This window comes from Bufo gargarizans, chromosome 11 (assembly GCF_014858855.1).
Source record: "Bufo gargarizans isolate SCDJY-AF-19 chromosome 11, ASM1485885v1, whole genome shotgun sequence".
Taxonomy (NCBI): Eukaryota; Metazoa; Chordata; class Amphibia; order Anura; family Bufonidae; genus Bufo; species Bufo gargarizans.
The window spans coordinates 51747313-52035670 of NC_058090.1; the positions used below are offsets into that span (position 1 = coordinate 51747313).

At 45.7% G+C, this 288358-nt stretch overlaps 4 protein-coding genes across 9 annotated transcripts; 2 read left to right on the plus strand and 2 right to left on the minus strand.

The window, feature by feature from the left end:
- Positions 1-24899: 24899 nt before the first annotated feature.
- On the minus strand, positions 24900-134292 carry LOC122921693 (protein only RNase P catalytic subunit). 5 transcript variants are annotated; one of them, XM_044271868.1, is made up of 9 exons: positions 133195-134292; positions 121572-121619; positions 119078-119210; positions 72610-72717; positions 41273-41421; positions 38174-38366; positions 34967-35100; positions 29489-29520; positions 24900-25836 (listed from the first exon to the last, which is right to left on the minus strand). In XM_044271868.1, the coding sequence occupies exons 1-7, from the start codon at positions 134166-134168 to the stop codon at positions 34969-34971; spliced, it is 1737 nt and encodes a 578-aa protein (XP_044127803.1). In that variant the 5' UTR covers positions 134169-134292; the 3' UTR covers positions 24900-25836; positions 29489-29520; positions 34967-34968. The 5 variants fall into 5 exon arrangements, with proteins under 5 accessions (XP_044127803.1, XP_044127802.1, XP_044127799.1 ...); XM_044271864.1 differs by lacking the exon at positions 24900-25836 and adding an exon at positions 26013-26073; XM_044271866.1 differs by lacking the exon at positions 24900-25836 and adding an exon at positions 28592-28807.
- Positions 134293-134532: 240 nt separating this feature from the next.
- PPP2R3C (protein phosphatase 2 regulatory subunit B''gamma) lies at positions 134533-176266 on the plus strand. The gene is made up of 14 exons (XM_044272069.1): positions 134533-134624; positions 136656-136724; positions 136964-137085; positions 138033-138137; positions 143779-143891; positions 144002-144099; positions 168373-168443; positions 169344-169476; positions 171508-171563; positions 171890-171965; positions 173443-173579; positions 174089-174226; positions 174315-174374; positions 175608-176266. The coding sequence occupies exons 2-14, from the start codon at positions 136676-136678 to the stop codon at positions 175794-175796; spliced, it is 1347 nt and encodes a 448-aa protein (XP_044128004.1). The 5' UTR covers positions 134533-134624; positions 136656-136675; the 3' UTR covers positions 175797-176266.
- A 12858-nt stretch (positions 176267-189124) lies between these two features.
- FAM177A1 (family with sequence similarity 177 member A1) lies at positions 189125-226268 on the minus strand. 2 transcript variants are annotated; one of them, XM_044272182.1, is made up of 5 exons: positions 226042-226268; positions 221203-221379; positions 218998-219064; positions 215099-215196; positions 189125-189349 (listed from the first exon to the last, which is right to left on the minus strand). In XM_044272182.1, exons 1-5 carry the CDS (start codon positions 226054-226056, stop codon positions 189143-189145), a joined length of 564 nt encoding a protein of 187 aa, XP_044128117.1. In that variant the 5' UTR covers positions 226057-226268; the 3' UTR covers positions 189125-189142. The 2 variants fall into 2 exon arrangements, with proteins under 2 accessions (XP_044128117.1, XP_044128116.1); XM_044272181.1 differs by having other exon boundaries at positions 218998-219073.
- Positions 226269-240783: 14515 nt separating this feature from the next.
- Positions 240784-244010, plus strand: LOC122921886 (metallothionein-like). Its single transcript, XM_044272183.1, has 3 exons — positions 240784-240934; positions 242458-242523; positions 243642-244010. Exons 1-3 carry the CDS (start codon positions 240904-240906, stop codon positions 243731-243733), a joined length of 189 nt encoding a protein of 62 aa, XP_044128118.1. The 5' UTR covers positions 240784-240903; the 3' UTR covers positions 243734-244010.
- The last annotated feature ends 44348 nt before the right edge of the window (positions 244011-288358 follow it).

Here is a 288358-nt window from a genome sequence, read left to right on the forward strand (position 1 = left end):
GTTCTTCCTGGCCAGACTTCCTTTACATGAGTGCAGCAGTGTCAAGCCTGCATAATGCGTGAGACTGCTGCAGTCAATCACCGGCCTCATTTGCATATCTTATGCACAGCTTTAGGTTGGCCTGTAGCTTGAGTATTTTTTTATTTTACCATTTAATTATTTAAAAGGGTTGTCTCACATCAGCATTTATCATGTAGAGAAAGTTACTACAAGGAACTTACTAATGTATTATAATTGTCCATATTGCCTCCTTTGCTGGCTTGATTCATTTTAACATTGCATTATACACTGCTCGTTTTCATAGTTACGTCCACCCTGCAATCTAGCAGCAGTAGTGGCCGTGCTTGCACACTATAGGGAAAAAGCTCTGGCCTCTTTTGGAGGGAGCTAGATGGTGGAAGGCACAGGGTGTCAACAAACTAAGTGATTTATACACTGGCGGCAGTCTGTGCTCCTCCTCTCAGCTACAAGAAAAGTTTGAATTGCCTCGCTCTTTCCTTTTTAGATATCTACAATTAAGGCATGCGCTGGCGGCACAGTTTGGGACGGGAGGTCGCAAAATTTCTGATTATCCCCTGATAGGAGTCCTTAGATCGCAGGGACCGAGAGGTATCATTTCTGCTCTCTATACGCACCTGCTTAACAATCGTACGCTGATGAACCCCCTTGCTGTTGAAGGGAAATGGAAGAATTCCATCCCCTCCCTATCGGCGGATGATTGGAATGAAGCACTGCTGTCTCCAACGCGGGTCTCCCCGTCAGTCACTAACAGGCTGATTCAACTGTTTATTCTGCATAGAAGTTATCTTGCACCTGTCCGATTGCATAAAATGGGCAGATTGTCACATAATAGGTGTCACAGGTGTCATCAGGACGGGGCAGACTTCTGGCATCTCATGTGGGACTGCTCGTACTTAAGGGGCTTCTGGGAAGCTGTGGTAGGGGTACTATCTGCAATAGTCCCAAATGCAGTACCGCTGTGCCCAAAGAGTTGCTTACTCGGCATCCTAGATGAGGAGGTTTGGGGTCACCACCATAGGATTCTTCTGAGCGAAACCCTATTCTTTGCCAGGAAGGCCGTTGCCCTGAGATGGATGGATGATAGAACACCTACACTGGGTCAGTGGAAAGCTTTGGTCAATCAGGCTGTAAGCATGGAAAAGGTTGTCTATACTCACAGGAAGTGCCCACAGAAGTTTGACAAAGTGTGGGGTGAATGGTGTGCGTCCCCTTTGACTGTGCATAACGCTTGTATGTATTCAGCTGCTGATGTGTAGTGTAATGTCTATGTGCATTGAGGCACTTGTGTCATCTACTTTGTGGTCTCTGGACGACAACTGACTTGTACATCTCCTTGTTGTACTGGATCTAATGCAATGCTGTCTTGTACTGCTGTGCTTGTACTATATCCCCTGCGTGGGATTGAACCTGGATCTGCTACTTCTTTGCTTGTGCTAATGTAACATGCCTTTCTTGTTAAACTTCAATAAAACGAGTAAAAAAAAAAAAAAGCTCCGGCCTCTCTAGTGGATGGAATTGAGGGAGTGCTTTTCCTATAGTGTACAAGCACTACCACCACTGATGGACTGCAGGCTGGTCGTAACCCTTGGAAACAAGCAGTGTATAATATGATGGAAAAATTAATCCAGCCAGCAAAGGAGGCAATATGGAGAATCACAATACATTAGTGTCTTGTATTTACTTTCTCTACATGATAAATGGCACTTGCTGAAGTGAGACAACCCCTTTAACTTTTGACTTTTCACATTACAGAAAGTAACAGCATATTGCTAGACTATGCCATCACTTTCTGATTGGTAGGTTCTGACCACAGCTATATTATGAAGTCATAGGCACTGCCTGAATATTAGTGTCACGACAGAGGGTAGGGATAAGTGCAGCCCTAAACTCCAGCCCTAACCGATGGCGTACAACTTGGCGGCAGTCCTTCGCTTAGATATGTGCAGGGGCCTAAGAAGATAACAGAAGTACTGTAACAGAGTCAGACAAGCCAAAGTCTAAGCCAGGAGGTCACGCAGGTACACAGGGAGCAATCCGATAACAAAGTCAAAACACAATGCGGAGTCTGAACAAGGTCGAGGTCAAAAACAGAGCCGAGGTCCAGAACACACAGAAGGCACAATATGAAACTGCTGGTGAGAGTAGCAAGACCATTCTCAGGCAACCTGTAGCAGAACAAGTCCAGCCCAAACCATCTGAACGCCGATAAATTGTGATCGGTGCTCAGCACCTCTTTCAGCTAGGAGGATGCCGACTCCTGCTCCTGTGCAGATGCGGGATGCCGCAAGGAGGAAGCGCATCGCCGGCTCCCCGTTACAGTACCCCCCCTTCCACAAGGGGCCACCAGACCCATAATTACTGGAGCAGGTTTTTCCGGGTGTGTAAGATGGAATCTTCTCACCAGCCTAGCAGCATGCATCTTACTAGCCAGCACCTCTCCTCAGGACCAAAGTCCTTCCAATGGACCAAATATTGCATAGAGTTCCGGATGCACTTCCTCCTTGCGGCGCTGCCGGAATCCCGCATCTGTGCAGGAGCGAGGACGCGGCCTGTGTCCTAGTCTCCTTAGGGACCAGGGGGCGGGGAGGACCCGGCCGCATACGCCTCCTCAGCGCGGCCGGGTCCTCCCTGCCCCCGGCTCCCGTTACAATTAGACTTTTTTTGTGAAACAACATTATATGCGAATACTGTTGGTATCAAATGCTCATCTAATAGTCCCACACTGTCAGTATAATACCACCTTCCAATATACTGGCATTTTTTGGGAGGACACTTCTTATGATGCTGTTTAGGTTGGGACATTCCTGGCAATTACAAGGTACACTCTTAGGGCTCTGTCACACATCCATGTCCATGACGACACCCGTGACATGATGGTTAGTGGACCATCCGTTAAGATGTCTGTGAAAAATCAGTTTTTGGTCTGTGTGTCCGTTTTTTTTACCTCCATGTGTAACCCGTATTCTACAGACACTTCTAGGCTGAAAATTAATTTCAAGAGCATCTCCTACCAATGATCCATGAAAACCATTGATTATAGTATACGCAAGGGATCTGTAATCATGGATAAGAATAAGGCAGGCTCCCATGGTATCACCATGGGCCCATGGTCTGTGGAAAACCACTGTTATGTGAATTCACTCATTAAAGTCAATAGAGGTGTAAGAGCTCCTGGGAGACCACAGACAGCCCACGTCCAAGATTCACTGACACGGGTGGCCCGTGAAAGAGTAGCCCGCCGTCAGCAATAGTATGGCAAGACGTATGAGTTAGTGGATTGTTTTCTTTTAATTACCCACAAGCCACAAAAGATACGAAAAGTGGTCTCCGTTCACGTCTGTGCATCTTTGGGCAGGCCGGATTATGCTGAAGAGTTGCAAGCAGTATCAGCCAACATAATCAGCCATAATAATTCTGAGGAGTGTTTAGGATCATTTTCTGTTTGTAGAAGCCATCCATTCTTCCCTCTACCTGTGAAACGTTCCCCATGCCATTGGCTACAACACAACCCCCAAAGCATGATTGATCTACCGCCATGCTTAATGGTTGGAGAGGTGTTCTTCTCATGAAATTCTGTGCCCTTTTTTCTCCAAACATAACTTTGCTCACTGTGGCCAAAGAATTCTATTCTAACATCATCGGTCCACAGGACTTGTTTCCAGAATGCATCAGGCTGGTTTAGATGTTCTTTTGCAAACTTCTGACGCTGAATTTTGTGGGTAGGACGCAGGAGAGGTTTTCTTCTGATGACTCTTTCAGGAAGGTCATATTTGTTTAGATGTTACTGAACAGTAGAACAATGTACCACAACTTCAGAGTCTGCTAAATCTTCCTGAAGGACTTTTGCAGTCAAGTGGGGGTTCTGATTTTCCTTTTTTAGCAATCATACGAGCAGCTGTCTGTGAAATTTTTCTTGGTGTTCCAAACGTTCTCTTGACCTCCATTGCTTCTGTTAACTGCCATTTCTTAATTACATTTTGAACTGAGGAAATGTCAACCTGAAAACGCTTTGCTATCTTCTTATAGCCTCCTCCTGCTTTGTGGGCCTCAAACATTTTCATTTTCAGAGTGCTAAGCAGCTGCTAAGAAGAATCCATGGCTGCTGTTTTTTTTGGGGGGGATAAGGCTAGAGGAGTCTGGGTATTTACAAAGCTTTGAAATTTGCATCACCTGGCCTTTCCTAACGGTGATTGTGAACAAACCTTAACCCTAACAGGCTATTTAAGGTCTGAGACCTCGGTCAAAATTATCTGAACACTGAAATCTCATACATTTACTACCAGCCTCACTTCTAGGGGTTCAAGAATGAAGGAATCTAGATTACATGTCATCTGCACAAACCAAAGTTGCTGCTCCTTCCTATCTGTGCTGATCATTTATAATCCTGCAACAGTGGGTGCTGAGCTCTCAGAAGTGCTTCCGATAATAAATCTACAGTGGCTGTACACAGGGAGGCTACTGTGACAGAATAAAAATAAATAAATAAATGCCCCATGAAGTGTCACCCCCCAGCACCTGGCCATGGGTGCTTAGCAGTATATAATACTCTGGGTCTGACTGTTAGGACCCAAGTGACGAAACGTTCATCGGTCACGTGGCCTAGACGCAGCTCAGCCCCATAGAAGTGAATGGGGCTGAGCTGCAATACCAAACACAGCTGCTATACAATGTACGGCACTGTGTTTTGTAAGCTGCGATAAGGCAACGGCGCTCACAGTGCCGGTGCTTTCTCAAATCGCTGGACGGCGGGTGTCCTGAGTGTCAGACCCCACTACTCAGATAGGTTATCATTATTTTAATCTCGGAAAACACTTTAAAAGCATCAGTGGTTTTTAACAGGTAGTTGCTAGGAGATGCTTTGGCAGTTAATTTTCAGCCAAGCAGTTTACGTGGAATACACAAAAAATGGACATACGGACCAGACATAGATATTTCAGGAACATCCTCATGGAAGAACCATTGACCATCTTGTCATGGATATCATAGTGGACACGGACGCGTTTAAGAGGCCTTAGGGTACTTTCACACTAGCGTTTTTGTTTTTCGGTATTGAGTTCTGTCCTAGGGGCTCAATACTGGGGAAAAAATGATCAGTTTTATCCTAATGCATTCTAAATGGAGAGCATTCCGTTCAGGATGCATCAGTTCAGTCCCTCTTTCATTTTTTGTCCGGAGAAAATACGGCAGCTGCTGCAGTTTTCTCTCCGGCCCAAAATCCTGAACACTTGCCGGAATGCCGGATCCGGCATTCATTTCCATTGAAATGCATTATTGCCGGATCCGGCCCCAAATGTTTTCCGGCAAAACTGATCCGTTCTTTCTGTCCGCACATGCGCCGACCATTAAATCTGTGAAAAAAATAAATACCGGATTCGTTTTTCCGGATGACAACTGGAAAGACGGATCCGGTATTGCAATGCATTTGTGAGACGGATCCACATCCGGATCCATCTCACAAATGCATCTGTTTGCATCCAGATTGCCGGATCCAGCAGGCAACTGCCTGCCGGAATCCTCTGCCGCAAGTGTAAAAGTACCCTAAGTCACACACTGCTACTGAGTACAGGAGGTTCACTACACTATAAACCTAACAATCTGCAATACATACAGTGGATATAAAAAGTCTATTACTTTGTTGAAGCACCTTTTGATTTTATTACAGCACTCAGTCTTTTTGGGTAGGAGTCTATCAGCATGGCACATTTTGACTTAGCAAGATTTGCCCACTCTTCTTTGCATAAACACTCCAAATCTGTCAGATTGCGAGGGCATCTCCTGTGCACAGCCCTCTTCAGATCACCCACAGGCCCCAGTTCCAGCTGAAGAAAAACAGCCCCTGCCACCACCATGCTTCACTGTGGGGATGGTGTTCTTTTAGTGATGTGCAGTGTTGTTTTTGGGCCAAACATATCTTTTGGAATTATGGCCATTTATGGCCAAAGTTGAACCTTGGTTTCATCAGACTGGCGCATGCACACTTCGCTCAACGAAGCCGCTGACAGGAGTCTGCACGGGCGCATCAGGCTGAGTTGTAGAAGGCGGCACTGAAGACAGGGAAGGCAGGGCTGGGAATCGGACGGCGAGGGGTGCGGTTGGGCACCCTGTATTAACGGACCTCCCCTTTGGGCACCTTAAGTAAGTGATTGACAGATTATAAAAACCATTTTTTTGGGCAAATAGAGCCACAGTGAGGTTCAATAAGGCCAGCTTAGGATTCTTATTATTAGTCTGGATATCAGCATATGTTTAGGTTACAGGGGTTAAATCTGATGACAGAATTCCTTTAAAGGTGGAAAAAGTTCTGAAATTATTTATCTTTGTCTAATTTTTTTTACATCACAGAAACCTGACATTTTAACAGGGGTGTGTAGACTTTTTATATCCTATGTACATGTTAAAAAAAGTTAATTAATGGGAACCTGTCAGCAAGATCATGCTGCGCTAAGGCCCCTTTCACACGGGCGAGTTTTCCGTGCGGGTGCGATCCGTGCGGCGAACGTATGGCACCCGCACTAAATCCTGACCCATTCATTTCTATGGGGCTGCGCACATGAGCGATGTTTTTAACACATCACTTGTGCATTCAGTTGAAATCGCAGCATGCTCTATATTTTCAGATTTTGACGTGACGCAGGCCCCATAGAAGTGAATGGGGTGTGTGAAAATCGGATGGCATCCGCAAGCAAGTACGGATGCCGTGCGATTTGCACGCATGGTTGCTAGGAGACCATCGGGATGGAGACCCGATCATTATTATTTTCCCTTATAACATGGTTATAAGGGAAAATAATAGCATTCTGAATACAGAATGCATAGTAAACCAGCGCTAGAGGGGTTAAAATAAAATAAAAAATAATTTAACTCACCTTAGTCCACTTGTTCGCGAAGCCGGCATCTCCTTGTGTCTCCGCTGCTGATGAACAGGACCTGGGATGAGCTGCTCCATTAAATAGAGCTTAAGGACCTTCGATGACGTCACTCCGGTCATCACATGATCTTTTACCATGGTGAATCACCATGGTAAAAGATCATGTGACATACCATGTGATGACCGGAGTGACGTCATCGAAGGTCCTTAACCGGTATTTAATGGAGCAGCTCATCCCAGGTCCTGTTCATCAGCAGCGGAGACACAAGGAGATGCCGGGCTTCGCGAGCAAGTGGACTAAGGTGAGTTAAATTATTTTTTTATTTTATTTTAACCCCTCTAGCGCTGGTTTACTATGCATTCTGTATTCAGAATGCTATTATTTTCCCTTATAACCATGTTATAAGGGAAAATAATACAATCTTCAGAACATCAATCCCAAGCCCGAACTTCTATGAAGAAGTTCGGGTTTGGGTACCAAACATGCGCGATTTTTCTCACGCGAGTGCAACGCATGACAATGTTTTGCACTTGCGCAGAAAAAATCGCGCATTTTCCCGCAACGCACCCGGCTCTTAGCCGGGCCAAAAAAATGACGCCGTGTGAAAGAGGCCTAACTGTGGGCAGAAAGATTCAGTGACAAGCTGCCTTAAGTTTTACACTAAAGCCCTGTGAGGTTTGTAGAAAAAAATGGCTTGTGGCAAGTGCTACATGCTCATTGACTCGCCAATGTCAGAGCGGTCGTCCCCTCGACACCCTGCCTCAGCTGCACTAACACCAGTGCTCCTTTCCGGCGTGCCCCAGGGAGATTCCATAATGGAGGACGCACCCGCTTCATCGGGCCTGATGAGTGACATCCTGCGTGCACACCCCTCAGGCCCTCCAACGTTCAAAGGCCCTATATTGGCGACCTCTTTGAATCTCCCCAGAGATATGACCTCACAGTCTGGGGACAGATCGCCCTCACAGGCAGAGCACTGGCGCACCCTCTCCCTTACTGCAAGGGACTTTATACCGGACTCTGGTTACAGGCCCCAAACAACACCAGACTGGACTCCCCATCTACTCCCGCAATTTTTCAGACCCCCACTTGCTCTGATGCCTCTGAGTCCCCATCTTCGGCCTCCTCCTTGGGCAGCAGAAGATCTAAGCATCCGAAATTAAAGAATACATGGATCCTCCTTAGTAACCTGCCTACTAAACACGACATGGAAGCCATGATATTACGGGTTGAATCCAATCACGATAAGGCCATTGCGGCCGTCAAAACAGACCTGAGCAATATTTCTACTCAATTAAATACACAGATGCAGGTCACTTCTACATTGGAAGCTCGTCTTAATTCAGTTGAAGAAAATATGGCTTCACAGAGGGCCTTAAACAGACATATACTTCGGCAAGTGGACAACTAAGAAAATAGAGGTCGACGCAACAATATCAAACTACGCGGGATACCAGAAGAGGTGACTGCATCTGAACTACGTAAAGCTGTAACCTGTATCTTCAATACCCTACTCTCCAGACCACCAGATGCAGTAATTGAACTGGACAGAGTACATAGGGTGTTGGGTCCGAGGCGCCCGAATAACCCAGCTCCTAGAGATGTCTTATGTAGGGTTTATTTTTTCAGGGAGAAAGAGGAGATTCTACAAAGGGCCTGGAGACAGGGTCCTACAATGTTCGCGGGGGCTCAGATCCAACTCCTGCCAGATGTCTCGAGGCGCACCCTGATAATGAGACATATTCTCAAACCTCTCCTACAATTGATCACTGAAGCTGGAGCCACATACCAGTGGGGACACCCTCTCCATCTTATTATCTGCAAAAATTGAATATCCTTCGCTTTACACTCTCCAGACCAATCAGAGGATCTATCTCGATTCTTGGAAATCATCACTCTCTCCTTACCAGATTGGTTGGATATCCCAATTCTCATGCCTCAGACGGCCTTGCCTCCTATGCGCCCTTGTGACAGGTCTTTACGCAGACCCTCTCCAGAGATATAGAGTCCTACATGGAGATTGCACCAGCACCCGTGGACTGTGGCTGATTACTTCAGTTTTAAATAAAGTAGTCCCCTCTAGAAAAGATCCCTGTAAAGCTGGGAACTCCATAGCTAGATCAGGTATTTGGCTTACAAAGCTAACCTGTAGTGTTTTTCTCCTAAGCCCCTTCTTGTGTGTTGTTCTACCCACCACTTGTTCTTTCCTTGAACCCCCCCTTTTTTTTCTCTCTTTTCTCTCTCTTTCCCTTGCCAAATAGACTAGAATTATGTCTGCCATTAACTTTGCATCTATCAACGCCAATGGGTTGAATACACCAGAGAAAAGATCCTCCATCCTCCGACTCCTATGAAGTAAGAATGTACGAATTGCATTTATACAGGAAACACACTTCCGCAAGGGAGTGCTACTTCTCTTAAGATCACCCAGGTACCCAGACTTTTACCATAGCTGTTACTCAGTTTCGACGTCAAGGGGAGTAAACATACTAATCTCTAGAACCACCCGATGGGAAGTGATCAATATCCAGACAGATGATAATGGTAGATATCCATTTGTAAAGGGCCAACTCTATACTCTAGCGAATGTATACCTACCCAATACAAGGATTTAGCGGGTATCCTGTCGAGATTAGACAATTTTGCAGAGGGTGTGCTCTTGGTCGGGGGGACTTAAATGTCGCCTTGGACCCTCTGGTGGACGTATCTTGAGGGGCCTCGCACCTGGCCTACTCTTATCTCCATCGTATTAAACGCCTTCTACACTCTCATCAGTTGGTGGATGTATGGAAGGCGGTTAATCCGGATGTTCGAGATTATACCCATTATTCCGCTGCAAGAGATGTATACTCTAGGTTAGACTATTTTCTAATACAGCATTCAGCGGTATCCCTCCTTGCTTTCTCCTCGATTGATTCTATGACTTCTCCGATCACGCTATGCTCCATGCTTCACTGAGATTTCCCCTCCCAACACCTAAGTCCTGGCAGTGGCGACTGAATGAGTCCCCGATACGGGACTTGGTAATCTCTCAGGACATCCATACAGTTCTATCAGGTTACTCTAAAGAAAACCAGGTGGATAACGCTTCTCCCCTCACAGTCTGGGCTGCTCACAGATGTGTGGTCAGGGGAGTGCTCATCAAGCATGGAGCCAGACGAAAGAAAGAAAGAAAGATAGAGAGCAGAGGAAATCTCCCAGCTTCTGGCTGAGGTCTCATCTGGAGCTGGTTCACAAACAGTCACATGGACAGGCTTCTCGCACAGCCTTGTTGATAGCCAGGGGGAAACTTAAGGGAAAACTAGACATACGCACCAAATCCCTGCTAAACAGGGGCAGACGACATATATATATTTTTTTTATACGGTAACAAATGTAGTAGGACTCTATCTCGATCACTGTGGGAACAGAGAGCGAGAAACTATGTCCCACTGATTGCCAATCCCAAGGGCCACAACCTAAATGATCCAGATAAGATAAGGGAAGATTTTGCCCAATGCTACCAGTCCTTGTATAATCTCCCTTGCTCTAACTCAGCTAGCCTGTCCCTAACACTAGCCATGCGCAAATACCTATCTGACTCCGGTCCCCCGAAAATCCCATGAGGTGCTCTTGCGAATTTAGACAGGCCCATCTCGGAAGAGAAATTAACTGAAGCCTTAAAAACTATGCAACCCAGTAAAGCCCCTGGTCCGGACGGACTACCGGCATCTTATTATAAGAAATACTTACCTCTCCTACAGGTCCCGCTCACTAAGGCACTGAATGTAATAGCAACAGGGACTCCTCTACCTAGAGATATGACTCACATATCACAGTCTTACATAAAGAGGGAAAGGATCCAGCAGCCTGAGCAAGCTATTGCCCTATCTCATTGCTTAAAAGGTTTCTGTCATGGGAAATAACGTTAAAAATTAACTTAAAAAAATCAGAGGCATTTAATATTTTGTGGGCAAGCTCTCTAGATTCCAATCTAGCGGCCTCTCTCTCTTTTCGATGGAAGGTGGGAGCTGTCAAATATCTGGGAATATGGATTCCAAGAGACCTGAGAGAGGTCTATAGCAAGAATTTTGCCCCTCTGCTAGGTCGGATTAGGGGAGATCTCAATAAATGGTCGTAGGACCTGTACACATGGTTTGGCTGTTGTGCCATTTTTAAGATGAATGTTCTCCCTTGTCTGCTATATCTATTTCAGACACTCCCAGTAAAACCACCACCTAGCTTTTTTTGTTACAATTCACTGAGACCTCTTTAAATTCATTTGGGCGGGTCGGAGCCCGAGGCTGGCCCACTCTCTGCTCCATCTCCCAAAGGAGCGGGGGGAGTCCAGATCTCCAAAAATATTATGCAGTTACCATGCTTCAGAGTGTTTTGAACTAGTGTCGCCACGCTCCTTTTAAGCAATAGGTGACCATTTTGCAGCGCTGCTCACGGGCCCCTCCAGGTGATGGTGCAGACCCTGACAGCACTCTCCACCCACCCCACCATAGGCCCTACCCTCCTCCAATTTCAGAAATATGCTAACGTGAGCGGGATCTTGCCCACACCTTCCCCTTTATTTACAGTCTTGGGACACCCGGAATACCCAGTTAGTTGTTGCTCGGGCACCTTTTTGCATTGGTGTTTAAGTAGAAAATATCGAGCTCCCTTCTTTAGAACAGCAGGGAGATGGCTTACACATTCTGAATTACTGGAGCTGTCGGACCCTTGTGCCCTGGGACAGTGGAGAGCTAGACAAATATCTCATTTTCTCTCCTCTGTCCCCGAGTTTCGACAGGCCTCTTACCCCTTTCTTACCATTTTCTACTTAAATGCCAATGCGAAAAAGGGCCCGAGGAACAACTGGTGTGTCCCAGGACTTAAAATAAAGGGGAATGTGTGGGCGAGATCCTGCTCACATTAGCATATTTGTGAAATTTGAGGAAGGTAGGGCCTACGATGGGGTGGGTGGAGAGTGCTGTCTGGGTCTGCACCATCACCCAAGGTAACAGCTCCAGAGGGGCCCGTGAGAAGCGCTGTTCAATAGTCACCCATAGGCTCAGGTGTATACCAACACTCCTTGTCCGAGTTCTATAAAGGCATTGGTAGTGCCTCATCCGGACTTCCACCCTTCATCTATTGACAAATGGAGCTCTGATCTTGGAGTGGACATTCCCCCCGACCAGTGGCCGAAACTGTATCATCTCGCGCATAAATGCTCCATTGCTCGTAAATTCCAGGAAGCAAGTTACAAAATACTGTCTAGATGGTACTATGTTCTGACTCGTCTTCAGAAAAGGTTTCCATCTGCATCTCCACTTGTCATGGCAGGGAGTGGGGGGAAACCCCCACCGTGTGGTGTCAACGGGTAAAAGGGGATCAGTCTGGCCAAAAGGAGAAATAAGGGAGCAGGTCATCTCCTACAGCTTCCCTAATCCTCTCCCTGACTCCTCACCGTATGAGCGGACCCCGATGGTAGGACGACTCATAGTCAGGATTCCTGGAGACCCTAAGTCAGGGCGGTAATCCCTCACCAAGGAGCAGGGAAGAGACGACCTGTTCATCCCAGTAATGGAGGAACAGGAGTCTCTATCTGAGGCCAGGCTGCAAGGAGAGGGGAACACATACAGCTTAAGGAGATGGCAGGTAAGCGAAACCAATCACACACTTACCTGCCACAGACACACTGGCTGGAACCCGTGCACTAGTGCTGCTGTCCACACCAACATTAAAGGACACAGCAAACACCACAAACCACACAGGAACCCAGGACACCCATAGCTGCAGAAAACATGAGACAGGGGAATGTCTAGTAAACATGCTGGACACCAAACACCACCAGACATGAAACACCAAACTAGACATACAAACACCCTGAACATAACCCACTCCATACAAATAGGGACAGGAAGGGTAGGAGACACCGGGATGACATTGATGACTACAAGGGTGGCCCTCACTGGACAGATGGAACACCCTGGACTGGAGCAGAGCTCCAGCACCAACCACAGCTGAAGTACCACCGACTCCAGCCAGGAAACCACAGAAGATATAAGCCAAGTGACCACACCCAGTCAGGGAGTTAACCCTTACAGCACCAGACAGAGGGAGGCTGCAACTTAAAGGAGAAGTGCACACACAAGCATACCAAACACGTAACCACCGGCAACAGCATGCGTGGCAACCATTTCACGGCAATCACCCAGAAGGCCGAGACACTGCCACCGAATCCTCTCAAAGCAACACGTTGCCGCGGGAAACCGCAAGTGTGGCAACAGTGTCACAGCGTACACCATAGGCCGTGACACCACTATGCTGGCGTTGTGAAGTGGCACAAGGCTCTCTGATCCACATTTTCTGGCATTGCAGTAAAATTAGGCAGTTCTGGGAGTCGGTACATAGGACCATAGACTTATTATTTTCCTTTCCCATACCAAACACCCCGAGCTTCTTTCTGTTACTCCTCTCGGACCTACCTAGTCGTTTGCTCAATAAATCAATCCTGCGTCACCTAGTTAGTGCAGCTAGGGCCTGCATCCCAGCTAGACGGAAATCACCCACCCCTCCCTCTATAGACCTCTGGGTCCACAAGGTAGAAGATATTCAGAGAATGGAGGAACTGACAGCTCTATTGAAAAACACCAACGAGGCATTCAATTCTGCATGTATTTCAGAACACCCCGGAATACCAGGCTTTATTGGTCTAATAGAAACCTCCCTCATCATTTCACCCCCCATCTGTTTGGCGTTTTTATTTTTTCTTTCTCTTTTTCAAACACTTATTTACTTTCGTATTTATCTACTCAACCTTCCCTAATTTTCCCCTCATGTTACAGTCCATCCCCCTCTTAATGACATTCCATTTCCCCCTTTGTTCATGATATGTGTTGCACTGGAATCATAAAAGATCGCATATAGCTTGTGTCTTTTCATACAAGAACAACCTTAGGACTTCCTATTTTTGATGACCGTGGTAGTATTCTACTTTGTTGCACTGATCAGCACAGTCGGGCCTTCGCCTTGTAGACTGATATTGCATTGTCTTTGATTTGCCAACGGTTGCGCTCCACACATATATGTAATCGACATGGTTTATTATGATGATGATACATTGGTACCTGTTTTTTCAAATTTTCTTAAATAAAGAATAATAAAAATAATAATTTTGATTTATGGAAATAAGTTTGAATCTCCTCCATTACAGATCCTTGCTTGTTTTAATAAACAGAAAACTGTTCATCAGTGCAGTATAAACATTCTGACAGTCTCTCCATATTTCTATAATAATATGTCAGTCATATTAGGCTTGGGGGGTGGTTAAAGGGGTTGTCTCACTTCAGCAAATGGCATTTATCATGTAGAAAAAGTTGATACAAGGCGCAATACTAATGTATTGTGATTGTTCACATTGTTTCCTTTATTGGCTTGATTTGTTTTTCACATTATACACTGCTTGTATCCAGGGGTTACACTACCCTGCAATCTAGCAGCAGTGGTCGTGCTTGAACACTATAGGAAAAAGCACAAGCACGACCACTACTGCTGGATTGCAGGGTGGTCATAATCTCTGGATATGAGCAGTGTATAATGTGATGGAAAAACTAATCAATCCAGCAAAGGATGCAATATGGACAATCACAATACATTAAGTAAGTGCCTTGTAGTAACTTTATGTCATGATAAATGCAATTTGCTCAAGTGAGACAATGCCTTTAAGACTGAGGGGAGCTCACCAAAGGCCATTTCTCACAAGACTGGCACATAACACTTGCCATGAGTCAGTGCTTTAGAGTACAACACAGTGTACTAGGATCTGGAGAACATGGTTAGGGCAGCATGATCTCGTTGCCAGTTTCAATTTAATGCATGATTATTATGGGATTTATGTTGTTTTATAACCCTCGTTTTTAAAGCTCGATTAGTCCTGAAGTATCGGATCGAATTCACTTTGCGCCTTGGAACATTATGTAATCCCTCTTGTTCCCTTCTATTAAAGCTGATGAGAACGCCTCAGGATCAGAATGTTCTGTAGCTTGTTCTTCATAACGACAGGATGTTATCAGTAGTAGAACAGGCAGGCCAAGAACAATTTACAGGAAAGTGCAGAGCATTAGAAATGACTAGTGTGGCATGATACGCATTGATAGGTTATTTCCTACTAGTTAGGGGAAAAGTTAATTATTATTTTTAATTATCTTTTAATTTTTCAGAAACCACAACAAAAGGCAAAGTCTTACTACAAAAATAGACCCAAAAAAAGTAATTACCGCTTCACGAACCAGAGAATGCAAAGTTTTTTTTTACTGATGAAACCAAGGTCACTGTTCTAAATAATGATTTTACAATGTGAAAACTAAGAAAAAAAAATATCCCCAATCCTTGAACAATGAAAATGTACTTGCTTTTAGGGTGCATTATTTTTATGCCGTTTTAGAGCCAAATGGAGGAGTGTGTTGTGAAATAAAGAGAAATATGAAGGACTTCTGGATGCAGGATCCACTTCTGGCTTTGGCTCAAAAACGGCCACAAACAGTTGCGTGTGACACCACAGTCAGGTCATATGCACACGGTGGCAAAAATCCACAGGGTAACATAATCTCAGGTAAGTATTTGAGATTTTTTAAATCTTGTGTACACGGCGTGTAAATTTTTTAGGCGTGGAAACTGACCTGCAGTGTGGATTTTGAAATCCAATTGTGCACATTTTCCTTTGTAACGTAAAGGATGAGATCTGGGCAGGGCCGTCTTTTAATATTGATTGGACCCTGGGCAAAAATTTACTTGGGCCCCCTGGATCCCGCCTTCCCACACCTTAGCAGGCAATCACGCCCTCCACCACAACACACACATACATCACAAAAATCCACACATCTTGTAGAGTACAGTGATATAAATACTTCCAGTTTTAAAGACTCCAGCGGCTCAGGATCAGTGCTCTGGGCAGCTGGGCTCAGGCTGGAAGTGGCACCGCTCTGCAGGAAGGAGACTAGGGCTCAGCTCACCCTAGTGTTACAGTGCACCCCAGCACCCCACAGTATGCAGTATAGCACCCTATAGTATATAGCAACCCACAGTATGCAGTATAGCACCCTATAGTATACAGCACCCCACACTATACAGTACCCCACAGTATATAGTATAGCAGCCCACAGTATACAGCACCCCACAGTATACAGTAGAGCAGTATAGCACCTCACCGTATACAGCACCCCAAACTATACATGATACAGCACCCCACACTATACAGTACAGCAGTATAGCACTCCACACTAAACACCACCCACAGTATACAGCCCCCCACAGTATACAGTACAGCAGTATAGCACTCCACAATATACAGCACCCACAGTATACAGTATACAGGCCCCCACACTATACAGGCCCCCTACACACTATACAGCCCCCCCACCCAGTATAAAGGCCCCCACACTGTATACAGCCCCCCCCCAGTATACAGGCCCCACACAGTATACAGCCCACCACACAGTATACAGCCCCACACAGTATACAGCATCCCACAGTATACAGCATCCCACACAGTATACAGCCCCCCCCCCACAGTATACAGGCCCCACACAGTATACAGCCCACCACACAGTATACAGCCCACCACACAGTATACCGCCCCACACAGTATACAGGCCCCACACAGTATACAGCACCCCACTATACAGTAGTTTACAGTATATTAGCATAACAGCCCCTGTCGCCTTTTTCTGATATAATCTTCACAAAAAAAAAGCTCCACAGTTAAGGCAAAATTCACCTGCAATACTCCTGCTAGGACCTGTGATGACCTCATAGCCATGTGACCAGTAATATTGCTAGGTTACTGGTCACATGGTGATGATGTCATTAAGGTCCTAGATCACATTAACAGCTCTAACACAGTACGATGCCGGGACTCACCCCCTGTGAAGCTGACAGCCTGACACCCGGAGCAGCGGCTAGCAGGGCTCAAGAGGCAGCTGCCTTGGGCCCCCCAGGAGCAACTGGGCCCAGGGCAGCTCCCCCTTTTGCCCCTTGGTAAAGACGGCCCTGGATCTGGGGCAAGTCCACAAGTAACACACGCAGATTTTGGTGCATAGTGAAAACCGCAGAAAGATCCTCATAAACTATACTGCTGAGTGCATATACCCTGAGCCTCTGTTCACATGTGCCTAATGTATAGCCCCGACTTATAAAACTGTCAACAAAAAAGCTTTATGTCATCCAAAGGATTCCATGTATTTTTCCTAAAGGAGGATAATTTGTTTCTTTGAAGGGATGTCTCTCCATGAAAAAATGGCCATACCATTGTCCTCTACTATTGTGTACCCCTGCAAGGAATTTAAAGTGTCATCATCATTTTTTTTCAAAACGATATTGGTTCAGTAGGCCTACAGACAGGGGTGTAGCTAACGGCTCATGGGCCCTGGTGCAAGCGTTCACCTTGGGCCCCTTCCCACAGTGCATTGTGGTAAATGGCAGGGGAGCACATAGCCTTCCTTCTCCATGCAAAATTCTTGACCTAACCCCTTCCCTCCAGCCAGATCTGTAACTTGTAGATTCTTGACCCCTGTGCAAAATCTATGACAGAGCCCTCCCAGCATGCACTTTCTATAATACCAGTGTCTTCTTAGGCGGCGCAAGGATCTTTGGGCCCCCTCGCGATTGCTACCTCTACACCCCTATAGCTACACCCTTGTCTACAGAACTGCTATGTTACATTTATGTTTGCATTAAAATGGTCTCACATCATAGTTTTCTAACATGACCACAACATGTGTGTTTTATGTTTTTTTTTTTACTTTTTTCCAAATTTCTGATTATATTCTAAAGGCTACTATTTTTAAGTCAGGGGCATGGTAATTGTTTGTACGATTCAGAACCTTATGTATAGTGGTTTGCCACAAAGGCTTAAATAGGATTGTTAAAATGGAATTAAAAGTGAAAATCCACACAAAAATCACATAAAAACCCCACAAAACTGCAATAAATTCTGCAGATTTACCGGTATGTGCGTTTTTTTTTTGCATACAAATACAAAACATGTGCAGGTAGCGTAGTGTTGAGAGAAAAAAGAACCATACACACAGAGCAGCACAGGTTCACATTTCAGTTTCTAAATGACCATTTTACTTCTCTGAACTATTCCCATAGCTACAAGATAGAGAAGTGGAAGTGCCTCTTACGGCAAACGGGCGCCACTATACAAGTGAAAATGTGCAAAATATCTGTAATTTGACTAGTTTACTAAGAACCTACTAACTTTACCAGGGCAAGGTCCTTCACTTATGAGTCATATTATTTTTTTACAAAACTGTTATTTCAACCAGTTTTTGCTACCATCTGACGTGCGACATACAAATCCGGCAAATTTCTTGTATGTCACTGGTGACCTATATGATCCAATGTATGATCCTTTTTGTCTGTTAGCTCACAACTCTACTAAAAAAATTTGCACCATGTCTTAATACAGGGAACATAGCTGCCCAACTTAAAATTATGCAGCAGACAGCTATTCTATCTGTACGAATGCCTTTATAAAAATAACTCACTTTTTTTAAAAAAAAATTGATGATTCTTTTTTAATTTTTCATGTCCTTAAAAGACAAAATTTAAAAGACAAGTTCGTCATCAACCTGCCAGCCAATGATCGTGGCTGGCAGGTTGCTGATTTTCAAAAAAAATGAATCAGCAGCCAGATTAGTAAATATGATGTGTTATATGGCTGCTGTGCTCCTCTGCTCCTTCTTTTGGTCGGTTGGTTCCAGCAGAGGAGCAGACATCACTGTGAGTACCCACCAACACCACACTTAGTCCCCAGATCACCTCCCAGCACCCCAATTAACCCTTTGATCACCCCTTCTTGCCCCTGTCAATCACTAGTAAAAAGGAAAAAAGTGATCAGTGCAAACTGACACTTTTTTTTTTTTTCACTGGTATTGACTGATAGGTTTTAGGATAGTTTAGGCCCCTTGGTTAGGTAGTTTAGGGATCAGTTAGCGCCCAGCCTACCGCAGTCACTTATTCGCTGATTAGCGTATCGCTAATCAGCATTTGTACTTTTATAGTATCTGTAAGTGATAAAAACTGATCACGGTCAGATCTATAATAGTATTAGTGTCACTTTAGTTCACCCTCCACCCAAAACGCAGTGTTTGCCCGATCAGGCCTGATCGGTCGCCCACACGTGCGTTCACCCAAGCCCGCCCCACCGCAGTGACAAAAAAATTATTATTTTTTTGATCACTGCACATTCACTTTACACGCGCTGCGGCGATAAAAAAATCAGTTTTGATATTTTTTATCAACCGCAGCGGCCTCCGGTACTTCGCTAGCCTCCCCTTTGTAAGACAGGCTTGCTTTTTTTCTTGGGTAGTCTCAGGGAATACCCCTAAATTTAGTTGCCCAAATGTCAAACAGGGGGTATTCTTCTGAAGAGGCCTACAGGCTTCTGACCCAGTCGGATGAGGAGTGGGAACCCTCATCTGATGAATCCAGCGGGTCAGAATACGAACCTGTAGAAAGCAGTGGCTCTCTGACCCAAAGTTCGGACGAGGAGGCTGAGGTCCCTGATAGCAGCCAGGCGTACCCGGCCCCGTGTCGCTAGACCGCAGGTTGCGCAGGATCCGCTTCAAGAGCAGCAGAGTGGGGCTGGCGCTGTCGGATTACGTGGTGAGGCATACACCAGCAGCGCAGCCCTTCCTGGACCTAGTACCAGCACTGCCGTACAACCTGGTGAAGTAGCGAGCACCAGAAGGGCAGTTGAAGCTGGTACGGTGGCACGAGCAGTAGTGACCCAGTCGCAGCCACCGCAAAGACGTGCCCGTAGAGCCCCTAGAATCCCTGAGGTGCTGGCAAACCCTGATTGGCAGTCCCCAACTTCAGCCGCACCTGTAGTTCCCCCTTTCACCGCCCAGTCTGGAGTTCGGGTTGAGACAGCTCAGATCGGTTCGGCCCTGGGATTTTTTGAGCTGTTCTTGACTGCGGAGCTCTTGGACTTAGTCGTGGCCGAAATAAATCGGTATGCCACACAATTTATATCCGCTAACCCGGGAAGCTCTTATGCCCAGTCTTTCCGGTGGAAACCAGTCCAAGTTTCCGAATTTAAAATTTTTCTGGGCCTTCTCCTCAACATGGGTCTAACTAAAAAGCATGAATTGCGGTCATATTGGTCCACGAACCCAATTCATCACATGCCCATGTTCTCTGCTGCTATGTCCAGGACACGATTTGAGACCATCCTGCGTTTCCTGCACTTTAGCGACAACACCACCTCCCGTCCCAGAGGCCACCCTGCTTTTGACCGGCTCCACAAAATTCGGCCCCTCATAGACCATTTCAACTAGAAATTTGCAGATTTGTATACCCCTGAGCAAAACATCTGCGTAGACGAGTCCCTTATACATTTTACCGGGCGCCTTGGCTTCAAACAATACATCCCAAGCAAGCGCGCCCGGTATGGGGTCAAATTGTATAAGCTCTGTGAAAGGGCCACAGGCTATACCCACAAATTTCGGATCTATGAGGGAAAAGATCAGACCCTGGAGCCGGTCGGTTGCCCTGACTACCTGGGGAGCAGTGGGAAGACAGTCTGGGACTTGGTATCACCCTTATTTGGCAAGGGGTACCATCTTTATGTGGACAATTTCTACACAAGTGTGGCCCTCTTTAGGCATTTGTTTCTAGAACGGATTGGCGCCTGTGGCACCGCGCGAACTAGTCGCGTGGGCTTCCCCGAATGGCTCGTTACCACCCGTCTTGCAAGTGGGCAGAGGGCCGCATTGTGTAACGAAGAACTGCTCGCGGTGAAATGGAGAGACAAGCGTGACGTTTACATGCTCTCCTCCATTCACGCAGACACGACAATCCAAATTGAGCGAGCAACCCGTGTCATTGAAAAGCCCCTCTCAGTCCACGACTATAACCTTCACATGGGAGGGGTGGACTTCAATGACCAGATGTTGGCTCCGTATTTAGTGTCCCGCAGAACCAGACGCTGGTATAAGAAGGTGTCTGTATATTTAATTCAATTGGCTCTGTATAATAGTTTTGTTCTCTACAGTAAGGCTGGGAGAACTGGATCCTTCCTCAAATTTCAGGTAGAGATCATCGCGAACCTCCTGTACCCAGGAGGTTCCGTGGCCCCATCCACCAGTGTAGTTAGCCGTCTACATGAGCGACATTTCCCCAGTGTCGTTGCTGGTACCTCAAACCAACCGCCACCCCGAAAAAAATGTTGTGTCTGTAGCAGGAGTGGAATAAGGCGTGACACCCGCTATTTCTGTCCTGACTACCCTGCCCTATGCTTTGGAGAGTGTTTCCGGAAGTACCACTCACAGGTACACTATTAGCATAGGGATCATCTCACCAGGACAGGCACACAGGGCTATTAGGGCCCATTCACTCACTGCTGCTGCAAACGTCTCCTTTCACATGGGACAAAGTGCATAACGCACTTCGCCACATCTTTGGGCGATTTGCGCTTTGCACATTGACCCATGGGGAAGGAGAGGTTTGTTCTATAAAGGTTAAAAAAAAAAAAAAAAACACCAGTAAGCAAAAAGGTTAATGTTTAGTTCAAAAAGTTAAAATTAATATGTTCTGTTCCAAAGTTAATAAAATTATTGCGTTGCGGCCTGTTTTTTTTTTTTTACCTTCCAGGTGGACCAACCGATCGACTAGCTGCAGCACTGATGTGCATTTTGACAGGAGCATTGCGCTGCTGTCAGATTACACGCAAGTCGGTGTATGCGGCGCTGCAAGACGAGATTTCTACTCTGCAGTAACAGATACGTTTGCCGAGGCATACGAGCTGAGGAGGAGGCGGCGTTCCTATGCTTTGGCAAACACTTTGTATATAAAAAAAAAAAATCCCGGCAATGATTTATTCATCCACATCGATTGATGTGAATGGAGAAATCTGGTTTGCCAGGGCATACGAGCTAAGTGGGTATGGATGTTGGGCGGAGCTCCTATGTCCTGGCAGACGCCTTTCCCCTCCTTTTTTTTTTTTGGCAGAGATTTTTCCATCCACATTGATCGATGCGAATGAAGAAATCTGTGCCGTTCATTTTTTTCTTTCAGCCCAGAGGCTGAACGGAAAAAAACATCTCATTACCTGTATGCTCAATATAAGGAGAATCAGAAACTCCTAATGCTGGCCATACATGTAATGATTGCGGAGACCCTCAAATGCCAGGGCAGTACAAACACCCCACAACTGACCTCATTTTGGAAAGAAGACACCCCAAGGTATTTGCTGAGGGGCATATTGAGTCCATGAAAGATTGAAATTTTTGTCCTAAGTTAGCGGAAAGTGAGACTTTGTGAGGAAAAAAAAATAAAATCAATTTCCGCTAACTTATGCAAGAAAAAAAAATTCTATGAACTCGCCAGGCCCCTCATTGAATACCTTGGGGTGTCTTCTTTCCAAAGTGGGGTCACATGTGGGGTATTTATACTGCCCTGGCTTTTTAGGGGCCCTAAAGCGTGAGAAGAAGTCTGGGATCCAAATGTCAAAAAATGCCCTCCTAAAAGGAATTTGGGCACCATCTAGGCTGCAAAAAAGTGTGACACATCTGGTATCGCCGTACTCAGGAGAAGTTGGGGAATGTGTTTTGGGGTGTCATTTTACATATACCCATGCTGGGTGAGAAAAATATCTTGGTCAAATGCCAACTTTGTATAAAAAAATTGGAAAAGTTGTCTTTTGCCAAGATATTTCTCTCACCCAGCATGGGTATATGTAAAATGACACCCCAAAACACATTCCCCAACTTCTCCTGAGTATGGCGATACCAGATGTGTCACACTTTTTTGCAGCCAAGGTGGGCAAAGGGGCACATATTCCAAAGTGCACCTTTTGGATTTCGCAGGCCATTTTTTACACATTTTGATTGCAAAGTTCTTCTCACACATTTGGGCCCCTAAATTGCCAGGGCAGTATAACTACCCCACAAGTGACCCCATTTTGGAAAGAAGACACCCCAAGGTATTCCGTGAGGGGCATGGCGAGTTCCTAGAATTTTTTATTTTTTGTCGCAAGTTAGTGGAATATGAGACTTTGTAAGAAAAAAATAATAATAAATCATCATTTTCCGCTAACTTGTGACAAAAAATAAAAAGTTCTATGAACTCACTATGCCCATCAGCGAATACCTTAGGGTGTCTACTTTCCGAAATGGGGTCATTTGTGGGGGTTTTCTACTGTTTGGGCATTGTAGAACCTCAGGAAACATGACAGGTGCTCAGAAAGTCAGAGCTGCTTCAAAAAGCGGAAATTCACATTTTTGTACCATAGTTTGTAAACGCTATAACTTTTACCCAAACCATTTTTTTTTTTTGCCCAAACATTTTTTTTTTATCAAAGACATGTAGAACAATAAATTTAGCGAAAAATTTATATATGGATGTCGTTTTTTTTTGCAAAATTTTACAGCTGAAAGTGAAAAATGTCATTTTTTTGCAAAAAAATCGTTAAATTTCGATTAATAACAAAAAAAGTAAAAATGTCAGCAGCAATGAAATACCACCAAATGAAAGCTCTATTAGTGAGAAAAAAAGGAGGTAAAATTCATTTGGGTGGTAAGTTGCATGACCGAGCAATAAACGGTGAAAGTAGTGTAGTGCCGAAGTGTAAAAAGTGCTCTGGTCATGAAGGGGTTTTAGCTAGGGGGGTTGAAGTGGTTAATGGTGGATCCTGTGTTATGTATACAGAGGTGATATGTCATTGTAATCCTACCTGTGATGATAATGTGATGGCTACCAAAAAGTTACCTGTAGGGAGTAGGAAGTCTTAAAATATCATCATAGTCGCCAATGTGAAAGCTGTACAATAAAAAATAAAATAAAATTATATATATATATATATATATATATATATATGTACAAAAATTGGACTGCACTCCAAACAATTCGTGAAAAAAATCTGTGTTTATTCACCCATCTATGGCAAAGCAGATGGGTGAATAAACACAGATTTTTTTCAGGAATTGTTTGGAGTGCAGTCCAATTTTTGTACCTTCATTACTGGGTAAGCACCTGCTGCCGTCCTTGGATTTTGCACCCATATATCTGAAGGGTGGTGCCGCCTGTGGTTTTTCTTTTTTCATTTTATATATATATATATATATATATATATATATATATATAGTGATATGGAAAATTAAAACAAAAATCACCCTAAAAAAATGTTTCAACATAAAAACGTGATTTAAATAACTCACGCCTTCTTCAGTGCTTCTCAAACTGTTGGGTCTGTCAGCAGTATTGACCAGGGGGTTGTGACAGTTGGAGAAAAAAAAAAACTTTTTGGGAGCTCTTATTATCAGGGAGTAGTGTTAATATGAACTTTTATTCTGCCAGATTCTGCTTCGGTAAGTTCCCAGAAGGTTGAGCTTCTCTATGAGTGCTCTCTTTTTTTCAGCTGCTTCAAGTCCCTCCCCTCCACTCTGAGTGGTGGCTGCAGCATCCAATCAGGAGACCAGTACAGCTGTTCCTCAAAGCAGATGGGATGCACTTCAAAGTGAAGCTCCGCCTCCTGGGCACTTGACAGAATAAAACCTTCAAATTCACAAAAAAAGTTATGTGGGACCGTGCTGCTTTCTCCGCCCTTTAGAAAAAGGTCCCTCCCTTGTTCGTTTCAAAGGTATATAGTAGACACAGGAAGATGGCGATCTCCGCACGATCCACAGTCCTCTTTCTATGGATGGCTCTGTGAAATACCAGAAGGTCGCACCAGTAGTGAGGCACCATCGACCAGTTTGCTGTTAAAAGGATTTATTTATACTCACAAACATCCATGGATAAAAGGCACATCAATGATAAAACATCCTCAGGATTCTGCCCGACCTGGGTTTCGCTCGTGCTTTATCAGATGATAAAGGCCCCATAAAGGGTATGTTTGTCTTGCGTTCCCCAGCCCCTACTTAGAGCTGTTAGCCACTTAGCATGGTCAAAACTAAACTGCTGAAAGACTCCTTTTAACCCCTTGAGGACATGCACCATACATGTCAGAATATGGCGATGCAAAGAAAGAATACATATTTTCAAAAGTTTTTATTTTTATGTACTAAAACAAAAGAAAAACTACACATATGGTATTGCTGTAATCGTACTGACCCAGAGAATGACAGACATATGTCAGTTTTATCGCATAGGGAACACTGTAAAAACAAAATCCATAAAACTGTGGCGGTAATGCGTTTTTCCCAGTTCCACCCCTTTTAGAAGTTTTTCAAGTTTCAACACTTCATTGTATGTAACCGTTAGGCTAGTTTGACACTTGCGGCAGGACAGATCCGGCAGGCTGGTCTCCCTGTCGGATCCGTCCTTCCGCTGTTTCGCCGCTCCGTCCCTATTGACTATAATGGGGACGGGGGCGGAGCTCCGGCGCAGCACGGCGAAAGCCGCCGGAATAAAAAGTCCTGCATGACGCCGTGAACCGCCGTGCTGCGCTAGAGGTCCGCCCCCGTCCCCATTATAGTCAATGGGGACGGAGCAGCGGTCCGGCGATACGGCGAAACAGCGGAAGGACGGATCCGAAAGGGAGACCAGCCTGCCGGATCCGTCCTGCCGCAAGTGTGAAACTAGCCTTAATGGTGCCTTTTTAAAAGTGCAACTTTTCCTGCAATAAACAAGCCCTCATATGGCTATAAGAATGGGGAAAAAAAAGAGTTATTGCTCCGAAAAGGCCAGGAGTAAAAAAAAACAACAACTGAAAATCAATATTAAACAGCATAACAAACATTTGCAGATGAATTGTACAAATAATTTCAACATATTTTATGATTTTTAGTGCTAACCGCCGCAGTGCTGGGGTCCTAGGTTTAACCGCAGACAACATCTGCATGGAGTTTGCAAGTTCTCCCAGTGTTTGCGTGGATCTCCTCCGGGTTCTCCAGTTTCCTCCCACAATCCAAAGACATACTGATAGGGAACTCAGATTGTGAGCCCCATTAGGGACAGAGAGTGATGATGTCTATAAAGCGATGCAGAATATATCAGCGCTGAGTGAGTAAAATAAATATACTTGCGCAGACCGGTAAAAATGTGAAGAAAAAAAAAACGGATCCATTCTTGCAATGCATTTGTAAAACGGATCAGGATCCTGATCAGTCTTAAAATGCAATCAGTCGGCATACGTTTTGCCGGATACGGCAGACAGTTCCGGATTCCTCTGCCGCCAGTGTGAAAGTAGCCTTACAGGGAAATGTATCTGGTAAAATATTATTAGAAAGAGAAACATTATTAAAATTATAATTTTATTATAAATATATTAAGATCTTTAATGTTTTTATGTGACTATCCACATAAAAACCTTGAAATATGTTCAAATTGTCACAGTGCCCACTACAGCACTCACAAGAGGCTAACACTTCTGTTTTGTTGTCAGTTTTGCCATATAAACAGGGGCAATTCAGCATAGTCAGTTCATTACCATTAGAGGGTGGGCAACTTAAAGGGGTTTTCCAGGATTTAAGAACCGATGACCTATACCTTGGATAGATCATCAACTTAAGGATTTAAAGGGGTTATCCCATCTTAGACAATGGGGCATATCGCTAGGATATGCCCCCATTGTCCGATAGGTGCAGGTCCCAGCACCTATATCGAGGACGGCGCGGGGAGCACTGTGGCTGGAGGACCCCAGCGCTCGGCTATTTTCGGCGGCCTCATAGAAATGAATAGAGAGCGGGTGCACGTGCGCAGTGCGCTCTCCTTCGCTTTCAGGGCTCCGTTCTCGATATACAGTACAGACCAAAAGTTTGGACACACCTTCTCATTCAAAGAGTTTTCTTTATTTTCATGACTATGAAAATTGCAGATTCACACTGAAGGCATCAAAACTATGAATTAACACATGTGGAATTATATACATAACAAAAAAGTGTGAAACAACTGAAAATATGTCATATTCTCGGTTCTTCAAAGTAGCCACCTTTTGCTTTGATTACTGCTTTGCACACTCTTGGCATTCTCTTGATGAGCTTCAAGAGGTAGTCACCTGAAATGGTTTTCACTTCACAGGTGTGCCCTTTCAGGTTTAATAAGTGGGATTTCTTGCCTTATACATGGGGTTGGGACCATCAGTTGCGTTGTGGAGAAGTCAGGTGGATACACAGCTGATAGTCCTACTGAATAGACAGTTAGAATTTGTATTATGGCAAGAAAAAAACAGCTTAGTAAAGAAAAACGAGTGGCCATCATTACTTTAAGAAATGAAGGTCAGTCAGTCCGAAAAAATTGGGAAAACTTTGAAAGAGTCCCCAAGTGCAGTCACAAAAACCATCAAGCGCTACAAAGAAACTGGCTCACATGCGGACCGCCCCAGAAAAGGAAGACCAAGAGTCACCTCTGCTGCGGAGGATAAGTTCATCCGAGTCACCAGCCTCAGAAATCGCAGGTTAACAGCAGCTCAGATTAGAGACCAGGTCAATGCCACACAGAGTTCTAGCAGCAGACACATCTCTAGAACAACTGTTAAGAGGAGACTGTGTGAATCAGGCCTTCATGGTAGAATATCTGCTAGGAAACCACTGCTAAGGACAGGCAACAAGCAGAAGAGACTTGTTTGGGCTAAAGAACACAAGGAATGGACATTAGACCAGTGGGAATCTGTGCTTTGGTCTGATGAGTCCAAATTTGAGATCTTTGGTTCCAACCACCGTGTCTTTGTGCGACGCAGAAAAGGTGAACGGATGGACTCTACATGCCTGGTTCCCACCGTGAAGCATGGAGGAGAAGGTGTGATGGTGTGGGGGTGCTTTGCTGGTGACACTGTTGAGGATTTATTCAAAATTGAAGGCATACTGAACCAGCATGGGTACCACAGCATCTTGCAGCGGCATGCTATTCCATCCGGTTTGCGTTTAGTTGGACCATCATTTATTTTTCAACAGGACAATGACCCCAAACACACCTCCCGGCTGTGTAAGGGCTATTTGACCATGAAGGAGAGTGATGGGGTGCTGCGCCAGATGACCTGGCCTCCACAGTCACCGGACCTGAACCCAATCAAGATGGTTTGGGGTGAGCTGGACCGCAGAGTGAAGGCAAAAGGGCCAACAAGTGCTAAGCTTCTCTGGGAACTCCTTCAAGACTGTTGGAAGACCATTTCAGGTGACTACCTCTTGAAGCTCATCAAGAGAATGCCAAGAGTGTGCAAAGCAGTAATCAAAGCAAAAGGTGGCTACTTTGAAGAACCTAGAATATGACATATTTTCAGTTGTTTCACACTTTTTTGTTATGTATATAATTCCACATGTGTTAATTCATAGTTTTGATGCCTTCAGTGTGAATCTACAATTTTCATAGTCATGAAAATAAAGAAAACTCTTTGAATGAGAAGGTGTGTCCAAACTTTTGGTCTGTACTGTAGGTGCGGGTCCCAGCGGTGGGACCCGCACCTATAAGACAATAGGGGCATATCCTAGTGATATGCCCCCATTGTCTGAGATGAGAAAACCACTTTTAAGGGGTTGTGCCACTACAGCAAATAACATATATTATGTAGAGAAACAAAATACAAGGCACTTGCTAATGTACTGTGATTGTCCATATTGCTTCCTTTGCTGGCTGGATTCATTCATCACATTATATACTGCTTGTTTCTACGGTTATGACCATCCTGCAATCCATCAGCAGTGGCCGTGCTTGCACACTATAGGAAAAAGCTAGCCTATGTGAGCTCCCATGGTCCCAGCCAACAGAGATATATAACAAAGTGATATTGCTGTCAAATTCCATAAAGCATATATTACATCATATATTAGGGTGTGTATCAGAACAGCAACATAGCAGAAATAGAGAAAAAAAGGCGAATTAGGAGTACAGATGAAGTACATAAATATATCATAGTATTCTAAATATCTTATATCCAAGAAGATTGAAAAGGGGATCAGGAGCAGGGTAACACAGAGGTCAGAAGACTCCTGGTGCATAGTTTGAACCTGTAGAAAAAAGTTATGACTCTATATAAATATTCATAGGCGAGCACTGCATCTATGTGTAAATGCCTAGATGCATCGATATTCACATGCTAGTTTTAATATATACATTAATAGAACATAATCTAAGGGCATTGTCTAATGGGTGCCAAAACAAACGAAAAGGCAGCGTCCAAGTATCTGTGATTCATCTAAGTATAATAAAACAGAGGGAGACAAAGAGACTAGATAGTGTCCAACCTGAATGTAGAGGACGTATGGTATGGTGGATGGCAGGTATCAGGTGAGCCGCAGCTTCTGAAATGAAATAGCCGCACTCAGCGAGGAACGCCGTGCGTCTGACGTCATCGCGCCGGTGCGCGTGACGTCACCTGATGTTTTGCGTCATTGCGCATGCGCCGTGGCTCAAATCGGGCGATTCAGGGTATGGGCACTCAATAATGTAATTAGTAAGGCGGCATCAGCAAAGGGAAAATCAGATATTTACGGTTCTCACCTATATGGTGAGCTAAAGAGGAACTAATTAAGAAAATTGTTCATTTGGCAAAAACTTTCATTTGGCACCAAGACAATTAAAGTAATAGGGAAGTGAATATGGATATATCTACGCAAAACTACTAAGAGGGCATATATACACTTGAAAATTATCAAAGATACTGTACTATACTATGTGGAAACACATACCACTTGTAGATGTGCTGTGGGGATCATTTTGTCTGTAAAGAGTGAGGGAAAAGAAAAATTGTTATTATCATTGAATGTCATATAGTGATATTGTTTAATACATAACTTCCACAGTAGTTCCACATCAATCAGGGTAGAATATTCAAGAACTATTCCTATATAGTATATAGAGAGTCATTGATCAAACAGACATCGTATTAGTATATTTACACAACACAAAAATCAAAGTCCCTGTTCAATCCGTATGGTGACAAAGTGTTCAATTCAAAAATCCAAAAGGATTCACGTTGTTTTAAACGTGCAATCCGATTGCCTCCTCTTCTTGCCACCGGTACATGTTCCAGTACTTGGTATTGAAGTTGGTTGATGTGATGTTTCGCGGAAATGAAATGGTACGGAATAGGAAGTTCGATTTTATGGCAACGGATGTCAGATTTATGTTTTGAGATACTTTTCTCACAAATGATAACGCAGTTACTCCTGTCTTCTATGTATTGCCTAAAATACATAAAAATCTTACCAATCCTCCAGGCAGACCGATTGTAGCCTCAACTGATTCCATTTTGTCCCCAATTTCAATCTTCCTGGAAAAAATACTCACTCCTCAAGTGAAACAAACTCGATCCTTCCTTCTAGATACAAGCCATTTTCTGTCAATCATTTCTAATTTGGCCAATGTTACCCCTGAGTCTCTCTTAGTTACTCTCGATGTTAACAGCCTGTACACCTCTATCTCTCATGATAGGGGAGTCCAGGCGGTTACATCACTTCTAGCCACGTCCAATCACTCCCCTGAATCACAACATTTTTGTGTGACATATTATAAAATAATTATTTTATGTTTGGGGACGATTACTACCTTCAGAAACGGGGTACCGCTATGGGGGCAAATGTAGCGCCACCTTATGCGAACACCTTTATGGCTAAATTCGAAGAAGATTTCATCTATCCCCATCCACTTTTTCAAACATATGCAAATACGTGGTATCGATATATAGACGACATTTTCTGTATTTGGCAAGGGGACGCATCATCATTTTCCGATTTTTTTGACTATATTAACAGACAAGATCCTGATCTGACCTTTACTTCCCACATCGATTCACAGTCTATCAGCTTTCTGGACACTGTAGTCACTAAAACACAGGAGGGAAAACTCACAACCGATTTATATAGAAAACCAACGGACCGTAACACACTTCTTCATTACTCCAGCTGTCATCCTAAAAACACAAAACATTCACTTCCACGCTCCCAGTTTAAGCGTGTAGCAAGAATTGTCAAAGACCCTATACTTAAAAATCAACGTCTGACTGAGATGGCCCAAAAATTTCAAGAGAGAGGATACCCAACCACACTTCTTCAACATGAACTCACCCTGGCCCAATCCAATTCCCTTATTACACCTAAACCACCACCCTTGCCACGGGTTCCTTTGGTATTGATCATCCGATCGCACCAAAAATACAGTCAATAGTTAAAAAATACTGGCCCATTTTACATCAATCATATCCCACTGTTACTGAATTTCAACAGCCCGTCCGCATGTGCTACAAGAGACCGGCCAATTTAAAAAATAAACTGGTACGTGCCGACATAGGTCCCCTCAGACCAAAATTGAGACAAACCACCTTAGCCCCCAAGAAAACAGGTACATATCCCTGCCTCAGCTGCGCTCAATGCACTAATGTAATTAGAGGCAACAGAATTCTACACCCACACTCAGGAAAGGTATATCATGCTAGGGATTTTTTTACCTGTAACTCTTCCTATGTAGTCTATCTTATTAAGTGCCCGTGCGGATTAGCTTATGTAGGTGAGACCACTCAGAATGTTCGGGACCGTATCTCAAAACATAAATCTGACATCCGTTGCCATAAAATCGAACTTCCTATTCCGTACCATTTCATTTCCGCGAAACATCACATCAACCAACTTCAATACCAAGTACTGGAACATGTACCGGTGGCAAGAAGAGGAGGCAATCGGATTGCACGTTTAAAACAACGTGAATCCTTTTGGATTTTTGAATTGAACACTTTGTCACCATACGGATTGAACAGGGACTTTGATTTTTGTGTTGTGTAAATATACTAATACGATGTCTGTTTGATCAATGACTCTCTATATACTATATAGGAATAGTTCTTGAATATTCTACCCTGATTGATGTGGAACTACTGTGGAAGTTATGTATTAAACAATATCACTATATGACATTCAATGATAATAACAATTTTTCTTTTCCCTCACTCTTTACAGACAAAATGATCCCCACAGCACATCTACAAGTGGTATGTGTTTCCACATAGTATAGTACAGTATCTTTGATAATTTTCAAGTGTATATATGCCCTCTTAGTAGTTTTGCGTAGATATATCCATATTCACTTCCCTATTACTTTAATTGTCTTGGTGCCAAATGAAAGTTTTTGCCAAATGAACAATTTTCTTAATTAGTTCCTCTTTAGCTCACCATATAGGTGAGAACCGTAAATATCTGATTTTCCCTTTGCTGATGCCGCCTTACTAATTACATTAGTGAGTGCCCATACCCTGAATCGCCCGATTTGAGCCACGGCGCATGCGCAATGACACAACACATCAGGTGACGTCACGCGCACCGGCGCGATGACGTCAGACGCACGGCGTTCCTCGCTGAGTGCGGCTATTTCATTTCAGAAGCTGCGGCTCACCTGATACCTGCCATCCACCATACCAGACGTCCTCTACATTCAGGTTGGACACTATCTAGTCTCTTTGTCTCCCTCTGTTTTATTATACTTAGGCCTCTTTCACACTTGCGTTGTCCGGATCCGGCGTGTACTCCACTTGCCGGAATTACACGCCGGATCCGGAAAAACGCAAGTGTACTGAAAGCATTTGAAGACGGATCCGTCTTCAAAATGCTTTCAGTGTTACTATGGCACCTATTCAGTGTTACTATGACGCTATTAAAGTCCTGGTTGCCATAGTAGTAGTAGGGAGCGGGGGAGCGGCATACTTACCATCCGTGCGGCTCCCGGGGCGCTCCAGAATGACGTCAGAGCGCCCCAGGCGCATGGATGACGTGTACATGCGATCACGTGATCCATGCGCTTGGGGCGCCCTGACGTCACTCTGGAGCGCCCCGGGAGCCGCACGGATGGTAAGTATGCTGCTCCCCACTACACTTTACCATGGCTGCCAGGACTTTAGCGTCCCGGCAGCCATGGTAACCATTCAGAAAAAGCTAAACGTCGCATCCGGCAATGCGCCGAAACGACGTTTAGCTTAAGGCCGGATCTGTATCAATGCCTTTCAATGGGCATTCATTCCGGATCCGGCCTTGCGGCAAGTGTTCCGGATTTTTGGCCGGAGCAAAAAGCGCAGCATGCTGCGCTATTTGCTGCGGCCAAAAAACGTTCCGTTCCGGAACGGAAGACATCCTGATGCATCCTGAAGGACGGACTGTCCATTCAGAATGCATTAGGAAAATCCTGATCAGTATTCTTCTGGCATAGAGCCCCGACGACGGAACTCTATGCCGGAAGACTATAACGCAGGTGTGAAAGAGCCCTTAGATGAATCACAGATACTTGGACGCTGCCTTTTCGTTTGTTTTGGCACCCATTAGACAATGCCCTTAGATTATGTTCTATTAATGTATATATTAAAACTAGCATGTGACTATCGATGCATCTAGGCATTTACACATAGATGCAGTGCTCGCCTATGAATATTTATATAGAGTCATAACTTTTTTCTACAGGTTCAAACTATGCACCAGGAGTCTTCTGACCTCTGTGTTACCCTGCTCCTGATCCCCTTTTCAATCTTCTTGGATATAAGATATTTAGAATACTATGATATATTTATGTACTTCATCTGTACTCCTAATTCGCCTTTTTTTCTCTATTTCTGCTATGTTGCTGTTCTGATACACACCCTAATATATGATGTAATATATGCTTTATGGAATTTGACAGCAATATCACTTTGTTATATATCTCTGTATAATCCAGAACTATGTACTATCTCCCACACAATATAACATATGTACTATAATTACTGCTTCATTATAGGCCGTGAACAAGATCTCGGGATGAGATCAAAACGTTGGCCTTAATCTAAGTTTCTGGATGGACGAATAAATAACTACCTATTCTATACCTGAGTGCCGCGGTTTTATATATTATATGCTGACTAAATTACCGCTGAGCACCGGAATTTATCTACGGAGTGCCGTCCAAACTACTTCTTAACCAGCCAACAGAGAGACTGCCACTTTTTTGTATAGTGTGCAAGCATGACCACCACTGATGGATTCCAGGGTGGTCATAATGATGGAAACGAGCAGTGTATAATGTGATGGAAAAATGAAGCCAGCAAAGGAAGCAATAGAGACAAACAAAATACATTAGTGCCTTGTATTAACTTTTGCTACATGATAAACCCCACTTGCTGAAGTGACACAACCCCTTTAAAAACTGATAACCTGTCCCTAGGATAGATCAGCAATATCAGAGCAGCTCCACCACCAGAAATAATGCTGGAACTACACATTGTGTAGGGCCCAAGCTGCTTATTGTTCCAGATCAACTCCCAATCAAGTGATCGGCAGGAGGTCAGACCCCTAACAATCTAATATCGATGACCCACCCTAGAGATAGGCCATCAATTGTTATATTGTGGAGAACCTCTCTAATGACAGCTCAACTGTACTGTTGGAGGTCTCAATAAGACAAGATAGCATAGCTATACATATGGTTCTCTTCAGGCTATGTAGGCGAGTACAGAAAGTAGTAGGCTCGCTTACATAGTTTGTTCTAGCAAGATTTTCTCACGAGAACAGCTCTTTTTCTCCCTGGCTCAGAAATGGTCTGCAGCGATTGGACAGCGCCACAGCCAGGGAGGAGGAGATGCCCAATGAGAAGAGCAGAGGTCTTCTCCTCCCTGTACCAATGCTAGTAATCAGGGGTGCACCACCAATGAGGCCAGGTGAGGCGATCACCTCAGGCAGCACCGGGAAGGGGCAAGCGGGGGCAGCGGAAGGGCCATGGGCAATGAGCGCTTTCATTGTGGCAAAGATGTTAGGTTGAGAAATTGGCATGGGGGAGGGGCGCCGTTTCAGTTTTTGCCTCAGGCAAGACTACTGGACTACAGTATGAGGTATTGCTTTTATTTTAAAAAATAAAATAAAAATGATGAAAGGTCTTCTTCAAAGGAAGCAGTGTAATATTATAATTCCCCCCTTGTGGTGGTGTTTGAGGGGAATTGAACATTTGCTGTTGCTTTCCCCCAAAGATTATAGCTAATGACATGTGGACCCACCCTACTTCTCACAAACAGCATTGTCCAAAATGGACGAACCCTTTTAACAGTCAGAAAGTAATAACGGAAGATTTACTAAAGATTTATTTCAGCATAACACTAAGAGGTGAAATAGTAACCCAGGACCTAATGAGTACAGCGCACATGAACAAGGAGCAGTCCGTACCGTCAGGCTAACTTTCTCAGACACAGCCATGTCTTGGGAACCTCGTAGGAAGCTCTCTTCACCCCGGCTTCATCATACGGAATGTGCCAAGAAACATCTGTATTCTGCAGGATGGTGTCATAAGTCAGGATTGGCTGTAGGAACAAAAACAAGGGTTAATATAACATCTCATTCCACATATGGACCACAATTATTTTTTTGATAGCCACTACCTGGTTATGAAATCTGGTGGGAAATCAGTATATGTCCTTCTAATAAACTCCTTTACTCAGCCATGAATGGTATATATATAAGCAGCAGGCAGTATGCTTGTAGGAAAGTATATCCTATCAGTCTATGCTTTCAAGCTGCACCGTTTCTTCTCTGTTGGCCTCCTGTTGTTGTCACTCATTGCAAGGATAGTTTATCGGTACTTACAAGAATAGCATTGTTGACCGGCGCTGTCCCTATTGTGGTCACTAATGTTGAGTAAATCAAAATATCTGAAGTGGACTTTGATCCGAATTTCACAAAAAATGTAATATGCTGCAAAGCCGAATTTCCTTGCTCTTCCTGGTAACAAATCAATTTTTCCTGAAATGGCGATTAAAAAACCAAAGCATACTCACCTCATCCATTTGTGCGTGAAGGCCATCTTGATTGCAGAAACCATGCAAAGTCTCACGCGGAGTGACATGTGATGACATCTCCGCATTCAGCCAGCGTGATCCACCGTGCGAGTTTTCATGCTGTGTCATTAATCAAGATGGCCGCAACAGCCTCTCCATGATCAAATGGATATGGTGAGTTTTTTTATTTTTTAACTGGATTAACCCCTGAAAGACCTTAATTTTAATCTCAGATGACGCGATCAGCGATGAACGCAACATCTGAGGGGTTTAACGATGAAGGGGGCTGAGCAATTGCTGTTCCCCGTCATTTCGCCCGCTACATACAAAGGAATCCGCTTTGTCACAAAGTAATTTGTGAAATTCGGTGAAGCAGTCAAATCAAATTTTTCATAACGTCGCTCATAGTGTTGAGCGAACTTGTGTTTTAAGTTCGGCATCTAAAGTTCAGGTTTGGGTTATCGAAGTATCCCGTTATGGATTCTAAATTCCGTTATGGTCCGTGGTAGCGGAATCCATAACGGGATACTTTGATAACCCGAACTTTAGATGCTGAACTTAAAACGTAAAGTTTGCTCAACACTAGTCGCTCATCTCTAGTGGTCACTATTTAGCCAGTCCCTGTTTGGTGTAACCATATGGTAAGACGACCGTAAAGTCCACATGCACAAATAGTCCAAAGGACAATGTATTACTGCTTCAAACTACTATGCGAATGAGGGACAGAGATCCATTTCTTATGGACAACTATGCAAAAAATATGTCCAGCCGTCATGCGTGCTGCTATTTTAAGCAATACCACATTATCTACAGTAGACCAGCTGCCGAGTGACACAAGTCTTACTTCTTTTGGACTATTAGTTTTACGTAATGTTTAAACTAGTTTTGGAAACTCATTTTTAAATAAGGTTACGTTCACAGTAGCGTTTTGAAGCCAGCAGCCTGATCCGACGGGCTGTTCCGGCATAAATGCTGGCTGTCATCTGGACAAAACCCACTGCATGCAGCAATACCTGTCCAGTCGAAACCCAGCATTTATGCCAGAAAAGCGTACAGATCCCATTATAGTCAATGGGGATCTGATGGTACTCGGTTGTATCTGGCAATGCCGGATACGGTTAGTTCCGGTAGTCAGATCTTCAGCCGGGTCAGGACACCGGAATTCAAACGTAATTGTGAGCGGGGGTCTAACCTATTAGGGCACTCTGAGTTAATAGAGGACAGCCATCAGTTAGTGTGTGTCTATCTGGAGGGCCTTACATGTTTGAATATTACATTGACAGTCCATCTATTTTAATTACACCAAACACTTAATTTTCCATGTGGTGGCGCTGCAGGGGAAATAACATTTGTTGAGAGGTTCTCATGCAGATGCTGATTAAATCATGAGGGTTTCAGCATCGGAAATAAGCAGCTGGCCTCCTCTTCGCCCAGCAATACAAGCTGTTTACCAGGGATCTTGTGAGAAGGTCCAGAGACCAGATGATTGCCACAGTGGCTCTCATTAGTTGCCTGTGGCGGAAACACCCTAATGTTGTGGAAAATAATGAACAGGTATGTTAGATTTTAACATGCCTGACCCTTCGTTCCTCCAAGAGATAAGCCCCGGTGTCTGGCAGGGGTTTAGGCCCCTGTAAAAACTAAACACTAGGACAATCTGCTGAAGCATGTTTATGAAGGAGATTGTCGTCCCGATCACTTATGGAGTCATGATAAAAATGATGCACTGTGCGGGGTCTGAAAGGGAGGTGCATGATTCTGGTATTTAAAAGCTATGTACACCTGTGGGGGCTATTTTTTAATCGCTGCATTGTACTCATATTAAGCTAAAAATATTTTTTTGTAATTATTCTTTATTAAAAATGTTGAGCCCCTTTAACTGTACAGCCTTGAGATTTTCTAGTAGCAGGCTCTGTATTTTCACTATTTTCTGTCAGGCAGCTCAGCTGATGGCCTCCTATCGCTGACCTCCTAAACCCTCATTATAGCTCAGTTCTTATCTTACTGATAAAAATATGGCTTAAGTGTGTTTATTACCTTTGAGTAATTTAGAGATAAGGTTTATCAGATGACACACACACAGTGAAAGTACAATTTACACAGCTAGACTGTTAACCCTTTGTGATAGATGGCTGAGTATTTATAATAAAGACCAATTGAACAAAAACATTTTTTTTAGCCCAAAATGAGTAAAATGCCGTCATTACAAAAAATGCCCCCTAGGCGTACCCCAGTGCATTTAGATTTTCCTGGAGTGTTTCTTCAACAAATCACTACCATCATTGTCTGTAGTCTCCTTATGGAAATGCATGTACATTTGCACGTTTCTAAAAGTGATCGAAAGAACAGATTCCCCTTGATGATAATTCTCCACTAACACCTGAAAAATGCATGTGAACACACAAACTATGGCAGTCAGGCACCTACCCATGTGCTACTTATCTCTCTGGGAAGAATTGGTAAAAGTTGTCAAAATGTAATAATGGAATAAACTCAAGGAAAACATTATATTACGAAAGTAATGACTATTAGCAAATTGTGCAAAACTGGACAACCCTATAAAAAAAAAAAAAAGAGAACAATTTAAAATTGTTATTACCCGTAAATGAACATTCCCTGAGGAGTAGAAGGGAAGCACCAGCTGGTGACCCCGCTGCCACTTGAAGAAGAGACGCTGTGTTTCTGTATTGGGCAGACAAGCTTTGTGGTCCCTTAGAAGATCACTGGTAATGAAGCAGCAGTGACTACCAGAGCTTAGACAGGCATACAGTAGGAAAGGGTCATCTAGTGATCTGAAAGAAGAGAACATAAACCACAATTCAAGAGCATGTGAGGCAAGTCCTTCAGGCTTTGAGGTCAAAAGTAGATGTGGATCACAAAGAGAGAGAAAGTATAAAGGACAGATACTACTTAGCCTCTCATTTCTAATCCACGCCTGTCATTGGCTTAAAAAAACTGCATCAGAAAACCGGAACACTAGCGGCACGGACCTCCGGCAGGCTGTTCCGTCGGGTGAACAGCCTGTTGGATCCGTCCTGCCGCTAGTGACCATGTGCCCCCGGACTGCCGCTCTGTCCACATTGACTATAATGGGGGCGGGGCGGAGTTCCGCCAGAGGCACGGCGAGAGGCTGCCAGAATAAAACTACGACATGTCCGACATTTATTCCGGCAGCCTCTCGCCGTGCCTCCGCCCCCATTATAGTCAATGGGGACGGAGTGGCAATCCGGGGGCACATGGTCACTAGCGGCAGGACGGATCCGACAAGCTGCTGGAGGTCCGTGCCGCAGGTGTGAAAGTAGCCTTATAATCAGCAAATTACCACCTGCTGGTTATGGCACCCAGCCCCGGCCCTAAGATGTAGGCTTCTTGACTTAGACCTCACTGCAGAGCCATTGAAAGCCAAAGTGCAGCGCACTTGGAGTAGTTTCCCCCCCTTCAGGTTTTTTTTAATAAAACTTTCAATACCCTTTTGGCTACATTCACACAGCCGTATCCGCTTTGCAGTCCACAAACCGCGGATTTGCAAACTAAGGATACCAGCCGTGCGCATCCCGCAATTTCCCACGGGTCCTATTATAGAAATCCCTTTTCTTGTCCACAAAATAGACATCTATCATTTGCGGAATGGCCACATGGCAGAAGAAAGCATTTTTTTGCAGCCCCATAGAAACTAATGGGTCCGCATATGGATACAGACCCAAGATACAGTTGTGTGAATGCAACTTTAAGGACATGTCCTAGTTTCATACTTAAAGGAGTTGTACAGCTTCCACTAATTTTATCTAGACCCTGGACACTGCTATACCTCCCTTCTGCTCTGTAACACTGCCAAGGGTCTGGCGTATAAACCTCTGGACCGGATCACATGTGCCACCGTGGCCAATCACTGGCCTCAGCGGTTATGTGCCCCCCAGTGGTATGTCACTGCTGGGTCATGTGGCACTTGGGAGCACATCATCACTGAGGCCAGTGATTGGTCACAGTGGCACAAATGTCCATGTCCGGCAATTTACATGTCAGTGATTGAAAGGAACCAAACGAGACCCTGGAACAGAATGGCAAGGAGCAGATGAGTGCATTTTTGTAAATAAGGTAAAGCACTGTCCAGGGCCAAGATAAAACTAAGGTAGAAAAAGGACAACGCATTTCAGACTCCAGCAATCTTGTTTTTTCAGCTCGCCACATTTTAAAAGTCATAATTATTTTTTTTCATCAACTTAGGCTACTTTCACACTTGCGTTTTTGCCTGATCCGGCTGGGATCAGCAAAAACGCTTCCATTACTGATAATACAACCATCTGCATCCGTTATGAAAGGATTCGGTTGTATTATCTTTAACATAGCAATGACGGATCCGTCATGAACACCATTGAAAGTCTGTTTTCTATTGTGGGTCATGCCAGATCCGTTTTGCTCCGTATCTCATGACGGAAAGAAAACCACAGCTTGCTGTGGTTTGCTCTCCGATATGGGAACGCAACCAAACGAAACGGAATGCATTTTGGAGCACTCCGTTCTGTTCAGTTTTGTCCCCATTGACAATGAATAGGGAAAAATTTAAGCGTTTTTCTCTGAGATTGAGATCCGGATCTCAATACCGGAAAATGTAAATGCAAGTGTGAAAGTAGCCTAAGCCATATGGGGGCTTGTTTTATGCAGGCAGAGTTATATTTGAATGCCACCATTTTCAGGTATAACTTTTAAAACACTTTTTAGGTGACTGAGAAAAAACAGCTCAATTTTGCCATTTTGTGTTTTCAATATTCACAGCATAGTAAAAATGACGTGTTAACTTTATTCTGTGGGTCAGTACAATTATGGAGATACCAAATTAGGTTTTTCTTATGTTTACTATTGTTAAAAAAATTTAAAGATATTTTTTTAGAAATAAAATTACTTTGTGTTGTAATATTCTGCCATCCATAACTTTTAGTTTTCTACCGACCATATGTGTCTTGCCATGTGCATGCCACTATTTTTTTCGATCTCCTGTGGAAATGTCCTATTTTTTCCCCCACAAAATGGACAAGAATAGGACATGTTCTATATTTTTTGTGGGGCTGCAGAACGGACATACGGATGTGGACAGCACATGGTGTGCTGTCCGCATTTTCTTGCTGCCCCATTGAAATGAATGGGTCCACATCCGATCCGCAAAAAATGGATGTGCACCAAAAATACTGTTGTGTGCATGGTGCCATAGCAGCAGAGAGGGTCAGGAGGCTGTACAAAGCAAATCAGAGTGTGGAGAGGTGGGCTGTAGGGAGGAAAACCTACATGAGGCAGTTTGCAGGAAGAGAATCACATAGGCTGTTTACTAGTGTAGAGAGAAAGCAGAATATCCACGGCAAACTGTGCAGGGCAGAGGGTCAGCACAAAAGATAGGAGACCCCTGATGAGACAACAGCATTCTGGATACACTGACCTCCCGTCCAGCATGTATTACCTGGAGGGAAATGTCTACCTATGAAAAGTCAGAAAATAGGAGCATAAGTAAAAATTATTTCTCCCATGTTAAAGGTAGTCATAGGCTTTTACCCTTTCCAGTGCAGCTTACAAAAGCCAAGCAAGTCTCTGGTTGCTGTGGATCACATGACCACCTTTTTTTGAGATAGTTATAAACTATTAACAAATAGTATGCAAATCATCACTTCCTCAACTAGTTGGGCGGTAAAACAAACAAAATTGTACTCACATGTTGTCAAGGAAAAAACAGTCTGCACATTCCTCCAAGCGCCGAATGTCCTCTTTTAGCCATTTTTTGGAGTTGACTAACATGTGCTTCCTACCGAGCACCAGGATCCTTTTGCCCCTTGCTGCCAGACAGGAGACTACAGTCAGGAGCTGGAAGACATGATGAAATAGAGAATAGAATAAACAGATGCATAACCCTAAGCCCCTCCGCAAGTCTTATTCAGGACATACTGGTATTCCTCATAAAATAACAACTTTAGAACATCTAAGCTGCCCAGACATATTCGGCTGAATATTATTTTTATTAGTTACGAAACAGACATCTGATATGATTATTTAAATTCTGGATATACTGCTTCAGTTTCCCTAAAATTGCCAGCGACAGTTTCTATTGAAGTGTGGTAATAAAGTGATGAGGTGAATAGAAAGCAACATAGCTATTTTTGTCTTTTAACATTTTTAGTAAATTTAGGCTGAGCAATTGGCCAAAGAAAGGGGGACTTCCACAGGATTTCCTCCGCTAAGATTTAGAAATGTCAAAGTGGTCTTGTTCCATATTACTCTGAATATGCTAGACAGAATCATGGTGGCCACAACCTTGCAAAAAAAAAAAAAAGAACAGAAATAAAGTGGCCTAAATGGGAGGAAACGCTCAAAACCCCCAAACACTGTGGCGTGTTTATAACCGGGGGAGCAATTCCTCTGCGTGTGATCCGTTGCTAACGGAGGTTCCCAGCAAAAATGCATACAATGGAGGATGTCGGCAGTGGACCACATGCACCACAATGGCATCCTACACAAGATGGGATAATGTGAAGATGGAAATATAAAAATACATAAAAACACTGCGAAAAGTGCACCACAATGATATGCAACTGACAGCACTGGCCAATCCCTCAAGCTGATCAAGAAGGAGTGAGACTTTAGCCAATGTATTAATGTCAGGAACACATCGGAGCCCTTTTGCACCACTGTCAAGATATCTCAGCGTGGCATGGGTTCCTACCACTAGACTACCTACGGTGTGTGAACATGGTCTGAGAGGTGCTAGACCGTGTTCACACACCGTAGGTAGTCTAGTGGTAGGAACCCATGCCACATTGAGATACCTTGACGGTGGTGCAAAAGGGCTTTGCAATTGTTTAGTGTTTTATTAAAATAATTTGCACCGTATTGCTCCTGCAGCTTGCATGTAATTCAATACATAGCAAGCTGCTCGACCCTATTCTCTGCTCATTCTGTCTGACAGTTTCTCTAAAGGCTCTTTCTCCAACCAAGATTACATAAAAAAAACACCAAATGACTACCTGGGATGGAGGTGAAGTTGCACTCACAACCTGAATGTGGAAAACTGTTGGGTTAAAGGCAGCCTGCAGTTCCGACACCCTTTCATGTAGAACATGGTAGGGTAAAAGTTTAATTACCGCCCCATGAAAACAAACAATGCGGCCTCAGACCAAAAAATGATTGGGCACCCCTGTCTTACATGATCATCAGTCCATGGAATGGTCAGGGAATAGGATCAAGCAGCTTGCTTCGCCTTGTAATACATGCAAGCTACAGAAGAAAAATAGTTTAGAATTTCTACTGAAAACCCAATTACAAAAATGTTTTTTTGCCCATAATAGAGCCACTACAATAGCCAAAAGGTGCCCATTGTAGGAAGCTAACATTCACAATAATATCAGGAATGGAATATACAGTATACATATACAACTCCGTTATTGGACTATGAACGGAAGCCTGCTCCAAGTGGTATTTGGTTATCAACATGATGATCTTGTTTGCCTTTGATGTACACCCTGTGAAAGCCATAGAAAGAAACCCCTGTGGTGATGGAGGTTTTTGCTAATGGACGCACATCTGTGCTTAGAATAGACAACTATTGTTCTGAAGAGGCGTATCCTTGTGGTGTCAACAAGCATTTGGGGAATACTGTCTCCATCTGTGATACCAATGGAGAGCACACCTGTGATTAAAATGGACAGCTATTGTTTGGAAGGGTCGTAGAAACTGTCTATGTGTTATCAGCAAACATCTCGAGATAATGGCCCTGAGGTAGCAGAGGCTACCTACAAAACGTATTCTAAGTGCAAGAGCGCCATCCACAGGAAGATGAAGACCATTACAACAAGAACACCCTCATTGTGTTACTGGAAGCTGAATGGAAGAGAGTCATCAAGAAGGCTGGAGGATACCGGAGTAATGGGTGGAGTTGTGTGTCTTCCGTGTTTTTCTCTCATTGGATTTGACCCTTTGCACTCAAAATGAAGACCCAAAGCACACACTCTCTCTTCTGTATGACTGTTACAGGGATTCAGACCCTATGTGGACCCCTCTCGTATATATCTAAAAAGGTTTTCTGAGATTTTTGAATTGATGACCTATCCTCTGACTTATTCAGTTATACTTTGTGAACTGGATAACCTTTTTTATGAATTGCTTTTGATATCAACGCAGAAATCTAGCGTTAAGTGGAGCGTGGGAAACCACCTAAAAATTGTGAAAGTGTGTAAGATGGCAGGAGCGCGGTATAAAAATAGGTCCTGTCTCCTGGGTGGCAGGAAGCAGACGGCTCATGTCAGTCAGATGATCTATCATTGCCACACAGCTTTATATTCCAGAACACACTTATAGAGACATCTGAACATGATTTAGAAGACAATACATTTTAATATTTAATTATTTACACTCTCATGCATCAACGCTGTCTGGGAGAAAAGGTGACCTTGTTTGGAAAATGAAAAATGGAAAGAAAGTGTGAGCAGTTAAGTGCACCGAGGGCGTATCCAAGCCACTCTGTGCACCCTTACTCCCTTCACCTTCCTCTGCCAGCCCATCCTTCTTCTATATTGACAGGGCAAAGTGAGAAGACTATGGAGGAACCTGGCCCTATCGATCAAGAAGTAAAGGAAGGGAGGAAGGTGTAGAAGCAAGGGGGTACAGCACACCCTCTAGTCACCGCCATGGGACATCTGAAGGACCTGGCCCTATTAATCAAGACGTAAAGGAAGTGGCTGGCAATGGAAGGCGGAGAAGCAAGGGTGCATAGCGCCCCCTCTAGTCACCGCTATGGGACATCTTAAAATAAACAGAGTGAGTGCACTTGGCTATCTTTGGAAGTCCCATAGTAGTGAATGGAGAGGACACCGCACTTGTGTGACTACCTCTCCATCTACTGGGATGGGACTTGCGAAAACAGCCAAACCAGCGAGAGGCGTGCTCTCTTTTGACAGTGGGGCTCTGTCCTTCAGATAAGAGTGAGTCCCAGAGTTGGAGTCCGCACCTATCAAACACTTACGGCCTATCCTGTCAATATGACATAAATGTGCCAGATGGAAATACTCATTTAAAGGGACTGTCCAAGAGAATAAAAAATCTCAGACAAGCCCTTTGAGGCTATGTTCACATGACGTTTCTATCATCCATTTAACAGGCATGGTTGCTAGAAACATATACCAACAGAGGGGCAATCATTTGCATCGGTTTTAAATAGATTTCAATGCTGAAAAATAAATAAATATAACAGCGATGGATTATAGCAGGTCTATGTAAGTACAGATGCAAATGCTTTGTGTTGTACATGTTTAGGGATCGACCGATATTGATTTTTTAGGGCCGATACCGATAATTTGTGAACTTTCAGGCCGATAGCCGATAATTTATACCGATATTCTGGGAATTTTCATTTTTTATTTTTATTTTTACTAACTTTTAGCCCCCTTAGGGACTAGAACCCTTGTCCTATTCACCCTGATAGATCTCTATCAGGGTGAACAGGAGCTCACACTGTCCCTGCTGCTCTGTGCTTTGTGCACACAGCAGCAGGGAGCTTACCATTGCAGCCAGGGCTTCATTAGCGTCCTGGCTGCCATGGTAACCGATCGGAGCCCCAGGATTACACTGGGAGGGGGGGGGGGGCGCACTGCACCACCAATGTTTTTAATGTGGGGGGCGCACTGCGCCACCAATGATTAATACTGGGGTGGGGGGCACACTGCGCCACCAATGAAGTTAAATCTCTCATTTATTCATATACAGGAGGCAGGAGCTGGCTGCAGAATGACATAGCCGGCTCCCGACCTCTATGAGCGGTAGCTGCGATCCGCGGCACCTGAGGAATTAACTATCGGAGATCGCAGCTACAGCTCATAGAGGTCGGGAGCCGGCTATGTGATTCTGCAGCCAGCTCCCGCCTCCTGTTCAATTTGAATGAATGAGAGATTTCTCTTCATTGGTGGCGCAGTGGCCACAGCCCCTCCCCTTCTCCCCTGTCCTCCCATTGGCTGCAGCGGCAGCACAGGGGGAGGAGACACGGCTTCCTTCTCCCCTGTGCTGCTGCTGAGGGAACACGGAGAGCGCTAACAGCAGCGCGATCTGTGTTCCCCATAAGTTATCGGAATATCGACAAAATAAATGCCGATACTGTTAACAGTCAAAATCCTAAATATCGGCCGATAATATCGGTAAAACCGATAATCGGTCGATCCCTATACATGTTTTTAGTATATTTGTTAAATGGATCTGCTAAGCCAGGGGTGGCCAACCTTACAGACACAAAGAGCCAGAAAAAAAAATCGTAAGACTGCCAGGAGCCACAAGCTATCCGTTTACACAAATATGCGTGCACACGACAGTATTACTGCAATTGAGTTATCAAACATTTAAAAGTGCATTTAAACCACCTTTCCTACCTGTAATGTAGACAGCTTTAGTGAGACTTCTGGCAATCTTTGTATTTCACAATGTGTTTCAAGAATTCTCAGATGACTGCCCCATGCTCAGATGACCCCCTTATGCTCAGATGGCCACCCCATGCTCAGATGACTGCCCCATGCTCAGATGACCCCCTTATGCTCAGATGATCCCCCCATGCTCAGATGACCGCCTCATGCTCAGATGACCCCCTCATGCTCAGATGATCCCCCCCATGCTTAGACGACCACCCATATGCTCTAACACACTTGGTGTGCTGGGCAGTGGCACCTGTGAAAAAAAAGGCAGAGCAGCAGTGACAGAGAGACTGAGGCCAGCAGCAGCCATTTCAGTCAGATTAGAGCCAAAGCTGCAGAGTGGCTGTAATCGGACTAAAATGGCTGCTGCTGGCCTCAGTAAGTCTCTCTGCCACTGCTGCTCTGAGTGCCCACTGCCCTGCTGGCCACCATTAACATTCATAAAAATTTACTATGGAGCTGGAAGCAGGTCCTCCTTGCTTGCTGCGCCACTTCTTGCCGCCCCCATAGACCCAGCCTGCGGTCTGATGAATCTGGCTGCTGGGCTGGCACTGAGAAGACTGGAGGCGGGCATTAGGTCACACACAAACACACTCACAGATGGGGGTGTTGGGCCGTGGGCGGGCAATCGGCGGCTGGTGGCGGGGAGAAGCACTGCAGCTTCGCCTTCTCTGCCGGAGGAGGAGCTGCAGTGAGTGACTAAGTCACGTGCCCGCTCTCGGCACTCTGAGTCCTCTCCACTCTTCCACCTCGTTCCAGCCTTCCAGCGCTTCACTTACGCACTGCAGAGAGGAGAGTAATCGCTGGTCGCGCTGCTCCCCTGCGAGCCGCAAATGAAGGCTCAAGGAGCCGCATGCGGCTCGCGAGCCGCGGGTTGGCCACCCCTGTGCTAAGCGGACAATAGAAAAGTCATGTCAACAAGATTTTTTATTATTTCGGACAGTCCCTTTGAAGAAGTACTTCCATCTGGAACATCTATGACATATCAATAGGATATGCCATAAATGTCTGATCGGTGTGGGCTCCACCTCTGGGACCCGATCCTATCCGTAGAACAGAGCCCCGCCATGAAATGAGAGCACACCTCCTGGTGGCTCAGCTGTTTTCGGAAGTGCCTTCGCAGGAGATGAAACACCATTTTGCATCTATATGAAAAATTAAGCAACTGTCCAGTACTGACCGGGTCCTGACTTACAGCCTACAATAGCTTTAGAACTCATAACATAGCAATTCCTTGTTGGTTGCACAGAATTTGGTCTGGTGTTCTGTATTCTGGGTCACCCAAAAATCTTTACTCCAGGCATTGTAGAATACACTCATGTAGGAAAAACAAACTGCCCAAAAATTATTATTTGGGGTCAGTGTGCATTCACACGAGTGTATCCGGCCCACAAAACATGAATCTGCTAAAAATACGGATGACATCTGCGTTGCATCTGTTTGTTTTTGCAGACTTATTGTCAGCAAAACAGACAAGAATAGGAGATGTTTTATATTTTTGCGGGGCCACATACCAGACATACGGATCTGGACAGCACACGGTGAGCTGTCCGCATCTTTTACGGCCCCATGGAAATTAATGGGTCCACATCCGATCCGCAAAAAACGAGGATCGGATTCAGAGCACAACTTCTGTCTTGGGAATGAGGCCCAAGCCTGACAACAAGTTTACCATCTGTCAACGACAACCACCTGAATTCTCAATATATTTTTGGGCTATAGTACAGAGTGTACCTTATGTTTTTGCATAGATTATGGGGTCGATTTATGACAATTTTCTGTATGGACGAGACACCATATTTACGAATCAGTGTCACTAAGAAAGTAGGGCTTTAGTTACTCTCAATGGAACTCATATTTATCACGTTTTTCGGCCATTTTTTTCTGATCAGAATGTTATCAGCATTCAGAGATATGGTTTTAGCACCCGTATCGACACCAGGAAAAACATCTGGAGACTCTTAGGGAGAAAGTTATTAAAGTATAGGCAGGTGGCAATCGGTCAGGAGAGCACGCTCAGGGGCTTGAACTTCCTGAAGGCTGTATTAGATTAAACAATCCTGCAGGCGATTTCGGGAGGGAAGCATTCCAGCCGGCAATCGCCTGCTCACTAGCGGAGGAGACCGCTGCTCTTACATGCAGTGATCTGCTCCACAGTATGGGAAGAACTCTTCCCCATACTGAATCGTTGTTTGCCGGCAGCAGATCGCGATTAGACAGCACAATCTGCCACTGGGAAACGATGATTTAATTGGGTAATCAGCGGCAGTATAATTACACTGCCAGATCATCGCTAACGAGCGTTCCTGCAAACGCTCGTTATCAATGAACTAGCCAATCATTGGTCAGTGTAATGGTCAGTGTAATACCGCCTTATCTCTTCCTGATAGCAGCAATGCCCAGATAACATCTAACTAGTACTTTGCATACTGCACCTTCCATGTTGAATCTGCAAATATATACAGGGGTGTTTTTGGAAACATGGGCATATCATGCAATACAGCATGGTGGTGGTTTAAGGGACCGAAAGGACCTGAAAGTTTTAGGGTAGTCTTTACATTGTGTATGTTTGTACACGCAGTGCAGATTGCTGTAAGGCCTCCTGCACACAACCGTTTTTTTCCCCCCATTTACTGGCCTTTTTTGCGTTCTGTATACACCATTACAATGGTTCCGCAAAAAAAACGCAATGTACTCCGTATGTATTCCGTTTCCGTATTTCCGTTCTTTTTAAAGATAGAACATGTCCTCCATTCAAGTCAAAAGGGTCCGCAAAAAAAGGAACACATACGGAAATGCATCCGTATGTCTTCCGTTTGTTCCGTTTTTTGCAGAACCATCTATTGAAAATGTTATGCTCAGCCCAATTTTATCTATGCAATTACTGTATACTGTATATGCCATATGGAAAAACGGAACGGAAAAATGGAATAGAAACGGAAACACAATGGAAACAAAAAACGGAACAACGGATCCGTGAAAAACGGACCGCAAAACACTGAAAAAGACATACGGTCGTGTGCAGGAGGCCTAAACCTGTATACAGTCTACTGACTTCATCCTGACTGCTCCCACACATAACAGGAATCACAAGCACTGATGGTGCTCCCATTGAAGTGTGCAATAATATACAGCTTGAGGGATAGACCCGTGTTCTATGTTTTCTATTCTATTACTTATTTTTTTTCCTGGCCCTACAGGCAAGTGCAATGTTTTTCTTATCTTTTTCTTTTGAAAGTTTTGAGAATGACACAAATATTAGTTTTCACAAAGTTTGCTGCTAAACTGCTTTTAGATCTTTGTTTCAGTTGTTTCTGTGATGTAGTGAAATATAATTACACGCACTTCATACGTTTCAAAAGCTTTTATCAACAATTACATGACATTTATGCAAAGAGTCAGTATTTGCAGTGTTGGCCCTTCTTTTTCAGGACCTCTGCAATTCGACTGGGCATGCTCTCAATCAACTTCTGGGCCAATTCCTGACTGATAGCAACCCATTCTTTCATAATCACTTCTTGGAGTTTGTCAGAATTAGTGGGTTTTTGTTTGTCCACCCGCCTCCTGAGGATTGACCACAAGTTCTCAATGGGATTAAGATTTGGGGAGTTTCCAGGCCATGGACCCAAAATGTCAACGTTTTGTCCCCGAGCCACTTAGTTATCACTTTTGCCTTATGGCACGGTGCTCCATCGTGCTGGAAAATGCATTGTTCTTCACCAAACTGTTGTTAGATTGTTGGAAGAAGTTGCTGTTGGAGGGTGTTTTGGTACCATTCTTTATTCATGGCTGTTATTTTGGGCAAAATTGTGAGTGAGCCCACTCCCTTGGATGAGAAGCAACCCCACACATGAATGGTCTCAGGATGCTTTACTGTTGGCATGACACAGGACTGATGGTAGCGCTCACCTTTTCTTTTCCGGACAAGCCTTTTTCCTGATGCCCCAAACAATCGGAAAGAGGCTTCATCGGAGAATATGACTTTGCCCCAGTCATCAGCAGTCCATTCACCATATTTTCTGCAGAAGATCAATCTGTCCCTGGTGGTTTTTTGGGAGAGAAGTGGCTTCTTTGCTGCCCTTCTTGACACCAGGCCATCTTCCAAAAGTCTTCGCCTCACTGTGCGTGCAGATGGGCTCACACCTGCCTGCTGACATTCCTGAGCAAGCTCTGCACTGGTGGCACTCCGATCCCGCAGCTGAATCCTCTTTAGGAGACGATTCTGGCGCTTGCTGGACTTTCTTGGACGCCCTGAAGCCTTCTTAAGGCCTCATGCACACGACCGTTTTTTTTTTAAGGTCCGCAAAAACGTGGTCCGTAGGTCCGTGATCTGTGACCATTTTTTCGTCCGTGGGTCTTCCTTGATTTTTGGAAGATCCACGGACATGAAAAATGAAAAAAAAATCTAAGTCAAGTTTGCCATTGAAATGATAGGAAAAAACTGACACGGATCACGGACACGAACGCGGATGACAATCTTGTGTGCATCCGTGTTTTTTCACGGACCCATTGACTTAAATGGGTCCGTGAACCATTGGCCGTGAAAAAAATAGGACAGGTCATATTTTTTTCACGGCCAGGAAAAACGGATCACGGATGCGGCTGCCAAACGGTGCATTTTCCGATTTTTCCACGGACCCATTAAAAGTCAATGGGTCCGCGAAAAAAAACGGAAAACGGCACAACGGCCACGGATGCACACAGCGGTCGTGTGCATGAGGCCTAACAAGAATTGAACCTCTTTCCTTGAAGTTCTTGATGATCCTATAAATTGCTGATTGAGGTGCAATCTTAGTAGCCACAATATCCTTGCCTGGGAAGCCATTTTTATGCAACGCAATGATGGCTGCACGCGTTTCTTTGCAGGTCACCATGGTTAACAATGGAAGAACAATGATTTCAAGCATCACCCTCCTTTTAACAGGTCAAGTCTGCCATTTTAACCCAATCAGCCTGACATAATGATCTCCAGCCTTGTGCTCGTCAACATTCTCACCTAAGTTTACAAGACGATTACTGAAATGATCTCAGCAGGTCCTTTAATGACAGAAAGTTTTTTTGGGGATTAAGTTAATTTTCATGGCAAAGAAGGACTATGCAATTCATTTGATCACTCTTCATAACATTCTGGAGTATATGCAAATTGCTATTATAAAAACTTAAAACAGCAACTTTTCCAATATTTATGTAATTCTCAAAACTTTTGGCCACGACTGTATGTGCCTGCACAAATGTATACATTTTGAGCACATACATGCATGCCTGTATATATTGAGTGTGCATGTGTGCTTTACATATGTAATAAGTGTGTGTTCATGTATTGTATGTAGTAAATGTGTACAGAGAATGTGCCTAGCACTACATCTCAATGCGGTTGTCATCAGAAATTTTCTTAGCCTACACTACTTCAAGGGGTTGTCCGGATTCAGAGCCATACCTATATTTTCACACAGGCAGCCCCACTAAGGCCTCTTTCACACAAGCAAGTTTTCCGCGCGGGTGCAATGTGTGACGTGAACGCATAGCACCTGCACTGAATCCTGACCCATTCATTTCAATGGGTCTGTGTACATAAGCGGTTTTATTTTTTTTCACACAACAGTTCTGCGATCTATATTCTGCGTTTTTCATGCAGACCTGGCCCCACAGAAGTGAATGGGGCTTCAGTGAAAAACGCATTGCATCCGGATGTAGTTCGGGAGCAGTCCGTTTTTCACTGATGGTTGCTAGGAGATGTTGTTTGTAAACCTTCATTTTTTTTTCACGCGCCTGAAAAACGCATCAAAACTGATTGCACCTGCGCAGAAAAAACTGAACAACTGAACGCAAAACTGACTGAACTTGCTTTCAAAATGGTGCGAGTTTCACTGAACGCATCCTGAGCCAATCTGCATAGTTTGTGTGAAAGAGGCATGCTCCGATGCTCTCCTTTGCCCTGCGCTGAATCACGCAGGGCAAAGGCATTTTTTTGAGATCTGATGACCTACCGGGCTCTCCATAGAGACGGCTAGGAGGAGGCTTCCGCCCAGCAGTGAGCCTGGTGGCGTCACTGGCACTGATGGGCAGGCTTTTTGCCAGTAAATCGGCTAGGGTAGCGCTAAAACACTCCCATCAGAGCTGGTGACGTCACCGAATACACTGCTGGGCGGAAGCCTCCGTCTAGCAGTGCACCAAATTAAATAAACATGCCTTTGCCCTGCGTGATCCAGTGCAGGGCAAGGGAGCGCATCGGAGCATGAAATGCTCCAATGCTCGTATCACAGGGACCGGAGGGGTGGAGATGTGGGTATGTCCAGGTTCAGCTCTGAACCTGCACAACCCCTTTAAAGGGATTCTGTCACCTCCCCTCAGCCAAAAAACGATTTTAAAGCAGCCATGAAGCACAGCTTACCTGGATTAGGCTGTGCTCTTTTATCTTGAAATCCGTCCAGCAGTTACTGCAAAAAACGACTTTGATTGATATGTAAATGTGTCCTGAAGGTGCCCAGAGGGGCGTTTTGTTCTTCTTAGTGAGCCCAGTACCGCCCCTCTTACAGTGCCCAGCCCGCCTTCCTTGTACTGTCTAACCGCCGCCCCCAGCCTGCCACAGCCTCCCCTCCCTCTCCTCCCCCTCCCTCACGCCGAACGAACTCTCGCACAGGCGCAGTACCCACTGAGGGCTGCGCCTGTGCGATCATCAGGAGACTGAGGGCGGCAGCTTCATCTTCGTCACTGGGCATGCGCCGAGCCCAGTGACGTCCGATGCTCGCTCTTCCCTGCTGACTGAGGGAAGAGCGAGCATCGGACGTCACTGGGCTCGGCGCATGCCCAGTGACGAAGATGAAGCTGCTGCCCTCAGTCTCCTGCTGATCGCACAGGCGCAGCCCTCAGTGGGTACTGCGCCTGTGCGAGAGTTCGTTCGGCGTGAGGGAGGGGGAGGAGAGGGAGGGGAGGCTGTGGCAGGCTGGGGGCGGCGGTTAGACAGTACAAGGAAGGCGGGCTGGGCACTGTAAGAGGGGCGGTACTGGGCTCACTAGGAAGAAAAAAACGCCCCTCTGGGCACCTTCAGGACACATTTACATATCAATCAAAGTCGTTTTTTGCAGTAACTGCTGGACGGATTGCAAGATAAAAGAGCACAGCCTAATCCAGGTAAGCTGTGCTTCATGGCTGCTTTAAAATCGTTTTTTGGCTTAGGGGAGGTGACAGAATCCCTTTAAAGGCTATGTACACCACTGAGGGCAATTCTATTTCTTATTATTGCATTGTACTTATTTTGAGCTTTGTCTTTTATTTAGTATTTTCCGTTGGGGAGCTGACGGGCTCCTAATCTCTGCTGTCTGACATTATAAACACTCATTATAGACCAGTTCTTATCTTAATGATAAGAATGCGGCTTAAATAAGTGTTTATGACCTCTCAGTAGTTTAGAGATAAGGGCTATTAGTAGAGATGAGCGAATTTCATATTTTGAAATTCGTTCACGCTTCGTTTACTGGTAATAGGTGAATTGCATTATGGATTCCATTACCACGGACCATAAAGGCATTCTGTCATAGAATTGCGTTGTGGTCCGCAATTCACCTTTTACCAGTAAACGAAGCCTGAACGAATTTCATAACTTGAAATTCGCTCATCTCTAGTTATTAGATTACCCGCACAAAGTGAAAGTACCAGTCACACAGTCAGAAAAACAGTTAACACTTTGTAACAGAATAGTTCAACATTTTTAATAAAGGGCAATTGAAAATAAATAAAAATTAGTAAAATTAACCACTTAAGGACCACAGGTTTATACCCCCCTAGTGACCAGGCCCTTTTTTACAAATCGGCACTCCACAACTTTAGCAGTTTATTGCTCAGTCATGCAACTTACCACCCAAATGAATTTTACCTCCTTTTCTTCTCACTAATAGAGCTTTAATTTGGTGGTATTTCATTGCTGCTGACATTTTTACTTTTTTTGTTATTAATTGAAATTTAACGATTTTTTTGCAAAAAAATGACATTTTTCACTTTCAGTTGTAAAATTTTGCAAAAAAAAACGACATCCATATATAAATTTTTCGCTAAATTTATTGTTCTACATGTCTTTGATAAAAAAAAAATGTTTGGGTAAAAAAAAAAATGGTTTGGGTAAAAGTTATAGCGTTTACAAACTATGGTACAAAAATGTGAATTTCCGCTTTTTGAAACAGCTCTGACTTTCTGAGCACCTGTCATGTTTCCTGAGGTTCTACAATGCCCAGACAATAGAAAAACCCCACAAATGACCCCATTTCGGAAAGTAGACACCCTAAGGTATTCGCTGATGGGCATAGTGAGCTCATAGAAGTTTTTATTTTTTGTCACAAGTTAGCGGAAAATGATGATTTATTTTTTATTTAATTTTTTTCTTACAAAGTCTCATATTCCACTAACTTGTGACAAAAAATAAAAAATTCTAGGAACTCGCCATGCCCCTCACGAAATACCTTGGGGTGTCTTCTTTCCAAAATGGGGTCACTTGTGGGGTAGTTATACTGCCCTGGCAATTTAGGGGACCATATGCGTGAGAAGTAGTGTGAAATCAAAATCTGTAAAAAATGGCCTGCGAAATCCGAAAGGTGCTCTTTGGAATGTGTGCCCCTTTGCCCACCTAGGCTGCAAAAAAGTGTCACACATCTGGTATCGCCGTACTCGGGAGAAGTTGGGGAATGTGTTTTGGGGTGTAATTTTACATATACCCATGCTGGGTGAGATAAATATCTTGGTCAAATGCCAACTTTGTATAAAAAAATGGGAAATGTTGTCTTTTGCCAAGATATTTATCTCACCCAGTATGGGTATATGTAAAATGACACCCCAAAACACATTCCCCAACTTCTCCTGAGTACAGCGATACCAGATGTGTGACACTTTTTGGCAGCCTAGGTGGGCAAAGGGGCACACATTCCAAAGAGCACCTTTAGGATTTCACCAGCCATTTTTTACAGATTTTGATTTCAAACTACTTCTCACGCATATGGGCCCCTAAATTGCCAGGGCAGTATAACTACCCCACAAGTGACCCCATTTTGGAAAGAAGACACCCCAAGGTATTCCATGAGGGGCATGGCGAGTTCCTAGAATTTTTTATTTTTTGTCGCAAGTTAGTGGAATATGAGACTTTGTAAGAAAAAAAATCAAAATAAAAAAAATCATCATTTTCCGCTAACTTGTGACAAAAAATAAAAAATTCTAGGAACTCGCCATGCCCCTCACGGAATACCTTGGGGTGTCTTCTTTCCAAAATGGGGTCACTTGTGGGGTAGTTATACTGCCCTGGCAATTTAGGGGCCCATATGTGTGAGAAGTACTTTGCAATCAAAATCTGTAAAAAATGACCGGTGAAATCCGAAAGGTGCACTTTGGAATGTGTGCCCCTTTGCCCACCTAGGCTGCAAAAAAGTGTCACACATCTGGTATCGCCGTACTCAGGAGAAGTTGGGGAATGTGTTTTGGGGTGTCATTTTACATATACCCATGCTGGGTGAGAGAAATATCTTGGCAAAAGACAACATTTCCCATTTTTTTATACAAAGTTGGCATTTGACCAAGATATTTATCTCACCCAGCATGGGTATATGTAAAATGACACCCCAAAACACATTCCCCAACTTCTCCTGAGTACGGCGATACCACATGTGTGACACTTTTTTGCAGCCTAGATGCGCAAAGGTGCCCAAATTCCTTTTAGGAGGGCATTTTTAGACATTTCGGTCCCAGACTTCTTCTCACGCTTTAGGGCCCCTAAAAAGCCAGGGCAGTATAAATACCCCACATGTGACCCCATTTTGGAAAGAAGACACCCCAAGGTATTCAATGAGGGGCATGGCGAGTTCATAGAAAAAAACATTTTTGGCATAAGTTAGCGGAAATTGATTTTTTTTTAGTTTTTTCTCACAAAGTCTCATTTTCTGCTAACTTGGGTCAAAAATTTAAAACTTTCATGGACTCAATATGCCCCTCAGCGAATACCTTGGGGTGTCTTCTTTCCAAAATGGGGTCAGTTGTGGGGTGTTTGTACTGCCCTGGCATTTGAGGGTCTCCGCAATCATTACATGTATGGCCAGCATTAGGAGTTTCTGCTATTCTCCTTATATTGAGCATACAGGTAATGAGATTTTTTTTCCCGTTCAGCCTCTGGGCTGAAAGAAAAAAATGAGCGGCACAGATTTCTTCATTCGCATCGATCAATGTGGATGAAAAAATCTCTGCCCAAAAAAAAAAGGAGGGGAAAGGCGTCTGCCAGGACATAGGAGCTCCGCCCAACATCCATACCCACTTAGCTCGTATGCCCTGGCAAACCCGATTTCTCCATTCACATCAATCGATGTGGATGAATAAATCATTGCCGGGATTTTTTATATTTTTTTATATATACAAAGTGTTTGCCAAAGCATAGGAACGCCGCCTCCTCCTCAGCTCGTATGCCTTGGCAAACGTATCTGTTACTGCAGAGGAGAAATCTCGTCTTGCAGCGCCGCATACACTGACTTTTGTGTAATCTGACAGCAGCGCAATGCTTCTGTCAGAATGCACATCAGTGCTGCAGCTGCTTGATCGCTTGGTCCACCTAGAAGGTAAAAAAAAAAAAAACCAGGCCGCAACGCAATAAATTTATTAACATTAACTTTTATAAACTTTTGAAACAGAACAATAACTTTTTTGCTTACCGGTGATTTTTTTTTTTTTTAATTTTTTTTTACCTTTATTGAACAAACCTCTCCTTCCCCATGGGACAATGTGCAAAGCGCAAATCGCCCAGAGATGTGGCGAAGTACATTATGCACTTTGTCCCAGGTGAAAGGAGAGGTTTGTGGCAGCTCTGTGTGAAAGGGCCCTAAGACCCCTGTGTGCCTGTCCTGTGTACGCAATCCCTATGCTAATAGTGTACCTGAGTGTGGAACTTGCGGAAACACTCCCCTATGCATAGGGCAGGCTGGTCAGGACAGTCAGGACAAAAAAAGGTGGTGTCACGCCTTATTCCACCCCTGCTACAGACACGACATCTTTTTCTTGTGGAACGTTGAGTTGGGGTACCAGGATAGACAGACGGGAAGTGTGTGCCATGTAGCCGGCTCACTACATCAGGGCCTTGGGGCACGGACCCTCCTGGATACAGGATTTCCGAAATGATCTCTTCCTGGAATTTTAGGAAGGATCCTGTTCTCCCAGCCTTACTGTAGAGAACAAAACTATTGTACATCGCCAATTGGATCAAATAAACAGACACCTTTTTATACCAGCGTCTGGTTCTGCGGGAAACTAAATAGGGAGCCAACATCTGGTCATTGAAGTCCACCCCTCCCATGTGAAGGTTATAGTCGTGGACAGAGAGGGGTTTCACAATGACTCCAGTTGCCCGTTCAATTTGGACAGTCGTGTCTGCGTGAATGGTGGACAGAAGGTAAACGTCCCTCTTGTCCCTCCACTTCACCGCGAGCAGTTCTTGGTCACACAAGGCAGCCCTCTCCCCCCGTGCAAGTCGGGTACGAACGAGCCGTTGGGGGAAGCCCCGGCGACTAGGTCGCGCGGTGCCACAGCATTGAATTCCGACTAGATGTAAGTGCCGAAAGAGGGCCACGCTTGAGTAAAAATTGTCCACGTATAAGTGGTACCCCTTGTGGAGTAAGGGTGACACCAAGTCCCAGACAATCTTGCCACTGCTCCCCAGGTAGTCAGGACATCCGACCGGCTCCAGTTTTGAGTCTTTTCCCTCATAGACCCTAAAACGATATGTATAGCCTGTGGCCCTTTCACAGAGCTTATACAGTTTGACCCCATACCGGGCGCGCTTGCTGGGGATGTACTGTTTTATGCCAAGGCGCCCGGTAAAATGTACTAGGGACTCGTCTATGCAGATGTTTTGATTAGGGGTATACGCATCTGCAAATCTGGATGACAAATGGTCTATGAGGGGCCGAATTTTATGGAGCCGGTCATAAGCAGGGTGGCCTCTTGGATGACAGGTGCTATTGTCCGCAAAATGCATAAAGCACATGATGGCCTCAAAACGTGCCCTAGACATTGCAGCAGAGAACATGGGCATGAAATGTATTGGGTCTTTAGACCAATATGACCGCAATACATTTTTTTTAGTTAGACCCATGCTGAGGAGAAGGCCCAAAAAAAATTTCAACTCGGAAACGGTGACTGGTTTCCACCGGAAAGGCTGGGCATAGAAGCTTTCCGGATTGGCGGTAATAAACTGTGTGGCGTAGCGGTTGGTTTCTGCCACAACTAGGTCATAGAGATCCGCGGTGAAGAACAGCTCAAAAAACTGAAGGGCCGATCCTAAATGAGCCGTCTCCACGCGAACTCCAGACTGGGCGGTGAAAGGGGGCAATACGGGTGCGGCGGAATCAGGGGATTGCCAATTAGGATTTGCCAGCACCTCTGGGAGACTAAGGGTTCTACGGGCCTGTGAACGCGGTGGCTGCGACAGGGGAGTTATTGCACGTGCCACCGTACCAGCTGGAACTGCCCTTCTGGTGCTCGCCACTTCACCAGGGAATACGGCAGTGCTGGTAGAAGGTCCAGGCTGTGCTGCGCTGCTGGTGTATGCCGCACCATAAACAAGATCAGAGCTAGCACCACTCTGCTGCAAATGAGGATCATCATGCAGGGTAGGCAGAACTCTTACATGGGATCGGGTACGTCTGGCCGTAGCAGGGACCTCTACCTCGTCATCCTCACTAGCCGTTAGAGTGCCACTGCTGTCTACAGGTTCATATTCTGAACCACTGGATTCAGCGGATGAGGCGTCCCCATCGCTTTCATCCATCACGGCCAGAATCCTGTAGGCCTCTTCAGCGGAATACCCCTTGTTTGACATTTTGGGTTCACTAAATTTAGGGGGTATTCCTCTGAGACTACCCGGGAAAAAGAACAAACCTGCTTAGTAAAAGGGAGTGCTTGCGAAGTAAAGCTGCGATCGCTAATAAAGATCCAAAAAGCTAAAAAGTGATCTTTATAGCGCCGCAGCGATTTTACGGTGTTTTTGCAGTGATCAGAAAAAAAAAATTCTGTCACTGCGGCGGGGCGGACTGAACGCAAGTGTGCGCACAAGATCAGGCCTGATTGGGCGAACACTGCGTTTTTTGTAGAACCTAAGGTGACCCTAATGTACTTATATAGATCTGATTGCGATCAGTATTGATCACTTACAGATACTATATAGTACTAGTGCTGATTAGCGACAGCGATGACGCTAATCAGCGACTAATCGGTGACTGCGGTGCGGTGCGGTGGGCGCTAAACTACCTAGCAAGTAGCTAACTACCTGGCAGGGATGAGGGACCCTTACAGGGGGGGTGATCAATGACAGGGGGGTGGACAAGGGGGTGATCAGGGTGATCAAAGAGTCTAATATGGGTGATCAGGTGCTAAATAAGGGGTTAATAAATGACAGGGTAATATCTAATGTGTAGTGTGGTGTTTGGTGCTACTTACTGAGCTGCCTGTGTCCTCTGGTGGTCGATCCAAGCGAAAGGGACCACCAGAGGACGAGGCAGCAGTTATATCAGACGCTATTTTCAAAATAGCGTCTGACATAACCATTTCATTGGACGATTCAAAAATCTACAGCGTGCCAGCCAATGATCGCGGCCGGCAGGCTGCAGATGAACTTGTGCACTATGCGTTCCTGTGAACGCGCGCTCCTGTGTGCGCGCGTTCACAGGAAATCTCGGCTCACGCGAGATGACGCCAATCGGCGTTAGCGTAGCCTGGGAGCGCCGCAGAGATGACGCCTTTCGGCGTTAGCGTAGCGGTAAGTGGTTAATTCAAACAAAAATTGACTCCAAATCTGTACATAGCCTTTAAAGCGAACCTTTCACCTCATTTCACTATATAAACTAGCAACAGTACCTTATAGATTATGTTCAGTGTGTTCTTCTACATGTTAGAGCCCCTTCCTGCGCTGTTTATTCTTGTAAAAATCGACTTATAAAGTTCTCATTTCCTGCTCCTGAAGTCACGCTACAAGTCAAGGGGGTAGCCCTTCCCTCACCTCTGGCCGTACCTCCCCTGCCCTAACGCCGCCTCTATGCGCTGTAATTGACAGCCGACAGTGTGATCCAGTCTTTCTTTCGGACACAAGCTCGATCCTGTAACAGAATCGCGCATGCGCCGTCCGCGATCCCTGCCTGTCTGCTCTCCTGTCTGCGCTCCCTCTCGTGCGCGCGCTCCCCTATCTTCAGGCTCCAAGTGGCGAAGGAGGAGGACGGCGCATGCGCAGGATTCACAAGCGCCGGCTGTCAATTACACCGCATAGAGGCGGCGTTAGGGCAGGGGAGGTACGGCCAGAGGTGAGGGAAGGGCTACCCCCTTGACTTGTAGCGTGACTTCAGGAGCAGGAAATGAGAACTTTATAAGTCGATTTTTACAAGAATAAACAGCGCAGGAAGGGGCTCTAACATGTAGAAGAACACACTGAAGATAATCTATAAGGTACTGTTGCTAGTTTATATAGTGAAAATGAGGTGAAAGGTTCGCTTTAACCTTTAAATTTACCATCTGCAGTTTTCCTACACTATCCTAAGGCTAGTTTCACACTAGCGGCAGGGGAGTCCAGCAGATGAACAGGCTGTCAGATCCGTCCTGACGCTAGTTCATGTGTGTCACAGACTGCTGCTCTGTCCCCATTGACTAGAATTGGGACGGAGTTCCGGCGGCCGCATGGCAGTGCATGGCGAGAGGCAGCCGGACAAAAAGTACGACATGCAGTACTTTTAGTCAGGCTGGTTCTCGCCGTGCGCTGCCGCCGGAACTCTGCCCCCGGCTCCATTGTAGTCAATGGGGACGGAGCGGCAGTCCGGCACACGGTACCAATAAAACTTATCCCATAGTTTCCAGAATGGGGTTACTTTTTTGGAGTTTCTACTCTAGGGGTGCATCAGGGGGGCTTTAAATGGGACATGGTGTCAAAAAACCAGTCCAGCAAAATGTGCCTTTCAAAAACCGTATGGCGTTCCTTTCCTTCTGCGCAATGCTGTATGCCCCTGCAGCAGTTTACGACCACATATGGGGTGTTTCTGTAAACTACAGAATCAGGGCCATAAATATTGAGTTTTGTTTGGCTGTTAACCCTTGCTTTGTAATTGGAAAAAATGGATTCAAATTCTGCCCAAAAAGTGAAATTTTGCAATTTTATCTCTATTTTCCATTAATTATTGTGGAACACCTAAAGGGTTAACAAAGTTTGTAAAATTAGTTTTAAATACCTTGAGGGGTGTAGGTTGTAAAATGGGGTCATTTTTGGGTGGTTTCTATTATGTAAGCCTCACAAAGTGACTTCAGACCTGAACTGGTACTGAAAAAGTGGGTTTTAGAAATTTTCAGAAAAATGTCAAGATTTGCTTCTAAACTTCTAAGCCTTCTAATGTCCCCCAAAAATAAAATGGCATTCACAAAATGATCCAAACATGAAGTAGATATATGGGGAATGTAAAGTAATAACTATTTTTGGAGGTATTACTATCTATTATAAAAGTAGAGAAATTTGCTACTTTTTCAAAATTTTGGGTGAATTTTGATATTTTTTTTTTTAAATAAAAAATTATTTTTTTGACTAAAATTTTACCACTGTCATGAAGTACAATACGTGACGAGAAAACAAATCTCAGAATGGCCTGGATAAGTCAAAGCGTTTTAAAGTTATCACCACATAAAGTCACACATGCAAAAAATGGCCTGGTCCTGAAGGTGAAAAATGGCAGGGTCCTGAAGGGGTTAAACACAGCAGCAAAAACAAACACACAAGATGCTGTGTGTGATTTCAGCTTTAATTTCCTTTGTACTGCAGACAAATCTGTTTTGAAGGGTTGAATACTTCTACAAGGCACTATATATATCACATATCATCGTAAAAGCTGAATCATTTACAGCGCACATGCTGTAAAATAATGAAAATGTCAGAAAATGACGGGCAACAACACATGACACAGCTAGAATATACTCAGCGAGTGCTCACTGTCAGGACAATGCTGAACAGAGGCTTTTGTGGGCACGTGTTTTGCTGATCAGGTTCTGTGTCAGGAGGGGAATTTCACTGTGGCGAACCTAAACCGATCTGATACAACTGCTGTTATTCAAGGGGCTTTCTGACCTCAATATTATAATTGAATATAACTAGTACAAGAATCACTGGTTTCAAACAGTTTCCCTATAGGACCAGCTTCTTTGGTTTTGTATCTATTTCAAGCAAATGTGTCATCAAAAAATGACCTATTGTTTAAACCAAGCTTTTATGTTAATTATACGGTATCATTGATGGTGATTACTATTATTTTCCATGTCACTATCTTTTCAGAAAAAAATCCTGAAATCTTGTGGTTTTCACATTGGCCACTAATAATAGGCTGACATTTCCTGTTCTGTAGCGATATCTTCTCAGCAGCCATCACACTATTATCACAGATAGGATTACAATAATAGATATCACTTAGGGCCGTATTGCGGCCTGCAATATACGGGCACTCGCTTTGTGTGCCCCATATCACAGATGCCGATCCTTTCACTTGAATGGGTCCTCAATCAGCAAGATATGGAGTGGAAGCCCACGGAAGCACTACAGAGCGCTTCCGTGGGATTTCGGTCAGTGCCGCCGCACCGCAAAAAAATACAGCATGTTCTATTTTTTTTACGGTGTGGACTGAATTTTGTGGATCGCGGACCCATTTAAGTGCCCATGCATTGCGGTGCGCTCTCCTTCACTTTTGGGGGATCATTTTAGAGATAGGTGTGGGTTTTAGAAGTGGTACCCGCAACTATCTGACTTTGACTGCATATCCTAGCGATACGTAATAAAAGTTCCAGATAAAACAACCACGTTAATTAAAGGGGTTGTCCGGGTTCAGATCTGAACCCGGACATATCCTTATTTTCACCCTGGCAGCCCCCCTGATGTTGGCATCGGAGCATCTCATGCTTCGATGCGCTCCCTTGCCCAGCGCTAGATCGCGCAGGGCAAGGGCTCTTTTGTTTACAATAACACACTGTGTGTTCGGTGACGTCACCATTTTACTGGCTAGGGCAGATCTAAAGCCCGCCCATCAGTGCCGATGACATCACTGGACTTCCTGGCAGCACCATGGAGAGCGCCGGTACGTCACCGGAACTCCTAAAAATGTCTTTGCCCTGAGCAATTTAGCGTAGGGCAAAGGAGAGCATCGGAACATGAACTGCTCCAATGCTCAAGTCAGGGGATCTGCCTGGGTGAAAATGGAGGTATGTCCGGGTTCAGCTTTGAACCCGAACACCCCCTTTAACAGGGATAGGAGTTAGGGTGCACCAAGTGACCAGGGTCTACCCTTGGTGCACTTAACACCTAATCTACATATTTTTTTTAAAAATCTACATTTCTCCTAAATGCTGCAATGGATTGGGGCACTGTGCCTGGTTAGACAGTGTTGACAGTTACCCTTTAACCACCTCAGCTCCCCTAGCTTAAACCCCCTTAATGACCAGACCACTTTTTACAATTCTGCACTACACTACTTTCACGGTTTATGAGCAGGTCATACAACTTACCACCAAAATGAATTTTACCCCCTTTTCTTCTCACTAATAGAGCTTTCATTTGGTGGTATTTCATTGCTGCTGACATTTTTCCTTTTTTTGATATTAATCGAAATTTACCGAAATCTTTGCAAATAAATGACATTTTTCACTTTCGGCTGTAATTTTTTTTTTTAAACGACATTTCTATATAAATTTTTCTTTACATTTATTGTTCTACATGTCTTTGATTTAAAAAAATGCAATAAGTGTATATTTATTGGTTTGCGCAAAAGTTATAGCGTTTACAAACTATGGTACAAAAATGTGAATTTCCACATTTTGAAGCAGCTCTGACTTTCGGAGCACCTGTCATGTTTCCTGAGGTTCTACAATGCCCAGACAGTAGAAACACCCCACAAATGACCCCATTTCGGAAAGTAGACACCCTAAGGTATTCGCTGATGGGCATAGTGAGTTCATAGAAGTTTTTATTTTTTGTCACAAGTTATTGGAAAATGATGATTTTATTTTTCTTACAAAGTCTCATATTCCACTAACTTGTGACAAAAAATAAAAACTTCCATGAACCCACTATGCCCATCACAAAATACCTTGGGGTGTCTTCTTTCCAAAATGGGGTCACTTTACTCAGAAGAAGTAGGGCAATGTGTTTTGGGGTGTATTTTTACATATACCCATGCTGGGTATCTCTCTAAAAGACAACTTTTCCCATTTTTTTATACAAAGTTGTCATTTGACAGAGATATTTCTCTCACCCAGCATGGGTATATGTAAAAATACACACCAAAACACATTGCCCTACTTCTCCCGAGTACGGCGATACCACATGTGTGAGGCATTTTTAGGCATTTGGATTCCAGACTTCTTCTCACGCTTTAGGGCCCCTAAAATGCCAGGGCAGTATAAATACCCAAGTGACCCCATTTTGGAAAGAAGACACCCCAAGGTATTCCGTGAGGGGCATGGCGAGTTCCTAGAATATTATTTTTTTGGCACAAGTTAGCGGAGAATGATTTTGCAAGAGAAAAAAAAAAAAAAAAAAAAAAAATCATTTTCCGCTAACTTGTGCCAACAAAAAAAAAATATTCTAGGAACTCGCCATGCCCCTCACGGAATACCTTGGGGTGTCTTCTTTCCAAAATGGGGTCACATGTGGGGTATTTATACTGCCCTGGCATTTTAGGGGCCCTAAAGCGTGAGAAGAAATCTGGAATATAAATGTCTAAAAATGTTTACGCATTTGGATTCCATGAGGGGTATGGTGAGTTCATGCGAGATCCGTGGATCCGCAAAACACATACGGACGTCTGAATGGAGCCTTACAGGGGGTTAATCAATGACAAGGGGGTGATCAGGGAGTCTATTTGGGGTGATCAGGGGTTAATAAGTGACGGGGGGGGGGGTGTAGTGTAGTGGTGTTTGGTGCTACTTAAAGAGCTGCCTCTGGTGGTCGATCCAAGCAAAAGGGACCACCAGAGGACCAGGTAGCAAGTATATCAGACGCTGTTATCAAAACAGCGTCTGATATACCTTTCAAGGGTTAAAAAAAATCGCATCTACAGCCTGCCAGCGAACGATGCACTCGTTTACCTTCCGATCCTGTGAACGTGCGCGCCTTCACAGGAAATCTTGCGTCTCGCGAGATGACGCGCCGACGCGTCAAGGAGGAATGAATCGACCGCCTCCGGAACGCAATCCTGCGTTAGGCGGTCCGGAGTCGGTTAATCAGCTACAGTTTGGTTATCAATTCCTGGGTGTCTTGGTATTAGCTATTCCATTTAGACACATAAAAAACACTGGGGGAGTTTTATCAAACTGGTGTAAAGTAGAACTGGCTTAGTTGCCCATAGAAACCAATCAGATTCCACCTCCTTTGGAAAATGAAAGGTGGAATCTGATTGGTTGCTATGGGCAACTAAGCCCGTTCTACTTTACACCAGATTGATAAATCTCCCCCACTGATTCTCTATGCTCTTTAGGTCCATTTTAATTTGTGTTATACCGGCAACCCATGCCTGTCACCTTACTCCTCCTGGAGGGTATGGCTGCCAAGCGCTCACCTGCTCTTCCCTGCTGCTCTCTCTGGCAGGTCTGGCTGATGGGGCAGCGCTGCTCTGTGCACTCCACCCAGGCTGAGGTCTGCCCTGCCTCTCACTACCCTATGGCAAACATGCTCCGTCTGGCTCTTAAAGGGCCAGCAAGAGCACCTTCATTTTCCCCAGTCTATGGCTGGTCATCTCAGGGTATTTAAGGCACCTTCTTTTGGGTACCTGAGCAATAGGTTTAACTAGTTTCCTGCAAAGGAGTGCCAATGTCTTGTTTGCCTGCCCATGTATCGATCTCTGTCTGTGCTGCCTGCCCTGACCTTTGGACTGTTTACAGAATTGCTTGCATGCCGACTACTCTGATCTTGGCTTGTTTCCTGCCTATGTTTTTTTTTTTAACCTTCAGTGTTCTGCACTGGTGTGCCCTGTGGGTCAGCAGCCACTGAACAGAGACTAACAAGAGGAAGCAGCCTGGTGCTTCCCCTGCAGCAGAGTAGATCCACAACTGCTTCCTTAACATTTTGTCACCTCCACTTTGGCATTTTGGAAGCAATGACAACCACATATAGTCCCACATATGAACTTGGGTAAGCTAAGCTGCATATAACCTAAATCAAGACAACCACATGAAAAAAATCTTCAAAAAGTTGAGATGCAAACCAAACAGGAAATGGCAGGAGAATAAACATTTAGCCATAACCCTAATCCTAAGGCCCCTTTCACACGGGCGTCATTTTTTTTGCCCGGATAAGAGCCGGGTGCGTTGCGGGAAAATGCGCGATTTTCCCGAGCGAGTGCAAAACATTGTCATGCGTTGCACTCGCGTGAGAAAAATCGCGCATGTTTGGTACCCAAACCCGAACTTCTTCATAGAAGTTCGGGCTTGGGATTGATGTTCTGAAGATTGTATTATTTTCCCTTATAACATGGTTATAAGGGAAAATAATAGCATTCTGAATACAGAATGCATAGTAAACCAGCGCTAGAGGGGTTAAAAAAAAATAAAAAAAAATTTAACTCACCTTAGTCCACTTGATCGCGAAGCCCGGCATCTCCTTGTGTCTCCTCTGCGCTGAGCGGCTGAACAGGACCTGGGGTGAGCTGCTCCATTAAATACAGGTTAAGGACCTTCGATGACGTCACTCCGGTCATCACATGGTACGTCACATGATCTTTTACCATGGTGATTCACCATGGTAAAAGACCATGTGATGACCGGAGTGACGTCATCGAAGGTCCTTAATCGATATTTAATAGGGCAGCTCACCCCAGGTCCTGTTCATCAGCAGAGGAGACACAAGGAGATGCCGGGCTTCGTGATCAAGTGGACTAAGGTGAGTTAAATTATTTTTAATTTTTTTTAACCCCTCTAGCGCTGGTTTACTATGCATTCTGTATTCAGAATGCTATTATTTTCCCTTATAACCATGTTATAAGGGAAAATAATAATGATCGGGTCTCCATCCCGATCGTCTCCTAGCAACCGTGCGTGCAAATCACACGGCATCCGTACTTGCTTGCGGATGCCAACCGATTTTCACACACCCCATTCATTTCTATGGGGCCTGCGTCACGTCGAAATCGGACAATATAGAGCATGCTGCGATTTCAACTGAACGCACAAGTGATGCGTTATAAACAACGCTCATGTGCACAGCCCCATAGAAATGAATGGGTCAGGATTTAGTGCGGGTGCCATACGTTCGCCGCACGGATCGCACCCGCACGGAAAACTCGCCTGTGTGAAAGGGGCCTAAGTGTTTCCATAGTTCTTCTAATTTAGTCAATAAAGTAAAAAAAATATAAAAATCTGAAAAAGAGTCATAAAGAAAACTAGTTCTCAGGGGTAATTACTGTAAATCCTTCTACCTGTATACCTTGGTAACTGACAGGCAGAAACTAAAAAAAAAATAAAAATCTGATCAGAAGCACAATAAAAGATAATGGCACCAAAGATATATAGGCTGGCACCTGGAATTCAGGTAGTGAGCACGGCAGCACTGGTTGAAGGAATCACATTTTTTTCCCCAAGGGCACAAACATAAACTCAAACAAAATGTTTCCCAAAAAAGAATACATCTTGTGAAGGGAAAGTGTAGGGGGTCCCATACACATATAATGGTTAGCAGGGTCTTGCTGAAAACAGCGAGTTCAGCAAATATATATATAGTCAGCTTTATAGGCTGACCTACATAACAGCAGAAATCAGTCTGTTGTCTGTGTACAGAAGGATCTGGTACGTGGGACTAATGTACTGACCTATGTGAGGCAACACATGAGGTGGACGATCGAAGAGGGATTCAAAATAACACGAGGGGGCGCTATGACAAGTATGGAACAATATCATGGCACGATTTTCTAAGACAAAAATTATGCAAAAAGATTCTCATGATTTGCATGGTGTTTTGATGATAAGAGCAAGATTTCAGGTTCGGATACTCTTTAAAAAGAGAGACTCTTACCTGAATTACAGCTACACTTCAAAGGACGGTTTATTATCTGATTTTATTAAATATAATAAGTAGTATATACATATGGAGATATAATATCCTTCTTTTGCACTTATCTATATACAAAGGCTAAAGAACATAATACACAATGATATCAGCTGGAGTCCTGAATAAAAATGAAATTTAAATTAACAGATACAAAATGGAATTGAAATGATCAGAAACGTCATACTTTACATGGTGCGACAGAGTCAATTATTGATTAATGGTAGGAAAACATACCCTGCAACATATATATATATATATATATATATATATATATAGCCATATCCTTGCAAAATTAGTAACACGCTAATCTTCTGTTACTGGTGCTACAAAAGAGGTTTTTTTTAGCAATAGCACAATTAATAAACTATGAATAGGTAATCGACCAGTTTCACTCGGATGTATAGTTGCATAATGGGGAAACTCATGAGAAGTGCGTGCAGGGATTCCCTTTGCTGACTTTTACGTCAATGGGTTGGAAACCTGGGTTGGTCTCCTTTGTAAAGAAGAATCCAGCCTATGACGTGTGTCGTCACTCCGTGCACATGAAAGAGAGAGGCTTACGTACAAACCCCAGGAATGTGGCTCTGCCGCTGTCTGTTGCTAGAGAGACATAACATGAAATCACTGGAGGATGGAGCAGGCAGAACAGTGTGAAGAGTATGCACGCTCAGCAATACTGCGCACCTGTCCAAGCACTGCAAACATTTCCTGATCTACAAAAAATGATTATATTATACACTAGCAGAAGGACCCGGCTTCACACGGGTATATTTCATCTATTTCATTTAATGTTTGTGTGTGTGTCGTTAAAAGATATCAACAGTATCCCCCATAACAGTGACCTCTTCAGCACCCCGCCCCTTTAACAGTGAACTCCACAGTTCCCAACCCCTTAACACTGACCCCCCCCACTTTAAAATGGGACCTCCACAGCAGCCCATCCCCTTAACTTTGACCTTTACAGCAGTGAGTTTCACATTATCCCACTCCCTTGACAGTGACCTCTTCAGAGGCCTGCCCCCTTAACAGTGACCTCCACAGTACCCCGCTCCCTTAACAGTGACCTCCACAGTACCCTGCTGCTTTAACCTCCACAGCAGCTGCCCATTTAATAGTGGCCCCTGCCCCCTTAACAGTGACCTCCACAGTGCCCGCCCCTTTAATGCTAGGGCTACACAACGACATGTGTCACGCGACATTTTGTCGCAACAATTTTTATAATGATAGGCTATGGTGTTGCACTGTGACATGTGACATGCCGCGACTGCGACACGACAGTTGCAAAAAATCCATGCAAGATGGATTTTTCTGCGACAATGTCGCACGACACATGTTATCGTGTAGCTCTAGCCTAAAGTTGACCTACAGCAGTGAAGAAAAATGGCTGGGTTGTTATGGAAACCTGGAGTAAAACGTTGTGTATGTGGAGACTAAGGGCCTGCGAGCTTCTATTGGCTGATAAGGGACATGTGACCGTGTGTATGGCAGTTGGGATATGAAGAGAAAGACTTGCAGACTTGTATTGGGTAATACACGTCATTTTTGGGGAATATCTGAGGAAAGGTACATCCTAGAGGGCTGAGACCGGTCTAAATCGTTCCCGGACACCTGATTCCAAATTTGGTGAAGATCGGTCCAGCCGTTTGGTCGCGCATAAACAACAGACAGACGTTGGAATGGACCAAAACTCCTTGTGTACCGGCATGTTACCTCCACAGTATTCTTTCCCAGATAGTAAGTGATATGTGTACCAAGTTTAGAAGAAATTGATCAATGAGTTTTTGAGTTACAGAGCAATATAGAGGCGTATGACCCCCACAAGATTTATTTCCAGGTAGCAAGGGATGGGTATACCAAGTTTGGTTGAAATCGACGGTTGCGTTTTTGAGTGATCGCGGAACATACACACACACATATTTACGTCCTTCTTTATATATATATATTTCAGTTACAAACTGATCGGCTTATAAGCTATGATCCCTCAAGACGTCATTGGGTGGTCGTGCAAGTGTCTCACATTCAGTAGGACATCTGCCCATCATTGGAGGCTCGACGTGTCAAACACATCAAAGCAAAGGCATCAAGTCACGAAGTAAAAGGGAGGAATCTACCAGTACTTCATTTGAAGAACTTCAGATTAATGCACAGTGTTTAGAGCAAATTGGTACCTGCTCTCGTTATTTTACCAGCCCGTTCCAAGATGCCAGCTGGATCAGATTTGTTACTTTGACAAACAGTTCTGAATGTGCTATTCATCTTGAATGCCCATAAAGATAATATTATTTGCTATTTCTTTCAAGTATTTATTTGCACTGGTTACTTAATAGCTTAAATGGGTTTTTCAAGATTTATTAACGGGATGACCTATCCTCATAAAACCCCTTTGACTATGTGCATTAGCTATGGCTCAGTTACACACCTTTCCCTACCGCAATAGATAATTAGGTGACACACTTTATATGTTGTTTTTCTCGCTATGTGTTGATCATTTTGCACTTGACAGGTCATTGAATTTCATTGGTAACTCTATTTACACAGATGGACTGGTCTGGTTGGTTGTCACTCCTGCAGTAATCCACGTTTGAGGTTTCAAAAATGACCTTGGTGGAGGGACTGTGAGCTGGACCACCACAAATTCAAAAACTGAATGGTGTTCCCTGGTATATTACACTATATGGAAAAAGTATTGGGACACCTACATATTACACCTACAGGAGGACATATGACACCCCATTCTAAATCCATAGGCATTCATATGGAGTTGGTGCTCTCTTTGCAGCTATAACAGCTTCTACTCTTATGCAAAGGTTTTCTACAAGAATTTGGAGTGTGTGGGATTTTTTGCTCATTTATCTAGAAAAGTATTTGTGAGATTAAACACTGATATTGGACTAGAGGACCTGTCAATTAATCTGTGTTTTAATGCATCCCAAAGGTGTTCAATGGTGTTGAGGCCAGGAAGGGTCAGGTTCTTCCACACCAAATTTACCCAACCTGCACTCGGAGACAGTCAAGCTGGAACAGAAATGGGCCTTCTCCAAACTGTTCCCACAAAGTTGGAAGCCTACAATTCTCCAAAATGTCTTGAATTTTTTTTCAAAAGCATTGAAGGGATTCTGTCACCTGGATTTTGACTATAGAGCTGCAGACATGCGCTGCTAGATCGCCACTAGCACGTCCGCAATATACATTCCCCATCGCTCTGAGTGCTTTTATTGTGTCAAAAAAACGATTTTATATATATGTAAGTAAGTAAGAAGCCCAAGGGGCTGTTACTAACGTTTCTGGTGCCCAGCCGCGCCCACTGTGAAGGAGCCCAGCACCGCCGGCATCCTCCGAATCTCCTCCTTGCTCCCCGACGTCACAAAGTTAGAGCGCCATAATCTCGCAGCTAGCGCATGTGCAGTTCGTTCCCTGAGGCTGATGCCAGCACAGGGAAGGAACACTATTCCGGCACTGACATGCCGGGTACTCGTCCATGCGCGAGATAAAGGCGCTCTAACTTTGTGACGTCAGGGAGCAAGGAGGAGATCTGGAGTATGCAGGCGGTGCTGGGCGCCTTCACAGTGGGTGTTGCTGGGCACCAGAAACGTTAGTAACAGCCCCTTGGGCACCTTACTTGCCTCATTTACATACATATAAAATAGTTTTTTTTACACAATAAAAGCACTTAGAGCTATGGGGACTGGATATTGCGGACGTGCTAGTGGGGATCTAGCAGCGCATGTCCGCAGCTCTATAGGCAAAATCCAGGTGACAGAATCCCTTTACGATTTCCCTTCAGTACAACTGAGGATCCTAGGCCAACCCCTGTAAAACAGCCCTATAGCATTATCCCTCCTCCACCAAACGGTACAGTCAGCACACTGCATAAGGGCATGTTTGGGTGAGTCTGGTGTGGAAGAACTTGACTGGTCCACACAAGATCCCTGATCTCAGTCCTATCTGACACCTTTGGGATGAACTGAAACGGAGATTGCAAGACAGGCCCTCTCGTCCAACATCAGCGTCTGACCTCACAAATACTCTTCAGGATGAATGGGCAAAAATTCCCACAGACACAATCCACAATCTTGTAGAAATCCTTCCCAGAAGAGTGGAAGCTGAATTAGCTGCAAAGGGGCTACCAACTCCAAATTAATGCCTATGGATTTAGAAGGAGATGTCATAAAAGCTGCTGTAGGTGTAATGTGTAGGTGTCCCAATACTTTTGTCCACATAGTATATATCACAGCTTCTAGTGGCAGTATCATTGGTTGAGTTTCCAGTAATATACAAGAAGCATATGGCAGTAAAATACAAAAAGAAACTCCTTCCATACAGGCTAACATACTCCTTTACAATGAGTACACATATTACAATGTCTAGGACACTTGTCAGTCACAGATCTTGTACAATGAAGTTTCGCCCATGGTGTTCAATCATCACTGCTACAAGAGCAGAGAAGAACGGCTATCCCGAGTACATAGAAAAATGTTACGTTGTGCAGACATATACTCCTCTATAATCCAGGGCTGTAAATTAGTCAATACTCACAGGAGTTGAAAGTGGATTTGTTCTGGAGAGATAGGCAACATTCAGTCCATCTACCACAATATCATAGGGCGGCTGAGAATCCACAAATTTAAGAAATGTCTGCAGTTCCTAAAAGACCAAAAACAACATAAATATCACAAGCAGCAATATAATTCAGCACTTTTTGTCCAATGACTTAGGCTTCGTTCACATCACCATTCAGCCTTTCCATTCTCCGTTTAGGGGCAGGAGAACGGAAAGGACGGATAAGCACATAACTGACGTCAAACGGAGCCCCTAGGACCCCATAGACTATAATGGGGTCCGTTATATTTCCGCTCAGAAGATGATTTTTAAGCGGAGACAAAAGTTGTGCATGCAGGACTTTTGTCTCCGCTTAAAAATCATCTTCTGAGCGGAAATATAACGGACCCCATTATAGTCTATGGGGTCCTAAGGGCTCCGTTTGACGTCAGTTATGTGCTTATCCGTCCTTTCCGCTCTCCTGCCCCTAAACGGAGCAGGAGAACGGAAAGGCTGAACGGTGATGTGAACGTAGCCTTATGTTGGGTAATAAGTATAATATTGCATATGCACATGTCATATATGGTTACATACACAAAGAATAAAATGCACTTGGAAATGTTAGTTCAACTAAATGCACAAAAATTTGGGAAAATGCTATTTTTTGATCACTGGTATTTAAAGTTAAAATGCACACTAAAGCACTGGCACTGTGGTCTTGTGCAAGAATGATGGCATTTCTGTCAATGCTTCACGCAGCATGATAAAGGTCAACACGCTGGGAAAGTTTTAGGCTACTTTCACACTGCCGTTTCTGGGTCCGCTTGTGAGATCCGTTCACGGCACTCACAAGCGGCCCAAAACGGATCAGTTTAGCCCCAATGCATTCTGAATGGATAAGGACCTGTTCAGAATGCACCAGATTGCCTCCGTTCAGCCTCCATTCCGCTCTGGAGGCGGACACCAAAACGCTGCTTGCAGCCTTTTGATGTCAGCCTGACGATGCGGAGCCAAACGGATCCGTCCTGACTTACAATGTAAGTCAATAGGGACGGATCCGTTTTCACTGACACAATATGGTGCAATTGAAAACGATTCCGCCTCCCATTGACTGTCCGTGTAAATCAAAACAGATCCGTTTGCATTATCATGAACAAAAAAATATAAAAAAAATATATATATATATATTTTTTGTTCATGGTCATGCAAACGGATCAGTTCTGAACGAATACAAGCGTTTGCATTATAGGTGCGGATCCGTCTGTGCAGATACCAGACGGATCCGCACCTAACGCAGGTGTGAAAGTAGCCTAACACTGACTGATAATCGGGCAGCTTATCGGGAACGTACGTTCCTGCAAACGCTTGTTCCCGACAATCTGCCCATCTAAATGTGCTGCCGATCCCCCGATAAACGAGCGAAACGGTGATCCCGTCGTTGCTGCAGACAAACCAATTATCATGCTGTCTAAACAGAGATCTTCTGCCCAGAAACAAAGATTCTGTATGTGACAAGCGATCGCTATAGTGATCCCTCTTCCTCATACTGTGAAGGATGTAAATGCAGCGAGCGAGCAGCTGACTCTCGGGAAGGAACTCTCGGCTGTACATGGAAGCTTCTAAACCTGAACTTTAGATTTACAGAATACATTAATTAGTATCTATCAGTCTAGAACTATATAAACAGCAATAAACTAACTTGGCTCCTTCCCAGAGACAAAGTGCTGCCTCCCATTAAAATGAATGGGAGACAGAAAAAACGCGGCGCAGGTGTTTTTTTTGTTTTGTTTTTTGGAATGGCTGTCAGATTTGTTGCAGTTTTGCCATGGATCACACGCTATACATATCAAAGGGTGAAATCTGCATTGAATGAGTACAAAATGACATGCCGCTGATTTAAAATTTGCACCATGTCAGTCTCTGGGCAGATTCCAGCAGATTGTTTATGCCGTGTGTGGGTGAAATTTGTTTGAACCTCATGCACTTTGCTGCTATTGTAAAATGCTGTAGATTTTCCACCTGTAATCTCAAATTGGAAAATCCTCAAGGTATGGGATCGTGAGGACGCACCCTGAAGCTAGTAAACCTCTTAGGGCCGTTTCACACGAGCGGATGCCGTGCGTGGCATCCGCTCCGTGAAAGAGTGCCAAGACCCGCTGCAGACTGCAGAGGCACGGAGCAGTAACATGACTGTTAATGCTCCGTGCCTCTCTGTGATCTCTTTACTACGAAATCACAGTTGTCACTGTGATTTCGTAGTAAAGAGATCACAGAGAGGCACGGAGCATTAACAGTGATGTTAATGCTCCGTGCCTCTGCAGTCTGCAGCGGGTCTTGGCACTCTTTCACGGAGCGGATGCCACGCACGGCATCCGCTCGTGTGAAGCGGCCCTTAATGTGTTAAATGGCTTAGATGACGTCCACTCAGGGTGCCATTACAGTGCCCGATGTTCGGGCAGTGCGAGGGGCCATAGACGATCGATTGGCGCTCGACAGGCCAACACAAACCGATTGATTATTTACACAGGCCCATACGAACTGAATGTGGGAGGAATGATTCATTCTGTTCTATTCCTTGACTGCACAGATGTGCTGCCAACGATTGGGCATCTTTCATCCAGTGTAATAATGCCCATCAGCCAATAAATGAGCTGATCGACTATTCTTACGAACGCTTGTTCCCAATAATTTGTCTGATTATCGTGTGCTCTAATAGCGGCTTTAGTAGAATATAAAGTCAAGAGACAATCACACCTCTTTAAAGCCCTGTTTGCACTTGTAAAAACAATGCATTTTTTTTGCTGCAAAAGTGCCATTTGCACACTGTAAAGTACGCATCTACAAGGGCAATAAAAAACAAGCAGCCAGCACAATTACATCAGGTACATGTTTACTCTTATGGAACAAAACGTACAAACTGTTATGTAATACAAAGAACAGAAGGTAAAGCAAAGTAAACCTTACTGAGAGGGGTCAGACAAGTTCCCTGTCATCGGGACTCCCCAGTATATGTGCACAGGTCTCGTAGGGTGTGGCGGTACAAGGAACGTGTCCTGTACTTTCATTTCTGGTAATCCCCTGGATGCCACGCAACCAGAATAATAAACAAGCTGCAGACAATCAAGAATTACGTAAAGACAAAGGAGAAAGGACACACAGTCAGGTCCATAAATATTGGGACATCAACACAATTCTAACATTTTTGGCTCTATACACCACCACAATGGCTTTGAAATGAAACAAACAAGATGTGCTTTACCTGCAGACTGTCAGCTTTAAATTCAGGGTATTTACACCCAAATCAGGTGAACGGTGTAGGAATTACAACATTTTGCATATGTGCCTCCCACTTGTTAAGGGGCCAAAAGTAATGGGACAATTGGCTTCTCAGCTGTTCCATGGCCAGGTGTGTGTTATTCCCTCATTATCCCAATTACAATGAGCAGATAAAAGGCCTGCCGGATTCCTCTGCCGAAAGTGTGAGAGTACCCTAACTAGTGTTCATTCTTGCCTTTTTTTATAAAAAAAAAAAAAAAAAAAAAAAAGATAAAAAATGTAATGGCCATCAGATTGTGTCATAATGTAAAATTTGAGGTCCGAATAGGATGAGAAATAAGTGTCTGTGTGGTCAGAGATACCGTCATTTATGTATCTGATGTATCTTAATGTCCATTGGCTATGGTTGGGTGATTGCGGTGATTACTTTAAGCATTTATATTCACGTTGATTCAGCTAATTACAGGATACAGAACAAAATGTAATGGACAATATTCTCTTGTGGTAAGTCTTGTATGTTCTGACATGTCAGAAGTGACTTTTTTTAAATCAGAAAATAGCTAATTAAAATGTAAATTAGCAGCTAATTAAGGTTCAGAGAAACAGGGTGAAAATTTTTACAGACTTTCTGCCACTAATTACATTAAGTCCCCATGCACACGGCTGTTGCCCGGCTGTGGCTGTAATTGCGGCCCGCAAACCGCGAGTCTGCAATTCATGGGCACCGGCTATGTGCACCCTGCATCATGGATGTGGACCCATTCACTTAAATTGCCATTGTGGAACGGAGGCATGGAACCCCACGGAAGAGCCACAGAGTACTTCCGTTGGGTTTCTGTCTGTAACTCCGCACCGCAAAAAAGTAGTGCATGCACAACTTTTTTGCAGTGTGGACCGTCGGATGAGGATCGCGGACCCCAGCCAGCACATGTTCGTGTGCATGAGGCCTAAAAAAGTTTGTGGACTTTTTTAAAATTCCAACCCCAGCCCGCTATATTTGTTGAAAAATCCATACTCCCTGCCCCCAGCAGCTCCATTCCAGCTTCCTGGGCCCATTGCTCCCTTGTGCAGTCTTCTGGTGACATCCTGTAAACTTTCAGACAGACAGGTTCATGTGCATACCTGCAACCAATGATTGGTTTTAGCGGTGACATGTTCCCCAGGTGAAACGCGAATCAGCAATGACATGATGCTTGGGGACACGTTACCACTGAGCCGAGCAGATGCACAAATAGGGAGCCCACTGCCAGCGACAGCAGGGCTGCCCATAGAGAAGTCAGGATGGTTTTTCACTGTCACTGCTTTCGCCATCACTGTATTTGCAGTAATCAATAAGTGCTGTATATACAGATCAGGCAGCAGTGTGATCACTGGAGACTGAGTAACTGAAAGAGATGCTGGGTCTTAGCAGACCCAGATCAGCTCTGCAGTAAGGCTCAACAGATTTGTTGAAGACTGCAGGGGCTGTATCTCCCCTGTAACTGATGCTAATATATCAGCCCCAGAATTCAGCAATAAAAAAAATGTAATGGTAAATGCCACCCATATGCTTTGTATGACCTTATGGTGGGTACAAAGTGTAAAATAAAAAAAACACCCATACACACACAAATAAATCTAAATAAATTAAAAAAATACTCAAATAAAAAAAATAAGCCTATAGCAACTAATCAGATTCCTCCTTTCATTTTCCAAAGGAGCTGTCCAAAATGAAAGGCGGAATCTGATTGGTTGATTTTTTTAAACCCCAAAAAGGTATATTAGACGCTGTTTTGATAACAGCGTCTAATATACCTGCTACCTGGTAGCTAGAAAGAACAAAATAAAAACTTGGATAACCCCTTAAAGGATACACGACGTACCGGTACGTCATGTGTAGTTCCGATCACCGCCGCGCGGCGGGCAGTGATCGGAACTGGGTGCCTGCTGACATCAATCAGCAGGCACCATGGGACAATGCGGGGGAAGGGGGGGGGGTCCTGTGATCCCCCTGTATAAATTCAGACCTGCGGTTTGCGGCGTTTACGGGTTGTTGCGGCGGGAGGTTGGCGGTGCCATTGGGTCCCCGTGCGGCTGTAATGGGGACCCGATGGCATGGAAGGCAGGGCGATGCCTTCCTTAGACATCGGCGCTGCCTTCAGGTGAAGAGCCTGTGAGATACAGCCCCTGGATCTCACAGGCAGGAAGCTGTATGAGCAGTTACTCATACATTACTCATACAGCCAATACATTCCAATACAGAATTATTAAAAAGTAAAGGGAATCAGACCCCCAAAAGTTGAAGTGCCAAAGTAGGACAACAAATTAAGTGAAAAAAAAGTTGGAAAAAAAAAGTTGGAAAAAAAAAGTTGGAAAAAAAAAGCCCCCCCCCCCTAAAAATTAAAAGTTTCAAGTAAAAAAAAATTGGGAAAAAATAGGGGAAAAACACAGAAAGACAAAAAACATGCAATGCGACAATTGACTGCAATATAAAGTACAAAATTGCATAATAATAACAAGTGCTACACTATAAGTGCGAGATACTTGGCAAATCGTTTTGTACAAAACTATCCGAGCCCGTCTGCCAAGCGTCAAGGCGATCTCTGTTAGACGGGTTCCTACGCTAAATTCTGCCTGTTAGGTGCCATAACAGCTACCGTACACTTCAGGGAGTGTAGGTTCCACATTCCTGCATTGAATCCTACCTGTTAGGTGCCAAGATGGCTACCATACACCAGGGAGTGCAGGTTACACAGCAGGCCCACTCCACAACACCACCGGCGCCAAACGGCTACCAAGGACTGCAGTGGGAGTCCACAAACTCCTTTTAGTCCATCACTAAAAGTACAACAGCAAGCGATCAAAAAGGCGTATGCCCACCAAAATAGTACCAATCTAACCGTCACCTCATCCCACAAAAAATGAGCCCCTACCTAAGACAATCGTCCAAAAAAAAAACCAAAAACTATGGCTCAGAATATGGAGACTCCAAAACATCATTTTTTTTTGTTTTAAAAAAGCTGTTATTGTGTAAAACTTACAGGGAACCTGTCACCGGGATTTTGTGTATAGAGCTGAGGACATGGGTTGCTAGATGGCCGCTAGCATATCCGCAATATCCAGTCCCCATAGCTCTGTGTGCTTTTATTGTGTAAAAAAAAAAAAAGATTTGATACATATGCAAATTAACCTGAAATGAGTCCTGTCCCCGACTCATCTCAGGGACAGGACTTATCTCAGGTTAATTTGCATATGTTTCAATCCGGTTTTTTGACACCATAAAAGCACACAGAGCTATGGGGACTGGATATTGCGGATATGCTAGCGGCCATCTAGCAACCCATGTCCTCAGCTCTATACACAAAATCCCGGTGACAGGTTCCCTTTAAGTAAATTTTAAAAAGTATACATATTGGGTACCGCCGCGTCCGTAATAACATGCTCTATAAAAATATCACATAACCTAACTCCTCCGGTGAACACCGTAAAAAAAAATAAAGGTGTAAAAAAGCAATTTTTTTTCACCTTACATCACAAAAAGTGTAATAGCAAGCGATCAAAAAGTCATACACACCCCAAAATAGTGCTAATAAAACAGTCATCTCATCCCGAAAAAGATTAGCCCCTACACAAGACAGTCGCCCAAAAAATAAATAAAACTATGGCTTTCAGAATGTGGAGAACCATTAAAAAAAAAAAATATTTGGTATTGTCGCGTCCGTGACAACCTGCTCTATAAAAATACCACATGATCTAACCTGTCAGATGAATGTTGTAAAGAACAAAAATAAAAACGGTGCAAAAACAGCTATTTCTTGTTACCTTGCCTCACAAAAAGTGTAATATAGAGCAACCAAAAACCATATGTACCCTAAAATAGTACTAACAAAACTGCCACCTTATGCTGTAGTTTCTAAAATAGGGTACATTTTTTGGAGTTTCTACTCTAGGGGTGCATCAGGGGGGCTTCAAATGGGACATGGTGTCAAAAAAACTAGTCCAGCAAAATCTGCCTGCCAAAAACCGTATTTGCTAATTTTTCCAAATGTTTGGTAAATTTTGTATTTTCTTTATAAATAAAAAAGATTTTTTTTTTACTCCATTTTACCAGTAACATGAAGTACAATATGTGACGAAAAAACTATCTCAGAATGGCCTGGATAAGTCAAAGCGTTTTGAAGTAATCACCACATAAATTGACACTGGTCAGATTTGCAAAAAATGGCCTGGTCCTTAAGGTGAAAAATGTCTGTGTCCTTAAGGGGTTAAGACAGGCAGTGCTAGGATTACTGTTTAGTGCTCCTCTACAGTAATTATAATCTGGACACGTGTGCATTCAATTATTGCAAGAAAAATGTGTTCATACTTCCTGGTAAATTACCTTTCTTCAACTTCCTGAAAAAATATGAAAATGCAAATGTACATCTCATAAAGGGATTCTGTTGTCCTCTGTCGCAATTCTGGAGGATTCTAAAAGTTCAGCTAAATGTTCTGAATTAATATGGACATTACAATGAAATGCTGTATTTCTAGGTAGAATTTTTTTTTTTTTATGTATAGGGTTGACATAGATTTCTAGCCTGATCTAGAAGACAGCTACAAACATTTGGGACCTGTGAGGAAACTGTAGGGTGAGTCCACAAAACCCATTTCAGGGGATGATTTCTGCAGGTTAAAGAAAACAATGCAGCAAATGCCCTGCAGTCATGGATGTGTGAGGCAGACCTGGAATATCACTTGAGTCAGAAAAGAGCCCCCCTTTGAGCAATGTACTCTTCCTCAACAGCACAGACTTACTTTTCTAAGTAGGCATACTCCCAACCCAAGTCATGACAGACCCCCAGACTCCAAATATATTTGAAGTGACTTTTGTAGCTTGGGCTATTACCCATTTTACAGTGGTTCCCGTGGAAATTGCAGGATGCACATTGACCACATCCGTATTTAATGGACTTGCAATTTGCCTTCGGCAAAACGAACATGGTCGTGTGCCAGAGGTTTTAGTAAGCCGATTCCCAATGGCAATAGTATGGTAAATGTCAGAGCTCTTCAGTACAACCCATTCTACTGTATACGTATTCTTGCAATGCCTCCTGCTAAATTAGGAGGCGGCAGTGTTGGCTCAACGACATTGAACCTACACATCAGAGTAGCAGACCTGATAACTAAGGAAAGGTAGAATGATCATTATTCTTTGCAATCGTTCGACTTCTTTGATTCAATGTCTACAAAGTCTCATAACATTTTATAAATTGAACCAAGAAAAGGGACAAATGAGTCAACTTACTGGAAATATATCCACGCAACAACACGCAATGCCCTATCAGGGGCCTTGAAGAGTAACAGGATACAACGTGAAAGGAAAACAAAACAAAAAAGGATAGGTAGAGGAAGAAGGAAGAGTATGCCACCGATTCCCCTGCCAGAGAAAACCTGACCATGGTTTGTTGTCAACTGACAATTTTGCAATGGTGCAGAAAATATTCTGATAGTTTCCAAATACTGTAATCTGGGAGACCATATCGCTTCAAACATTTCAGTTTTATTCCATAGGATGCTAGAAAGTTTCTCATCGACCATTATCCAGGTTAATTTAAGCTTCACCCAATCCAAGTTAATTGTAGGAGTTTTCCATGCCCCTTTGTGGTAAATTCTAACAGCCATTAACATTAAGAAATAAAAGTTGAGTGTGCATGGGAGATGGTTTATTTCAGGGATGCCCAACCTTCGGCCCTTTAGCTGCTGCAAAACTACAACTCCCAACACGCCCTGATAGTTGTAGGCTGTTGGGCATGCTGGGAGTTGTAGTTTTGCAACAGCTGAAAGGCCGCAGATTGGGCATCCTTGGTTTATTTAATAAGGCTTCCTATAGGGATTTCCGTAGGGATATCTCCGTCACTGACTGTAAAATATAACAGACACATATCCAGAAGAGTTTCACCCGGGGACAAGTCCACCACATGGGTTGCAATGAATCGTTACCTCCAAAATTACCAAAACAGTGGGAGGAGGATCCAGAGAAAATCCGCGAGAAACTAGATACTACCTCGTGAGAAGTTTACAGCCTGATTCCACTAGGACTGTAGTAAAAGAAACCCTTGTAGTACATTCTACTATTCTCTAAAAGAGAATGAAAGCTCATCCTGAGGGCAACAAGTGCCTTATACATGGTAGATAGTTTACCAAGACAACCAGGGTTAGTAGTACATTTAACAGTGCTCCAGACAAAAAAAATATAAACAGGAGCCATTGGATCCTAAACTGAAAATTTTTGGAGCTAAATTACATTTTTAGTCGCCAAATTGAAAATATATATAATTGTAATTTAAAAAAAAATATATACTTGGAGAAGATGAGACGCAGGTCACAGTAATGAGCCAGCACTACATATTAGGGTTGTCACGATACCAAAATTTTGATTCGGTTTCAATGCCATAAAAAAGTATTGCGATACTCGATACCGGGCAAAAAAACCCCCACCATTCTGCATTTTATGGAACGTCCGGCCCATAATAGAACAGTCCTATCCTATTTTTTTGGGGGGGGGGGGGGGGGGGGACGACAAGGTGGCACGGTTATAATATTTTTTTCTTTTACGACGTTCACCGCATAGGAGATATTTTGTTATATTTTAATAGTTTGGACTTTTCGGACGTGGCGATATGTAACGTTTATTTATTGTTCTCCATCAAAACGTATGCAAACGGATGGCATTTGTCAAACAGATCAGGATTCTGATCCATATGACAAATGCATTGAAATGCCGGATCCGTCTCTCCGGTGTCATCCGGAAAAACTGATCTGGCATTTTTTTTTTTAAATTTTTTTGCGGTCTGAGCATGTGCAGACCGCAATGTCGGATCCGTCTTGCCGGATCCGGCATTAATGCGTGCCAATGGGAAAAGGCAAGTGTTCCGGAATTTTGGACGGAGATAAAACAGCAGCATGCTGCGATATTATCTCTGTCCTGAAAAGGCAAAAATACTGAACTGAAGACATCCTGAACGGATTGCTCTTCATTTAGAATGCATTAGGATAAAACTGATCAGTTATTTTCTGGTATTGAGCCCCTAGGACTGAACTCAATGCCGGAAAAGAATAACGCTAGTGTAAAAGTACCCTTATATTTAATATTTTGGTGTTTTTTGTTTTTTTTACACTTTTTATTTACTAACTATTAGCCCCCTTAGGGGCTACAACCCTTGTCCTATACACTCTAATAGAGATCTATCAGGGTGAATTGGACTTCACACTCTCCTTGCTGCCCTGTGCATAGTACACACAACAGCAGGGAGCTTACCATGGCAGCCAGGGCTTCAGTAATGTCCTGGATGGCATGGTAACCGATCGGAGCCCCAGGATTACACTGCTGGGGCTTAGATGGGAACTTTCACTGAGGAGGAGGGGAGGGGAGCCTGTGGCCATTGCCACCAATGACTTTAATACTTGGGGGGGGCACACTGCGGGGGTTCCGGCTATGGTCGGGTGCCAGCTATGTGACTCTGCAGCCAGCACCCACCTCCTGTATTTGAATTAATGGGTGAGTTAACATCATTGGTGGTGCAGTGACCACAGCCCCCCCCCCCCCCCCCCCCCCCTTCCTCTTCATTGGTGACAGTGGCAGCAGCGGCACAGGGGGGAGGGAGACACTGCTTCCTTCTCCCCTGTGCTGCTGAGCAAACGCCTGCGCTGGGCAGCGGGGCTACGAATTATTGGCTCCCATGCCCCGCTGCAATATTCAGCTACAGCGCGGCAGCCCCATCGCAAATGGCAACAAGGCTAAAAAGTCTTGTCACCATCTGCAAATTTTAAGGCGCATTGGCGACCATTTTGGTCGCCATCTGGATCGCTGTGTAAGGGTTCATCTTTAGGCTACATGCAGACGAAAGTTGTTTGTTTCCGTTCCGTTTTTTTTTTTGCGGATAGGACTCATTCATTTCAATGGGTCCGCAAACTGTGTGCTGTCCACATCAGTATGTCCGTTCCATAGCCCCGCAAAAAAAAATAGAACATGTCCTATTCTTATCCGTTTTAGGCATTGTTACAATGGATCCGCCAAAAAAATAATGGATGGCATATGTGTGCATGTATCCTTAGGGTGATAAAGGTTTTGTGACTCAGGCATTGTTTGGGGACAAATAGAATAAGCCAGAGGAAAGGGACAATAACAGGAATTTAATCAATTAGGCAGCCGAAAAGTACCTATGTTCATATGACCACATGTACAGCTTAAGGCCTCTTTCACACTACCGTTTTTTTTTTCCGTTTTGCGGTCCGTTTTTTGCGGTCCGTATACGGTCCGTATACGGAACCATTCATTTCAATGGTTCCGCAAAAAAATGGAATGTGTTCCGTATGCATTCCATTTCCGTATTTCCGTTTTTCCGTTCCGTTGAAAAGATAGAACATGTCCTATATTTGGCCGCAAATCACGGTCCGTGGCTCCATTCAAGTCAATGGGTCCGCAAAAAAAACGGAACACATACGGAAATGCATCCGTATGTCTTCTGTATCCGTTCCGTTTTTTGCGGAACCATCTATTGAAAATGTTATGCCCAGCCCAATTTTTTATATGAAATGACTGTATACTGTATTTGCCATACGGAAAAACGGAACGGAACAACGGAACGGAAACGGAACCACAACGGAAGCAAAAAACGGAACAACGGATCCGTGAAAAACGGAACGCAAAACACTGAATTCAACATACTGTAGTGTGAAAGAGGCCTAAGCCTTGTGTTTTATACATGTTCCTATGCACAGTTCTGCTTTTCCTGTTTTACTGAGTCAGGTTTTCAGAGATGGGAAATACCCAGAACTATTATGTGCATATTCAGAATACCTGTGAAACGTAAAGGTTAGAAAAGAATGAGAGGGCCCCTGAGCGGACTACTTTAGTACATTCTATTGCCCTGATACTGGGAATACCCAGAGATTAGATGTACAAACAAGAAATTGTAGTAAGTGACAATTTCAAGTTCTACCGGTTCCTTTTTATATAGTGTAACATATAGAGGTACAACATTTCAGCCGCAGTTTGCAGTAGTACAAATCATACCCTGCTTTACTTTTTAGGTCTACCTGTACCATCTTGAAAACTGTGGACAGAAAAGGTATAAAAGGGGTTGTCCCATCTTGGACACTGGGGGGAATTTCACTAGGATATCTATCACCTATCCTTAGAACACAGGCTGCAAAGTGATGAAGGGCGCACCGCGCATGCGCAGCCGCACTCCCATAATTTCTATGGGAGTGCTGCTTGGCTATTTTCGGACTTCCAATTGAAATGAATGGGTGTTCAATGGCGATAAGCACCCAATGATGGTAACAACCTCTTTTAGTAATAAAATGCACCAAATTTGGTGTGACCATTTTGGTCCAAATTACTAGCGTACATAAATGTCTGTCATGAGGAAGCAGGAAAAAGAAACATGCCTAGGGAACGAAGATATGCAACATGTACCATTTAAATATACTTAGTGCAATTTGTGTGTACATTTATGCATCTTTAGGCCTCATGCACACGACCGTTTTTTCGGGTCCGCATCAGAGCCGCAGTTTTTGCGGCTCGAGTGCGGACCCATTCACTTCAATCGGGCTGCAAAAGATACGGACAACACTCCGTGTGCTGTCCGCATCCGTTGCTCCGTTCCGAGGCCCCACAAAAAAAAAATATAGCATGTCCTATTCTTGTCCGTTTTGCGGACAAGAATAGGCATGTCTACAATGGGCCGCCCGTTCCGCAAGTTGCGGAAGGCACACCTGATTTCACATAGGAGTTCTGCAATCTGGAGATACTGATGACCTATACTTAGGATTGGTCATCAGTATCAGATTAGTGGGTATCCTCAACAATTAGCTGCTTCTGGCTGGCGCCGGAGACTAAACGGAGGATGGAGATGGAAGCGGTAGTTTCAGTCCACTATATAGTGTCCGTGCCAGGGTACTGCAGCTCAGCTGCCATTCAAGTGAAGGTTTCTGAAATTCTCCTTGCTTAAGACATTTGTTTTTGGGGTGATTTTTCTTTCTGCGGTCTTAAAGCGAAATGACTTTTTTTTTTCAGCATGCGTTAATGGTGTACTTTTTGTATGACAGTGGTCATACTTATTCTAAACTGCACGACAATCGCGCATTCACGAACCTAGCTTAAAGTGCCCAAAAGTAGAACACTAGGAAACAGCAGCCAGGCACAAAATCATACAAATTGCACAGACTCTGAAATCACAGCTTCTTTATACCCAATTAATGTTCCTTTATATTCAGTTATAGTTAGTTACTAGCTGAAGGACCCGGCTTCACTCGGGTATATTTAATCTTTTTTACTTAATGTTTGTGTGTGTCGTTAAAAGATATCGATAGTATCCACTATAACAGTGACATCTACAGCACCCCGCCCCCAAAACAGCTCACTCTAAGACAGCAGCACAGTACTGTCGGAGTGTGAGCTGCAGGGAGAAAGTCACCCTCACTCCCACCTCTGCAGGCAGCTGACAGAAGTTGATTTTTACCTTCATTTTTTCAACCCCCGTCGGCTCAGGAGTGTGGGGTGGCGTGGCCTAACCGTATCAGGGGTGTGGCTTAGACCTGGGGCGGGGTTTTATATCTTGAGGGTGGACACATGGGGCATATATGGGCTCCTTCCTGCAAGAGTGACACCCCTATGAGCACCTTACTGGCTCATTTGCATGCCAAATAAACTGGATTTTCAGAGGATAAAAACATCTATTGCTGGAACAAAGGCACATCTTGAAATAAGGTACTAAGTTCTATTAGGCCATGGCTTTATGTCAATAGCAATTATACTGGTGACAGATTTCCTTTAAAGCTCTCCTACAGCAGTGAAGAAAAATGGCTGGGTTGTTATGGAAACCTGGAGTAAAACTGTGTATGTGGAGACTGGAGCTTCTATTGGCTGATAAGGATCATGTGACCAGGCTTCTATTGGCTAATGCATTTTTTGGGGGGAATATCTCAGGAACGGTACGTCATAAAACCTTCCCAGACACCTGATGTACCTGTGTGCCAAATTTCGTGATTGTAAATGCGACGGTGCAGATTCCTTTAGCGGACATACACACACACACACACATACACTCAGCTTTATATATTAGTTAGTCAAGTAACCCTCCTTCTGTGCACAGACGCTACACAGCAGAATGAAACTGCAATGAACTTTGGTGGTAGCCTTGAATCCACACTGTGTCCCCGGCCTATTTGAATCAGGTTCTAAAACTTGAGCCTAACGTTTGCATAGTGCAGATTGCACTGATATGGTATAATGAAGCCGTCACGTGCACTGCATTCTCCTACAAGTTCAGGAAATAACAGGCAGAAAAAATAATGGGTCAGAGTTAACTGCTGACAAATTCATGTCACCTTCCGCAGTAAATGTTTTGCAACCCCTTTCTGTGTTAGGCCTCTTTCACACTTGCGTTGTCCGGATCCGGAAAAACGCAAGTGTACTGAAAGCATTTGAAGACGGATCCGTCTTCAAAATGCTTTCAGTGTTACTATGGCAGCCAGGACGCTATTAAAGTCCTGGTTGCCATAGTAGGAGCAGGGAGCGGTATACTTGCAGTCCGCGCGGCTCCCGGGGCGCTCCAGAGTGACGTCAGAGCGCCCCATGCGCATGGATGACGTGCCATGCGATCACGTCATCCATGTGCGTGGGGCGCCCTGACGTCACTCTGGAGCGCCCCGGGAGCCGCACGGACGGTAAGTATGCTGCTCCCCCGCTCCCCGCTACACTTTACCATGGCTGCCAGGACTTTAGCGTCCCGGCAGCCATGGTAACCATTCAGAAAAAGCTAAACGTCGGATCCGGCAATGCGCCGAAACGACGTTTAGTTTAAGGCCGGATCCGGATCAATGCCTTTCAATGGGCATTCATTCCGGATCCGGCCTTGCGGCAAGTCTTCAGGATTTTTGGCCGGAGCAAAAAGCGCAGCATGCTGCGGTATTTTCTCCGGCCAAGAAACGTTCCGGTCCTGAACTGAAGATATCCTGATGCATCCTGAACGGATTTCACTCCATTCAGAATGCATTAGGATAAAACTGATCAGGATTCTTCCGGCATAGAGCCCCGACGACAGAACTCTATGCCGGAAGACAATAACGCAGGTGTGAAAGAGCCCTAAGGGGGGTTTCTCACAGTATTTGGTGCCCTTTTTTGTGCAGTTTTATGGTAACTGCACACAATGCATCCAGAGATAAAGAAAGAGGAGGAGGGAGCGCTGTCCGTATTGTTGGAAGAAGAAGGGTAAGTATATACGTTTATGTTGTTCTCTATTGGTCAGAAACGTCATTGACCAATAAAGGTATATACTTACCCTTCTCCTTCCACCGATACGGACAGCGCTTCCTCCTCCTCTTTCTTTATCTCTGGATGCATCACTCAGCAGCTCACACCGTGATAGTGTGAGCAGCAGCAGTGGATATCTAATGCCCTTCAGAGTGTTGTGCCTCTAGCACAGGGATGCCTAGCCTGCGTCCCTCGAACTGTTGCAAAACTACAACTCCCAGCATGCCCGGACTGCCTATAGCCATCAGGGCATGCTGGGAGTGGTAGTTTTGCAACAGCTGGAGGGCCGCAGGTTGGGCATCCCTACTCTAGCATACCCAGTCCAGATGAGCACCCAATCTGTGGCATTCAGCGGTACTCCCTATGCGCTCTCCTTTGTTCATTCTATAACTGCACACAATGTGCATTTAGGTCTCATGCCCAAGACCGTATGTGTTCTGAGGGCCACAAAACATGGATAGCGGCCGAGTGCACACCAACAATAAAAAAAATATAATTCCTGTAGAAATATTTTATTTCTTTGCGGTGCCACGGAATGGACACAGGGACGTGGTCAGCACACGGTATGCTGGCCGCATCTTTAGCCACCACATGCGATCCACAAAAAATGCAGATCGGATGCGGACAGAAATTACAGTCAAAAGGCCCGAGTGTGATTTTTCTGTGTGGATTTTCCTGCAGAAAAAACACACTGTAGGACAGTACCAGCAAAATGAATGAAATTTGCCAAATCTCATGTACACATTGCATATTTTGTACTTTAAAATGGTTTTAAAATCTGCAGCACGTCATCTGTTTAGGTCATTCTGCACCTTATGTGTGGTGGTTTTTCCACTCAGATTTCAATGGGGTTGTTAAACAGAAAATGCCTCCGAAAACAGCTGGACAAAAGCCGCAACGTGAATTTATGTGCAGTTTTTAAAAAAAATTCGGGTTTTTTTTGCATGTGGATTTTGTGTCCAGGCAGCCTTAGTGGTGTATTTGCACCTGGGTTTTTTGTGTGGAATTTGCAGTAAAAACTCCAGCTCCAGATCTCTGCTGAAGGTGTATGGGGAATATAAAATGCAGGACACACAAGAGGTTTCTGGAGATCTTGTCGATTAGGTGGGGTTATTTTGTCTTTCTCACTTTTTCAAAAATACAGCAAAAAACCTACTTGTGCTTATTCTGGCATTTTTTTACTGTTAAAATACCTGCCAGAGACAAATTCATGTGTGCAGGAACCCTTAGTCTTTATTATCAATGGTTACGTTGCACAGTACTGAAGCCCGCTGGGCTGATGGAACCTGTACTGTGCATCCACCCATCGAGCTTCAGTAGAGTGTGTGCGCCGATTAAAGAGGTTTCAGGGCCAGGCGCTTACACTAGAAACTGGTGTGCGGACTGCCATTGGAGCCAAGATATACATAACGAAACCTTGTCCCAAATGGCATGGCTCCTCAGACAGCAAAAGCCCTATGAAGACCAATGCACCAGACACCGGTCTTGATGAATCAGAGCCGATGCCTTTATTTTCTGAATCATCCAATTCAGTAGCAAAAGCTCCACCTGCAGGTTGTAAAGCGTTATTACACTTATTATGGTAGTAATACATTGAATTGTAACCAAAGGAGATGTAACCCCTCTAAAAGCTGTAAAACCCTCTACAAATGTTCCTGCATCCACATATACAAATTGAACATTGGCGGAGGCGGCAACTCAGACTTCTGCATTTTCAGCTCATGAGAAGTACATTTCAATGCAAATAAGTAGGCACAATTTAGTTTACCTATATGCCCTCATTCAGAACCGCTAAATTTTTATGTACTCAGATTTATAAAAATTGTTACAAGTATTGTACAGTGTAGATATGGAGTACATAACAGCGCATCTATACCCTATACAACAAAAAAAATGACCTTATCTGGGTAATGGTAAATCAACTCAACCAAAACAATCGCCCTAAGGACTTATTACCAGACTTGACCCAAATTATCAATTTTTCACTGATAAAATAAAACTTTTATTTTTATCTAAAGTACTTGTGAGCAAAAGAAAGTGTTTTATATTTTAATCAGTGAAAAATTGCTAATCTGGGTCAAGTCTGGTAATAAGCCCTTAGGGCGATTGTTTTGGTTGCATCTATACCCTATGAATATCTGCATGGGCCACATAACTACCTCAAAATTGTACAGAAATTGGCTGCTACGGATGGGGCTGATATGGCTGTGCATGGTCTCGGACGTAGGGCATGTTCACACATAAAAGGTTGAGGCCTGGTTAAAAAGTCATCAAACCTTTTCTTTGCCATGATTTTTGCAACACTGCATCAAAATGTCTTGCGAATTACAATGGTTTTGCACAAATCACGTAAAAAAAGTGAAGTGTGAAAACATTCTTGGGCTAGGCTTACATGCCTAGAGAACCATCAATAGAACTGAGACTTTATGTGTTTGAGACATCTGATGGCACCAAACGTAAAGGTGACAGCTTCTTCCGTGTGATGCAGCTTTGTTGCACCGCCAACAGAGACAGGCCTTACCCAAAATTTTGCATTAAAAAAAAAACCACACACATATAAAGTTGATAAAAGCTTAGAAAGATTATTACTGAAATGCATGTATATCTGGCCAAAATAATTTTTGTAATGGAACTTTATAAAAAGTTTTCAACCTTTCAATCGTTTATTTTTTTCTTTTACACCCTGCTTGTATTCTCAAACATTGCAAGCTTCTCAGTCCCATTCAGTGTGAAATCCGTCAGATGAGCTCTCTTATGGTGCGGTCTGCAGCCCCTCTCTCTGCTCTCCTCTATAAGCTGACATCTTTACAACCCAAAAAAATACGTTCATGCGAGCAGAGTGAGGGGCCGCAGACTAAGCCTTGTCTGAAATATTTCACGCTGAGCAGCCTGCAATGTATGGGAATATATGCAGGCTGCAGAAGAGAAGTGGTTAACAATTTTTAATAAAACCCAATTACAAAGAGGATTTTAGCCAAAATCACTTGCATTTTATACAAGACTGGGCTCATCTTCAACATTAAAGTATAGCATTTCACCCACAGACACACCCATGACATATATAACACACCCACTACTGACAATAACCATGATGATTATTATCTTTAAAAGTTTTATTGTTTTAAGTGTTGACAGAATAGTGCAGGGATTTCCAAGTTAGGGGCTGTTCGCATCTTGTAATTTTTTAACATAACACGTACATAAAAATGTTATGGTTAGCTTTATGATTTTTTTTTTTTATGTATACGTTTAACGTATGTGCATACATTTCAATACATTTGTGTCAGTTTTTTGTGTCAAACCTGTCCCATCTTAAATGAAGATTTAAGGATTTGAAGGCATCTTCAGAAAAAAATTTATACGTTTAAAGGATGGAAACTTTAAGGGCATATATAAGAAGAGAGGAGCGTCAGATCATTACTTACCTAACTGGCGGCCGTGCGGAGGGCTCAGGCAGCCTCCGGGAAGTTTCCCTGTAGAGTCTATGGCCAGTCTGCCCCCGACATACCATGTTAATGCTGGACCACATATTTGTGAGTCACAGTGCAGGCATCAGAAGACTGGGCTATTAGCCCTTTCAATCAAAGGGACGGGGGGAGTACACAGAGCAGAAGGGCGCAGAAGTAGCGGTGCTCCAAGTGCTACAGCCAGCCACCTGGTGCTCGAAAGAGTTCATTAGCATAAATATAAAAACGAATATATCTCAGCAGCAGTTAATCACATATGATCTTTAGGCTGCATTCTCATTGCCTGATTGTTGGGCAGATTATTGGGAATGAACACCCATTCCCGATAATCGGCCCGTGTAAAGGTGCAGCAGATCACCTGATGAACAAGCAATGCGCTTGTTGGTGTGGACACCTCAGTCATCAGCATTACAGAATACAGGTAAGGATACACATGAGGTTATAGAAATCAGTCGTTTAAGATCATGTACTTTATTTCCATGTTTGCAGAAAAAAAGTGGCAAGGCTTTAATTGTGTTTTGGAAATTCCCCTCCCTATATCAAGATATAGGCAAACTGAAAAAGCACTCCCACTCCTCTAAACTGCGTCCCTAAACACCACCTATTCTGAGCTCCAGCGCTTTTACACTGCACCACTGTAACCAAAGAGACTGACTTCTGTGTTTACCCTCTTGGAAAAAGTGAGGTCTTCATTTTGGCTCTGAAAAGTACCTATTTATACAGATAAAAATATCCAGGAGGGATTTTCTGAAGGGAATTTTGAGGTTAACCAACAGTTCTACATTGTTTATTTTAATGTTCCTCCATTAAAAGAGGTCAGCCTGCCTGAGACCGGTCACTGTCTGAGAACATTCAACAGACTGGACAGCCCCCTTTTAAAGGGGTTTCCAGCTTTACTCACTTTTTAGCTATGCCTCTGAAATATGCTGCTTGGGTATACGTCACAACTGAGGCCATTGACTCTTCCGCTGCAGGCATTCTGGGACTGCAGTCAGTCAAGGCACTGTCTGTGGAGCTCCATACCGGCTCTGCATCCTTTTGTGGCTAAAATAGGCATCCTCGGAACATCCTGAAGTGGTGCATGAGATGAATTTTTTGGCTGGTAGGAGTTTGGAACTTTGGCCAGCCAGATGATGAAGAGGTTGCCAAATAGGAACCTTGCCTCTTCAGAAGGAAGGGCGAAGGAGAAGATTGCAGGACCAGAAGGAAGGGGAGCAGATACAGAGAAGTGCAGAGGAAAAGAAGGCAGTGGAGGGGAGAGAGGTTAGCTGATCGGCAGAGGTCCGACACCCTGAACCCCTGCCGATCAGCTGTTTGGGTGTAGATCCATCACCAGAAGTCAGCTCTAGAACTACACAGCTCCTTCAACATTGTAATGGACAGTACTCGTCACAGTAGTGCTGTTCCCAATTACTTCATTAGCACTAGCAGCACCCATAAAAATGTACCAGCAAAAAAGCGGTATCTAAACCATAATAGTGTCTGTCATGTAGTACCCCCCACCAATTACTATGTCTATCATGGATCTGCCTATAGAAATTGGATGTGTACTTACTAGAGGCTGATGCTCGGATTGCTGCAATGCATGCGCTCCAGATACGCCCATAGATCCATATAATAACTAGGCCTATTTAGTCGGGCTGGTCCATCAACTATTCAGTGTGGAAATTTACCGGCTCCTTTTTTCTGCTTTATTTTTCCAGGGTGTGTAAACAGAATTTAAAGGGGACCTGTCATCAACTTTATGCTGATCTCACTGAGGGCAGCATAAAGTAGTGCCAGAAATGCTGATTTCATCATTGTATCACTCACAAGCTAAAAGTAAGTGATTGCCGAGAACCAGCATCATAATAATTGGAGCCCAGGCCTTTAAAAGAGTCAAATCTACATGAGAAGAGTCCTGGTTATTCATAATCTCCCGCCCGTCTGCTGATGATTGGCAGTTCTCTCCTAGAGAGAAAGGGAGAAAACTAGGTAGAAGCCGGTCAGTCATCAGCAGGTGGCAGGAGAGCAGGACTTCAAGAATAACCAGGACTCTTCTCCAGTGGCCGGGACTCTTTTCCAGGCCCAGTCTGCAATGATTGTGATGTTGGTTCTCGGCAACCACTTACTTTTAACTTTTAAACGACAGACCGCTAAAATCTACTCACCTGTCTGTACTTTATGCTGCCCTTAGTATGGGTAGCATAAAGTTGATAACAGGTTCCCTTTAAAAACCCATTCACTTGCTTTGGATGTGGAGGGTTAGCTGATCTGATGAGGATTTTGGGGCAGAATCTGCGCTATAATTCTCATCATAAGCTAAACGTGTGAACAGCATCTAACACCTTCTCCACCACCCAACTTGCATTGTCCATATGACCAGTGCCAACTACAGCTGATTATTTAAAGAAATTGGAAATATGGAGCAACAATCTACAGTCCATAATAATAATTAAAAAATAATAATAATAATTTGCGCAAATCTATATCTCGTTAGTCCACTTATTTGAATTCACCCCTAAATCCTCAGATGTCCCTGGCGCTGTCCAAGTCGGGTGGGCAAGCAACCAGCAGCCTATTAGTTATAGAAATATATGGTATCTGTGCCCCCTCCCTCCGGTATGAGCAATTATTCCAGGTAGTCTGCTGTTTATGGTAAGGTTTGTAGTCTCCAACAATTCCCATCATTCTTTTAGGGCCCCCTAATCTCATAGGGCCCTCCACTTGACCTAAATGTATAGATGTCTAGTCAGGGGTTTGCATTCATTTTTGGGGTCTGGTCTAATGTCTAATCTGTGTTGCTAAGGAGCCTGAAATTACCTTCAGAAGCGAGGGGGGACCAAACATGTCATCCATGTAATGTCCATATCCGTGTGGCATTGTTACAATCAAGAGCTCCTTTACCAGCGCAGTTACAAGCACACCTCCCAACTGTCCCAGATCCGGCAGAACAGTCCCGGATTTTGGCGGCTGTCCCACGGTCCCGGGACGGCTGAGGTTAGCCCCAATTTCAACTGTATCTGCATCCTCAGGACACAGATACAGTTGAATGCAATGGTGATGCAGGGAGCCCTCAGCATCTTGCTCCACCACTTCCTGGCCTGTGTGCTCCCCGGGAGCAGGCGTAATGCTGCAATGTCATGGTGCCTGCTGAGCACGAAAACGCACAGGCCAGAGATCATCCCCCAGCCTGTGCAATCTGCTACTCAGCGAAGCAGATGCCATGACGTCACTGCATTACACCTGCTGCTGGATAGAGTAGAATGTGCTTTGTTCATTGGGGGAATATAGCTAGGGGAATATGACTCTTATTTTATTAACACTAAGGGGGCAGCATTATTGTAAGACTGGACATGAAGGGAGCAGCGATACTGTTAAGGGGGCATAACTACTGTGACGGGGCACTAAGGGGGTATGACTACTGTGTTGGGGCACTAAGGGGGCATAACTACTGTGTGGAGGCACTAAGGGGGCATAACTACTGTGTGGAAGCACTAAGGGGGCATAACTACTGTGTGGGGGCACAACTACTGTGTGGGGGCACTAAGGGGGCATAACTACTGTGTGGGGGCACTAAGGGGCATTCTACTGTAATGGGGACACTAAGGGGGCTTAACTACAGTGTAGGGATACTAAAGGGGGTATACCTACTGTGTGGGGGCACTAAGGGGCATAACTACTGTGTTGGGAACTAAGGGAACATAATAACAGTAAAGGGTGCACTAAGGGGAAATTACTACTGTTTGGGGGTACTAGGGGAGTAGTCTGTAACGGGGGCACTAAGGGGGCTTAACTACAGTGTAGGGGCACTAAATGTGCATCACTACTGTGAATTTTTTTAGTCCTCGATTCTAAATCTGTCTTGAAGTTTGCTCCGTGTAGGGTTTTCCAAAGGAACATACAGATTTAGCAGAATAAAAGGAACCGTGATAACACGTCTCAGTGATATCTTGTGACAAAGACCATTGAATCTCTAATTCACTATTCATAAAAATTAACTTTTAATGCTAACTTTGTAAAATGTCTCCTGTGACCAAAACCAAAATAACATTAAAACCATCAGTTGTGTCACTTCATTTTGTCAATGCTGTTTAGATCTACAGCACTGCTGTTGGCCCAGTGTTCTGATCACAGCAGTGGACTAGATAGGCTGGTGACGGCGCGCTTCTTCCACTCTTCCCTCTATATAACTCTGTCCCTCACTACCATTACTGTGCATTATTGTCTTTCGATTCTAATGAAGTGTCACCCCTGAGCTAAAAACTGAGCTAAAAACTCCCTCAAGCACTGCCCGTCCCCCTGAAGACGCCAGAGTAAGGCCTCATGCACACGGGTCCGCAAAAACGGGGTCCGTAGGTCCGTGATCCGTGACCGTTTTTTAGTCCGTGGTCAAGTTTGCCATTGAAATGATAGGAAAAAACGGACAGGGATCACGGACGCGGATGACAATTTTGTGTGCATCCGTGATTTTTCACGGACCCATTGACTTGAATGGGTCCGTGAACCGTTGGCCGTGAAAAAAATAGGACAGGTCACGGATCACGGATGCGGCTGCCAAAGTCAATGGGTCCGCGAAAAAAAATGGAAAACGGCATAACGGCCACGGATGCAGACAACGGTCGTGTGCATGAGGCCTAACTGGTGAAACATGTCAGGGGGCAGTGTTTGAGGGAGTTTTTAGCTCAGCGCTGACACACATTAGAATTACAAGACAATAATGCACAGTAATAGTAGCTGAAAGATATCTTGATTAAAATTCAGAACCTACTTACAAAGATCGATTGCTTCTGCTGGAAAAATAAGGATATATGTGGAGCGCTTCACGGACAATACCGGTACAACCTTACGAACCTTGTAAACACTCCAGTAATCTAAGCACAGTCTGCTGCAGCACATGGGACGCCGAGCTAGAGCGGCGATCCTGTAAGTCATCGCGATTCAGCGAGCGCTACTACAGTACAGACAGAGCCCGTACACAGCCGAGGGAGATGGAGGTAAAGGGTAAGCGGCACCACGTAGGACGCCGCGGTCGGTATACAACTATACACCAACAGTGCGTACATGAACCCCATCACCACTGAGGATAGATCATTAAAGAGGAAACAATGATAACTCAAGGATATATGCAAATAATATAAGGGGAACTGTGGACATAAGTGTTATGAACGTCAATTATCCAACAAATATTAATTATCATCAAACAAATATATATGTATGTGCACCAGCACGTCTATGAATGTATATAAATTGAAACATCAATACGATTGAGCACAAAACTATACATTTTTTGTTTTGTTTTGGGCTGTAATATATACTGCCATATATACTGCACTATACCATATAAGTGACAGTTATATATTACCAACAGTCACGCCATAAGTGACAATTACATATCATTAGCAGATATATACAGGTCCTTCTCAAAAAATTAGCATATTGTGATAAAGTTCATTATTTTCTGTAATGTACTGATAAACATTAGACTTTCATATATTTTAGATTCATTACACACCAACTGAAGTAGTTCAAGCCTTTTATTGTTTTAATATTGATGATTTTGGCATACAGCTCATGAAAACCCAAATTTCCTATCTCAAAAAATTAGCATATCATGAAAAGGTTCTCTAAACGAGCTATTAACCTAATCATCTGAATCAACTAATTAACTCTAAACACCTGCAAAAGATTCCTGAGGCTTTTAAAAACTCCCAGCCTGGTTCATTACTCAAAACGGCAATCATGGGTAAAAAAATCTCAAAAAATTAGCATATTTCATCCGACCAATAAAAGAAAAGTGTTTTTAATACAAAAAAAGTCAACCTTCAAATAATTATGTTCAGTTATGCACTCAATACTTGGTCGGGAATCCTTTTGCAGAAATGACTGCTTCAATGCGGCGTGGCATGGAGGCAATCAGCCTGTGGCACTGCTGAGGTGTTATGGAGGCCCAGGATGCTTCGATAGCGGCCTTAAGCTCATCCAGAGTGTTGGGTCTTGCGTCTCTCAACTTTCTCTTCCCAATATCCCACAGATTCTCTATGGGGTTCAGGTCAGGAGAGTTGGCAGGCCAATTGAGCACAGTAATACCATGGTCAGTAAACCATTTACCAGTGGTGTTGGCACTGTGAGCAGGTGCCAGGTCGTGCTGAAAAATGACATCTTCATCTCCATAAAGCTTTTCATCAGATGGAAGCATGAAGTGCTCCAAAATCTCCTGATAGCTAGCTGCATTGACCCTGCCCTTGATAAAACACAGTGGACCAACACCAGCAGCTGACATGGCACCCCAGACCATCACTGACTGTGGGTACTTGACACTGGACTTCAGGCATTTTGGCATTTCCCTCTCCCCAGTCTTCCTCCAGACTCTGGCACCTTGATTTCCGAATTACATGCAACAGTCCAGTGCTGCTTCTCTGTAGCCCAGGTCAGGCGCTTCTGCCGCTGTTTCTGGTTCAAAAGTGGCTTGACCTGGGGAATGCGGCACCTGTAGCCCATTTCCTGCACACGCCTGTACACGGTGGCTCTGGATGTTTCTACTCCAGACTCAGTCCACTGCTTCCGCAGGTCCCCCAAGGTCTGGAATCGGTCCTTCTCCACAATCTTCCTCAGGGTCCGGTCACCTCTTCTCGTTGTGCAGCGCTTTCTGCCACACTTTTTCCTTCCCACAGACTTCCCACTGAGGTGCCTTGATACAGCACTCTGGGAACAGCCTATTCGTTCAGAAATTTCTTTCTGTGTCTTACCCTCTTGCTTGAGGGTGTCAATGATGGCCTTCTGGACAGCAGTCAGGTCGGCAGTCTTACCCATGATTGCCGTTTTGAGTAATGAACCAGGCTGGGAGTTTTTAAAAGCCTCAGGAATCTTTTGCAGGTGTTTAGAGTTAATTAGTTGATTCAGATGATTAGGTTAATAGCTCGTTTAGAGAACCTTTTCATGATATGCTAATTTTTTGAGATAGGAATTTTGGGTTTTCATGAGCTGTATGCCAAAATCATCAATATTAAAACAGTAAAAGGCTTGAACTACTTCAGTTGGTGTGTAATGAATCTAAAATATATGAAAGTCTAATGTTTATCAGTACATTGCAGAAAATAATGAACTTTATCACAATATGCTAATTTTTTGAGAAGGACCTGTATATATACAGCCATACAGAATATTGATATAGCAAGAAACCTATTGACTTCATTGGTTTTTCATATGATGTTTGTATTGTATTTTATCTTTATGATTTTAACCTGTAGAGGACCCGCGCTGTACATGTACGGCGCAACCGGACGTGACTCTGGATGAAAATTGCAGGGGGACCAGAGCGCGATGGCTGCTCTTACCGACAGGCAGCCATGCCGGGTAAGTGCAGCATCGGCTATTTTGGCGCCCCTGCAGATCCGTGCGCTGCAAATGTCCGATCAGTGAAGACGGCACATCGCAGCGCCGGAAGCACATGTAAGCTGCAGGCCGGGGGGAGGTCAGGGGGAAGTGGCCGGTGCTGAACTGGTCAACGCTCCAGCCAATGGCAGCGCTATAGCTGCACAGGAAGAGGCAGAACGTCCCTGCATGCAGCCATTCTAGCTGGTGACTGCTTGCAGATAGGTTCTGTGCTCGATCTGCTGGGATTTGTGGTTCTACCACAGCTTTTACTACCTTTCCTGCTCCTGTATAGAAGAAGAAGAAGATCTGGCACATCTGCTGAAGTGATTTGATTTTTTCTGCAGCAGAAGTTCGAGATCCCTAATCCACCCCCCTTCCCAAGCCCTAATCCCTGTCCCTATGCCCCCTATCCCTCCCGTCCGATTTTGCCTGCGGCAAATAAATTTTTTATTATTTAGTCACTTGGTGCGCGAGCTGTGAACGCCAAATACTGATCAGTCTGTATTTCGCTGCTCAGCACGTGGGCTATTTTTTGGGCGCAGATATATATATTTTTTAATCTGTCCCTTTTTATATATTTTTTGTAATAGTTAGAATCATATATATAAGTACATTTTTAGCTTGTGTTTAATCTGCATTAAATTTTTATACTGCAGTGTCTGCACCAGTTTTTTTTATTTAATTTTTTTGGTGTAAAAAGTTTTAGTGTTAGATAGAAATCAATTTTAGTTAGGTAGCGTTAGTGTAAATTTTTGCACGCACATGATATCTGTGTGCGTGCGTGCGTCTACCCCCTAATCATCATCATCCGCTGATGAGGGACCCTCTAGAACAGTGATGGCGAACCTATGGCACGGGTGCCAGAGGCGGCACTCAGAGCCCTCTCTGTGGGCTCCCGCACCCTGGAAAAAGTCTATGGTGTACCAAATTGCCTTAGATGTTTTCAGGCATCGTCAGCACAGGGCATACTATGAACAGCACAGGCAGCGCATTTAATGTAGGCAGGCTATTATAGCTACATGATAAAGTACATGGAAGATATACATTAGACTGTAGTATTCAGGTTACATTGCCGTGTTGCCACTTTACAATAAATAAGTGGGTTTTAGGTTGCAGTTTGGGCACTCGGTCTCTAAAAGGTTCGCCATCACTGCTCTAGAAGGTGCCCCAGGGTAGCAGCGGAGGCAGCCCCCCAGAGTGACCCCATATGGACCAAACCCCATGGCGATTATCAGCCCCAAATTCCGGATTTTGTGGGCAACTCTGGAATACAGATAGACAGTGCGGGCTTCACTGAACTAGATTTTCTCAAAATCTTCTTCTCTGAAGATTTTGTAAATTTAATAGTGGCCAAAACCAATTTGTACGCCCAACAATTTATAGCTCAGAACCCTACCTCGTCATACGCTAGACCCCTAGGTTGGACCCCAGTAAGTGCAGCAGAGATGATGAAGTTTTGGGGGCTTGTGCTACATATGGGAGTAGTAAAGAAGCCAAACGTCAAATAATATTGGAGTTCGGACATTTTCTACCAGACTCCAATTTACAGTCAGACCCTGACCCGGAAGCGATTTGAGTCAATTCAAAAATTCCTACACTACAACGACAATGCACAGTGCCCACCCCAAAATGACCTGACATTTGACCGTCTGTTCAAGGTTAGGCCTGTCATTGACCAGGTGTATAACCCTGATAAAAATGTCTGTGTAGATGAGTCCCTATTGTTCAAAGGGAGGATTAGATTCCGCCTGTACCTGCCTAGCAAACGGGCAAAGTATGACATACAAATATACAAACTTTGTGAGAGTAGCTCCAGGTACACCAACAAGTTCCGCGTTTATGAAGGGAAAGATTCCCGCATAGAACCCCCAGAATCCTAGGAGTTAGTGGAAAGATTGTGTGGGACTTACTGCACCCACTGCTGGATAAGTATTACCACCTCTATGTGGATATTATACCAGCATACCCCTATTCAGGTCCCTAACTGCCAGAAGTACTGTGGCAAAAATCAGAGAGGCCTTCCTAGATCCCTGGTAGGGCAACCATTGAGAATGGGTGAAAGTAAGGCTCTCCACAATGAGAACATGCTGGTGGTTAAGTACAAGGACAAGAGGGATGTCCTTTTACTAACCACCATTCACACTAACACCAGCTCCCCTGCTCACTATAGTGCCACACGAAAAACAAAAGTGTGGTACAAAAAGCTGGCCGTACACATTGTACAGGTGGCAATGCACAATGCGTACATGCTATTTCAGTCTGCAGGCCACACAGGAACTTTCCTTCAGTTCCAAGAGGTGGTTATCAAGGCCCTAATTTTTCAAAGCCAGGCCGGGGAGGGTCCTAGTACTTCTGGAAGTCATGGTGCCCGTGTTGTACCAGGGCAATATTTTCAAGGTCAAGTCCCCCAGACAGCAAGGAAGGGAAGGACCCAAAAAAGATGCAGGGTGTGTTCCAAAAGGGGGATAAGGAAAGACATCATTTACCACTGTGAAACCTGCCCTGAAAAACCTGGCCTGTGCGTGCAGGAGTGTTTCAGAATCTACCACACATCCATGGAGTATTAATTTCATCCTTGATGTACCCTGTAATTTGACCACCTTATACCTTTAAATTACATATCCACTTTTTACCAACCACTACATAATAATTTCTATGAAACACCTGTTAGGTCAAAAGTACCCTGTCCACCAGTTAAAATGTTCGTACGGGGGTGCTTTTTCCGAAATGGGGTCACTTTTTTTTTTTTTTTCTGTGGACCTCAGGAATTTATTTAATGCGACATGGCACCTAAAATCCATGTCTGTCAATTCAGGTCAGTAAAATCCATATAGAGCCGTTTGTATCTAGAGCCCTGCCATGCGCCCATACATAATTTTTTTTTAGCACATATGGGGTGTTGGCGTCTTCGGGGGGGGGGGGGATGGGGAACAAAATGTGGGGTGCATTTTGTCCTGTTACCCCTCGTGAAAGTGAAAAATGTGGGTGTAATGCAACTTTTTTATTTTCACAGCCAAGCATTTCCTAATTCTGCGAAACGCCTGATGGGTCACTACATACCTTGAAATACTCCTTGAGGGGTGTAGTTTCCTGAATGGGGTCACTTTTGGGGGGTTTCCACTCTAGGGGTACCACAGGGTGTCTTCATATGCGACATAGCTCCCAAAAGCCAATCCAGCAAAATCTGTCCTCCAAAAGCCCTATGGGGCTACTTCCCTTTTGAACCCTGCCATGCGCTTATACATCATTTTTTGAGCACACATGGGGTGTTGGCATATTCGGGGAAAAATAGGGAACAAAATATGGGGTGCATTTTGTCCTGTTTTCCCTTGTGAAAGTATAAAATGTGGGTGTAAAGCAACTTTTTCTGGAAAAAATTGACATTTTTCATTTTCACAGCCAGGCGTTTCCTAATTCTGTGAAATGCCTGATGAGTCAAAGTGCTCACTACACACCTTAAAATATTCCTTGAGAGGTGCAGTTTCCGGAATGGGGTAATTTTTGTGGGGTTTCCACTCTAGGGCCACCTCTGGGTGTCTTCATATGCGACATAGCTCCCAATTACCATTCCACCTAAATTCGTAGCTCTCCAAAAGCCATATGGTGCTCCTTCCACTCTGAAGCCTGCTGTGCGCCCATACATCAGTTTTTGAGCACACATGGAGTGTTTCTGTAAACTCCAGATTCAGGGTAATAGATGTTAAGCTTTGTATGGCGGTTAACCCTTGATGCCCGAATACCTTGAGGGGTGTAGTTTCTAAAATGGGTTGATTTATGGGTGGTTTCTAATATGTAAGCCCCAGGAAGTAACTTCATAACTGAACTGGTCCTGAAAAAATTGGGGTTTGGAAATGTTCTTAAAATTTTAAGATTTTCTTGTAAACTTCTAACGTCCCCAAAAAATAAAATGTCATTTTCAAAATGATCCAAACATGAATTAGACATATGGGGAATGTAAAGTAATTACTATCTTTGGAGGTATTACTATCTATTATAAAAGTAGAGAAATAGAAATTTGCTAATTTGCTAATTTTTTGGGTAAATTTGGTTGTTTTTTTTTTTAATTAAGGCTTCATGCACACGAACGTTACGTTTTTTTGTGGTCCACAAATTGCGGATCCGCAAAAAGGAAGCCGCCCATGTGCCTTCCGCAATTTGCAGAACGGGCGGCCCATTGTAGAAATGCCTATTCTTGTCCGCAAAACGGACAAGAATAGGACATGCTATATTTTTTTCTGCGAGGCCACGGAACGGAGCAACGGATGCGGACAGCACACGGAGTGCCGCCCGCATCTTTTGCGGACCCATTGAAGTGAATGGGTTCGCACCCGAGCTGCAAAAAATGCAGCTCGTATGCGGAACACAACAACGGTCGTGTGCAAATGCTGTGGATCTAAAAATGAAATTTTTTGACTCCATTTTACCACTGTCTTGAAGTACAATATGTGACGAGAAAACAATCTCAGAATGGCTTGGATAAGTAAAAGCGTTTTAAAGTTGTTAGCACATAAAGTGACATGTCAGATTTGCTAAAAATGGCCTGGTCCTTAAGGTGAAAATTGGCAGGGCCCTGAAGGGGTTAAGTTAGAAGTATATTTTGTTTAGGAACGTATAATATTAAATATCTTAATAGACATTTATGTTTCTGTGTGTTTTCTAATGAAGAGGGCCTATCTATAATAATTAATTTCCTATTCATATATCTTGTTGGCAGTTTATCTCACAAATGCCATCAGAAACACAATCATCTCATTACCCGATCGCCTGTTCTGCCACCGCCGTTCTTTTACACAATTCATGCCCTCCTCCTGTGGTTTGTTAGCGCATAAGCTCAGTACATCAAGTGCACTCAGAAATGTGATATCATTACTTTGTATACCCTCAATCCTCCACAGGAAATCATCTGTATCCCCGAGGCACCTCTCAAGACCTTTCACGATCTCCAGTGAGAAGTCAATCTAGACAGACAAGGGTTGTAGCAATGATCCTATGCCGCATACAACTGGGAGCCCAGGAGGATTTTCATCATCTTTAACATTTTGTTCAACAGGTACATAAGAGGCATTCTTTGATATTCACAGATCAAAGCTTTCACCATCTTGAAATTCATGATAGCACTTGACAAAAAGTCAAGCAGAAGTAAGTCCACCTTGTGCTCGAATATTCCGTTTTCTGTATACTCTCTGATCTGACAGTTGGGTTAATGCCCTGGTGACATATGATTGCTGGAACAATGAACTCCTGACCTCAGGTAATAGTCTGTATAGTAATAGGAGAATTGGGCCATCTCTACATATAGGGTAGACCACCCCATATGTTCAATAAACAATGGACAGTACTATTCTATTAAGAAGTTCAAGAGCCGACATGCATTGCGGATAAAAGTGCATTTACACGGTCTGAGAATTGGACACGACCCAGGAGAGTAACTACCATAGCGGCAGACCATGCGACTGATATGGGGCCCGGGGCAAGAGGGGGCCCAGTCTTAGTTGGGATTATCTCCTCTTCTACTGGAGGTGAAAACTTGGTCAGGACTCTACCCTCTAAAGGAACAACTTTTAGCAAATGAAGCAGTGGAAAAATGGCCCAAGGGTCTTTGAAAAGACTTTAGGCAGAAACCCTTCTGTCCTATGTGGGGGGCCTGGTTTGATCCTTGCTATGGGGCCCTTACTTCTCTATGTACGCCACTGACACAAACGTTCCTGTGAACAGTCATTCCCCACAATCTGGCCACGTAAATGTGACGCCAATCACCCGATGAACAAGTGTGCAGGGAGACACCCACAACCGATAACATCCATCTGTACCTTTATCCATAAACTTCTATAAGGAATTAGAGAAGAATGGCACAACATAAAGTCATGTATTACATGGGGAATACAAGCAGTTACTAAAACAGTCTTCTCTAAAGGGCATCCGGAGCAGTTTTGTACCCATCTCTCTGCAACTGTAGCACTTTGATTGACAGGACCAGGCAATGAAAATGTCATCACACTTGGCGCTGTCAAACAAAGTACAGAACGTCTAGGTGTAACGGTAACGCCCCGTTGCGACTAGGGGCTCATTTGCATATATTAAAACATCATTTTTCTCAGCAATGCGGGGACATATGAACATGGGACCAACACAGATGTCTTCAGCTGCCAAGTGCACATGTAACAGGTCAGCCAGTGCCATAGGAACAAATCTGCTGACAGATGCCCTTTAACTCCCTGGGATTTTCCCAGCTCTGTAGGGTACCAAGGACTTGTCCTTTGACTTCTAAAAGAAAAACAGCTCTGGACTCAAGGAGTCTATCTACAGGAAGGTGTGGACCTCTATATCATTATCTGCCAAATGTAAAAGGGACTGTGCTCAGGTTCAGTTACAAGATACCACTTGGAACTGAACGCGAGTTCGGGAAATGTTTTTTTCTTACAGTAGAAATTGATTTATGAAGTTATTTTGCAAAGTCTCGTGAGACTTTGCAAAGTAATAACTTCGGCTGATAGGAGCAAATACATTCTAATAGCGAGTGCTCCGTACAGTATTCAAGCAAAGTATTATGCGAATCGACTTCGGATGTTTCATCAGAAGTCGATTCGCTCATCCCTAATCATAGTGTCTGTAAATTGCTGTGGAATATCTCAACGCTATAAAAGTGAGCAAAATAAATATGTAATTACCCTGCCCTCCACACACAACTGCACCAATCTTAATTCACCATAATGAGGGAGCCTGTTGGGACTTCATGCTGGCCGTTGTTCTGGCCGCATGAAAATCCTGACAGGTCCCCTTTAATTTCATTTAGCTGATATCCAACTTAAAGGACGGCAAAAGCCAAACATGAAAATTATGACTGGCGGTAACCACAATTTCCTATTTCTTCAGCAAAGTGACAAAAAAATAGAAACCCAAAAATAGAAGGAGAGGAAGGATCCAGCGTGTTGTATAAAAACCAAGGCTTTATTGGAAATGACCGCACCAGACGGTTATAACATGTAAGCAAGTGAAGCTTTTACTAAGATGGTATTTTTACTGGAATTTTCTAATACAGCCTTGGATTTTCTACAACACGCTAGATCCTTCCTCTCCTTATATTTTGGTATTTCTGGAAGTCTTACAAGCTGTGGATCCGCACTGAGGATTGGGTTGTGTTTTCCCTGAGTGAGTGGGTTTTCCACTACCACCAAAGTGATAGGAACCGCAGAATCGAATATCCTGGGTGCTCTTCTATGGGTCCTCGTACTATAGGACTAAATTGGCTCTTCTTACAGAAAAAACATCATACAGGGGACAAAAAGTTTAGCAATTTCATAAACTACTAGATCACTAAAAAGTGGTTACGAAGGATCAAGAAATTAAAAGGATATACAGATTTTTATCATATTAGATATTAGATATATATATATATATATATATGAGTATTACATACACCGGTAATCCGGTTTCCTGGAAGTCTCCATGACAGCACAACCTGAGATTGACTTCCTCTGATAGGACAGGAAAAAACACAGGGAGGTTAAGAACCCCACCCCTTCCCCTCATCACCAGTGTATTTTTAACAGAACCAGGAAAGAGGAAAGGAACTATTAAAGGAATCTGAAACCAATAAAGAAAAAAGGGTGGGATATATGTGTGCTGTCATGGAGACTTCCAGGAAACCGGATTACCGGTGAGTATAATACTCATTTCCCCAGTCGTCTCCATGACAGCACAACCTGAGAACTAACAAAGTAACCTTATTGTGGGGGACGGGACAACAGCACCAAGGAACTTGTGTCCAAAGGTCATGTCCTCATTAACAAAAACATCTACTCTGTAATGTTTAGTAAAGGTATGCTGGACTTAGTATTAACCAATAGGCCTGACAGAACAACAGACGTGCAGGTTGGGGGACACCTGGGAAATAGTGACCATAAAGTAATAACCTTCCAATTATCATCCAAAAGAGCGTTTCTACAGGGAGGAACAAAAATACCAAACTTCAAAAAAGCTAAATTTAGCCAACTAAGAGAGGCCATAGGCCTAACTAAGGCCTCTTTCACATTTGCGTTGTCCGGATCCGGCGTGTACTCCATTTGCCGGAAGTGCCCGCTGGATCCGTAACACCGCAAGTGAACTGAAAGCATTTGAAGACTGATCCGTCTTCAAAATGCGTTCAGTGTTACTATGGCAGCCAGGACGCTATTAAAGTCCTGGTTGCCATAGTAGTAGTGGGGAGCGGGGTAGCAGTATACTTACCGCCCGTGCGGCTCCCAGGACGCTCCAGAATGACGTCAGAGCGCCCCATGCGCATGGATGACGTGATCCATGCGATCACGTCATCCATGCGCGTAGGGCGCCCTGACGTCACTCTGAAGCGCCCCGGGAGCCGCACGGACGGTAAGTATACTGCTCCCCCGCTCCCCACTACACTTTACCATGGCAAACAGGACTTTAGCGTCCTGGCAGCCATGGTAACCATTCAGAAAAAGCTAAACGTCGGATCCGGTAATGCCCCAAAACAACGTTTAGCTTAAGGCCGGATCCGGATTAATGCCTTTCAATGGGCATTAATTCCGGATCTGGCCTTGCGGCAAGTGTTCAGGATTTTTGGCCGGAGCAAAAAGCGCAGCATGCTGCGGTATTTTCTCCGGCCAAAAAACTTTCCGGTCCTGAACTGAAGACATCCTGATACATCCTGAACGGATTTCTCTCCATTCAGAATGCATTGGGATAATCCTGATCAGGATTCTTCCGGCATAGAGCCCCGATGACAGAACTCTATGCCGGAAGAAAAGAACGCAGGTGTGAAAGGGCCCTAAATGGGATAAAGTCCTCACAAATAAAAATACAGCCACAAAATGGGATATCTTTAAAAGCATCCTAAAATCTCATTGTGAGAGGTACATACCGTATGGGAATAAAAGGTTAAGGAACAAAAAGAAACCAATGTGGATAAACAGAACTGTAAAGAAAGCAATAAATGACAAAAAGAAACCATATAAAACACTAAAACAGGAAGGTAGCACGGAAGCACTGAAAAACTATAAGGAAAAACATAGAACATGTAAAAAACAAATAAAAGCGGTCAAACTAGAGACCGAGAGATTAATTGCCAAAGAGTAAAACTAACCCTAAAATGTTCTTCAATTATATAAATGTTAAAAAGTATAAATCTGAAGGTGTCGGCCCTTTAAAGAGTAATGAGGGGGGAGTCGCAGAGAGCGACGAGAAGAAAGCAAAGCTGTTAAATATTTTTTTTCTCCAATGTATTCACTGAGGAAAATAAACTGTCAGATGAAATGCTGAATGTTGAAATAAATTCCCCATTAAAAAAGTGTCCTGTGTGATCCAGGAAGAAGTACAACAGCGACTTAAAAAGATTAAAATAGACAAATCGCCAGGACCAGATGGCATACACCCCCGTATCCTAAGGGAATTAAGTAATGTCATAGCCAGACCCTTATTTCTGATATTTGCAGATTCTATACTGACAGGGAATGTCCCACAGGATTGGCGCATGGCAAATGTGGTGCCAATATTCAAAAAGGGTCTAAAAACAGAGCCTGGAAACTATAGGCCGGTAAGTTTAACATCTGTTGTGGGTAAACTGTTTGACGGTTTTCTAAGAGATGCTATGTTAGAGCATCTTACGGAAATAAGCAAATAACGCCATATCAGCATGGCTTCGTGACGGATCGGTCAAGCGAAACTAATTTAATCAGTTTCTATGAGGAGGTAAGTTCTAGACTTGACAGCGGCGAATCAATGGATGTCGTGTATCTGGACTTCTCCAAAGCATTTGACACTGTACCACATAAAAGGTTAGTATATAAAATGAGAATGCTCGGACTGGGAGAAAACGTCTGTAAGTGGGTAAGTAACTGGCTCAATGATAGAAAACAGAGGGTGGTTATTAACGGTACATACTCAGATTGGGTCACTGTCACTAGTGGGGTACCTCAGGGGTCAGTATTGGGCCCTATTCTCTTTAATATATTTATTAATGATCTCATAGAAGGCTTGCATAGTAAAATATCAATTTTCGCAGATGACACTTAACTATGTAAAGTAATTAACACTGAAGAGGACAGTATACTACTACCGAGGGATCTGGATAGATTGCAGGCTTGGGCAGATAAGTGGCAGATGAGGTTTAACACTGACAAATGTAAAGTTATGCACATGGGAAGGAATAATGCAAGTCACCCGTACATACTAAATGGTAAAACACTCGGTAACACTGACATGGAAAAGGATCTAGGAATTTTAATAAACAGCAAACTAAGCTGCAAAAACCAGTGTCAGGCAGCTGCTGCCAAGGCCAATAAGATAATGGGTTGCATCAAAAGGGGCATAGATGCCCGTGATGAGAACATAGTCCTACCACTTTACAAATCATTAGTCAGACCACACATGGAGTACTGTGTACAGTTCTGGGCACCAGTGAACAAGGCAGACATAGAAGATCTGGAGAGAGTCCAGAGGAGGGCAACTAAAGTAATAACTGAAATGGGGCAACTACAGTACCCTGAAAGATTATCAAAATTAGGGTTATTCACTTTAGAAAAAAGACGACTGAGGGGAGATCTAATTACTATGTATAAATATATCAGTGGTCAGTACAGAGATCTATCCCATCATCTATTTATCCCCAGGACTGTGACTGTGACGAGGGGACATCCTCTGCGTCTAGAGGAAAGAAGGTTTGTACACAAACAGAAGAGGATTCTTTACGGTAAGAGCAGTGAGACTATGGAACTCTCTGCCTGAGGAGGTGGTGATGGTGAGTACAATAAAGGAATTCAAGAGGGGCCTGGATGTATTTCTGGAGTGTAATAATATTACAGGCTATAGCTACTAGAGAGGGATCGTTGATCCAGGGAGTTATTCTGATTGCCTGATTGGAGTCGGGAAGGAATTTTTTATTCCCCTAAAGTGAGGAAAATTGGCTTCTACCTCACAGGTTTTTTTTTTTGCCTTCCTCTGGATCAACTTGCAGGATGACAGGCCGAACTGGATGGACAAATGTCTTTTTTCGGCCTTATGTACTATGTTACTATGGGCCCTCTTTCACGTGGCTGCTCTGCAAATCTGCTCTAGTGATGCAGAGGCCCTCTCAGCCCAAGAGGTGGAAACAGATCTTACAGAATGGGATTTGAGAGTCGTGTTATATATGTCTGTGAAGTCCAGTGATTTAGGAATCCTTAAGGCAACTACACCATTTTTATGGACGTCAAGTCACGTTACCTTTTTAGGGATAAAACTCACCCCGGATTTCTCCTGCTTATATCAGGAAAACTTTGTACCCCTCCCGAAACGCCTAGAAGATACTATTAGCTCATGGGATGTCCCGTATGTCTCCTGGTTCGGGCGTAGGACTCTAATCAAAACTATTCTCTTGCCTACCATCCTGTACTACATCCAGACTCTTCCGATACCCATCCCATCCCCATGTTAAGATTCCTTTGGGGTGGGAGAAGGGCGAGCATACCTTTTAAACAAATCACTCAACATCCTATCAATGGTGGACTGGGTATCCCAGATGTATATCACTACCACAAGGCGGTGTTAAGCCTCAGGTGTCTAGAGTTGCTAAGACCACATTCAGATCGATTAGATCTAATAGTGGAAAAAGATATGTCGATCATCCCATTACGCGCATTCCTATTTATGGATAATTCCCAAGCCTCCAAAACTATCCGAACCCAGAGTTCAATTACTAAATACACACTGAGTATGTGGGAAAAGTCTAATTGGAGATCTACTTTGACACCTAATTACCCTGTATTAATGCAAATTAGGGATCTCTTTTTTCAAGCATCCACTGATTTTCTGCAGACTCTTCCGGATAACTTGAAACAATGTGTCTCTCCGTTATTAGCCATATGCCCGGATAATGATATTCCTTCAGCATTGGACCTTTATAAACATCCATTGATGAAGGACTGCTCTCCATTCCAGATCAACTATTGCATCCAACATATAAGGAAGTATCTGACACGTTTACCCACCTCGGTAGTCCATTCCTCATTTGAAAAACTAGCCATACAAATTAAAGACCCAAGAGGGAAAATCTCCAAATTGTATGAGATTTTAATGTCTCCATCTAAGGCAGGCATGTCCAAACTGCGGCCCTCCAGCTGTTGCAAAACTACAACTCCCAGCATTCCCTAATAGCTCTAAGCTATCCAGGCATGCCGGGAGTTGTCGTTTTGGAACAGCTGGAGGGCCGCAGTTTGGACATGCCTGATCTAAGGTAAGCAAGCCAATCTTTCTACAACAATGGGAATCTGATCTGCGTATCGAGTTTTCCCCAGTAGAGAGGAGGCGCGCTTTGCTCTCCCCGACTAAGGTGTCCAGGTGTGTCAAGGTACAAGAAAACAGTTATAAAGTCCTAACTAGGTGGTATTTTACACCTCAGAGGCTCCACCGTATGTTCCCTGCTACTACCAGCCCCTTGTGTTGTAGATGTAATAAAGAACTGGGCACTCATGCACACATTTGGTGGTATTGTGACAAAATAACACCCTTTTGGCAAGCAGTTTGTGGAGTTTTATAAAAAATGAGTGGGGTACACATCCCTGTTACTCCGAAACTTTGCCTGTTTGGTTTGTATAATGATATAAAGGGTTCAAAGAACATAAAAATCTTGTGTGCAGCTTTGCTGGCCTCAGCTAGACTCCTCATTGCGACCCTTTGGAAACAACAGGAAATACCTTCAACCCAGAAATGGATTGTCAAGTGTGACCAGATATGTAGGCTTGAGCCGATAATGCATTGGGACTCTGGATTCCTGCTTAAATTTGAGACCATTTGGAACCCCTGGAGATCTTGATCGACTATTTACCCTGGACTAATTGCGTTAAAATAAACATATACTTAGTATACTTGAATAAATGCCCTTACATGATGATGAGCGGGTCTGAGTGCATATGGATGAGACTTACAGACAGCAACGCCACGGCATCTGACTGTCTTTAACATGTTGATGTTATTTGAATAAAGAGTGAGTACCTTATGAACCACTTATCTGCTTCCCCCCCTCCCCTTATTTCCCTTATCTACCCTCCCCCCCACCTACCTGTTTAGGTCTAATTTCTGTTTGTTTTGTGTTTAGTTATAAGTTTAATTACATGTGGTGATAGGCGCCACGTGATTGAATATGTTCCGTAACGATCGACTCTGTCCGGAATGTTTGTTTACAAGAATATTGACAATGTCATAGAGATGTTCCTGATACGCGCTATATCATCTTGTATTTGTATATTATTTGATCTGAATGGATATGTATCAAACAGTCAGTATATTTGCTTTATTGGCTGACAAAACAATAAAAAGAGTTTTAAAACAAACAGAATGGGCTTTGAGAGACTGAGGAGGCACCCTGCCGGAAGCTATAACTTTAGTGGAAGAGAAGGACTCCTTTTCTCCCTGCAATACAAGGGAGAGAAGGGTCAACTACTACAGGGCAAACAAACATACGAGGGGCGCCTGAAACAGGCTACTCACAGAACCCAAGGTAGTGGGGGGCTCCAATCCAGAGCCGGCGGTGGTAGGGGCACTCATCGTCGGTCCCGTCCACAGCAGGATTGCCAAAACTGCAGGCAGGTGAGGAGACGCTGGGCGCCATGGCAATTTTAAATTTACCGCCAGGCTCCCGGCCGTGCGCCGCATGACGTCAAGATGCTAAGCCACGCCCCCTCAGCGTCTGACGTCATAACCCGGTGGCCGGAGGGAAGAGCGTCTTAGCCTCACTCCGGCCGACTATCCATTCCGCATCAAGCCCCAGTGGACCACCGCAGAAGGGAGCTTCACCGGGGCCACCAAACACAGAGGGGCCCGGGCACAGGCCGCATACAGAGGAGGGAAGAGCCAGACCTCCGGAACCGACCTCAGGCCTGACAAAAATCTGGTAGGAGAACAAACAAAAAATAAAAAAACTTGTAGAGTTAAAGAGGACCTTTCACTAGAATAAAAAATCTAAACTAACTATACAGACATGGAGAGCGGCGCCCAGGGATCTCCCTGCACTTACTGTTATATCTTGGCGCCGCTCCGTTCTCCCGGTATAGCCTCCGGTATCTTCATATGTTAGGCTCCACCCAGTGGAACCTGCCGGCGTCTCATTCTCCCAAGCTGTAGCGCTGGCCAATCGCAGCGCTCAGCTCATAGCCCGAGAGGCTTTTTTTCTCTCAGGCTATGAGCTGAGCGCTGCGATTGGCCAGCGCTGGAGAACGGAGCGGCGCCCAGGTATAACAGTAAGTGCAGGGAGATCCCTGGGCGCCGCTCTCCATGTCTGTATAGTTAGTTTAGATTTTTTATTCTAGTGAAAGGTCCTCTTTAAGCTAAGGAACCCAGACGAGCTCCCAGCACACCTCTCTGGTATTCCTTCCTTGACAGGACAGGAAAAAACACTGGTGATGAGGGGAAGGGGTGGGGTTCTTAACCGCTCTGTGTTTTTTCCTGTCCTATCAGAGGAAGTCAATCTCAGGTTGTGCTGTCATGGAGACGACTGGGGAAATATATATATACAATATATATATATATATATATATATATATATACACACACACACACACGGTGTATATATATTAATTTTTATTTATATTTTTTTATTTTTTTGCCATTTGGGGTAACTTAGGAAATAGACTTTATTAACGAAGAACTCAAATCATTCTGTTAGCTAATCCCAGGCCATATGTGTGCAGCTATGTCTGGTAGTGAGCTTACCCCTGTAGCATAGACATATGTTTTTATACACTAATTGTTGAGGGTCCCCCACCAATTACACGTTGATGGCTTGTTTAGAGGAAAACCTGTTCAGCCAAAAAAAGCCTGTATTCCAAAATTGTGTCACTAAAAACTACAATAGGTCCTGCAAAAAACAAGCTTTCATATGACAAAATTGACAGAAAAATTACAAAAAAAGTTGTTTGAAAAAAATTAATAAAAAAATAATCAAGATTATAATTTTTTTCTTATTGTAAAAATTTGGGTATGGCCACGCAGTGGAAATATCAGTGCAGATTTATCGGAAGATTTCCAGAAGATTTATTCCTCTGCATTGCAGAAAATTAAATATGCAGCATAAACTGACACGCTGAGGATTTAAAATCTGCACCGCAGGTCGATTTACAGTTCAGATTTTTTTCCGCAGCGTCTGGAAAAAAAAAATTGTAAGATCTCATCCACTTGGTTGGAATGTAAAACGGTTTGACTCCTGTGTGAACATAGCCTAAAAATAAAATAATGAACATACCGGTAGTTTGAGAAAAGTTTGATTTACAGAGAACTGCACTTTTAATTTAAAACATTAGTATGTCTTTACATCTTACTTACAACTTATTCTGTGATAACTATGTTAAATTAGGGTTGCTTCGGGTATCGAACTTTCGATACCCAATCGATAATTTTTTGCCAGTATCGATTCGGTATAAGGAGGTTTATTTTTTCGATACTAACTAGACTCTCCTCTTATGGCGCTCGGCGCGCGCGCAGACAGTGGAGAAGGAGAGAGGGACACGGCCGCGCTGAGCCCAATGAAGTGAGCGGGCTCTGAATCTGCCCGCACCACTGCCACCAATGAATGTGCCGCTATTAATTAAAGCAGGAGGCGGGACGGGGTAGGGAATACACTGCTGCGCCGTGTGAGCAAGTGAGCTCGGTGAACGGCAGCAGCCTCCTCCTCCTGAGTGTCCTTCGTAGAGTCAAGCAGCCAGCATAGCAGGTGCCTAGCCATTGTGCCACCAATGATAATTAACCTTTAATACAAATACAGGAGGCGGGTATCTTTATTAAAGGTTAATTATCATTGGTGGCGCAGTCCGCCCTCGCCCCCCTAGTATTAAAGTCATTGGTGGCGCAGTGCGCGCGCCCCCCCCCCCAACCCACCAAGTATTAAAATAATTGGTGGCACAGTGCGCCCCCACCTTAACTATTAAATTCATCGTGGCAGTAGCTACAAGGTCCCATCCCCTGCTCATTGGTGGTACAGTGGCAGTTCTGATCAGAGCCCCAGCAGTGTAATCACTGAACCCCTGGCTGCCAAGGTAAGCTCCCTGCTGCTGTGTGCATTATGCACAGGGCAACAGGGAGAGTGTGAAGTCCTATTAACCCTAATAGAGATCTATTAAGGGGAATAGGACAAGGGATTAAAAAATCTAGCCCCTAAGGGCAATAGTTATTAAATAAATAAAAAAGTAAAAAAAGAAAACCACCAAATTATTAAGTATAAATCGCCCCCTTTTTCCAATTTTACATATAAAATATATAAAGAATAAATAAACATATTACATATCGCCACGTCTGAAAAAATCCAAACTATTTAAATATTTTAAAAAATTCCTATGTGGTGAACGCCATAACAGAAAAAATAAATAAATAAAAACCACACGATTCCCATTTTTTTTTAGTCACCCCCAAAAAATAGGATAGGACTGTTCAATTATGTTTTCTTTTTTTTTTTTGCGTGGTATTGAGTATCGCAATACTTTTTTATGGTATCAAAACCGAATCAAAATTTTGGTATCGAAGCAACCCTATGTTAAATATCATTTCAATTCAGATTACATAAAAAAAAAAAAATCTATAACAATATGCCCCACTAAATGCAAACTACATATATTAGTAAAGCGGGTAAAGCCAGTGAAAAGCCGTGGGTTCTTTCAGCATGAGAGGATTAGTCATATATTAAAAAAACTTGGTAGATAACAAAATGAGTGTCCTGCTTTCCACCTACATATGTACCACACAACAGAGGGAAATTACAGACTAAACCAGCAAGATTTATTCTGTTCCTTAAGATAGATAGAAGAATAAAAATGCTTTACCTAATTCACAAATTTATCCATGATTGGCAAATAAGACGAGGGAATAAAATAAGACTCTTTTTTTTTTTAGATATCGATTTTAATATTGAAGACCAATCCTAAACAATATTAGATTGTTCGGGAGTCTGACTACTGACACTGAGCACTGCAGCTTTTTTAAATTGCTCCACACACTCAGCACAACATAGCAAATAGTAGAGGTTTGGCTGAATACTGCAGCGTTGTCGTATTTACTTGAACGTGACAATGCTGTGATACCCAGCACAGGCGCCACTATATGCACGGAGCACTGTATACATTAATCCTGTCTATACTGTACACAGAGTAAAGCTTGAGCTTGTGCCAAATTTACCACAGGGGCTCAAGTTGGATTATAAATGTGGTGCATGGCTAGACACGTCTTTCTAACTTTATACCCCCTTTGTGACAAAATTTTGGTGCAAAACGATGCATCTTTAGTCAAGCCCTTTTCCACTAAACCATGCCCCCTACCAAGCTAGGTGAACTAAATAGTAGTCTCCTGGCTGGATGGTGCAGTGAATAGTAGTCACCTGGATGGATGGTGCAGTAAATAGTAGTCTCCTGGTTGATGGTGCAGTAAATAGTAGTCTCCTGGTTGGATGGTGCAGTAAATAGTAGTCTCCTGGATGGATGGTGCAGTAAATAGTAGTCTCCTGGATGGATGGTGCAGTAAATAGTAGTCTCCTGGATGGATGGTGCAGTGAATAGTAGTCTCTTGGTTGGATGGTGCAGTGAATGGTAGTCTCCTGGTTGGATGGTGCAGTGAATAGTAGTCTCCTGGTTGGATGGTGCAGTGAATAGTAGTCTCCTGGATGGATGGTGCAGTGAATAGTAGTCTCCTGGATGGATGGTGCAGTGAATAGTAGTCTCCTGGTTGGATGGTGCAGTTAATAGTAGTCTCTTGGTTGGATGGTGCAGCAAATAGTAGTCTCCTGGTTGGATGGTGCAGCAAATAGTAGTCTCCTGGTTGGATGGTGCAGTGAATAGTAGTCTTCTGGTTGGATGGTGCAGTGAATAGTAGTCTTCTGGTTGGATGGTGCAGTGAATAGTAGTCTTCTGGTTGGATGGTGCAGTTAATAGTAGTCTCTTGGTTGGATTGTGCAGCAAATAGTAGTCTCCTGGTTGGATGGTGCAGTTAATAGTAGTCTCTTGGTTGGATGGTGCAGCAAATAGTAGTCTCCTGGTTGGATAGTGCAGTGAATAGTAGTCTTCTGGTTGGATGGTGCAGTGAATAGTAGTCTTCTGGTTGGATGGTGCAGTGAAGAGTAGTCTCCTGGTTGGATGGTGCAGCGAATAGTAGTCTCCTGGGTGGATGGTGCAGCGAATAGTAGTCTCCTGGTTGGATGGTGCAGCGAATAGTAGTCTTCTGGTTGGATGGTGCAGTGAATGGTAGTCTCCTGGTTGGATGGTGCAGTGAATAGTAGTCTCATGGTTGGATGGTGCAGTGAATAATAGTCTCCTGGTTCGATGGTGCACTAAATAGTAGTCTCCTGGTTCGATGGTGCAGTGAATAGTAGTCTACCTGGTTAAATGGTGCAGTAAATAGTAGACTTCTGGTTGGATGGTGCACTGAAAAGTAGTGTCCTGGTTGGAAAATGAGGGAGGTGTTGTGAAGTAGCTCAATGCAGAGAGCACTTCCACCTCCTGTGTAATCACAGTTGCAAAATCTAGCAAATAAATGCTCATATGCACACTACCCCTGATAATAAATCTGCAAAATGTTAATGCTCCGTGCCTCTGCAGTCTACATCGGGTCTTGTCTGTCATTCACGGAGCGGATGTCACGCACGACATCCGCTCGTGTGAAACAGCCCTTAAGTGTTTTATGTTTTGAGGTTGGGCCTTCTATGGAGCGAGCTTTTTAGCAATACTCACAGATGCTCGATCGGATTAGGAACTTTGTGGACACCTTGAACTCTTTGTCACGTTTCTCACACCTTTCCTGAACAATGTCTGCAGTGTGGCAGCAGGGTGCACTGTCCTGCTGAATCTGTGTAGGATGGCAGTAGATCATGACAACAGACACTGAATCTCTCTTCTGTGGGTGCCGAGGACAAACTTTAATCCCTTGGATACAAGAGGTTTTTTAGTTTTTGCGTTTTTGTTTTTTCTTTCCTGTTTTTCCAGAGCCATAACTTTTTTGTTTTTCCCTTCACATAGCTGTACGAGGGCTTTTGAAGAAAAAGTTGCACTTTTTAATGCTACCATTTAATACGGCGTTCTCTAAGCGAAAACCTGACCTGTGCCCCATTCTCTGGGTCAGTACGATTACAACAATACCACAAATGTGTAGTTTTAATACTGAAAAAAAATAATAAAAACTTTTACATCTCCATATTCTGACTGCCATAACTGTATTATAGTTGTATATTTTTTGCAGGACGATCTGTAGTTTTTATTGATATCATTTCGGAGTGTGTGTGTCTTTTTGATCCCTTTTTGGGGGGTAAGAGAAGCGGTAATAAAATGGCGATTCGGACATTTTGATTATTTTTTCCATTACGCCATTCGCCTTATGGGATAAATATTTTTATACTTTAATAGTAAGGGCATTTTCGGATGTGGCGATGCCCATGACGTTTATATTTTTTTATAGTTTATGTATTTCTTTTTTATTCTAGGAAAAGGAGGGCGATTTAAATTTGGTAGCACCTGACACAAAGAAAACCATGAATCATCAGACCCGGTCACCTTCTTCTATTGCTCCAGTTTTGATGCTCCCATGACCATTGTTGGTGCTTTTAGCCATGGGCACTCTGGTCTGTCTACAACTACACAAGCTGTGAAGTAATCCATGTTCTTGCACCTGTCCATCATAGCCAGCAGTAACGTTTTCAGCAATCTGTGCTACAATAGGTCTCCTGTGAGAGATGAACTTCACTCCCCACGTGCATTAATGAGCCTTGAGTGTCCATGACCCTGTCACATGTTCAGGAGTTGTCATTCCTTTGACCAATTTTGGTAGGTACCATTACTGCACAGAAGGGACGGTTAGTGTTTTAGGCAGGTATTGTGCCCGCACAGAAGTGGATGCAGTTAGGGAGAGCAAAGGAAGCAGTCACGTGAATAGATCATGTGCCTGCTGCCATCTTGCATCCGATGAACACAGAGACTGCTGGTCGCTAGTGTTTACACGACCCATAAATGGGCAGCAAGGGACCTTCAATTCCAAAGTGTATTTAAGACCCATGACACATTGGCAATATGGCGGCTGGTAGCGAGCCACTTGACGGTGAAAATGTGATGAAGGGATAAGTATCACTCACCTCTGGGGTGGTCTTACGAAAAGTATCCTCCCCCTTGATGACACTGTCAATGACCACTTTCTTCAGGGTGCTGTATTCCTCTGGCGTCAGGTGAATGGACTCCAGTGGTTCTTTACAAGCCTGACAGTGACCACTGTGGAAACAGTATGTGTTACTGAAAGGTGGCAAAGCCTACCAGAACAGTCAGCCACACATACAGAGGGGTGCCATGACTATTCTGGGGTGGTCTTTTAAAATTATAAATGGGTTATATAACTTATGGAAAGACCAGAGGGACTGGTCAAGACACTGCGGGTATACTTGCTTGCACACACATAAAGAACCTCCCTGAGAATGCATGTATATTCATGGGCTATTCCCATCTAAGGATTTGCCACCATTTGGTTGTGGGGGGCCCATTCACCTGAATGAGGACACTGCGGCCATACCCCGCAGAGAGGCTACACGGGTAGTTGCTGGGCAGGAAAAAGCAGTAAAAGATCCTTGAGGTTCCCAGTGGTCAAAGCCCCATATTTTTTTTAATAAAGTGGTTATGATCATGACTTGAGCTAGTATATCCTAAAATGGGAATAAGTAAAAAAAAGAAAAAAAAATACCCAAAAATTTACATAGGTCTCTCTACCCTCTGCTGTGGAAGCTGGAGGAACACACGTGTCTAAAGTTTTATACATTAAAAAGGGAAAATATATTTTGATGCCAGGAATTATATAATATAATCCAAAGTGAATAAATGGTATGTTTATATCTGCAATCCCAGAGCCAGCAGGCTGTTCCTGCAGCAGGATACCATTATAGTCTATGGGGTCTGGCGGTGCGCGGCACTATCCGGGCACTGATCCATCATAATAACAAAACAAAAAAACGGATATGTTATCCTGAGCATCAGTTAGGCCCCTTGCAGACGAGCGTGTCGGGATTAGGTCCATTAGGTGCATTGCGGCAAACCCGCGCGAGTAGGAACGCAATTGCAGTCAGTTTTGACTGCGATTGCGTTCCGATGTTCAGTGCACGCGCGTGAAAAAAAAACGACTGTGGTACCCAGACCCGAACTTCTTCACAGAAGTTCAGGCTTGGGTTAGTTGTAGTGTAGATTGTATTATTTCCCCTTATAACATGGTTATAAGGGAAAATAATAGCATTCTGAATACAGAATGCATAGTACAATAGGGCTGGAGGGGTTAAAAAAAATAAAAAAATCTTTTACTCCACTTGTTCGCGCAGCCGGCATCTCTGTCTTGTTCTGTGAGCAATAGGACCTTTGATGACGTCACTACGCTCATCACATGGTCCGTCACATGATCCATCACCATGGTAAAAGATCATTTGACTGACCATGTGATGAGCGTAGTGACGTCATCAAAGGTCCTATTGCTCACAGATGAAGACAGAAGAGATGTCGGCTGCGCGAACAAGTGGATTAAATTATTATTTATTTATTTTTTTAACCTCTCCAGCCCTATTGTACTATGCATTCTGTATTCAGAATGCTATTATTTTCCCTTATAACCATGTTATAAGGGGAAATAATAATGATCGGGTCCCCATCCCGATCGTCACCTAGCAACCGTGAGTGAAAATTGCACCGCATCCGCACTTGCTTGCGATTTTCATGCAACCCCATTCATTTCTATGGGGCCTGCGTTACGTGAAAAACGCACAATATAGAGCATGCTGCGATTTTCACTCTACGCACAAGTGATGCGTGAAAATCACCGCTCATGTGCACAGCCCCAAAAATGAATGGGTCCGGATTCAGTGCGGGTGCAATGCGTTCACCTCACGCATTGCACATGCGTGGAATACTCGCCCGTGTGAAAGAGGCCTTATGAGTCGCCTCTGTCAGAGATTAGTTATTTTTGACGGGAGAAAAAGTCCTGAAAAAACTCCTTTTGCTCCTGTCAAAAAGAACTGGTGGAAGTGACACAAACGGATGGAAACAGATCATAACTGATGCTCAAAATAACGGCTTTGTTTTTTTTCCCCGTTCTTCTAAAACAGGGATTCTCAACCTGCGGCCCTCCAGCTGTTGCAAAAATCCAACTCCCAGCATGCCCTAATAGCTGTAGTCTGTCCAGGAATGCTGGGAGTTGTAGTTTTGCAACAGCTGGAGGGCCGCAGGTTGGGCAACTCTGTTCTAAAAGATCAGAAGAATGGAAAGCTAAATGGTGATTTGGCCTATGGTGGATCTCTGGCAGGCTGCTCTATGCCGGAACAGCCTGCCGGATTCATGATGACGCAGATGTGAACGTCCTGCATTTGCATGGTACTGTGTCCAAAAGAGCACAAGAACGTCCTGCCAGCACTACAGAGAAAATGCATGATTTGGTTGCCAAGAACCTTGCAAGATAAAAAAAATTTTTATTTGCATAGCAATCTAATGACAAGAGCGCCTCCTACTGGACATTTATTTGTAGGACATGCAGAAATCTGTGAATTACTGTGGGAAATGCAAATCTACATGTATTCTACTTTAGAATACAAATGTAACACTTACCTGTCAGTGACTTTGGTAAGCTGCCCTTTCCAAGTTTCATTGGGAATTCTGAAAAAAAAAAAAAGGAAGCAATTTATACAACTGATTTTATCAGGTTTTTCACTACTAGATTTTTAACTGTCAATGGATCAATGACCTGCTCTGGAAGAGAACTGCCGGCAAGCCTCCTTCCTGTACTGTGTCTGCGCTGGTTCCTGAAGCGCATGGCATTGAGTGAGACTTTAGGAGAAGTCAGGGTACGGCAGAGCCTCTCGGTGTAATGGTAACGCCCCTGTTGCTCCTAGAAGCTCATTTGCATATAATAAAACACAATTTTTCTCAGCAATGCGGGCACATATGAACATGGGACCAACATGCCTCCAGCTGCCAAGTGCACAGGTAACAGGTCAGCCAGTGTCATAGGTACAGATCTGCTGACAGATGCCCTTGAACAAGACATCAAGTTCTTAAAACAGTGGAACAATTTAGCTACCAGTATTGCACAGGGATATTTGGTTCCGTTTTTTTTTGGGGGGGGGGGTCCGAGATTCGCAATCATCATGCCATGGGTGAACGACGTACACAGGTTTTTTCACACAGTCAGGCCTCGTTCACATTTCCGTTTTTCACTGACGTTTTCTGCGGACAGCACACGTACCCATTGATTTAAATGTGTCTGTTCACATTTCAGTATTTTGTTTACTGGCAGTGGGTCAGTAAAAAAAATAACGGGGACATGCACTACTTTGATCCGTGATCAAGTACGCCCATTGAAGTCTATGGGTCCGTGAAAATCACTGACACACATCCGTGTTGCGTCTGTGTTGCGTCCGTTTTTCACTGAAGACTAATAGGGGATTCTTTGGAAATAAATTTTCAGCTGAGCAACGTCAGTGAATTACGGATGACACACGGATGGTATAGATTGACACACAGACAGCTTCACGGATGAAACGGATGCTTTTTTTCACTTTTTACTCATTTGAGGTTAAAAAGATTTTATTTTTATTAGTTATTAAAAATGTCCAGCCGTTTTTGAGATATAAAAGTTAAAAATCAGTCTGTTTGGAAGCTGTCACAGTCTGTTTTCTTTGAATCCCATCATCAGACGGCTCATGTGTAGCTCTTACCTCTGATCTCCTGACATCATAAACACTTATTTAAGCCAAATTCTTATCAGTTTGATAAAATATTTCCTATAATGAGTATTTATTAGGTGAGGAGATAAGAGATGAATTGAGCTGTCAGATGACAGCATTCAAAGAAAACAGACTGACAGCTTTTCTGATAGCTGTAGGCCAGGCATGCTCAAACTGCGGCCCTCCAGCTGTTGCAAAACTACAACTCCCAGCGTGCCCAAACCGCCTACAGCGGGGCATTGTGGGAGTTGTAGTTTTACAACAGCTGGAGGGCCGCAGATTGAGCATGCCTGCTGTAGGCTGTCCAGGCATGCTGGAGTTGTAGTCTTGCAACATCTGGAGGGCCGCAGGTTGGGCATCCCTGGTCTAAGGCATATTGGTACACCATATACTTTTTCCAGGATGCGGGTGCCCACAGAGAGGGCTCTGAGTGCTGCCTCTGTCACCCATGGCATAGGTTCGCCATCACTGGTATACAGGATGTCTGTGATTCCGCCCCCTGAAGAAAGCGTTTTGCGCTCCTAACTCCGCCCCAGCCTCGTCTGGCCAGCCCTGTAATCACCTTATGTTCTCTCCAGCTCCTGAGACCCTGCGTGTGCACAGTTCACCACCGGGCTCGGGCATGCGCACTCCAATAACCACTGATGGCATCGGCTTCATTTGCAGCAATGTGAATGCCCTGGCCCGGCAGTGATCTGTGCTCGCGCGGTATCCCGGAAAGATAATGTAAGATGATTACAGGGCTGGCCAGACAAAGCTGGGGAGGAGTTAAGAGCACAAAACGCAGAGGGGGCCTGGACACTTACAGTCAGAACACCACCCCTGAGTAATGAAGCGTATTCATTTGCATACCATTAAAACCTTGGTTTTGCAGCTTTAGAATATCGAAATAAAACAACAAAGGTAATGTTATAGTCGAGATCTCTTGTGGTGGACCTAAGGGCTCATGCACACAAACGTATTTTCTTTCCGTGTCCGTTCTGTTTTTTTTGCAGACCGTATGCGAAACCCTTCATTCCAATGGGTCCGAAAAAAAAAAAACGGAAGGTGTGCCGTGTGCATTCCGTTTCCTTATTTCCGTTCCGCAAAAAAATAGAACATGTCCTATTATTGTCTGCATTACAGACAAGGATAGTACTGTTCTATTAGATGCCAGCTGTTCTGCTCCGCAAAATACGGAATGCACACGGACGTCATCAGTATTTCTTGCGGATCCGTTTTTTGAGGACCGCAAAATACATATGGATGTGTGCATGAGCCCTAACTCTGAGATCTTCACGTACATGTGCTGATGGTACTGCCCACAGTGCCTTCACAAGATTTCAGGGTTAGTGATTGAAGGAGTGAGGATGAAGTGGCCAGCCCAGCCCCTTGGTGCTCTGAGCACTTCATGTACAGTACAGACCAAAAGTTTGGACACACCTTCTCATTCAAAGATTTTTTTTTATTTTCATGACTATGAAAATTGTAGATTCACACTGAAGGCATCAAAACTATGAATTAACACGTGGAATTACAGTGGAGGAAATAATTATTTGACCCCTCACTGATTTTGTAAGTTTGTCCAATGACAAAGAAATGAAAAGTCTCAGAACAGTATCATTTCAATGGTAGGTTTATTGTAACAGTGGCAGATAGCACATCAAAAGGAAAATCGAAAAAATAACTTTAAATAAAAGATAGCAACTGATTTGCATTTCATTGAGTGAAATAAGTATTTGAACCCCTACCAACCATTAAGAGTTCTGGCTCCCACAGAGTGGTTAGACACTTCTACTCAATTAGTCACCCTCATTAACCACTTCAGCCCCGCTAGGTGAAACCCCCTTCATGACCAGAGCACTTTTTACACTTCGGCACTACACTACTTTCACCGTTTATCGCTCGGTCATGCAACTTACCACCCAAATGAATTTTACCTCCTTTTCTTCTCACTAATGGAGCTTTCATTTGGTGGTATTTCATTGCTGCTGGCATTTTTACTTTTTTTGTTATTAATCAAAATGTAACGATTTTTTTCCAAAAAAATGACATTTTTCACTTTCAGCTGTAAAATTTTGCAAAAAAAAAACGACATCCATATATAAATTTTTCACCAAATTTATTGTTCTACATGTCTTTGATAAAAAAAAAATGTTTGGGCAAAAAAAAATGGTTTGGGTAAAAGTTATAGCATTTACAAACTATGGTACAAAAATGTGAATTTCCGCTTTTTGAAACAGCTCTGACTTTCTGAGCACCTGCCATGTTTCCTGAGGTTCTACAATGCCCAGACAGTAGAAAACCCCCACAAATGACCCCATTTCGGAAAGTAGACACCCTAAGGTATTCGCTGATGGGCATAGTGAGTTCATAGAACTTTTTATTTTTTGTCACAAGTTAGCGGAAAATGATGATTATTATTTTTATTTTTATTTTTCTTACAAAGTCTCATATTCCACTAACTTGCGACAAAAAATAAAAATTTTTAGGAACTCACCATGCCCCTCACAGAATACCTTGGGGTGTCTTCTTTCCAAAATGGGGTCACTTGTGGCGTAGTTATACTGCCCTGGCAATTTAGGGGCCCAAATGTGTGAGAAGTACCTTGCAATCAAAATGTGTAAAAAATGACCGGTGAAATCCAAAAGGTGCACTTTGGAATATGCGCCCCTTTGCCCACCTTGGCAGCAAAAAAGTGTGACACATCTGGTATCGCCGTACTCAGGAGAAGTTGGGGAATGTGTTTTGGGGTGTCATTTTACATATACCCATGCTGGGTGAGAAAAATATCTTGGTCAAATGCCAACTTTGTATAAAAAAATGGGAAAAGTTGTCTTTTGCCAAGATATTTCTCTCATCCAGCATGGGTATATGTAAAATGACACCCCAAAACACATTTCCCAACTTCTCCTGAGTACGGCGATACCAGATGTGTCACACTTTTTTGCTGCCAAGGTGGGCAAAGGGGCACACATTCCAAAGTGCACCTTTCAGATTTTGCAGGCCATTTTTTACACATTTTGATTGCAAGGTACTTCTCACACATTTGGGCCCCTAAATTGCCAGGGCAGTATAACTACGCCACAAGTGACCCCATTTTGGAAAGAAGACACCCCAAGGTATTCCGTGAGGGGCATGGCGAGTTCCTAGAATTTTTTATTTTTTGTCACAAGTTAGCGGAAAATGATGATTTTTTTTTTTCTCTTTTTTCCTTACAAAGTCTCATATTCCACTAACTTGCGACAAAAAATAAAAAATTCTAGGAACTCGCCATGCCCCTCACGGAATACCTTGGGGTGTCTTCTTTCCAAAATGGGGTCACTTGTGGCGTAGTTATACTGCCCTGGCAATTTAGGGGCCCAAATGTGTGAGAAGTACATTGCAATCAAAATGTGTAAAAAATGACCGGTGAAATCCGAAAGGTGCACTTTGGAATATGTGCCCCTTTGCCCACCTTGGCAGCAAAAAAGTGTGACACATCTGGTATCGCCGTACTCAGGAGAAGTTGGGGAATGTGTTTTGGGCTGTCATTTTACATATACCCATGCTGGGTGAGAAAAATATCTTGGCAAAAGACAACTTTTCCCATTTTTTTATACAAAGTTGGCATTTGACCAAGATATTTTTCTCACCCAGCATGGGTATATGTAAAATGACACCCCAAAACACATTGCCCAACTTCTCCTGAGTACGGCGATACCAGATGTGTCACACTTTTTTGCTGCCAAGGTGGGCAAAGGGGCACATATTCCAAAGTGCACCTTTCGGATTTTGCAGGGCATTTTTTACACATTTTGATTGCAAAGTTCTTCTCACACATTTGGGCCCCTAAATTGCCAGGGCAGTATAACTACCCCACAAGTGACCCCATTTTGGAAAGAAGACACCCCAAGGTATTCCGTGAGGGGCATGGCGAGTTCCTAGAATTTTTAATTTTTTGTCGCAAGTTAGTGGAATATGAGACTTTGTAAGGAAAAAAGAAAAAAAAAGAAAAATCATCATTTTCCGCTAAATTGTGACAAAAAATAAAAAATTCTAGGAACTCGCCGTGCCCCCCACGGAATACCTTGGGGTGTCTTCTTTCCAAAATGGGGTCACTTGTGGCGTAGTTATACTGCCCTGGCAATTTAGGGGCCCAAATGTGTAAGAAGTACCTTGCAATCAAAATGTGTAAAAAATGGCCTGCGAAATCCGAAAGGTGCCCCTTTGCCCACCTTGGCTGCAAAAAAGTGTCACACATGTGGTATCGCCGTACTCAGGAGAAGTTGGGGAATGTGTTTTGGGGTGTCATTTTACATATACCCATGCTGGGTGAGAGAAATATCTTGGCAAAAGACAACTTTTCCCATTTTTTTATACAAAGTTGGCATTTGACCAAGATATTTTTCTCACCCAGCATGGGTATATGTAAAATGACACCCCAAAACACATTCCCCAACTTCTCCTGAGTACGGCGATACCACATGTGTGACACTTTTTTGCAGCCTAGATGCGCAAAGGGGCCCAAATTCCTTTTAGGAGGGCATTTTTAGACATTTGGATCCCAGACTTCTTCTCACACTTTCGGGGCCCTAAAAATCCAGGGCAGTATAAATACCCCACATGTGACCCCACTTTGGAAAGAAGACACCCCAAGGTATTCAATGAGGGGCCTGGCGAGTTCCTAGAATTTTTTTTTTTTTTGCATAAGTTAGCGGATATTGATTTTTTTTTTGTTTTTTTTCTCACAAAGTCTCACTTTCTGCTAACTTAGGTCAAAAATTTAAATCTTTCATGGACTCAATATGCCCCTCACGGAATACCTTGGGGTGTCTTCTTTCCGAAATGGGGTCACATGTGGGGTATTTATACTGCCCTGGCTTTTTAGGGGCCCTAAAGCGTGAGAAGAAGTCTGGAATATAAATGTCTAAAAATGTTTACGCATTTGGATTCCGTGAGGGGTATGGTGAGTTCATGTGAGATTTTATTTTTTGACACAAGTTAGTGGAATATGAGACTTTGTAAGAAAAAACAAAAACAAAAACAAACAAAAAATTTCCGCTAACTTGTGCCCAAAAAAATGGCTGAATGGAGCCTTACCAGGGGGGGAGTGATCAATGACAGGGGGGTGATCACCCATATAGACTCCCTGATCACCCCCCTGTCATTGATCACCCCCCCTGTAAGGCTCCATTCAGACATCCGCATGATTTTTTACGGATCCATGGATACATGGATCGGATCCACAGAACGCATGCGGACGTCTGAATGGAGCCTTACAGGGGGGTTATCAATGACAGGGGGTGATCAGGGTAATCAGGGTGATCACCCCCCTGTCACTGATCACCCCCCCCTGTAAGGCTCCATTCAGACATCCGCATGATTTTTTACGGATCCATGGATACATGGATCGGATCCACAAAACGCATGCGGACGTCTGAATGGAGCCTTACAGGGGGGTTATCAATGACAGGGGGTGATCAGGGTAATCAGGGTGATCACCCCCCTGTCACTGATCACCCCCCCTGTAAGGCTCCATTCAGACATCCGCATGATTTTTTACGGATCCATGGATACATGGATCGGATCCACAGAACGCATGCGGACGTCTGAATGGAGCCTTACAGGGGGGTTATCAATGACAGGGGGTGATCAGGGTAATCAGGGTGATCACCCCCCTGTCACTGACCACCCCCCCTGTAAGGCTCCATTCAGACATCCGCATGATTTTTTACGGATCCATGGATACATGGATCGGATCCACAAAATGCATGCGGGCGTCTGAATGGAGCCTTACAGGGGGATTATCAATGACAGGGGGTGATCAGGGTAATCACCCCCCTGTCACTGATCACCCCCCCTGTAAGGCTCCATTCAGACATCCGCATGATTTTTTACGGATCCATGGATACATGGATCGGATCCACAGAACGCATGCGGACGTCTGAATGGAGCCTTACAGGGGGGTTATCAATGACAGGGGGTGATCAGGGTAATCAGGGTGATCACCCCCCTGTCACTGATCACCCCCCCTGTAAGGCTCCATTCAGACATCCGCATGATTTTTTACGGATCCATGGATACATGGATCGGATCCACAGAACGCATGCGGACGTCTGAATGGAGCCTTACAGGGGGGTTATCAATGACAGGGGGTGATCAGGGTGATCACCCCCCTGTCACTGATCACCCCCCCTGTAAGGCTCCATTCAGACATCCGCATGATTTTTTACGGATCCATGGATACATGGATCGGATCCACAAAACGCATGCGGACGTCTGAATGGAGCCTTACAGGGGGGTTATCAATGACAGGGGGTGATCAGGGTGATCACCCCCCTGTCACTGATCACCCCCCCTGTAAGGCTCCATTCAGACATCCGCATGATTTTTTTACGGATCCATAAAACGCATGCGGACGTCTGAATGGAGCCTTACAGGGGGGTTATCAATGACAGGGGGGTGATCAGGGAGTGTATATGGGTGATCACCCGCCTGTCATTGATCACCCCCCCTGTAAGGCTCCATTCAGACGTCCGTATGTGTTTTGCGGATCCGATCCATGTATCCATGGATCCGTAAAAATCATGCGGACATCTGAATGGTGCCTTACAGGGTGGTGATCAATGACGGGGGTGATCAATGACAGGGGGTGATCAGGGAGTGTATATGGGTGATCACCCGCCTGTCATTGATCACCCCCCTGTAAGGCTCCATTCAGACGTCCGTATGCTTTTTGCGGATCCGATCCATGTATCCGTGGATCCGTAAAAATCATACGGACGTCTGAACGGAGCCTGACAGGGCGGTGATCAATGACAGGGCGGTGATCAGGGAGTTTATATGGGGTGATCAGGGGTGATCAGGGGTTTATAAGGGGTTAATAAGTGACCGGGGGGGGGGGGTGTAGTGTAGTGTGGTGTTTGGTGGGACTGTACTGACCTACCTGAGTCCTCTGGTGGTCGATCCTAACAAAAGGGACCACCAGAGGACCAGGTAGGAGGTATATTAGACGCTGTTATGAAAACAGCGTCTAATATACCTGTTAGGGGTTAAAAAATTCAGATCTCCAGCCTGCCAGCGAGCGATCGCCGCTGGCAGGCTGGAGATCCACTCGCTTACCTTCCGTTCCTGTGAGCGCGCGCTCCTGTGTGCGCGCGTTCACAGGAAATCCCGGCCCTCGCGAGATGACGCGTATATGCGTCGTTGAGCGCAGGGCTGCCACCTCCGGAACGCACATGTGCGTTAGGCGGTCCGGAGGTGGTTAAGGACACCTGTCTTAACTAGTCACCTGTATAAAAGACACCTGTCCACAGAATCAATCAATCAAGCAGACTCCAAACTCTCCAACATGGGAAAGACCAAAGAGCTGTCCAAGGATGTCAGAGACAAAATTGTAGACCTGCACAAGGCTGGAATGGGCTACAAAACCATTAGCAAGAAGCTGGGAGAGAAGGTGACAACTGTTGGTGCGATTGTTCGAAAATGGAAGGAGCACAAAATGACCATCAATCGACCTCGCTCTGGGGCTCCACGCAAGATCTCACCTCGTGGGGTGTCAATGGTTCTGAGAAAGGTGAAAAAGCATCCCAGAACTACACGGGAGGAGTTAGTTAATGACTTCAAATTAGCAGGGACCACAGTCACCAAGAAAACCATTGGAAACACATTACACCGCAATGGATTAAAATCCTGCAGGGCTCGCAAGGTCCCCCTGCTCAGGAAGGCACATGTGCAGGCCCGTCTGAAGTTTGCCAATGAACACCTGAATGATTCAGAGAGTGACTGGGAGAAGGTGCTGTGGTCTGATGAGACCAAAATAGAGCTCTTTGGCATTAACTCAACTCGCTGTGTTTGGAGGAAGAAAAATGCTGCCTATGACCCCCAAAACACCGTCCCCACCGTCAAGCATGGGGGTGGAAACATTTTGCTTTGGGGGTGTTTTTCTGCTAAGGGCACAGGACAACTTATTCGCATAAACGGGAAAATGGACGGAGCCATGTATCGTGAAATCCTGAGCGACAACCTCCTTCCCTCTGCCAGGAAACTGAAAATGGGTCGTGGATGGGTGTTCCAGCACGACAATGACCCAAAACATACAGCAAAGGCAACAAAGGAGTGGCTCAAGAAGAAGCACATTAAGGTCATGGAGTGGCCTAGTCAGTCTCCGGACCTTAATCCAATCGAAAACCTATGGAGGGAGCTCAAGCTCAGAGTTGCACAGAGACAGCCTCGAAACCTTAGGGATTTAGAGATGATCTGCAAAGAGGAGTGGACCAACATTCCTCCTAAAATGTGCGCAAACTTGGTCATCAATTACAAGAAACGTTTGACCTCTGTGCTTGCAAACAAGGGTTTTTCCACCAAGTATTAAGTCTTTTTTTGTTAGAGGGTTCAAATACTTATTTCACTCAATGAAATGCAAATCAGTTGCTATCTTTTATTTAAAGTTATTTTTTTGATTTTCCTTTTGATGTGCTATCTGCCACTGTTACAATAAACCTACCATTGAAATGATACTGTTCTGAGACTTTTCATTTCTTTGTCATTGGACAAACTTACAAAATCAGTGAGGGGTCAAATAATTATTTCCTCCACTGTATATACATAACAAAAAAGTGTGAAACAACTGAAAATATGTCATATTCTAGGTTCTTTAAAGTAGCCACCTTTTGCTTGGATTACTGCTTTGCACACTCTTGGCATTCTCTTGATGAGCTTCAAGAGGTAGTCACCTGAGATGGTCTTCCAACAGTCTTGAGGGAGTTCCCAGAGATGCTTAGCACTTGTTGGCCCTTTTGCCTTCACTCTGCGGTCCAGCTCACCCCAAACCATCTCGATTGGGTTCAGGTCCGGTGACTGTGGAGGCCAAGTCATCTGGCGCAGCACCCCATCACTCTCCTTCATGGTCAAATAGCCCTTACACAGCCTGGAGGTGTGTTTGGGGTCATTGTCCTGTTGAAAAATAAATGATGGTCCAACTAAACGCAAACCGGATGGAATAGCATGCCGCTGTAAGATGCTGTGGTAGCCATGCTGGTTCAGTATGCCTTCAATTTTGAATAAATCCCCAACAGTGTCACCAGCAAAGCGCCCCCACACCATCACACCTCCTCCTCCATGCTTCACGGTGGGAACCAGGCATGTAGAGTCCATCCGTTCACCTTTTCTGCATCGCACAGACACGGTGGTTGGAACCAAAGATCTCAAATTTGGACTCATCAGACCAAAGCACAGATTTCCACTGGTCTAATGTCCATTCCTTGTGTTCTTTAGCCCAAACAAGTCTCTTCTGCTTGTTGCCTGTCCTTAGCAGTGGTTTCCTAGCAGATATTCTACCATGAAGGCCTGATTCACACAGTCTCCTCTTAACAGTTGTTCTAGAGATGTGTCTGCTGCTAGAACTCTGTGTGGCATTGACCTGGTCTCTAATCTGAGCTGCTGTTAACCTGCGATTTCTGAGGCTGGTGACTCGGATGAACATATCCTCCGCAGCAGAGGTAACTCTTGGTCTTCCTTTCCTGGGGCGGTCCGCATGTGAGCCAGTTTCTTTGTAGCACTTGATGGTTTTTGTGACTGCACTTGGAGACTCTTTCAAAGTTTTCCCAATTTTTCTGACTGACTGACCTTCATTTCTTAAAGTAATGATGGCCACTCGTTTTTCTTTACTTAGCTGCTTTTTTCTTGCCATATCACAAATTCTAACAGTCTATTCAGTAGGACTATCAGCTGTGTATCCACCTGACTTCTCCACAACGCAACTGATGGTCCCAACCCCATTTATAAGGCAAGAAATCCCACTTATTAAACCTGACAGGGCACACCTGTGAAGTGAAAACCATTTCAGGTGACTACCTCTTGAAGCTCATCAAGAGAATGCCAAGAGTGTGCAAAGCAGTAATCAAAGCAAAAAGGTGGCTATATTAAAGAACCTAGAATATGACATATTTTCAGTTGTTTCACACTTTTTTGTTATGTATATAGATATTTTATGGTGTTGATTTTTTATGATTGAAATTGTTTTTGCAATTGTTTGGATTTTTAATTGTCTAGCACATACTTTTAACTAATAAATCAATATTGGTCGCATATCCGAGAGTGCCCAGTATCTTTAAGTTCTAGAGTGTCTTTTGTCGAATAGATTGGGTGAATCTATTTTTCTGAGAGCACCTCATTTGATCCTGTTTGATCCAGTGCGTCACAGCATTTTACATTGTCTATATAATTACACATGTGTGAATTGATAGTTTTGATGCCTTCAGTGTGAATCTACAATATTTACATAGTCATGAAAATAAAGAAAACTCTTTGAATGAGAAGGTGTGTCCAAACTTTTGGTCTGTACTGTATATATAATTAAAAATAAGATAAGGTATTACCGATGCAGAGAGAAAGGGTTCATTTCATTCACCAAGATCAACCTTACCAGGCTGTATGCCTGGTTTAATAGGGTTGATCATGGTGACAGATGCCCTTTAAATATATGAGAACCACTCCATCATCCATACTCCTGCATACATCAATGCAGATTTACCCAACATTACCTTTCAAACCAGGACTTGATGGTTTTCATCAGAGGTTGCCCAGGGTAGATTTGACTTTCCCTGAAATATCTGAGGACACCAATAAGCCTGTCCCTGAAATCCTGATCCTGTAGGTCCTGATCCGCGTTAAACAGGCTCTGAATGGACTCTTCAGGGGGCACCAAGTCTCTCTGTAGCATTTCATCATAAAGGGTCCAGGCCAGCTCGTCATCCCGATGGTCGATCGCTCCTTTGATACACTCTCCATAATTCCTGGCGGATGGGGTGCCGGCCTTTTTTAAGGTTTCTAAAGAATCTATCGCTTCCCTCCAGCGGTCAGTGTTGCACAGGCCTTTAATAAGGAGACTGTGAACCCCGGTTTCCAAAGTCTGGAATTTCATTTTCATGATGTCACACATGTCATAGATTTCCTTGATCTGCTTCTGTTGCACACATAGCACCAGATATTTTAGGAGTAACTTGTACGTAACGTCGCCGTCCTTTCCCGCCACGTAAGACAACAAGGACTTGGCAATGTCTATATCAGCATTGGTTTTAATCATCTGAGCCATTGCATGATCTTCAAAATTACTGTCTTCTTTATGGTCCAGTTTAAGGTTCTTCCAGCCATCGGCAGTCAACGGCCCAGGGGGCAAAGCTACTTTACCATCATTTACACGGGCAGATAGGCCCTTGCCTCCGGCGGTCAAATCTCTGTTCTTGTCAGACCTTGTTTTGGCGGCACCAGCAGAGAACACAGATGAGCCTCTCAGGTATTCCTTCCTTTCAGACTGCCTCGGATATTTAACAGAGGAACCGTCTCTGTCTACACGAGCGGCGTTTACGCTACACGTTGCACTTATGGTCTGAACAGGGTTGTAAACTGGTACCCGGCTTATGTAGGGCATGAAACCAGCAGTGGTCAGACATACTGGCACTCTGTTGGCACCTATTGCCCTACACCAGGACCTACTGCACAGCTGGAGGGATAACATGCTGCTGGATAGCCCAGGCTCAGTGACTACAGAAATAAGCTTGTATTCATTATCATGAGCTATGAAGTAAATCCATTACGTTCACCATAACTCAGCTCACTGCTTCTCTCCTTGTGCCCACATGTCTGTGTCAAATCGCAATCACTTCCGGGTTCAAAGGGAACCAATCAAAACTTCGCTAGAGTTCAATCATCACTAGAGCGCTGGAAGTTTTAGCCATTGTCTCCAGAAACGTGCGCCATGTTTGCTTAGAACGCTTAGAGCGTTGTATAGGAAAGAGGTCTACAGAAACATGGCTTCCCTGCCTACAGTTTACGTAGGGAACCGGAGACATATCGTAAAACTGTGTTATGAATGACAGTAACTGTCGGGGGAAACGATAGCTTAGTATGGCAGTGACGCTGTGAACCACCGTGGAGATTGGAGTGTGCTATGGTAACGGTTCCATATCAGCAGGTAATGTATGGCTTCTTAGGTGCTGTGACTCTGCTTCCACTGACTGGACTGGGTTGCTGATCGCTTGAGGGGGCAGAATGCGGGGTAGAGATCAGGGGGGACACATTGCCCGTCCCTTTAGAGGTTTTTGTGGGGGACATGTATTAAAACTGGCTCAGTTGCCTATAGCAACCAGATTCCGCCTTTCATTTTTCAGAGCTTTGGAAAATGAAAGGTGGAATCTAATTGGTGGCTATGGGCAACTTGCACAGTTTTCCTTTACACCTGTTTTGATAAATCTCCCTCCTATGTACTTAGAATTGTGTCTGTCAGTTTGCTATCTGCATGACATGCTGGGAAATGTAGTCCCTCAGCAGCTAGTAAGACACTGCTTAGTGATATAGATGTGGCAGCAATGCCCGCCATAAACAGATGTGCCACCCGCAGCAGTTGCGGAGATGCAAAGAAACAGGTGAAATTTGGGTCTTGTGTGTCTGTGACAATCACGTGTGACACGTATGACCCTGGATTTGGGTCACGTTCTGGTCTGCTCTCTATCCTTCATAATTTACTGGAATCTGCTGTGCATGTGGCTGGCGCAGATGCATGCAGACCTATTCTACTTGAATGGGTCCGTGATCTGTCCGCACCGCAAAAAAAAAAGTGTTGTATTTTCTTGCAGTGTGAAGGCACGGACCAAAATGCCACGGAAGCACTCCGTAGTGCTTCCGTGGCCTTCCGCTCCATATCGTTGTCCAGATTGCAGATCCATTCAAGTGAATGGATCCACATCCATGATACGGAGCGCACGCGGCCGATGCAGGTATATTCCTGACCTGCTGTTTGCAGGCCGCAATACGGGCACTGGCAGACTAGGTGTACATGAACCATTGGGGTGTGTTCACACATCAGATAAAAATCCAGCAAGAATCTGAGGTTGTACCTTCGGCTGTGCTCAGGGTCTGCAGGAGAATTGTCCTCAATGTCACCAATATGATAACCATTGGAGTTTCCATCTGAAATAAGTGATGTGCCACCTATTTCTGCAGGGGTATTATTTCTGCCGCTCAGCCGGAAATCTGCGTGACAATTTTCTGATGCATGTGAACCGCCCCATTTACATGTATAGGATGTGGATCTAGTCATGGACTCCACACCAGAATCAATGTGCAGTCCGACACGTGTACATTGCAGTCAAAACATCTGGTGGTGAATATGCATCAGAATTGGCATGAATTATGTGGATTTGTTGCGGGTGTCACCCATGCTCTGCAAAGGGTAAAATCTGTGGTGGAACACCGCAACATAAATTGACATGCAACGGATTTAAAGGGAATCTGTCACCAGGGACCTCCCTATCCATCTTTTTACATAGACATGGTTCACACTGTTTTTCTTTAGTTGATCTTAGGCTCCGTTCCTGAGCTATGATACTATGCAAATAAGGCCTTTGGTGCAATGAGGGCATCACCATTGCTCTTTTTGCACAAAAGCTCTGATGGAGTGAGGAGAAATTAGCAGAGTTTGGGTGCAACAAGTACAATGGTGACGCCTTTATTGCACCAAAGGCCTAATTTGCATATTAAGGACAAGTATCATAACTCTGGAACAGTCTCAGATCAACAAAAGAAAACCAGCGTTTTAATCAGGTGAACGACAGCTTTGTGTCCATGCAAACAGCTGGAGGTCACTGGTGACAGATTCCCTTTATACACACAGCAGATTTTTTTTTTTATATAACATAAATGAGATTTTGGAAAATCTTATCCACTTTGCTGATACTGTAAATGCTGATGATTTCCCATAAGCTGCATTAGGCTATTTTCTTATCTCCGGCAGCAATTCCGTCAGAAAACAGCCTGGCGGAATTCTCCGGATCCAGCTCTGCCGGATGCAAACTGAATGCTCGCTGGCCCCATTAACTATTATGGGGTCTGGCAGAGATCGAGACGCAATTCTCAAAGAATTGGCCGGACAGAAACCACTGTATGCTGCGGTTTGTGTTTTTTGACATGTTTGGATTCTTACGTATATCTATTTTTTATTTTTAAGAAAAATCACGTCGCACTACAATGGACTGGAAGAAAAGTCTCAAAAACAAGCTGGAGAAAGATAATAAAGGTAGTATAATATGTAATAAGCATTAATTACTCATATTATACTCAGTGATACAATATGGGAAATGTCACGTCCGCCAGCGCAGGAGCTGCTTTGTTCAGTGGTCACTTTGCTAATGCTAGTAGAGGGGACAGAGGGAGTGACACTCTCCCTCTATAATGTCCTTATGCCGACAGGGATTGTCATTCTCTCAGTATATGTTTATATGTGAGCTTTATAATAGAAACGGTTCTGTTCATCAGGCAGAAAAAGCGAGGAAGAGATGAAAGATGAAGAAATGGCTATGTTCACCAAGTTTTATACAGAATGGAAAGGCGGCCAGAAGGGTCCAAATTCCCAAAGCATCCCTCGATTCTACTACCGGGTGAGCACATGCTCCAGTCTTACATCAGTCACTGTGGGCCCCCATAGGACTCCACGGAAGCTGCAGAAAAGAGAACTGCCTAATAGAATAGCTTGTGTATCTCCAGAAGGGGCTGTAATCTCTTATACCTGCTAATAACCTAGTACCAGGTATGACGTTTGTGATATGCTAGTTTTTTAAGCTGAAGATATAGGTGTATGTACTGATGTGCAGAGGTATAAGGAATGCACACCCTGCTTCCTAAAAGGGGTTTCCAGTATAATAATAGTTATTAAAAATTTTGCACCCCAGCCTGGAATACCTGTGGAGAAACCCATACTTACCTGCCCCCCCCCCCCCCCCCCCCCCCGCTCTGTTTTAGCTCCCTGTCTCTCTACACTAGTCTTCTTATTCCCATCGGTAGAGCTTCCACATGGACGGGGTCACATGCACATCTGCTAATGACAGTGATGTATCCCAAAGCTGCACTACTGAGTCATGTGCTGCTTGGGAACACATCACTGCTGAGTCCAGTCATTGGCTGCAGCAGCGTACGTGACCCCTTCCTTTTGGAAGTTGTCGGATAGTAATCAGAAGACCAGGGTAGAGAAACGGGGAGCAGGTGAGTATGGATTTCTCAACAGCTATTCCAGGCTGGGGTGCAACCCCTTTTAGAAAGTAGGGTACACATTTTTTTATACCTCTGCACATCAGTATGTACACCTGGACAAAATCCATTGAGGTGGTGATACACATTAGATGTAGGTTTGCTGAACCTGCTGATTTCAGGGGAATCAACCGACTATCTAATGTGCCGAACCTAGCAGTATGTGTATGAGATGTTGGTTAGGAATAGCTGTCAGCTGCTTCTACAAGTGTATGGCCAGCTTAAAACATGGCACCATAGTATTAAATAGCTAAAATAGTGAAGTGCCCTTCTAAAAGCCTCAGATATTTGTTCCACACAGTTACCAGCAGAGGACGAGATGTTACAGCAGAAGCTGAGAGAAGAGTCACGAGCTGTCTTTCTACAGAGGAAAAGCCGAGAATTGCTGGACAATGAGGAACTGCAGGTGGGATTGACTTTATTATACATTTTGACAATGTACACATGTAGCCAGCATTATCTTCACTTCAGGCATGCTAAGAGGGTCACTGAAACAAGATTTGTTGTATTACCATGTCAAGGATGCCCTGGAGCTAGAGAGAGTACATAGGAGAGCGACTAAACTGATAAGGGGCATGGAGGGTCATAGTAATAAGGAAAGATTTAAAGAATTACATTTATTTATTCTTTAAGGGGGGGACATGATTACCCTATACAAATATATAAATGGAAATACAACTTGCACAGCGGTGGCTCACTCTGGGCGAGATTGTGGAATAGGTGCTGCTAACCCAAGGAGGGACACCCACCCTCCGAAATTAATAAGTATAGAAATTTACAGTTATGGGCGAGCACACTGCATTTGGACTTTAATTAAATCACAATATATAAACACGTGTGCAATATATAAAATACAATATGATAAAATACAATGAAGTAAAATGAAGTGACGTTCACTTCATATAATAAATCCACAGGGATAGAATATGTTGGTAGGAGTAGTCCCTTATTTGTCTTGGTGCTCGTTTGCACAATTTGGCTAACTGCACTGTGATCTAGTGCTGAGTCACTCTTCTGTGCGAAGATATAAACAGGCAGTTAAGTCCATATATTATGTATTGCAAGTCCTATTGCATATAAAGGCTCCAGTGATCCTTGTCACTTTTAAACTGTTAAGCGTTGGTACAGTCAGATGGCTGATACGTCAATTACAGTCCCATATCAGATATTGGATACTATGTTTTTAAATTGAATCCTTCTTACCTTCCTTCTGTTGGCGTTTTACTTTAGTGAGGATCGAGCGGCGCGGGGCGCTGCCGGCGTCTCGTTGTATCCTCCTCCAGCCAACTTAGGGCTCTTTCACACCTGCGTTATTGTCTTCCGGCATAGAGTTCCGTCGTCGGGGCTCTATGCCGGAAGAATCCTGATCAGGATTATCCCAATGCATTCTGAATGGAGTGAAATCCGTTCAGGATGCATCAGGATGTCTTCAGTTCCGGAACGGAACGTTTTTTGGCCGGAGAAAATACCGCAGCATGCTGCGCTTTTTGCTCCGGCCAAAAAAACTGAAGACTTGCCGCAAGGCCGGATCCGGAATGAATGCCCATTGAAAGGCATTGATCCGGATCCGGCCTTAAGCTAAACGTCGTTTCGGCGCATTGCCGGATACGACGTTTAGCTTTTTTAGAGTGGTTACCATGGCTGCCGGGACGCTAAAGTCCTGGCAGCCATGGTAAAGGGGAGCGGGGGAGCGGTATACTTACCATCCGTGCGGCTCCCGGGGCGCTCCAGAGTGACGTCAGGGCGCCCCAGGCGCATGGATGACGTGATCGCATGGCACGTCATCCATGCGCATGGGGCGCTCTGACGTCACTCTGGAGCGCCCCGGGAGCCGCACGGATGGTAAGTATACCGCTCCCCCGCTCCTACTATGGCAACCAGGACTTTAATAGCGTCCTGGGTGCCATAGTAACACTGAAAGCATTCTTCCAACTTTATTGCATGGCCATGCTTGTATATGCGGAGGTGCTTCTTTACAGGTGTGCGATCCAGCCTAGACGCGTTTCGGGAACTCTCTTTCCCTTCATCAGTGGTACCGCATCACCTGTGTGCCTCCGCCTTTTATATCATAACTAGCACCAAAACATGGATTGCTGGATTTCCTTCTTAAACAAGGCTTACCCTGCGTTCTTTTTCTTTTTGCGTTTTCTATGCGTCTTTTTTGTACATATGCGTTTTTTGTACTATATGTTCCTTTCATCCTCCTTAACAACTTGTATTTTGAATTGCATGACTGAGTTAATCCATTTTAAAGTTGGACATGTATCTATACATAAATATTGCCTGCAATTTCGTATGGTAAACATTGTTGTGGATTATTACGATACATTTTTGCAATTAATATAATATACAATGATAAAATATTAAAATATAAAAAATTTGAAGTTATAAAGAGGAGAAGAGCGTCACTAATAGCGGTTCATCCTTTCAAATGTGTGGATCATATACACATTCAATCACACATATCATTTTAGATTGTGGGTCGAAACAATTCGCCATCAGGAGTTCCACTCAAAGCAAACATGGTTATAATGGTGTATATGTGGGAATTTTGGTGCTTCTTGATGAAGATTTAAATCAAAGATTTAAAGAATTACATTTATTTATTCTTTAAGAGGGGGACATGATTACCCTATACAAATATATAAATGGGCCATACAAAAAATATGCTGAAAAGCTGTTCCATGTAAAATCCCCTCAAAAGACGAGAGAGGCACAACCTCTGACTGGAGAAGAAAAAGTTCAGTCTCCAGAAGCATCACAGTTTCTTAACTGCGAATAGTGGAATAGACAGGACGTGGTCACAGCAGGAACAGTGGACAGTTTTAAAAAGGGCCTAGATAAATTCGTAAGTAAATTACATTAATGCTTATGAAAATGTGTAGAAATCTGGTCCCAGTTTCCTTTGTAATAGTCCCTCTGATGCAGCAGATTCTCACTCGGCGAGCTTCGAGAGGACTAATCTCATTCATATATAGGAATCTTTTTGTGAAGTCTGTGGAAGACAAATCTCTCTGCCGGTTAGACAAAAATGGGAGAAGGATGTTGGCCCTATATCTGTGGATCAATGGAGTGCAGTATTTGCACTGACACAGCAGCTATCGGTCAGTGAAGGCCAGCGTATGTCTCAACTATTACTCGTTCCCGGGTATACCGGACCCCGTCCTTTCTGTTTAAAATCAGGGTGAGAGCTGACGCCTCCTGCCCGAGATGTGGGGTGGGACCTGCGTCTCTAGTGCACATGTTCTGGGAGTGTGCGGAGCTTTCAAATTAATTGCCGTGGTTCTGCGGATCGCATGTCCTATTATTGAGGCCAGGTATGTGATACCGGCACACGTTGCCTCCTATACTTGAATTAATGTGTTAATTCCATTCATTGGTGGCGCAGTGCGCCCCACCCTAGTAGTTTAAATTCTAATCATTGGTGGCACAGTGCCCCCCCCCCCCCCCCCCCCCCAAGTATTAGTATCATTGGTGGCAGTGGCCACAGGGTCCCCTTCCCCCTCTTTATTGGTGGCAGTTCCGATCGGAGCCCCAGCAGTGTAATCCTGGGGCTCCGATTCGTTACCATGGCAGCCAGGATGCTACTGAAGCCCTGGCTGCCATGGTAAGCTCCCTGCTGCTGTGTGCATTATGCACAGGGCAGCAGGGAGAGTGTGAAGTCCTATTCAGGACAAGGGTTCTAGCCCTTAAGGGGGCTGATAGTAAATAAATAAAAAGTTTGAATCGTTCCCTTTCCCAATTTTACATATAAAATTTACAAACAATAAAAAATAAACATATTGCCATGCCTGAAAAAGTGTGAACTATTAAAATAGAAAAAAATATTTCCTATGCGGTGAATGCCATAACAGAAAAAAAAAAAATCACAACCGCGCAATGTATAGCTTGTGGCTCCTGGTAGTCATACGTTTTTTTGTTTTTTTCCTGGCTCTTTGTGTCTGTAAGGTTGGCCACCCCTGATGTAGGGGTTCCTCCTAAGGCATGTGTATTCGGGATATTGGATATTGCGGACCATTGTACATGCTTGAGTGTGCAGCGCCTACTTTTTCAGGCCCGGAAACTAATTGCTAAGCACTGGCTTCGCTCATAACCCCCCACTTTAGCTGAGTTTCTGAACAGAATGGATGGTATACTTTGACTAGAAAAAGAGGCCTATGTCAAAAGGCAGTGTATCTCGCCAAGTTTAGTAAAAATATGGGGCAAGTGGGTTTCTTCCAGGATTGGCGCATCTTCCTCTAATCCCCTGGTGATGGGGGGGAGACTCAAATGATGCGGTTAAATAGCAAATCTTTATGTTCAGATCCGATGTAGCGAACAAAAGATTTGGTGAGAATGACGTAGAGGGGGAAATGGGAGCTATGTTTGAATTTGGAGACAGGCGGGTCCAGACCACACAGTAACCGTCTCTTCGCTAGGGGGTGGGTTAGTGGGGGGTTCTGTTTTTTGGTACACAGCTGACACCTATGTAAAATGGTGTGAAAACGTGTCTGAGTATTATCTGATTTATCTGTGTCCCTTATGCTTATGTAACTTTAATAACTGTTGAATAAAAAAAATATAATAATCTAGGTCTCACTTCCTTTTCAAAAATTTGTATCCCCTCCTATCCCTTGGTTGAACTTGATAGACTCATGTCTCTTTTTAACCATATTAACTATGTAACTATGTAAGATAATGTTGGCTACATATGTATGGAAGCTGAGAAATAGTAGTTTTGGCCCATAACCACTAATTCTGCATTTGCCTTAACTGTATGCTGTAAAATTCCAATAATCGGACATGTTTGGGAGCTCAAAGGTAGCAGATATCCCAAAAGTTTTTTTTTGTTATTTTTCTATTGCTGGCCTATCCTCAGTATAGGCCATCAATATCAGATCAGCGGGGTTCGATACCCCACACCACTTCCGATCAGCAGTTTTGGAGTAGCTCTGGTGCAGGAACTACACAGCTTCATGTGTTGTGTAGTGGAGGGAGCTGGTTACTGGAATGGGAGTAGCTCCATCTACTACACAATGGACGGAGCTGTGTCATTTTGGCAACCCTCAAACAGCTGATTAGCGGGGTGTCGGACTCCCAATGACCTGATATTGATGGTTTTTCCTCTGGATAGAAAATCTATGTAAAAATCCCAGAAAAAAACTTTTTTCGTTTTTAATTATTGGAAGTATAGACATAGGTTACTAATAGTAATACTTACCTTGACTCGTATCTGGGAGGAAGCATGGGTTAGAACTAGGCATAGATAAAATAAAACTACCCTACCCTACCACACCTATGCCCTATGCTGCAACTACCCTGCCAGTGATGGCCAGTTCGTAGTGTTTGCTGCGAACACATGTGGGCTGCCATCTTGACTCACAAGTCCGGCGATGCACAGGTAAGCCCTTACCTGTGCCGCGAGCCGGTCAGAAATCAAATGCGGTCACCGGGAGCAGGCAGTTCTGAGAACAGCCGCCGGGGGCCTTCATCGGTGATAATGCCCCGCTGTACCTTGAAGCAATTTGACTATCAGAACATTTTCTGGCATAAGATTGTTTACAGCATACTGTTTTCGAAGGATTACCAAATCATTGAGTGACACATTAAAGGGGTTATCCGACTATTTCCAACTGATGACCTACCAACTGGATAGGTTGTCAGCATCTGATTACTGGGGTCCAACACCCGGGACCTCCACCAATTAACAGTTTGAGAACGCCCAACGCCCCAATGAGTCCCACGGCCTTCTCACTGCCTTCCCTTGACCACTGATGTCACGACCATTGGTCACATGGCCTGGGTGCAGCTCAGTCTCATTCAGGTAAATGGGGCTGAGCTGAGAAACCAAGCACAGCCACCATACAATGTTCGGCAGTGTGCTTGGTGAGCAAGGAATCAGATGCTGGTGACCTATTCGGGTAAATTAGCCCAGGTCAGAGATAACAGTAGAACTTGCTGGGATTATTACTATGCTGTATTCTCAGCTGTATTTCATGTTTTGGGCTATTTTCTAATCATTTTATGCTTTCCAATATTAGTTGTTTTTTTTCTTTGTACGTTTCTAGAACTTGTGGTTCCTTCTGGACAAGCACCAGTCGCCTCCCATGACTGGGGAGGAAGCCATGATCAACTATACTAACTTCCAAATTGTTGGTGAAAAGGCTGGGCCGAAATGCAAGTTAGTCCATGTTCTACAAATCGACTAGAGCTTTGCTGTCAGTCGGGCAGTAGAAGTCTATATCATTTACTAATTGCTTGTTACTAATATGTAATTTTCTTTTACTTTAGGCCGTTTTTTACAGCTAAAGTCTTCAGCAAACTTATTCACAATGATCCATATGGCAGGATATCAATTATGCAGTTTTTCAACTATGTTATGAGAAAAGGTAAGACCAAATTAGAAACACCAAAAACACAGCACAGTCCCTTCTCAGAAGTCACTCTCATCATCCTCTACACTGTCACTCGTAATTTAATGGTAGAAGAATAAAATCCCAACTCCCGTGGCACAGGACACTAAAGTTTATCTGATGGGCGCTAGGCAAGCCAATCGGCAGCAGGCTCTGCAAGCACTGCTAATGCTGATTGGCCAGCCCAGTGCCCAGTAGTGAAACATAGAGGGCTAGTCAGGAATCCAGCAGGTGGAGCGCTAGCCACTGATGATGTGCTGAGTAAAGGGGGGCCCCGAGGACAGGACAGAGGAAGCAGGGAATCAAGACAAGAGCGAGAATAAAGTGTAATTAGGAGGCGGGGCCTTTTGTCCAAGACTGGGCCCCCTTCCTCCAGGGGCCCCATAGCAGCTGCGTGGCCTGCCTCCGTTGGAGGTACTCCGCTGACTGTACCTCTTAAGGGCTCTTTCACACTTGCGTTCAGGGGCGTAGCTAAAGGCTCATGGGCCCTGGTGCAAGAGTTTAGCTTGGGACCCCATCCCTCATTGGTTTCTGGCTAGGGGCAGGGAAGCACATTGCCTTCCTGCACCCCGAGACAAAAATTTAAACTGCACCCCCCACCATGCCAAATTCTTGACCTAACACCTTCCCTCTAGCCAGAGGTATAACTTGACCAGCATGCACGTTCTATAAAACAGGTGTCTTCTCATGTGGTACAAGGGTCTTTGGGGCCCCTCAGGCTCCTGGGCCCGGTAGCGACTGCTACCTCTGCACCCCCTATAGCTACGCCCCTGCTTGCGTTTTTGTCTTCCGGCATAGAGTTCCGTCGTCGGGGCTCTATGCCGGAAGAATCCTGATCAGGATTATCCTAATGCATTCTGAATGGAGAGAAATCCGTTCAGGATGCATCAGGATGTCTTCAGTTCCTAGACGGAACGTTTTTTGGCCGGAGAAAATACTGCAGCATGCTGCGCTTTTTGCTCCGGCCAAGACTTGCCGCAAGGCCGGATCCGGAATGAATGCCCATTGAAAGGCATTGATCCGGATCCGGCCTTAACCTCCTCACGACCGCCGTACGCAGGATTGCGTCTTCACGGCGGTCGTGCTGTTCTGGGTGGACGCGCCGGTGCGTCCTCTCGCGAGACGCGAGATTTCCGGGTATGCCGGCCCGCGCATGCGCATCGCGGGCCGGCAAAATTCAAAGAAGAAGTTCGTCATCAACCTGCCGGCCACGATCATTGGCTGGCAGGTTGATGATTTTCAAAAAAACCAATCAGAAGCCACATAACCCATCATATTAGTAAATATGATGGGGTTATATGGCTGCTGTGCTCCTCTGCTCCTTCTTTTGGTCGGTTGGTTCCAGGAGAGGAGCAGAGGAGCACATCATCACTGTGAGTACCCACTACAGTACACTTAGCCCCCAGATCACCTCCCAGCACCCAATTAACCCTTTGATCACCCCTTCTTGCCCCTGTCAATCACTAGTGAAAAGGAAAAAAAGTGATCAGTGCAAACTGTCACTTTTTTTTTTTTCACTGGTATTGACCGTTAGGTTTTAGGTATAGTTTAGGTCCCTTGGTTAGGTAGTTAGCGATCAGTTAGCGCCCAGCCCACCGCACCGCAGTCCGTTATTCGCTGATTAGCGTAACGCTAATTAGCATTTGTACTTTTATAGTATCTGAAAGTGATCAAAACTGATCACGGTCAGATCTATAATAGTACTAGTGTCACTTTAGTTCGCCCTCCACCCAAAACGCAGTGTTTGCCCGATCAGGCCTGATCGGTCGCCCACACGTGCGTTCGCCCGCGCCCGCCCCACCGCAGTGACAAAAAAATATTTTTTCTCGCCCATTTTCCTTGGGGGACACAGACCTTGGGTATAGCTCAGCTCCCTAGGAGGCGTGACACTAAGTAAAACTGTTAAGCCCCTCCTCCATCAGCTATACCCTCAGCCTGGAGATAGAGGCTACCAGTTTTAGCTTAGTGTCCAAGGAGGCAAGACACTCCCTGCTACTGCAGGGCTGTTTTCTCCTTGTTATTTTTACTTTTTCTTCTAATTTTGTTATTTTATTTTTTCCTAGGGATACCAGAGACGCATTGACCTCTCTGCTCTCCCGGGGTTGAGCTGCGCCAGTGCCAACTTATCTGCACTGCTGCCTCCCCCACAGAAGCAATAGAAGGATCTGGGCAGCAATGGCTCCCCTACATCCCGCCAGCTAGGGGGTCGCCCGCACGCCAAGCCCCTCTTCCAGCTTCCTGCCACTGCGGTGCCAGTGGCTGAAGGGGCGACCCTGCTGGAAAGGACTGAGGGTGAAGACGTCGCACGGTGAGATGGCTATTCCAGCCCATACCCCGTCCCTATCTGCAGCATCTACCCCTCTGGGTAAGGGGGGCACCCGTGGTCGCTCATTCTGAGCGCTCATCTGCAGGACAATGCAGCATCCTCAGCACCCCCACGCTTTTCCCCCCCCACGCTGCTATCTTTCTCCCCCCCCCTCCCCCTCATTCGGGGCTGACTCCATTTTTCTCTTCTCTCTCTCCCCCCCTTCCCGCCGAGAACGGGGGGCGGGGCTTAGCAGTCCCGGCAGGGGGCGGGGCTTCCGCGCGTCATTTTGGGGGCGGAGCTACATTCTCCTTCACAGGAGACATTTCAAGCGCTGGAGGGGGCGGAGCTTGTTCCCCGCGCTTTCTGCTGAGGTTTCCCGCGCTTCCTCACTCCTGACAGGAAGCTGGGACACGGTGGGGGACTCTAACCTCCTGTGTACATCGCTCGGCTTCTGTGGGCGCTCTCTGCTGCTCTCTGCTGCTCACTGCTGTTCACTGCTTCTCTGCTGCTGCTGATCTGGGCCATCTCCTGACGTTCTTCTGAGGCACTGGTAGGACAGTTAACACTCTCCTAACCCTCCTGGTCATAGCTGCTATAACCCTTTGTGGTCTCTATATTAGAGTACAACCACACTTCAGCATGTCAGATCCCACAGGTGCCCCCAAACCCTGGTACCATGCCTGTACCGCCTGTAAGGAACTTTTTCCGCGTGGGCAATCTGAGCCGCATTGCCTTGCATGTCAGGCCCCGGTGCAGGGCCCGCTTCCCGCTGCGCCCCCCGGTGCCTCTGAACCCCCTGACTGGGCTAGGTCTCTGTCTCAGGCGGTGGAAAGCCTTACACACGTAGTGGGCCGTCTCGTGGATAGACCGCCTCTCCCGCAGGCTGCCACAATCCCTGTCGCACCCGCTGGGACTACCGTTTCTGCCGCCCCCACTGGTTCCCTGCCTCCCAGCGAATCTTCCAGGGCCCGGCATACTCAGAAACGTTCAAGGGTTGAGCGCACATCTTCTCCAGATGCTTCGCTCTCTCCGCCATGCGTGCGAGCTCAGTCAAGTCTATCCTCTCAAAGGGATACGCTTTCTGAGGGAGAACTGGCGGATTCGGACGTGGACATGGACTCAGAGCTTCCGTCCAAATTGGCGTCCGCGGTGGGGCATCTTGTCACTAGCATCCGTGATACCTTTCAGCTACACGATGACCCCCCCCAGCTCTGAACAGGCCGGCGTGTCCTTTCTCCGCCCCAAACAGGCCTCCAAGGTTTTTCCCATACACGCTGATTTTTCTTCTGTGGTATCCAAGGCTTGGACTCGGCCTAACGTCCGCTTTATTACACCCAAAAAGCTGGACATTTGTTATCCCTTTCCAGCGGATTCTGTGACCACGTGGACATCCCCGCCTAAGGTTGATCCTCCCGTGGCTCGCCTGTCCAAAAGCACTACTATTCCTGTACAGGACGGATCTTCCCTCCAGTCTGTTGAGGACCGTCGTACGGAATCCCTCTCCAAGGCCATATTTACTGCCGCTGGTTCGGCCCTTAGACCGGTCTTTGCCTCCGCCTGGGTTGGCAAAGCGGTCTCTGAATGGGGTTTGCAACTGGAACGGGAGTTAGGGTCGGACGTCCCTGTTCAGGACCTCCGTTCCTTAGCCCAACTAATTGTTCAGGCCGGAAAATTCGTCTGTGAGGCCTCCCTTGATGCGGGTGCCCTCATTGCCCGTTCCTCTGCCCTGGCAGTTTCTGTCAGGAGGGAACTCTGGCTGAAGGTTTGGGCGGCGGACGCCGCTTCCAAACGCTCTTTGGCCGGCCTACCATTCACGGGTTCCCGCCTGTTCGGAACCCGTCTGGACGAACTTATATCAGAGGCCACGGGTGGGAAGAGTACTCACCTCCCCCAGTCCAGGCCAATGGGCGCCCCCCGTGGTCGCGCTGGTTCGTCCCGTTTTCGGTCCTTTCGCAAGCCCACCGGGTCTAGACCCGCGGCCAGTTCTTCTTCCTCTGGCCCAGCCCAGGATAGACGCAAGAAGCCGTTTTTTCGGACGCAACCTACCTGGCGCAAGTCCCAGCCTGCACGGGCTCCCACAGGCCAGCAGCCCTCTGCCTGAAGGTGCGCCCCCACCCACCCGGGTGGGGGGCCGCCTTCTCCTATTCAGGAACGTATGGCGGGCCCACATCTCAGACGCATGGGCGCTCGAGATTGTATCTTGCGGATACAAAATCGAATTTGCGTCCATTCCGCCAGACCGTTTCTTCCGATCCCGTCCTCCGCGAGATCCCGTACGAGTGGCCGCCTTCTTCGCGGCCATTCACTCTCTAATGGACAAGGGTGTCGTCGCCCCCGTGCCTCCGACGGAAAGGTTCAGGGGGTTCTACTCGAACCTCTTTGTGGTTCCCAAGAAGGAAGGCTCAGTGCGTCCGATCTTGGACCTAAAACGCCTGAACCGTTTTCTCCGACTGCAGAGATTCCGGATGGAGTCTCTCAGGTCCGCAGTGGCCTCCCTGGAAAGAGGGGATTTCATGGCCTCAATCGACATTCAGGATGCATACCTCCACGTTCCGGTTGCTCCATGTCATCACCGCTTCCTGCGCTTTGCGGTGGGGGACGATCACTTCCAATTCGTCGCCCTTCCCTTTGGTCTGGCGACTGCTCCTCGAGTGTTCACCAAGGTCCTGGCCCCTGTCTTGGCCCTTCTACGTTCAAGAAGTGTTTTTCTTCTCCCATACTTGGACGACATCCTGGTCAAGGCACCCTCCTTCTCTCAGACATCCCGCAGTGTGGAACTCACTCTGGAGACCCTGACGCGGTTCGGTTGGATTATCAACCACCCCAAATCTTCCCTTACCCCCTCCAGACGGCTGATCTTCCTGGGGATGCTCCTGGATACAGAGTTGGCGGAGGTCCGCCTTCCGTCGGACAAGCGTCTGGCCCTTCGCGGGTCGGTTCGCAGTCTCCTCCGTCATCACCGCCCTTCCCTCAGATCCAGCATGCGGTTGTTGGGAAAGATGGTTGCCTGTTTCGAAGCGGTGCCGTTCGCACAATTCCGATCCCGCTCCTTTCAGAGGGCAATTCTGTCGGCCTGGGACAAATCACTGAGGAGTCTGGACAGGACCTTTCTTCTGCCTCCCCTGGCTCAAGCTTCCCTCGGCTGGTGGTTGCATATCCCTCTAAGGGGGAAGTCCTTCCTTCCACTGAACTGGCTGGTGATTACCACAGATGCCAGCTTACGGGGGTGGGGGGGGGTTTTCCCTCCCCGGTCCGTCCAGGGCGTTTGGTCTCTATCGGAGTCCAGACTTCCAATCAATATTCTGGAACTGAGGGCGATTCCTCTGTCCCTCAGATACTGGACCCATCTGCTGAGGGGCCACCCTGTTCGGATCCAATCGGACAATGCCACGGCTGTGGCATACATAAACCATCAGGGAGGCACTCTCAGCGCTGCAGCGATGCAAGAGGTGACCCTCATTCTCCTCTGGGCGGAGACGCACGTGCCGGCCTTATCTGCGATTTACATCCCGGGGGTGGACAACTGGGCGGCGGATTTCCTCAGCCGGTCCACCATCGACCCGGGAGAATGGTCCCTGCACCCAGAGGTGTTCGAAGCCCTTTGTCTTCGCTGGGGTCGCCCCGACGTGGACCTCATGGCCTCCAAATTCAACCACAAGGTCCCCCTATACCTGGCCAGGGCACGGGACCCGAAGGCATACGGCGCCGACGCGCTCGTCCTTCCGTGGCGCGAATTCTCCCTTCTGTACGTCTTTCCTCCTTTTCCCCTCCTGCCACGGGTTCTTCGGAGGATCGCGGCAGAGGGCGTCCCCGCGATTCTAATCGCCCCGGATTGGCCCCGCCGGTCTTGGTACGCCGACCTAATGTTGCTGTTGGCAGACGCACCGTGGCCACTGCCCTCCAGGGAAGACCTTCTCTCTCAGGGACCGATCTTCCACGAGCATTTAGGCTCGCTACGTTTGGCGGCGTGGCTATTGAGACCGCCGTCTTAACGCGACGGGGTTTCTCCGCGGACGTAGTCCGCACCATGATCCGGGCTCGTAAGCCCGTATCCTCTAGGATCTACTATCGGGTTTGGAGGTCCTATCTGGGGTTCTGTGAGTCCCGGAGCATCCCACCTCTCCGGTTTTCTCTTCCCACAATCCTGTCCTTCCTCCAGTCGGGTCTGGACCTGGGGCTGTGCCTCAGTTCTCTGAAGGGTCAGATTTCGGCGCTGTCTATTCTTCTCCAGCGTCCCCTGGCCCCTCTAGGGCCAATTAAGACCTTTTTACAAGGGGTGGCTCACTCTGTTCCGCCGTACCGCCCTCCAGTTCCTTCCTGGGACCTGAATGTGGTGCTCTCGGCGCTCCAATCAGCCCCCTTCGAGCCTTTACGGGAGGTCTCCCTTCGCCTTCTGTCCTGCAAGGTCATCTTTCTTGTGGCCGTCACGTCTCTCCGACGGGTGTCGGAGTTAGCGGCTCTTTCTTGCTCCGAACCTTTCCTGATCTTCCACCAGGATAAGGTTGTGCTTCGGCCTGTCCCGACTTTCCTGCCAAAGGTGGTCTCCGCCTTTCACATCAATGAGGACATCGTCCTTCCGTCGCTCTGTCCCTCTCCTTCCCACCCCAGAGAACGGGAACTGCACCGTCTGGATGTGGTCAGGGCGTTGAGGATTTACTTGGAGGTCACCGGGTCCTTTCGGCGCACGGACTCCCTGTTTGTGGTTCCGGAGGGTTCGCGCAAAGGGTTGGCGGTCTCCAAGGTGGCTATTGCCCGTTTCATTAAACTGGCGGTGTCTGAGGCTTATCGAGCCAAGGGCAGGCCTCCGCCTTTCGGCGTCACTGCTCATTCCACCAGAGCAGTCGGAGCTTCCTGGGCGCAGAGGCATCGGGCCTCGGCTGAACAGTTGTGCAAAGCAGCCACTTGGTCCTCTCTGCACACTTTCACAAAGTTCTATAGGGTGCATACGCATGCATCAGCGGATGCTGCGTTGGGCCGCCTGGTTTTGCAGGCAGCGGTTTCCTGATGCTCTGGTGGTGTTCCGCCTCGGGTTTGTGGTCCCTCCCTTCTTGGACTGCTCTTGAACGTCCCAAGGTCTGTGTCCCCCAAGGAAAATGGGCGAGAAAAGGAGATTTTTGTATAACTTACCAGTTAAATCTCTTTCTCGCTCTTCCTTGGGGGACACAGCACCCACCCTTCTGTGTTTGGTTACAGGGTTATGGTCTGGCGCCCCGTTGGGTTGCTGGCTGGTTGTTTCCGTTATTGGTTGTTATCCTTTCACTACTTGGACACGCAACTGGTAGCCTCTATCTCCAGGCTGAGGGTATAGCTGATGGAGGAGGGGCTTAACAGTTTTACTTAGTGTCACGCCTCCTAGGGAGCTGAGCTATACCCAAGGTCTGTGTCCCCCAAGGAAGAGCGAGAAAGAGATTTAACTGGTAAGTTATACAAAAATCTCCTTTTTTTTGATCACTGCACATTCACTTTACACGCACTGCGGCGATAAAAAAATCAGTTTTGATATTTTTTATCAACCGCAGCGGCCTCCGGTACTTCGCTAGGCTCCCCTTTGTAAGACAGGCTTGCTTTTTTTTTCTTGGGTAGTCTCAGGGAATACCCCTAAATTTAGTTGCCCACATGTCTAACAGGGGGTATTCTTCTGAAGAGGCCTACAGGCTTCTGACCCAGTCGGATGAGGAGTGGGAACCCTCATCTGATGAATCCAGCGGGTCAGAATACGAACCTGTAGAAAGCAGTGGCTCTCTGACCCAAAGTTCGGACGAGGAGGTTGAGGTCCCTGATAGCAGCAGGCGTACCCGGCCCCGTGTCGCTAGACCGCAGGTTGCGCAGGATCCGCTTCAAGAGCAGCAGAGTGGGGCTGGTGCTGTCGGATTACGTGGTGAGGCATACACCAGCAGCCCAGCCCTTCCTGGACCTAGTACCAGCACTGCCGTACAACCTGGTGAAGTAGCGAGCACCAGAAGGGCAGTTGAAGCTGGTACGGTGGCACGTGCAGTAGTGACCCCGTCGCAGCCACCGCAAAGACGTGCCCGTAGAGCCCCTAGAATCCCAGAGGTGCTGGCAAACCCTGATTGGCAGTCCCCAACTTCCGCCGCACCCGTAGTTTTCCCTTTCACTGCCCAGTCTGGAGTTCGGGTTGAGACAGCTCAGATCGGTTCGGCCCTGGGATTTTTTTGAGCTGTTCTTGACTGCGGAGCTTTTAGACTTAGTTGTGGCCGAAACAAACAGATATGCCACACAATTTATAACCGCTAACCCGGGAAGCTCTTATGCCCAGTCTTTCCGGTGGAAACCAGTCCAAGTTTCCGAAATTAAAACTTTTCTGGGCCTCCTCCTCAACATGGGCCTGACAAAAAAGCATGAATTGCGGTCATATTGGTCCACGAACCCAATTCATCACATGCCCATGTTCTCTGCTGCTATGTCCAGGACACGATTTGAGACCATCCTGCGTTTCCTGCACTTTAGTGATAACAGCACCTCCCGTCCCAGAGGCCACCCTGCTTTTGACCGGCTCCACAAAATTCGGCCCCTCATAGACCATTTCAACCTGAAATTTGCAGATATTTATACCCCAGAGCAAAACATCTGCATAGACGAGTCCCTAATACATTTTACCGGGCGCCTTGGCTTCAAACAATACATCCCAAGCAAGCGCGCCCGGTATGGGGTCAAATTGTATAAGCTCTGTGAAAGGGCCACAGGCTATACCCACAAATTTCGGGTCTATGAGGGAAAAGATCAGACCCTGGAGCCGGTCGGTTGCCCTGACTACCTGGGGAGCAGTGGGAAGACAGTTTGGGACTTGGTGTCACCCTTATTCGGCAAGGGGTACCATCTTTATGTGGACAATTTTTACACAAGTGTGGCCCTCTTTAGGCATTTGTTTCTAGAACGGATTGGCGCCTGTGGCACCGCGCGAACTAGTCGCGCGGGCTTCCCCCAACGGCTCGTTACCACCCGTCTTGCAAGGGGGCAGAGGGCCGCACTGTGTAACGAAGAACTGCTCGCGGTGAAATGGAGAGACAAGCGTGACGTTTACATGCTCTCCTCCATTCACGCAGACACGACAATCCAAATTGAGCGAGCAACCCGTGTCATTGAAAAGCCCCTCTCAGTCCACGACTATAACCTCCACATGGGAGGGGTCGACTTCAATGACCAGATGTTGGCTCCGTATTTAGTTTCCCGACGCACCAGACGCTGTTATAAGAAGGTGTCTGTATATTTAATTCAATTGGCTCTGTACAATAGTTTTGTTCTCTACAGTAAGGCTGGAAGAACTGGATCCTTCCTCAAATTTCAGGAAGAGATCATCGCGAACCTCCTGTATCCAGGAGGTTCCGTGGCCCCATCCACCAGTGTAGTTAGCCGTCTACACGAGCGACACTTCCCCAGTGCCGTTGCTGGTACCTCAAACCGACCGCCACCCCGAAAAAAATGTCGTGTCTGTAGCAGGAGTGGAATAAGGCGTGACACCCGCTATTTCTGTCCTGACTGTCCTGACCACCCTGCCCTATGCTTTGGAGAGTGTTTCCGGAAGTACCACTCACAGGTACACTATTAGCATAGGGATCATCTCACCAGGACAGGCACACAGGGCTATTAGGGCCCATTCACTCACAGCTGCTGCAAACGTCTCCTTTCACATGGGACAAAGTGCATAACGCACTTCGCCACATCTTTGGGCGATTTGCGCTTTGCACATTGACCCATGGGGAAGGAGAGGTTTGTTCTATAAAGGTAAAAAAAAAAAAAAACACCAGTAAGCAAAAAGGTTAATGCTTAGTTCAAAAAGTTAAAGTTACATGTTCTGTTCCAAAGTTAATAAAATTATTGCGTTGCGGCCTGGTTTTTTCTTTTTTTTACCTTCCAGGTGGACCAACCGATCGACTAGCTGCAGCACCGATGTGCATTCTGACAGAAGCATTGCGCTGCTGTCAGATTACACGCAAGTCGGTGTATGCGGCGCTGCAAGACGAGATTTCTACTCTGCAGTAACAGATACGTTTGCCGAGGCATACGAGCTGAGGAGGAGGCGGCGTTCCTATGCTTTGGCAAGCACTTTGTATGTATATATATATATATATATATATATATATATATATATATATATATATATATATATAAAAAAAAAAATCCCGGCAATGATTTATTCATCCACATCGATTGATGCGAATGGAGAAATCTGGTTTGCCAGGGCATACGAGCTAAGTGGGTATGGATGTAGGGCGGAGCTCCTATGTCCTGGCAGACGCCTTTCCCCTCCATTTTTTTTTTTTTGGCAGAGATTTTTTCATCCACATTGATCAATGCGAATGAAGAAATCTGTGCCGTTCATTTTTTTCTTTCAGCCCAGAGGCTGAACGGAAAAAAAAATCTCATTACCTGTATGCTCAATATAAGGAGAATAGCAGAAACTCCTAATGCTGGCCATACATGTAATGATTGCGGAGACCCTCAAATGCCAGGGCAGTACAAACACCCCACAACTGACCCCATTTTGGAAAGAAGACACCCCAAGGTATTTGCTGAGGGGCATATTGAGTCCATGAAAGATTTAAATTTTTGTCCTAAGTTAGCGGAAAGTGAGACTTTGTGAGAAAAAACAAAAAAAAAACAATTTCCGCTAACTTATGCGAAAAAAAAATAATTTCTATGAACTTGCCAGGCCCCTCATTGGATACCTTGGGGTGTCTTCTTTCCAAAGTGGGGTCACATGTGGGGTATTTATACTGCCCTGGCTTTTTAGGGGCCCTAAAGCGTGAGAAGAAGTCTGGGATCCAAATGTCTAAAAATGCCCTCCTAAAAGGAATGTGGGCACCTTTGCGCATCTAGGCTGCAAAAAAGTGTCACACATCTGGTATCGCCGTACTCAGGAGAAGTTGGGGAATGTGTTTTGGGGTGTCATTTTACATATACCCATGCTGGGTGAGATAAATATCTTGGTCAAATGCCAACTTTGTATAAAAAAATGGGAAAAGTTGTCTTTTGCCAAGATATTTCTCTCACCCAGCATGGGTATATGTAAAATGACACCCCAAAACACATTCCCCAACTTCTCCTGAGTACGGCGATACCAGATGTGTGACACTTTTTTGATGCCAAGGTGGGCAAAGGGGCGCATATTCCAAAGTGCACCTTTCGGATTTCACCGGTTATTTTTTCCAGATTTTGATCGCAAAGTACTTCTCACACATATGGGCCCCTAAATTGCCAGGGCAGTATAACTACACCACAAGTGACCCCATTTTGGAAAGAAGACACCCCAAGGTATTCCGTGAGGGGCATGGCGAGTTCCTAGAATTTTTTATTTTTTGTCGCAAGTTAGTGGAATATGAGACTTTGTAAGGAAAAAAGAGAAGAAAAAAAAAATCATCATTTTCCGCTAACTTGTGACAAAAAAAATAAATTCTAGGAACTCGCCATGCCCCTCACGGAATACCTTGGGGTGTCTTCTTTCCAAAATGGGGTCACTTGTGGCGTAGTTATACTGCCCTGGCAATTTAGGGGCCCAAATGTGTGAGAAGAACCTTGCAATCAAAATGTGTAAAAAATGGCCTGCGAAACCCGAAAGGTGCACTTTGGAATATGTGCCCCTTTGCCCACCTTGGCAGCAAAAAAGTGTGCCACATCTGGTATCGCCGTACTCAGGAGAAGTTGGGGAATGTGTTTTGGGGTGTTATTTTACATATACCCATGCTGGGTGAGATAAATATCTTGGTCAAATGCCAACTTTGTATAAAAAAATGGGAAAAGTTGTCTTTTGCCAAGATATTTCTCTCACCCAGCATGGGTATATGTAAAATGACACCCCAAAACACATTCCCCAACTTCTCCTGAGTACGGCGATACCAGATGTGTGACACTTTTTTTGCTGCCAAGGTGGGCAAAGGGGCACATATTCCAAAGTGCACCTTTCGGATTTCACCGGTCATTTTTTACACATTTTGATTGCAAAGTTCTTCTCACACATTAGGGCCCCTAAATTGCCAGGGCAGTATAACTACGCCACAAGTGACCCCATTTTGGAAAGAAGACACCCCAAGGTATTCTGTGAGGGGCATGGTGAGTTCCTAGAATTTTTTATTTTTTGTCATAAGTTAGCGGAATATGAGACTTTGTAAGAAAAAAAATAAAAATCATCATCATTTTCCGCTAACTTGTGACAAAAAATAAAAAGTTCTATGAACTCCCTATGCCCATCAGCGAATACCTTAGGGTGTCTACTTTCCGAAATGGGGTCATTTGTGGGGGTTTTCTACTGTTTGGGCATTGTAGAACCTCAGGAATCATGACAGGTGCTCAGAAAATCAGAGCTGTTTCAAAAAGCGGAAATTCACATTTTTGTACCATAGTTTGTAAACGCTATAACTTTTACCCAAACCCTTTTTTTTTTTGCCCAAACATTTTTCTTTTTATCAAAGACATGTAGAACAATAAATTTGGCGAAAAATTTATATATGGATGTCGTTTTTTTTGCAAAATTTTACAGCTGAAAGTGAAAAATGTCATTTTTTTGCAAAAAAATCGTTACATTTTGATTAATAACAAAAAAAGTAAAAATGTCAGCAGCAATAAAATACCACCAAATGAAAGCTCCATTAGTGAGAAGAAAAGGAGGTAAAATTCATTTGGGTGGTAAGTTGCATGACCGAGCGATAAACGGTGAAAGGAGTGTAGTGCCGAAGTGTAAAAAGTGCTCTGGTCATGAAGGGGGTTTCACCTAGCGGGGCTGAAGTGGTTAAGCTAAACGTCGTTTCGGCGCATTGCCGGATCCGACGTTTAGCTTTTTTTAGAGTGGTTACCATGGCTGCCGGGACGCTAAAGTCCTGGCAGGCATGGTAAAGTGTAGCGGGGGAGCAGCATACTTACCGTCCGTGCGGCTCCCGGGGCGCTCCAGAGTGACATCAGGGCGCCCCGCGCACATGGATGACGTGATCGCATGGCAGGTCATCCATGCGCATGGAGCGCTCTGACGTCATTCTGGAGCGCCCTGGGAGCTGCGCGGACTGTAAGTATACCGCTCCCCCGCTCCCTGCTCCTACTATGGCAACCAGGACTTTAATAGCGTCCTGGCTTCCATAGTAACACTGAAAGCATTTTGAAGACGGATCCGTCTTCAAATGCTTTCAGTACACTTGCGTTTTTTCCGGATCCGGCGTGTAATTCCGTCAAGTGGAGTACACGCCGGATCCGGACAACGCAAGTGTGAAAGAGGCCTTAATTTATTTATTTTAATTTTCCAGTAGAATCTGTATAAGGCCCCATGCACACAACCATATCTGTTTTATGGTCTGCAAATCCCATATCCGCAAAAATGTGTTCATTGTTGCGTCCATATTTCTTGTGGATCCATTGACTCCAATGGGTATGTGGTCTTGAGTTAGTTTCTATCAATACAAAACTTACCTCTATCCACAGAATATCTGGCACCACCACTGATTACGAGAACTGGATCCTGTGTCCCCTTATGAATGAAGTGGCAGGTCGAGCACGCACATAGCTACTCTGTTCACTCTCTATGGGACTGCTGGAGATACTGTGCTCAGCTATTTCCAGAAGTCCCATAGACATTGAATGAAGCAGAAGGGAAGATGGTTGACCTACCATTCCATTTCTTTGTGGACACAGGATCCCCATTCTGATAAATATAGTGGACCCAGGCAGCAGTAACCACCGATCAGATACTTATCCCCTATCTTGTAGGTAGGGGATAAAAAAAAATAAGCTGAGCTGTAAAGCCAAGAGAGGCCATCGCTATCTAATCAGCAGGGGTCCGACACCCTGCACCTCCATCCAGTTGACTATGAAGATTCATAAAGAGGCTCAGACACACCACTACTTAATATACACTGACTTCTTTAGTAACTGCAAAGTATCAAATGTACAGTAGATGTTCTCATTAGAAGTCGGGGCACTGTTTTTTACCGTTTTCTTTCTTCCCTATCAAAGGACTCTTGTTTTTAGCGGCATTAGTGATGCAAATTGCACTAGCATCTGTTCAGTAGGCCCTAAGCTACCTCCATTAGAATTCTCTGTGACTCTCAGATCATTCTGACTGCAATTTTGTGGTCTGTTCACTTCTGGCGCGCTGCAGAATTCAATATCTATAGGGTAAGACCAACCCGCTGATCAGTTCTTATGTTTTTGACTGTTGCATTGAAGTGTAGGTGCCCGGTTACAGGGTATATTTTCGTCCTACTTGTTATTTTAAATGTTGGGATGCCTCCTTTATGGAGCCCATCCTTTTGAAGCTGTATTAATGTTTATGGTTACATTACGGGGGTTGGGATTGGGTGGGTCTGGCGATGAGGCGGGCATGAGACATATTGGGTCAGAGTGGAAATGGCGGAAAGGTCATTTAAGTATACGGGGGGTATCCCTTGTCACTACATATAACTCAGAGAAATATGGCGGATAGTCTTAAAATAGTAAGATGGAACATAAGGGGTTCGGGGGACCCAACTAAGAGAGCTGCAATGTTTTTAGCGCTACAGCGTTTCCAGCCTGCAATAATCTGTTTATCAGAGACTCATCTGATTCCCACTACTACCTATGTCATACACAAAACATGGGTTCCTACCGCTCCACGTTTTCCTCGCATTCTAGGGGTGTGAGTATCCTTGTGCACAAATCTATATAATTTATCTGTCATTCGTCCCGTATAGACTCAGCAGGAAGGTATGTGTGTTTGCACTGTACATGTAATCATTCCTCCTTTGTTTTAGTGGCAGTATATGTTCCTCCCCCTTATAGTAGTGAAGTGTTAAGAGAGATTATGATATACGTTGGCGGGCTATCTCAGTGTCCTCTGCTAATAGTGGGCGACTAATACTTGTCCCTCTGCATGGTTCGATAGGGTAGGCGGTTCAGGCGAGGGCAGAGATACTAACTTTGCCACTGTACTGCGGGAGCTGGACCTGCATGACATATGGCGGGTGAGGAATCCAAATGCACGCCTGTTTTCATGTTTCTCCAGCTCCCATCATTCACTGTCTAGGATTGATTTGGCCATAGGGACCCCTGATGTATTGTCTCTTGTAGTGGAGGCTACATATTTGCCCAGAAGTCTGTCCGATCATTCCCCTATGTATGTGGAGCTTAAAGGGAGGCTTTCACCAAATATGACCATTACAGACCACTCAGATCAGGTTCTCCATTACTTTCCCCTGATTACTATGGTACCTTTCATATTGCAGTCAATCGCCGATTTGCTCCAAAAAACACTTTTATACCATATGGTAATTAGGTTCTGAAGGTGCCCAGGGGCGGCGTTCATGCGGCCGGTACCCAGGCCCCTCGGCGCTTTGATTACCAAACCCCTCCTCTTTCACCCCTCTGACCCGCCCTTGTTTAATCTGATTACCTCCTCCTCTCTGTCTGAAATCCTGCGTCCTCACCGCTCCACACATTCCCAGCGCGTGCGCACTGCATTGCCCATTATGGGCAGAGGGAACAGGGACTTTCAATGGGCATGCGCCAGCCTGCGCAACCAGATCCAGCTGGCAGAGGCACGTTCAAAATCTGGCGCCTGCGCCGTGCCGGTCTTCAGTCGGCGCAGGCGCACTGAGAGGAGGACGCTCGCTCGGCCGCTCCTTCCTCAGTGCGCCTGCGCCAGGTGTAGATGTGACGTCATCGGAGCAGGCGCCCTCCTCTCAGTGCGCCTGCGCCGACTGAAGACCGGTGCGGCGCAGGCGCCAGATTTTGAACGCAGACAGGGCCAGCCGAGGACGAGCAGGTTCGCTGGCCCTGTCAATCAACATGAGGAGGGGGCGTCTTTATGAAAGGAGGATGCGGCTGCTACCAGCAAGTAGCCGCCCTAGAGGTAATTTACATATTATAAAAGTCCTTTTTTTTTTTTTTAAGAAACTTCTGATCCAGTGACATCACAGCTGTAGGCCCAGTTTTAGAGCATTCTATGCAAATGTGGTGACATCACAATACTCTACCAGGATGAGGGCCATATTATGTTAACCACTTAATGGCCAGAGCATCTAATATGTTAAGATATATGGATATTGTTTGTTTAATGAATGCAGATTTTCAGTTTTCGTAGAATACATAGATTTTTACCTTTTTATAGTACATTTCTCGTGCTTTTTTCCATTGGGGGACACAGACCATGGGTATAGCTTAGAGGTATTAGTAGGAGGGACACTATGCAAATGAAAGAGCTCCTCCTCCTCGGGCTATACCCCCAGACTCCACCAGGAGGAACTCAGTCTTTGCTTAGTGTCTGGTGAAGGAGGTTGACACTCTCTGATTCTACTCCTTTTTGTTATTTTTATTCTAGATGGGGACACAGGTCGGCATGGCGCCTTCCTGGTCCCCCGTGGAGTGCCCGCCGCCGTCTTTGGGACGTTGCCTGGCTGCCTCCATTTCCCCCCAAGAAGATAAGTGGATCCGGGCTCGACCTGTTAGCTCCGGCATCCCACCAGCTGCTGGGACGCCTGCTGCCTACCCTCCTCCAGAGCACTGTTCTCCTGGATTGGAGTCAGAAGTCTGAAGAGGCGCATCCCTGCTGGTCTGGACATCGAGGGAGCATGCTGAGCAGATAAGTGTTGCACAATCCCTCCCCCTCCCTCTGTGTCTATTTGTCTGTGGCTGCCTGGGTGAGCTTGAAGAAGGATCCTGATGGGGCACTTTCTTCATTTTGGCACTGGAGTACTGGCATCTCTTCCCCTTAAACTGTGGGCTTCAGCGCTTCTCTCGTCGGGCCTTGGCTGCTGCGCTCCCTCAGCGCCCGCCGGCAGGCCGCTCCTCCACGTGGTGCGCTTATTTTCGCGCATATTTTCGCGCTCGCGCATATTTTCGCGCGCGCGCTTATTTTTCGTGCGCGCGCTTATTTTCGCGCGCTTTTTTCGCGCCATAATGACGCGTTAGGGGAGGCGGAGCCTCGGCATGCCGCTCTGACTCTCCTTACACCGGAGACTCTGTTTGCTCATGGCCGTGCAGCTCCTCATCACTCTACTCCGTTTTGTGCCAGGCAAGCTGGTAGCTCAGTGGTACTGCTGCTGTTGCCCCATGTCCAGGCTTTCTGAGTTCAAAGCCCCTTTCAGCCTTCAAAAATTGTTTATATTATTCTAGATGGGGACACAGGTCGGCATGGCGCCTTCCTGGTCCCCCGTGGAATGCCCGCTGCCGTCCTTGGACGCTGCCTGGCTGCCTCCATTGCCCCCCAAAGAAGACAAGTGGATCCGGGCTCGACCTGCAGCTCCGGTATCCCACCAGCTACTGGGTCTCCTGCTGCCACCCTCCACCAGAACACTGCACTCCTGGACAAGGAGTCAGACGCCTGAAGAGGTGCATCCCTGCTGGTCCTGGAGTCGAGGGAGAAGTTCTGCAGGAGCAGATAAGTATTACCTGCATCCCTGCCTTACCCCCCTCCTCCACCCCTCCTCCACGTCCCTGGGGGCCTGCGGTCCCCGCTTGGGCATCTGCCATGTCCAGCGCGGCCGCTAAATTGGTCTTAGTCACCAAGGCAACCATGTCCTTTAATCCTGTGGCGCTAACGACTCCATCTCTCTCAGTGGTCCCCACAGTGGGTGACTGACTACGAAGAGGCAGCGTGAGCGGCAGCATCCCACCTCGGATGTCTCTGTCTCTCCACCCCCCTCACCTCGCCGGTGGCGCTTGCGGACTGCTCTTCCCCCTCCCTAGGGAGAGTACTCCGAAGGAGAATTATCCGGCTCGGACGAGCCACGTCCTTTTTGGACTATAGGGCATTTTCAAATCCTGTGACGCCAACCACCTCTCTAAGTGTTTTTCCACAGAAGACGCCCGAATACTAACAGGGAGCGTGAGCAGCAGCATCCCTCCTCGGATGGCTCTGGCTCTCCCCCCCCCCCCCCCCCTCGTCTAGAGGCGCGTTCGGGCGACTCTCCCCTCCCTTAGGGAGCGCAAGTCTGAAGGAGAATTTCCGGCTCTGATTAGGTCATGGAGCGGGACCCCTCGCCTAAGCTCTCCACCAGGGTGGCTGACTTAGTGGTGACTGTCCGAGACACCTTTATTCTCCAAGGGGATTCTCCTCCTTCCACTGGTCAGGAGTTCCCCCTTTTTCCGTCCAGGCAGTCGGAGACTACCATGTTCCCGGTCCATGAGGGATTTTTCCGCGGTCATGTCCAGGGCCTGGGGTGGTCTTAATAAGGTTCTCGACCACCCAGCGCATGAATATACTTTCCTTTCCCTGCTGACGGCGAGGAGAGGTGTCTCCTCCCCCTAAGGTGGATCCTCCGGTGGCCGGATTAGCCAATTATGTGGCCCTTCCTGTCTTAGTCAGTTCCTCTTTCCAGGATGCTGTAGACAGACGCATAGACTCTCTTCCAGGTCCTTTTTTCGCTGGCAGCGCGTCCCTGTGACCTACCTTTCACTCAGCAGGGGTAGCCAGTGCTCTCTCGGTGTGGTTACAACACCACCACCAGGAACTGGCGGTACGAGATGCGGCTACTAACACACTGGAGTTGGTTCTCCAGATGTCTCAGGCTTCTAACATTCTTTGCGAAGCTTCTAGGGACATTGTTTCCCTCTTTGCCCGCAGGTTGGCCATCTCTGTCACTCAGCGCGAAGAGATCTGATTGAAGGTGTGGGACGCTGACGCCTCCACCAAGCGTTCCCTTGCTAATCTCCCCTTTGGGGTTTCCAGGCCTTGTGGGGATCAGCTGGACGAGTTCGTCTCTGCATGCCTTTTGCCGTTTCTCATCTGGTAGGCCGTCGCCTGCTTCCTCCGCCGGGGGTCTCAGGTCGCCCGCAAAGAGGCCTTCCTTTGCACCAGCCTTCCCGGCACTAGAGGGCCCAGTCAGCCCGCCCTGCTGCTCCTAGGCCTATCACATGTCCCGATTGCGGAATCCCACCATCGATTCCTGCGCTTCGCCATTATGGGTCGACACTGTCAGTTTGTCGCCCTTCCTTCGGGTTGGCGACCACCCCGCGGGTCCTTGCCACGGTCCTGGACCGCTCATGGCGCTTCTTCGTACCAGGGGCATTCCTTTGCTGCCCTGTCGGGACGATATCCGGATAGAGGCCCCCCTCTCTACCGCAGACCACAGACAGCGTCCGGATCACTGTTCAGACCCTGGAACGGTTCGGCTGCCTGGTAACTTTCCCAAACTCCTGCCTCTTCCCGTCCCAGAGGCTCTCCTTCCGGAGGGTGATTTTGGACACCTCGGCTGCCAAAGTATTCTACCAGCCTTCAAGTCCTCCCAGGTCCAGGGGGCAGTGTCGCATCTGCTGCGCTCCCCGTGCCTCTCCATTCGGGAATACTTGCAGGTCCTGGGTCTTATGGTAGCCTCTTTCGAGGCCTTTCCATATGCCCAGTTTCACACTCGCCTGGCGCAACAGGAGATCCTTTACCTTTCAGCGGGTTCGGGCAGTTCTCCCTTGGTGGCTGTTCCCAAAGAACCTGAGGTCGGGGAGTTCCTTTCTCGCATTCTCCTGGGCGATCGCCGCCACCGATGCCAGCATCCTGGGTTGGGGGGGCGTTTTCCAGTCTCGCACGGTTCAAGGAATTTGGCCGGCGGCAGAGTCTCGCCTTCCAATCAACTTTCTGGAATTGAGGGCGATTTTTTCCGCTCTCTCTCTCCTATTGGACCTCTCTCCTTGCGGGCCTCCCAGTGCGGGTTCAAACGGGCAATGCCGCGGCCGTGGCCTATATCGACCATCAGGACGGGACCCGCAGCCGGATGGTGATGCAGGAGGTGAAGTGAATTCTGACGTGGGCGGAGACTCACGTTCCGGTGTTGTCAGCAGTTTGCATTCCAGGAATGGACAACTGGACAGCGGACTTTCTAAGCCACAACACGGTGGATCCAAGCGAGTGGTCTCTGCATCCAGAAGGGTTCGAAGAAATCTGCCACAGATGGGACCGTCCGGATGTGGACTTAATGGCGTCCGGGTTCAACAACAAGATCCCAGTGGTCCTGGCTCGCGCCCGAGGTCCGGAGGCGTACGGATGGATGCGCAGGTGTCTCCGTGGCAGGACTTCAGCCTCCTCTGTTTTCCTCTCCTACCAAAGGGTCTACGCCAGTTCGAGGCGGAAGGGACTCCGACCGTTCTCATCACCCCAGAGTGGCCTCGCCGCGCGTGGTTTTTGGGACGTGGCTCGGTTGCTGGCGGACGCCCCATGGCCTCTTCCCGACGGACAGGACTTACTGTCTCAGAGACCGTTCTTCCACCGGAATTTGCGGTCTCTTCGTTTACCGGCGTGACTGTTGAAACCGCCATCCTGATAAAGATGGGGTTCTCGGATTCAGTGGTTAGGACCATGATCAGTCCGGGGAAGTCTTCTTCCTCCCGGATTTACCATCGTACCTGGATGGCCTTCCTATCCTTTTTTGAGGGTTCGGGGTTCCCTCCCCTTCGGTTTTCCATCTTGATGGTACTGTCTTTTCTTCAGTCTGGGCTTGTGCAGGGACTGTCGCTTAGTTCCCTGTAAGGTCAGGTTTCGGCGCGGGCCGTCAGAGGTCCCTTGCTCTTAAGGGTCCGGTGGTGACCTTTCTTCGGGGGTGGCGCATTCGGTTCCCCGTATGTTCCCCCTTTGTCTCCTTGGGATCTCAATTTGGTTCTGCGCGCTCTGCAGTCGGCTCCCTTCGAGCCTTTGAGGAGGGTCTCTCTGACTGTTCTCATCTGGACTTCCTTGTGACCATAGCTTCTGATACAGCTACATAGCGTAGTGATTAAAGTTCTGGGCTATTATGCAGTGGCTGTGAGTTCACGTCCCATCACGAGCTTTTAGGTCAGACTGGTGTCGAAGCTGGCCGCTCTTTCCTGTCAGGAGCCTTAATGGTTTTCCTCCAGGATTAGGTTGTGCTCCGTCCAGTCCCCTTCTTTTTGCCCAGGGTGGTCTCTCCCTTCCGCCTTGATGAGGATCTTGTCCTGCCTTCCTTTTGTCCTTCTCCGGCTAACCCCAAGGAACGCACTCTGCATTCCCTGGATGTTGTACGGGTCCTGAAGGTGTGTCTCGCGGCTACTGCTTCCGTCCGCCGTTCTTGGCGCTCTGGATCTGCTTGGCTTTTTCCGCGGCTTGTCACGCTTGTGGTGGAGTTCCCCCGGCTAGAATTGCCGCTCACTCCATTGGGGCGGAGGGGGCTTCCTGGGCAAGACGCAGTCGTGCCTCTGCGTCTCAGCTGTGTACGGCGGCCACCTGGTCGTCCTTGCATACCTTTGCAAATTTTTGTCAGTTGCATTCACTGGCTTTGGCTGATGCGGCTTTGGCCGCAGGGTTTTGCAGGCTGTGGTTCCTGTTTGACCGTTGGGGCGTTCCTCCTGGCGGTGCTGATATTTTTTCCCACCCCATGGACTGCTTTTGGACGTCCCATGGTCTGTGTCCCCCAATGGAAAAAAGCACGAGAAAAGGAGATTTTTGTGAAACTCACCTGTAAAATCTTTTTCTCGTCTTTTCCATTGGGGGACACAGCTCCCACCCATTATTCCTGTTGCAGGAGGGGTCTTTAGTTCAGTTTTTCTGTTTCTGGTTGGACCTTATGGCTTGGTCCGATGGTTTCCATGATTTTTTCTTGCTCCTTCTCCTACTGCTTGTGCAACGCCTGAGTTCCTCCTGGTGGAGTCTGGGGGTATAGCCCGAGGAGGAGGAGCTCTTTCATTTGCATAGTGTCCCTCCTACTAATACCTCTAAGCTATACCCATGGTCTGTGTCCCCCAATGGAAAAGACGAGAAAAAGATTTTACAGGTGAGTTTCACAAAAATCTCCTTTTTCTGCTTCACATTTTTAGTTTGATTTGGTTGCTGAATATTATTTTCCAAAATGTAGGGGTCAGCTAAATTGAATAGACAGTGCTGCAGTAGAAAGCATGAGGGAGATGCAGAACAGCAGACCAAGTTTATATGGAGACAGGACCTCCTATACACAGTGCAGCTAGGCTACAGTCACTGATCGGTAAATGAAACGGTCTTGAACTGCTTGAATAAACGTCATAAAACAGAAGGGCATACTTACTGGGTATTCCCTGGTTATACCTCATACAATGGAATTCATATTTTAGTGTCTAAACAGTATTTTAGGAAAATACTGTTTAGAAAGAAGAAGGTAACATGCAGGTAAGGGAAGAGGAAGGAGCGTGAGCACCGTGACCCCTTCAAACAGCTGATCGGCAGGTGTGCATGGGTCCGCTGATCTGATATATGTGACCTATGCTGAGGATAGGTCATCAGTATTAGGCTACTTTAACACTAGCATTTCTATTTTCCGGTATTGAGATCCGTCATAGGATCTCAATACCGGAAAAAAACACTTCCGTTTTGCCCCCATTCATTGTCAATGGGGGCAAAACGGAACTGAACAGAACGAAATGCTCCAAAATGCATTCCTTTCCATTTGGTTGCGTTCCTATAGCGGAGAGCTAAACGCTGCGGTTTTCTTTCTGTCATGGGATGCGGAGCAAAACGGATCCGGTATAACCCATAATAAAAGTCAATGGGGACGGATCCGTTTAACTCTGACACAATAGAAAACGGATCTTTCCGCCATGAACTTTCAATGTAGTTCATGACGGATCCGTCTTGGCAATGTTAAAGATAATACAACCGGATACGTTCATAATGGATGCAGACGGTTGTATTATCAGTAACGGAAGCGTTTTTGCCCTGTCGGGTGTTGAGCCCTGTCGTATTCAGCAAAAACACTAGTGTGAAAGTAGCCTAACATCGCTGCACAACCCTTCAATACATGCTGATTTGAATGCAGCAGCACATTGGTTCCTGATGACAATGACAACATTTTCCAGGTAGTCCTCTATGGGATTTTCAGACCATAGGGTGCTGGATTAGCAGTTGTAATTGCAGGCGGTAACTTTTATCAGGTTAGTCATAAGTGTCTTTTCATGCCATGACTAATGTAGACCATAATAAGGCTAATTATGACACAGAAAAGGACATTTGAAGTTCTCCACCTATTTTCTTGTTAAAGGGTTTATGCTGTAATTAATGTAAAAAATGAAAATCAGACATCATATAGTACTCAACATCTTTCTAACAAAGTTAGAACCTCACTTGGATCCAGAGATCTCCCCATTCATTGCTTCAAGTTACTCTTCTAGATTAATTTCAGGCTGGCAGCTCAGAGGGTGTGTCCTTTCACAGCGGACATGTCCTTTCTGCTGCAGCTCTTTCCCTGTAACTGTCACAGCTTCTAACAAAGGATATGGCTGGTGGCAGTTACATAGTAACATCGTTTTTAAGGTTGAAAAAAAGACGCCCGTCCGTCCAGTTCAGCCTGTTATTCTGTAAGTTGATCCAGAGGAAGGGGGAAAAACCAAAACAAAGTAGAAGCCAATTTTCTTCATTTTAGGGGAAAACAATCCTTCCAGGCTCCAATCAGGCGATCAGAATAACTCCCTGGATCAACAACCCTTCTCCAGAAATCTACTAACTATAGCCTGTAATATTATTACACTCCCGAAATACATCCAGGAGTTCACCATCACCAGCTCCTCAGGTAGAGGATGTCCCCTCGTCTGGGTCCTGTAGTCTACCCATTCCAGTTATTACTTTAGTTGGCCTGTTTTTAACCCTCGAAGATTCAAACTGAGCGTGTGCGACCGCCTTAGTGCGGTGGACAAGAAATATGGAAAAGAACAAACAGCAGATGGCGCTATATAGATGCATTTTATTGAATAGCTCAGTGGCTAGACTCATTTTTTATTTTTTATTACATGGAGTTACAAAGCCATTCAGATCCAGGTGCTGGTTTGAAGAATGTAGAATATTTTTCATGGCTCAGCCCCGTTTAAGTGACATTAAACAGTTAGTTAGTGTTAAAGTTAGTTAGAAATATATACAAACTGCTTGATTAACCCCTTATTTTTTTTTTCTTTTTTTTTTTCTTTAGGTTAAACTGTTACCGACTCTAATTAAAATTTGTTTTGGGGTCAGGCACCATCTTTAACATTTAAAATCGTATTAATATATACATCCTTTCTTTTAGTATGGCTCCACCAAACCAGGATCGGTCTAAGCTTGTATGATGTGGCTGGACAAGGCTACTTGAGAGAGTCGGTACGTTGCAGTCTCCATACTGTCCTTGCTTGCACACTACTGTGTCCTCCTAGTCTGTCTTTCTGAAACCTGTCATAATAGTACAGTTAATGCCTGTTCATCATAGGGGTCCTAACAGGGTCTCACACCGACCACGTAACAGTAATATTTGGTTCAACCTGCTGCTCCATCAGAATGGTGGAATGGGACCCCGGGGGGCCAGCGGTTGGATCCCCAAGATTCAGTTAGTGAAAAGCAAAACTTAGCACAACCTCTTTAAATGGTTTTTACCCCAGACCGATAGTCCCCATTGTGGTTCTGCCAAGGTTCCAGCAGTTTTGACAGGAAGAATTGTCTTGTACCCCTAATGGCAGTTTGCAACACTAATGTGAATGGAGCCATATTGCAATTTATTTATTTTTTTTACAAATGTAATCTACCCCATTTATGCAAGCAATGGGGGGCATTTATTAAGAGCGGTTATTTACATGCTGGTCTTACTCTATCCCCCACTGGCGTCAGATGCACCACAGGCTTTCAGAGGTGCACTTCTCTTAATTTAGTTGCATCTCTATAGGTTAGCTGCATCCCTGCAGGTTAAAAAGTGATGATTCGGCACATAGACCCAAAAACTTTGCAACTTTTTGATGCCATCTTTACTGGGTAAGAGTAGGTAGATCAATTAGTCCCTAACCCTCCAGTTTTCGTGCCATGATATCAGATTGCAGTGAAAGTCCATTTGAGCAAAAATCCAAACTCCAAGGATTTTTGTGATTGTTTAACCCTTTACTACATATTTATGTACAGTTGTAGGTATTTTGGTTACTGTATTGTATGAAGAGCAGGAAAGGAAGTCTGTAATTAGAATAGCGGCGATTAATATTAGAGACATATCCGGTGATGACTTCATTATTTTTACAGGACTTGGAGAATTACATCCTTGAGCTTATTCCAACCTTGCCTCAGCTGGACGGTTTGGAGAAGTCCTTCTACTCCTTCTATGTCTGCACTGCTGTCCGGAAATTCTTCTTTTTCCTTGATCCTCTAAGGACAGGTAATGCAAACAAATACTTATATCGTCAAAGGACGTCAAACACCAGGTTACGTTTTCTACCTGCCTTGTCCTGCACCACCTATGGCCTGATGTGTAGTGATTTGTCTGTATAGTCAGGATCTCAGGCTCTCATCCATTGTGGCCGTACTCTTGAGCATTGTGCCACATCAATTGCATTGCACAATTGCTCATAAGTCCGGTATATGTGACGGCTCCGGGGTCTGTAGAGAGAGGGGGCCTATCCCAGGTTGGCTCTGTCCACAATTATGTATGAGAACTTGCCGAGGGAGATGCAGGGTTTGGAAACAAGGTGGTGGAAAATGGAATGGCAGCCCAGTGATTTCCAGAGAAGACCATATTGAGCTTCATTTTTATCCTTTCTATTGCTCCCCTCCTCCGCTATGTACACACATGCGCGTACGCCGACCATTCACCACTTTGGGAATTCTGAGGTGCAGCTCTTGCACTATGTGCTCTTCATTACCAGCTATGGGACTTCTGAAAACGGCCAAGCTTGTGCGGTGTACTCTCCTTCACTTCGGGGGGGCGCTTTCTCTAGATTGGAGCGGATTCATCAATGTCCCAGATGGGCCAACCCCATTCATTAGATACATGAAATGAAAGAAATCTCACGAAGAAGTCAAGAAACTCATCCATCATGAAATTGACTGGTACTTTTTGAAACTTTACTTAACTCTGGGAATTATACCAAGAGGTTTACGCATTCCATGTAAACCTGTTTTCCTCAATGATATAGAGTTCACCACTAGTTGGTACAACCAAGCTGATAAATGCTCAAAACAACTGATGATTAGAGTCTCTCTAGCAGTCTTAATACTGTGAAGTCAAATACTCAACTTCCATTACCACCAAGGAGGTTCTTCAGAAGATTTGAATATAATATAGTATATAAAAAATGTAAGAAATTATTAAGAGACGTAACTGATTATGAAAAGGGTCAAATTAGGACATGGGAATACAGTAGATCCCATACTTCCTTTCCCAATAATCCTGGTAGTACTGACATTGACACACGCTCTGTTGATAACTACTTACCTGCTGCTTGTCGGAACACTCGGCAGCAGGAGCTGATATTGAGGAAGAACATTTTACAGGAGCAACTTTCAATGTAGACTAGCGAAATCAACCTCATTCCCTATCACGGAGAGTCTAACCGCGATAAATCCAGACATAACTCCCGCTCTACGCTGGAAGGCAAACCGGAAGTGAAGGGCTGCTCTCCTTCCTGTCTGGCCTTCTCAGTCTCCCGCGTAATACAAGCAGTTTTCATGCTGATTGGCGCCATAATATTGGTATTTTTATCATTCTAATTATGTAGCATTATACAATATATATCTATGTATTCCACAAGTTACAATTGTATTCATTATGTACTTCAATAATGAAAAATAGAACACATTTCTGGTTTAGAGATCGCATGATCAGAAATGAACCTAAATGTCATGTGACTAGTCATGTGCTACCTCATGTGACTAGTCATGTGCTGCCTCTGTGCACCTATTATTTAAGTGTGTGCTTTTCAATGTCTGTTCAGGGTCTATGCTCCTGAAGGGGATTTTATATGCATTCCTCGAAATGCGTTGAGCTTGTTTCTAATAAAGCACCTTATGTTTGGAAGTACCCCGGGTCATCATCCTTGTGGACTTGGTGGTTTTAACATACTACAGGCGAGGGAAGAAAGGATGTCAAGTGTCTTGAGTTTATCTTGTACACCCCCCTCCCCAGTGAAGTAAATGACATATTCGATTCATCTGGCCTATTATGATTTTTAGCGTATGTTTTAGAGTTATAATTCTAATCCTTGTGTATACCTCCTATGTGTATACCGTTTATGAGCTAAAAGATAAGATTTCTCATTTTTTTTTTTTTATACCAATTGTGCCGTTTTATTCTATTTACTTGGAAAACATACTGTGGCGCCCCATACACTTGTTGTTTTTATCATTATATACATTTGCACAGAAGCTATACTAGTAGATTGATTTCTCACTTGTATTTTTTTTTTTCCAGGAAAGATAAAAATACAAGATATTTTAGCGTGTAGCTTTTTGGATGATTTACTTGAGGTAAGTGTTTTCGTCATTTCCTCTGAATATAACGTCTAATTTTTGGACTTTGGTGCACTGATGAGGGTATTATATTCACAAAGCCTAAAAACTGGCACAAATGTTTAAAAAATGGCCAGTGCTCTGCGTATTTTTTTGATCTTTTGAGAAGGCTAGTATTTCCTTTGTTTCAATTTTTTTTTTATTCAAGTTGGCATTGCATCAAAACCAAAAGTGCCAGCTGCCATCAAAAGTACCTCCCAGCTTTCTTATACAGACCCTGTAATTGTTTGGCTCTGGGCTCTTCGGGCGACACAGTTAATAAGTGACTTGTTCTGTTTTTACAGCTACGAGATGAAGAACTTTCTAAGGAGAGTCAGGAATCTAACTGGTTTTCTGCCCCCTCTGCACTGAGGGTTTATGGTAAGTTCATATAATTTTAGTGGTGATTATAAAGTCCCGGAAAAACAGAGACATGAACAAAGTTCAAATATGTAGAAACTTAAAACCCCCATCAACTAAATTGCCTGCCTTACAACTTCCTCAACATCGGAATAGGCTTCTTAAAGGGGTTCTCCCATGACTAAAGTAAAAAATGAAAATGAGACATCATATAATACATGGCAATCTCTTTCTAACAAAGCTAGAACCAGCCCTGTACCTCACATGGATCCAGAGATCTCCCCAGTCATTGCTCTGCTAGATTTATATCAAGCTGACAGCTCAGGGGGCGTGTCCATGCTCCACCTATCACAGCTCAGGGGGCGTGTCCATGCTCCGTCTATCACAGCTCAGGGGGCGTGTCCATGCTCCGTCTATCACAGCTCAGGGGGCGTGTCCATGCTCCGTCTATCACAGCTCAGGGGGCGTGTCCATGCTCCATCTATCACAGCTCAGGGGGCGTGTCCATGCTCTGTCTATCACAGCTCAGGGGGCGTGTCCATGCTCTGTCTATCACAGCTCAGGGGGCGTGTCCATGCTCCGTCTATCACAGCTCAGGGGGCGTGTCCATGCTCCGTCTATCACAGCTCAGGGGGCGTGTCCATGCTCCGTCTATCACAGCTCAGGGGGCGTGTCCATGCTCCGTCTATCACAGCTCAGGGGGCGTGTCCATGCTCCACCTATCACAGCTCAGGGGGCGTGTCCATGCTCCACCTATCACAGCTCAGGGGGCGTGTCCATGCTCCACCTATCTCAGCTCAGGGGGCGTGTCCATGCTCCACCTATCACAGCTCAGGAAGCAGTTAAAGGATGAAACTGAGCATGTGCGGCCATCTCGGTGAGCAAAACAAAGAAATGAGAAGAAAAAAACCAGCAGGTGGCGCTATACAGATATAATTCAATAGCTCAGTGGTTATGCTAAATTTTTATTTACATGCAATTACAAAAGATTTCACATCCAGATGCTGGTTTGAAAACTGTAGAATATTTTTCGTGGGACGACCTCTTTAAATATCAGTTCAGGTATGCAACACCTTTCAGGTGTCTGGGAAAGCTGGGTGGCAGATATAACTAAGAAACGTCTTAATTTTTAGAAGGAGACCTAAAACTTTACTGAAAGCATGGAAGGTGCAGTGGTGGTTCTCAGAGCGCTCTACACCTTCAACCTGCACAAGCCCTGCTCTGATTTTCAGCATGGTAAGTATATAGGATCCATAGTCTGCATGCTGGACAAGCAGAGCAGACCTGATGCAAGCAGAAGGTGCAGAACACTCTGAGAAGATCCGTACTCCGCATACTGGAAAAGCAGAGCTGATGCCCAGAACGCTCTCAGAAGATCAATACTCCAGATGCTGGAAAAGCAGAGTTGATGCAAGCAGAAGGTCCCCTTCAAGAACCTGTGAGTGAGTGAAATGCGCAATATCTTTTTACATTTTTATGTTACACTACAAATACCTAGGTCAGTACCTGAATCTTGATAAGGACCACAATGGGATGTTAAGCAAAGAAGAGCTGTCCCGGTATGGAACTGGTACCTTGACCAGCGTCTTCTTGGATCGGGTGTTCCAGGAATGCTTGACCTATGATGGCGAGATGGTAAGTGCCCTATTACTTCAGAGCTTTGTTGAGGTGTTATACTAGATTAAAGAGGACTAATCTGTTCTCCAGACACATCTATTTTAGTAACAATTTAAAGCATCTTTTCTCATACCTCTGCATTTTGCTGTTGCTCTGTTATTCCTCTTAGAAATGGATACATAAATTACATCCTGGTGATAACAGTTGAGGGGATGTCCATGCTCACGCTGGCATTATCCAGTCAGTGCTCACTGTGTAGGGACAGCCCTTTTTGACAAGAGGAATGGTAACACCTAGTGGTAGATATGTTTCTTGGAGGAATAATAGAAGAACAGCAAAATGCAAAGTGGCTCCAGATTTGTTATTTTAGGTGGAATTCAAGTATTTATTAAAATAGACAGCATATGTGATGAAACTAGACCTGGGCTAAAGAATGGCAGCAGTAGCCCAAAATGAGCTTACCGTTATAAACTGAGAATTGGTATTACTAACCGGTATTTCTGTCTTCACCCCTTCCTCCCTTGCAGGACTACAAGACATACTTAGACTTTGTGTTGGCACTGGAGAACAGGAAAGAGCCAGCGGCCCTGCAGTATATATTCAAGCTTCTGGACATTGAGAACAAAGGCAGCCTGAATGTATTTTCTCTGAACTACTTCTTCCGGGTAGGCTGTCTCTCATAGCTGGCCTCTGACAAAGTCAAACCGGTGACTGTAAAATGTATATGAAATATTCTCTGGTTTTACATAATAGGCCATTCAAGAGCAAATGAAGATCCATGGACAAGATCCAGTCACTTTTCAGGATGTAAAGGTAAATCCATAAATGTTTATATATACCTATATATCATATTTGTCGTTTTTATAAGATGCACTTAGGTTTTATAGGAGGAAAATAAGGAAAAAAAAATCAGATCTGACACACAGACCCCTATATCAGGACACCAGATCAGACCCCCGTTATACCTCTTTGTCAGACCCTCGTATCAGACCCCCATTAGACCTCAATGTCAGAACCCCCTCGTATCAGACCTCGAAATAAATAAATTAACTTACCTCTCCTGCTCCGCCGCTACTGTGCAGGTCTCGCCTCCAGTCACGCAGTCAGATCTTCTCTGGCCCATGCTGCACTGTGACCGACTGCGTACGGCGTCAGGTTATAGTGGGCACACTACGTCCTGACACTGTATGTGGTCAGGACAGTGCAGAGCGGACCCAGGGAGGGGTGAGTACAGGCAGCACTCGTAGCACCTTAGTCCCTACACCTACTGCATACTAGTGAGCGCTCATTAGTATTCACTTTATCAGACGCACTGTCATTTTTCCCCACTTTTGCAGGGAAAAGTTGCGTCTTTTAAAGTGAAAAACACGGTATATATTTGAGACACGGTGTGTTATTTGAGAATTTAATTCACAGAATACCAGCTGATGTAGACAAGGCCAGTATGCTGATGAAGATACCTACAGATCCAATTTAACCCTTGTAAATATACAAAATATACAGTAACTTTGGAGGATGAACACATTGGGGCAGATTTACTAATAGTGTCTTACTTTACGCTAACAATACGAATCCAAGTCTTACTATTAGACCAATTTACTATTCTGGAGCATGCACCTGCTCCGGATTCTATCTGCGTGCCATGCAACAAAAAACGATCAGAACTAAGTTGATGTAACCTATATGTTGAAGTTTTAATTTAAAAAATGTGCCAACATTTTGGTGTATTTTTTGGCACATGGAGGTGCAATTAGGCCACATCCCTTGTCAGAAGAGCTGGAAACCGCCTAGAAAAGTGTGGAAAACAGTTGGTAAATGTGATGCAAAGCATGCACGCCAGTTTTTTCAGGCAAAATGCGCCAAAAAACTGGAGCATGTTCAATAGTAAATCTGCCCCATTGTGTTGGCATATATGTACATGCCGCAAATAGGTTTCTTCTTTATAGCACATAATAAGCAATACTTGCTAGTATTCAGTACGTTATGGGGCATGTTGAAGGCAGTCAGATAACACTGCTTATTCATTTGTAATATTTCAATTTCTAGGATGAAATCTTTGACATGGTAAAACCAAAAGATCCCCTACGCATTTCACTCCAAGATCTGATCCAAAGCAGCCAAGGAGACACCGTGTGCAGTATTCTGATAGATCTTAATGGGTTCTGGACCTATGAAAATCGAGAAGTCCTGGTAGCCACCGATGGAGAAAGCCCTGCTGATATTGAATATACATAGGCATCCGCTGATGGTCAAAACGTCTACGAATTCTACAATAGATACCACGTGGATGAACTCCTCCTACACACCAATAATTGCACGCCATTTTACCATGATGCACTGTGGTTTTGAAATCCGGTCTTCTTCCAAGCGACGAGTATTGGTGAAGCACATAAAGGCCATTTCTGTGCTGGAAAGACCATTTTTAGAGTTATCTTTTATATGTTCTTGACGTTGGGGACTGAACAGCAGATTTTAGTTTAGTTTTCCTATTTATTTTACTTTTTTAAGTAATTTATTTTGAGCATTTTTCCAGTTGTCCAAATGTAAATGTTTCTTAAAACAGTTTTGTTGGTTATAAAATACAGAGTCATATATGTAACCTGGTAAGGACGCAATACTTAAAGGGGTTCTGCACTTTGTTTAAACTGATGATCTATCCTCTGGATAGATCATCAGCTTCTGATCGGCGGGGGTCCGACACCCGGGACCCCCGCCGATCAGTTGTTTAAGAAGGCAGCGGCGCTCCAGCAGCGCTGCGGCCTTCTCACTGTTTACCGCTGGCCCAGTGACGTCACGACTTGTATCAACTTGCCTGGGTGCAGCTAAGCTGTGTTCACTTGAATGGAGCTTAGCCCCACCCAGGCCAGTTGACACTAGTCCTGACGTCACTGGGCCAGCGGTAAACAGTGAGAAGGCCGCGGCGCTACTGGAGTGCCGCTGCCTTCTTAAACAGCTGATCGGCGGGGGTCCCGGGTGCTGAACGGATTGCTCTCCATTCAGAATGCATTAGGGCAAGCATGCTCAACCTGCGGCCCTCCAGCTGTTGTAAAACTACAACTCCCACAATGACCTGCTGTAGGCTGTTCAGGCATGCTGGGAGTTGTAGTTTTGCAACAGCTGGAGGCCGGAGGTTGAGCATGCCTGCATTAGGGTAAAACTGATAAGTTCCGGTATAGAGCCCCTAGGGGTGAACTCTATGCCAGAAAAGAAAAACGCTAGTGTGAAAGTACCCTAAGACTGTGATTATATTTTTTCCACATTTATTGATCCCCACATTTAAAAAAAAAATTTCTACTGACATAGCAGTAACATTTTGGGGTACATCATTAGAATTGTATAATATTTAAACATTTTTGGGGGCAACAGTTTGCAGCAACACCACATTTAGGCCATTGTTTTCACAATAGTCGCTGCGTGGTTATAATGATATTTTAACTTTATTCTGTGGGTCAGTACAGTTAAGAAGATACCAAATGTATATGGCTTTTGTTATGTTTGACCACTACAAAATCTAAATGCTCTTGAAAAAAAAAAAAAAAAGATTGCTTTATGTTGCCATATTCTGATACCTGTAACATTTTTATTTTTCTGCTACTGGTTTGTAAGGGCAATTTTTTTCCGGGACGAACTGTAGTTCTATTGATACCTTTTGATAATTATTTTTTTTATTCAGTTTTTGGCCGAGACAAAAAAAAAAAAACTCAATTCTGTGTTTTTTTTTTTTTTTATGGACACTGTGATGACCATAATGTTTATCTTTATTTATATATATATATATATATATATATATATATATATATATAAAATGGCGGCACTGACTACAATGGGAAAAATGGGTGCACGTTCCAGGGGAATCGACTTCTTACCCCAATCAATAAATCCAGAAAAAGGACGGCACTCCGCCTTTCTCAAGTTGTCACTGTGATTTCGTAGTAAAGCGATCACAGAGAGGCACGGAGCATTATCACTCATGTTAAAGCTCCGTGCCTCTGCAGTCTGCATCGGGTCTTGGCACTCTTTCACGGAGCGGATGTCACGCACGGCATCTGCTCGTGTGAAACAGCCCTTAAGCATCTAGAGTCAGAAGAAGAGGACGGTGGGGAACGGCAATTAGTGTTTCACAAGGTGGATGATCATGATGAGACACAGTTGCCAATAAGTCAACGGCAATTAGTGGCTCAAGAGGATAAGGATGAGACACAGTTGTCAATAAGCGAGGTTCTTGTTAGGTTAACAAGTCAGGAGGATGACCAGAGTGAGGAAGTGGAAGAGGAGGTGGTGGACGATGAAATCACTGACCCAACCTGGGAAGGTGGCAAGCCGAGCGAGGACAGCAGTACAGAGGGGGGGGGGGGGATCTACAGCACCGCAACAGGATGGAAGAGGCAGTGGGGTGGCAAAAGAGAGAAGGTGGGCCACACCAAACAGGCTGCAACTGTTCCCCGGAGCACCCCCTTGCGGCAATCTCCCTTGCCAAGGAGTAGGTGTTCCGCAGTCTGGCACTTTTTGGAGAAAAGTGCAGACGATAAAAGAATTGTCATTTGCAACCTGTGCTATACTAAAATGAGCATGGGCGTGAACACTAGCAATCTCACCACCAGCATGATCAGCCACATAGCATCAAAGCACCCTAATAGGTGGGCCAAATGCCTGGGTCCACAATCAGTGTCTGCAGGTCACACCACTGCCTCCTCTTCCCCTGTGTTACGTGCTGGCCAATCCCCTGTCCAAGACGCAGGCCCGGATGCCTCCTGTCCTGCACCTGGACCTATGCAATCACCATCAGCTAGCACATCCACTTCTGTGTCCCAGCGCAGCGTACAGATGTCAATACCAGAAGCCTTTGAATGAAAGCACAAATACCCAGCCACCCACCCACAGGCCATAGCACTAAATGCACACCTTTCCAAATTGCTGGCCCTGGAAACGTTGCCATTTAGGCTTGTGGACACTGGGGCTTTCTGCAGCCTGATGGTGGCGGCCGTCCCTCGTTACTCAGTCCCCGCCTTACACCAGCATGTGTCCCGTACCATCACCCGTGCCCTGACCAACGCAGTTATTGGGAAGGTGAACTTAACGACTGACACATGAACAAGTGCTTTTGGCCAGCACTGGGTGAACGTTGCGGAGGCCGGGAGAGAGTCGTACCCTGGGATGGCACAGGTGCTGCCGACTCCAAGGATTGCGGGCCCTACTTCCATCAGGATTTCCGCCACCACCTACATTAGTGGCTGCAACCCCCCCCCCCCTTCTCCTCCTCCACTTCCACCTCTGAATTCTCATCTTGCAGCACCAGTCAGTAGCTGGAAGCAGTGTAGCACTGCAGTGGGGAAGCGGCAACAGGCCGTGCTGAAACTAATTTGCTTAGGTGACAAACAGCACACCGCCACAGAGCTGTGGCAGGTTATAGGGGACCAGACTGAGCTGTGGCTCTCGCTACACAACCTACAACCAGGCATGGTTGTGTCTGATAATGGCCGTAACTTGGTGGCGGCTTTGGAGCTCAGCAAGCTCACACACATCCCATGCCTAGCCCACATGTTCAGCGGTTTCTCAAAAACTACTCCAATTTGCCTGAGCTACTGGTGAAGGTGTGCCGCATGTGTGCCCATTTCCGAAAGTCATCTACAGCTGCCGCCGGTCTGGCAATGCTGCAGCAGTGCTTGCAATTGCCAGCTCACAGACTATTGTGCGATGTGAGCACGAGCTGGAACTCCACGTTCCACATATTGGCCAGGCTTTGTGAGCAGCGGAGGGCAGTAGTGGAATACCAGCTGCAACATGGTTGTCGCCTTTCCAGTCAGCTTCCGCTCTTCATAAGCGACGAGTGGGTATGGATGTCTGACCTCTGTGAGGTTTTACGCAACTTTGAGGAATCAGCACAGATGGTGAGCGGCGATGCCGCTATTATCAGCGTAACCATCCCACTTCTGTGTCTACTGAAACAACGCTCGCTGCTCATAATTAAGGCGGATGCTTTGCATGTGGAAGAGGTGGAAATGGGGGAAGACAGTACACAGGGTGATAGCCAGACCACCCTCCGTTCGTCTTCTCAGAGCGAATTGGATGATGGGGAGGAGAAGCAGGAGACAGTTGCTTCCGCTACAGAGGGTAGTACCCATAGCAGGTTTATTCCATCTGTTCAGCGTGGATGGGCCGAAGAGGGGGAGGAGATTGAGAGTCGTCCTCCTGATGAGGACAGCGAAGTCTTGTCTGTTGGGACTCTGGAACACATGGCTGACTTTGTTATGCTGCCTTTCCCGTGACCCTCGCGTTATGCGCATCTTGGCCAACACCGATTTACTGGTTGTTCACCCTTCTCGGCCCTCGCTATAAAGAGAACTTCTCATCTCTCATTCCTGTGGTGGCGAGGACTAGCAAAATGGTGCAATACCAGAAGGTCCTTGTGGAAAAATTGCTCCAAAAATTTCCAGCTGACAACACTGGCGGCAGAGTACGTAGTTCCTTAGGCAACCGAGGAGGGGAGACGAGGGGAACACACAGCAGTTCCAACAGAGGCAGGGCCACACTATCTAAGACCTGGGACAGTTTTTTGACACCCCGCCAGCACCCTCACCCTGATGCGCGGCCTAGTGTCACCAGGAGGGAAAAGTTTTGGAAGTAGGTGAAGGAGTACATAGCAGACCGTGTCAGCGTCGACAGTGATTCCTCTGTGCCTTATAACTATTGGGTGTCCAAGCTGGGCACGTGGCACGAACTGGCGCTCTACGCCTTGGAGGTGCTGGCATGCCCTGCCGTCAGCATTTTGTCAGAGCGGGTATTTAGTGCTGCTGGGGGCATAATAACTCATAAGCGCTTCCGCCTGACAACTGAAAATACTGACAGGTTAACTCTTAGGCCTCTTGCACACTGCCGTGTTTCACGGCCGTATGCGGGCCGTGGAACCGCGGCCTGGATCCCTCCTGAGAGCAGGAGCGCACGGCGTCACTGGTTGCTATGACGCCGTGCGCTCCCTGCTGCCGCCGCAATACAGTAATACACTGGTATGATCTATACCAGTGTATTACTGTACTGTGCCGGCAGCAGGGAGCGCACGGCGTCATAGCAACCAGTGACGCCGTGCGCTCCTGCTCTCAGGAGGGATCCAGGCCGCGGTTCCACGGCCCGCATACGGCCGTGAAACACGGCAGTGTGCAAGAGGCCTTATCAAAATGAACAAGGCCTGGATTGCCCCTGACTTCTCTACTCCACCAGAGGAAAGCGGTTGAACATAAAGGCACTTTAAATGTGGCTTTTATGGTGTATTGAATACACTGTATTCCCATGCACCCCTTCCACCACAAAAAAGGGTATATATGGTTCAATCTTCCTTTTCTCGTCCTCCTCCGCCATCATATCAACATGCTTATTAGGCTGCCCTCGCTCCTAATGTTTTAGGGTCAGATCAGCAGCAGGCCCTCGCCCCTAATGTTTTAGAGCGGGCATGTCCAAACTGCGGCCCTCCAGCTGTTGCAAAACTACAACTCCCAGCATGCCTGGATAGCTTACAGCTATAAGGGCATGCTGGGAGTTGTAGTTTTGCAACAGCTGGAGGGCCGCAGTTTGGACATGCCTGTAAGAGGGTCAGCTCAGCAACAGACCCTCACTAGTGATGGACGAACATCGGCCAGGACGATTCGCGAACGCGATCAAATGTTCGTGAACCGCAAGTTTATTGTGTAAAAAAAAACGATTTTATACATATCCAAATTAACCTGAGATGAGTCCTGTCCCTGACTCATCTCCGGAGACGCCTTTTATGCTAGAGCCTACATCAAAGCCCAGGTCTCCTTGAGTGTCCCTATCTTAGGGAGTACAGATGTCCCGATTTTTGGAGGTCAATCCATCTGGATAAGGATCTATATCAGAGGGTCCTGTTTTAGCTTAATATCTTTCTGTCCCCTGACTACCAGTATTTGATTGCTGGGGAAACGCAGCGTCGGGCGTGTTTTTTTCTTCCAGCACGCTTAATTATTTTTGTATAGCTGTCACACTTATCTAGCACAATATGCTCATTTTTTTTGTATAATCCTGCATTTATATACCGCCTCATTTTAGGGTTTGTATAGGTGTTTACTAGAATAGGTACGAGGACAGGGAACCTCCACCATTAGGGGGTGTCCCTGGGCTGAGGGTTAGTTAGGGTGGAATAGGGATAGAGTAGAAAATCCTATACTCGCCCTTATACCAATCGTCAAAGATCTATAGACTAGACTACCCTTGGTGATCAACATTTCCGTAGATTCAAGGTTTCTACAAACCGTGAATAACACAGAGAAATTATGAGCTCTAGAGTACATGTGCTTGTTTATATCTAACATATAAACTATGTGTTGACAGTTTACTATTTGCATCAGACTGTTTTTTGACCTGTGCCTTTGAGATTGTAGGGCCTGTCTTTGATGTAGTCTTAGCTTTTAGTGGTATTTATTAAAAGTTAAATTTTATATGCAGGAAGGTGTCAAAATGTGTATTTAAATTTCATTTTTCCTTCGATAATCTGGCTATTAATGTCCTCATGTGGTCCAGTTCTGTGGACCGTACTTGAGCCTCTGACTGGGTAATCCTGCTTGAAGTCCCTGCCCCAATGATTTTTAGACCATGTAGCTGGCCGGTTCCTTTTGGAGAAGCTACTCGCACATGCTCTGTATGACAGCTGATTCTTTAGGCACGGTTTGGTTATTTTCCCTCCTGGGTTCCCATAGGCTTGTTTCACTCTTGAGATTCTAATCTCTCTTCCCGTCTCCCCAGGTTCAGGTCCTGGTACCTGGGAACTGTTGCTCCGGTTTGCAATTTACATTCGTTTTGGCTACTTCTGGGATGGAGCTTTCCCTCGATTTGAGAACTGTTCCTCCTTAGGCTGTTTGGAGTCCTCTCTCTTCTACTCCAATATCTCTCAGACGAGTGTGTCTCCACTTGTATCACCAGGGCCTGCGACTGGATCCTTTTTTCCTGAGGCTTTATGTGGCCAGGGATTCTCTGGTCTTACGTTTCACAGTGATGTTTTGTTCCAGTTTTTCTGAGGCTCGATTCTCACCTCCTTTGTACGGGACGCATGTCTTTACGTTCCCTTCTCCTGGCCATTACCTAGGACCCCCTTCTCCCCCAGAGGTTGGCTGCTTTCTCTGGCAGGATGGGTTTCCCACCTGCCTTGCAGTGGAAGGAGGCTTGATCATTTCCAATGGTGAGTCTTTGCTATTCTTTCTCTCAATCGTTCAGCCTCCAGTACTTCCTTGTTACCTCTCTACCCTGGCCTTCACATGGTGGTTGCCACAGACAGGCCATTTTTTGGTCTGAAACAATTTAGAGTTTTTTCCTTGCCGGATCCTCTTACTGGTCAGGTTCACTTGCTTCCAGGCCTAATGGTATCGCTTTCCTTTAGCTTGTCTCGAGGAAGTTTTTTCCGGTTCAGGACTGCTCCTGTCCTTTTCCCAGGCATTTTCTCTCCCAACTGGTCCCCTCATAGTCTAATTTTTCTTGTTGGGTCTGTCCTCTTATAGATCCTCCTCCTGGAGCATCCTTCTATATGCAGAGCGCTAGGTCATTACCAACAGACACCTTCCGGTTGTGCTGCTCTCCTGTTTCTTCAGGTGGAGCCCTGGCTCTTCCAGATCCTTCCTCGTGCTCCCTAGTCTAGTGCATACTTGTTCAACTCTCTGTTCTTGCTTAGGCCCTGCTCCCTATGCTCTAGCTTCTTATTTTTCCCACCTTGGTGGAGCTAGGTGTTTCCCCTTGTCCCCTTCTTGCATATGGCCTTTTTTCCAAGGCACTTGTCCTTGGGATCCTGGCGGTCTCCCATAATATATATTTTTTGGACTCTTCCTGGTCCTGGAGCTTCTCGGCTAACTTTCTTAGTTTTCAATCTACCATTTCATGCTATGGCCTCTCCTGGTCCTGTTGGGTTACATGGTTCTCCTGCACCTGTGCACCCCAACTTTTTGCATGAGATTTCCTTCCCACCTTCGGGGACTGCTTTGGGACATCCCATGGTGCTGTGTCCCAATGACATTAACGAGAAAATAGTTTTTTTGTACTTACCGTAAAATCAGTTTCTCGTTGGGGGACACAGATCCCACCTTTTGTTTTCATTTCTCTGTCACCGGGCTGCTGTTCTTCTTTCCTTCCCCGGTCCAGGACATGTTGGTTCTCCTACTGCTATTGGTACAAACTGATTAGCCTAGTGTCTGTGGAGAGGGTATAGCACTGGGCGGAGCCAACCTTTTTGATATCTAGTGTCGCCTCCTAGTGGTAGCTGAGCATATACCCATGGTGCTGTGTCCCCCCAATGAACTGAACGAGAAACGGATTTTACGGTAAGTACAAAAATCCAATTTTTGCAGACTGCAAAATGGACACGGTCATGTTCATGGGGCTTTAAACTGAACATGAATGAGGTTATAACTTCCAGCTGTAGTGTCAATTTTAAGCTCTACTATGAAAGAGTCCAAAGTCACAAAGAGACAGACGCATCTTAAAAGATTAAAACATTTTTAAGGCCTATGCCTAGGATTTCCATATTTTTGCCCCATAAGATGCACTTTTTCCCCCCCAAAGTGGTGGGAAAATGTCACTGCCTCTTATGGAGTGAATACTAATAAGCGTTTCCATTAGTACCGGAGGACCAGGAAGCGGTGAATGCAGCGCTCCCGGGCTTTGTACTCACCGATTCCTGGTCCACGGCCGTCAACTGTGCTATGGCTGCGCACAGAATGAGGATGTTCTGTGACCTCAGGCTGTGCGCGTCGGGTCACAGCACAGCACAGCAGCAGCAGGAAGAAGAGAGAGAGCGAGCACTGGAGGTGATGAGCGACGGTATCTGGAGCAGGAGAGGTATATGGATTTTTATTTTATTTTATTTGCTCTGAGGCTGGGGGCTGATCTGAGGTCTGAATGTGGGTCTTATTAACATTGGGGGGTCTGATGAAAAATATATTTTTCTTATTGTCCTCCTCTAAAACATAGGTGCGTCTTATAGGACGGAAAATAAGTTAGTTCATTAATATCAGATCAGTTGGGGGAGGCCAACTCCTGATCCCTCTGCTGATCAGATTCAAAAAGTGCTCAAGGAGCACTGCAGTCCCTTGTTCTGGCCACATCATCGATCATATGGCACAAGGCATAAACTGAACCCCAGCAGGAAAATACAGCCAGCCTGAGGAAGCAATAAACACCAAGTCAGTACGGTTTTATGCACTTTATTAGTGATACAATAAATAGATATAAAATGTAGAAGACCGTTCCCAGTGTCACACTGTATTATTCACAGCAGACAAGTGAAACCTAACCACAATATCAGGTATAAATGTTCATTGTAAAAAAAAAAAAAAAAAAAATGGCATTTTTGATAGGAAACAGATTGGAAAGGTGGTATTCCATTTACCACTTCTGCTACATAATGGAAGGTACTGTACATTTAGCCATGCGGGATAAAAGGGCATCTGTCAGCAGATTTGTACCTATGGCCCTGGCTGACCTGTTACAAGTGCACTTGGCAGCTGAAGACATCCGTGTTGGTCCCGTGTTCATATGTGCCGCATTGTTGAGAAAAACTATGGTTAAATATAGGCAAATGAGCCTTTAGGAGCAACAGGGGTGTTACCATTACACCTAGAGACTCGGCTCTCTCTGTAACTGTTGCTCCCTCTGCACTCTGATTCACAAGGCTATATGTGATGATGTTTTCACTGCCTGGCCCTCTCAAAGTGCAGAGGACGTGTCAATTTCAGAGAGAGCTGAGCCTCTAGGTGTAATGGTAACACCCCCGTTGCTCCTAGAGGCTCATATGCATGTTAAAACATCATTTTGCTCAGCAATGCGGGCACATATGAACCTGGGACAGACTGCCAAGCGCACATGTAACAGGTCAGTCAGTGTCACAGGTACAAATCTGCTGACAGATGCCCTTTAAAGTGTCTGCAGGTGGAGAACACATCTAATGTGGTGCACTAGTAGAGACGTCAGATGTTGCTGAACTACGTTTGTTGTTGGCTGTGGTTGCTGATGATCTTATGCAAGTGGGAAACACTGCCCATTCATTTATGGGAGGGCGAGCATATCCACCATGTTTATATATTTTTTTTCTAAGATCCTTTTATATCTAACCTGGGATTCACATAGTTCCAAAGGTCTCCCTACACAAGCTAAGTCATCTGAGAGACACATTGTTTAAGAATTAGCACGAATGTGCGATGGGCGGTTCATGTCTACTGAAAATCTGCCCGACCTGGTTGGAAAATTTCTGCAGTGGTTGTCCGGAACTAGATGTGTATGACACAATTAGCTGAGCACCTGTCATTTTACTTCAGGACCAGGGAGTCCGTGTTTTTTGTTTTTAAAAAAAACTATTCCCTGGTCACATGTATAATCCCACAGACAACAGATCAACTACAATGAGCTGATCATAATCTCACAAGTATGGCTGGCCTAAACGTCCACTCTTTATATACTGATGACCCGTCAGTCATTAATATCAGATCAGTGGGGATCCGACACCCATCACCACCACCGATCATCTGTTTTTATCAGTCACCAGCAAAACAGTTAGAGGAGCTGGAAGCATATGGCGTACTTACTATCATGGCCATTACACAGTGAACCGATCCCAATGCTTCCATCTCCATCCACTGTTATGTTCCTGGCGCCTGCCAAAAACAGCGGAGGGATGGAGGAAAGGGGGGTGTCAGATCTCCACCAATCTGACATTGATGACCTATCTGGAGGATGGGTCATCAATATCTAAAGAGTGGAAAAACCCTTTAAGTGTCCAGTAGCCCATTATATGCACATATGACAAATCTGTACTGTGTGATGACTATTGCTTGCTTGAACTTTTTGAAGTAACAGTAAAAGCTGCCAAAAATGGCAAACAGTCATGGGAAATATATGGTTCTGTCAATGTTATTCTAATGTAATAGTCAAGCTCTGTTTTAGGCTAGGACTACATTAAACAATGCTGGTGCAGTGGTGTCCCACCTACCCACAATATTACAGAGGTGTACCCAATGGCAAGCACCAGACTGTAGCCACCATGCAATGTTTCGGTATTGGTACTCCACTGTAAAGCATTATTCATAGTGAAGCTCCAGCCGCAGCTATACGCGCTGTATTATTTTAGGTTTATTTTGGGCGAAAACAGGATTGACCCACAGATAAAGTCTTGTGACAACTCCCTAAAGCAGGGATGCCCAACCTGCGTCCCTCCAGCTGTTGCAAAACTACAACTCCCAACATGCCCTGTCCAGCTATGTTAGGAGTTGTAGTTCTGCAACAACAGGAGAGCCAAAGGTCGGGCATCTCTGCCCTAAAGCAATGCCTGTAAAGTGCTGAAAACAAAACTGTCCTGTTTTTTTAGTTTTTTTACTTCTTTTGGTTTGCACTTACATACATTATTGTGGATGTGATTTCTAAATTAACCTGACCACAGAACACAATATTAAACATATAAAAAGCCTTAACACAAGATACAATGGAACGCGCAGTTATGGAGCAGTTTTCAAAAGCTTTATTAGGCAACTTTCACACTAGCGTTTTTTGCGGATCTGTCAGGGATCTGCAAAAACGCTTCCGTTACAATAATACAACCGCATGCATCCGTCATGAAGAGATCCGGTTGTATTATGTCTTCTATATATATTCTATAGCCATGAACACCACTGAAAGTCAATGGGGGACGGATCAGTTTTCTATTGTGTCCGAGAAAACAGACGCTTGCAGCGTTATTCTGTCTGCGACGGGAGCGCAACCAAACGGAACGGAACGCATTTGGGTGCATTCCATTTCGTTCAGTTCAGTTTTGTCCTCATTGAAAATGAATGGGGACACAACTGAAGCGTTTTCATCCTATGACGGATCTCAATAGCGGAATTGAAATTGCTTATGTGAAAGTAGCCTTCTCCTGGCAGTAACTATTCTCCATGAAATGACAATTCTGGAGCATCAATGCTTATGATTCTATGTTGTGGTGTTCTTTATTATTCAGACTAGAAGTTTGTGAATGAATTGCCACCAGTCTGTAATAATGGTCCAGATGGGCGTTACCAGTTGGACGTGTGTCCCTGCACACTCTGATATTGGTAGCACTGACTGGATAGTAGCAAACCGTGTGGGGACACCCCAACTGGTAACTTCTAGATGGAACTTTTTAATAAACAATTCTGGCAATTCATTTATAAACGTCTAGTAGGTATAATAAAGGAAGGCAACAACATTTCTGTAGTGTAAGAACAGAACACAAGTAGTTATAAAACAGACATGTCAGGAGAGGGGACAGGTCCTTTTTAAAGTGAATTTCCACCATGTTGTTTTGAGGTCCAAAATTCTTTGCCGATTAATTTCTTAAAGGGTTCTCCAGGATTTAACAATTGACAACCTCTCCCTAAGAAAGGTCATCCATATCAGATTGGCGAGTGTCCCACACCCTGCACTCACGCTGATCAGCTGTTCAAAAGTAGATCCATCCAGTGCACTGCAGTGCTTTTCCCATTAGAGTGACTGGAAGTAGCGCTGCAGTAAACCGCTCCTCCCACTACACAGTGGATGGAGTGAGCCGTGTAGCCCCAACCCCAGAGCTACTCCAGAACAGGTGCTGGATGTCGGACGCCCGCCAATCTAATATTGAAGGCTTACCCTAGGGATAGTTCATCAACTGTTAATTCCTGGAGAACCCCTTTAATATATTTTATTTGATACACAGCTACAAATCCTCCATCGAGATACAGACCCCCCACCAATCAGTTAGTTTTCCCCGACAACCCTTGTAGGTTCAATGTATAAACACCATATAGTAAGCCCTCCCTTGTGGAGAATGCAGGCGGCCAGCGGGTTATCTTTTAAATCTGTGTCCATACAGGGGATTTTGGAAAAAATAAAGCTCCACCTGCTATAAATGAAATAAATCTGCACAGAATTTTCAACCTTTTTAAAAACAACAATTTCTGAGGACATCACATGAAGTCGTACAGGTGCATGCAGGTTTAGTTTGATATTACATATATTAAGATGGTAGTTAGGGATGAGGGAATTGACTTCGGATGAAACATCCAAAGTCGATTTGCATAGTACTTCATTTGAATACTTTACGGAGAGAGCGAAGTCTCACATAATAACTTCAGAAACTTATTTCTACTGTAAAAGAAACATTTCCCGAATGGTACCTTGGAACCGAACAAATTTATTAAAGTTATTATGCGAAGTTTCACGAGACTTCGCAAAGTAATAATTTGGCTCATCTGAGCCAATACATTCTAATACTGAATGGAGCGCTCGCTTCGTACAGTATTCAAACAAAGTATTATGCGAATCGACTTCGGATGCTTCATCCGAAGTCGATTCGCTCATCCCTAATGTTAATGTCACATACACTAGATTTTTACAATTGGACAACTAGCCCTGACCACTTGTATGTTTCCTTCAAACACAGAAAGCAAGTAGCAACAACCCTGTGAATACAGACTGCTCCCTGGGTGCTGAGCTTGATGAATTTAATGATATTACCGCACGTGGGACTCACGTCACATAGAAAGGCACAGTTGTCATTTTGGCAGGTGTTGCTTTTTCCTAGTAAATCTAGCCTCTGCGTCCCTCTAAGTTGGCACAGCCGACAGTTCCTGCTTCTGTGCCAAGTTTACAGAGTCATCTCCTTCCATTACAAAACTGATATTCACAAAGGAGCTGGTGGCCTCGGGCTGCTGTGACTGAGCGCTTGTCTCATTCTGCGGCTGGCCGTGCTGCTCCTGATACTGTTTCTCCGCATTCTCAGACATTTCGTTCTCTTCTTCCTCCTCTTCAACCTACAAATGAGAGAGATGCACGTGAATAATCAGAGCAGGTGACCTTCTCCTTTTGCTTAGTGACCCAGTTCTGGGGCTTTTGGCAGTGGACGGGTCAGAATGGCCAGGCTGATGGCCCTGTGGCTATATAGCAGCTGCAATGAACGGCGTTCTGAATTCTTTCTAACATAGCTAGCATTATCAGTGCTACAGTAGCTCTTCTGCGGGATCTGACCAGACAGACCAGACTTCCCTCCCCACGGACATCAATAAGCCTTGAGCATCCATGACCCCGTTACCAGTTCACTGGTTATCCTTCCTTGGTCAACATCTGGTAGGTGCATGGAGGGACAATCTAGAAGACCTGCAATTTTTGTAGATTCTCTGCCATCAAAATGTCTCCCTCTTGAAGGGCATCTGTCAGCAGTTTTGTACCTATGACACTGGCTGACCTGTTACATGTGCACTTGGCAGCTGAAGACATCTGTGTTGGTCCCATGTTCGTATGTGCCCGCATTGCTGAGAAAAATGAAGTTTTACTATATGCTAATTTACCTCTTGGAACAATGGGGGCGTTGGCTTTACACATAGAGGCTCTGCTCTCTCTGCAACTGCGCGCCCTGTGCACTTTGACAGGGCAAGGCAGGGAAAACATCATCACACCTGGCCCTGTCAATCAAAGTGCAGAGGGTGCGGCAAATGCAGAGAGAGCAGAGCCTCTAGGGGTAACGGTAACGCCCCCATTGCTCCTAGAGGCTTATTTGCATATAATAAAACTTCCTTTTTCTCAGCAATGTGGGCACATATGAACATGGGACCTACAAAGAGGTCTTCAGCTGCCAAGAGCACATGTAACAGGTCAGCCAGTGTCATAGGTACAGAACTGCTGACAGATGCTCTTTAAATTCACTGAAAACCTGATATTTGCTTATTTTTCCTGCTTCCAACACATCAACTTCAAGACATCAACTTCAAGACTGTTCGCCTAATACTGTATTCAGTACTAGAGGATAAACTCACAAAGATGCAACGCTTCGCTGTTATTGGCATTACAACGCAATGTACTACATAGGCTGTGCGGGTGGAATTACCACATTGGCTCTTTCTCAGACTCAGTGAGGGGAAAATAAAAAGGGCAGAATGGCTGGAATCCTTTCAAATGCCCTTTTACCACAAATCTAAGTGACCAAATGTTGCTGTGGAGAGCTACAGATGATCGCACACATCTTTACATGTGTCTCCAACAGCCATGAAAATGGCTTTTTATGGCTTTGGTATAATTAATATGTGGGGTATGTCTATACTGAACCTTGCACATATGACATACAGTGATGCAACTCATTCTACCAGATGGAGGATGCCTGTAAGGGTGTATGAAGACAATGCCTCCATTAATAACACAACCATATAGCCTGAAGTGAAATTGCTGCATACAAACATTAGCAAAACTGCAGTAGGTAAATAAAATCTAGTGGGGATTAAAAGGGGTTTGTCATCAAGATAATGTATACCCTACCCACAGGATAGGGTAAAAAAGGTGGATTTCCATGTTGCAATGATTGGGCAGATTATCAGGAACTAAAGGCTCATTCCCAACCATCTGCCCTGCACACGTTCAGGATTTATGTGCAGACAATCCGCGCGATCGATTGGCATCAATTGGTGCAGATTTTCCGCATTCCGATTTTACTCTCCCCATTGAAGTGAATAGAGAAAAGCCGGTTAGGAAAAATTAAATAAATTGAAATGCTGCGGATTTTAAAATTAGCACCGTAGGTCAATATCTGCATGGAAAATATCTGCACCATGTACTTGAGAATTTCGAAATTCTTGTGGAATACAATGTACATGACCTACAGTGCGGATTTTCCACAGGCAAATCTAAGCAGAAAATCACGCAATCCAAGATCGTGTGCATTTAGTCTAAGGGTAAAGGCACACGTTAGGATCGATGTGCAGAGAATCCGCACTGAAATCTGCAGGTGTTCACAGGAAAATCTGTGCGGACAATCCGGATCAATTGGTGGGGAATACATGCGGCTTTGGTGCAGATTTTACGCTTCCCATTGAGGTGAATGGAGAAAATCCGGTCAGGAAAAATATAATAATCTGACATGCTGCGGATTTTAAAATCCGCACCACAGGTCAAAATCCGCATGGAAAAAATCTGCACTGTGTACATGAGAATTTCAAATTCTTATAGAATACAAGGTACATGACCTATGGTGCGGATTTTCTGCACGCAATCCTGATCGTGTGCATTTAGCCTAAAGGTGCAGCCAAACACCCGACGATCGGTCGTTAGTGCAGGCACGTAAACTATCGTTTCTAGGCAGCGGATCGCGCTGTCTAAACAGTGATCTGCTGCCCAGAAACAATGCAACTGTATGAGGTCGAGAGATTGCAGCTGTGGAGGTGTAGTATGTAAAACGAGATGTTTGTACTTACCGTTAAATCTGTTTCTCTTCCGTTCATTGGGGGACACAGGCTTGACCGTGGGTATAGCGGTTGCCACTAGGAGGCGGCACTAAGCACAAAAGTGTGAGCTCCTCCCTTCAGCTATACCCTTCCTACAGGGACTAAGCTAAATCAGTTAGTGCAAAAGCAGTAGGAGAAGCAGGACAAAAACAGGAAAACCAAACTATGTACAAACCCAGAACCTTGCAGCAAAAGAGAAAATGGGTGGGATCTGCGTCCCCCAATGAACGGAAGAGAAACAGATTTTACAGTAAGTACATAAATCTAGTTTTCTCCCCCGTATCATTGGGGGACACAGGCTTGACCATGGGACGTTACAGTGCGGTCCCAGGGGTGGGCCTAAACAAGAACCCTCCAATCAGAACCCGCCGTCTGCAAAACTCTACACCCCAGAGAAGCATCAGAAGACGCAAAGGTTTGTACTCTTTACAATTTGGAAAATGTGTGCAAAGACGACCAGGTAGCCGCCTTGCATACCCAAAGGGCCGAAGCCCCATGATGCACTGCCCAAAGGGCCCCCACTGTCTGAGCAGAATGAGCAGTAACCTGGAAGGGTGGGGCCCAGTCACTGATGCGGTATGCTTCCACAATGGCCAAACGAATCCATCGGGAAATGGAAGTTTTAGACACAGCCAGCCCTCGTCTCGGCCCCTCTGGAATGACGAACAGGGAATACGTCGGCCAGAAAGATGACATCTGGGACAGATCGATGCCAATGGCTCGTACCAAATCCAGAGTGTGGAGCGACTGCTCACGAGGATGAGACGGGTCAGGACAAAATGAAGGGAGAATGTGCTCTTCATTGAGATGGAATGCCGACACAACCTTCAGAAGGAAGGGCTGGACAGGGCGAAGGACTACTTTGTTCTGATGGAGGATGAGGAAGGGCGAACGACAGGAAAGAACCCGAGTTCCGACACCCTACGGATAGAAGTGGTTGCCACCAAAAAGGCCACCTTGTAGAACAGGAAGCGAAGCGACACCTGCTGCAAAGGCTCAAACGGTGAAGCCTGGAGAGTGCTGAGCACTAGATTAAGATCCCAAGGATTCAACGGAGGACGGAAAGGGGGCGCAGAGTGCGCAACCTCCTGCAGAAAGGTCCGAAATGCAGAAAGTGAAGCCAAGTTACACTGAAAAAGAATGGAAACAGCCGAAACTTGCCCTTTGTGGGAGCTGAGATCCAGCCCCAAGTCTATGCCCGACTGCAGGAAAGACAAGAGTCGCGACAATGAGAAACGAATGGGAGACAGCTGGTGACGCTTGCACCAACTAAAGTATGACCTCCAGGTCTCCAACAGAGAGGAAGTAAATAGCGGCCCGACATCAGCTTTGGGGAAATCACCACCACAAGTGGAGAATCTGAAGACGGAGAGTGGATAGCTTCTCCGGGGGCAAGAGTACCTTGGCCTAAAAGGTGTCGAGTAACATGCCCTAGAAAGGTTAGCCACTGAGATGGATAAAGACATGACTTCTGCTGGTTCAGGATCCATCCGAAGCGTTTCAGGGTGTCCGGGACTATGCGCAGGCTGTCCGCCGTTGCCCGGAATGACAGACCCTTTATCAGGATATCGTCTAAGTAAGGAATCACCACTATACCCCTGGCATGGAGCAGGGCCATGACCGCCACCAGAACCTTCGTAAAGACCCTGGGAGCTGTGGCCAAGCCAAACGGGAGGGCCACAAACTGGTAGTGAAAGGGACCCACTGCGAACCAGAGAAGTTTTGGTGACTGACGCAGATGGGAACATGAAGATAAGCGTCCTTGATGTTGTGAGAGTAATGGTCAATGATATTTCATATAACTCTGTAATCCATGCATGAAAACTATGTTCTAGTATAGTTAAGTTGTTATTGATCTGATTAAATGTATAATGTGATCTTATCATATTCCTCTGCTGTATAACATCTAGTATGACCTCGGGAACACATTTTAAGGGCCATCTGTAGATGTAACTAGACGTGTGTACATGCACAAACAGGGGTGTATGTCCCTGTCTGAATAGTAACACAATTACAGAATTAAACATGCATTTTTGTTCAAATATAAATCAGTGGACTCATTTTGACCGGTGTACATTTCCCTTGCTTGGAGGGATGAACTTTTGTCTATAAACTTGTCGAATTACTCATTATCTAATTAAACAACTATATCATAATAATAATTGTATCACGTGTATCTATGTAACCTTTATGTGTCCAATCATATGTATTGTAGCCGCCTTGAATAAACCCTGTTACTCCTACTATCATAAGGATGTAAAATAAAGCTATTCTGAGGCGGACCTCAGATCTCCGCAGATACAGCCCTTTTGCGATTGTGTCTGGGTGATTAGCCAATAGGCCTAATACCCGTTTGTTGATTGCTTTGTACCTGAAATTAATGACTCTAAACAGTTTTGGAGGCCCACAGCGAGATATCAAAGCCGGCTGGTTTGGGACTGAACCACAAGGAAGCGGCACCCCCGGGTATGAGGAACGCAAATCCTAGGTAAGTGAGCCGTTGTTGACTCGCTTGCTTTCCTAAGCCTGTGGGGGGTGCTTTCAGGATCAGTCCACCTTGCAGGTTTCGGATATCATTCAGGTAGAGAGTAATCAAATGAATTGATCCATATCAATTTTCTTTATTGTGCCATTGTACAGTTTGTATTGTACTGTTATTGTATTGTACGATGTTACTAACCTATTTAAAGTTGTAGACAGTGTGTGTTTGATGATGTGAATCTTGTTTGCTTTGTCTACTGGCATCCTGTGTCCTATGAGGAATATATAGGAGTTACCGTTGGGCTGTCCTTGTATATCTTTGTCTGCATTTACCTGTGGTACAGAATCTGTCTGAAGGCCAGGTAGGTGCAAGCTTCTTTTTGAGATATACCTCTCATTTCCTATGTACAGTTTACAGATGTATAGCCTAACCCAATCATAAAATCTGTGACCTAAAAGAAGGATTATACATAGCAGGAATAACCAAAATGTTCAAGGATCGCTACCTTGTCCGGTTTGCTATGGGAACTAGTTCTAGCAAGCGAAAAGGGGAAGAAAAGAGTCGCCCCAGGATTACAATGACGCACTTGGTAGAACTAGAGCATGGGAAATGGGCAGTTAGGAATGCTACTGCTATCCTTAAGAGAGCAGAAATGCCAGGGATCGGGTGTTTGGATCTCGACAGGTGGAGAAGATTCAAGGAAAAGGAGAGGGAGTGGATAAAGAAACAGGGATATGAGAGGCAGGTGGAAGCATGGCTAACCACCTCAGCTAGGCATGATCCCCTATATAATACAAAAGGAGGATGATGAGGAATTTAGGGGTGGTGGGGGGATAGTAAGGAAGGTTCCCAGGAGCGTTAGTTTCAGTGTAGAACCCAGCATCTCTCCTGCAACTGCTTCCCCGCCCTTCTCAGACGCTCAGAGTATAGGGAATAAAGTGTATCCAGAACTGTCAGGATCTGGATCAGACTTTACAATGTCCAGTAACAGTACAGAATATGGTGATATGACGACCAGTGTGATAGAGTGGAGATCTCCCCAACCATCAACACCTTCCTTTAGAGAGGATGATGATGGTTGGAAATGCACATATTTTGGAAAATGCAATCCTTTCAATAGAAACCAATGTGTGGATTGTCATACTCCACGAGATGAATTTGCAAAAGCATGCTGGAGACCAGAGGAGTCATCACACTCTTCTCCTAGTATGTTACAAGCCCCTCCTCAGAATACATCCATGCCTGTTCCTGGTACTACTCTGAGTACCTCCGAGCAGGTGGTCGCTCACTGGCTAAAGGAGCCTGAAAAAGGTAGGCAAGTAGATTGGTATAAACCCTGGAGCCAGGGAGAGGAACTCATGATGATAGACAAGTTACCTGATCCCTATAAAGGATCTAAATGGTTTTTACAAGGGATTGACAAAAATTCACAGCAACTACGACGAGGTATGGGACAATTTATATGCATTGTGTAGTGCAGTAGCAGGGTCCCCTTTCATAGAAAAGATAAAAAAAGGTTCCCACCGCTGGTGAGATAGAAGCTGTCCCACAGGATGACAATGCAAGATTAAGGAAATCAGGGGAGATGTTCCTAAAACGACTTAAGGTGGTTGCTAAAGAGTAAGTTGGGAGCAGGACTACCAGAAGCTTTCCAAGCTTCAGATGAAACAGTTGATAAGTATCTTGCTCGGTTGGTATCCATATTTTCAGATCAGGATTTTGATGTAAGTGATCCAAATGGGAGAGATGGCCAAATACTCAGAACCTGTTTTATCAATGGATTAAGAGATGATTTGAGAACAAAATTAATGAGGATACGTCCAGAATGTAGGCATTCCTCCCTTGACAAATCATTAGTTGTTATCCGCAGCTTAGAAGAACAGTTGACCAAAAAGAAAAAGAAACAAGCTGCTAAACAATCAGTCCCTGTGTTGATTGCTGGTCAGCAACAAACAGGAGGAGGGGGGCCATGCAGGGAAAGAGGGAAACTTGGAGAAGTGACAGTGGGAAGGGAATGACAGTGAATGTGGAGGAGTATAGACGTAAAGGATTGTGCTTCGGCTGTGGTGGATATGGGCATATAAAGAGAGATTGTCCCTCTAGAAAACAGAAGACTCAGGACAGACAAAAAGACCAGATGAGTCCCAGAGGTACACAAATCCAGCTGGTCTCTGTCGACCAGCAATTACAGGACTAGGATTTAGGCAGCCCCCAACAAGCCGATCACACGGTAGTAAAAATATCACCCCTTCCAGGTCCAAAGGCTTTAGTAAAGTTAACACTACCTGACGGTAGGGACGTTGACTGTTTGGTTGACACGGGAGCGAGCCGTACGATTCTAAAAGCTCATGACGTACCAGAGAAATATCTAAGCCCTGATCAAGTAATGGGAGTGGGGTTGGGATGAAAGCCATGTGCTCTAAAGCAGAGTTCCCCAACTCCGGTCCTCAGGGCCCACCTACCAGTCAGGATTTGAGAATATCCCACAGAATAAACACCTGTGGTAAGTCCTAAGGCATTGACACTAATTATATCACCTGCTCAATACTAAGGAAACCCTAAAAACCGGTAAGTGGGCCCTGAGGACTGGAGTTGAGGAACACTGCTCTAAAGCAAACAAACCCACTACACTGCGTATTGATGACTCTACTGAAATATGTATGCAATTTTTGGTGTCTGAAAGTTGCCCTGTGAATTTGCTAGGAGCAGATGTATTGAATGCAATCAATGCAGTTATCAGATTTGGGAAAAATGGGGTATCGGTAACAGGGCCCCTTATGGAACCTGTCTTGACAGTATTGAGTGCTATATTAGACCCACTTAGCAAGGGCGAGTTACAAGGTCAGAACCCCACTCTAGACAAGGAGGTTGAGGATATGCTTGCAAGAGTGCCTCCAGAGCTGTGGGTAAAGAGTAAGACAGATGTTGGGCTGCTCCAGGTAAACCCTGTTAAAATTAAATTGAAGCCTGGTGTGGTGCCTGTTAAGATGAAACAGTATCCCCTGAGCAAAGAGCGATGGGAGTTGTAAGGGAATGCCGATCCCCTTATAATACATCACCTTTTCCTCAAAAGGAAAAAGCCCGAGCCTAGAAAACCCCAAGAATACCGAATGATACATGATCTCAGAGAAATAAAAAAATTAATGATTTTAGATACACCTATTGTACTAAATCTACACACGCTGCTTAATCAGATCCCCTCTAAGGCCTCATGCACACGACCATGGTGTGTTTTGCGGTCCGAAAATCGTGGATCCGCAAAACACGGATGGCGTCCGTGTGAGTTCCGCAATTTGCGGAACGGCACAGACAGCCTTCAATATATGCCTATTCTTGTCCGCAAAGCGCGGACAAGAATAGGACATGTTATATATTTTTTGCGGACCCAAAACGGCGGCTCGGATGCGGACCCAAACAACGGCCGTGTGCATGAGGCCTAACTCTGTGTACTTTACTGTCAGTGATTTGGCAAAAGCTTTCTTTTCAGTTCCTGTGGAGGAGGAGAGTCAGCTGTGTTTGGCTTTCACCTTCAATGGGAAACAATATTGCTGGATCAGATTACCCCAGGGAGGTGAAACATCTCCCTCTGAGTTTTCTGAAGCTATGGCAAGAGTGCTCCTTTCTTGGCATCCTGAAGATGAGAGCACTCAACTGCTTCAATATGTGGATGATCTACTTCTCTGTACCCCCAATAAGACAATCTGTCTTAAGGAAACGTATTCACTTTTGCTGTTGCAGATTGAAGGGTGCAAGGTCTCCGGAGGCAAACTGCAGGTTGCCAAATTGAAGGTGGTATTTTTGGGCCACTACATCTCCTAACGGACAAAACATATAACGCCAGAATGTAAAAAGGCAGTTGCTCAGCTGAATAAGCCTACCACTGTCCGAGAATGGAGGACATTTGTGGGCCTAGTCAGCTATGTCAGAGAGTGGATTCCCTCTGCTTCATCACTCATGCAGCCACTCTTTGATGTTTTGGCAGCCTGTAATAAGGGGCAACCTTATGCTCTCACTGCGGAAGCTGTAAAGGGATTCAAGGAGTTGCAACGAGCTGTCACATCAGCCCCATGCCTGGGAATACCAAATTATAAGATTGACTTCAACCTATTTTGCCATGAAAATACAGGACATGCAAAAGGTGTTTTGACCCAATTACATGGTGGCAAACACCACCCCCTAGGTTATTACTCGGTACAACTAAAAGTGGTACCATTTATCAATGGTGAGACTAACAAGGTACAAAGTGACACTTCTTACTCCTCCAAACATAACAATTAAAAGGTGTACCATCCTCAATCCTGCTACCTTGCTCCCAGAATCTGATCAGATAGGACAGGATGGTAGTCCAGATGATAACTATGATTGCTTTGAACTAATGAAAACTGAAACTAAGGAACTTGACAATGTAACTGAAACACCGATACCTAACGCTGATTTTGAGCTTTTTGTAGATGGATCCAGGTATTATCTTGATGGAAAGCCATATACAGGATATGCAGTGACTACCTTGGAGGAAGTTGTGAAACAAGGATCACTCCCACCTGGATGTTCTGCACAGGAAGCGAAGTTGAAAGCACTCACTGAGGCATGTATAATGGCTGAAGGTCAGACTGTAAACATTTACACGGACTCCCAATTTGGTTTTGGCATAGCATATGACTATGGTCCCATTTGGAGAAGCAGGGACTTTGTGGGATCCTCGGGTAAGCCTATCAAAAATGCAGAATCGGTAGCTCAGTTGTTTAGAGCATTGGAGTTACCAAAAATGGTGGCCATTGTCAAGGTACAGGCCCATACCAAGGAGCAAACAAAAGAGACAGAAGGAAACAGTCGGGCAGATGCGGCTGCAAAGCAGGCTGTTCTGCTGCCCCTGCCCGTGACAGGCCACATAGTGGACATAGTACCACAGGCAGGGGAGGTGGATCTGGATGTTCTTCAGAAATTACAGGAACAAATTCCTAAACATGAAATGGAAGAGTGGGTAAAAAGAGGGGCTAAGGAAAATCAGGAGGGTTTGTATGCCATAAATGCTAACCTGTGCCTTCCAAGGGTGTTATACCATGTAATGTGTGAATTATCACATGGCCCAACCCACCAGTCCAAGAAAGCAATGGTAAGTTTGGTAAGTCGAGGATGGGTGGCCCCAGGGTTCAACAATGCCACTGCAAAGTTTGTCCAGGGGTGTATGGTCTGTGCTTGCCATAACATAGGAAGGACGGTCAAGGTGCCCCCCAAAACCATTATAACCATTTCAGAGACTGCAGATTGATTTCATTTAACTCCCAAAGGTAGGCACATATGAGTATGTTCTGGTATGTGTAGACCTCTTTTCAGGGTGTCCAGAAGCCTGGCCCACTGCTAAAGCTAATGCAAAAACTGTTGCCAAGAAAATATTGTCTGAAGTGGTGTGTAGATTTGGAGTTCCTGAGGTGATTGAAAGTGACCAAGGAACTCATTTTACTTCTGAAGTACTGCAAGAAATACTCCATCCTCTACAAGAAATACTCCATGCTCTAGGTATTGAGTATAGGGGATAATGAGATCCGCACACCCTATTGGGTAATGGGTGCCCACGGAGGACGAAGGATCGTCACGTAGTACAATGAAGAAATTCGTGGCACACCAGAGTTGATTTGATGCAATTTAATTATTGGTTGATGTTCTACAACCAATAATTAAATTGCATCAAATCAACTCTGGTGTGCCACAAATTTCTTCATTGTACTAGGTATTGAGTAGGCATTTCATGCTCCCTAACGACCGCAAAGTAGCAGAAAAGTTGAGCGCATGAATGGAACCTTAATACAAAAAATCCAGAAAACCAGCCTTAGGCCGCGGAACCAATTTAGTGGACTAAGCCATGATAACCAATCAGGTAATACAATATCAGGAGGGGCTTGATGTGCATCTCCCCTCTTTTAGTTGTTTTGCTTGTTGTAAGTCGTGTGTTACTCTAAATACACCATTAGGATCAATATAATGGCCTTCTATCTGACATAATCCTCCTTGGGCTGCGGTGAGGTAATCTAAAACAATGGAGCAACACTGGAAAATGCCACGCTCTTCCACAGGAAGCCAGGAGCCCGGACCTCGCCCTGAACCTTGGGCACACAGCGGATCCCAAAAGAAAGAAAGACGGTCCAGCTTCACTGAAAAATACTTGAGGCTTTATTCAATCCCGTGCAGATAAAAACCAACATACAGCAATGCAGAAAATCAAATTGATTTTCTGCATTGCTGTATGTTGGTTTTTATCTGCACGGGATTGAATAAAGCCTCAAGTATAAAGCCTCAAGCTGGACCGTCTTTCTTTCTTTTGGAATCTAAAACAATAGTATGTTGATTTGTAACAATGATCAGCTGCTTCCTACCTCTACAGCATCAAACAAATAATCAGTGACATTGTCAAACAATTCTCCAAGGTCATCAATTTGCCTAGCATTTTTAAGAATTTCAGCTGACATGACATAAGTGTTCATAGAGTTTATATAAACGGAAAGAACATTCCAATCTTTTCTGCAGAGGATGGTTCGGCATGAATCAATTTAGTTGGATGTTTAAAATGAGGTTTCTCAGGCATCATTGGTATATCGGGCACTTCCCTCTTCACTAACATGTGCCCAGGTAAATGTTGGAAAGGGAAGTGCCCGATATACCAATGATGCCTGAGAAACCTCATTTTAAACATTCAACTAAATTGATTCATCCAACTAAATTGATGTCCGCTGCTGCTACGGCTGCAATTGTGACTCCGGTACTGACTTCACCTACTACATACAGTTGCACCCACTGCGGACAGCAGACTGTGGAGGACTTAACTGATTGCATTTACTGTCGAACTGAATTATAAAACTACAGAAGGAAGAAATCAAGTAACTAATGATTGAGGACTTGACTGAATACCCCAAGTGGCTTAAAGGGAACCTGTCACCAGTTTTATGGTGTCCTAACTAAGGGCAACATAAATAAGTGACTGATTCTCTTAGCAAAATGCTGGGTCACTTTCTTTAATTGACCCAGTCAATCTGCCAACATCTTGTATTGAAAGGCTCCAGCTGATAATGATGAGTCATGAATATTCATGAGCTCCTGACTCTCCCCGCCTACCTGCTGCTGAATGACAGTTTTTTTCCATAGGAATCAGCAGCAGGTGGGCAGGGGAGTGGCTATAGCTCTGAATTAAATATACGCTGGACTCAATGACATCATGCTGGACTCAAATCAGCTCATTAGCATGCAGCATGTGGCATCTTTGTGTGTATATTATGAGGTAACTATCTGTCACACCAGTAAGTGAATACATCAAAAGGTATTTTTTAGTAGTTAATGATTGTATATAATTAGTTAGATTATAATCAAATAGCCACATGACAGGTTCCCTTTAAGCTTTCATAATGTGCCTCCAATATGATTCCACTGGTTGTGTAGATTCAGCAACTTAGATAGCGAAGATGGTTTATGTAAGAAGATTATCTGGATGGATGCAGGACATCCCACAATCTGTAAGATTTAGAGTTCTTCCACTTTGTGTAGGAAGGATGATCTTCCAAACTGTCTTCTCCTGGAAGGGAGATAGGGAGATCTATACAGACAGTGGAATGATGTTAAAAAGAGGGGAGAAATGTGAGAGTAATGGTCAATGATATTTCATATAACTGTAATCCATGCATGTTAACTATGTTCTAGTATAGCCAACTTGTTATTAATCTGACTGAATGTATAATGTGATCTTATCATATTCCTCTGCTGTATAACATCCATTATGACCTCAGGAACACACTTTAAGGGCCATCTGTAGATGTAACTAGACGTGTGTACATGCACGGAAAAGGGTGTATGTCCCTGTCTGAATAGTAACACAATTACAGAATTAAACATGCATTTTTGTTCATATATAAATCAGTGGACTCAGAACATTTTGACATGTTTTTCAAGGATATTGTGCCAGATGTCCGGTGTACATTTCCATTGCTTGGAGGGATGAACTTTTGTCTATATACTTGTCGAATTACTGATTATCTAATTATACAACTATATAATAATAATAATAATAATTGTATCACGTGTATCTATGTAACCTATATGTTTCCAATCATATGTATTGTAGCCGCCTTGAATAAACCCTGTTACTCCTACTATCATAAGGATATGAAATAAAGCTATTTTGAGGCGGACCTCAGATCTCCGCAGATACAGCCCTTTTGTGATTGTGTCTGCGTGATTAGCCAATAGGCCTAATACCCGTTTGTTGATTGCTTTGTACCTGACATTAATTACTCTAACAAGGAGTAACAGGTACTCCCCTGGTTCCATGGACACAATGACCGATCTCAGGGTCTCCATCCGGAAGCAGCGGAGCCAAAGGAAGTGGTTGAGTGCCTTAAGGTCCAGAACGGGACGTAACGTCCCCTCCTTTTTGGGGACCACAAAGAGATTGGAGTAGAACCTGCGAAAACGGTCTTGCGCAGCAAACGGAACAATCACTCCCTGCTCAGAATTGTGTGAGTAGCCTGAAAAAAGGTATTTGCGGCAGAGGGAGAGGTCGGAGGAGACGAGCGAAAAAATGGCATGCTGCCCATTTACCCCTGAAGAAGCCAGAATTCTGGTGAAACATGTCAGGGGGCAGTGTTAGTTTTTAAATGCTGTTCTCCACTCCACTGCTAAATAGTTAATGATAGTCCGGCTGGACTTCACTCCAATGCTAGGTTCACCAATGAGCTTTAGATAGATACAGCATCAGAATTGTTGCCATCTTCTGTTTGCAGGGCTAACTGCCATCAGGCTCTATGTCAGTCTGAGAGCACTTGTGATTAACAAGTGTGCTATTTTCTAGTGGGTTCACGCACCATGGTTCCCATTGCATAATATGGTTGGATGTACAACCTTATTCAGTTAGCAATAGCTGTGCAAACATCACACGGCAGCATTTTGCATTTAAAGTGACAGGGTGGGAGATTGTGCAGATCTCCTCGCCCCCCTCACTAATCAACATTCTTATTCATCAGTGGAGTGGCGACTGTATTTTTAATATTTTTGGTCTGTTAATAAAAATTAAAAACTGCACTTGCTCACATTTAGATTTTAGCTTATGCAATAATAAAAGTGAAGTATTAATTTTAACCTAGGTTAAAATAGGTTTCATCGCCTGTTTAGGCATTTGTTATTAAATGAGTTAAATAACCTTACCCAGGCTAGGTCCTAATCATGAATACCTTAAAGGATAACTGTAATTTTTTTATTTGCTAGTTTATTAGAGCTAGGCATGTATACCTGAGTTAGTCTGTCAATGATTGTCAAAAGATCTGTAATTACCTTATAATAACAGCATTTATTAAGGTCTCCTGTCCCTTTCCACTGCTTCCTTAAAAGACCGTTGCTATGGCTCATCTGTCTTCAGCTAGGAAGACGGAGGGGCGGTCCTTCACACTGCATGCCTGCATTAGTGTCACGGCGGGCGTGCACTCAGACTCACAGATAACCCACCAACCAGGCTCTGGGCGAGAGACAGGGGAAAAGTCACCTCCTAGCTAATCCCTGACCTCTTTCCCTGCACTGCTCAGCCCACATGCAGACCTTAAAGGTAGGTCAGATGTGTTCCCGTGCCTGGGCTGACAAAACCCTAAATTCCCTCAGATGGTGAAGAGGGGAAATAGGAGCAGCCTGCTCGCACAGAACCTGGATGGGAGAGATGACACAAAACAACCAAACTAGAATCACACTTATCTTACTGAGCTGGAACAGACAGACAACCTTCCTTCCTAGCTTCCAAGACCACAATGATTAGTATAATCCGCTCAGAGCAGTGGGCTGGTGTGCTATTTAACCACTTCATCCCCGCTAGGTGAAACCCCCTTCATGACCAGAGCACTTTTTACACTTCGGCACTACACTACTTTCACCGTTTATCGCTCGGTCATGCAACTTACCACCCAAATGAATTTTACCTCCTTTTCTTCTCACTAATAGAGCTTTCATTTGGTGGTATTTCATTGCTGCTGACATTTTAACTTTTTTTTGTTATTAATCGAAATGTAACGATTTTTTTGCAAAAAAATGACATTTTTCACTTTCAGCTGTAAAATTTTGCAAAAAAAAACGACATCCATATATAAATTTTTCGCTAAATTTATAGTTCTACATGTCTTTGATAAAAAAAAAAATGTTTGGGCAAAAAAAAAAATGGTTTGGGTAAAAGTTATAGCGTTTACAAACTATGGTACAAAAATGTGAATTTCCGCTTTTTGAAGCAGCTCTGACTTTCTGAGCACCTGTCATGTTTCCTGAGGTTCTACAATGCCCAGACAGTAGAAAAACCCCACAAATGACCCCATTTCGGAAAGTAGACACCCTAAGGTATTCGCTGATGGGCATAGCGAGTTCATAGACCTTTTTATTTTTTGTCACAAGTTAGCGGAAAATGATGATGATTTTTTATTTTTATTTTTTTCTTACAAAGTCTCATATTCCACTAACTTGCGACAAAAAATAAAAAATTCTAGGAACTCGCCATGCCCCTCACGGAATACCTTGGGGTGTCTTCTTTCCAAAATGGGGTCACTTGTGGGGTAGTTATACTGCCCTGGCAATTTAGGGGCCCAAATGTGTGAGAAGAACTTTGCAATCAAAATGTGTAAAAAATGACCGGTGAAATCCGAAAGGTGCACTTTGGAATATGTGCCCCTTTGCCCACCTTGGCTGCAAAAAAGTGTCACACATCTGGTATCACCGTACTCAGGAGAAGTTGGGGAATGTGTTTTGGGGTGTCATTTTACATATACCCATGCTGGGTGAGAGAAATATCTTGGCAAAAGACAACTTTTCCAATTTTTTTTATACAAAGTTGGCATTTGACCAAGATATTTTTCTCACCCAGCATGGGTATATGTAAAATGACACCCCAAAACACATTCCCCAACTTCTCCTGAGTACGGCGATACCAGATGTGTGACACTTTTTTGCAGCCAAGGTGGGCAAAGGGGCACATATTCCAAAGTGCACCTTTCGGATTTTGCAGGCCATTTTACTTCTCACACATTTGGGCCCCTAAATTGCCAGGGCAGTATAACTACGCCACAAATGACCCCATTTTGGAAAGAAGACACCCCAAGGTATTCCGTGAGGGGCACGGCGAGTTCCTAGAATTTTTTATTTTTTGTCGCAAGTTAGTGGAATATGAGACTTTGTAAGGAAAAAAGAAAAAAAAAGAAAAATCATCATTTTCCGCTAACTTGTGACAAAAAATAAAAAATTCTAGGAACTCGCCGTGCCCCTCACGGAATACCTTGGGGTGTCTTCTTTCCAAAATGGGGTCACTTGTGGGGTAGTTATACTGCCCTGGCAATTTAGGGGCCCAAATGTGTAAGAAGTACCTTGCAATCAAAATCTGTAAAAAATGGCCTGTGAAATCCGAAAGGTGCTCTTTGGAATGTGGGCCCCTTTGCCCACCTTGGCAGCAAAAAAGTGTGACACATCTGGTATCGCCGTACTCAGGAGAAGCTGGGGAATGTGTTTTGGGGTGTCATTTTATATATACCCATGCTGGGTGAGAGAAATATCTTGGCAAAAGATAACTTTTCCCATTTTTTATGGGAATACCCCACATGTGACCCCACTTTGGAAAGAAGACACCCCGAGGTATTCAATGAGGGGCATGGCGAGTTCATAGAATTTTTTTTTTTTTTGCATAAGTTAGCGCATATAGATTTTTTTAGTTTTTTTCTCACAAAGTCTCACTTTCCGCTAACTTAGGACAAAAATTTCAATCTTTCATGGACTCAATATGCCCCTCACGGAATACCTTGGGGTGTCTTCTTTCCGAAATGGGGTCACATGTGGGGTATTTATACTGCCCTGGCTTTTTAGGGGCCCTAAAGCGTGAGAAGAAGTCTGGAATATAAATGTCTAAAAATGTTTACGCATTTGGATTCCGTGAGGGGTATGGTGAGTTCATGTGAGATTTTATTTTTTGACACAAGTTAGTGGAATATGAGACTTTGTAAGAAAAAACAAAAACAAACAAAAAATTTCCGCTAACTTGGGCCAAAAAAATGTCTGAATGGAGCCTTACAGGGGGAGGTGATCAATGACAGGGGGGTGATCACCCATATAGACTCCCGGATCACCCCCCTGTCATTGATCACCCCCCTGGTAAGGCTCCATTCAGACGTCAGTATGATTTTTACGGATCCATAGATCGGATCCGCAAAACACATGCGGACGTCTGAATGGAGCCTTACAGGGGGGTGATCAATGACAGGGGGGTGATCAATGACAGGGGGGTGATCACCCATATAGACTCCCGGATCACCCCCCTGTCATTGATCACCCCCCTGTAAGGCTCCATTCAGACGTCCGTATGATTTTTACGGATCCATGGATACATGGATCGGATCCGCAAAACACATGCGGACGTCTCAATGGAGCCTTACAGGGGGGTTATCAATGACAGGGGGTGATCAGGGTGATCACCCCCCTGTCACTGATCACCCCCCCTGTAAGGCTCCATTCAGATGTCCGTATGATTTTTACGGATACATGGATACATGGATCGTATCCGCAAAACACATGCGGACGTCTGAATGGAGCCTTACAGGGGGGTTATCAATGACAGGGGGTGATCAGGGTGATCACCCCCCTGTCACTGATCACCCCCCCTGTAAGGCTCCATTCAGACGTCCGTATGATTTTTACGGATCCATGGATACATGGATCGGATCCGCAAAACACATGCGGACGTCTGAATGGAGCCTTACAGGGGGGTTATCAATGACAGGGGGTGATCAGGGTGATCACCCCCCTGTCACTGATCACCCCCCCTGTAAGGCTCCATTCAGACGTCCGTATGATTTTTACGGATCCATGGATCGGATCCGCAAAACACATGCGGACGTCTGAATGGAGCCTTACAGGGGGGTGATCAATGACAGGGGGTGATCAGGGTGATCACCCCCCTGTCACTGATCACCCCCCCTGTAAGGCTCCATTCAGACGTCCGTATGATTTTTACGGATCCATGGATACATGGATCGGATCCGCAAAACACATGCGGACGTCTGAATGGAGCCTTACAGGGGGGTGATCAATGACAGGCGGGTGATCAATGACAGGGGGTGATCAGGGAGTGTATATGGGTGATCACCCGCCTGTCATTGATCACCCCCCTGTAAGGCTCCATTCAGACAAGCGCATGTGTTTTGCGGATCCGATCCATGTATCCGTAAAAATCATGCGCTTGTCTGAATGGAGCCTTACAGGGGGGTGATCAATGACAGGGGGTGATCAGGGAGTGTATATGGATGATCACCCGCCTGTCATTGATCACCCCCCTGTAAGGCTCCATTCAGACGTCCGCATGTGTTTTGCGGATCCGATCCATGTATCCGTGGATCCGTAAAGATCATACGGACGTCTGAACGGAGCCTGACAGGGGGGTGATCAATGACAGGGGGGTAATCAATGACAGGGGGGTGATCAGGGAGTTTATATGGGGTTAATAAATGACGGGGGGGGGGGGTGTAGTTTAGTGTAGTGTTTGGTGCGACTGTACTGAGCTACCTGTGTCCTCTGGTGGTCGATCCTAACAAAAGGGACCACCAGAGGACCAGGTAGCAGGTATATTAGACGCTGTTATCAAAACAGCGTCTAATATACCTGTTAGGGGTTGAAAAAATCAGATCTCCAGCCTGCCAGCGAGCGATCGCCGCTGGCAGGCTGGAGATCCACTCGCTTACCTTCCGTTCCTGTGAGCGCGCGCGCGCCTGTGTGCGCGCGTTCACAGGAAATCCCGGCCCTCGCGAGATGACGCGTATATGCGTCGTCGTGCGCAGGGCTGCCCCCTTCGGACCGCACATCTGCGTTAGGCAGTCCGGAGGCGGTTAACCACCTCCCGACCGCTGTACGCACCGATGCGTCCGGGAGGTGGTTGTTTAGTTCCTCCTGGACGCATCGGCGCGTCCTCTCGCGAGACGCGAGATTACGTCACAGCCGGCCCGCGCATGCGCATCGCGGGCCGGCATTTCGCAGCAGACTATTTCGTCAGCAGCCTGCCGGCCACGATCATTGGCTGGCAGGCTGCTGATTTTTAAAAAATCCAATCAGCAGCCACATAACCCATCATATTAGTAAATATGATGGGGTTATATGGCTGCTGTGCTCCTCTGCTCCTTCTTTTGGTCGGTTGGTTCCAGCAGAGGAGCAGAGGAGCACATCTACTGTGAGTACCCACCACACCACATTTAGCCCCCAGATCACCCCAATTAACCCTTTGATCACCCCTTTTATCCCCCCCTGTCAATCACTAGTGAAAGGAAAAAAGTGATCAGTGCAAACTGTCACTTTTTTTTTTCACTGTTATTGACCGTTAGGTTTTAGGTATAGTTTAGGTCCCTTGGTTAGGTAGTTAGCGATCAGTTAGCGCCCAGCCCACCGCACCGCAGTCCGTTATTCGCTGATTAGCGTATCGCTAATCAGCATTTGTACTTTTATAGTATCTGAAAGTGATCAAAACTGATCACGGTCAGATCTATAATAGTACTAGTGTCACTTTAGTTCGCCCTCCACCCAAAACGCAGTGTTTGCCCGATCAGGCCTGATCGGTCGCCCACACGTGCGTTCGCCCACACCCGCCCCACCGCAGTGACAAAAAAATTTTTTTTTTTTGATCACTGCACATTCACTTTACACGCACTGCGGCGATAAAAAAATCAGTTTTGATATTTTTTATCAACCGCAGCGGCCTCCGGTACTTCGCTAGCCTCCCATTTGTAAGACAGGCTTGCTTTTTTTTTCTTGGGTAGTCTCAGGGAATACCCCTAAATTTAGTTGCCCACATGTCAAACAGGGGGTATTCCTCTGAAGAGGCCTACAGGCTTCTGACCCAGTCGGATGAGGAGTGGGAACACTCATCTGATGAATCCAGCGGGTCAGAATACGAACCTGTAGAAAGCAGTGGCTCTCTGACCCAAAGTTCGGACGAGGAGGCTGAGGTCCCTGATAGCAGCAGGCGTACCCGGCCCCGTGTCGCTAGACCGCAGGTTGCGCAGGATCCGCTTCAAGAGCAGCAGAGTGGGGCTGGTGCTGTCGGATTACGTGGTGAGGCATACACCAGCAGCCCAGCCCTTCCTGGACCTAGTACCAGCACTGCCGTACAACCTGGTGAAGTAGCGAGCACCAGAAGGGCAGTTGAAGCTGGTACGGTGGCACGTGCAGTAGTGACCCCGTCGCAGCCACCGCAAAGACGTGCCCGTAGAGCCCCTAGAATCCCAGAGGTGCTGGCAAACCCTGATTGGCAGTCCCCAACTTCAGCCGCACCCGTAGTTTTCCCTTTCACCGCCCAGTCTGGAGTTCGGGTTGAGACGGCTCAGATCGGTTCGGCCCTGGGATTTTTTGAGCTGTTCTTGACTGCGGAGCTTTTAGACTTAGTCGTGGCAGAGACAAACCGGTATGCCACACAATTTATCACCGCTAACCCGGAAAGCTTTTATGCCCAGCCTTTCCGGTGGAAACCAGTCCAAGTTTCCGAATTTAAAACTTTTCTGGGCCTCCTCCTCAACATGGGCCTGACAAAAAAACATGAATTGCGGTCATATTGGTCCACGAACCCAATTCATCACATGCCCATGTTCTCTGCTGCTATGTCCAGGACACGATTTGAGGTCATCCTGCGTTTCCTGCACTTTAGCGACAACACCGCCTCCCGTCCCAGGGGCCACCCTGCTTTTGACCGGCTCCACAAAATTCGGCCCCTCATAGACCATTTCAACCAGAAATTTGCAGATATTTATACCCCTGAGCAAAACATCTGCATAGACGAGTCCCTAATACATTTTACCGGGCGCCTTGGCTTCAAGCAATACATCCCAAGCAAGCGCGCCCGGTATGGGGTCAAATTGTATAAGCTCTGTGAAAGGGCCACAGGCTATACCCACAAATTTCGGGTCTATGAGGGAAAAGATCAGACCCTGGAGCCGGTCGGTTGCCCTGACTACCTGGGGAGCAGTGGGAAGACAGTTTGGGACTTGGTGTCACCCTTATTCGGCAAGGGGTACCATCTTTATGTGGACAATTTTTACACAAGTGTGGCCCTCTTTAGGCATTTGTTTCTAGAACGGATTGGCGCCTGTGGTACCGCGCGAACTAGTCGCGCGGGCTTCCCCCAACGGCTCGTTACCACCCGTCTTGCAAGGGGGCATAGGGCCGCACTGTGTAACGAAGAACTGCTCGCGGTGAAATGGAGAGACAAGCGTGACGTTTACATGCTCTCCTCCATTCAGGCAGACACGACAATCCAAATTGAGCGAGCAACCCGTGTCATTGAAAAGCCCCTCTCAGTCCACGACTATAACCTCCACATGGGAGGGGTCGACTTCAATGACCAGATGTTGGCTCCGTATTTAGTTTCCCGACGCACCAGACGCTGGTATAAGAAGGTGTCTGTATATTTAATTCAATTGGCTCTGTACAATAGTTTTGTTCTCTACAGTAAGGCTGGGAGAACTGGATCCTTCCTCAAATTTCAGAAAGAGATCATCGCGAACCTCCTGTATCCAGGAGGTTCCGTGGCCCCATCCACCAGTGTAGTTAGCCGTCTACACGAGCGACACTTCCCCAGTGTCGTTGCTGGTACCTCAAACCGACCGCCACCCCGAAAAAAATGTCGTGTCTGTAGCAGGAGTGGAATAAGGCGTGACACCCGTTATTTCTGTCCTGACTGTCCCGACCACCCTGCCCTATGCTTAGGGGAGTGTTTCCGAAAGTACCACACACAGGTACACCTAGCATAGGGATCACATCTCACCAGGATAGGCACACAGGGCTATTAGGGCCCATTCACTCACAGCTGCTGCAAACGTCTCCTTTCACATGGGACAAAGTGCATAACGCACTTCGCCACATCTTTGGGCGATTTGCGCTTTGCACATTGACCCATGGGGAAGGAGAGGTTTGTTCTATAAAGGTAAAAAAAAAAAAAAAAAAAAAAAAAACAGGTAAGCAAACAGGTTAATGTTTAGTTCCAAAAGTTAAAGTTACATGTTCTGTTCCAAAGTTAATAAAATTATTGCGTTGTGGCCTGGTTTTTTCTTTTTTTTTTTTTTTGTCTTTTTACCTTCCAGGTGGACCAACCGATCTACCAGCTGCAGCACCGATGTGCATTCTGACAGAAGCATTGCGCTGCTGTCAGATTACACGCAAGTCGGTGTATGCGGCGCTGCAAGACGGGATTTTCTCCTCTGCAGTGACAGATACATTTGCCGAGGCATACGAGCTGAGGAGGAGGCGGCGTTCCTATGCTTTGGCAAGCATTTTGTATATATATATATAAAAAAAAAAAATCCCGGCAATGATTTATTCATCCACATCGATTGATGCGAATGGAGAAATCTGGTTTGCCAGGGCATACGAGCTAAGTGGGTATGGATGTAGGGCGGAGCTCCTATGTCCTGGCAGACGCCTTTCCCCTCCATTTTTTTTTTTTGGCAGAGATTTTTTCATCCACATTGATCGATGCGAATGAAGAAATCTGTGCCGTTCATTTTTTTCTTTCAGCCCAGAAGCTGAACGGAAAAAAAAATCTCATTACCTGTATGCTCAATATAAGGAGAATAGCAGAAACTCCTAATGCTGGCCATACATGTAATGATTGCGGAGACCCTCAAATGCCAGGGCAGTACAAACACCCTACAACTGACCCCATTTTGGAAAGAAGACACCCCAAGGTATTTGCTGAGGGGCATATTGAGTCCATGAAAGATTGAAATTTTTGTCCTAAGTTAGCGGAAAGTGAGACTTTGTGAGAAAAAACAAAAAAAAATCAATTTCCGCTAACTTATGCGAAAAAAAAAAAATTCTATGAACTTGCCAGGCCCCTCATTGGATACCTTGGGGTGTCTTCTTTCCAAAGTGGGGTCACATGTGGGGTATTTATACTGCCCTGGCTTTTTAGGGGCCCTAAAGCGTGAGAAGAAGTCTGGGATCCAAATGTCTAAAAATGCCCTCCTAAAAGGAATTTGGGCCCCTTTGCGCATCTAGGCAGCAAAAAAGTGTGACACATCTGGTATCGCCGTACTCAGGAGAAGTTGGGGAATGTGTTTTGGGGTGTCATTTTACATATACCCATGCTGGGTGAGAGAAATATCTTGGCAAAAGACAACTTTTCCCATTTTTTTATACAAAGTTGGCATTTGACCAAGATATTTTTCTCACCCAGCATGGGTTTATGTAAAATGACACCCCAAAACACATTCCCCAACTTCTCCTGAGTACGGCGATACCACATGTGTGACACTTTTTTGCTGCCAAGGTGGGCAAAGGGGCGCATATTCCAAAGTGCACCTTTCGGATTTCACCGGTCATTTTTTACACATTTTGATTGCAAAGTTCTTCTCACACATTTGGGCCCCTAAATTGCCAGGGCAGTATAACTACGCCACAAGTGACCCCATTTTGGAAAGAAGACACCCCAAGGTATTCTGTGAGGGGCATGGCGAGTTCCTAGAATTTTTTATTTTTTGTCGCAAGTTAGTGGAAAATGAGACTTTGTAAGAAAAAAATAAAATAAAAAAATCATCATCATTTTCCGCTAACTTGTGACAAAAAATAAAAAGTTCTATGAACTCACTATGCCCATCAGAGAATACCTTAGGGTGTCTACTTTCCGAAATGGGGTCATTTGTGGGGGTTTTCTACTGTTTGGGCATTGTAGAACCTCAGGAAACATGACCGGTGCTCAGAAAGTCAGAGCTGTTTCAAAAAGCGGAAATTCACATTTTTGTACCATAGTTTGTAAATGCTATAACTTTTACCCAAACCATTTTTTTTTTTTGCCCAAACATTTTTTTTTTTATCAAAGACATGTAGAACTATAAATTTAGCGAAAAATTTATATATGGATGTCGTTTTTTTTGCAAAATTTCACAGCTGAAAGTGAAAAATGTCATTTTTTTGCAAAAAAATCGTTATATTTTGATTAATAACAAAAAAAGTAAAAATGTCAGCAGCAATAAAATACCACCAAATTAAAGCTCTATTAGTGAGAAGAAAAGGAGGTAAAATTCATTTGGGTGGTAAGTTGCATGACCGAGCGATAAACGGTGAAAGGAGTGTAGTGCCGAAGTGTAAAAAGTGGCCTGGTCATGAAGGGGGTTTCACCTAGCGGGGCTGAAGTGGTTAAACTAATGACCCCACCCAGTGCACCTGATGAGAGGCGGATCCAGCACGGCACCAAAACAACACTAAACTCGGGCTGCTATCCTGGCCGACCTCCGCACATCGTCAGAGTGGGGCATGACAATTAGGCTTTAGAGTGAGGAGGCGTGTCTCTCAGTAATCCAATCTGATTGGCTGGCAGGAAACTGCTGGCTACAGCAAGTTTGTATGTGACCTGAGGGAATGTTGTTTTGGCCTCAGAACTGGCAGAGGAGCCTCATAATGTACAATTCAAAACAGCCTTAACTAAGGGGAAAACTCAAGGAAAACAGTGGTAAGTGAAGAAACTAAACATTGCCAGAGTCCAGAGTCCCACGGAGGTGAATTTGAAACAGGATGTGGGCGGAGGCAAAAAAGGCGCCAAGATTCGCCCCAGGATACAGCTGAAGGAGGGGGAGCGGGGAGAACTTCATGCTCTGCCCCCAAAATGGAGACATCCCTGCTAAAGAAACCTCCGCCTGCGGGATAACCAAGCTGTCGCTAGGGGTAGGAAAACTATAAATTATGATGTAGATTTGGTGATATACAATTCTGAAAAGATAGATGTATTGATTTTATATGTAGCTATGAGATGCATGTCCTTTTTGTATTGTAAAATATAAAAAAAAAAAAAAAAAAAAAACAAGGCTGTCGCTAAACCCCGGCTAAACGGAGATGCCGGTCGGGAGAGAAGAACCTGCAGGGAGCATGGAGGGGACAAGGCCTCTGTGGGGGAATTGCTCAAGGTAACCTGAGAAGGGGAGGGAGAAAGGAGGAGGGGTGCACTCTGGGGGCCAGAAATACTCACGCGTCCGGCATCTTCTGCCCCCCTGGCTCCAGCCGGATCACCACCTTCGGTGTGCTGCCCCTTGGGGAGGGCTGCTGCACCGGAACAGAGGGGACTTGTAGTGGGTGGCCGTGGTGATCTGAAGGCTGGTGGGATGCAGAGGCTTTAGGAACCTCTGGTCCTCCTTGACTTCTGGAGACTAGGAAGGAGCAGCGGGCTTGAGGACCCCCTGGTCTCCCATCTCCTGGGTGGGAGTGCAGGCAGCTAGGACTGCCTGAAATCCCACTAGAAGAAAAAAAAAATAACAAAATAACAAAAATGGAAGAAAATTAGCAGCCTCCTACAGACACCAACTGATTTAGCTTAGTCCCTGTAGGAAGGGTATAAATAAAGGGAGCAGCTCACACTTTTGTGCTTAGTGTCGCCTCCTAGTGGCAACAGCTATACCCATGTTCAAGCCTGTGTCCCCCAATGATATGGATGAGAAATTCAGCCTTTCACCTTTACTGAACGAGCAGCTCATCTTGCGTGTAAATGCTCCTTAAGTGTCTGATCGGCTGGGGGTCGGATCGTTGGGGCCCCCGCGATTCTTGAGAACGAGCGCCAGTGCTTCCCAGTTTGAATGTTACGCACATGCGCTGCCGCTCCAAAGCTGTTTGTAACCAGGAAGACTGTCAGGATTCATGCAGCCTTGTAGATACCCTGCTTGAGAGCAATATGTTTTGCTCACATGTTCCCTAGGTACATAACATAGCGCTCATTCTCATCTAAGCCTTTGTTACTGGTTATGCCGTAACATGAGAGATGCACTCATATTCTGTTACTAGGTCTGAGCACTTACCTCTTTCTGCATTCTGTAATATTCATCAATCGCATACTGGTACTTGGGTGTACTAACCCCCAGAACTGATGCTATTTTTTCTCCTAGAAAGTCACAAACTGAAAGAATAGAATAAAGCACATGTAATCATCAGAGCAAAAAGACTCCCCAACTTCTTCTCACCTCCCCAGCATGAATGCAGACAAATGGCTGTGGCAGCAGCAAGACCTCCATCCTGAGCTTCTACTGAAGCAAGCTTAGATCACTACAGAACCATACAGAGGTATCTCCAAAATGTTACTGTTATGCAAAGCTTTACAGTTTGTAATATATTGTTAGACTCTCTTTAAAAGGGCATCTGTCAGCAGTTTTGTACCTAGGACACCGGCTGACCTGTTACATGTGCACTTAGCAGCTGAAGGCATCTGTGTTGGTCCCATGTTCATATGTGCCCACATTGCTGAGAAAAACTATGTTTTAATATATGCAAATGAGCTTCGAGGAGCAACAGGGGTGTTCCCTTTACTCCTAGAAGCTCAGCTCTCTCTGCAACTGCCATGCCCTCTCCACTTTGATTGACAGGACCAGGCTGTATCAGGGTACATTCACATATCCACAAGTGTTTTGCGGACCGCACATGGCCGGCACTATAATCGAAATGCCTTTTTTTGTCCGTGGCTGCGGACAAGAATAAGGCATGTTCTGTTTTTTTGCGGGGCCGCGAAATGAAAGTGTGGATGCGGACAGCACACAGTGTGCTGTCCGCATCTTGCGGCCCCAATGAAAATCAATGGGTCTGCACCTGTTCTGCAAAACTGCGGAATGGATGTGGACCCTTTATGCGTACATGTGAATGTACCCTAAATGTGATCATGCCTAGCCCTGACGTCTCTTAGCAGTACGGGCACAAATGAACATGGGACCAACAGAGATGCCTTTAGCTGCCAAGCGCAATGTAACAGGTCAGCCAGTTTTATAGGTACAAATCTGCTGACAGACGCCCTTTAAAGGGGTTGTCCGTCTCCCTTCTCTCTTCCTGTTCACCGCTGCTTTGCCATAGACAGCAGCGGTGAACAGAAATACAGAATGTAAATGGCACATGCGCACAGCACGCGCCGTCTCCTCATACAGCTGATCGGTGAGGGTGCCGAGTGTCGGACCCCCACCGATCTGATACTGATGACTTATCCTGAGGCTAGGTCATCAATAGTAAAAGCCCGGAGAACCCCTTTAACAATTTTTTCATGAGAACTAGTTGCTAAAGCCATCTGGTAATGCTGCCATCTGTAACGCAGGAAGCAGGATTGCTACAGTAGGCGATAGAAAGGGATGACCCATCTGCTGATTTGAGTCATTCTAGTGCAATATTATCACAGACATATAGTGCACGGCTAAAAGTAAAGTGAGGTGCGGCTACCATTGAACAGTGCGTGTACACTATATAACAGAAACTCCAGAGTTAATGGATGATTGAGTTGCCATGCACTCTGAACAGGTAGAAATGCAGGAAACAATTAAGGATCAAACAATGGGCTCCTGCTGGCATTTCTCTGTAAGGTGTGTCCAGGACACCCGTGAGCTCCACACATGCAACCGAGACATGAGAAGTAAAGGGAACATTTAGGGTACGGCCACAAATATTGCAAATGCTTGGATTTTTTTTTTGCTGCAGATTTGTGAAGTGGATGAGATTTTCACTAATCTCGCCCGCACATAACGTGACATGCCATGCAGACGTTAAATCCACAGAATGTCAATATATGTGGCGGATATCAGCCACAGATCTCACCCTTTACAATGCAGGGTGAAATCTGTAGCAATTTGACAGCATATCCACAATCATCCATTTGGGGTGGATGGTGCTGCTGAATACCAGCAGATACACCGCAGAATAGCAGACTCGCCATGTGCGGCCGTACCCTTGAAGAGAATTCCGGGAATAGGACACCTTAGAAGGTTTGATTGGTGGAGGACCCCACCTGGATCAAACACTGGTGGGCCTATTATAAAAATGAAGGGGGTTGAATAAATTGGACTGAGCTGTTTTACAAACTACAAGCAAATATACAGAGAAGCCGCTGTACCCGTGTAAGCAGTGAAGGCTCTGGGGGATATGGGGCCATATGGCAGCACACAGAGTCTGAACTCCATACAGGTTCCATGAACACAGAACCATCCTCAGCCATAAATGTACTGGTTCTAGTATGAAGTGGTGAATGACAATGAATATGTGAGACTGAGGACTTCATTCCAGGACAGTCTCACTGGCGAATGCAGGAAATGAATGATTTAAAGTGGTGACATATGCCATTATGACTGCCATTGTCATTTCACTAGGGGCTTTTGGTTACTAGGTGTAAAGACTAAACAAACTGTTCAGCTAAATGTAACAATTCGATGTAACCACTGCTCAAAGTTACAGATTAAAGGGAACCTGTCACTAGGATTTTGTGCATAGAGCTGGGGACATGGGCTGCTAGATGGCCGCTAGCACATCCGCAATACCCAGTCCCCATAGCTCTGTGTGCTTTTATTGTCTAAAAAAACTGTTTTGATCCATATGCAAATTAACCCGATATGAGTCCTGTTTCCGGAGAGGAGTCAAATTTTCTGAGCCCAGCACCGCCCCGCGTCCTCCGAATCTCCTCCTTTCTGGCCGACGTCACAGAGCTGGAGCGCCAAAATCTCGCGATGCGCGAGCTAGCGCATGCGTAGTTCGTTCCCTGTGCTGATGCCAGCACAGGGAATGAACATGATGCCGACACTGCGCATGCGCTAGCTCGCGTATCGCGAGATTTCGGCGCTCCAGCTCTGTGACGTCAGCCAGAAAGGAGGAGATTCGGAGGACGCGGGGTGGTGCTGCGCTCAAAAAATTTGACTCATCTCTGGACACAGGACTCATATCAGGTTCATTTGCATATGGATCAAAAAGTTTTTTTTAGACAATAAAAGCACAGAGAGCTATGGGGACTGGGTATTGCGGATGTGCTAGCGGCCATCTAGCAGCCCATGTCCCCAGCTCTATGCACAAAATCCTAGTGACAGGTTCCCTTTAAAGGGAGTCTGTCACCTCCATATGGCCATATACAGTGCATACATTGTTCTATAGCACACCTATACCTGGATGTAATGGTATCTTTGTCTTTTTCTTTGTTTTTCCAGATTCTGCAAGTGTAAAGTTTAATTCATATGCAAATGAGTACTCGCAAGTGCCCAGGGGCGGCGTTCACTGTGTTGGAGCCCAGGCTGCTGTGCCTTTTCTCATTATTTCCCCTCCCCAGCCTCTGCCTATGTCCAATCTCCTATTCCCTTGCGTTATCCTTCGGTCCGACCGAGATCCCGCACCTTGCCGGGCCGGAGCATGTGCACTGCGATGCCCATTGTGGGCACGGCATCGCTTTAACTACTGCGCATGCGAAGGATGATGCAAGGGAATAGGAGGGAGGGCCTAGGCTGGGTTGGGGAAACCATGAAAGAAGGCAGAGCAGCCTGGGCACCTACACAGTGAACGCCGCCCCTGGGCACTTCCGAGTGTTCATTTGCATATAAATTAAACTTTTCTTTTTCCCGCTTCTGCAAGTGTAAAGAAAATAACAAAGGTACCATTACATTCATGTATAGATGTGCTACAGGGCAATGTAAGCGCTGTATATGGCCATATGGTGACAGGCTCCCTTTAAGTTTGAAGATGAGTGAATTTTTTTGTAATTCAGTGACAACTGGTGAATAGAAATAAAAGAGAGAGCGTCTGGCTATTGAAACGCGTCGCTCTGTTAGCCATGCATTTATTTCTCTTTGTGTGCACTGAGCTTGTATTGTTTTATGTCTGTTTCAATAAAACAGTTGTTGCAGCAGCAGTGCTCTTTTGTATCTCCTTTTTAGTCCTCGCTGTCGCAGTAACTGGTGAATAGACGACATACCTGAAAGTGTGGAGGTTGCAACTCTCAGCATGTAGAACCAGAGATACGGTCCCCATGTTAACTTTGTCTGTAAGAACCATATACACAAATGAAAATGTTATTTGTCAGGCCCATCTCAATTCTAGTCGGTAAGTGAACTGGAGCAATAAAAAAAGAATAATTAGTTACCTTACATTGGTTGAACCTTACTTTAAAGGGAATCTGTCGCCCCAATATTGGATCATTATCTACAGTAATGAGATAAAGAATCCAGATCTCTATTTTTATTCTCTCACTGCACCCCCCCCCCCCATACCCCCGCTGTCAGTGCTGCATTAAAATACATTGTCAGGACTGCTGCGCATGCGCACATGAGTCCTCTCCATTATGTTAGTACAGCACAGCAGTCCAGACTGTATATTTCAGTGCAGCTTTGAGAGCTGACAGCAGGAAGCTGGGGATGGTGATCTGGAGTCTTCATCTGAAGAACTATTCATGTATTACTGTCGCTAATAGTCCAAACTCGGGGTGACAGATTCCTTTTAAAGGTGTTGTCCAGGATTAGAAACTCATGGCTGCTCTAATCTAAAAAGACCCCAACACCTGTCCATGGATTGTGCCCGTTAGTGCAGCTCAGCTACACTGAAGTGAATGGGGATGAGTCGTGATACCACTGACAACCTGTGGTCAGGTGTGGTGCTGATTTTGGAAGAAAGCAGCCATCTTTTTCTAATCCTGGGTAACCCCTTTAAAGGGAGTCTGTAACCACCTTTATATGTGTAAATGTTAGTTACCTTTTAAGATCTGCAGCCCTGGATTCTCAATATAGTTGTGATATTCGGGAGCTGTGTCAGTAGCTCTGCCCTCCTGCCAATGACTGAAACCGCTGTCTCTATGCACAATAATAGGGAGAACAATGCCAATCACTTGCAGGAGGGCCAGGGTGAGTGGAGCTATCCCCATAGCTCAGGGATATCAGGACGGCTTCCTCGTAGCGGGATTCCAGTGCTGCCACTCTTTCAAAGTGAATTTTTTTTAAACGACTTTATATACCGGTACACATATAAGAGGGGCAGCACTGGAACCAGTGTATGTGTCACTGCCTTACACTGCCCTAAGAGAGGGCAGCACAAAAGTACTCACAATCCCTTTAAAGAAGTTTTACTATGAAAGCCATTTATGACATATCCATTACAATCATATATTTAAAGGGGTCATCCAAGACATTTAAGAGTACGTCCACAAGGGGAGTATATACGCAGTGGGTGGAAAATTTGCAGCATTTACTGTAGTAAGTTATAATGTGGATTTCTGTGACGGGTTCCAGCCTTTGCAAATTCATAGAAAATCCACATGTAACATGCAGACTTTGCAACAAATTAGTTGCGACAAAATCTGCCATGGATTCTCCACAACAAAATACGTCACATCCTAAAGCACTGGCTGAACACAGGGGAAGTGATCAAATAAGTACTACTCACCTAGTAAATCCCATGGCAGTCTCCGTCACTGTTCTGCAGTGATGACATCCTGACAGAGCGCACGTGACCGCTGCTGCCAATCACTGTCCTCAGTGGTGATGGCAGCACGGTGGGCACAGGACCACTGAGGACAGCGATTTGCTGCAGCGATCATGTACACACTGTTGGACCATCACCACAGTACAACAGCAAAGACCAGTAGGACTGTTGAAGCAGTGAGGGATTTACCAGGTAAGTAATGCTTATCCTCTGCCTTCAGCTAAGTGTTTTGAATGCCCCTTTAATAATATATATGATCAGTGGGTTCCAAGGTGCCCTGGTCCTGGAGAAGATGCTGTGCGTGCAAGGTCAGTCAGGAGTCTTTGAAAGATCTAGGGCAGGGATCAGCAACCTTTGGAACACCAGCTGCTGTGAAACTACAACTCCTGACATGCTCACTTACTTGGCAGTTCTTGTAACTCTATAGATGTGACAGGAGGATTCTGGGAGTTGTAGTTTCAGAACAGCTGGAGGTTGCCGATCCCTGATCTAGGGTTTCCATATGTTCTTATGGCTGGTGGCAATCTGAGCACTCAGACCTTCAACAATCTACACATTTATCTATATACATACATACGTCAATAATCTTGCATTACTTGACTCTCCTGGAATGACAGCATTTGCAGGGTCTGCTTATACTGTACAGCCAGATGCAGGTCTATATGCCATAATAGGCACATGGATCTGATGTCACTTAGCCACTTACTGGGTCCACCGTTGGTAAGAGATCTCTCTTCTCTTGCAGCTCTTCTTCCTCGTCTGTACTATACTCCTCCATGGTTTCACCGCTGGCAAAGTGGATAATTCTTCGAGGAATTTTTTTCTTCTTCCGCACATCTCCGAGCTCTACACTTTCAAACTCACGGTCGCCTTTAACTACAACCTGCGTCAACAATAAGAAGAATGAATATGTCACTTATTATGTCATTACTATAAGACACGAGCACATCACACTAAAATACTGTCATAGCCCCCTTATCATATAGAAGATGTCATTTTCAAGTTCAAGGGAGCCTGTCAGCAGGAAATTCACGCTTACACCAGGCACAATGCCCTGTTAGGGTTAGCTTCAGTTGAATGTAAAGATTCTGGACAAAGGGTACTTTTGTACCATACACAAATGCACAATTAAATGCCGGGCCCAAGCCACTAGGTGCACCCTTGTCTCTCCAGCTTTCTCTGCCAGCCCCTTCCTCTCCTTCTTGATTGGAAGCGCCAGGTTCCACTATAGTCATCTCACTTGAAGGAGAGGGAGGATCTAGCAGAGAAATCAGGCAGAGGTGCAAGGGTGCACAAAGTGGCTTGAGCCCGCCCTCGGTGCACTTCACTGCTCATTCACATATAGATTAAAAATACTTTATCTACAGTATGAAGCAGCAGATCGCTAAGTGAAAGGTATCATCACATTCAGCTGAGTGAGCCCTACAAGGCATTGTGCCTGGTTTAACTAAAATCTCCACTGACAGACTGCCTTTAAAGTGTACACTATTTCTGGCCATTATATCACTTGTATCTGGCATTTTTAGCAGTTTTCCTCTGTACATTCTGAATATCTAGTTTGCATATCTCTCAGTCATGGTGGATGGAGACTATATGTCATCCACTACAAACAGAAAGTAGAGGAGAAGCTGCTTCCTAACCTTCTCTTAGTCACTCAGAAGAAGCCCCAGGATCACGGAGGACATTACAGAGAAGTACTGACCTGTATTGGTTGGTAATTTCGCACTTGTGCTGAGATATAAATCTCCTATGCAGTCTTTATAGTGTCTCTCTAAACCCCATCTCACTCATTCTCCTGCTCACCCCCATCCCTCCCTTTTCCATAGACTTGTATTGCCATGTGCCTCCTGCTCTGTCTCCAGATGGAATTCAAAGATTTTTCAAACTGAAAAGTAATTACATAACATAGGAGCTAGACATTTTCACCAATAAAGCATATTCCATAGTTTCTTGTGGTAGCTTGTACTACCGATTTATAAAAAAAAGTTGGGTGAAAGCACAATGACTCTTTAAAGTAATATGCCATAAATGTCTAAGGGGTGGGGGGTCTAGAGAAGGGGGATCTCGTGGTAAAGGTGCCTTCGCATGCAGCAGCAATTGTTGCCGAAATTTCTGCAACTGAAAACCAGTTCCCTTCATCTGGCAGGCGCTTGCAGAAACCCATGTACTTGCTTCCATAACAACTTAATTCAAATGTAAGGATCCGATTTTCGGATTTAGAAACTTTAACAAATTTCATTTAAGTCTATGAGCGTGAAAAAAAAGAAAAAAGAAAAAAGAAAAGCTAAGCCAGTCATATATGTCAATGGTTGGAACACCCCTTTAACATTTTGGGGAACAGGAAAGGAAACTCCCTCACACAAATATGCTCCATGCCATACTGGATTTGGCGGCTAAGGGACAATGAGTTGACATGGGCATCTTTCCTGGCGATATAAGGTGTTCACCAGGGGATAAACACAAACTTTGTTTTGGGCCGCATCCGGACGCGGACCCATTCACTTCAATGGGGCCGCAAAAGATGCTGACAGCACTCTGTGTGCTGTCCGCATCCGATGCTCCGTTCCGTGGCCCTGCAAAACAAAACAAAAATATTTGAACATGTCCTATTCTTGTCCGTTTGTACACAAACATAGAAGAGGATTCTTTACGGTAAGAGCAGTGAGACTATGGAACTCTCTGCCTGAGGAGGTGGTGATGGTGAGTACAATAAAGGAATTCAAGAGGGGCCTGGATGTATTTCTGGAGCGTAATAATATTACAGGCTATAGCTACTAGAGAGGGGTCGTTAGAAGAAAAACTGCTACAAGAGGACAGTTTTAAATTAGAGGGGCAAAGGTTTAAAAGTAATATCAGGAAGTATTACTTTACTGAGAGAGTAGTGGATGCATGGAATAGCCTTCCTGCAGAAGTGGTAGCTGCAAATACAGTGGAGGAGTTTAAAGGGCTTCTGTCACCCCACTAAACGCATTTATATATTTTTTGTCTACTTATAATCCCTATCCTGCCATATTGCCATACATTATGTTATTAATAATTTTCGTTCAGTAGATTTAGCCAAAAACATACTTTTATTATATGCTAATTACCTTTCTACCAGCAAGTAGGGCGTCTACTTGCTGGTAGCACCCGCAGAAAACCGCCCCCTCCTCTTGTTGATTGACAGGGCCAGCCGCGATCTCCTCCTCCGGCCGGCCCTGTCAGCTTTTCAAAAATCGCGCGCCTGTGTTGATTCGGCGCAGGCGCTCTGAGATAAGTAGTGACCCGTCCAGCGTTCACGACTGGTCACATATTCAGGAGGACAGCAGCCCTGCATATGTCATTAGACCTGTCTAACACTATTAACAGGCTGCCTTTCAAGTTAGACATAGATCATACCAGTCCTGATTGTGCTGACATGAATTGTCTGGATTCACCAGCAGTCTGCACATTCAGGTCATCAACAGTGTAGCCATCGCCTCTGTTTAAGGGTCAGCTGCCCTATGAGCATGTTCTGGTAGTGTAGAGGGTGGATGCTATAAATCCCCCCTCACAAATAAGGGGCAGCAGTTTGCATCAATTGCTGCCTTTTTGCTGTTAACCAGTTTTTGTTGGTAACAGTATTCCGAGACGTGATTATGCACCCAGTCAGTAACAAATAGTGGCTGGGTTCGTTTACTGGCATCCTACTGGCACTAGTAGCAAGTCTTGATTGTGCTGATATGAACTGTCTGGTAATTACCAGCAGCTCGCACACTCAGTTCACCAACAGTGCAGCCATTGCCATTATCTAAGGGTCAGTTGCCCCAGAGCACGTCTAACTGTGTAGAGGGTGGATGCTACAAATCCCCCCACACAAATAAAGGGCAACAATCTGCGTGATTTGTTGCCTTTTGTTGCTAACCAACTTGTTTTGGTAATAGCATTCAGAGACGTGGTAATGCACTCAGTCAACAAATAATAGTGGCTGGGGTCGTTTCACTGGCATTTCATTGGCACCAGCAGCAGCTCACACCTTCTAGTCTAGGGCACATATGATAAGTGCCTTGTGTGCTGGCAAATAGTAGACTGTCAAACAGCCCATTAATGTATATGGTGGGATGATGACATCAGTCTCCCACCATTGACACTTGCTAACATCAATCAAGTCTAGCCGGCACTTACTAACATCACACCTTGTGGGCATGCGGCAGCTTTTCTGCTGTTCTCACTTTCGCTGGAGTGAGTGATTTTATATATATCGCCTCCAATTGATGACATATACCATCTCTCACAGTGGACCACAAACTGTGTTTTTAATACCCCAGCAGGTTATTTTGTGTGTTGTCTGTGTCCTTTCAGATGTGAATCACAATTATCAGTGACACCTTTTAATGAATTGTCTAATAAAAGTGAAGTATTAATTTAACTTAGGCCAAGATAGGTTTCTATTGCCTGGACAGGCATTTGTAAATATGCGCTCTGAGATAAGGAGACTCGCCTCCTTAGCACTCCCTCAGTGCGCCTGCGCCGATGACGTCTCCTCTTTCGGTGATGTCATCGGCGCAGGCGCACTGAGGGAGTGCTGAGGAGACGAGCCTCCTTATCTCAGAGCGCCTGCGCCGAATCAACACAGGAGCGCGATTTTTGAAAAAGCTGACAGGGCCGGCCGGAGGAGGAGATCGCAGCTGGCCCTGTCAATCAACACAAGGAGGGGGCGGTTTTCTGCGGCTGCTACCAGCAAGTAAACGCCCTACTTGCTGGTAGAAAGGCAATTAGCAAAAAATGCGTTTAGTGGGGTGACAGAATCCCTTTAAGCATGCATGGGATAGGCATAAGGCCATCCTTCATATAAGATAGGGCCAGGGGCTATTCATAGTATTCAGTATATTGGGCAGACTAGATGGGCCAAATGGTTCTCTTATCTGCCGACACATTCTATGTTTCTATGATCCAGGAAGTTATTCTGATTGGAGTCGGGTAGGAATTTTTTTCCCCCTAAGATAAGGAAAATTGGCTTCTACCTCACAGTTTTTTTTTCCTTCCTCTGGATCAACTTGCAGGATAACAGGCTGAACTGGATGGACAGATGTCTATGTTACTATGATCTCCTGCTGCTCCTGGTCTTACACTTCCCGGATCCCCCGCCAGTCTCTACATTCTAGCACCGGTCAATATGGACATGTGACGGCAGCAGTAACCCGCTGGATCCAACATATGCCGGACGCTGCCAGTGCCCAAAGGATCCCATTCACAATAATGTGGTCCGCCAGGTTTCAGGCAAGGGCAAACTACCGCTGCATGCTCGTATTTACTCTTACAGAGAGGGGGCTAGTGCAAGGTGGCTGGAATCCAATGGTCCAATCCTTTTAGGTGGCTGGGGCACTGATCGGCACCACCTACTGAACAGTAATGTAGCAGAGCTGAGGTTGCTGTCTGCGGTAACGCTGAGACATATACACCAGGTACACTGTGCAATCACGGCATAGTATAATAACGGCTGGCACCTGAATACAGTAAACGGGTGTCTGCCAAGTCAGGGACACGTGAGGTGTCAAAAACATAAACTTATTATAAAACTATTTACCTCTCCAGTCGCCATAGTATTAGATGTCAGGTGAAGTGAACGCTCCCTTCCCCAGACTGCCGGGCAACAACACAGAGCTGAAAGCTAGCGTCTCCTCCCTGCTGTGCGCTCCACGCCTTGGTCTGACACTTCCCTGCGTTCCATGCCTCACTCTGTCAACGTAGTCACTTCCCTGCGTTCCATGCCTCAGTCTGCCAGTGGAGTTTCTTCCTTCGCTCCGCCCAGCCCACAGTACAGTGGTTTCCCAATTCACAAAAGCGGCACTTCTTTGAAAAAGTGAATCAATAGATTAGTCACAGCACAGGCGGCAACCAACAAGTGACATTTTGCGCTGGAGGGTCAGTCAGTGTGACTGAGCGAGAGGACGTTCTGCAGCTGCGCTATAACAGAGCTGACTATACGCACGAATAGACACTAGAGGTCGCTGGAGGGTCGGGTGATGTCACTGCTGATCAGCCGGAGATAGAGACCTATTCCCATTAGTAGACGCTAGATGGCGCCGGAGAGAGCGGTGACGTCACAGCTGCTCCAGCCTCTACTAGCTGATAGCACAGCTCTGTCCTCGCCGGGCGCGGTGGCGTGCGTCTGTAATCCCAGCTACTTGGGAGGCTGAGGCTGGCGGATCGCTTGAGTCCGGGAGTTCTGCTCTGCCCTGCGCTATGTCGATCGGGTGTCCGCACTAAGTTCGGTATCAATATGGTGACTCGGGGGGAGCTCTGAGCCACCAGGTTGTCCTAAGGAGGGGTGAATCGGCCCAGGTCGGGAACGGAGCAGGTCAAAACCCCCGTGCCGATCAGTAGTGGGATCGCGCCTGTGAATAGTCAGTGCCCGGCAGCCTGGACAACACAGCGAGACACAGACTTTTTATTACTCTACATTTTTTTTACTTCTATCAGTACTATTAGCAATTTTAACACAAATAACCCTATAAAAAAACATTGCACTTTCTTTAATATTAAAGTTCAGTTCATATTGAATATTATTTCCTGATTTGCGGCTTTTCCGCGCCTGTGACATTTCTTCTATGATGGTAACTTATGCTGTATGATACTGACCCCTACTGGCAGATGCAATAAACGGCTTTCTTCTGTCATGTAATACTGCTTATTGCCAGCAGAGGTCGCTCACGCTATAGGAAAACCAAGTACACGTCTTCATTTTGTTTTGAAACAAATATTTCGTTTTATAAAAAAAATTTGATGCTTATCCTGTTGGGTAAAATTTTTTATTTAGTTTTCATAAGAACGTTAATTAAAGGGATTCTGTAACCAGATTTAACCCTATTAAACTAGCTGATATTAGCGATGTGCTAATGTCAACTAAACCTAACTAGCCTATTCCTACTTTTATCTATGCCCCCGTTACGCCAGAAATCTTCTTATTATAATATGTTAACTGAAAATATTAAATGAGAGGATTAGGCTTTATTGTCACACAAGGTGAACTCACTAAGGTTGGAGCCCACCGCCACCGATTGTCATTGCCGCAGAAAACCCCCTCAAAGCCGATAAGAGGAGCAGACGTCTTCCTTCCTGAACTGTATGTATGGGAAGATCTGCTGTAACATCACGTATGGAAATCATACTGATAATGAAATGGGTATTACTAATGATAGGCCCCGTGTTCTTCATATCTATCTATCCCAACCGCCCCGGATCTGGCAGGACAGTCCCGGATGTCAGGGGATGTCTCGCGGTTCCAGAATGGCTGAGGTATGTCCCTCTCTCATCTGACTGTAATGGTGAAGCAGAGAGTGACAGCAAGCACCATGTATGAAAGCATACTGCTGGGTGAGCTGTGGTCATCGCAGGAACTAGGTGAGTATCTGGGCATAACTACTATGTGGGAGCACATATCCGGGCATAACTACTGTGAGGGAGCCCATATCTGGGCATAACTGCTATAAGGGAGCACATCTGGGCATAACTACTGTTAAGGGGGCACAATGTGGGCATAACTACTGTGAAGGACATCAGAGAGCTTCATTACAGGGGTTGTCCCTGAGTACAGCTCTCTGCCGTCTCCATCAATCCCATAAACACGGACGGAAGCGACAAGACCCATGTGTGACCACCATCACTGTGGAATAGAGGACTGAGGGCCCCGTTCTAGTGATCGCAGGGGCCCCAGTGGTCAGACCCCCACTGATCATACATTTATCACCTATGCTGTGGACAGGCTATAAATGTTTGCTGTGGAAAAGCCCTTTAAGGAAAACCTCCATCAGGTAGATAATGGAGGGAAGGAATGAAAGCCGTTACACAGGAAAAGTGGGGGAGTTGTCCATAGCAACCAATCAGATCGCACCTCTCATTTCTCAGAGACCCTTTGAAAAATAAAAGCAGCGATCTGATTGGTTGGTACAGCTCATTACTTATCATGGGTAGAAGTCAGTATCATACTGCATAAGTTACCATCATAGAAGAGACAGGTGCGGAAAAGCCGCGTATCTGTGTATAATAAGGTGGAAATAATAGTCAATATGAACTGAACTTTAATATTAAAGAAAGCGCAATGTTTTTTTATAGGGTTATTTGTGTTAAAGTTGCTAATAGCTGTAATCAGATAGATGTAAAAAATGTAGAGTAATAAAAAGTCTGTGTCTCGCTGTGTTGTCCAGGCTGCCGGGCACTGACTATTCACAGGCGCGATCCCACTACTGATCGGCACGGGGGTTTTGACCTGCTCCGTTCCCGACCTGGGCCGATTCACCCCTCCTTAGGACAACCTGGTGGCTCAAAGCTCCCCCAGAGTCACCATATTGATACCGAACTTAGTGCGGACACCCGATCGACATAGCGCAGGGCAGAGCAGAACTCCCGGACTCAAGCGATCCGCCAGCCTCAGCCTCACAAGTAGCTGGGATTACAGACGCACGCCACCGCGCCCGGCGAGCACAGAGCTGTGCTATCAGCTAGTAGAGGCTGCGGGAGCGTAACGTCACCCGATCCTCTGGCGCCATCTAGTGTCTGCTGATGGGAATAGGTCTCTATCTCCAGCCGCTTCATCAGTTCTGACGTCACCCGATTCTCCAGCGCCATCTAGTGTCTGCTGATGACAGCATGGAGGCACAGAGCATGAGAGGGCACAGAGAGAGCATGGAGGCATAGCATGAGAGGGCACAGAGAGAGCATGGAGGTATAGCATGAGAGGGCACAGAGAGAGCATGGAGGTATAGCATGAGAGGGCACAGATAGAGCATGGAGGTATAGCATGAGAGGGCACAGAGAGAGCATGGAGGTATAGCATGAGAGGGCACAGATACAGCAGGGTGGCACAGAGAGCATGAGAGGAAACAGATAGAGCATGGAGGCATGAGAAGGCACAGAAAGAGCATGGAGGCATAGCATGAGAGGGCACAGAGAGAGCATGGAGGTATAGCATGAGAGGGCACAGAGAGAGCATGGAGGCATAGCATGAGAGGGCACAGAGAGAGCATGGAAGTATAGCATGAGAGGGCACAGAAAGAGCATGGAGGTATAGCATGAGAGGGCACAGAGAGAGCATGGAGGCATAGCATGAGAGGGCACAGAGAGAGCATGGAAGTATAGCATGAGAGGGCACAGAAAGAGCATGGAGGTATAGCATGAGAGGGCACAGAGAGAGCATGGAGGCATAGCATGAGAGGGCACAGAGAGAGCATGGAAGTATAGCATGAGAGGGCACAGAAAGAGCATGGAGGTATAGCATGAGAGGGCACAGAGAGAGCATGGAGGTATAGCATGAGAGGGCACAGAGAGAGCATGGAGGTATAGCATGAGAGGGCACAGATACAGCATTGAGGCACAGAGAATGAGAGGGCACAGAGACAGCAGAGTGGCACAGAGAGCATGAGAGGAAACAGATAGAGCATGTGGGCACAGAGAGAGCATGGGGGCACAGAACATGAGAGGGCACAGAGATAGCATGGGGGTACAGGAATTTTGAGGGCATAGAGAGCCTGTGGGTACAGAGATTAAGGGGGCACAGAGCACGTGACACAATGTATGTGGGGTGAAAATTATGTGGCAGTAAGTATGGGGGCACAAAGCATGTGGCACTATGTCTGCGGGCACAGAGCACATGGCAATATCTATATGCAGGGCACAGAGCACATGGCGCTATGCATGCAGGGCACAGAGCACATGGCACTATAAATGGGGAGAGAGAAAAATGAAGAAAGTCGCGGCAATCACCGGAGTAGAAAGAATGTTGCTGCTTTATTGAAACTTCATTAGAAGATGTTGCATGAAGGATCCAGGGGCGGACACACTGTTGCAAGCGGCGACGGCCGTTTCGCGCGCGGGATCGCGCTTCCTCTGGCCACAGCGGCCAGAGGAACAGTGTGTCCGCCCCTGGATCCTTCATGCAACATCTTCTAATGAAGTTTCAATAAAGCAGCAACATTCTTTCTACTCCGGTGAGTGCCGCGACTTTCTTCATTTTTCTCTCTCCCAATTGTGAATCATCGACTTACCCTCTGTGTTGCTGAGCACCACGTAGCAGAGTATACTGAACCACATTGTCGGTTTCCTGTTATTGAAGGCTACAATCGTGAAGGCAGTGCCGCCTTGCACTCTTTAACTCATACTATAAATGGGGACACAGCTTGTGGTACAGTATGGGGCACAGGGTATGTGACACTGTATGGGGGCACAGACTGTGTGGTAGGGTTAATGGGACATCTTTAATTCTATTCCTATATCCCATATATGTCTCTGAATGGATATAGAATAGAAGTTAGTATATTAGTCTAGTGTCGGGAGGTAACCATGATAACCTTGACCATGAGATGATTGATTCAGACAAAACATTCAATATAGAACACAGATATTTTATAGTCACCAGTTGCTTAGAGAGATCACGGTGATCTCCATAGGACCCTGTCAGAGCTTCTCGGGTGTCCCCCCCCCCCCCCCCCCCCCCCGGTACTAGTTCTGTACAAGACCTTGTAGAAAACACACAGCACAGGCTATAAACACGGAATTCATCACAGAAAATGTAGTACAGAAATAGCGTAATATGCACGTATCACATAAATCGCTATTCCTTGCTCAGGCCACCAGGACTAAGAGTTCCGAGTCGTCTTATCCACTGCGTTACTCTTTCAAAGGGAATCCTTCCTCTATCACCACGCCTCCGTGGTGGTGGGGCGCAATTGATGATTTGAAACCGTAACCGGCTTATTGTGTGCTTGTGTCGCGTGAAATGTTCTACCAAAGGGATATTGGGTTTGTGGTTATGAATGTTTAATTTGTGTTGGCTTATTCGGTCCTTTATTTTCTGATTGGACCCTCCCTGTGGCAGGCGCAGCACATAGCCTATGTACAAAACACGTGTTGCATAAAGATTCATTAAATGGCGGTTCAACTGTTCAATCTTGTCAGTCAACATAAAATGGTGGATACATTTCTCTCTTCAGTATCTGTACTGTCACTTTAAGTTATGTAAGCACTTTATGATCTCTCTGAGAGGTATATCTCAGGTCTAACTAATAGTTCTACTTGCTGAGTTTGGTCACAATTTGCAGTATGCAGTTAGCAGTGACTATTTGCAGATTGGTTGAGTATGATCTGGTATGGTTGTATGCAATTTGGATTGCAATATGTTTGTATGGTATTTTTAGTAGTTCACCGTTTGCAACTGTAGCTTGCAATTTGTATTTGTACTTTGCAATTTAATTTGTATGGTTGCAATTGGAGGAACTGTAAGTAAACACAGTTTGGGCAACCTTGTGAATCGTCATGATTTTCCTGTATAAATCGTTGGTTGTTACGATAAAAATTGTCAGTTACATATATCATATAGGAGACACTCACAGTGATATCTGAGAAGTGAAATGAAGTTTATTGGATTTACAGAAAGTGTGCTATAATTGTTTAAACAAAATTAGGCAGGTGCATAAATTTGGGCACTGTTATTTTATTGATTCCAAAACCTTTAAAACTAATTATTGGAACTCCAATTGGCTTGGTAAGCTCAGTGACCCCTGACCTACATACACAGGTGAATCTAATTGTGAGAATAAGTATTTAAGGGGGTCAATTGTAAGTTTCCCTCCACTTTTAATTTTCTCTGAAGACTAGCAACATGGGGGTCTCAAAACAACTCTCAAATGACCTGAAGACAAAGATTGTTCCCCATCATGGTTTAGGGGAAGGATACAGAAAGCCGTCTCAGAGATTTCAGCCGTCTGTTTCCACAGTTAGGAACATATTGAGGAAATGGAAGACCACAGGCTCAGTTCAAGTTAAGGCTCGAAGTGTCAGACCAAGAAAAATCTCGGATAGACAGAAGCGACGAATGGTGAGAACAGTCAGAGTCAACCCACAGACCAGCACCAAAGACCTACAACATCATCTTGCTGCAAATGGAGTCACTGTGCATCGTTCAACCATTCGGCGCACTTTACACAAGGAGGTGCTGTATGCGAGAGTGATGCAGAGGAAGCCTTTTCTCCGCCCACAGCACAAAAAGTGCCGCTTGAGGTGGGCTAAAGCACATTTGGACAAGCCAGCTTCATTTTGGAATAAGGTGCTGTGGACTGATGAAACTAAAATTGAGTTATTTGGCCATAACAAGGGGCGTTATGCATGGAGGAAAAAGAACACAGCATTCCAAGAAAAACACCTGCTACCTACAGTAAAATGCGGTGGTGGTTCCATCATGCTGTGGGGCTGTGGGGCCAGTGCAGGGACTGGGAATCTTGGCAAAGTTGAGGGACGCATGGATTCCACTGAGTATCAGCAGATTCTGGAGACCAATGTCCAGGAATCAGTGACAAAGCTGAAGCTACGCCGGAGCTGGATCTTTCAACAAGACAACAACCCTAAACACTGCTCAAAATCCACTAAGGCATCTATGCAGAGGAACAAGTACAACGTTCTGGAATGGCCATCTCAGTCCCCAGACCTGAATATAATGGAAAATCTGTGGTGTGACTTAAAGAGAGCTGTCCATGCTCGGAAGCCATCAAACCTGAATGAACTAAAGATGTTTTGTAAAGAGGAATGGTCCAAAATACCTTCAACCAGAATCCAGACTCTCATTGGAACCTACAGGAAGCGTTTAGAGACTGTAATTTCTGCAAAAGGAGGATCTACTAAATATTGATTTCATTTCTTTTTTGTGGTGCCCAAATTTATGCACCTGCCTAGTTTTGTTTAAACATATATAGCACACTTTCTGTAAATCCAATAAACTTCATTTCACTTCTCAAATATCACTGTGTGTGTCTCCTATATGATATATTTAACTGACATTTTTTATCGTAACCCCAACGATTTATACAGGAAAATCATGACGATTAACAAAGTTGCCCAAACTTTCGCATCCCACTGTATCTGACAATGGATATACTTTTTGTCTACAAGCATGACATAATGATGTTAAAAAGACTGAAAATTCATAATAAAGAGATATCTGATTAAAAAACTCAGCTCTCAGTGGAGTGAATGTCTCTTCAGCTCCTCTCTCTGGTGAATAATGAATCAAGCAGCAGGAGCTAGGGGAATTCTCAGACAGGCTGTGTGTGAGGCTGGCTGTGATTGGTGAAAACTCTTGCTGTGTGAGAAGCTGGCTGTGATTGGTCTAGACTTCTGCCCAGTAACAACAGATTAACACTATACGTTCTGTTGTTTCTGCTGTGTCACTGAGCTTACCTTACTTTACAAAATGAATCTTAAAGGCATATTATCTTTTTCTGCTTCTGTGAACACAAAATATAACAGTCACATGACATCCAAAACATGATGTCACAGTAAATAACTCTGCTTTTGTCTTTAACACATAAACATAGGAACTGTATTAAGGTTATTAGCAGGATTAGCTGTATACACATATAAGCTATACTAGCAACCTAGGACAGATTTTAGCTGGACAGCTACACTCCCACATAGCCTAATCCTGTGCCCAGCTGATCACTGAGCCATACCTGTATGGCCCGATAAGGAAACTCCTTACCCGCTGCCCCACGTATGTACAGTGCATGTCAGGAAGGGGCTAAAGACATCATTTAGTTGGGAATCTTAAAGGCCTCTTTCACACAGGCGTCACGTGTGAGCCCGAACAAGATGCGGGTGCGTTGCGGGAAAATGCAGATTTTTCAGCGCGAGTGAAAAGCGTTTTAATGTGTTTTGCACGCGCGTGAGAAAATTCTGCATGTTTTGTACCCAGAAACGAACTTCTTAACAGAAGTTTGGGGATCGGTGTTGTGTATTTTATAATTTTCCCTTATAAAATGGTTATAAGATATAATTATAGCATTTTTAATACAGAATGCTTAGTAAAATGTCCATTGAGGGGTTAAAAATAATAAACAAATTTAACTCACCCCATCCACTTGATCGCGTAGTGGATCTCTTCTTCTTTCTACTTTATTCAGGACCTGGCTAAAGGACCTTTGATGAGCGCAGTGACGTCACCACAGGTCCTTTTCATCAAAAAAGAAAGAAGACATGCCAGGCTGAGCGTTCAAGTGGATTAAGGTGAGTTTATTAATTGTTTTTTTTTTTTTTTTAACCCCTCCATCACTATTTTACTAAGCACTCTGTATTAATAAAGCTATTATTTTCCCTTATAACAATGTTATAAGGGAAAATAATAAAGATCGGGTCCCCATCCCTATCGTCTCCTAGCAACCATGCGTGAAAATCGCACCGCATCCGCACTTGCTTGTGGATTTTTGCGATTTTCACGCAGCCCCATTCACTTCTATGGGGCCTGCGTTACGTGAAAAACGCACAATATAGAACTTGCTGCGATTTTCACGCAACGCACCAGTGATGCGTGAAAATCACCGCTCATGTGCACAGCCCCAATGGAGTGAATGAGTCCGGATTCAGTGCGGGTGCAATGCGTTCACCTCACACATTGCACCCGCACGGAATTCTAGACCGTGTGAAAGGGGCCAAAGAGTAACTACATCTTTGTAACAATTTTTAATATGATGTCCCTGATGCCCTAATAAAACTTTTAGTAATATACTTTTATTATTCGATTTTCTATTTTTATGACACTTTTACTTCCCTAAAGCGCACCATTCACTGTCCGGTAAAAACTCAGTTCTCCGTACACCACTGACAGCTCAGCGGAGTACAGAGTATAAAGTACACATTTTATAAATGGCGCTGCAGCAGCGCTGTGAGTACAGGCAGAGGCGCACATTGCTGCTCCTGCCCGTGCTCCCCGGAGAATTACTAACTCCTGGCATAGCACATGGGTACCCTGTACTTCTGTCTGCTCGGCTAAGCTAGGGGTCCTGCATGTCAGCTCTTAGCATGGCGGAGCAGAAGCAGAAGTAGGAGCCCGCTCTGCTCAGCTAATCCTGGCATAGTACATGGGTACTCGGTACCCATGTGCTATGCCAGAGGTTAGTAATCCTCCGGGCCGGGAGCGCAGGCAGGAGCAGCAATGTGCGCTTCTGCCCGTAATCGCCGCACTGCCCATTCATAAATTTCACATTCCATACTGACAGCTCAGCGGTGTACGGAGAACCGAGTTTTAAACGCACAGTGAATGGTGCGTTTTAGGGACGTAAAAGACTAAGAAAAATACTATAGTTTTATTAGGGAAAACATAATAAAAATTATAATAAAAAATGTTACAAATGTTTAGTTACTCTTTAAAGGAGTTTTACAGGACACCTCAAAGGGACACTGACAGGCCCAATAAGCATATTTAGGTATATATATGACAGTACAGGTCTTATCAAGTGTATTAAAATCATCTAAGTATCCCCCCTGTCCACCTTATAAATACAGTAAACTGAAGTTTTATAACCTGCTTGAATCGTCTTCAATCTGCCCAAGGGGCGGCGTTTCACCTCTCTTGCGCCCAGCCAGCCTCCCCCAACTGCCGTTTTGAAGCGCCGCCCAGCTCATCAATATTCACTTTGCTGGGCGGCTACTACTGTCCCCGCTCTGAAGTGCTTCGCTGAACAGTGCCCGGCGCATGCGCATACCGAAGAGGCTCAAGCGGCCTCGAAGATGCTGACTGAACGCAGGCGCGATATGATCCCGGCCAGTGAGGGTGCCGGGCGCATGCGCTGAAGATAAGATGGATGCCCATAGGATTGTATTGGGCATGCGCAGGATCTTGTGCAGTCGGGGACAGTAGTAGCCGCCCAGTGAAGTTAATATTGATTAGCTGGGCGGCGCTTCAAAACGGCAGTTAGGGGCTGCTGGCTGGGCGCAAGTGGAGATGAAACGCCGCCCCTTGGGCAGATTGAAGACGATTCAAGCAGGTTATAAAACTTCAGTTTACTGTATTTATAAGGTGGACAGGGGGGATACTTAGATGATTTTAATACACTTTATAAGACCTGTACTGTCATATATATACCTAAATATGCTTATTGGGCCTGTCAGTGTCCCTTTAAGGACCTACTTTCAGGATAGTACTTGTCTTCTCTAGCAGCCCCATAGAGATGAATGGAGCTGCAGCGTGCGGTTAGATGGGGAGATGAGTCAGGCAGGTTCAGTGCTGTGTAATGGGGTCTCCGTAATGAATAGCTCAGATGATCCTCAAATGGCTGTATAACGTCCTGATTGTTCAGGGAGATATAACTGTAAGCCAATACTCATCAGATAGGTACAGTTTATCCACAATGGGACCATAAAAATACAAATACTAATACAAGTACAAAATACAGATTACAGGAGTGGGTCCACCCGTTAAAAAGTAATTATAAATTCATGCATATGAAAAACCCTATGTTTGGATATAAAAATGATTCCACCTATATAAGGGATGATTCCACCTATAAAAAGTGGAGGATGGTTCCACCTGTAAAAAAACTGTATAAAAGATTTCTCCAACCAATAGTTCATCCACAGTAGGACTGCGAGGGTTAAAGTATAGAAATATTGATGATATTTATCCAACAAGTAGTTCATCTACTATGAAGAAAACCGTAATATCCTATTGGCATCAATAGATGTGAGTGCTCCCGATTGTATAACAATGTATCATTTCAATGTTCCAGATGAAGTACCCGGTAGCATATACATTGTGAGTAAGTTTATAAGAATCGATATGTTGTTCAATGTAAATTCCTTGTCTATTCCTGCAATTTTCATAGACTCCTGCAGTTCACATAGAAAAATATTTTAATCACGTAGATAGTAGGGCTTGTATTAGAACCCTTACTCACGGTTAGTTGTCCCAGCTGGGAAACAGCCCGCTCTGCTCAGCTAATCCTGGCATAGTACATGGGTACCGGGTACCCATGTACTATGCCAGAGGTTAATAATCCTCCGGGGAGCGCAGACAGGAGCAGCAATGTGCGCTTCTGCCCGTACTCGCCGTGCTGCCCATTCATAAATTTCACATTCCATACTGACAGCTCAGCGGTGTACGGAGAACCGAGTTTTAGGCGCACAGTGAATGGTGCGCTTTAGGGACGTACAAAACTAAGAAAAATACAATAGTTTTATTACGGAAAACATAATAAAAATTATAATAAAAAATATTACAAATGTTTAGTTACTCTTTAAAGGAGTTTTACAGGACACCTTAAGGACCCACTCTCAGGATATGTCATCAGTATAGTAGATGGGGAGATGAGTCAGGCAGGTTCAGTGCTGTGTGCAGTGTGACCTCAGCAAGAGGAATGACTACATGACGTGCAGCAGTCCCTCCGCCCATACACGACGTGTGCACCGTGCACTCAGCCTGGAGCACATTCCTGCGCACTGCACACAGTACTTACCTCCAGCAGTGCACTCAGTGTCATCACCCGGGATCAGCCCTGTATTCAGCCACACTGCACTCACCCTGCTGTATACATACACTTCAAGGGGAGTTCCACTTTATCTGCTGCCGTGTCATTTACATGTAATTCTAGGACTCATCTGTGCAGCTTCTGTTTTCATAACCGGAGGCTAAACATGATTCCCCCAAATTCTGTCATTATGTGGTTTACAGGAATGGGTGAGGGCGATGACAGTGAGCTTTGTAGATGCGCGCTCTACAGCACTGGGGTCAGTCTGAAGCTGCCTGTACAGATTACCGTATGTGAATGTCAGCCAAACCTGCTGATCTTATCTTATTCTCTTCTCCCCATTGAAAACACATGCATGATCGGACGAGCCAAGTGTGCATGTGTATGGGGGAGTCAGGAGGGATAGTCTTTGGCTGACATCTATCTACTGTGTATGGACAGCTTAGGCTACTTTCCCACTAGCGTTTTTCTTTTCCGGCACTGAGTTCCGTCCTAGGGGCTCAAATCCGGAAAATAACTGATCAGTTTTATCCTAATGCATTCTGAATGGAGAGTAATCCGTTCAGGATGCATCAGGATGTCTTCAGTTCAGTCTTTTTGACTGATCAGGCTTTTCAGAAAACCGTAGCATGTTGTATTTTTACCTCCGGCCAAAAATCCAGAACACTTTGACTGAACGCCGGATCCGGCCTTTTTCCCATTGACTTGGATTAACGCCGGATCCGGCCCCGTGTGTTCAGTCAAACCGGATCCGGCTTTTGCATGTTAAACTCGAAAAATGTGAAAAAAAAGTTAAAGTCCATAAATGGCGGATCCGTTTTTTTTCCCAATGCATTTTTTCATTGTGATCAAAATCCTGATCAGGATTCAAATGTAATCCGTTTTCACGCGTTTTTCCGGATCCGGCGGGCAGTTCCGGTGTCGGAATTGAACGCTGGATTTAAACAACGCTAGTGTGAAAGTAGCCTTAGGGTACTTTCACACTAGTGTTTTTCTTTTCCGGCACTGAGTTCCGTCAAAAGGGCTCAATGCTGGAAAATAACTGATCAGTTTTAACCCCATGCATTCTGAATGGATGTCTTCCGTTCAGTCATTTTGACTGATCAAGCAAAAGATAAAACCTCAGCATGCTACGGTTTTATCTCCGGCGAAAAAAACTGAAGACTTACCTGAATTCCATAGGAATGTATTAGTGCTGGATCCGGCATTCAAAATACTGGAATTCCAGATTGGTTCTTCCGGTCTGCGCATGTGCAGACCGAAAAAAAAGGTGAAAAAAATAAATGCCGGATCTGTTTATCCGGATGACACAAGAAAGACGGATCCGGCATTTCAATGCATTTTTCTGACTGATCAGGCATTTTTAAGACTGATCAGGATCCTGACCAGTCTTATTAATGCCATCAGTTGGCATACAGTTTGCCGGATCACTCTGCCGCAAGTGTGAAAGTAGCCTAAACAGGTAATCTTATATGGTGGCTTTTGAAGTAGCCCCCATACACATAAAAAGCGAATAAGGGCTCTTTCACACTTGCGTTGTCCGGATCCGGCGTGTACTCCATTTGCCGGAATTACACCGGAAAAACGCAAGTGAACTGAAAGCATTTGAAGACGGATCCGTCTTCAAAATGCGTTCAGTGTTACTATGGCAGCCAGGACGCTATTAAAGTCATGGTTTCCATAGTAGTAGTGGGGAGCGGTATACTTACAGTCCGCGCGGCTCCCGGGGCGCTCCAGAATGACGTCAGAGCGCCCCATGCGCATGGATGACGTGCCATGCGATCACGTAATCCATGCGCGTGGGGCGCCCTGACGTCACTCTGAAGCGCCCCGGGAGCCGCACGGATGGTAAGTATGCTGCTCCCCCGCTCCCCGCTACACTTTACCATGGCTGCCAGGACTTTAGCGTCCCGGCAGCCATGGTAACCACTCTAAAAAAGCTAAAGGTCGGATCCGGCAATGCGCAGAAACAACGTTTAGCTTAAGGCCGGATCCGGATCAATGCCTTTCAATGGGCATTAATTCCGGATCCGGCCTTGCGGCAAGTCTTCAGGATTTTTGGCCGGAGCAAAAAACGCAGCATGCTGCAGTATTTTTTCCGGCCAAAAAACGTTCCGGTCCTGAACTGAAGACATCCTGATGCATCCTGAACGGATTTCTCTCCATTCAGAATGCATTAGGATAATCCTGATCAGGATTCTTCCGGCATAGAGCCCCGACGACAGAACTCTATGCCGGAAGACAAGAACGCAAGTGTGAAAGAGCCCTAACATTGTCCAATCCTGAAGATGGATTTATTGCACTCAGTGCACTTATTACCTTGTTAGACCCTGATTGTTACTGAGGGTTCAGGTTACTGCACTGTGGTTCACACACTCATGTACAGCTATGTCTGGTCATACACATTAGATAAATGGCGGCCAAACCTGCTGATTTCGGTGGAACTGGACAACAGTGTAATATGTATGGGGGCCTCCTGACCCCCTTATAGCAAATGTCAGGGAGAAGGATCGGGCAGTTGGAGTTTAACATGTCCGATCCTTTTGTTCTCAGGAGACATGTGGAAGTCTGAGAACTGGGACACCTGTCATTCATGAGAACAGGGTTCTGTGCCCCCCAGTTGAATGGAGCGATGATTAAATATACGCACTTCACTATTCATATTCTGTGGGATAGCCGAGCGCTGTATTCAGCTTTTCTCAGCAGTCCTATAGGCTTTGAATGGATATATACAGTATATATGCACACCATATACAACACTGACCTAGAAAGCAATGTTCTTCTAATTACAGGACCCCTGGATAAGGTAGAAATACTGGTAAACAGCTGGATAATGATAAGTCATCCCCTTATATTTGGGGGAGATGATAGAATGGGATTATTAGAAGGCGACTACTAGTAACAGCGCCGTCCCCATAGACATTTCTGCTGGGTCAGGCTCCGTCTCGTGTGACTCTGCAGGTTTTGCACACAGCACGTCCTTCTTCATACCTCGTCCTTACACATGTGGCTTTGTGTCACGTGGTTGGTGCTGGGTTTATGGGACGGGTTTTGCACTCAGCTCTGTATCTTGTGTATATAAGACAGGGAACAGCTGGTCTCTGCACCCAGCATCACACACAGAAGCCATCGAGCCTACAGACATCTATATCCATAGCAGCATGGACCCTCAGAGCTGTGACTGCGGAACAGGTGAGCAAGACATTCAAAGTGGAAATGGAGACTTTACATGGGTCTAGTTACAGATGGAGGATTGCTGAGGTAGTTAGATGTAGCAGTGCTGAGTTTGTCGTTTGGTGATTTTATTTGAGTTGTTCATACACTTAATAAAAAAGGAGGATTTTAACAAAGGCAAACATTCGTTGGGTGAAACTTAACAAAGAAGGATCCTTTTAGCCGGCCAATGACAGAGCATTATCTTACGAAAAGAAGTCGTGTTTAATATTTTGGTCCAATAGTTAGAAGAAAGATCTTTTGTCCATCACTTCACTGAGCGGATATGGGGAGTACAAAGAAGTATAACGACCATTATGGACTAAAATGTGTATGGTTGTGTCTGTGAAACGAACGTTCACCAGATGTTTGCTTCTTCAACTGCTGATCAACCATCAACCAGCATCTATCTAATGTGTGTGGTCGACTATAAGAGTATGGCCGCACTCTCAGGCTTCCTAATGCAGTTTTCTAAGCCAAAACCAGGAATGAATTTAAAGGGCACCTGTCAGTAGATCTGTACCTAGGACACTGGATGACCTGTTTTATGTGCACTTGGCATCTGAAGGCATCTGTGTTGGTCCTATGTTCATATGTGCCCGCATTGCTGAGAAAAATGATGTTTTGTCATATGCAAATGAGTCTCTAGGAGCAACAGGGGCGTTACCATTACACCTAGAGGCTCTGCTCTCTCTGCAACTGCTGCACTCTCTTCACAGGCCCAGGCAGTGTAAACATCATCACGTCTAGTCCTGTCAATCAAAGTGCAGAGGGCCTGTTAGGTCCAGAGAAAGCAGAGCCTCTAGGTGTAATGGTAATGCCCTCATTGCTCCTAGAGGCTCGTTTGCATATGATAAAACATAATTTTTCTAAGCAATGTGGGCACATATGAAAATACATGGTAAGTATAGTGCAGGGATCAGCAACGATCGGCACTCCAGCATCTGAAACTACAACTCCCAGAATCCTCCTCTCACTTCTACAGAAGTTACAAGAACAACTGAGTAAGGGCTCATGCACACGACCGTATGTCCTCTGAGACATACAGTTCATGAGCGGGCCATATGTCCTGAAGCGGCATACATCGTGCGCACGGAAGCACACAGCATAATAGGTTACTATTGGTTACTATTGTCCCGTTACTATTGTCCCGCACTCATAATATCATATAAGTGCAGGACAATAGCCTGCGGGCGGCCCGATGCGCACAGTATCATCGTAACCTATGATGCTGTGTGCTCCCGTGCACACGATGTATGCCGCTCCTGGACATATGGCCCGCTCATGAACCGTATGTCTCGTAGGGCATACGGTCGTGTACATGAGCCCTAAGTGTGGATGCTGGGAGTTGTAGTTTCACAGCAGCTGGAGTGCCAAAGGTTGATGATCCCTGGTATAGTGTGTATGGTGATGACTACAGAGGGAAGAAGTCTATGCCATATGATGCCGGCTGAATACACCTAATACACCGCTACATAACAACTGTCCTGCTTCTGTCTTAGGAGCTTCTTGTTCCTGTGAAGTCTCATGTAAATGTCAGAAATGCAAATGTACCTCGTGCAAAAAAAGTGAGTATACATGGGCTGCATGTGGAACTTTACCATATTTAACCAGACAACCCTTTCAGCCCACTGCATTTATGGCTAAAGGGGGTTGATTTTTTTACATTTTTTATAACTTTTTATTTATTTATTTTTAAGTCATTTTCCCCCAGGGGATCTAACCATGCGATCATTAGATCCCTTCTCCCAGGCCTCCATAAGAATATATCTATATTTATCATCGCCAATGGACGGCTTCCCCACATAAACCACATAAAGCCAAACCTAGATGCACCAAATTGTGCCACATCTATGACAAAATCTAGGTTTACTCCAATTAGTAAATATCACCCTCTCTCTTTATTATATGTAATTTAAAGAGGTATTCCGATCTAATTACCCTTTTGATTGATGGGAGCGAGAAAAAAACAATGTACACAGAGGCGATCCATTTTTAAATGACCTGTTTCCAGTGCAATAAAAATCAGAGCCGGCCGTGTACATGAGGCCTACGTTTATTGTCTGCATTATGTTATTAATAATACAATATTAAAGTTTTTTTTCTGGGACATTTCTGGATAGATTATCAGTATCTAATCTGTGGGGGTCTGACACATGGGACCCACGCTGATCAGCTGTTTGAGAAGGCACCGACACGCACAGTAGTGTCACGACCTTCTCACATCTTATCCCAGGCCATGTGACGTGAGGTTCATCAGCCGAGGCACAGATCAGCCCCATTTAAGTGAAAGGGGCTGAGCTGCAATACCAAGCACAACCACTATACAATGTGCGGCACTGTGCTTGGTGAGCACAGAGAAGGCCTGGCACTGTGAGCGCCGCTTCCTTCTGAAACAGCTGATCGGCAGGGGTCCCGGTGTCGGACCGCCACTGATCAGATACTGATGACCTATCCACAGGAAGTCATCAGTATAAAAGTCTCGGTAAACCCCTTTAAGTATTACAAAATGGAAACCATATCTGCAAAGTGGGCCGAGTCAGACTACAGCTTGTCCTGAAAACACTTTCACCTCATTGGAAACAGCCGAGCGCACATATCCTGTGGATACACATAATGTCTGAGATACTGGGACTTGTTCTAGCTGTGAATGGTGCAGTCTTCTCATGGGTCCTCTCCTCCACAGGTTGCTGCTCCTGCTATCCGGCTGACTGCAGTAAATGCCGCCAGGGCTGTCAGTGCACAGATGGATGTGGGACCTGCAGCTGCTGCAAGTGACGCTGCGACACAAGGAGCCACCAGCGAAGCCGTTACTGTCTGTTCTACGCACAATGACGCGTCGTCTGATCTCTGTGTTCCAGTCAATGTCATGTCTGCAGTATTTATGTCACGTGTCCTCTCCCTGCTGTCTAGTAATATGAAATCACAGATTTACTGTACACGCCGTTATTACTGGAGTCCTTCCCCGACTTGTACTGCTCCTTCTCTGTACACCATCATACATCATCTCTGTATATGAGGGAGGCAATAAATGTGCTGATTGTTCCCACAAAAAGACCTGGTCTTGGAAGAAGTGTTAATCAGTATGTACAGAGCATCATGTATGTAATGTACAGCCGTGTGCTCCTCACCTCTGCCAGCCGCTCAGCCAAGCTTGTTACCTCTCCTCTACATTTATACCTGTGTCCACATGTTACACCCACCATCCTTGAGTGGGGAGCCATGACTGCCCCCCACGTCACCTCATTCCTGTGATCAGTGGGGGTCCCAGCAGTCAGACCCCAGAGATCAGACACTTATTCTTTATCCTGTGGATGGGGGGTAGGTTCTCATGGGGAGAAAACCACTTTATATATCAACGTATAACCAGTCGGACACAGTAAACCAGGTGCAAGGAGTGGCACAGGCTGAAAACCCTGCCTTGGGCAGAAATAGAGCTTGTCATTTTCCTAAAATGAGATGTTAAAGGGGTTCTCCAGGATTTTTAATATTGATGGTCTATCCTTAGGAAAGGTCCTCAATATCAGAAAGCTGGGGTCTGACTACTGACACCCCTGCTGATCACCTGCAGTATACCTGGCACTTCTCAGCTCCGTCCATTGTGTAGTAGATGGAGCTGGTTACTGAACTGATCTTCCCATTCACCTGAATAGAAGCAGCGTTGCAGTAATCGGCTCCATCCACTACACCATGTAGTAGAGAATCCTGCTGATCTGATGTCAGTCACCTATCCCAGTGATGGGCAAACTGCGGCTCTCCAGCTGTTGTAAAACTACAATTCCCATCATGCCCTGCTGTAGGCTGACAGCTGTAGGCAGACTGGGCATACTGGGAGTTGTAGTTTTACAACAGCTGGAGAGCCGCAGTTTGCCCATCCCTGACCTATCCTAATGCAGCAACCGGGTCCGCAGGGACAACACGTGAGCTTACGGTGGGCTGATGGGGGTAGTAGTTAATTTACTGACGGTCAGCGAAACCTCCCTGGGTCGGTGTGCAGTGATGGGGAAGACAGCACTAAATCCTCCGGGGCACTCTCTAGTACAGGGATCACCAGCCAGATGGTAGTTGAAGTGCCCTTCAGGGACATTGCTAGGGTCTCAAAAGATCCGGGGCCCAAGCCCCAATAGATATGTGCCATATTCTCAAAGTATCTGCCCTAAACACACACACACAAGCTCGCCCTAGGACTACAGACATATTTTACTTACTTGCTGCATGGACACTAACAAATATACAGCACTATATACCTCTCACATCCAGTACCTACCAGGCGATGTCTCCTCTGATGTAGACTTTTTCTTTCCCCATCTTCTCCATTCGGGCCAGACAACTTCTTTTAACCGCATCTAGTCTCTGCAGAGTTAACCAGTCATCTTAGGTTCCTCACTTGTCTAATATCATCATCCTCCCCACCATGCTACCCCAACAGTATTATCCTGGTGCTGCCCAGAATACTGTGCCTACTGTGCTCCCCAATGCCCCTAAATACCATACCACAGAAATTATACTGCGCACAGGGGCCCTCTACTGTGTCCGCCCCTGTGTGGGGTTCATGTCTCGATGGCTGCTTTAGCACAAAGGAGGCCTACTCAATATTATGCAGGTGTTTCGGATATCAAGCAAATATATGATCCTTACTCGTGAGTAATGGTCATATATTTGCTTGATATCTGAAACGCGTAGATGTTAGTGCAATCTGTCTGCATTGTGTCCCTTCTGGAATTTACGCTTTTATGGGAAGCTGGATTTCTTGTTGTATTTTGGACATTATTGAGATGCCAGATGCAGGCGTATCCGTAGGGAATACATGGGCGAGCGCAGCAACTCTCCTTCTTTCATGTTTGTAACTATCTGATACACCAGAGAGCTTCATTACAGGGGTTGTCTCTGAGTACAGCTCTCTGCCGTCTCCATCAATCCCATAAACACGAAAGGAAGCGACAAGACCCATGTGTGACCACCATCACTGTGGAATAGAGGACTGAGGGCTCCGTTCTAGTGATCACAGGGGCCCCAGCGGTCAGACCCCCACTGATCATACATTTATCACCTGTGCTGTGGACAGGCTATAAATGTCACTGTGGAAAAGTTCTTAAAGGAAAACCTCCATCAGGTAGATAATGGAGGGAAGGAATGAAAGCCGTTACACAGGAAAAGTGGGGGAGTTGTCCACAGCAACCAATCAGATCGCACCTCTCATTTCTTAGTGACCCTTTGGAAAGTGAAAGCAGCAATCTGATTGGTTAGTACAGCTCATTACTTATCATGGGTAGAGGTCAGTATCATACAGCATAAGTGACCATCATAGAAGAAATAAGTCACAGGTGCGGAAAAGCCGCGTATCAGGAAATAATAAGGTAGAAATAACATTCAATATGAACTGAACTTTAATATTAAAGGGGTTGTCTCATCACAGACAATGGGGGCATATCGCTAGGATACGCCCCCCCATTGTCTTATAGGTGGGGGTCTCACTGCTGGGACCCGCACCTATATCAGGGAAAGTAGACCCGCAAGGTGGTGGCTGGAGGACTCCAGTCCGGCCACCACCAAGCCGGCTCCCCATAGAAGTGAATGGGAGCGCACCGCGCATGACCGGCCACCGCTCCCATTCACTTCTATGGGCTCGACGGAAATAGCTGAGCGAGCGCTCAACTATTTTCCCCGGCCCCATAGAAAATGAATGGAGGGCGGCTGTGCATGCGCAGTGCGCCCTCCTTCACTTTCGGGGCTCCATTCTCTATACAGGTGCATGTCCCAACGATGGGACCTATAAGCCAATGGGGGCATCTCCTAGCGATATGATGAGACAAAGGCTTTCTGCAGTTATTTGTGGTGAAGCTCCCAGTGATACTGATTGTTATACATGGGATTGGGAAGTGTAAAAAGTCTGTGTCTCGCTGTGTTGTCCAGGCTGCCGGGCACTGACTATTCACAGGCGCGATCCCACTACTGATCGGCACGGGGGTTTTGACCTGCTCCGTTCCCGACCTGGGCCGATTCACCCCTCCTTAGGACAACCTGGTGGCTCAGAGCTCCCCCCGAGTCACCATATTGATACCGAACTTAGTGCGGACACCCGATCGACATAGCGCAGGGCAGAGCAGAACCCCCGGACTCAAGCGATCCGCCAGCCTCAGCCTCCCAAGTAGCTGGGATTACAGACGCACGCCACCGCGCCCGGCGAGGACAGGGCTGTGCTATCAGCTAGTAGAGGCTGGAGCAGCTGTGACGTCACCGCTCTCTCCGGCGCCATCTAGTGTCTGCCGATGGGAATAGGTCTCTATCTCCGGCTGATCAGCAGTGACATCACCCGACCCTCCGGCGCCATCTAGTGTCTATTCACGGAACATAGTTTTACATCTGAAAGCAGCAGTCACTTGTCAGCGCCATCTAGTGTCCACTCGAACTGAACTCCTATGGCACTTACTGCAAGTTGAAGAACTGATCATCCAGCAGTCACACGGGCACAATACTGTCTGGACAAAAAGTACAATCATCTGTCTTCATCAGCAAACACTGATAGGAAGATGACAGACTGATGGTGAGAAGTGCACCATGGCTTCCTGGGGTCTATATTTAGGCGTAGTGAAGCCGGGCACTGACGCCACAGCTCTTGTGTGAGTGATGACAGTTATAGAACAGACACCGCCAGCTTCAGCTGCACAGCACAGCGCTCCTCACACGTCTGGCTATGTTCTCACTAGAAGCCGCAGACGTTCTGACTTCACCGGAGCCTCCAGCGCCATCTAGTGTCTGTTGGCGAGTTCAGAAGTCCCTGCACCTTCTCTGTAGGAGACATAGTTCTATGGCTGGAGACATCAGTGGCTCCTGACCGCCCCCTAGTGTCCCCTCCAGTGATTGTGTTTCTCTGGCGGTCGGACTGTTCTGAGGTGACCGCACCGTCCAGTATTACGTTGTATACATATAAATATTACCCCCATGAGGTAACCTGACCCTGTAGTAATGTCCGCTCTGGGTGGGGACTGCACTGCAGTCTTTTGGATATATGAAAAGGCAGGGTGTAAGGAATCGCCTGTGACTATATTTTACCAGACAATTGCTAGTCAGACAACTCCCTACAAGTTCTATGACCGCTGCTGGACACTGACCACCCCGAGCTTATACCTAAGGGAATAGTGGTCAGACTTTCCTCACACAGGAGCTGTGACGTCACTGCCCAGCTCCACTTCCCATTGGACGGCTGACCTGAGGGCTCGGTGACATATTTCTTTCCCATAAACCTGCCTTCCTCCGGGGAGCAGACATTTTACCTTGTTCTAAACACTATGGTGTCTGTATGACCTGTGCACGGACGTCACTGCAGCCCACACCCAGAGCGGACATTACTACAGGGTCAGGTTACCTCATGGGGGTAATATTTATATGTATACAACATAATACTGGACGGTGCGGTCACCTCAGAACAGTCCGACCGCCAGAGAAACACAATCACTGGAGGGGACACTAGGGGGCGGTCAGGAGCCACTGATGTCTCCAGCCATAGAACTATGTTCTCCTACAGACACTAGATGGCGCTGGGAAGGTAATGGACGTCGGAGCTGATGCAGTCTCCCGGGACAGTAATCTATATTTCCAACACTAGATGGCGCTGGAGGCTCCGGTGAAGTCAGAACGCCTGCGGCTTCTAGTGAGAACAGAGCCAGACGTGTGGTGAGCGCTGTGCTGTGCAGCTGAACCTTCCTGAAGCTGGCGGTGTCTGTTCTATAACTTTCAGCACTCACACAAGAGCTGTGGCGTCAGTGTCCGCCTTCACTACGCCTAAATATAGACCCCCAGGAAGCCATTGTGTACTTCTCACCATCAGTCTGTCATCTTCCTATCAGTGTTTGCCGATGAAGACAGATGATTGTACTTTTTGTCCAGACAGTATTGTGCCCGTGTGACTGCTGGATGGTCAGTTCTTCAACTTGCAGTAAGTGCCTTATGAGTTCAGTTCGAGTGGACACTAGATGGCGCTGACAAATGACTGCTGCTTTCAGATGTAAAACTATGTTCCGTGAATAGACACTAGATGGCGCCGGAGGGTCGGGTGATGTCACTGCTGATTAGCCGGAGATAGAGACCTATTCCCATCGGCAGACACTAGATGGCACCGGAGAGAGCGGTGACGTCACAGCTGCTCCAGCCTCTACTAGCTGATAGCACAGCTCTGTCCTCGCCGGGCGCGGTGGCGTGCGTCTGTAATCCCAGCTACTTGGGAGGCTGAGGCTGGCGGATCGCTTGAGTCCGGGAGTTCTGCTCTGCCCTGCGCTATGTCGATCGGGTGTCCGCACTAAGTTCGGTATCAATATGGTGACTCGGGGGGAGCTCTGAGCCACCAGGTTGTCCTAAGGAGGGGTGAATCGGCCCAGGTCGGGAACGGAGCAGGTCAAAACCCCCGTGCCGATCAGTAGTGGGATCGCGCCTGTGAATAGTCAGTGCCCGGCAGCCTGGACAACACAGCGAGACACAGACTTTTTATTACATCTATCAGCAACTTTAACACAAATAAACCTATAAAAAAACATTGCGCTTTCTTTAACCACTTAAGGACCACAGGTTTATACCCCCCTAGTGACCAGGCCCTTTTTTACAAATCGGCACTCCACAACTTTAGCGGTTTATTGCTCGGTCATGCAACTTACCACCCAAATTAATTTTACCTCCTTTTCTTCTCACTAATAGAGCTTTCATTTGGTGGTATTTCATTGCTGCTGACATTTTTACTTTTTTTGTTATTAATCGAAATTTAATGATTTTTTTGTAAAAAAATGACATTTTTCACTATGTGAAATATAAATTTTGCGCTAAATCTATTGTTCTACATGTCTTTGATTAAAAAAAAATGTTTGGGTAAAAAAAAAATGGTTTGGGTAAAAGTTATAGCGTTTACAAACTATGGTACAAAAATGTGAATTTCCGCTTTTTGAAGCAGCTCTGACTTTCTGAGCACCTGTCATGTTTCCTGAGGTTCTACAATGCCCAAACAGTAGAAAAACCCCACAAATGACCCCATTTCGGAAAGTAGACACCCTAAGGTATTCGCTGATGGGCATAGTGAGTTCATAGAACTTTTTATTTTTTGTCAAAAGTTAGCGAAAAATGATGATTTATTATTATTATTATTTTTTTTTTCTTACAAAGTCTCATATTCCACTAACTTGTGACAAAAAATAAAAACTTCCATGAACTCACTATGCCCATCACGAAATACCTTGGGGTGTCTTCTTTCCAAAATGGGGTCACTTGTGGGGTAGTTATACTGCCCTGGCATTCTAGGGGCCCTAATGTGTGGTTAGTAGTTTGAAATCAAAATGTGTAAAAAATGGCCTGTGAAATCCGAAAGGTCCTCTTTGGAATGTGTGCCCCTTTGCCCACCTAGGCGGCAAAAAAGTGACACACATCTGGTATCGCCGTACTCAGGAGAAGTTGGGGAATGTGTTTTGGGGTGTCATTTTACATATACCCATGCTGGGTGAGAGAAATATCTTGGCAAAAGACAACTTTTCCCATTTTTTTTATACACAGTTGGCATTTGACCAAGATATTTCTCTCACCCAGCATGGGTATATGTAAAATGACACCCCAAAACACATTCCCCAACTTCTCCTGAGTACGGCGATACCACATGTGTGACACTTTTTTGCAGCCTAGATGCGCAAAGCGGCCCAAATTCCTTTTAGGAGGGCATTTTTAGACATTTGGATCCCAGACTTCTTCTCACGCTTTCGGGCCCCTAACATGCCAGGGCAGTATAAATACCCCACATGTGACCCCACTTTGGAAAGAAGACACCCTAAGGTATTCAATGAGGGGCCTGGCGAGTTCATCAAATTTTTTTTTTTTGGCACAAGTTAGCGGAAATTGATTTTTTTTGTATTTTCTCACAAAGTCTCCCTTTCCGCTAACTTGGGACAAAAATTTCAATCTTTCATGGACTCAATATGCCCCTCAGCGAATACCTTGGGGTGTCTTCTTTCCGGAATGGGGTCACATGTGGGGTACTTATACTGCCCTGGCATTTTAGCGGCCCTACAGCGTCAGAAGAAGTCTGGAATATAAATGTCTAAAAAAATTTACGCATTTGGATTCCGTGAGGGGTATGGTGAGTTCATGTGAGATTTTATTTTTTGACACAAGTTAGTGGAATATGAGACTTAGTAAGAAAAAACAAAAACAAACAAAAACTTTCCGCTAACTTGGGCCCAAAAAAATGTCTAAATGGTGCCTTACAGGGGGTGGTCAATGACAGGGGGGTGATCAGGGAATCTATATGGGGTGATCACCCCCCTGTCATTGATCACACCCCTGTCATTGATCACCCCCCTGTAAGGCTCCATTCAGACGTCCGTATGATTTTTTACGGATCCACGGATACATGGATCGGATCCGCAAAACACATGCGGACGTCTGAATGGAGCCTTACAGGGGGGTGATCAATTACAGAGGGGTGATCACCCATATAGACTCCCTGATCACCTTCGTCATTGATCACCCCCCTGTAAGGCTCCATTCAGACGTCCGTATGATTTTTTATGGATCCACGGATACATGGATCGGATCCGCAAAACACATGCGGACGTCTGAATGGAGCCTTACAGGGGGGTGATCAATGACGGAGGTGATCAGGGAGTCTATATGGGTGATCACCCCTCTGTCATTGATCACCCCCCTGTAAGGCTCCATTCAGACGTCCGCATGTGTTTTGCGGATCCGATCCAAGTATCCGTGGATCCGTAAAAAATCATACGGACGTCTGAATGGAGCCTTACAGGGGGGTGATCAATGACAGGGGGGTGATCAATGACAGGGGGTGATCAGGGAGTGTATATGGGGTGATCACCCCCCTGTCACTAATCACCCCCCTGTAAGGCTCCATTCAGACGTCTGTATGCGTTTTGCGGATCCGATCCATGTATCCGTGGATCCGTAAAAATCATACGGACGTCTGAATGGAGCCTTACAGGGGGGTGATCAATGACGGAGGTGATCAGGGAGTCTATATGGGTGATCACTCCTCTGTCATTGATCACCCCCCTGTAAGGCTCCATTCAGACGTCCGCATGTGTTTTGCGGATCCGATCCATGTATCAGTGGATCCGTAAAAATCATACGGATGTCTGAATGGAGCCTTACAGGGGGGTGATCAATGACAGGGGGGTGATCAATGACAGGGAAGTGATCAGGAAGTCTATATGCGTGATCACCCCCCTGCAAGGCTCCATTCAGACGTCCGTATGCGTTTTGCGGATCCGATCCATGTATCCGTGGATCCGTAAAAATCATACGGACCTCTGAATGGAGCCTTACAGGGGGGTGATCAATGACAGGGGGGTGATCAGGGAGTCTATATGGGCTGATCAGTGGTTTATAAAGGGTTAATAAGTGACAGGGGGGGTGTAGTGTAGTGTAGTGTAGTGTAGTGGTGTTTGGTGCTACTTTAGTGAGCTGCCTGAGTCCTCTGGTGGTCGATCCTAACAAAAGGGACCACCAGAGGACCAGGTAGCAGGTATATTAGACGCTGTTATCAAAACAGCGTCTAATATACCTGTTAGGGGTTAAAAAAAATCACATCTCCAGCCTGCCAGCGAGCGATCGCTGCTGGCAGGCTGGAGATCCACTCGCTTACCTTCCGTTCCTGTGAGCGCGCGCGCCTGCGTGCGCGCGTTCACAGGAAATCTCGGCTCACGCGAGATGACGCCTATTGGCGTTAGTGTGACCTGGGAGAGCCGCCGCGATGACGCCTTTTGGCATTAGAATGGCGGCAAGCGGTTAATATTAAAGTTCAGTTCATATTGACTATTATTTCCACCTCATTATACACAGATACGCGGCTTTTCTGCGCCTATCTCTTCTATGATGGTAATTTATGCTGTATGATACTGACCTCTACCCATAATAAGTAATGAGCTGTACCAACCAATCAGATCGCTGCTTTCATTTTTCAAAGGGTCTCTGAGAAATGAGAGGTGCGATCTGATTGGTTGCTATGGACAACTCCCCCACTTTTCCGGTGTAACGGCTTTCATTCCTTCCCTCCATTATCTACCTGATGGAGGTTTTCCTTAAAGGGCTTTTCCACAGCGAACATTTATAGCCTGTCCACAGCATAGGTGATAAATGTATGATCAGTGGGGGTCCGAGGGCTGGGGCCCCTGCGATCACTAGAACGGGGACCTCAGTCCTCTGTTCCACAGTGATGGTGGTCACACATGAGTCTTGTCGCTTCCTTCCGTGTTTATGGGATTGATGGAGATGGCAGAGAGCTGTACTCAGAGACAACACCTTTAATGAAGCTCTCTGGTGTACGCCATGTGCATACCTCCCAACTTTTGAAAACCGCAAAGAAGGAGAATATGTGCAGCAGCAGTTTGTTTTCCTATTAGGCCACGCCTCTAACTCCGTTCTAAGCTTAAAGGGGTTGGCCACTATATAAGTACTTCCTACTATATAGTGGGAGGTAGGGTAAAAAAGAGTTTCCTAATATACTTTATTAAAAAAAATCAGAATGGAAATGTTTTTATAATGAGCCCCGCCCCCGCAGTTCGTCCATGGCTGCACGCGACATGCAGGGCCGGCGCTTCCATATAGGCAAGGGGCCAATTGTCCCCTGGCCCCCAAGTCCTTAGGGGCCCCCAAGCCCACCACCCGGCCCGCAACTAACAGCAGGTCACAGGGAGATGAACGCTTCCACGTTCATCTCCATAGTCATCTGTATCGCCGTCCTCAGGACAGCGATACAGATGGCTATGTTGTGGGGCAGGGGAGGGAGAGGCGTCTCCCTTTCCCGTTCCTCTGATAGGCTGCCGGCACAAGGCCCACAGCCTATCAGAGTCCTGTGCAGGCGGCGCGATTACGTCATTGCGCTGCCTGAGCCGTACAGTGCGGGACACAGGCCGGAAGAAGGTGATGGACGTAAGTATCAGTGTTTTTTTTTTTTTATACCGGACTATCTTTTACTGCCACATGGGGGGAGCGGGAGGCACTTGTTACTGGCACATGAGGGGCATGGAGAGGCACTTGTCACTGGCACATGGGGGGCATGGAGAGGCACTTGTCACTGGCACATGGGGGGTGGAAGAGAGGCACTTGTCACTGGCACATGGGGGGGTGGAAGAGAGGCACTTAATACTGGCACATGGGGGGCATGGAGAGGCACTTGTTACTGGCACATGGGGGGGATGGAGAGGCACTTGTTACTGGCACATGGGGGGCATGGAGAGGCACTTGTCACTGGCACATGGGGGGTGGAAGAGAGGCACTTGTCACTGGCACATGGGGGGGTGGAAGAGAGGCACTTGTCACTGGCACACAGGCGGCATGGAGAGGCACTTGTTACTGGCACATGGGGGCATGGAGAGGCACTTGTTACTGGCACATGGGGGGCATAGAGAGGCACTTGTCACTGGCACATGGGGGGTGGAAGAGAGGCACTTGTCACTGGCACATGGGGGGGGTGGAAGAGAGGCACTTAATACTGGCACATAGGCGGCATGGAGAGGCACTTGTTACTGGCACATGGGGGGCATGGAGAGGCACTTTTTACTGGCACATGGGGGGCATTGAGAGGCACTTGTCACTGGCACATGGGGGGTGGAAGAGAGGCACTTAATACTGGCACATTATTATGGGGCACTATGGGGGCTTCTACTGAGGCCACAAAGGAGGGGTATTTTATATGGGGGGCTCTGTGTGGTACTAGTATTATCTGTTTCTGCAGTATAGTATTGGGGAGCACAGCGGCAAAGTATTGGGGGTAGTAGGATGATTTATCCAGAAGATGGGAGGATGATGGAAAAGTAGTAAATTAAGATTTTTTTTTTGTTGTCAAACTGCAGAGATGGAAAATGGCGACAAAATGGTGGTCTGGTCTGAAGGTCTGACAGGAGAAGACGAGGACAGAGAACATCTACATCAAAGGAGAAGTCACTGGATGTAAGAGGTATGGGGCGCTGTATTTCTGTAGTGATGGGTGGGAGGGGGGGCGTTAAAGTCAGCAAGTGTCATGTGTGGGGGGGGGCCTTATTGTTTTTTGCCCCAGGGCCCAATTTCACCTAGAACTGGCCCTGGCGACATGGAGCCTGACGGGCTCTTACTTTTCTTCCTGCTCCGAACTCTGACAGGAATAAGCCGGTTGTAGACAGAGTCGATGCAGGGAGCGCGCCAGTGGCAGACTGGCCATGCCCTGCTCTTATTAGGAAAAGCAGCGGATGTGCAGTTAGAATAAAGCCATGGATGAGCTTTCTCTAACGCTGGGTTCAGACCTGAGCGTTCCGAAAGGAGCGCTCTGTATGCGCGCTTGTACGGGCGTTTACAAGCGCGCATACAGAGACAGGCGTGCACACATTGTCGCGCGTTCCCGAAAGTCTATTGTACGGGAACGCGCGACAAAGCTCAAAAAAGGGTCAGGTACTTGTTTGAGCGTCGGGCGTTTTACAGCGCGATCGTACGCGCTGTAAAACGCCCAGGTGAGAACCATGCTGATAGGGAAGCATTGGTTTCTCCTTGTTGTGCGTTTTACAGCGCGTAGGAACGCGCTGTAAAACGCTCGAGTGTGAACCCAGGGTAAAGCTCCTCCATGTCGCGTGCAACCATGGACGAACTGGCTGCTCGTAGCGCGGGGCTGAGGGGGCGCAGCTCATTATAAAAACATTACCATTCAGATTTTTTTTATAAAGTATATTAGAAAACTCTTTTCTACCCTACCTACCACTATATAGTGGGAAGTACTTATATAGTGGCCAACCCCTTTAATTATACACACCAGTTCCTTTAACCCCTTAAGGACACAGCCTTATTTCACCTTAAAGGGAGTCTGTCACCTCCATATGGCCATATACTGTGCTTACATGGCTCTGCAGCACACCTATACAGGATTGTAACGGTACCTTTGTCTTTGTCTTTAGACTTGCACCAGCAGGAAAAACTGAGTTTAATTCATATGCAAATGAGCCCTCGCAAGTGCCCAGGGGCGGCGTTCACTGTGTAGGTGCCCAGGCTGCTCTGCCTTCTTTTCACTTTAGTCCTCCCCAGTCTCTGCCTTTCCGTAATGAAAAGGTGCGCATTGATTGGTCAAGAGTAGAGTTGAGCGAACACCTGGATGTTCGGGTTCGAGAAGTTCGGCCGAACATCCCGGAAATGTTCGGGTTCGGGATCCGAACCCGATCCGAACTTCGTCCCGAACCCGAACCCCATTGAAGTCAATGGGGACCCGAACTTTTCGGCACTAAAAAGGCTGTAAAACAGCCCAGGAAAGAGCTAGAGGGCTGCAAAAGGCAGCAACATGTAGGTAAATCCCCTGCAAACAAATGTGGATAGGGAAATGAATTAAATTAAAAATTAAATAAATAAAAATTAACCAAAATCAATTGGAGAGAGGTTCCATAGCAGAGAATCTGGCTTCCCGTCACCCACCACTGGAACAGTCCATTCTCAGATATTTAGGCCCCGGCACCCAGGCAGAGGAGAGAGGTCCCGTAACAGAGAATCTGTCTTCATGTCAGCAGAGAATTAGTCTGCATGTCATAGCAGAGAATGAGGCTTCACGTCAGCCACCACTGCAACAGTCCATTGGCATATATTTAGGCCCAGCACCCAGGCAGAGGAGGGAGGTCCCGTAACAGAGAATCTGTCTTCATGTCAGCAGAGAATTAGTCTGCATGTCATAGCAGAGAATGAGGCTTCACGTCAGCCACCACTGCAACAGTCCATTGGCATATATTTAGGCCCAGCACACACACAGGCAGAGGAGAGAGGTCCCGTAACAGAGAATCTGGCTTCATGTCAGCAGAGAATCAGTCTGCATGTCATAGCAGAGAATGAGGCTTCACGTCAGCCACCACTGCAACAGTCCATTGGCATATATTTAGGCCCAGCACACACACAGGCAGAGGAGAGAGGTCCCGTAACAGAGGATCTGGCTTCATGTCAGCAGAGAATCAGTCTGCATGTCATAGCAGAGAATCAGGCTTCACGTCAGCCACCACTGCAACAGTCCATTGTCATAAATTTAGGCCCAGCACCCAGGCAGAGGAGAGAGGTCCCGTAACAGACAATCTGGCTTCATGTCAGCAGAGAATTAGTCTGCATGTCATAGCAGAGAATGAGGCTTCACGTCAGCCACCACTGCAACAGTCCATTGGCATATATTTAGGCCTAGCACACAGGCAGAGGAGAGAGGTCCCGTAACAGACAATCTGGCTTCATGTCAGCAGAGAATCAGTCTGCATGTCATAGCAGAGAATGAGGCTTCACGTCACCCACCACTGCAACAGTCCATTGGCATATATTTAGGCCTAGCACACAGGCAGAGCAGAGAGGTCCCGTAACAGACAATCTGGCTTCATGACAGCAGAGAATCAGTCTGCATGTCATAGCAGAGAATGAGGCTTCACGTCACCCACCACTGCAACAGTCCATTGGCATATATTTAGGCCTAGCACACAGGCAGAGCAGAGAGGTCCCGTAACAGACAATCTGGCTTCATGACAGCAGAGAATCAGTCTGCATGTCATAGCAGAGAATGAGGCTTCACGTCACCCACCACTGCAACAGTCCATTGGCATATATTTAGGCCTAGCACACAGGCAGAGCAGAGAGGTCCCGTAACAGACGATCTGGCTTCATGTCAGCAGAGAATCAGTCTGCATGTCATAGCAGAGAATGAGGCTTCACGTCAGCCACCACTGCAACAGTCCATTGGCATATATTTAGGCCCAGCACCCAGGCAGAGGAGGGAGGTCCCGTAACAGAGAATCTGTCTTCATGTCAGCAGAGAATTAGTCTGCATGTCATAGCAGAGAATGAGGCTTCACGTCAGCCACCACTGCAACAGTCCATTGGCATATATTTAGGCCCAGCACACACACAGGCAGAGGAGAGAGGTCCCGTAACAGAGAATCTGTCTTCATGTCAGCAGAGAATTAGTCTGCATGTCATAGCAGAGAATCAGGCTTCACGTCACCCACCACTGCAACAGTCCATTGGCATATATTTAGGCCCAGCACCCAGGCAGAGGAGGGAGGTCCCGTAACAGAGAATCTGTCTTCATGTCAGCAGAGAATTAGTCTGCATGTCATAGCAGAGAATGAGGCTTCACGTCAGCCACCACTGCAACAGTCCATTGGCATATATTTAGGCCCAGCACACACACAGGCAGAGGAGAGAGGTCCCGTAACAGACAATCTGGCTTCATGTCAGCAGAGAATTAGTCTGCATGTCATAGCAGAGAATGAGGCTTCACGTCACCCACCACTGCAACAGTCCATTGGCATATATTTAGGCCCAGCACCCAGGCAGAGGAGGGAGGTCCCGTAACAGAGAATCTGTCTTCATGTCAGCAGAGAATTAGTCTGCATGTCATAGCAGAGAATGAGGCTTCACGTCACCCACCACTGCAACAGTCCATTGGCATATATTTAGGCCTAGCACACAGGCAGAGCAGAGAGGTCCCGTAACAGACAATCTGGCTTCATGACAGCAGAGAATCAGTCTGCATGTCATAGCAGAGAATGAGGCTTCACGTCACCCACCACTGCAACAGTCCATTGGCATATATTTAGGCCTAGCACACAGGCAGAGCAGAGAGGTCCCGTAACAGACGATCTGGCTTCATGTCAGCAGAGAATCAGTCTGCATGTCATAGCAGAGAATGAGGCTTCACGTCAGCCACCACTGCAACAGTCCATTGGCATATATTTAGGCCCAGCACCCAGGCAGAGGAGGGAGGTCCCGTAACAGAGAATCTGTCTTCATGTCAGCAGAGAATTAGTCTGCATGTCATAGCAGAGAATGAGGCTTCACGTCAGCCACCACTGCAACAGTCCATTGGCATATATTTAGGCCCAGCACACACACAGGCAGAGGAGAGAGGTCCCGTAACAGAGAATCTGTCTTCATGTCAGCAGAGAATTAGTCTGCATGTCATAGCAGAGAATGAGGCTTCACGTCACCCACCACTGCAACAGTCCATTGGCATATATTTAGGCCCAGCACCCAGGCAGAGGAGGGAGGTCCCGTAACAGAGAATCTGTCTTCATGTCAGCAGAGAATTAGTCTGCATGTCATAGCAGAGAATGAGGCTTCACGTCAGCCACCACTGCAACAGTCCATTGGCATATATTTAGGCCCAGCACACACACAGGCAGAGGAGAGAGGTCCCGTAACAGAGGATCTGGCTTCATGTCAGCAGAGAATCAGTCTGCATGTCATAGCAGAGAATCAGGCTTCACGTCAGCCACCACTGCAACAGTCCATTGGCATATATTTAGGCCTAGCACACAGGCAGAGGAGAGAGGTCCCGTAACAGACAATCTGGCTTCATGTCAGCAGAGAATCAGTCTGCATGTCATAGCAGAGAATGAGGCTTCACGTCAGCCACCACTGCAACAGTCCATTGTCATAAATTTAGGCCCAGCACCCAGGCAGAGGAGGGAGGTCCCGTAACAGACAATCTGGCTTCATGTCAGCAGAGAATTAGTCTGCATGTCATAGCAGAGAATCAGGCTTCATGTCAGCCACCACTGCAACAGTCCATTGGCATATATTTAGGCCTAGCACACAGGCAGAGGAGAGGTTCATTCAACTTTGGGTAGCATCGCAATATAATGGTAAAATGAAAATAAAAATAGGATTGAATGAGGAAGTGCCCTGGAGTCCAATAATATATGGTTATGGGGAGGTAGTTAATGTCTAATCTGGACAAGGGACGGACAGGTCCTGTGGGATCCATGCCTGGTTCATTTTTATGAACGTCAGCTTGTCCACATTGGCTGTAGACAGGCGGCTGCGTTTGTCTGTAATGACGCCCCCTGCCGTGCTGAATACACATTCAGACAAAACGCTGGCTGCCGGGCAGGCCAGCACCTCCAAGGCATAAAAGGCTAGCTCTGGCCACGTGGACAATTTAGAGACCCAGAAGTTGAATGGGGCCGAACCATCAGTCAGTACGTGGAGGGGTGTGCACACGTACTGTTCCACCATGTTAGTGAAATGTTGCCTCCTGCTAACACGTTGCGTATCAGGTGGTGGTGCAGTTAGCTGTGGCGTGTTGACAAAAGTTTTCCACATCTCTGCCATGCTAACCCTGCCCTCAGAGGAGCTGGCCGTGACACAGCTGCCTTGGCGACCTCTTGCTCCTCCTCTGCCTTGGCCTTGGGCTTCCACTTGTTCCCCTGTGACATTTGGGAATGCTCTCAGTAGCGCGTCTACCAACGTGCGCTTGTACTCGCGCATCTTCCTATCACGCTCCAGTGCAGAAAGTAAGGTGGGCACATTGTCTTTGTAGCGTGGATCCAGCAGGGTGGCAACCCAGTAGTCCGCACAGGTTAAAATGTGGGCAACTCTGCTGTCGTTGCGCAGGCACTGCAGCATGTAGTCGCTCATGTGTGCCAGGCTGCCCAGGGATAAGGACAAGCTGTCCTCTGTGGGAGGCGTATCGTCATCGTCCTGCCTTTCCCCCCAGCCACGCACCAGTGATGGACCCGAGCTGCGTTGGGTGCCACCCCGCTGTGACCATGCTTCATCCTCATCCTCCTCCACCTCCTCCTCATCCTCGTCCTCCTCGTCCTCCAGTAGTGGGCCCTGGCTGGCCACATTTGTACCTGGCCTCTGCTGTTGCCAAAAACCTCCCTCTGAGTCACTTCGAAGAGACTGGCCTGAAAGTGCTAAAAATGACCCCTCTTCCTCCTCCTCCTCCTCCTCCTCCTGGGCCACCTCCTCTTCCATCATCGCCCTAAGTGTTTTCTCAAGGAGACATAGAAGTGGTATTGTAACGCTGATAACGGTGTCATCGCCACTGGCCATGTTGGTGGAGTACTCGAAACAGCGCAACAGGGCACACAGGTCTCGCATGGAGGCCCAGTCATTGGTGGTGAAGTGGTGCTGTTCTGTAGTGCGACTGACCCGTGCGTGCTGCAGCTGAAACTCCACTATGGCCTGCTGCTGCTCGCACAGTCTGTCCAGCATGTGCAAGGTGGAGTTCCACCTGGTGGGCACGTCGCATATGAGGCGGTGAGCGGGAAGGCCGAAGTTACGCTGTAGCGCAGACAGGCGAGCAGCAGCAGGATGTGAACGCCGGAAGCGCGAACAGACGGCCCGCACTTTATGCAGCAGCTCTGACATGTCGGGGTAGTTGTGAATGAACTTCTGCACCACCAAATTCAGCACATGCGCCAAGCAAGGGATGTGCGTCAAATTGGCTAGTCCCAGAGCTGCAACGAGATTTCGCCCATTATCACACACCACCAGGCCGGGCTTGAGGCTCACCGGCAGCAACCACTCGTCGGTCTGTTGTTCTATACCCCGCCACAACTCCTGTGCGGTGTGGGGCCTGTCCCCCAAACATATGAGTTTCAGAATGGCCTGCTGACGTTTACCCCGGGCTGTGCTGAAGTTGGTGGTGAAGGTGTGTGGCTGACTGGATGAGCAGGTGGAAGAAGAGGAGGAGGAAGCCGAGAAGGAGGAGGTGGCAACAGGAGGCAAAGAATGTTGCCCTGCGATCCTTGGCGGCGGAAGGACGTGCGCCAAACAGCTCTCCGCCTGGGGCCCAGCTGCCACTACATTTACCCAGTGTGCAGTTAGGGAGATATAGCGTCCCTGGCCGTGCTTACTGGTCCACGTATCTGTGGTTAGGTGGACCTTGCCACAGATGGCGTTGCGCAGTGCACACTTGATTTTATCGGATACTTGGTTGTGCAGGGAAGGCACGGCTCTCTTGGAGAAGTAGTGCCGGCTGGGAACAACATACTGTGGGACAGCAAGCGACATGAGCTGTTTGAAGCTGTCTGTGTCCACCAGCCTAAATGACAGCATTTCATAGGCCAGTAGTTTAGAAATGCTGGCATTCAGGGCCAGGGATCGAGGGTGGCTAGGTGGGAATTTACGCTTTCTATCAAATGTTTGTGAGATGGAGAGCTGAACGCTGGCGTGTGACATGGTTGAGACGCTTGGTGACGGAGGTGGTGGTGGTGGTGTTGGTGGTACATCCCCTGTTTGCTGGGCGGCAGGTGCCAACGTTCCTCCAGAGGCGGAGGAAGAGGCCGAGGCGGCAGCAGCAGAATAGGCCGAGGCGGCAGCAGCAGAAGAGGTAGCAGGGGGAGCCTGAGTGACTTCCTTGGTTTTAAGGTGTTTACTCCACTGCAGTTCATGCTTTGCATGCAGGTGCCTGGTCATGCAGGTTGTGCTCAGGTTCAGAACGTTAATGCCTCGCTTCAGGCTCTGATGGCACAGCGTGCAAACCACTCGGGTCTTGTCGTCAGCACATTGTTTGAAGAAGTGCCATGCCAGGGAACTCCTTGAAGCTGCCTTTGGGGTGCTCGGTCCCAGATGGCGGCGGTCAGTAGCAGGCGGAGTCTCTTGGCGGCGGGTGTTCTGCTTTTGCCCACTGCTCCCTCTTTTGCTACGCTGTTGGCTCGGTCTCACCACTGCCTCTTCCTCCGAACTGTGAAAGTCAGTGGCACGACCTTCATTCCATGTGGGGTCTAGGACCTCATCGTCCCCTGCATCGTCTTCCACCCAGTCTTGATCCCTGACCTCCTGTTCAGTCTGCACACTGCAGAAAGACGCAGCAGTTGGCACCTGTGTTTCGTCATCATCAGAGACATGCTGAGGTGGTATTCCCATGTCCTCATCATCAGGAAACATAAGTGGTTGTGCGTCAGTGCATTCTATGTCTTTCACCGCTGGGGAAGGGCTAGGTGGATGCCCTTGGGAAACCCTGCCAGCGGAGTCTTCAAACAGCATAAGAGACTGCTGCATAACTTGAGGCTGAGACAGTTTCCCTGGTATGCATGGGGGTGATGTGACAGACTGATGGGGTTGGTTTTCAGGCGCCATCTGTGCGCTTTCTGCAGAAGACTGGGTGGGAGATAATGTGAACGTGCTGGATCCACTGTCGGCCACCCAATTGACTAATGCCTGTACCTGCTCAGGCCTTACCATCCTTAGAACGGCATTGGGCCCCACCATATATCGCTGTAAATTCTGGCGGCTACTGGGACCTGAGGTAGTTGGTACACTAGGACGTGTGGATGTGGCAGAACGGCCACGTCCTCTCCCAGCACCAGAGGGTCCACTAACACCACCACGACCATGTCCACGTCCGCGTCCCTTACTAGATGTTTTTCTCATTGTTATGGTTCACCACAACAACAAATATATTATTTGGCCCAATGTATTGTATTCAAATTCAGCGGGATATAAATTTGAGGCCTAGTATTTAGGCGCTGGGTGACCGGTATGGATTTAGTGACAGAATTAGACTTGGAAATGCACAGAAGCGTGTGTGTGAAGTTATTCTGAATGACCCTATGTGCACCTTGAATATTATATACCCTTTTAGGGATAGATTTCAAATAGCTCTGATATAGCAGAAACCACTAAATTATGAAATTGCTAAATTGGGAATTGTATTTCAACCCAGAACAAAAAATGTGCTTTGACGGACACTAAATAACTTTCCCAGCCACAACAGGACAGCGTTAACGAGAGATTTAGCAGGATATAAATTTGAGGCCTAGTATTTAGGCGCTGGGTGACAGGTATGGGTTTAGTGACAGAATTAGACTTGGAAATACACAGTAGCGGGTGTGTGTTAAGTTATTCTGAATGACCCAATGTGCACCTTGAATATTATATACCCTTTTAGGGATAGATTTCAAATAGCTCTGATATAGCAGAAACCACTAAATTATGAAATTGTTAAATTGGGAATTGTATTTAAACCCAGAACAAAAAATGTGCTTTGACGGACACTAAATAACTTTCCCAGCCACAACAGGACAGCGTTAACGAGAGATTTAGCAGGATATAAATTTGAGGCCTAGTATTTAGGCGCTGGGTGACAGGTATGGGTTTAGTGACAGAATTAGACTTAGAAATACACAGTAGCGGGTGTGTGTGAAGTTATTCTGAATGACCCAATGTGCACCTTGAATATTATATACCCTTTTAGGGATAGATTTCAAATAGCTCTGATATAGCAGAAACCACTAAATTATGAAATTGCTAAATTGGGAATTGTATTTCAACCCAGAACAAGAAATGTGCTTGAACGGACACTAAATAACTCGCCCAGCTACAGCACTAAGGACAGATTTAGCGGGATATAAATTTGAGACCTAGTATTTAGGCGCTGGGTGACAGGTATGGGTTTAGTGCCAGAATTAGACTTGGAAATACACAGTAGCGGGTGTGTGTGAAGTTATTCTGAATGACCCAATGTGCACCTTGAATATTATATACCCTTTTAGGGATAGATTTCAAATAGCTCTGATATAGCAGAAACCACTAAATTATGAAATTGCTAAATTGGGAATTGTATTTCAACCCAGAACAAGAAATGTGCTTGAACGGACACTAAATAACTCGCCCAGCTACAGCACTAGGGACAGATTTAGCTGGATATAAATTTGAGGCCTAGTATTTAGGCGCTGGGTGACCGGTATGGATTTAGTGACAGAATTAGACTTGGAAATGCACAGAAGCGTGTGTGTGAAGTTATTCTGAATGACCCTATGTGCACCTTGAATATTATATACCCTTTTAGGGATAGATTTCAAATAGCTCTGATATAGCAGAAACCACTAAATTATGAAATTGCTAAATTGGGAATTGTATTTCAACCCAGAACAAGAAATGTGCTTGAACGGACACTAAATAACTCGCCCAGCTACAGCACTAAGGACAGATTTAGCGGGATATAAATTTGAGGCCTAGTATTTAGGCGCTGGGTGACAAGGTATGGGTTTAGTGCCAGAATTAGACTTGGAAATACACAGTAGCGGGTGTGTGTGAAGTTATTCTGAATGACCCAATGTGCACCTTGAATATTATATACCCTTTTAGGGATAGATTTCAAATAGCTCTGATATAGCAGAAACCACTAAATTATGAAATTGCTAAATTGGGAATTGTATTTCAACCCAGAACAAGAAATGTGCTTGAACGGACACTAAATAACTCGCCCAGCTACAGCACTAAGGACAGATTTAGCGGGATATAAATTTGAGACCTAGTATTTAGGCGCTGGGTGACAGGTATGGGTTTAGTGCCAGAATTAGACTTGGAAATACACAGTAGCGGGTGTGTGTGAAGTTATTCTGAATGACCCAATGTGCACCTTGAATATTATATACCCTTTTAGGGATAGATTTCAAATAGCTCTGATATAGCAGAAACCACTAAATTATGAAATTGCTAAATTGGGAATTGTATTTCAACCCAGAACAAGAAATGTGCTTGAACGGACACTAAATAACTCGCCCAGCTACAGCACTAAGGACAGATTTAGCGGGATATAAATTTGAGGCCTAGTATTTAGGCGCTGGGTGACAGGTATGGGTTTAGTGCCAGAATTAGACTTGGAAATACACAGTAGCGGGTGTGTGTGAAGTTATTCTGAATGACCCAATGTGCACCTTGAATATTATATACCCTTTTAGGGATAGATTTCAAATAGCTCTGATATAGCAGAAACCACTAAATTATGAAATTGCTAAATTGGGAATTGTATTTCAACCCAGAACAAGAAATGTGCTTGAACGGACACTAAATAACTCGCCCAGCTACAGCACTAAGGACAGATTTAGCGGGATATAAATTTGAGGCCTAGTATTTAGGCGCTGGGTGACAGGTATGGGTTTAGTGCCAGAATTAGACTTGGAAATACACAGTAGCGGGTGTGTGTGAAGTTATTCTGAATGACCCAATGTGCACCTTGAATATTATATACCCTTTTAGGGATAGATTTCAAATAGCTCTGATATAGCAGAAACCACTAAATTATGAAATTGCTAAATTGGGAATTGTATTTCAACCCAGAACAAGAAATGTGCTTGAACGGACACTAAATAACTCGCCCAGCTACAGCACTAAGGACAGATTTAGCGGGATATAAATTTGAGGCCTAGTATTTAGGTGCTGGGTGACAGGTATGGGTTTAGTGCCAGAATTAGACTTGGAAATACACAGTAGCGGGTGTGTGTGAAGTTATTCTGAATGACCCAATGTGCACCTTGAATATTATATACCCTTTTAGGGATAGATTTCAAATAGCTCTGATATAGCAGAAACCACTAAATTATGAAATTGCTAAATTGGGAATTGTATTTCAACCCAGAACAAGAAATGTGCTTGAACGGACACTAAATAACTCGCCCAGCTACAGCACTAAGGACAGATTTAGCGGGATATAAATTTGAGGCCTAGTATTTAGGCGCTGGGTGACAGGTATGGGTTTAGTGCCAGAATTAGACTTGGAAATACACAGTAGCGGGTGTGTGTGAAGTTATTCTGAATGACCCAATGTGCACCTTGAATATTATATACCCTTTTAGGGATAGATTTCAAATAGCTCTGATATAGCAGAAACCACTAAATTATGAAATTGCTAAATTGGGAATTGTATTTCAACCCAGAACAAGAAATGTGCTTGAACGGACACTAAATAACTCGCCCAGCTACAGCACTAAGGACAGATTTAGCGGGATATAAATTTGAGGCCTAGTATTTAGGCGCTGGGTGACAGGTATGGGTTTAGTGCCAGAATTAGACTTGGAAATACACAGTAGCGGGTGTGTGTGAAGTTATTCTGAATGACCCAATGTGCACCTTGAATATTATATACCCTTTTAGGGATAGATTTCAAATAGCTCTGATATAGCAGAAACCACTAAATTATGAAATTGCTAAATTGGGAATTGTATTTCAACCCAGAACAAGAAATGTGCTTGAACGGACACTAAATAACTCGCCCAGCTACAGCACTAAGGACAGATTTAGCGGGATATAAATTTGAGGCCTAGTATTTAGGCGCTGGGTGACAGGTATGGGTTTAGTGCCAGAATTAGACTTGGAAATACACAGTAGCGGGTGTGTGTGAAGTTATTCTGAATGACCCAATGTGCACCTTGAATATTATATACCCTTTTAGGGATAGATTTCAAATAGCTCTGATATAGCAGAAACCACTAAATTATGAAATTGCTAAATTGGGAATTGTATTTCAACCCAGAACAAGAAATGTGCTTGAACGGACACTAAATAACTCGCCCAGCTACAGCACTAGGGACAGATTTAGCTGGATATAAATTTGAGGCCTAGTATTTAGGCGCTGCGTGACAGGTATGGGTTTAGTGACAGAATTAGACTTGGAAATACACAGTAGCGGGTGTGTGTGGTTATTCTGAATGACCCAATGTGCACCTTGAATATTATATACCCTTTTAGGGATAGATTTCAAATAGCTCTGATATAGCAGAAACCACTAAATTATGAAATTGCTAAATTGGGAATTGTATTTCAACCCAGAACAAGAAATGTGCTTGAACGGACACTAAATAACTCGCCCAGCTACAGCACTAGGGACAGATTTAGCTGGATATAAATTTGAGGCCTAGTATTTAGGCGCTGGGTGACCGGTATGGATTTAGTGACAGAATTAGACTGGGATATGGCCAAAAAATAAACAGACTATTGCTGGTTAAATGCACTTGGTGTGACAGCTTCACCCTGATGTAGGCTTTAGCCAAAAAACAACCACACCATTGAGGGTTAAATGCACTTGGTGACAGGCGCAGCTTGCCCCTGATTTAGTATATGGCCAAAAAATGAACAGACTATTGCTGGTTAAATGCACTTGGTGTGACAGCTTCACCCTGATGTAGGCTTTAGCCAAAAAACAACCACACCATTGAGGGTTAAATGCACTTGGTGACAGGCGCAGCTTGCCCCTGATTTTGTATATGGCCAAAAAATGAACAGACTATTGCTGGTTAAATGCACTTGGTGTGACAGCTTCACCCTGATGTAGGCTTTAGCCAAAAAACAACCACACCATTGAGGGTTAAATGCACTTGGTCGCAGCTTGTGCTGGCGCACCACAAGACACAAAATGGCCGCCGATCACCCCAGAAAAATGTGACTGACAAACGGTCTGTGCAGCCTAAAAACAGTGAGCAATTGAGGATCAGCAGCTCAATGATCCACAGCTGCAGATCGATCAGTTAATCAAGTCCTTTGGAGGAGTTAATCTGCCTAATCTCGCCCTACTGTCGCAGCCGCAACCTCTCCCTACGCTAATCAGAGCAGAGTGACGGGCGGCGCTATGTGACTCCAGCTTAAATAGAGGCTGGGTCACATGGTGCTCTGGCCAATCACAGCCATGCCAATAGTAGGCATGGCTGTGATGGCCTCTTGGGGCAAGTAGTATGACGCTTGTTGATTGGCTGCTTTGCAGCCTTTCAAAAAGCGCCAAGAAAGCGTCACAAAAGCGCGAAGAAAGCGACGAACACCGAACCCGAACCCGGACTTTTACGAAAATGTCCGGGTTCGGGTCCGTGTCACGGACACCCCAAAATTCGGTACGAACCCGAACTATACAGTTCGAGTTCGCTCATCCCTAGTCAAGAGCACTTATGGGAGTGATTAGAAGGCAGAAACCCTAAGAAGTCATCCTTGATAGGCTAATAAGTACACACAGAAACAAAATAGACACACAGTAGCCAACGATACTGTGACGTCATCGGAGGGAGGTTTTAAAAGCTTGGGTCCCGCCCCCTTCACCAGCAGACTGCCCAAAACCCCTGAGGACGCCAAGTGTTTGGCGAAACATGTCAGGGGGCAGAGCGTGAACGTTATATGTAGTTTTAAACAGCGAGTGTCTGGAAAAGCAATGACCATGCAGCCTGAATGAGCAGATAGGGTGCGATAAGAGGGAACCTACAGACTCCCAGCTGCAGCACACTGTGAGCACATACCAGAACGGCGGTCACCGTAGGGAAAGAGAGGAGCCTGTTAGGTAGAAATATATGAGAGCCTCTTAGGGCTCTTTCACGCCTGCGTTATTGTCTTCCGGCATAGAGTTCCGTCGTCGGGGCTCTATGCCGCAAGAATCCTGATCAGTTTTATCCTAATGCATTCTGAATGGCGAGAAATCCGTTCAGGATGCATCAGGATGTCTTCAGTTCCGGACCGGAACGTTTTTTGGCCGGAGAAAATACCGCAGCATGCTGCGCTTTTTTGCTCCGGCCAAAAATCCTGAACACTTGACGCAAGGCCGGATCCGGAATTAATGCCCATTGAAAGGCATTGATCCGGATCCGGCCTTAAGCTAAACGTTGTTTCGGCGCATTGCCGGATACGACGTTTAGCTTTTTCTGAATGGTTACCATGGCTGCCGGGACATTAAAGTCCTGGCAGCCATGGTATAGTGTAGTGGGGAGCGGGGGAGCAGTATACTTACAGTCCGTGCGGCTCACGGGGCGCTCCAGAGTGACGTCAGGGCGCCCCACGCGCATGGATGACGTGATTGCATGGCAGGTCATCCATGCGCATGGGGCGCTCTGACGTCATTCTGGAGCGCCCCGGGAGCCGCAAGGACTGTAAGTATACTGCTCCCCCGCTCCCCACTACTACTATGGCAACCAGGACTTTAATAGCGTCCTGGCTGCCATAGTAACACTGAACGCATTTTGAAGACGGATCCGTCTTCAAATGCTTTCAGTTCACTTGCGTTTTTCCGGATCCGGCGTGTAATTCCGGCAAGTGGAGTACACAACGGATCTGGACAACGCAAGTGTGAAAGAGGCTAAGCTAGCCCCACTGCGAATAAACAGGGCAACCATAAGCGACTACGAATTAACCCATTCACAGACACAGCTGATAATTTTAATATGTCGGTTATAGGTAGTAATATTTTACTGATAAAGAAATAAACGTTATATTTTACATATAGGTAAAAACTAACACATGTAAATCTAGAGACAACTACTGGTCCTAGTGACCATTTGTAAATAACTATTTTATATACTGGCACACATGTGGGGCACTCTGGAGGGGGAGGAGCACTATGGGGACCTTATGTTATATACTGGCACACATGGGGGCACTATGGAGAAGGGGGAGGAGCACTATGTTGGCATCTTCTGGGGCTCTATCTTATATATTGGCAGACATGGGGGGCACTATGGAGGGGGAGTAGCACTATGGGTGCCCTATCTTATATGCTAGCACACATGGGGGGCACTAGGGAGAAGGGGGGAGCACTATGGGGGCATCTACTGGTGACCCTATCTTATATACTGGCACACATTATGGGGGCATTTTATACTGGCACATTGTCAGGCACCATGGGGACAAGGGGAGGCGCGCGATATAGGAGTATTTTATACTGGCACAAATTATAGGGCACTATGGGGACCTTAGCTCAACTGGAGGCACTAGTATGAGCACTATGGGAGCATTATTACTTCTGGGACACAGTGGGGACATTATTACTGTAGGGGCACTATAACTACTACGTGTTGTCTGGTAGATAACTATTTCTATTGGTGGGATTTTGGGGAGCACTGTTACTTTGGTGGGCACCCTGGCATGGTATCAGCTTAGCACAATTATTTTTGGGGAACATTATGTTTACACTATTAGTGTCAGGGACACTAGTTATTTTTTAGGACACAGTGTGCCAATAATTATTTAAGGAGAACTATCTGTGTGTAACTTGTATAGGGAGCACAGCGGGCACAGTATTGCGGGTGTTGATTAGGTGGGAGGATGATGGAAAACTAGGAAACTAAGATTTCTGTCTGTCAAACTCTGCAGAGAGAAGAGATGACTGAAAGAAATCATCATGGCGGTGTGGTCTGAAAATAGAAGATGAGGACAGAGGACATCTACATCAACTAAGACGTCCCTGGATGTAAGAGCTGTACTCTAAGGCGACCTTAACATCTGAGTTAGTGATTCTGGCAGGCTCTTCCAGCACAGAACAGCCTGCGGAATGCTCCAGCACTGCTGAATGCAGACAGAATGTCCGCCGGCCACATTAACTATAATGGTGTCTGGCAGAGATCGGCCACAATCCGGCAAAAATGCAGAGAATCAGCGGGACATAAACCGCTGCATGCCTGAGTTTGTGTCCGGCCAATTCCATGCATTCTCTGCCGGACCAGGTGGCCGGAGCGTAGTGCTGCAGGTGTGAAAGTAGCCTTACCCTGTATGTTCTGTATTGCTATAAGTAATGTTAGGACGAAATAGGTAATGTTGAGAACTTGGCTAGGGGGGGCAGGCACATTCTTTCGCACAGGGGCCCTCTGCTGTGTCCGCCCCTGTGTGGGGTTCATGTCTCGATGGCTGCTTTAGCACAAAGGAGGCCTACTCAATATTTTGCAGGCGTTACGGATATCAAGCAAATATATGATCCAAGGGCTCTTTCACACTTGCGTTCTTTTCTTCCGGCATAGAGTTCCGTCGTCGGGGCTCTATGCCGGAAGAATCCTGATCAGTTTTATCCTAATGCATTCTGAATGGAGTGAAATCCGTTCAGGATGCATCAGGATGTCTTCACTTCCGGAACGGAACGTTTTTTGGCCGGAGAAAATACCGCAGCATGCTGCGCTTTTTGCTCCGGCCAAAAATCCTGAACACATGCCGCAAGGCCGGATCCGGAATTAATGCCCATTGAAAGGCATTGATCCGGATCTGGCCTTAAGCTAAACGTCGTTTCGGCGCATTGCCGGATACGGCGTTTAGCTTTTTCTCAATGGTTACCATGGCTGCCGGGACGCTAAAGTCCTGGCAGCCATGGTATAGTGTAGTGGGGAGCGGGGGAGCAGCATACTTACCGTCCGTGCTGCTCCCGGGGCGCTCCAGAGTGACGTCAGGGCGCCCCAGGCGCATGGATGACGTGATCGCATGGCACGTCATCCATGTGCATGGGGCGCTCTGACGTCATTCTGGAGCGCCCCGGGAGCCGCGCGGACTGTAAGTATACCGCTCCCCCGCTCCTACTATGGCAACCAGGACTTTAATAGCATCCTGGCTGCCATAGTAACACTGAAAGCATTTTGAAGACGTATCCGTCTTCAAATGCTTTCAGTACACTTGCGTTTTTCCGGATCCGGCGTGTAATTCCGGCAAGTGGAGTACACGCCGGATCCGGACAACGCAAGTGTGAAAGAGGCCGTAAGTAATGGTCATATATTTGCTTGATATCTGAAACGCGTAGATGTTAGTGCAATCTGTCTGCATTGTATCACTTCTGGAATTTACGCTTTTATGGGAAGCTGGATTTCTTGTTGTATTTTGGACATTATTGAGATGCCAGATGCAGGCGTATCCGTAGGGAATACATGGGCGAGCGCAGCAACTCTCCTTCTTTCATGTTTGTAACTATCTGATACACTGTGTCTACACACATGGCGTACACCAGAGAGCTTCATTACAGGGGTTGTCCCTGAGTACAGCTCTCTGCCGTCTGCATCAATCCCATGAACACGGAAGGAAGCGACAAGACCCATGTGTGACCGCCATCTCTGTGGAATAGAGGACTGAGGGCCCCGTTCTAGTGATTGCAGGGGCCCCAGCTGTCAGACCCCCACTGATCATACATTTATCACCTGTGCTGTGGACAGGCTATAAATGTTCGCTGTGGAAAAGCCCTTTAAGGAAAACCTCCATCAGGTAGATAATGGAGGGAAGGAATGAAAGCCGTTACACAGGAAAAGTGGGGGAGTTGTCCATAGCAACCAATCAGATCGCACCTCTCATTTCTCAGAGACCCTTTGGAAAATGAAAGCAGCAATCTGATTGGTTGGTACAGCTCAATACTTATCATGGGTAGAGGTCAGTATCATACAGCATAAGTTACCATCATAGAAGAAATAAGTCACAGGTGCGGAAAAGCGTATCAGGAAATAATAAGGTAGAAATAATATTCAATATGAACTGAGCTTTAATATTAAAGGGGTTGTCTCATCACAGACAATGGGGGCATATCGCTAGGATACGCCCCCCCATTGTCTTATAGGACCCGCACCTATATCGGGAACGGAGCCCCGCAAGGTGGTGGCTGGAGGACTCGGGTCCGGCCACCACCAAGCCGGCTCCCTATAGAAGTGAATAGGAGCGCACCGTGCATGACCGGCCACCGCTCCCATTCACTTCTATGGGCTCCACGGAAATAGCTGAGCCAGCACTCGACTATTTTCCCTGGCCCCAAAGAAAATGAATGGAGGGCGGCTGCGCGTGCGCAGTGCACCCTCCTTAACCTTCGGGGCTTCATTCTCTATACAGGTGCAGGTCCCAACGATGGGACCTATAAGACAATGGGGGCATATCCTAGCGATCTGCCACCATCGTCTATGATGAGACAAAGGCTTTTTGCAGTTATTTGTGTTAAAGTTGCTAATAGCTGTAATCAGATAGATGTAAAAAATGTAGAGTAATAAAAAGTCTGTGTCTCGCTGTGTTGTCCAGGCTGCCGGGCACTGACTATTCACAGGCGCGATCCCACTACTGATCGGCACGGGGGTTTTGACCTGCTCCGTTCCCGACCTGGGCCGATTCACCCCTCCTTAGGACAACCTGGTGGCTCAGAGCTCCCCCCGAGTCACCATATTGATACCGAACTTAGTGCGGACACCCGATCGACATAGCGCAGGGCAGAGCAGAACTCCCGGACTCAAGCGATCCGCCAGCCTCAGCCTCCCAAGTAGCTGGGATTACAGACGCACGCCACCGCGCCCGGCGAGAACAGGGCTGTGCTATCAGCTAGTAGAGGCTGGAGCAGCTGTGACGTCACCGCTCTCTCCGGCGCCATCTACTGTCTACTAATGGGAATAGGGCTCTATCTCCGGCTAATCAGCAGTGACATCACCCGACCCTCCGGCGCCATCTAGTGTCTATTCACAGAACATAGTCTTACATCTGAAAGCAGCAGTCATTTGTCAGCGCCATCTAGTGTCCACTAAAACCGAACTCCTCAGGCACTTAAAAAGTACAACTCTCTGTCTTCATCGGCAAACACTGATAGGAAGATGACAGACTGATGGTGAGAAGTGCACAATGGCCTCCTGGGGGTCTATATTTAGGCGTAGTGAAGGCGGACACTGACGCCACAGCTCTTGTGTGAGTGCTGAAAGTTATAGAACAGACACCGCCAGCTTCAGGAAGGTTCAGCTGCACAGCACAGCGCTCACCACACGTCTGGCTATGTTCTCACTAGAAGCCGCTGGCGTTCTGACTTCACCGGAGCCTCCAGCGCCATCTAGTGTTGGAAACATAGATTACTGTCCCGGGAGACTGCATCAGCTCCGACGTCCATTACCTTCCCAGCGCCATCTAGTGTCTGTAGGAGAACACAGTTCTATGGCTGGAGACATCAGTGGCTCCTGACCGCCCCCTAGTGTCCCCTCCAGTAATTGTGTTTCTCTGGCGGTCGGACTGTTCTGAGGTGACCGCACCGTCCAGTATTATGTTGTATACATATAAATATTACCCCCATGAGGTAACCTGACCCTGTAGTAATGTCCGCTCTGGGTGCGGACTGCAGTCTTTTGGATATATGAAAAGGCAGGGTGTAAGGAATCGCCTGTGACTATATTTTACCAGACAACTCCCTACAAGTTCTATGACCGCTGCTGGACACTGACCACCCCGAGCTTATACCTAAGGGAATAGTGGTCAGACTTCTGCTCAGACTTTCCTCACACAGGAGCTGTGACGTCACTGCTATCAGCTAGTAGAGGCTGGAGCAGCTGTGACGTCACCGCTCTCTCCGGCGCCATCTAGTGTCTGCCGATGGGAATAGGTCTCTATCTCCGGCTAATCAGCAGTGACATCACCCGACCCTCCGGCGCCATCTAGTGTCTATTCACAGAACATAGTCTTACATCTGAAAGCAGCAGTCATTTGTCAGCGCCATCTAGTGTCCACTAAAACCGAACTCCTCAGGCACTTAAAAAGTACAACTCTCTGTCTTCATCGGCAAACACTGATAGGAAGATGACAGACTGATGGTGAGAAGTGCACAATGGCCTCCTGGGGGTCTATATTTAGGCGTAGTGAAGGCGGACACTGACGCCACAGCTCTTGTGTGAGTGCTGAAAGTTATAGAACAGACACCGCCAGCTTCAGGAAGGTTCAGCTGCACAGCACAGCGCTCACCACACGTCTGGCTATGTTCTCACTAGAAGCCGCTGGCGTTCTGACTTCACCGGAGCCTCCAGCGCCATCTAGTGTTGGAAACATAGATTACTGTCCCGGGAGACTGCATCAGCTCCGACGTCCATTACCTTCCCAGCGCCATCTAGTGTCTGTAGGAGAACACAGTTCTATGGCTGGAGACATCAGTGGCTCCTGACCGCCCCCTAGTGTCCCCTCCAGTAATTGTGTTTCTCTGGCGGTCGGACTGTTCTGAGGTGACCGCACCGTCCAGTATTATGTTGTATACATATAAATATTACCCCCATGAGGTAACCTGACCCTGTAGTAATGTCCGCTCTGGGTGCGGACTGCAGTCTTTTGGATATATGAAAAGGCAGGGTGTAAGGAATCGCCTGTGACTATATTTTACCAGACAACTCCCTACAAGTTCTATGACCGCTGCTGGACACTGACCACCCCGAGCTTATACCTAAGGGAATAGTGGTCAGACTTCTGCTCAGACTTTCCTCACACAGGAGCTGTGACGTCACTGCCCAGCTCCACTTCCCATTGGACGGCTGACCTGAGGGCTCGGTGACATATTTATTTCCCATAAACCTGCCTTCCTCCGGGGAGCAGACATTTTACCTTGTTCTAAACACTATGGTGTCTGTATGACCTGTGCACGGACGTCACTGCAGCCCACACCCAGAGCGGACATTACTACAGGGTCAGGTTACCTCATGGGGGTAATATTTATATGTATACAACATAATACTGGACGGTGCCATCACCTCAGAACAGTCCGACCGCCAGAGAAACACAATCACTGGAGGGGACACTAGGGGGCGGTCAGGAGCCACTGATGTCTCCAGCCATAGAACTATGTTCTCCTACAGACACTAGATGGCGCTGGGAAGGTAATGGACGTCGGAGCTGATGCAGTCTCCCGGGACAGTAATCTATATTTCCAACACTAGATGGCGCTGGAGGCTCCGGTGAAGTCAGAACGCCTGCGGCTTCTAGTGAGAACAGAGCCAGACGTGTGGTGAGCGCTGTGCTGTGCAGCTGAACCTTCCTGAAGCTGGCGGTGTCTGTTCTAAAACTTTCAGCACTCACACAAGAGCTGTGGCGTCAGTGTCCGCCTTCACTACGCCTAAATATAGACCCCCAGGAAGCCATTGTGTACTTCTCACCATCAGTCTGTCATCTTCCTATCAGTGTTTGCCGATGAAGACAGATGATTGTACTTTTTGTCCAGACAGTATTGTGCCCGTGTGACTGCTGGATGGTCAGTTCTTCAACTTGCAGTAAGTGCCTTATGAGTTCAGTTCGAGTGGACACTAGATGGCGCTGACAAATGACTGCTGCTTTCAGATGTAAAACTATGTTCCGTGAATAGACACTAGATGGCGCCGGAGGGTCGGGTGATGTCACTGCTGATTAGCCGGAGATAGAGACCTATTCCCATCGGCAGACACTAGATGGCACCGGAGAGAGCGGTGACGTCACAGCTGCTCCAGCCTCTACTAGCTGATAGCACAGCTCTGTGCTCGCCGGGCGCGGTGGCGTGCGTCTGTAATCCCAGCTACTTGGGAGGCTGAGGCTGGCGGATCGCTTGAGTCCGGGAGTTCTGCTCTGCCCTGCGCTATGTCGATCGGGTGTCCGCACTAAGTTCGGTATCAATATGGTGACTCGGGGGGAGCTCTGAGCCACCAGGTTGTCCTAAGGAGGGGTGAATCGGCCCAGGTCGGGAACGGAGCAGGTCAAAACCCCCGTGCCGATCAGTAGTGGGATCGCGCCTGTGAATAGTCAGTGCCCGGCAGCCTGGACAACACAGCGAGACACAGACTTTTTACACTTCCCAATCCCATGTATAACAATCAGTATCACTGGGAGCTTCACCACAAGTAACTGCAGAAAGCCTTTGTCTCATCATAGACGATGGTGGCAGATCGCTAGTACATACCCTCATTGTCTTATAGGTCCCATCGTTGGGACATGCACCTGTATAGAGAATGTAGCCCCGAAATTGAAGGAGGGTGCACTGCGCATGCACAGCCGCCCTCCATTCATTTTCTATAGGGTGGGGAAAATAGTCGAGTGCTGGCTCAGCTATTTCCATAGAAGTGAATGGGAGCGGTGGCCGGTCATGCGCGGTGCGCTCCCATTCACTTCTATGGGGAGCCGGCTTGGTGGTGGCCGGACCGGAGTCCTCCAGCCACCACCTTGCGGGTCTACTTTCCCGGTATAGGTGCGGGTCCCAGCGGTGAGACCCCCACCTATAAGAAAATGGGGCGTATCCTAACGATATGCCCCCATTGTCTGTGATGAGACCACCCGTTGTTCAGTTTATATTGAATGTTATTTCTACCTTATTATTTCCTGATACGCGGCTTTTCCGCACCTGTGACATAGAATGTGTCGGCAGATAACCATTTGGCCCATCTAGTCTGCCCAATATACTAAGTACTATAGATAGCCCCTGGCCCTATCTTATATGAAGGATGGCCTTATGCCTATCCCATGCATGCTTAAACTCCTCCACTGTATTTGCAGATGCCACTTCTGCAGGAAGGCTATTCCATGCATCCACTACTCTCTCAGTAAAGTAATACTTCCTGATATTACTTTTAAACCTTTGCCCCTCTAATTTAAAACTATGTCCTCTTGTAGCAGTTTTTCTTCTTTTAAATATTCTCTCCTCTTTTACCTTGTTGATTTCCCTTTATGTTTCTAAAAGTTTCTATCATATCCCCTCTGTCTCGTCTTTCTTCCAAGCTATACATGTTAAGGTCCTTTAATCTTTCCTGGTAAGTTTTATCCTGCAATCCATGTACCAGTTTAGTAGCTCTTCTCTGAACTCTCTCCAAAGTATCAATATCCTTCTGGAGATATGGTCTCCAGTACTGAGCACAATACTCCAAATGAGGTCTCACTAGTGCTCTGTAGAGCGGCATGAGCACCTCCCTCTTTCTACTGGTAATGCCTCTCCCTATACACCCAAGCATTCTGCTAGCATTTTCTGCTGCTCTATGACATTGTCTGCCTACCTTTAAGTCTTCTGAAACAATAACCCCTAAATCCCTTTCCTCAGATACTGAGGTTAGGACTGTATCACTGATTGTATCTTCTGCTCTTGGGTTTTTACGCCCCAGGTGCATTATCTTGCACTTATCAACATTAAATTTTAGTTGCCAGATTTTTTACCATTACTCTCGTTTCCCTAAATCCTTTTCCATTTGGTGTATCCCTCCAGGAACATCAACCCTGTTACAAATCTTTGTGTCATCAGCAAAAAGACACACCTTACCATCGAGGCCTTCTGCAATTTTGCTGATAAAGATATTAAACAATATGGGTCCCAGAACAGATCCCTGAGGTACCCCACTGGTAACAAGACCTTGGTCTGAATATACTCCATTGACTTCAACCCTCTGTTGCCTGTCCCTCAGCCACTGCCTAATCCATTCAACAATATGGGAGTCCAAGCCCAAAGACTGCACTTTATTGATAAGCCTTCTATGTGGGACAGTATCGAAAGCCTTACTAAAGTCTAGATAAGCGATGTCTACTGCACCTCCTCCATCTATTATTTTAGTCACCCAATCAAAAAAATCAATAAGATTAGTTTGACATGATCTCCCTGAAGTAAACCCATGCTGTTTTTCATCTTTCAATCCATGGGACTTATCTCTTCTATGATGGTAACGTATGCAGTATGATACTGACCTCTACCCATGATAAGTAATGAGCTGTACTAACCAATCAGATTGCTGCTTTCATTTCCCAAAGGGTCTCTGAGAAATGAGACGTGCGATCTGATTGGTTGCTATGGACAACTCCCCCCCTTTTCCTGTGTAACGGCTTCTATTCCTTCCCTCCATTATCTACCTGATGGAGGTTTTCCTTAAAGGGCTTTTCCACAGCGAACATTTATAGCCTCTCCACAGCATATATGATAAATGTATGATCGCGGGGGTCTGACGGCTGTGGCCCCTGTGATATATTAGAACGGGGCTCTCAGTCCTCTGTTCCACAGTGATGGCGGTCACATATGAGTCTTGTCGCTTCCTTCTGTGTTCATGGGATTGATGCAGACGGCAGAGAGCTGTACTCAGGGACAACCCCTGTAATGAAGCTCTCTGGTGTAGCCATGTGTGTAGACACAGTGTATCAGATAGGTACAAACATGAAAGAAGGAGAGTTGCTGCGCTCGCCCATGTATTCCCTACGGATACGCCTGCATCTGGCATCTCAATAATGTCCAAAATACAACAAGAAATCCAGCTTCTCATAAAAGCGTAAATTCTAGAAGGGACACAATGCAGACAGATTGCACTAACATCTACGCGTTTCAGATATCAAGCAAATATATGACCATTACTCACGAGTAAGGATCATATATTTGCTTGATTCCGAAACGCCTGCATAATATTGAGTAGGCCTCCTTTGTGCTAAAGTAGCTGAGACATGAACCCCACATAAATTCTGAAGGTGTCTTGTGATATCTACTATTAAGATGTTTGCAGCAGATCCTTTAAAGTTTGAAGGGTTTTTCTGAGATTTTCATATTGATGGCCTGCCCTCAGGATAGGTCATCAGTATCTAATCGGTGGGGGTCTGACTCCTGGTACCAGTGGCGTACATAGAGAAGTAAGGGCCCCATAGCAAGGATCAAACCAGGACAGAAGAGTTTCCGCCTAAACAACTTTCACTGACCCTTGGACCATCTTTTCCATTGCCTCATTTGCTAAAAGTTGTTCCTTTAGAGCAGCGATAGCCAATCTGCGGTCCTCCAGCTGTTGCAAAACTACAACTCCCAGCACGCCCAGACAGCGAACAGCTATCAGCCTACAGCATGGCATGGTAGGAGTTGTAGTTTTACAACAGCTGGAGAGCCGCAGGTTGGAAATCCCTGCTTTAGAGGGTTGAGTCCTGACCAAGTTTTCAACCCCAGTAGAAGAGGGGGTGATCCCAACTTGGCCCCCTCTTGCCCTGGGCCCCATAGCAGTCACATGGTATTGCCACTATGGTAATTATGCCCCTGCCTGGTACCCTCACCAATCTGCTGAATGAAGAGACCACGGTGCTCCGTGAGCACTTAGGCCTCCTTCTAGACCAGTGATGTCATGTTCATTGGTCACGTGGTCTAGGAGCAGCTCAGTCCTATTCAAGTGAATGGGGCTGAGTTGCAATATCAAGTACAGCTGCTATCTGACAGACGCCGGTGAGCTTGGTGAGCTGTACGGAGGCTGCAGTGCTTACCAGACGCCTGGAAAGCACCAGAGCTGGTTGACGGGGTGCTCAAACATCTATAGCATATCTACAGGATAAATGTATTACCTGTCATTAGAAACCCCCCCCCCCCCCTCATGACCAGGGATGGTGGGAATTAGGGAAACAGTCGAGGGAATGGGAATGTTAATGTAATGTTATAGTACATGCTACACTATGCTTAATACTTATACATGTTATTTGTATTCTTGTAGTTTTACCGCACACTTGTACTAGAGAGTGCCCCGGAGGATTTAGTGCTGTCTTCCCCATCACTTTACGCCGACCCAGGGAAGTTTTGCTAACCGTGAGTAAATTAACTACTACCCCCATTAGCCCACCGTAACCTCACGTGTTGCCCCTGCGGACCCGGTCGCTGCATTAGGATAGGTGACTGACATCAGATCAGCAGGATTCTCTACTACATGGTGTAGTGGATGGAGCCGATTACTGCAGCGCTGCTTCTATTCAGGTGAATGGGAAGATCAGTTCAGTAACCAGCACCATCTACTACACAATGGACGGAGCTGAGAAGTGCCAGGTATACTGCAGGTGATCAGCAGGGGTGTCAGTAGTCAGACCCCAGCTTTCTGATATTGAGGACCTTTCCTAAGGATACACCATCAATATCAAAAATCCTGGAGAACCCCTTTAACATCTCATTTTAGGCAAATGACAAGCTCTATTTCTGCCCAAGGCAGGGTTTTCAGCCTGTGTCACCTCGTTCTATCAATTTCTCCATGATTGATGTCGACCGGACAGTCATTAATAAATTGCCCCCTGAGAAGTGCCCATCGGACTCCAGAACCTCCACCATTACCAGCAGCTGGTTTACTGTGTCCAACTGGTTATACATTGATATATAAAGTGGTTTTCTCCCCATGAGAACCTACCCCCCATCCACAGGATAAAGAATAAGTGTCTGATCTCTGGGGTCTGACTGCTGGGACCCCCACTGATCACAGGAATGAGGTGACGTGGGGGGCAGTCATGGGTCCCCACTGAAGGATGGTGGGTGTAACATGTGGACACAGGTATAAATGTAGAGGAGAGGTAACAAGCTTGGCTGAGCGGCTGGCAGAGGTGAGGAGCACACGGCTGTACATTACATACATGACGCTCTGTACATACTGATTAACACTCCTTCCAAGACGAGGTCTTTTTGTGGGAACAATCAGCACATTTATTGCCTCCCTCATATACAGAGATGATGTATGATGGTGTACAGAGAAGGAGCAGTACAAGTCGGGGAAGGACTCCAGTAATAACGGCGTGTACAGTAAATCTGTGATTTCATATTACTAGACAGCAGGGAGAGGACACGTGACATAAATACTGCAGACATGACATTGACTGGAACACAGAGATCAGACGACGCGTCATTGTGCGTAGAACAGACAGTAACGGCTTCGCTGGTGGCTCCTTGTGTCGCAGCGTCACTTGCAGCAGCTGCAGGACCCACGTCCATCTGTGCACTGACAGCCCTGGCTGCATTTACTGCAGTCAGCCGGATAGCAGGAGCAGCAACCTGTGGAGGAGAGGACCCATGAGAAGACTGCACCATTCACAGCTAGAACAAGTCCCAGTATCTCAGACATTATGTGTATCCACAGGATATGTGCGCTCGGCTGTTTCCAATGAGGTGAAAGTGTTTTCAGGACAAGCTGTAGTCTGACTCGGCCCACTTTGCAGATATGGTTTCCATTTTGTAATGGGGTTTACCGAGACTTTTATACTGATGACTTCCTGTGGATAGGTCATCAGTATCTGATCAGTGGCGGTCCGACACCCGGACCCCTGCCCATCAGCTGTTTGAGAAGGAAGCGGCGCTCACAGTACCAGGCCTTCTCTGTGCTCACCAAGCACAGTGCCGCACATTGTATAGTGGTTGTGCTTGGTATTGCAGCTCAGCCCCTTTCACTTCAATGGGGCTGATCTGTGCCTCGGCTGATGAACCTCACGTCACCTGGCCTGGGATAAGATGCGAGAAGGTCGTGACACTACTGTGTCATAGATGTGGCACAATTTGGTGCATCTAGGTTTGGCTTTATGTGGGGAAGCCGTCCATTGGCGATGATGACTATAGATATATTCTTATGGAGGCCTGGGAGAAGGGATCTAATGATCGCATGGTTAGATCCCCTGGTGAAAATGACTTAAAAAAATAAATAATAAAGTTATTTAAAAATTAACACCCTTTAGCAATAGTAATTAAAAAAAAATAAAAAATGCAGTGGGCTGAAAGGGTTGTCTGGTTAAATATGGTAAAGTTCCACATGCAGCCCATGTATACTCACTTTTTTTGCACGAGGTACATTTGCATTTCTGACATTTACATGAGACTTCACAGGAACAAGAAGCTCCTAAGACAGAAGCAGGACAGTTGTTATGTAGCGGTGTATTAGGTGTATTCAGCCTGCATCATATGGCATAGACTTCTTCCCTCTCTATTCATCACCATACACACTATACCAGGGATCACCAACCTTTGGCACTCCAGCTGCTGTGAAACTACAACTCCCAGCATCCACACTTAGGGCTCATGCACACAACCGTATCCTGAAGCGGCATACATCGTGTGCACGGAAGCGCACAGCATCATAGGTTACTATGATACTGTGCGCATCGGGCCACCCGCGGGCTATTGTCCCGCACTTATATGATATTATGAGTACGGGACAATAGCCCGCGGGTGGCCCGATGCGCACAGTATCATAGAAACCTATGATGCTGTGCGCTTCCGTGCGCACGATGTATGCCGCTTCAGGACACATGGACCGCTCATGAACTGTGTGTCTCGGAGGGCATACGATCGTGTGCATGAGACCTTACTCAGTTGTTCTTGTTACAGCCGTAGAAGTGAAAAGAGGATTCTGGGAGTTGTAGTTTCAGAACAGCTGCCGAATGTTGCTGATCCCTGCACTATACTGATCATGTATTTTCATATGTGCCCACATTGCTTAGAAAAATGATGTTTTATCATATGCAAACGAGCCTCTAGGAGCAATGAGGGCGTTACCATTACACCTAGAGGCTCTGCTTTCTCTGGACCTAACAGGCCCTCTGCACTTTGATTGACAGGACTAGATGTGATGATGTTTACACTGCCTGGGCCTGTGAAGAGAGTGCAGCAGTTGCAGAGGGAGCAGAGCCTCTAGGTGTAATGGCAACACCCCCGTTGCTCCTGGAGACTCATTTGCATATGATAAAACATCATTTTTCTCAGCAATGCGGGCACATATGAACATAGGACCAACACAGATGCCTTCAGCTGCCAAGTGCACATGTAACAGGTCATCCAGTGTCCTAGGTACAAATCTGCTGACAAATGCCCTTTAAATTCATTCCTGGTTTTGGCTTAGAAAACTGCATTAGGAAGCCTGAGAGCGCGGCCATATTCTTATAGTCGACCACACACATTAGATAGATGCTGGTTGATGGTTGATGGTTGAACAGCAGTTGAAGAAGCAAACATCTGGTGAACGTTCGTTTCACAGACACAACCATACACATTTTAGTCCATAATGGTCGTTATACTTCTTTGTACTCCCCATATCCGCTCAGTGAAGTGATGGACAAAAGATCTTTCTTCTAACTATTAGACCAAAATATTAAACACGACTTCTTTTCTTAAGATAATGCTCTGTCATTGGCCGGCTAAAAGGATCCTTCTTTGTTAAATTTCACCCAACAAATGTTTGCCTTTGTTAAAATCTTCCTTTTTTATTAAGAGTATGAACAACTCAAATAAAATAAAGTGACAAACTCAGCACTGCTACATCTGTAACTAGACCCATGTAAAGTCTCCATTCCTCCACTTTGAATGTCTTGCTCACCTGTTCCGCAGTCACAGCTCTGAGGGTCCATGCTGCTATGGATATAGATGTCTGTAGGCTCGATGGCTTCTGTGTGTGATGCTGGGTGCAGAGACCAGCTGTTCCCTGTCTTATATACACAAGATACAGAGCTGAGTGCAAAACCGTCCCATAAACCCAGCACCAACCACGTGACACAAAGCCACATGTGTAAGGACGAGGTATGAAGAAGGACGTGCTGTGTGCAAAACCTGCAGAGTCACACGAGACGGAGCCTGACCCAGCAGAAATGTCTATGGGGACGGCGCTGTTACTAGTAGTCGCCTTCTAATAATCCCATTCTATCATCTCCCTCAAATATAAGGGGATGACTTATCATTAACCAGCTGTTTACCAGTATTTCTACCTTATCCAGGGGTCCTGTAATTAGAAGAACATTGCTTTCTAGGTCAGTGTTGTATATGGTGTGCATATATACTGTATATATCCATTCAAAGCCTATAGGACTGCTGAGGAAAGCTGAATATAGCGCTCGGCTATCCCACAGAATATGAATAGAGTGGGGTGCACATACTAGACCATCGCTCAATTCAATTGGGGTACACAGAACCCTGTTCTCATGAATGGTGGACGACCCAGCTGTCAGACCTCCACAGATCTAGTGGGCAGGGAATAACTTGTGTTTCTGGAATACATTTTAGTTTTGGCCGGCAGCTTTTCCTCCCAACCCTCTCATACACACGGAAGCTCGGTTCATCTGGGGGAAAGCCACTGCCAGACACCTCTGTCCTCTCCAGACACCTCTGTCCTCTCCAGACTCCTCTGTCCTCTCCAAACATCTCTGTCTTCTCCAGACATCTCTGTCCTCCCCAGACACCTCTGTCCTCCCCAGATACCTCTGTCCTCTCCAGACACCTCTGTCCTCTCCAGACACCTCTGTCCTCTCCAGACATCTCTGTCTTCTCCAGACATCTCTGTCCTCCCCAGACACCTCTGTCCTCCCCAGACACCTCTGTCCTCCCCAGACACCTCTGTCCTCCTCAGACACCTCTGTCCTCCTCAGACACCTCTGTCCTCTCCAGACACCTCTGTCCTCTCCAAACATCTCTGTCTTCTCCAGACATCTCTGTCCTCCCCAGACACCTCTGTCCTCCCCAGACACCTCTGTCCTCTCCAGACACCTCTGTCCTCTCCAGACACCTCTGTCCTCTCCAGACATCTCTGTCCTCCCCAGACATCTCTGTCCTCCCCAGACACCTCTGTTCTCCCCAGACACCTCTGTCCTCTCCAGACACCTCTGTCCTCTCCAGACACCTCTGTCCTCCCCAGACACCTCTATCCTCTCCAGACACCGCTGTACTCTCCAGACATCTCTGTCTTCTCCAGACACCTCTGTCCTCCCCAGACACCTCTGTCCTCCCCAGACACCTCTGTCCTCCCCAGACACCTCTGTCCTCTCCAGACACCTCTGTCCTCTCCAGACAGTTCTGTCCTCCACAGACACTTCTGTCCTTCCCAGACACCTCTGTCCTCTCCTGACAACTCTGTCCTCCCCAGACACCTCTGTCCTCTTCAGACACCTCTGTCCTCTCCAGATACCTCTGTCCTCCCCATACACCTCTGTCCTCTCCAGACACCTCTGTCCTCTCCAGACATCTCTGTCTTCTCCAGACATCTCTGTCCTCCCCAGACACCTCTGTCCTCCCCAGACACCTCTGTCCTTTTCAGACACCTCTGTCCTCTCCACTCTTCAGACACCTCTGTCTTATTCACTCTTCAGACACCTCTGTCCTCTCCACTCTTCAGACACTTCTGTCCTCCCCAGACACCTCTGTCCTCCCCAGACACCTCTGTCCTCCCCAGACACCTCTGTCCTCTTTAGACACCTCTGTCCTCTCCCCTCTTCAGACATCTCTGTCCTCTTCACTCTTCAGACACCTCTGTCCTCTCCACTCTTCAGACATCTCTGTCCTCCCCAGACACCTCTGTCCTCCCCAGACATCTCTGTCCTCCCCAGACATCTCTGTCCTCCCCAGACACCTCTGTCCTCTCCAGACACCTCTGTCCTGCCCAGACACCTCTGTCCTCCCCAGACACCTCTGTCCTCTCCAGACACCTCTGTCCTCCCCAGACACCTTTGGCTTATCTCCTGAGAACAAAAGGATCGAACATGTTAAACTTCAACTGCCCGATCCTTCTTCCTGACATTTGCTATAAGGGGGAGTCAGGAGGCCCCCCATACATATTACAGTGTTGTCCAGTTCCACCGAAGGTTCAGCGGCCATTTATCTAATGTGTATGACCAGACATAGCTGTACATGGGTGTGTAAACCACAGTGCAGTAACCTGAACCCTCAGTAACAATCAGGGTCTAACAAAGTAATAAGTGCACTGAGTGCAATAAATCCATCTTCAGGATTGGATGATGTTATTTGCTTTTTATGTAAATCACCTCTAATGCTGCATTTATACAGTGAGGCAGAAAGATTTAGGGTTCATGCACACTAACGTATTTTCTTTCCGTGTCCCTTCCATCTTTTGTGGGGGACCGTATGCGGCACCATTCTTTTCAATGGGTCAGCAAAAAAACGGAAGTTACTCTGTGTGCATACCGTGTCCATATGTCTGTTCCACAAAAAATTGAAAATAGAATATGTCCTATTATTGTCCGCGTTACAGACAAGGATTGGACTGTTCTATTAGGGGCCAGCTGTTCTCTTCCGCAAAATACGGAATGCACGTGGACATCATCACCTGTATTTTTTTTGGACCCGTTTTTGGCGGACCGCAAGATACATATGGTCGTGTGCATGAGCCCTTATTCTGAAAACGGACATGAGAGCCAAATTTCTCCAAATCTTTACACCCATAAAATAAATAGAGAATCTGCTGACATTTATAATGTGTATGGGGGCAGTCGCCCCATGTCCATAATACAGACCTGTGGAAACTTCAAAAGCCACCATATCAGATGACCTGTTAAGCTGTCCATACACAGTAGATAGATGTCAGCCAAAGACTATCCCTCCTGACTCCCCCATACACATGCACACTTGGCTCGTCCGATCATGCATGTGTTTTCAATGGGGAGAAGAGAATAAGATAAGATCAGCAGGTTTGGCTGATATTCACATACGGTAATCTGTACAGGTAGCTTTAGACTGACCTCAGTGCTGTATAGCGCGTATCTACAAAGCTCACTGTCATCGCCCTCACCCATTCCTGTAAACCACATAATGACAGAATTTGGGGGAATCATGTTTAGCCTCCGGTTATGAAAACAGAAGCTGCACAGATAAATCCTAGAATTACATGTAAATGGCACGGCAGCAGATAAAGTGGAACTCCCCTTGAAGTGTATGTATATAGCAGGGTGAGTGCAGTGTGGCTGAATACAGGGCTGATCCCAGGTGATGACACTGAGTGCACTGCTGGAGGTAAGTACTGTGTGCAGTGCGCAGGAATGTGCTCCAGGCTGAGTGCACGGTGCACACGTCGTGTATGGGCGGAGGGACTGCTGCACGTCATGTAGTCATTCCTCTTGCTGAGGTCACACTGCACACAGCACTGAACCTGCCTGACTCATCTCCCCATCTAACCGCACGCTGCAGCTCCATTCATCTCTATGGGGCTGCTAGAGAGAAGACAGTACAGAGCTTTTCATCTCCTTCAGTCCCATAGAGATGAATGGAGCTGCAGTGCACATGCTCGACCACTGCTCCATTCATATGGGGGGGGGGACAGATCTTCATGGCAATACATGGCATATTGTGCCCAACCTGCAAAATTATTAAACCAGCATACCATCAACAATAAAATACACTGACTAGAGAGTGGAGGTAAACGGAACTGATTTATTAAATAAGTACCAAATACAACTTAACTTAAACTTTTAAGAGCCCAGTCATAAACTCAGACTCCAATAATAAATATATACATATCTAAATCTCAGAGTCCATCCCATCACGGGACGACTATCATTAACTTCACCCAACATCAATCACGGCCCCAAATACTTACCATACATAGGGGCGGGCGGGAGGGGCACACAGGATCCGGCTCCACAGGCAGGTTCAAATCAAAGACAAGCCCAGCCTGCGGAGCACGGACAATTATAGCCCCCTCAGCCTCCCACTAAACCAATCAGCTGTCGTCTCCAGGGCTCCGCTAACCTTCCCCTGAACCCTGGGCTATCATAGGCTAAAAATCCCACCAATTGTAGGATGCTCACCGGGCAGAATTATTCTTCTGCCCAGTGATCCCACAAAAGCGGGAAACCCTTTTCCCGCCAAAATTGCCTCCCAATAATTAGCTATCACCGGGCAGACAATCCCACAGGACACACAGCCATCAGGCAAATGCCAGTATAGCCATGCGTCCCCCTCCA

Coding starts and splice junctions, on each gene's coding strand:
- LOC122921886 (XM_044272183.1), top strand. CDS start 240,904: ATGGACCCTCAGAGCTGTGACTGCGGAACAG. Junction 240,935..242,457: donor GAGCTGTGACTGCGGAACAG/GTGAGCAAGACA, acceptor CTTCTGTCTTAG/GAGCTTCTTGTTCCTGTGAA. Junction 242,524..243,641: donor ATGTACCTCGTGCAAAAAAA/GTGAGTATACAT, acceptor TCTCCTCCACAG/GTTGCTGCTCCTGCTATCCG.
- PPP2R3C (XM_044272069.1), top strand. CDS start 136,676: ATGGACTGGAAGAAAAGTCTCAAAAACAAGCTGGAGAAAGATAATAAA. Junction 168,444..169,343: donor AAGGCTACTTGAGAGAGTCG/GTACGTTGCAGT, acceptor TTATTTTTACAG/GACTTGGAGAATTACATCCT. Junction 174,227..174,314: donor CTCTGAACTACTTCTTCCGG/GTAGGCTGTCTC, acceptor TTTACATAATAG/GCCATTCAAGAGCAAATGAA.
- FAM177A1 (XM_044272181.1), bottom strand. Junction 219,074..221,202: donor TCTTACCAACGGTGGACCCA/GTAAGTGGCTAA, acceptor TTGTGTATATGG/TTCTTACAGACAAAGTTAAC. Junction 215,197..218,997: donor TGCAACCTCCACACTTTCAG/GTATGTCGTCTA, acceptor CTATTCTTTCAG/TTTGTGACTTTCTAGGAGAA.
- LOC122921693 (XM_044271867.1), bottom strand. CDS start 134,168: ATGTTATCCCTCCAGCTGTGCAGTAGGTCCTGGTGTAGGGCAATAGGT. Junction 121,620..133,194: donor ATCAAGTCCTGGTTTGAAAG/GTAATGTTGGGT, acceptor TTTTTTTTTCAG/AATTCCCAATGAAACTTGGA. Junction 41,422..72,609: donor CAAATCCACTTTCAACTCCT/GTGAGTATTGAC, acceptor CATGTCTTCCAG/CTCCTGACTGTAGTCTCCTG.